The 241,127-nt window shown below is 38.1% G+C and overlaps 3 protein-coding genes across 4 annotated transcripts; 2 read left to right on the forward strand and 1 right to left on the reverse strand.

Moving 5' to 3' along the window:
* The first annotated feature begins 31,188 nt into the window (after window positions 1–31,188).
* On the forward strand, window positions 31,189–175,005 carry inpp5a (inositol polyphosphate-5-phosphatase A). 2 transcript variants are annotated; one of them, XM_077582250.1, is made up of 16 exons: window positions 31,189–31,683; window positions 53,711–53,752; window positions 66,663–66,763; window positions 67,014–67,101; window positions 99,240–99,303; window positions 100,746–100,849; window positions 110,047–110,099; window positions 111,732–111,851; window positions 120,885–120,969; window positions 139,981–140,076; window positions 141,436–141,510; window positions 150,185–150,258; window positions 165,183–165,294; window positions 168,415–168,483; window positions 171,250–171,337; window positions 173,527–175,005. In XM_077582250.1, exons 1-15 carry the CDS (start codon window positions 31,606–31,608, stop codon window positions 171,328–171,330), a joined length of 1,242 nt encoding a protein of 413 aa, XP_077438376.1. In that variant the 5' UTR covers window positions 31,189–31,605; the 3' UTR covers window positions 171,331–171,337; window positions 173,527–175,005. The 2 variants fall into 2 exon arrangements, with proteins under 2 accessions (XP_077438376.1, XP_077438375.1); XM_077582249.1 differs by having other exon boundaries at window positions 171,250–171,286.
* A 781-nt stretch (window positions 175,006–175,786) lies between these two features.
* Window positions 175,787–178,998, reverse strand: nkx6.2 (NK6 homeobox 2). Its single transcript, XM_077582171.1, has 3 exons — window positions 178,322–178,998; window positions 177,014–177,186; window positions 175,787–176,889 (listed from the first exon to the last, which is right to left on the reverse strand). Exons 1-3 carry the CDS (start codon window positions 178,785–178,787, stop codon window positions 176,629–176,631), a joined length of 900 nt encoding a protein of 299 aa, XP_077438297.1. The 5' UTR covers window positions 178,788–178,998; the 3' UTR covers window positions 175,787–176,628.
* A 31,284-nt stretch (window positions 178,999–210,282) lies between these two features.
* On the forward strand, window positions 210,283–228,006 carry valopa (vertebrate ancient long opsin a). Its single transcript, XM_077581756.1, has 5 exons — window positions 210,283–210,880; window positions 215,733–215,943; window positions 219,925–220,042; window positions 221,389–221,622; window positions 224,474–228,006. The coding sequence occupies exons 1-5, from the start codon at window positions 210,517–210,519 to the stop codon at window positions 224,708–224,710; spliced, it is 1,164 nt and encodes a 387-aa protein (XP_077437882.1). The 5' UTR covers window positions 210,283–210,516; the 3' UTR covers window positions 224,711–228,006.
* Window positions 228,007–241,127: the final 13,121 nt, after the last annotated feature.

The raw sequence follows: 241,127 nt of genomic DNA on the forward strand, positions 1-241,127 counted from the left end.
ATGTGACCTCACCAGTCTAAACAAGACATTCTGATTAATATTACATTTGTGGAATTTAAATTATGAAGCAAAATCTATTTTATCGTTTTTATCCTCAGGGGGCGGCCATTTTGCCACTTGCTGTCGACTGAATATGACCAATGTTGCTGAGGCAACAACCAATCAGAGCTCATCTGTTTTCTGAAGCTGAGCTGTGATTGGTTGTTACCTTATACCTGAGCAACATTGATGTTATCTTCAGTTGACAGTAAGTGGCAAAATGGCCGCCCCCAGAGATGGATAAAAGCGGCTGGATGTTGCTGCTTTACTCTTATTCCACTAACGCAATATTAACCAGAATAGCATAGGAGCTGCATAGAACATATTGTAAAAAAATAAAATAAAATAAAAAATATTTTTATGGGTTGAGTTCCCCTGAACAAAATGACACCTAACATTCATTTAATTTTAAATCAGTGTTTGTAATCTGGACATCTGTGTCCTCTTTTGGGTCCTCCAAAAACTACCACAGTGGTGTTAATTCTTGCTCTTGTCACCAAGCAGCTCGGTGGACATACTATTACTATTCAAGGTGAGCTGACCTATGTGCCCCTGTACTGTATCACTGTATCTAAGGATTTTGTAATCGCGTCTCAGCTGTACACAAACCCCACCCCGCACACCGGCTCTCATTTCCTAGCTGTGACTCTTACCTCCTGTTATGCGCTTTTGAAACGTTCCACTGTGTTTCTCTGGGAGCAAAGTCGTCCCTTAGCAAGCTTGAGTCACCCACCAGTGGCGGGTTTCAGATTTTTACTACATCTGCTAAGTATTCGCTTGTACGCAGGTTTAAAACTGTAACACTACTAATTTGGTACACAGGCCAAGGAACTTGTAGCACTTTCATTTTTGAGTAGACTAATGTGGCAGATTGATGATTTAAAATTTCCCTTTAGCCATTTGACCACTACACAGGAACAGGCAGAGACATACTGTATGGGGTTAGAGGTTACAATTTTATTTTATTTTTTTTAAACCTCCAACAAGGTTAAGAACCACTGTCTGGTCAACTTCCAAATTGTTTTACTTAAAAACTAATGGATGGATTAAAAATGTACAAATATATTGTAAAGTACTACATCACATGACAAGACAGAAAACAAGGTCAAACATTCAAGCTTCATTTAATGCAACTAAAAATATAGCTCAAAACCATTTATTTATTTTATTTTCATTTATTTTTTTCTTCTTCCTGGAGAGCTCAGTATTGTTCATTCTGTAATTTTACCGACTTGACATGTCATCATCATTGCTCTCTCTCTCTTTTTTATATATATATATATATATATATATTTTTTTAATTAATTTTTATTTTGTATGTGGGTGAGTATGTATTCATTAGTTCACCTAAAATCTATTAAAAAATCCCATACCGTTCACCTAAACCGAACACTTCAGAACCCAGCCAGAGCCGTGAGGCCGTCAGGAGACCCGAGGACGGACCAAAGAAAAGAAAGGAAAGTGAAATCCAGCACCGACCAGACAAAACCATTTGTTTCAACCCTCAACTTGGCAAAGCTAAACCATATAGTTTCTAAACGAGTACCTACAAATGATTGTTCAAGTAACCCCCAAAATATGTGAGGATTTTTTATTATTTTTTTAAGCTTTACCTCCGCCTCATCGTAACTTTGACAGAATTTCCTATTGAGTGGCAAGATTCTTTGCCCTGTTGCAAAAGACATTCTCCAATAAATCCCTAAATATGTGACAGAACCTGTAGAGCAGGGGTCGTCTATCTTTTTGTTAAAGCTACTTCGTGGTTACTGATTAATTAGAAAGGGCTACTAGTTTCGTACACACTTCTGAAATAACAAATTTGCTCTGAATACCTTGAATAATGAAGTTAAAACATTCACTTTCAATAATAATTTAAATGATGTAAAGTGTTCAAACCACCTGATTGTAGTTCCCATTTGGTTGCGCCTGTGTGTGTATTACTGTTTGTTTGTTTAGCTTCAGCATTAGCGCCAAGCCTGCTTCAGGCAATGCCTCGCTATCTTGAGTGGGCTGTTTGGCTCAGAACGCGCTGCGCAGGTGAAATGGGGGTGGTACAGAACAGAGACAAGCTGCATTTCCAGTAGTTGTTGGCACATACAATGAACATTGCACGGTTTCCTGGGAAACATATTGTACATGCAGAACAGCAGTGATGCAACATTTACTGTCATTTGAAAGCCTAAGAACAAAATGGCTGCCGCTGTTTGCTCTCTGCGGTTCTTGCGGCACACATTCCAGCTTTATCTGACAAACTGAGATTGCTAGATTAGATTTTATTCAAAGGTGTGGAAACACCCTCAAAGGAATAGCTGCACTAGACAAAGTGTTTCTATTCTCTTGCGCATTATGTTGCATTAAGGAGTGAATTTTCACAACAAAGAGCAGCTTGTTGTTTGCATTCATATCAGTGACCGTGCAAGTTGCCTGATTTCTTTTTAAATAAATTCTACAAACCCACTAGCTAATAACGTTTTCAAAACTTTCAACATGATTTCTTAATTGATTTTTATTTGATTATTTTTAAGAATACAAAGTGTAGGGAGTTAAAGTTAACTGTAAGTCTAAACACACAAAACGAAGAAAATTACACACACATAGTACACACTTAAATGCAAACACTTTGTTTAGCTTGTTTCCCGAACGTAGCTAGCTCAAGGCTAACACTCAACAGAAAGCACCATTGACTCACTAACGCTAACTAGCGCGCTACTTGTGGCACTTTTATCACACACAAAAAAAAGGCTATTCATACAAAAGCACTTAAAGAATGTATACAGAAACGCATCTTAACATTACTCACCGGCATATGCTCTTCCTACGCTGCACAAAAAAAAAAAAACTTTGATTGGAAACTTAATCGTGACTTTCTTCTACTCTCCAATGTGGCTACAACTTAACCATGTATCAGAACACACTGGACCACACTGCCCCTAAGTGGCCAAACATGAACAGCGCGTCCAATAAAGGCACACAAAACAAAGGCAAGACGGTATAAAATAATTTAAATAAAATCGATTTGGGGACATTTTAAATTGATTCTAAATCGTAGTAAATTAGAATCCCACATCAAAATTAACAATTACGTGTTAAAGCAAATAGTTGGAAGTTTCACATCCTTATGATTATGCTATCAGGTTGTGAAAAACGTTTGTCTTTCATCCACTTTCTTGTGTCACTTCCAGCCATCCAACCGTTTCCAATCATTTCCTATAACCCAGACTTCAATTTGACTTTACTTGTTTAGGATGTGGTGTTTTAATAAATTGTAACATAAAACATGAAAGACAAAAATTTAAATAATAAATCATAAACAACACCATTTTTTTTTCTAACTCGGATACACAATAACTCCCTTTACGTTGGCTTACAGGAGGTGCAGAATTTTAGTCCCTCTTGCGTGAAACTGCAAGTATGAGCGAGAGCGATCGAAGTCCCCGATGACAATATGACGTCTGCCGGAGCTCAGATGTTGATATTCGTCGACACAATATGTATCATGGCGTGTATGACATCATTTACATTTGCTGCAAACTGAGTTTGAAAGTGAACAAGTGTAGTTTTCTATCAAAACGCAGCCAGTGTATTAATCTTTTTTTTATTTATTTTTTTATTTTTAAAAAAAATTATATATTTTTTTCTGGAGAGCTCAGTATTGTTCATTCGGTAATTTTACCGATTTGACATGTCATCATCATTGCTCTCCTTTAAAAAAAAAAAACGATTAAAAAATCCCATACCGCTCACCTAAACCGAACACTTCCAGCCAGAGTCGTGAGGCCGTCAGGAGACCCGAGGAAGGACCAAAGAAAAGAAAGGAAAGTGAAATCCAGCATCGTTTTTTTTTTTTTTATCTCGTCACTACTTGAAATAATTCCTGTGAGATCTACAATTTCTTATAATGTAATAGTTTATTGTTGTGGTTGCTTTGTAGAAATTTTGACGCACTATTTATCGTGGCCAAATGGACTTGAGGGTCATTCGGCGTTAAGACCTCGGTTCTTGAACACAGCTTCATTTCCATACAGGTGTTGTGTGTTAATGTACTGCCGCGGTGTTTACTGTTTGGAATCTCAAAAACTTCAGATCATGATTCAGCAAGTATGAACCGGTTCTTCCACCAATTAGAGAACAGCTGCCCCCACTGTTTGTATAAAAACATGCATGTACGCTTTTACACATACTTCCACAACAAACACACAGTAATCCCCTGCGTTTTGTTAGATATTATTAACATTTAAATTCTTTATTTTCATATATTAACCATTGTTATACATTATTAACATCTTAATTCTTTATATTAACCATGTTGAAAGGTTTTATAGACGTGTAAAGCAAGTAGTGTTAAACTCAGTATAATTTGACCTTAAGCTGGGACATATTATTTGGTCTAGAAGTTCCTTCTCTGTGGGAAAACACATTTGGTCCTTGAGAACAGAATCTGTTTCGAACACGCACCCCTGACTCTGATTTCGCCATCGCTCATGGAAAAGTACCCAGAGAGTATGTTTTGTCTACAAATGAAAGAGAGGCGGTCGGTTTTAACTATAAGAAGCCATTTTACACGTGGAAGAGACACATTCGGCGCTCTGAATTCCACCTGTTAAGTGATGTTTGGAGACTGTCACGATGTCCAGAGATCTCTGTTAGATTAAAATCATTTTTGCAAAGGTGTTTTTTCTTACATTAAATCTGTCTTCAAGTTTTGGAACACGCAAAGAGGACAAAATATTTTTTATTCCTCTTCAGTTTCCTGCGGCATTCCAAAATACAGCACACTCCCAGACATCGAACCCGATTCTTCTTCTTTTGCTCACTCGCGCCATATTCTCCCCTTGAGAATTGTGCTCACTCCTCCATGGATGAACGCAGCTTAAATCTGGAACAACAAAAAAAAAAGAGCGGCAAATGTGCAATTACTGCTAATGATATGCCTTCATGCAAGCTGTGGCCATAATTAACTCGAGTGGAAGCCCGGCCCTGCTTGGGAAGATCGTCGTAGGAAAGGTCTGGGAGGCAAAAGCGAGGGAGGCAAACCTTAGATGACATTGAAAAGACATGGCTGCCTCCCTGAATTAGGCACGATGGGTGGCCCGGTGTGAGCGGGAACATGGGATGGATGTAAATGGAGGTTAGGTTTAATGTGAGCTGTACTAATATTTTGTTATTTAGCAACATGATGAATTCAAAAATACTTTGTATTAGTTTCGTTTTTTAGTTTTAGTATTAGGTTTTGTTTTTTAATACGGAGTGTTTGTTGTGTATGAGCTTAAAAGAAAAATGTGCACAAACCTGTAATTCTCAAATGACTGTTTAACATTAGTTCTTCTGTACAAACATACACCAAAACCTAAATAAATACTCTTAAAATGAACGCTGAAAGCTCATTTATGACATAGATTAAAATACAGGACATTTTCATTAGTTTTATAAACGTTAGAAGTAGTCTCAGATTCATTTTTTAAAGAGCATTTTCGTTTTTATTTTATTTGATTAATTTAAAAAAAAATTAGCTTTATTTTTTGGGGTCAATTTCGGTAACATTAATAAACTTTCATGAGCAAAAAATAAATATAATCGAAACAAAATACAGATCATAACACAGTATATTAAATACGAGGCCATAAATATAAAATAATCCAATGAAAAAACAGTGAGGATGCCATCAATGGAGTGTGTTTTCCTCCGCAGTTTGTAACCTCAAACATCTATAAAAAAAAAATAATAATAATAATTTTTAAACCTTAATGATCTGAATTCAGATTCTTCAAGAACATGCCTCAAAAATGCTGAAAAGAAAAGAGTATGGTGAGAAAAAAATAAAATAAAAAGCATGGCACTCTAATAACGATGATGTCCACAATGCAGCATGACAAAATGATTAACTTTGGGTTTGAAAACGATGACTGTTTATGATCTACAATTTGTTACACACTATAACAACATTCCTCTGCGGTCTGTGAAACTTACTTGTGGTCGCCTAATTAGCTTCTTACAATAGTGGTCAGCAATAAATTTGTAACCTCAAAGTTGACATTTGGCCAGCAATAATAACAGAGCACTTGCAAATGTTAGGGGACATTTTCGTACAGTGCAAATAACGGAAAAAATGCTCATGTTGTCGCAAATGGTTTGCTTGATATTTTTACACAGAAAATAATAACAATGGAAGTCAAAATATTTTGTCGTTTATTTATATGGCATCAAGGTCTGATGCAACTGGGTTAGAAACTGAGTGTATTTGATTGACAGTATTACTTTTGTACATTAATATCTGTACTTTATTACTTTTACTTCAGTAAAGGAGTTGAATTGTTACTTTTATCTTATTTAGGGACAGATTACAGTGGTCGCCAAACAATCACAGGCAACTTATTTTTGTACTTTTTAGTAAGTATTTGTCTTTTTACTATTTGTACTTTTGCCACCTCTGCTTCCATGATCACGCGTAAATCCTTTCACTTAGCAAGCTGCCAATGACAACCATATTGACCTATTTTGCAAATATAGGTGAGAGGTCGGCATACTAAGAAGCTAAAGAGAGCAGCCAATAATTTGATTCCCCTCATTCATGTCATGCAGACTTATTGAATGTCTTAGTCACAATTTACCAGCAACTGGTAAAATGTGACTAAGACTGCATTTGTTATTAGGGCCTGAGCAAGTTGCTTAATTGCTTTTTTTTTGAAGGTTTTAGCTATAAAATAATATAATAAAATATATAATATAATATTAATAATAATAATATCAAATATGGATCTCAGATTTTTCTATATGCTCCCATTTTTGTTGTTGATTTTTTTTTTTGTTATTTGACTTTTTTATTTATTTAACAAGTTTAGCCTAATATAATAATGATAATAGTAATAATAAGAATACCTGATTGTAATTTTATCAAAACAAAGCTGAAATTGTTTTCACATGCCAGTAGCAAAATTAGTAGTGCGCAATGTTCCGTTGAAGCTGTATGTCTGGGTCGGTACACTATAGTAGCATACTAAAACGGCAACAACAAAAAAAGGGGAAAAAAAAGTGCATTAGCGTGTAACAGAAAAACTGGAGTTTATGGGGCAAAATGAGCGATTCTCATAAGAATCGTGATTCTCATTCAGTACGATTCAGAATCGATTTTAAATGTCTCAAAATCGATTTTATTTAAATTATTTATACTGTCTTGCCCTTGTTTGTGTGGGCCTTTATTGGGAGTGCTGTTCATGTAGTACACAATTTGGCCACTTAGGGGCAGTGTGATTCCACGCGTTCCGATACACTGTTAAGTTGTAGCTACATTAGAGAGTAGAAGAAAAAAGTCCCGATCAAGTTATGGCAATAAAAGTTGGGTTGTTTTTTTTTGCAGCGTACGAAGAGCATATGCCGTGATTAATGTTAAGATGCTTCTTAAACATTCCTGAAGCGTTTTGTATGAATAGCCGTGCTTATGGGTGATAAAAGTGCCGCGAGTAGCGCGTTAATTAGCATTAGCGAGTCAGACTGGAGTATATCATGACGATTCTTTGCACAACTATAAATTAAAGCAGAAACCATTGTCAATCAAATCGTTCTGAATTGCATCGCAGACCCAAAAATTGGGAATATAATCGGATTGTAAGATTCCCACTCCTAGTATTAAGTGTGAGAAACTGATTTAGAAATAATGTATGTCATTCTTGTTTATTTTTTGATGAGGAGTAACATTTCACTTTGGTTTCTGACTGGATGTGACTTGTACGTGGGGATCCACAGCAAAACCAAACCAGCAGACATTTTTTCTCTTAAAAAAAACAAAAAAAACAGATCTTATCAAGATCGATGGGGGTAACAAAAGAGAGCTAACACTGCAGAATGGCTTCCACACACACTCACAACATACTGAAACTCAGCTCAGCCAGCTGTGCCAATAAATCAATGACATGCTGGCTGCATATGCATGTGACAGTCAAGGATGAATAGTTCCCCCATTAAAAGCAGAATCATCTTTTTTTTTTTTTTATGTTGTGCCTTTGTCAAAGAAAATTCCCATGATTTCTGTGACCATGGCTATTTTTTTTTCCATCGAGTCAGAGTTACGCAATCATGATTTTGAAACTGATGCACATCAGGCTTTGGCTGTTCAAAAAAAAGACTCACTTCACTTTAGAGTCTCCTTTTCAACCAACAACCTGAAGCAAATTGGGAGAAGACTCGATACATTTTTCAAGGATTTGGGGGGCAGTGGACTATTTTTACATGACAAACCATAGATTAAGCCATACGATGCTCCGAAAAGCTCGAAACAGTGTCATGTTGTTCTTTCTCCTCCCTTTAGCGACTCCTCAAATATTTCCATAAGTGGACAGATTGAGTCAACATTGCTGATGCCTTCGATTCAACTGCTTGGCTGCGTGGCCGTGAGCATGCATGAGTCCTCCCCCAGGATGTGGTTGCGCCTCTGCCCAGCAAACAGCAGCCTCAGGCCTCCTTGAGCAGCTGTCGGTCGGTGGGCTCGGCTCGGCTCGGCTCTGGAGACCCGGTGAAAGAGAGTCGCCCTGCCCCCAACCCCCAACTTTACCGGCCTGTCTGAAGGGGGATGGGCATCCTTGTTGCCGGGTATAACGTAACACCGACGATGTCTTGGCATCTCCTTGTGAAATTTGTTTGAATCACAAGTAAGCGGATTCATTGAATTGAAGGCATAAAGTGGCTTTTGTTTCAGTAGGGTGTGTTTCTCTTCTTTCCTCCACTTCCTTTTGCTTATCTCATAGCTCCTGCAAGGTCATCATTCTGAAGCCAAGGTCAGGCAAAACAACAACCTCAATAATTTTGACGCTGTGTATGTGCGGCACCACAACCCCCCCCCCCCTCCCAAAAAAAGCATACTATGAAGGATAGTGTTCCTCTGACTCACTAATGACACAAAATGCAGCATAAAAAACACGGGGTGGGTAAAAGGTCACGCTGGCTCCACATTTGAAATGTTACGGTGAATATTTAGCCAAAGGTCACCTGTTTCTTTGCGAGAGCCAACAGCAGCAGCAATATCACTTCACTCACAGCCATTTACACTGAAGCAACCCCCTTCGCTCCCATCTTTTTTTTACTGGATTTTGCAAGGTCCACAGAATATTCTGTTCTATTGCTATAAAAATATGGAATCTACCAAAAGGAAAGATTAGAGTCTCTTCTTTCATCAGGAAAAAAAAAGTATATTTGTATCTGTTTTCCGTTTTGCAGCAACTGGCATTACAATATAGCTAAGTTTCATCATTATTCACAAACCTGTTGAAAACACTGGCAAAAAGAGCTTGTTGCAACGTGGCCCTGGCTGATCTCTTATACTCTGATTCCACCTGCTGGTCGTTTTTTTTGTAATAACTACCATTGCTTTAAGCGACCACTTCATGTCAAAACCTGTATCAAAGCCTTCTTTATGTTCTAGCATAAAAAACATAAACGTATAAATACATTTTGGGGAGTAAAGGACAATGTATTAAAAAGCGGATATATATGTTTTGGGGTTTGAATGAGATATATATTAAGTTGTATCCTTTTTTTAATACATGTGTAAGATTCAATTAATTGCATTAATTACATAATGAATCAAATTAAAGAGCTGTATCTAATATTATGCCTTTAAAAGGCAATTGATTCAGTTTTGATCAACACTGTCTTTAATCAACACTTATTAATTTAACAACAGCAACAACTACTCTATGTAATATCCATCCATGCATCGCCTCATTTAGTTATAAGAGATATAAATATATTACGAGTATGATGTAACTTGGCCAACACTGCTGCTGTGTTAACAGTGATTCGACCAATCACAGCCCAGCTTCAGAAAACAGGTGAGCCATGATTGGCCGTTTCCCTAAGCAACTGTGATGTCATTTTCAGTTGACAAGTGGATTTTGAACTCATATTTCACAAACGCAATATTATTCAAAATATTGTTTTTAGACTCGTAGGGGTTGACTCCCATTTAAAACGCAATCAACAATATTTTTGTGTTGTGATTTGAGTTGACATGCATATATAGTCGTCAACATTGCACATTGCTATTCTCCACTAGCGTTACAACATTACTCGATGCTAATATGACGATGATGATTTCAGAATTTTTTCTTTTGTTTTTGGACATTTTATGGTTACTTTTTAAACGTTCTTTTCCGCTTTTTTTTTTTTTTAATTCCCTGACATTTTGGGCAATTTTGTGGGCACTTTATGGTAATTTTTAGGATTTCTTCTTTTGTTTTTGGACATTTTATGATTACTTTTTGAATGTTTTTTTCCTGCCTTTAAAAAAAAATTCAATTCTCTGACATTTTGACAATTTTGTGTAACTTTATGGTAGTTTTGGGGATTTCTTCTTTTGTTTTTGGACATTTTATGGTTACTTTTTGAATGTTTTTTTCCTGCCTTTAAAAAAAAAATTCAATTCTCTGACTTTTTGATAATTTTGTGTAACTTTATGGTAGTTTTGGGGATTTCTTCTTTTGTTTTTGGACATTTCATGGTTGCTTTTTGAACATTTATTTTCTTTCTTTTTTTTAATTATTCAATTTGCTGTAATTTTGGGCAATTTCATGGACATTTTATGGTAACTTTCTGCTTTTCCTCTTCCTTTTTGGACATTGTATGGTCACTTTTTGGAAAAAAAATTTTTATTAACTTTTTTATCTTCCTTTCCTCTCATTTTTTTCTGACAAATTACAAATTTAGACTGACATTTTTTTTACGGGAATATTTAACTATTCATTTTTATTTAATCATTAAATCCCCATTCATCCATTCATTTCCTGAACCACTTATTCCTCACATTTAAGAATAATTTATTAAAAAAAAAAACACACACAGGAGAGGGACTAAAGAGCCACATGTGGCTCAAGAGCCGCAGGTTGCAAACCCGTGCCCTAGTGTTTAGCATGTTCGCCTCACAGTGGACAGAGGAGAGTTCCGTGTTTAAATCTCGGCTCAGGCCCTTCTGTGTGGAGTTTGCATAGGTTTTCCCCATCTGTGAACCTTGCCTCCTCACAGCATGAGCCCAGAAGCGCCGCCATTGTCTGACTAATCCAGGACTATTAACTTTGCCGCACCACTACGAACACATTGGAGATCGGAAGGCTTCCAAAACTCTCACTGCCGAACAGACTGCAATCTAATTAACTCAGAAGAAATGGGGAAAAGGCGTAAGGGGTGCATATGTGTAAGGTTAACAGGATCTTGTTCTTGAAAATGGGGGTGGGCCCTGGGCTGACACTGGGGACAAAATAAAAATTGCTTAATTCAAGTCGTATTTAAATTTCTATATACAGTACATTTGATAGAATCCCTTACATGCTTAACAATTTAATGCGAATCTTCAGATTAAAGTGAAGATTTCATTAGCTGATGTAATAAAGTCACATTCCAGTCTGGTGTAACAGGAAAATAACCACCATCTGCCATCAGTATTTTTCATCCTGACAACAGGAAATGGAAATCTGGATCCAGTACTAATTTGACTCAGAACACTAAAATGAATCACAAGCGTGACGGCAGTGGAAGTCACAGCCTGCTTTAGCTGGTCGAAAAAGTGAAGACTCTAAAACAGTCTATCTCTATTAGGCATCATCTGCATACAGTCTATCATTTGAAATCACAGATTGTATTAAATGATTCCACTTAGTGTAGAAACAACAGCATCAAATTTGGGATCTTTTAATAAATAGTATGGTGTCAATGAAATTTAGGTTTTTCAAAACAGCTAAAATAATCATCTTTTTCATTTTTCATTATGGTTGTCGTCTATTACACACATTTTAGCACCTTTAACTATGAGAAATCCATTTTATTGTTTTAATGGAGGTGATTCTGGTTCTTCCCAAATGTGCATTTTGCTGTTGCTGCTTTAATTGCTACACGAGTTATACAAATGAAACCCCGAGCAAACGATTCCTGCTCATCTTTCTGGGAGGAAAGAAAACAAATTTGTGCTTAGGTTATTGTTTCACCGAGGAGCTTACTTGCTTGTGGTAAGTCAGGAGCAGCTGAGCTAGCACAGCTTCCACCTCCCGAGGCTTGGGAACTGTTGGTTTGTCAATATTTCACTACGTGTGTCCTTTGTGTGTTGGCACACGTGGCTTTCTGTTTTCATCCTTGAATTCTCACAGCTATGCGCAGTCACAGTGAATGTGTTCATCCAGTGAAGCAAAAGAAGGAGAAGCTCACTTCATGCATTCCCTGCCCTCCCTCATATTTGACATTCTTTAGCCTTGTATGGTAGATCGCCATCAGATGTTGCTCCACAGGAGAATAATAATAAGTGGAGCCTTGCTAAGGCCTCTACAGGGAAGTGTTTGTGTGTATGTGGGTTGGGAGGTAGGGCGTGGGGAGGAGGGGCTAAATAAAAAACTTAACACAACAATATAGGAATAATAATAATTTTAGCTTTTTTTTTTTGTATTATTGTTAAGCATCATCTTCTATACAGAGAAAGACCAGAAACATTGTATTCAGCCTACAAAATAACCTTACATGTGTAGCAAAGCTAGCCGGACAGTAGCCTATATAACAGTGGTTGGATAAAATATTAATATTGTGAGATATCACATCTCTTGGAACAGTATTTATAAGTGAAACTTGCAGTTACACAAACCAAGGATAAAAGCCCTTTTGTTGACTGTAACATTCATTGACACACGTAGTTCATTTGTTTCAAATTGAACTGTAAACTTTATGACACACATTAGCGGCGAAGTATGCTAGTTGAAATACCATTAAAGAATGCTACGTTCGCTAAACATTCTCCACTAGTTAAAAAGCACTGCCATGTCATGTTGTGACCAAGGCAGAGCGCTTGAGAAACAAGGTGAATAACTTGAATAAATGCTTTTCTTCCTGTCGGGTGGTCAGATAAGTCTCATATTCACAATAGAAGCGCTTCTAGCTAGCTCTAGTTAGCCTTCTTTTGAATGTGTGAAGTGTCAGTCAAAAAAGTGCTACGTGAGGTAAACTGCTTGGAAGGAAGACTTTCATCCTAATTTACATTTCAAAAGTGGAGTCAATAGCTGACTTGATGTTTGAAGGACTGGTTAATCAATTCAGGAGATAGAAATACATGACATTTGCTAATGGTAGCTATTGCCTAAAAGCTAGCTGTGAGTGGTTCTTTTGTTGATTGATGTGGATTGACTTAGAATCTGTTTGGTTATGGTAGATGTTCTATTTCATTTATTCTTGACTTATTTGTTGATGGCACAGATGTGTTCTTTTGACAGTGAAATAGATTTTTTTTTTTTTTTAGATATTTTCAGCCACCATTCACTTAAACTAATATCTGGTGTGCATATCTGGAAACCCAAACCCAAACACATTTTACTCATCTTTTTTGACAAACAGCAATGTTTTTATTTTTTTATTAACTCCACAGAAGCCGGCTGGATCGCTTCAGGTCAGCGGTTATGATTATATCAATTCTAGCCCCAACAAAATCTGCTAGCTTGGATGGATAAAACAGCTTATTATAATAAACGAGCATTACATTTCATATCTTTAATACAGTATTACCGTTTCAGATGTTATAATTACTACCATATTCATCATTTCCCAGAGTAAATTTTTTGGGCTTCTCAAATTCAATGCAGAAACCAAAGCTAACATCAAAATAGGAAATAAGAAGAGATGGACGAAAATAAGTCACATTTGTTTTTGCTTCTTCCATCTGAGTCACAATGAACCATTGTCTACCCCAAAATCAACAATTCCAAGGCCATGTCATGACATTTTTCAGGCAAATCAACATGTGTTTTAACCATTGTTGTACTTCGAGTCAGGCTGGTTGTTGTATAAGGGTTAGCATTTCCGCCTACTCTCGGGTTATTATCAGAGTATGTGCTGCTGATTGTTTGCAATTTGGTCGGACAAAGAAACGTGCAACTGTTTATTTTTGTGAAACAGTTCAACCTGGGTGGAAGTCTGTGCTCTTAATTGAGTGCTATTATAGTTTGATCCCTATAGTTTATTAAGATGGTGTCGTTGATCGTACAGTATACCTTTGACAACCATGTTTTTTTGGGGTTTAAAGAATGTCAGAATCTTGCATTTTTTCATACAATTATCCGAGTCGCCTCTGCCTCAACTCTCCCTTACGCCATAACAGTTACAGGGTTTAAGCCAGAATGAAATGCTAAAAAATGTAGAACAAATGTCAGAATGAATCAATGCTAAACGCCTGGATTGTGGATTGTCATCCCAGAGGGAGGAAATGCCAATGTGTGTGTTCATATTCATAGTCTGGGTGAGATTATTCACTTGGATGAAACATCAACGTGAGTTCTTGCACTGGAGATGAGAAGCACAATTTTGCGTTAACTAAGTTATGTTGCATTCCCTGTGATGTGTTTAAAAACTGTTTGCTTGATAACACACAAGTATGTTCTGATGACATGATCACAACCCAAGTGAGTCATTTTCTTCAGTTAACTGCACTATCCTTAAAGTGGAAGTCATGTCAAAAGATTTTCTTTGCTATAATGTTCTATGTGCCCCCACTAGTCTAAACACAGTATTCTGATTCATATTATGTTTGCGCAATATGTAAGCAGAAAAAGCCACCCATTAAAAAAAAAAAAGCATTCTCAGGGGGGTATCATTTTGTCCTGTACTGCCATCTGCTGTTGACTGAAATTGGCGACACAGTGCCACAAGCTCCGTTTGTAAACATCACATACACAAACCCAGAAAACAGGATAAATACAGGTGGATTTTACTGCTTAATTCATATACCACAAACACAATATTAGTTAGAATACTACTGTGCCACAAATAATTTTTGGGACTTCCCCTTTAAGCTAAATGCTAACATACTGATGCTAACTGTGTTGCAAAAGTAATAAGAGGGCCATCAACCAACAGCAACAATGAGGTGCACTAGGACTAGTTGTAAATGTTTGACAGGTATAGAGTAATAGAATAAAATGAACATATCTATCCATAGAGATCCTGACGTCACGGCAGGAAAGTATTGGCGCAGCGTTAATGGGCTACAATGGCGTGGAAGGGTTAAAACTAGCGTTTATCTGTCAACTTTCTGCCCAAGAGCATTGACCGTCACTTTGATGAAAAGGACATGATATACATGCGCGAGGTGGACATGTTGGATTGCCGATGAAGTGTCAAGAGTTTTTTTTTTCAAACTTGGCGACGCTGCTAACGTGGAATTACCTCCTCTGTTGCCGGTGACTGCTTTTCAAGTTTGTACAATCCGGATGCATGTCCCCTTTATGTATGGTCAAAATGCCATCGAAGTTGGCAGTTTCACGCAAGCCTTGGCAGTGTAATTTATGTACGTTAGCAACGTAGCAGCTGCTAAATCGGCCGCAGCTGCTGTCATTTATACCGTAAAAAGTCTTCTTTATAGTGTTGGCCAGTTATTAATTTCAACTGTTTAATATATATTAAACCGTAGCAACACAAATGAACAAAACAGATTATTTCCCCCACATTTTGCGTGTGGTAACAGTTAGCATCTGCTGATTTAGCCATCATGTACAAAGTGCAACATTAGCTATACATTGGTTCCTCTTTTGGTAGCCTGGAGCATGTTCGATCCTTTTTTTTCCTCATTGTGACAGCTGGCCCACAACAGCTGTCAATCATTGTTAAAGTGTGGCGTTTGCGGTTTACTCAAAGTGGCTGACGCGTTTTCTATACTGCCAAAATGGTTGTGATAATGGCCATTTTGGGACGCGTAACGTCAACGTCAGGACCTCTATTGTCTTAAAGAGCAGGTGTATTGATTTTTAAGCCTTCCATTTCGATTGTGATGGACAGCTTGGTATGAATTTAAGCATTTGTGACCCTGTTGTTATTAAATGTTGCATATTCATACAATGAGACTCTTTCACACCCACTGGTTGATTTAAATTTTAATTCTTGGCTTGTTAACGTTGCCCTACATTTGACAGCAGAAAAAAAGCTCCTTCACATTCTGTTTAATGTTTCAAGAGGGAGAAGTCATTTACATAGAGATAATGCAATTCTCGGGAAGAACAAGAGCACAGTCTGGCCCTTGCCTCAGTGAAACACAGTAATCAGATCACTTAGCCGCATAATTCAGTTGATATACCACCATAGTGCTTACATGCTTGAAAGGACAAAGTAATTGTTGGCTGTAAAATGACTCCACAACTGTAGGTGGCGCTATGTCTACTTCATTCTGGCACGGCGTGTTTGAAGGCAGATGGCACATTGCTTGCCATGTTCTTTTTCACCAGATTTATACAGTGCATTCTTGGTACTGCAGTACCAAGACTGACCTGTGAGTCACCATAGCATCACAGGACATTCAGATTGACGTAAAATACAAAGCAGTAGAAGAAAACCAGTACAATGCAGATGTTTAGTCATTGGCAAATAAAGACAGAAACAAAGCTGCTTCAACTTTTGCTCATTCTCAGACGGTGCCACAGATCATCACCTCACAGTAATATGGTGATATACAGTAGAGAGACAACATATTTCATTTCCATAATTCTCAGTGGCAATGGCTTTAACTGCTACCTCATTTATTTTTATTTTATATATATATTTTTTACAGCTCATGCATGTAAACATAACATCTGGGTAGAAATAAATATACAAAAGCATGGCTCTGGATCATTTAATTATTTTTACTGTACTTAAGCTTTAATGGTTATGTGGGATTCAACCTAATATAAGACAGCAATTAATTACTCCCTCATTAAATGTGGAACACTGAGTAGATGAATTGGGATCCGGTTTAAAATGCTGCCAAAATCGATTATCCTAATGAAAAGCCTGGATCACAATGGTGTAACCCGATGAACAAAATCAGATTAATTTAGCTCGATGTCATCTTAGTGAGTCATGTAGACTGGAATTTATGACACTGAGGCATGAAGAACAAAAGTGAAAATATGAAGAAGAAAAAACACACGGTGAAGCCAGGAAAACTCTTAGTTTATGTTGATCTAAGAGGACTATATTTGTCAGTCATTATCAGTTCATGTTAATTTCATAATTATTTAACAAGATTGTTGATGGAAAGTGAGAATTTAACAGCAACACAGCTGAAATGCCCACACGGTGTTTCTTGTTTTATCCTCTGTGGTTTGGCTAAGGATGTCTCCATGTAAAGGCGAAGAAAATAAGTTTGCTTATTTAAAATTTTGAAAATATGGATGGGTCTGGGAGAGAATGATATTTTGCAGTTTTCTAGTTTTACATAAAAAAAAAGGGAAATGTAATCCTCATAGAATTGCATTGTGGTTTTTGCTGAATTTTCTTTTCATATAGTTAAATTAAAGCTGGTATTAATGTGTTTTTTTATTTTTATTTTTTTTAAATATATTTTATTATTATGTACTCATAATAATGTGACTTAATTCAATTCCAATATTGTCTACAGAATATTGCAACATAATTTTTTCATATTATTATGATGATAATTATTATTATTATTATTATTTATTAATTTATGTATTTATTTTTAGAGTTTGCCACTAAACTTGTTTGGAGTTTTCTTGAAGTTGATTGTGAACACGCTGTGTACAAATGTAAGGGAGCCTCAAGATTCAGTCTTCTGTCGGGTTGGGGGTGGAATCATGATATCATTTGGTATATCTTCGCTTTATTGAATAGACAGAATAGTTTCGAAGGGTTTTGAAGTTTATTCTGTCCATGTGCAGGGCAGGCGTATTCTATGTTTGCAATTAAACAGAGATGTTGTCCATTTATGGGAAAGACTCCCACGGAGCAGTCACAGCCTCTGGTGGAAGCATTTATCCTATCGTAAAACAGCCTCATTGCTGACTCTCATAAACTAGAAACAAAAAAGGTAGTTGATAGTAAAATAAACATACGCTGTAAATATGCAAGTCGACATTAATGAATGAATGCTAACAAAAGTAATGAATACCATTTTACATGTGTAAGAATACAATAGCAAAGACCGATTTGCATTATAAATATGCAAAATTAACAATCGGCCGCAGATTTGTAAAATGACGTTTATCCAGAAATGCAATGTTGGGCAAACCAGTACAATTGGCATGCATAGAAGAATGAGTCAGTGGGACTTGTGTATTACTCATTTTGTGTTTAAGAGCCGCACCTGTTTAAATGCAAGACAATCTGTCTAAGTCCACAACCTTGCATCACACTTCTTCTATTTATTTATTTATATTTAACTTATTAATATTTCCTACTGCTTCACCTTTTATGCCAAACATTAGAACCTGTTTGCATAGTCACATTGCAGACTTCCTAATCATCTGATGTATTTTCACACCCATTGATTAACAAATGGACCAAGAATATCATGAATATTAGCTGGAGTTTAAATGATATGTAACTGTTAAATGTCAAGTTAGGGATCCATTGGTGAGGTAAAATGAACCATAAACGCAAAGTTTTATCTCCTCAGCACAATTGCAGCTAGGTCCAATAAAGGGTTTGAACTAAACTACACCAGATACAAAAGTGCAGAATCTACCTTATAAGAAAAGCAAAATGTGTGGAGTAGTTGTGAGCACACCTGCCTCACAATGTTTGGTTAACAGAAGACTCAAAATGATCCTTAAGTGTGAATGTGATGTATGGTGAATCGGTGATCATAGTCAGGGTCATTTTCTTAAATCTTAAATTAAAGCTACATTTGAGTCTGAATAGATCAAATCACATTTTTCTTACACAACATATTGGCAGCTCTCCACATACTTGCTGACATCATCTTGGGTTTCTCACCAAAAAGTTTGGATTGAGATTCACATTTCCAATGAATTCCTCCAATGAAGACGTGTAGCATTTTCATGACTGTTTGGTTTTTACAGAGACAGCGCGTTCCGCTTTGACAAAATGATGTGCAAAGCTGCGAAGGAGGAAGGGGTGAGGGCAAGAGGGGCCCGGGCAGCTGTCACACTAACATACGCCTCCCTCTGTGAATAGACATTCATGGACCAGGGCTGGGATGGGGTCGGTGTGTGGATGGGGTGGTGGTGGTGGTGTGATGTTTGGAAAGGAGCATACAGCTGCCACGGAGCTGTCACTCATGCGTTATCATGCCTTTCATCTGGACTGCCTAATGGGACACTGGACACTGCGGCCATTAGCCACAACCAAGCCTTTGTGGGACTCTAAGCAGTTAGCTAAACTAAGATAAGCTAAGCTAATAATTTGGTGTCACTCGCGTGTGACTACTACTGTTACACTTATAAATTGGATTTAAAAAATGGTGATGTTTGTGTCACCTCATTTCATTTCTTTAATGTTTTGTTTTTTTAATCGCTATGTTTTTTTCGGTTCCCAGGCAGCTACTTACAGGCTGCTTTTCTTTAGGGCCACCGGCAGGCGGGAGCTGAAGCCAATTACAACTGACCGTTGGTAATAGTCGAGAGTCAGACTGCGTCCTGAACTTCTCATCAAACGGTCACAGGGCATATACAGACACGTTGTTATGTGAAATCAGACCAAACCTTGAGAGAAAAAAAAGTAATAGGTTGTCTTTACTGACAAGTGATTGATTGACAATGTAAATTAAATGTCACAATTCAGAGAGTATTACGCAGCATCCAAGTGTATTTACATCTGTGGTCAAGTCAATCCAACACTGACACCTTGTGGACAAACTGAGTTAATCAGGGAAGTAACTACATCAATTGATTTATTTTCTATACCGTATCCTTGTTTGTGCAAAAGGTAGACAACACTATGGACTGTTTGGTAGTCAATTACAGTGCACATATGAGAGACAGAAAAGCATTCATGATCACACCTTCGCCTTTTCTGAGTGGGAACTGAAGTGTATATACTATAGCTATAAACATGCATTTGTACATAGATTCAAACCAATCATGACTTCGGACACACTTTCTAGTGCTATTGAATGAGAAACTGTTTTCAAACATGCAAAAATACTGTACATACATACAGCAAAAACATCCTCTGGCACTTGCTTTGTCAGCTATAAAAAGAAGTGAGAGTTGTTGTAGGCCGGACAACTCGTGGCTGTTTTGCCATGCTAACTCGTCTACTCATAATGGCCTGAGCATCCGACAGTTCCTGGCTGAGAAGACCACCACTGTGCTGAAGCAAACGCATTACTCACCCAAGCAGGCTAAATATTTTTTTCCTCTCTTTCCAAAGTTCAAAAGGGATCATCAAGGTGCGCCCATTAGTCTAAACATTGAATTGTGATAAATTAATTTTGTGTTTGTGGAATATGATTTGAGGGGGGAAAAAAATCAACCCGTTTTTTAATTAGAGGTGTCAAATCCAGTACCAGAAAGCCAAAACCCTGTTTGGCTTTAGCCACAGGTAAACATATGGCTCCATCAGCTGAGTAAACAGTGTGACATCAAACAATACAATCGTCAGTCAGCTCGTAATTCCCCAATGAAAACAAATTAAATAGAAAACAGGTTTTGAACCTTCATTCCTGGTGTTCACCATTCAATTCAGTCACCTCCATTAAAGGCACTGTTTCGCACGAATCTCCTCAAGTGTACAGTTGTACAAGAAAGAAAAGAAAGTTTTAAATTCATATTTTGGGACACTTTCCAATGGAAATGAAAAAAATAATAATAATTGAAATCAACAAGCTAAGCAAAAAGGAGACTTCGTTCCTTGCATTTCTGATTACTCAAAAATGTTCTCATGCATGTTATTTTTTTCCATGTGTCAAAAATGAAATACATTTTATCGTTAGAGTCTTAAAACCGCATCTAATTTGGAATCTTAATGTGGTCAGAGCAGGAAAACCACTACAAATATGTCGGTGTCACCTTTCATTGTATTATTAGTGCTAAAGACGAATATAATTTAAATGTATCTTTAGTTTGCAGCAATGGTGAGCAGCGCTATTTTTGTTTATTTATGTTTTATTTATTTGGCCCTGAGATGTACATACTGAAATATAGAAGGCAATACGGTACAAAAAGCTATTAGAAGGAATCAAATTCAAATGTACAACAAAACAAACTGGTCCAACAGATGATCTCTACTGCCCTCCATTGGAATTAAAGCAAGACTGCAGGTGAACTGGACTCTTCCTGGGACCTACATTTTTTCCAATTGTGATTAAATCGACCCACTTTAAGAGAAATAAACCCAAAGACGGATTTTTTTTGATTGCATATACACAACTAGTTGGGTCTTTTGAACAGGAACTGAAAAAAGAGAGAGAGAGAGAGAGAGAGAGAGAGAGAGAGAGAGAGAGAGAGTGTGTTGTAACATTCTTCAAGACTTCCCTAATCAGTCCTCTCTGCCACACGCGCGCGCACGCGCACCCCCCCCCCATAACATACATTTACAATTTGCATACTGTACAAAACTAAGCATTTTAATAAAAATACATATAATTTTAAATAAAGTGTATTAAAAATAAGCATTTTTAACAAACGGTGTCATAAATGGCTCACTATTTTCACTTGGGATTAAACAGCGTGAATTAGCACCGACATTAATGATGATGAATGAAAACACATTAATATTTTCCTTTGACCCTCCATACAATTTGCTGTTTATTGTTGTTTTTGTTTTGTCCGTGATGTGCAATGTTGTCTCGCCCCTGAAGAAGAAATTCCCTATGGGGACCAATACAATTAATCTAATCTAATCTAATCTGATCTAATCTAATCTAATCTAATCTAATCTAATCTAATCTAATCTAATCTAATCTAATCTAATATTAGTCTGATTATGTCCCAATGATTGGGAATTATTGATCTGAGTAGTCTCAAGTGTTTTGGTGGGTTTAAAGGATTTTCATATTTTAAATTGGGCACTATAGGCAAAAACTATTGATCAGTTTTCAGTCCATGAATGTCTTGTTTTACACGCTTTCATCGAGGGACAATTTGAAATTAGAACATATTTACATTTGAGAAGCTGAAACCACATGATTTGCACTTTTGAAAATAATATTCTAAAAATCAGTCAGCTGGGATAGGCTCCAGCCCCCCACAACCCTTGTGAGGACAAGCGGTTAAGAAAATGGATGGATATTCTAAAATTGGTTCAAAGCCTTTTCACTTTCTTTGCATTTTGTGTGTATGTATGTGTGTATTTGACCAGTGTAATTTGGTGGCCTGGTGATAGATTGCTGCCTCCATGAGAGAAAATAAAATTTGCCATAGTGTGCTTGGCAACACGGCGTAGGGCTGAGCAGTGCAACCACTTTCATCTGAAAAACCTTCTCTCTCTTTCTCTCCCTCAAAAAATAAAAAAATAAAATATTTTTTGTCAGAGTAATTAAGTGATGTATTTTAAAATGGCTCTGCGAAACACTTTTGGGTCCAGTCACTGGTGTAGTATACTGCCTGGTATACTGTAATAGCATTTTATTGCAAAATACTGTACCTAGTATTGTTTGCAGTGGTCTCAACCCATAATGTAATGCAACCACTTTATAATTCCCTGTTTATAGGTATAATTACAAGGCCCTTGTTTGTTTTGACTTAGATGAAGCTCAATTTTGTACTTTGAGTGTTTGCTGTACTAAATTGTGCGTTACTAGGAGACCGTTTCCACACTGACGTTAACCCCCCAAAATATAAACACATTGGAAGAGAAGATTCCGTTATGATTCTTAAAGTAAACATCTGCTGAGCCCAAGGTGGAACAATTTTGTCATTTTCAGTCGGGCTGCGGCACCAGTTAATGCCAATTAAAGCTCTTTTCTGTTGGGACATTTACATAAGGCTGTGGAGAGAAGCACAGAGCCGTGGTTGTTTTCCATTCTGGCACCAGACGTTTCCTAGATACACTCAGGCCTGTTTTCAGCACCTTCAGGAGATTTCTCTTTGACATGGAGCAAAAAAAGGGCCAAATCCTCTTGGGTTTATATTTAGTATAGACCTCTCATACAGTCTGACTCACAGGGTCGTTCACTTGACTTATTGCCAGTTTTAATTTAACCCTGGAGAACCCAAGAACCCCTTTCTTCTTTGGAAATTTATGAATTATACATTAAATGATTGCTATAAGGTCACTGAACACCAAAATATATGTTTTTTTCAATTTTAACCCTTTATTCCCTAATTTAGAATTAGGGCGAAATTTGACCCTTTGGAATTTAGGGGTATCATTTCGAAAAATCTGAATAACAAAAACTGTCAGTAAACTATTTAGAATTTAAGAAAATAATCAATCAAATACACAGCTACATTGAACAATATATATTTTTTGCTTTATTTGTTGCATTTTAGCCATCTTGTCACCACCACGCTGGCTCATGTAAATGCAATATTCATCCACTAGATGGCCCCATGCAGGGGTCAGAAGTGGCACTCTGGACTTTTGAATTTAAATTTGTAAAAAAAAAAAAAAAAAGGTCTTTGTTATTTGAGTAGCAGAATTTATAGGGGCCAAATTTGACCCCGTGGGTTCTCCAGGGTTAAATGACAAGAGGGTTAGGTGGGACACGTGAGCAGGATAACCTAAACTCAGAACTAAACTGTGCTGCTAATAAGAAACTTTTTTTTAAAGGTTTATTGTTTAATGACGATTTCTACACTCTGTATTTCTCATTTGTGAGAAAATAATATAACACAAGTCATACATTTGAAATTCAACACACATTTTCAGTTGCATAAAAACTTGGCAGTTGAACCGTCACAACGTGTGACCTCAGCATATCTTTCAAGAACCAGTTTCAGCCGACATCAAATACTGTAATTAGTTTCTCGATGTTTGTGTTTTGTATTTATCTGTCTTTTCTGAAATACAGTTCAGTTGTTTGAGCAGGCTTTTCCTGACAGTTTTTCCTTCCTAGCAGAAGTGTGAACATGTTGTGCTAACACTGACTGCTCATTTGGAACTGTTCAAAATTCCCTCCACCTTGACTTGACCTAGCCCCGAGTTCCAGATGAAGAAAAACAGACTCTGTAGGCACTGTGTAGTGTTTTCTTGGCATTGAGCTGTTTTATGTTGCCGCCAAACTTAGTTTCATGGGATCATAACACATTTTTCCACGTATGTGGGAGATTTCACGTGTTTTTGCAAAATGTAGCTGGGCGTGGCTGTTTTTATTTGTAACATAAAGCTTCCATTTTGCCACCCTACACCTTAGCCAGGAGTCAGACATATAAAGAAGATGGGAGATTGTTGTCACGTATTATACAGCCAATACTTGGCAGTAAATCCTCTCTCAGTTTTCATTGCGTCTTTTTATCAATTTTGGAAGGACATCCTGTTCTGGGTAATTTTACTAATGTGCCATGTTTTCTCCACTTGACGATGACTGCATTCACTGTGTTACATGGAAATTATATTTTACCCTTCTCCTGATTGAAACTTTTAAACAAAGTGATGCTGTAGAAGCTCTCTTCCGACTATGGAAAAATGTCAAGAGAAGAATACTAGAAACCCATCCATCTCTTTTCTATCACGCTTATCCTCATTAGGTTGGTGGGTGTGCTATAGCCTATCCCAGCTGACTTCGGTGACGTTATGGGTTCACCCAGCCAATCGCAGAGCAAATACAAACCTAGACAAATAAACAGCCACACTCACTTTCACAACATAGGACGATTTAGAGTCTTTGCTTGACCTAACATGCATGTTTTTGGGATGTGGGAGGAAATTGGAGTAGGCTACTGGGAGAAAGCTCATGTGAACACATGGAGAACAATCACAAACCCATGACCTCTGAACTGTGAGGTGGCTGTAAGTATACGTTGGCCACTGATAGATATTATAACATTTTTAATTCTTCATTTCATATATTAACCATTGTTACACATTATTAACATTTTAATTCTTTATATTAACCTTGTCGAGATGTTTTGTGTCCTGTGCAGAGCAGGTGGTGTTGATTTTGGTATAATCTGACCTTAAGATGGGACATACTATTTAGTCTAAAAAGTTCCTTCTCAGCGTTTTGTGCGAAAACACATTTAGTCCTTGAACAGAATTTGTCCCGAACATACGCACTCCTGACTCTGTTTTCGCCATCGCTCATGGAAAAGTACCCAGAGAGTATGTTTTGTCTACAAATGAAAGAGAGGCGGTCGGTTTTAACTATAAGAAGCCATTGTACACGCGGAAGAGACACATTTCGACGCTCTGAATCCCACCTGTTTAAGTGATGAATTAGAGGCTGTTTGAGTGTCCAGAGATCTCTGTTAGATAAAATCATTTTTGCAAAGGTGTTTTTTCTTGCATTAAATCTGTCTTCAAGTTTTGGAACACGCAAAGAGGAAATTTATTTTCATTCCTCAACACCACCTACACATACAATTATTTACAACTACCATACGTTTCTCCAATTTTTCTATTTATAGGTACCGTATATGCTTGAGTAAACTGAACATTTTTGTTATATTCTATGAAATACTGACAATAGAACTCCCAAATTGCAAATTTATAACATTTATTAATTTCTTTGTAGACAGTGATTATAAATGATCATAATACCCCAAAAATATCTCGTTTTTTGGTCCCTGGATATTATTATTTTTTTATATAGAATAGCATAGCATAGCATAGCATAGCATAGCATAGCATAGCATAGCATAGCATAGCATAGCATAGCATAGCATAGTATAGTATTGTAATTCATGGACGTATTTTGTAAGGATGGGCGAGTATCGATACCAGGTATATTGGACCGATACCCGGTCTTATTTCAAGGAATCTGTACTCGCAACCACCCACTTGTGACCATTTTCCGATCAGAAACTAGAAATTAGAAGAATAGAAAATCACCATTCATTTCATGCAATTACACAGAAAATGCTATATAAGGATATATTGTTGTTTTCTTAAAAATCATCTGTCATTGTTTTTTGGGAGAAAATGAATGTATCAAAAGTACTAGTGAGTCGTATGGGTCGTTGGTATCAGTAACGTTGACTACTCAAGAGTTGATTACTAGTACTAGTATCAGTCTGAAAAAAATGCTATCGAACATCGCTATTATTTCCATCACCCCAAAATTATGATCCAAGAGTTGAAGCAAGCAAATCCTAACGTCAGTCTCCCTTGAAGTAAAATAGGTCATCACCAACCTCTTTCAGAAAATAACCGACCTTTGTACCAGAGGAACAATCTGCTCCAATTTAATTGGTAAGGGAGAAGAAATGAGCTCGGATGACATTATAAAGCACCCGGTGGGAGCTCCAAAATAGGCCTCATCGCAGTGGGATTCACTCTGGCTGCAAGAGTGGTGCAGAAAATATGTCAGCAATTTGAGGGTCCAATCAAAACAGAAAAGACTATCTTAGTGAACTGACCCAACAGAAATAGCAGGATGGGCAGAATTAAAGCCCAACAGCTTGGGACCTTTCATGACTTTGTATACCCTTGTGTGTTTAAGTTTCTGCAGTAATATTTCCCCATACTTTAAATTTCAAGACTTAAGATAGTTTCAAATACAATTAGTACTTCAGACGTTTATTACACCTCAAATATGTTTATGTCAAGCTGACGGTTACACACTTTGAAGCAATCAGTGCAATTGAGATTTCTGTGATTTTCAATGTGACTTTTAAACCTGTCAACAGGTATTTTGGCCCACTACTTATGAAAGGTACCTTTTTTTTTAGACTCCATGTTTCGGCTCCTTCCGCAGATCTACATAAGGATTTAGATCAGGGCTCTTCACACTGAGCTAATGTTTAGTTATTCGCCATTCTTGGGTATCTTTAGCTGAGTGTTTTGTGTCATGGTACTGTTGAATTTCCTGTGGCCGAGACCAAGCTTTCACACACTGTGCAGGCGGCAGCAGATTTCACTGCAGGATGCCTTGATAGTTTTGATGTGTGATGTAACAAAGCAGCCACAGACATATTACAAGTACCTCCTCCATGATCCACGGTAGGTAGTTCTTTGTGTGCTACAATCTTTATTTTGGCGAGGAAATAGTTAGTTTCTCTCACATGGTCAAAGGACATTCTACTAGAAGCTTTTTTAAGATTTGTTTTAGGGTTTTCTCAGTGAAGTATTTTTCGTTTTTAAACTGAGAAAATCAAACATCTTGTCCACATATGCACAGTATCTCACAAAAGTGAGTTACACCTCATATTTCCATAGATAGGCCCATTTAATTAGACATTGAAAAAAATGACACTTGACATAATGAAAAATAGTCAATGTAAAGCTTATATTTATTGTTCCCTCAAAGTAACACCATGTTAGCTCCATGATGTCGTCATGGAGGAGTGGAAGAGGATTCCGGTGGCAATTTATGAAGCGCCGTGAACTCCATGCTCAAAAGAGTTAAAGCAGTGCTGGAAAAAATATTGACACTTCGGGCATTTTCATTTAGGGGTGTACTCACTTTTGTTGCCAAATAATTTTATTGAGAGTTATATTGAGGGAATAATACATTTAAACTATTATATAAGCTGTACACTGACTTCATTGTGGCAAAGTGTAATTTCTTCAGTGTTGTCCCATGAAAAGATTAAATATCTGAAGAAATGTGAGGGGTGTACTCACTTTCGTGAGATACTGCATGCTTCAAACATGGTTTAGGACCATTTCCTTGATTGTTTTGATGACCAGTATATGGTATGCTCTGCCTCTAGCCCAAAGTTAGCTGGGATATAAGCCAGCTCACTCTCAACCCTAATGAGGACAAGCGGTAAAGAAAATGGATGGATGGATGGATGGGTTTATGTCCACCTTCAAGTGTGAAATTACACAACCGAGCATTTGTTGTGAGATGGCTATTTAAAAAAAAAGTGTCCATAAGCAGCCCATTCAAAATTCTGCAGGATTGTGACATCACAATCTAGCCCCCCTTGCCTTGTGTATGTGTATGGCATTAGACCCCCCCCCCCCCCAAAAAAAATCACATTGCCTATTTCACATCTGAAACCAGGTTGTTCTATTTTTACACAAGTCATTTTAAGTACTGGTGACACCGGGGTCAAAGTGCACAGTTGCTTGCTGTCTGGAATTTTTTCCCCCCCATTTCCCAGAGTGCAGAGGGTGTAGTTTCTACTGTGTGTGTGTGTGTGTGCGAGAGAGAGAGAGAGAGAGAGAGAGAGAGAGAGAGAGCTTGTGGAACTTCTTTATCAGCACACAAGACACACTCCCACACACACGCATACACAGTCCTTGCATTTCCCTCTGGGATATCCTGCCTGCAACTAATGGTGTAGTATTTACTGACCGTTAAGCAACACATTGCCTCTACTGTTATCTGTGTGCACAGACTTCCATACATATTTGTCCTGTTATTTTTAGGACTATTTCCACTTGGTCTGCCTTCAAGCTGTTTAATTAGTAGAAAGGAAAATGGTGGAGTCATGTGCCTGTTGTCAACGACAAACTAGTTGACTGAGCTCTTTGGTAGAGCCAAGCTGGATTATGTGATGCTTAAATGTATACTTTGAGTTTACAGGTTTGAGCTTTCCTAATTGTGATCACTCAAACGGGCTACCATTGAGACAATTTAAATGAAAGCCAGAGGAAACACAGGTTCCCTCAGTAATTTATGGTAGTGAAAATAAACAAACAGGAAGTCATGCAGCAACTAAACTGTGGTTTACCTTTAAAAAAAAAACTTGTTTAAATGATCTCTGCTCATTGTAATTTTGTGAGCTATAAAAGATAAAGAAAAACACACTCTCTCTCTCTCTTTTTTTTTTTTAAACAATTTTTATATCACTTAAAAAACAATTGTGACCTGCTCTGGCTAAAGTGTCTGCATGCCGCAAAAATACAAAAAAAATGGACAGGGTGGTCAAAAACTTCAGTTGAGAGATTTTTCCAAAAATACCGTCCTTAAGGTCTCTATTATCATTTCGTAGCATCTCAAAAGTTAAAATTGTAGTCAAAGTGTTTGAAAATAAGTGATTAGTAGACAATGTGTATCATTAGCGAACGTGTTTTTAGCTATCTTGTCGCGAGCGTGTCATGAAGAACCTGCCTTGAAATAGCCTGTTCCCCACCTCCAACATCATTTCACAAACCATTTATCAAAACGCACATAGCAACCAATACAAGTCAAAAATACATCCCAGTGTGACCTTCCAGCTCAAAATCAATCATAAGATGCGCGTACGACCAATGTTGCCTTGCGAGGTTCCTTTACCTTATCAGCAGAAGCGAATATGTCATACTGGCGAATGTTTGTAATCTAAATAAACAAATCAGGTTCAGCCTTGGGATCTCTTTCTTTAACGAGTCTTCTTCTCCTTTTAATTGAATGTGTTCATGCACTAAGCAGGGGTGTCCCAATCCGGTCCTTGAGGGCCACAATCCTGCATGTTCTAGATGTTTCGATCCTTCAACACACCTGATTCAAATGATGAGGACCATTATCAGTTTTCTGCAGATCTTACTGATGAGCTGATCATTTGAATCAGGTGTGTTGGGGGAGGGAAACACACCTCCATGTTTATATAATATTAAATGTCCAATTAGAGTACTGTATATGAATATCTCAATTTTCCTCTTTTTTTTTAACCTATGAGGACCCTTTAGCCGGTCACAATTTGTTCAAACCAGATTTGCATTCAATGAACAGGGTAAATGTCTTAGTTACAGTACGTATGTGCTAGGCTAGTTCGATCCATTTTCAGTAAAATGCTGTAAGGGCAGTACTGACCCAAATCCATTAACAACATATTTTTAAATATTCCTGCTATCACATTCCACACCATTTTCAGTGCACAAAACCAATGCCAGACACAGCTGTGAGCACACATTCTGGCAGTAATCGCTCAGCTATTCCACTTCCTAGGTCCACACACTAAGAAATTCATGAGCCATCCTTTAGCACAGCTGGATCTGAACCAACATGCAATTCAGACACATCATCAAAGTCAAAATGTACCTAAAATGTTTGTCCATCACATTCCACTGCATGAGTGGGAAGCAAAATACATAATGTTGACTTCCGTGACACAATCAATACAGAAAGTTCAATGTTTCTGTTTGCCTCATCAGGAGCTCATTGTGCGCTTATCCGGTGTGTCATATCCCTGCCCCAAGCTGCCGACCTCCAGCTACCTTTAGCTGAAGGCGGCTATTTTTGGTCTCAGGCTTCCTTAGAATCGCCAGGGGAGCTCTTGATAATTCAGCATGAAAGGTCTGATGATCTTTAAATGATGCCACATGTTGGGTTTCACACGCAAAAACTTGACGGGCACAGCTGGTATTTCATCTTCCAGAATCTCAATGATTCAACTGTTGGTTTGCTTCAATGGGATTAGATGAAAGCAAGGCATGTTTATTTGTAGAGCACATTTCATGCGCAAAACAATTAAAAGTGCTTTGCATACATTTGAACATGAACGTGAATAACAAATATAATTAATAGGTAAAGTTTTACACTTAATGTTGTAAACACCATCAACTAATTTTATTGCCTAGACATTGGAAAGTGGCACTTCAAGGGCGCACTCAGTGCATTTTGGTTTGCTGGTTGACCTCCAGCTTCTTCAGAATATATATATATATATATATATATATATATATATATATATATATATATATATATATATATATATATATATATATATATATATAAATACCTTGAGAGACCTCAACAAATTTATTTGTTCATTTGCCTTTTTTTTTTAAACAAGACAGATTATAAAAGATTTTATTTATTTTATTTACATTCCCTCCTAAATTTCCTAATTAGAATTAGGAAACAGGTAAATATCAATACGCAGAATTATATTAAACATTCCTTGAAAATCACAATGCCCCATCACTGGTGAAATGCAGCACCTCGTCGGTGACCTCCGGTGTTTGATCGTGACCCCCGGTTTAGAGTTTGATCAAATTATCATCTATCTATCTATCTATCTATCTATCTATCTATCTATCTATCTATCTATCTATCTATCTATCTATCCATTGTATATATTTATATATCTGAACTATTATGTCTAATTTATTGGTGTAGCTGGTGTTTGAGAGACATAAAATGTACAAGCAATTGTAAGGACGCCATATGGAAAAATGCCTACACTCTTGTATCTGTTTTATCAGGCTTAATATTGCATAATGCCCCACTATAGGATGGGTGCAGGAAGTGTCTGCATTCCTAAACTTGTGATCCTTAGAATCGCCGCTGGTATCAACCATGTTTATCATGCCAGCAATCTCAACACGTCAGTGGAGCAAAGAGCAACAGCTGTGTTTATAGCGCGCTGGCCCTTTAAGAGAGCCCCGTGTTTCCGATTGGCACAGTGACGTCACAGCAGTGCGGGACTCCAGCCTATCGTGTCTGAAGACTGAACGCAATGGTCCTGGTTAGAGTCCTGCTTCACGAGGGACACTTTTACACTGTTCCACGCAAGGAAAAGGCTCGCCCCTGAAATGAACCAGACCCCACAGGCGCTCGCCGTGGATTAAAACGGAAACTTTTACGATGGAGATGGGAAAGTAGCGCGAGAAGCAGCAAGCTAACGACCGTCGCCAGCGGACCTTGTACTGCAAAGCAACTCCTCGTAGATGCACGGTCACTGCTGAAAAATATGCTCCAGCCGAGCCACCTCAGCCCCGGCTTCAGTCGCGAATTCCCCGCGTTTTAAGCAGCTTTCTGAGACGTTCGCCTCCACTCGCTGGTTTATCTTCCTACCTGTGAAGTTCGCCATCCAGTCCTCGACCCACCTGCGAGAGAGAATCATGGCTGGAAAGCTGACAACGGCGCAAGGCACAGGGATACTGCTGGTGACAGCCAACGTTGGATCCCTGTTCGAGGATGTGAGTTCCTCCGTTCGCGTCTTCCCCTTTGCAACCCCCAGCGTTGTGCACGTCTAGTTTTTTTTTCTTCCTGCTTTACGTTTTTAAACACGTTTTTTTTTTTTTTACGCATCACTCTTCCAACATTTCAGCTTGTCACGACTCGCGCGTTTCAAGTCGCCCGCGGTAGCCAAACAGCAACAGTCTCGCGCATAAACACGCGAGGCTGTCATAGTTCTCATAAACACGCTCACTGGCTCTTTATGTTCAATGTTTCCTGTTGTGTGTATGCCATGGCCCACTTTCTCTCTCATGTGATGTGGTGTGTGTGTGTGTGTATAAAAACGATTAAGATGTCAGTGAGGCAGGAGATTTCACAACACAAACCTACGCTGATGTCTTTTTGCCAGCCCAAACAAAACCTTTATCAAAGGGTGACAATTATTTCTTTCAACAAACACAATCTTATACGTGAGTCAGATATTTTTTTTGTGCTAATGTTGCGGTAACAGGATTTAAGTGTTTTATTTGCCACTTGAGGTTTCACTATAATAAAATTATCATGACTTGATTAAGAGCAGTTTGTAGTTTATTACCGGTAACACAAGCAGCCTAATGTAAAATGTAAGTATTAAAAAATATGTATTATTATATTATTATACAATGAACAAAAATAGTGAAAAACTTCCTTATTTGACCTCAATATTGTGTTAGGATGAATCTTAAACCATTTGTCCCCATTCTTGTGTTTTAACTTACTTTAACATCAATTACCAGTAGGTTCATGTGTAACTGGTGGCGCCCACCCCAGGGATTGAACCCAAACTGCGAGCAAGTCTCCGATGTATGAGCACAAAGTGTATGTCGAGCTAAAACTCCTGGCCACCATCAAAGCTGAAGTCACTACTTGACTTGACTGAATGTGCCTAAAGTTAGCCAATCTAATCAGCCGGCAGGGCTACTAGCCAATTAGAGGCAGAGGAGAGTGGGCCACGGCTTCACCATCTTTGAGTAAAAATATATGTAATCTGTCTCACAGATATTAATGAATGGTGCACATCAGCCTGGAGGGGTTAAAAGTGTTTGATTGAACAGTGGAGTTTCTCAATACTCCAAACCCTTAGTGTCACTTTCAGTGGTATTAGCAGTGTGTTTCCCTTTTGTTACACGATGGAAGTTTGGAGTTTTCCTTCACAGGCCTATAAATATCCCGCCTCTCAACTGAGTGCTGAATGTCTCGTGGATTTTTTTTTCTCCCCCAGACCTTGAAAAGACTCAGACAAAATGTCCATGAGAGTTTGTGTTCTTTGAGTGAGTGAGTGCGCACTTCTGATTCTATTTATAGCTCCCAGTGTGTTGGTACCCCCCTTAAGTAACAGTTGAATGGAGACTTTGTGGACTTGGATTCCAAATTTAGGTCTTCTCATAAGAAGTGTCATGTGAGACCCTAGGACACAATATGGAAGCTAAGCGGCCATTTGAATTAGTTTTGTCTTAATATTATTACATTCAATATATAATACTTGTCGATATACCCTCATGGACAAATGTTCAATGTAGACTGATTAGGGAGTATGTGTGTTCTTTTCATGCCGGATTTACACACAGTATTCTGTATTTTAAGACTAATTACAGATTTATTGTAAACTTTATGAAAATGTCTCGTGTTAGAGCGAAAGAGAGGAACTGGAACTTTTATTCCGATTTAGACCCCCTCCCTCTGTCAACTGAACCTCCTTCCATGAATTCATAGTCAGTTTTTTTTTTTGCAGTTTTCCTGAACTGAATTATAAGGTTGAACATTTTAAATCACCTGAAAGGCAAGGCGAGTTTAAGTTAGTGTTTTCTTTTCAGAAATTTTCTTAATGTACTCCCTGCTTTTTGCGTCTCTGTATAAAAGGCACAGGAATATTATGGGGGTGACCAAGTCAACTTGGGAGTTTTTTGCCTTCAGAGGTAGGATCAGCGCTTTATGTGGGATGCCACCTGTCTGTGTAAGAGTACTGTAATGCCTGGGTGGGGTGTAAAGTTTAACACTCCTAGTTGCTGTATTGAAGTTAGTTCACCAGTCTCCCTAGATACTGGAAAATATGTTGTCATACATTTACAATAATTGTGTGGTTGCACAATGATGTATTGTTGTGGGGAAGAAGCACACAGTGACATTTTACTGCTTTGCCGAGTTCTGTGTAAAAAGCTCGGGTGGATAATTGCTGACGCTATGGTTGCTGATGTGATGTCTGAGCAATTTTTAAGGATGTCTGTGTTAAAAGAGCTGACGGAATGTTATTTTCTTTTAATTTGTCCCTTAAGATTAGTTTGCGCTTTTCATCTTGGATGCTGACGGTTGTGATGGGACGAGTAAAACCCACAGATGTGGGGAAGATTGTTTTGTGGTTATCATTTGTAAACAGCAGGATTTGGATAAGAATAAACAAGAGGCCACTTTAATGTTTTGATACTACTACTAATATTAAAAATAATTATCAACGTGAGGAGCGGTTCAGATAATAGATGGATGGATAATATACATATATTTTTTATGAAAACACCTTTTTAAAATGTCTTATTTCCATTTCTTCTTGTACTTTATTTTGGTGGTTGGCAAATACTTTAGGTGCATTGCCACCACCTTCTGGCCACTGGTGATAAAACACCAACATTATTTGTCAACCTCCAAAATAAAGTCAGCACCATTCGGGAATGGACATTTTGGAGGCCAGTCCGTGCTCTGATTTTAATAACATATATAAGTCTAGAAGTCGCAGGACCAGCCGAACTATAAAGAAAAGTAACTTGGAGTCTGAATAATGTGGTAAGAAAACTACCTATTGTACCCTTGGATAGCTACTTGTCTCATTCTATGGTATTTTTTGCCTCTTTTTGTAGTAATCAAAAGTAAAAATAAAAAATACAGATTCAAATAAGGCATGCTTGCGCCCGATAAATGAATGCTTTGATGTGGCAATGACCTTGAAAGATGACATCAATTTCTTGTTGGGAGCTATAGAAAGAAAAAAAACACGGCTGGAGTGCACTCACTTGCTAATACACATACTGTAATTGTTACATAATGTAGCACCTTTGCAAATGATCTTTGGCCGAGTACTGCCATTTACTTTAAAAGGACTAACACACATTTGCCTCACATGAAATTGCCCACGTTATTGTAAATGATAAGTGGAAGCTGATAAAACTGTCATTTTAACAGTAAGCATCATAAAATCTGATTGATATGCTTTGAAATTCAAAGGTGGCACCAGATTGAAGTGAGTTCACTAGATTTGACTGTGTAACCAGGAAATCTGTATACCTGGGAATACAACAGTGATTGAATAGTGAGGCAACGTTGAGAATAAGTGCAACAACTAAGACTGTGACTAAATATGACTGCTAGAATTTTGTTTTTAATTCTGTGGCTGTTCCAGTGTCTTACCCTATGGAAAAGTTTATGAAGCAAAGTTTAGATGATGATGATGCTGTTTTAGTGTTTTCCATGGTGTACCAGCATTCAGCCAGGGATAATAGACACTTACGAGAGTTATATTATTGAAGGAAATTTGATGTATATAGGTCATAGATTTCACATACTGTATTACCTGCTCCATTCGTAAGCCTTATGGCCGCTAATATAACATTTCATAAATATATGCATGCACTTAGTAGTAGTAGTAGAGAGTGGCACGTTTGTTTTTATTCACTACAAGTTGTTGTTGTTATTGTTTTGTCCTAGAGACCAAGGTGACATAAGATCTGAATGCAGTCCCACTGCGCCTCATTGTGCTCTGCGATTGGTTTAATGTAGATAACAGATTTTACAGTACATTGCAATTGTGACAAAGTACCTTTACCTTTTGGTCTGCCGTGCTGTGCAATGATTTGTAAGATGATGACATATCTATCCAGATTATCTTGCTCTACTAGGTCCCATGAAACACATTTGAAATGCTGCAGTGTAATACAGGCCAAAACACATTCTCTCGTTTGAGATGGACTTGACCAAAAGCACAAGTTCAAATTCATTTTTTTTTTTTAGTTTGACACCATAATAACGTTGTGTGCATTTGTCAGAGTGGACAGGTTTGGTTGTTTAATATTTGTAGTAAGAAAAAAAAAAAAAGGAGTAGATAAATTCTTTCAGGCGAGAGCACTCACACCAGGCTAATATGCTATTGCGTGTTTCATGCTAATGTGAATTGTTTGTATTTTGTTTGGTTATTCAACTACTGAATACAGTGACCGTGCAATGATGCATTTGCTTATTTATAATTTGATTACTGGATAGTCCTAAAATAGGGGCGACAAAAGTGATTATGGAAGAGTGGTTAAAATAACACGGCAGATTATTTGAATGCGAGTCGGCGGTGATACTGCAACTGCAGTTGTTTTTTGGTACAGAAACCGACTAACCAACTGACTCAAATCGATTTTTAAGATGCAAGCCGTCATTTGGCCGCTTTTTTTTTTTTTTTGCTTATGGGCTACAGTTTCGCAAATAGTGAGCAATTCGTCAAAAAGGAGGTGTCAAGCCTTTATGATTCTCCCAGTTGAAGTTTGCTGTCAAGCTAACCATAAAACAATTTACAGAATTGTATCTTTTGTATTTGAATCAACCGCAGAGGAAAGTCCACTTGGCTTAAGGAGAACCCCCACACCCCCACCAATGTAAAGCATCATTTTCATCTTGTCTTTTCATCAGTTTTGGAGTGATGTCCAGGTCTTGGTAATATCTATTGATATTTGTTTCATTTTGTTGTCACAGTCACAATATGGAGCTCATCTGAACTCTGTGTTGACCAAAGGATTGTCAGGCGTAAGGATTCGAGATCTAAAATTATTTTCACAATTGAGCTGATTTGGGGAACAAAATAACTCCTATCATAAAGTAAGCCACACCTCAGGATAGCCTCTCAAGATAATCATTTTTTTTTCTATTTTTTTTTCTTCTTTTCCTCAAAGCTCAGTATTGTTCATTTGATTTGACATCATCATTGCTCTCCTTTTTTTAAAAAAAAACCAAATAAATTAAAAAAATTTAATAAATGTTTTTTTTTAAATATATATACATATACACATATATATATATATATATATATATATATTTTTTTGTATGTGTATGTGCGTGTGTGTGTGCTTGCGTGCGTGCGAGCGTGTGTGTATTCATCAGTTCACCTAAAGCCCATTAAAAAATAATCCCATACTAATAATATAATATAATAATAAATTGCCAAATGCAGAAACATCAATGTAAGTTATCACGATGTAGTGGCTCTCGCTAACAGACAGAATTAAGTAACCAGAATTAGGTTAAAATTAGGTCAAGATAATCTTTCAGGGACATCCGATAATTGGGTCTTTGGAATTCAACCATATCGTCAATATGTGCATATCCTGTTTTTAGAAGGCCGTCATGGAACACTCAAATTTTTATCATTACTTTACTCTTTTTGATGTCCACTGTTAAACTAGACAATTTGCACTGATTGATTGTGCTTGATGAACTAATGTTCTATATTATATGCAGACATAAATGGCGTGGCCATACACTATGTCTCATTATATTCTCTTGTTATTATTGGTTACTTGACATTTGTACAAATCCAGAATAGTCTCTTGGCAGACCAATAATAATATATTTTCTGTGCAAATGTGAGATCTTAATATTTTGTGATATTTGGGACATGTATTTTGTTTTTCCTTGTCTGATAACCGTTGATGTTATTGATAATTGGTAAAAAAAAAATTTGGCTCGTTGATTAATTGTTCAGGATTTTGTAGATTGTGTGGAATTGATCGCTCACATCTTCAATCAGCTGAGTCATAATGAAATTCAGTACTTGGTTGCAACCAGCAGAGGCACGCTATCTAATTTTCTGTAATCCACTCTCTGTAGATTGACGGTGTTTTATGATTCATGTAAACATTAGGCATTTTGTCTTTAAATTTTCACAAAAGGAAGATTTAATGTGCAGTAGAATGAATGTGAAAACGTTTTATTTTTTTTTATGACTACATCCAACACTACAAGAGCTATGAACATTCAAGTCATGCGTGAAGCACATGAATACAACTTTAAATGAATCTAGGTTATCCCAACTTTTCAACAGACTTCTCCAGTTCTTCAGCACGTGTCGTGTGTGTGTGCAACGCATGCCTGTCTGTTTGTGTGTGGTTCCTTTCACTGCCTTATCAACGCTGCCCTTTGTGGCGGGTTATCACTTGGTCTTCCCCCAGCAACAATAAAGTTTCCACTGTGAATAGCTCAAAACAATGCAAACCCTCCGTTGTCTCGCCACCTCTCAATCTCTTCAAAAGGCTATTTCTAGTTTTCATCTTTGAGTAGACAATAGCTCTGCCTAAGACATCCTACAAAAAAAGCTATTCATAGTTTTGTCAGGAAAAATGATTTTATAGACGTGGCAGTCTCTGTAACTAACAGTATGAATAGAAGCCTGACGTGTTTCTACGCAGAGACATTCTTTAGGAACACACTGACAATGTTAAATACATGTTTTGCATGTGTCAATGTGTTGAGAGGCTTTTGAAGCGCTACACATTTAAGCGCACGCTGGCCATTTGCCAGTTTTGCCATTTGCCTGTCAACGCTCCTTCACACAAGTGTCAGTTCATCTCAGGCACTTCTTGGGACTCGCCAGTTCACGCCTCAGTGAATAACATTGACTATGCCTATCCTGCTACCCTGCAGCACATTTTCATCACCCGGTGATATGAAAGAAAATATGTTTGTTTGACAAAGAAATGACAAAAACTGTCCACTCAAAAAGCAATTGTTTTAATGATTAGGGCCCAACCGAGAAATAGGCCTGTCGATTAAATCGGTTCATTTAGCCCTTCTAATATCAGTCTGATGTTTGCCCATTGTTTTTTTTTTTTTTTAATCGCCGTGGACTGCACGCCAAAAACCAAAATATCAAGAATGCATGTTCTATGACTGTTGATAGAACATGCTTCGGCATTGAGAAAATACTCAACCTTACGGAAATCCGTTGACAAATGACCAAGTTGTGACTTATTTTCAGTGTACAACAATCATGCATTGCATTTCATGAGAAAATAGGCACGGCAGTTATCTGGGCTGCTACTGCTTGCTGGCGTTATCGTGGCAGTTGAAGCAGTTGTGCTTCTGTGTTCGCATTGTGAACGGCACAGGAGAATAACAAAATACTAGCTTGCTAATCGCTGGCAAGATAGAAAGTGCACCATAGTTAGCAGTTATCGAGTTGCGGCATCGACTATAGAGTTTCACAGTGGGCTGTCTGAGCAATCTGTTCCGGCCATTTGGGTTTGGTTGGTGTAGTATTCTCAAGAGTCAATCTTGTGTTTCTTTTTTTTTTTTTTTATACAATTTATTTATAGCTCAGTAAACAGAGCTGCAATATCCGTCACATGAAGCCGTATTTCTTCTTTGTGTCTTTTTTATTCTTCGTCATTTCTCCAAAGTCATCTTTTTATGTGGTGCCCTCTAGTGTTCGGACTGAGACACAGACACCACAGTTAGATGAAACGCTGCCTTTAGGACAAGATGACAAACTTGTTTTCCTAAAACCCTGGTTGAATGGTAGGTTTTCCTAAATGATACTTTAATCATCGTTGCAGTAGTTTTATTCTTTACATTTCGCTGTATTCCTTGAAAAGTAGTTGTACAACCACATATTTTGATTAGGACTTTAATAATTTTTTAGAGGACCAAAAATAAGCTATTATATGCATTATATATATTTTAAATTAATCAGCTAATTATTCAGAAATCTGTAATCTGTTTTGTTTGCCAAATATTGGAATCATTATCGAGCAAAAAAAAAAAAAATCCATATCGTTCGTGCCCGATTGACGATGCTCACTAGTTAGCTTGTATTATGTGTTGTTTCTGCAGTACGGACGGAAACCTTGTAAAACTGCTATGTAAATGTCCTGCCCAAGCCCTTTTTAATAAGGTTGTATGATAGAAACAACCATCTTTCCTGTACCACGGATGCAGTGTGGCAGCCGAAGATGTAATGTACTTAGGCTATTTTAAGCTGTCCAATTCACATAAAACTGCCAGACATAAAACAGGACAAGGTTTTTACAAGGTCTGGCATCTGTTCGTTGCTTCTGGCTTGTAAAGTATGTGGAAAATTATTAATTTGTTGGGTCTTAATTTGACACATCTTCATTACATATCACCATTCTCAGAGCCTAGTTTTCATTGCATGTACAGTATACAGTTAAGTTCATTTCAAGTTTAGACACTATATATAGATAATTCCTTTGTTGGGTTTTGTTGACCTGACCTGAGTCATTTGCTATACAGAATGTGTCCTGCGATTGGCTAGCGACCAGTTCAGGATGTACGCCAGCTCTTGCCCGAAGTGAGCTGAGGTGGGCTCCAGCACATCCGCAAACTATAGGTGGTGTAGAAAATGAATTGATGGATGTATTGTTACATATTTGTTGAATATAGAATCTGGATGTAGTAGAGACACAGTTCTGCTTATATGATATTGATAGCACACAATGCCATCTTTCCTAAGAAAACATAAAAACAGCTTGGGCATGCATCCTCCAATTCCCAAATGTGACCCCATGCCCCAAATAATCCGATTTTTCTGGGACCAAATCCAATCTGAGAAAGCATTTAAATAAACATAAAATTTTGCTCAAGGCTAACGAGTGCATCATATTTAACAGTCTTCGATTTATGGATTGGCCAACAACACTTACATTCGACACAGGTAGCAGTGGCTAGCATGCTTATGTTTGCGACTCGTCGTCCGCTACTAACCAAGAAATGGCTTTAAAATGTTGTGCGGCACGACACAAGGAACAAAGATGAACAGTCCGTCCGTCTTCTTCCGCTTATCCGGGGTCGGGTCGCGGGGGCAGCAGCTTTAGCAGGGAAGCCCAGACTTCCCTCTCCCCAGCCACTTCAGCCAGCTCATCCGACGGGACCCCAAGGCGTTCCCAGGACAGCCGAGAGACATAGTCTCTCCAGCGTGTCCTGGGTCGTCCCCGGGGCCTCCTGCCGGTAGGACATGCCCGGAACACCTCCCCAGGAAGGCGTCCAGGAGGCATCCGAACCAGTTGCCCGAGCCACCTCAACTGGTTCCTCTCAACGTGGAGGAGCAGCGACTCGACGCTGAGTCCCTCTCGGATGACCGAGCTTCTCACCCTATCTTTAAGGGAGAGCCCGGCTACCCTGCGGAGGAAACTCATTTCGGCCTCTTGTATCCGGGATCTTGTTCTTTCGGTCACGACCCACAGCTCGTGACCATAGGTGAGGGCAGGAACGTAGATCGACCGGTAAATCGAGAGCTTTGCCTTTCGGCTCAGCTCCTTCTTCACCACAACGGACCGATACAGCGTCCGCATCACTCCAGACGCTGCACCGATCCGCCTGTCAATCGCCCGCTGAAAGATGAACAGCAATTTCCAATTGAGATTACCGTAGAATAAATTTGGCTTAATTTTGATTATCAGGTGTTATGGTTTTCTTGCGTAGGACTTCTAGAACCAAACTTGTTGAAATTGATTCAGCAGCACTTTTGGTGCTTGTTGCATCCAAGTAATGCAGTCCATTACTATCACTATTCCCAATAAAGACATCAGTATATCCAGTTGTTCGCTATTTGTCAAACTCCCGAAATTACTTTTTATACTTTATTGCTACATAGAGTAACACTTGAAATGTCATTTCAAATATATGCTAGCCAAATGCTGTTCACATAGCTTCTAGAGACTATGTTTTTGTTTGACTTTTGTTAAGTACCATTTAATGGTACGCCAATGGACGAGAAACTCTTCGTTCTTCTTTCTTTATATTATCCCTCTCCATATTTGTAAATAAGTGTTTGACGCATGCAAAAAACAAACAAAAAAGTGATGTCTGTGAAATAGCGTCGTCACACAGAGGCTATGTTCTTGTTCCGGAGCAAACAGGATGTGATGTGAGATAAGAATAGGCTACAGTTAAAAAAAAAAAAAAAAAAAAAAAGATAAAAAAGTGGCATTCAATTGTGAAAGAGAAGATTGAAAGCTAGAATAACGATGAAACACTAAGCCTCTACCACCGTACTTGACTTAAAATGTCCTCTGTTCCATCCTAACTAAAAACACAAATGATGACATAGTTACGCACGCACTACTTGTCCGTCTTTTTGTATCTCGTTTCAGGGCCCTGAGAAGTCTGAGAAGCTAAACTTGTGTTAGGGGATGATCGGTGTCACTTTAAATTGCTGGCCTGCAGAATGTTTTTCTCATTTGATGAATTATTTTTGATATCCTGTCACGAGTATACAAAGCACAAGTCAAGCTAAAAAAAAAAAACTGACCAATTTTGAGCATCAAACATTTGATGATAATTTAAATTCAGCCTCACATCCCCCAGTCTTAAAGTGTAACTCAACACCAAATCATTTTGTTTGTTTGTTTGTAAACTGTGTAAATGGGTAACTACTAATGCTGTCTACTTGCCCTGGTCATTATTTTGACATTTTAGTGCATGTTTGTTGAAAGCTTAAATTTTGGGCAAATTTAAGTCACTTCAACGAAATCGACGTTGTCGCTTTGCTCTGCCACCCACCGGCTCAGTCTCGTACACGCCTCCTTAGCGAGTTGGAATAGTAGCGTTTGTGAACATTTTTATATTGATTTTCAGGTCTGTGATTTATTAGCATAGCATTTGGTTTGTAGCATAGAAATTGTTTAGATTGTGCTTTTTACTGCTGCTGTCAATCACAGCCAGAACTCACCTAAACCTCTCCCGCCTTGCAAGCCCAAAGGCCTCCAGGCAACGCCCCCTTTGAGCGCCATTTTCAATTAGTCCATCAATTAGTGGGGTCTGGGGGTGAGTTACACTTGAACTCATTATAGCCGGGAGTGCATTACCGCGTTCCTACCATTAGAGCCGGGAGCGCTCTAGCGCTCTTCTACCTTTAAACCCGGGAAAGCCGGCACGCCTTTTTGTTTTGTTTTGACGAATTCTCGGACATACATCAGAATATACACGTGAGGGTGACGTGGGCCTCGTTGCATGTCCTGGAATTTTGTGTGTATTGCTGCTGGTAACGTTGTGAATTTCTCCACTGTGGAATAAATAAAGGTGTATCTTATCTTTATTCAAACATTTATGGCTGACTCGTGTTTGTGGGAGTTATGAATTATATGACGGCGATTGACTTCGAACCAGTCGATAGTGGCATATTGTTAAGAAATGCTATGTTTCTTTTTTTTTTTGGAGAGCTCAGTATTGTTCATTCGGTCATCATCATTGCTCTATTTTTTAAATTTTTTATTTATTTATTTATTTTGGTGTGTGTGCTATGTTTCTATCTGCTTCAGGAGCCGAGATATCAATTATTTATTAGGCATTGACAATATTATTGAATTTCCAGTAAAACTTCCAGGTCACTGGAAAAGGGCGATTCTAAAATCATTTTTTTCCTCCCACCAATAAAATAACCTAGGCTTGTTTGAACTTATTTTTCCCATTGCATATGAAACAAGTGGGTTAATATGCCTGTAAAAGCCACACCTTGCATACACATACCAGTGCTGGGTGGATTTAGCTTTGCATTATGTATGTATGATTGTGGTAGTATGTGAGGCTCGATTTATTTTATACAATTACTTAAGATTAGATGTTGTTCCTCCTGTACTAGTTTTCACTTTTATTCTTTTTTTTTGGGGCTTTTTTGTGTGTGAAGTAAATCCCTTGTTTAAAATTGGTGATGTTGCTCAAAGCTGGTTGCTGTTTGTGTGGATATGTTTAGTGGGATAAAAACTTGAAGTCCACATGATCATCTGTGCCAGAACTGGAATCAATGTATAAACACGGAACAGCATGATAGCTCAACTCAAAATGTTTTACATCCTCACCACATGTTTCTGGCTCTTGAGATGGGAATCACGAAGCAGAGCAGGCTTTTATGTTAAAAGGGTATGCTAAATAATGGGTGTGTTAAATAATGCAAACAAACTTCAAAGTATGCCTGGATTTTTTGGGGGGATGTAAATTTGGCAATATGAGCCAATCAAAAAGTCTGTCTGGAACAGCGTTAAAGTGCAGCATATCCGACTTTAAACAGCAAAATAGCAGGCATTTTAAAAAGATACTGTATTCGGCATGAATATCCATCCATGCATTGTAGATGTGAATTTTTTTCCCCATATCGCTAAACTCAAGTTAATTGCTAGTGTCTTTCAAGAGGGGCTTAGGCAAAGTGAGCGCTGATCCTCAAACACATTTTTAAGGTGGACATTCAATTATGATTTTTCTAGTCATAATTATTACCAGGCAGCTTGTCGAAGGAAACTTGAGCTTATCACATAAAATAATAAGAATAATTTATAATCCTTAACTCGTTTGCAGTCCATAACTCATTAAACATGAACCCAAATTAAAGTCAAAAACATGTCAGCAGTCAGATGGTATATATGACAAACTGTCAGTGGTACTGTAGTAACACAAACATTTTTATGCGAAATCAACTGTTTGACCGGTTTGAAACTTGCTGCAAGGTTGTGTCATTGTTGTCATAAAGTATTACTATTTGCTAATAGAATATCCCCGAAGCAAGGTTCGCTTCTTAAATGTGTTGTCAATGCTTTTTGTATGGAAGACACCCAAGACCAAACAATCCTGTATCTGCTCTTGCTTATTTATGAATGCACATTTAAGATGAGGATCTTTCTGTCTCAAGTTTATACATTTTTATCTATGTTTAGTTCTCAAAATGCTACGTAAAACATTTCATGGGCTATTTTTGTAAGTACAATGCTTTAAGATTTTACTTTTTTTATGTTGCAGTGTTTTGGAGAGATTTTTGTACAAAGCAATTGTGACTTCACCAAAAAAGTCACATAATCCAACAAAACACATTTTGCTACTGAAGAAAATGTTAGATTAAGATAAAGTAAGCGTGTAAACAAGCACATATTAACACATTAAAGAGGCATGATAACTGGGCTGTAACAATAAAACATTTAAGGATATCTATTCCCAGAAACTATCATGATTAATGATAGTATTATTGATGTCTTTATTTATTTATTTTTTTGTTGATTCTCAAGAATATTGAACATCGGCATTGAAATGTAGAACAAATAGAATATTTTGATAAAAAATATAAATAAACATGACATGGGCTCTGTTGAGGAAAAAAAATACTAACACAACACACACCACATATTTATAGTGGCAAAGTATCTCCCTCATAATGTCCTCCTTCACCCGATTGTACAAGGCTGGAAATTGCCAATTTTATGATGCACAAGGCTTTGTCTGAACATTGTTGTAATCTCGCCAATGCAAGATCTTTCTGCACCAGAGACCTTGGGTTCCAGAGATACAGACTACGTTTACATGCAGTCAAAATTCGGGTTAATGTCAGAATTCCGGTGTCTGAAACAATCAAGCTAACACGTTAACATGCGTGCCGGAAAGAGTTACTCTTTCTTTTTTCACCTCTTTTCATTTTCTCAAGCTTTTCTTTGGTTGATATCTTCCCTCGCCAGTTAAATAGGTGGACTCTTCCGGTAAAACAGCGGTTTTAAGAATATTTCATCTAGCCTAATGCTGATAAAATAATGGAAAATTCTTCCTCAGCCACGCCTTTTGTATTTTTGTGTTCAAAGGGTTTGCGTTCTTGATTGACTTCTTCCTGCAGAGGCATCGCTGGAGATCCCATCGGAATAGCTCGGTGCATCAAAAAAGAAGTATGATGTGTCGGTTGAGTAACACATAGCAGAGGTGTGAGTGGGAGAGCTCAAACTAGTCAGATACTACAGATCAGTTGCAAAGCTACTTTGAATCTTGCTGTCTGTTGCACAACATGAACATGTTCATCACTGATTTTTACATTGAGATATGATCGCATCGTAAACATTTTGGACACACAAATTCACTGTTTGCCAATTCACTGAATAGCTTGTGTGTCATTGTCTTATTTTGAATTGTAGCGAGTTTGCCACAGTCTTGCAAGTACAAGGCTTACAACCCACACAGTTTTGTTGTGGCTGTTGTAATTTCCTGTATTCTGATGACACATAATTTGCACCAATCCCAACTGATTGCATTGCTGACTCACACGAAAAGGGGTGAAGGTGTGTTTGTGTTAGCTCATTTACTGACGCATTGACTTTACTCCACTACCGCTGCACTTTGTTTGCTGAGCATTTTGCACAATGCTTTTTGTATGTTACGGTGTGAACGGGCATTGTTGTCATTTTGTAAAACTCATTACTAAAGAACGGTATAAGGTAGAAAGATACTTATTTTTCCCTTCAAGGGTCGCCACAGCGAATCAGTTGCCTCCATCTAACCCTGTCCTCTGCAACCTCTGCTCTCACACCAACTACTTTCATGTCCTCTTTAACTACATCCATAAACCTCCTCTTTGGTCTTCCTGTAGACCTTGTTGGAATGACACTCTTTTGTCTTCCGCGTGTTCGTTGTTGTTCGGGTTGAGAGAATGTGGATTTTCTGAATACAGACTGGAGATCGGTGAACAGGTCCTTTGAAGGATTTATTTTACAGAATATTCTGGACACGAGCGGGTTTACAAAAGCACAGCTGCTCCTCGCAAGTGTGTCTTTTTCAACGGACTCCCAGCATTCTTATACTATCTTGAAAATACCTCAGAAAACAGCTACCTTCATGTCCTCTTTAACTACATCCATAAACCTCCTCTTTGGTCTTCCTGTAGACCTTGTTGGAATGACACTCTTTTGTCTTCCGCGTGTTCGTTGTTGTTCGGGTTGAGAGAATGTGGATTTTCTGAATACAGACTGGAGATCGGTGAACAGGTCCTTCGAAGGATTTATTTTACAGAATATTCTGGACACGAGCGGGTTTACAAAAGCACAGGTGCTCCTCGCAAGTGTGTCTTTTTCAGCGGACTCCCAGCATTCTTATACTATCTTGAAAATACCTCAGAAAACAGCTACCTTCATGTCCTCTTTAACTACATCCATAAACCTCCTCTTTGGTCTTCCTGTAGACCTTGTTGGAATGACACTCTTTTGTCTTCCGCGTGTTCGTTGTTGTTCGGGTTGAGAGAATGTTGATTTTCTGAATACAGACTGGAGATCGGTGAACAGGTCCTTCGAAGGATTTATTTTACAGAATATTCTGGACACGAGCGGGTTTACAAAAGCACAGGTGCTCCTCGCAAGTGTGTCTTTTTCAGCGGACTCCCAGCATTCTTATACTATCTTGAAAATACCTCAGAAAACAGCTACCTTCATGTCCTCTTTAACTACATCCATAAACCTCCTCTTTGGTCTTCCTGTAGACCTTGTTGGAATGACACTTTTTTATCTTCCACGTGTTCGTTGTTGTTCGGGTTGAGAGAATGTGGATTTTCTGAATACAGACTGGAGATCGGTGAACAGGTCCTTCGAAGGATTTATTTTACAGAATATTCTGGACACGAGCGGGTTTACAAAAGCACAGGTGCTCCTCGCAAGTGTGTCTTTTTCAGCGGACTCCCAGCATTCTTATACTATCTTGAAAATACCTCAGAAAACAGCTACCTTCATGTCCTCTTTAACTACATCCATAAACCTCCTCTTTGGTCTTCCTGTAGACCTTGTTGGAATGACACTCTTTTGTCTTCCGCGTGTTCGTTGTTGTTCGGGTTGAGAGAATGTTGATTTTCTGAATACAGACTGGAGATCGGTGAACAGGTCCTTCGAAGGATTTATTTTACAGAATATTCTGGACACGAGCGGGTTTACAAAAGCACAGGTGCTCCTCGCAAGTGTGTCTTTTTCAGCGGACTCCCAGCATTCTTATACTATCTTGAAAATACCTCAGAAAACAGCTACCTTCATGTCCTCTTTAACTACATCCATAAACCTCCTCTTTGGTCTTCCTGTAGACCTTGTTGGAATGACACTTTTTTATCTTCCACGTGTTCGTTGTTGTTCGGGTTGAGAGAATGTGGATTTTCTGAATACAGACTGGAGATCGGTGAACAGGTCCTTCGAAGGATTTATTTTACAGAATATTCTGGACACGAGCGGGTTTACAAAAGCACAGGTGCTCCTCGCAAGTGTGTCTTTTTCAGCGGACTCCCAGCATTCTTATACTATCTTGAAAATACCTCAGAAAACAGCCCCCAGCCCTGAGTTCAATACACACGACGACAGCCGGAAGAAGATAAGATTTTTTACACTTTTACAGCATAACATCCAATACACATTGAGTTCAACCCCAGATACTGGCCCATTGATGTGGAAACAGACGAGGTCCTTTAGACATGATGACATGAGCAGAAATTGTGACAACACTTACAAAGACACATCCACAGATAAAAGTTCTACCGAGGAAATAAGTAAATTAAAACAGTTATGACTAAATCTAGGCAGAAGATTCTCAACAACCTCTGCCTGGCATTTGGAAACTCAGCATTCCTCTGCCAATATACTCACTATCTCTCCACTGGACATGTCCAAACCATCTCAGTCTGGCCTCTCTGACTTTTTTTTCTCCAAAGCTTCTAACATGTGCTGTCCCTCTGATGTACTCATTCCTGATCTATCCATCCTGGTCACTCCCAAAGAGAAACTCAGCATCTTCATCTCTGCTACCTCCAGCTCTGCCTCCTGTCTTCCTCCACTTCTTTTCCGCACTCTCCATTGCTCTGGACTGCTGACCCTAAATACTTAAACTCCTCCACCTTCTTGGTCTCTTCTCCCTGTAACCTCACTCTTCCATTTGGGTCCCTCCCATTCGCACACAGACACTCCGTCTTGCTACAACTAACCTCCATTCTCCTCCTTTCTAGGGCAAACCTCCACGCCTCTAGCTTCTCCTCCACCTGCTCCCTGCTCTCACTACAGATCACAATGTCATCTGCAAACATCACAGTCCATGGAGATTCCTGTCTAACCTCGTCCGTCATCCTGTCCGTTACCATAGTGAACATATTCTGTTTGCCGTAAGAGACGAGTGAAAATGCTCGAAATTGGCTGACACTGTGGGGGTTGTCTTTTTGGATGAAGTTTGGCAGGAAAAAATAGTTAAATAAAGTGACAAAGTGACTTGCTCGAGACTTGAAGGTTAAGAATTTAGATTTACCTAAGGCAGGCACGTATGTAACGTGATCCCATCTCTGGTTAAGAGGTGCTAAAATGGTATCTTTCGGGCGTATGAGATGTTTCATGAGAAATTGTCAAAGACAAGCATGCTTTTGGACATGTGCACAAAGCAACAGTCAGGAATTACTAATATGTTTAACATTTTAAACCAAGCTAATTGTGTAGTACACTGTCATGTAGAAAGACGTGGGAGAATAGGTGTTACAGGAGCTTTCAAGGTCCTCCTCCATAATTTCGTGCATTATCCTCCACACGGATGACAATCCCCAGGAGTTTATCTCTTTATCGTCTATGGTGATCCCTTTAGATTTGTTCAAATGAATTTTAACAAGCCTCTTAGGGCCGCTACACACTGCGCGACGCTTCAGAATCCAACTACTAGGATCCGACCATCGCAGAAAGTGACAGTTGGGCACTCACCCCCGCACATTGGTGGATTTAGCATAAAGACTGACATGTGAACTGTGTGAGCCTTTTTAATCCATAAGAAGATGGCTTGTGGTGGGAAGCTATAATTTTCACAGATGCTGTACCATTATTTTTTCAATCCTGGGTCATTTCACCCCATTCACTTACTATTAATTTGTTTTGTAGGTATCAGTAATTTACTCTAAATTTCAATTTTAAACTCAAATTGTTCCAGCACCATTTTTTCTTTATATCTTCCTGCGTTCCAATTTCTACATTTGTCTCTTAAGAAACATCTAAAAACTTGTCACACCAACCAATCAGTTTATTCCTGTAATATTTCTTCACTGGCCTCCTTCCTCTAATTCCCTCCATCAGTCAGTGTCCTCCAATCTTGGCCGGGTATTTTTAGGTAGCTGCCTACTCCTCTGAAAGCCAATGACCTGGTTTCAAAAATTCAAAAACATTCTCGACATGCACAAGAGTTGCACCTCTTGGAGGTGTTTGTCTCATTCCTAATTCCTAGTGGTTGTAAATCAAATCCAGCGTATACATACAAATGGATTAATTCATCAATTGATCACTAATAATTAGGCAATTTTGTTGAATAGATTTGTCATCAATTGTGTGTTGAAGCATTTGAGGCAATAAAAGTGGAATACTTTGCTTATACCAGTGGAGGCACTTTAAGTCTCAACTAGTTTGTATTTTAAAGCAGTGGTTCCCAACCTTTTTTGCCTTGTTGTACCCCAAAACCTTTTTTTTTTTTGTCATACCGTGAGTAGTACGCCCTCACTCGTGTGTTGATGATTCTCCAAAAGTAGAGAACGTAATACAATTGATGATTATTAAATTAAAAACATTTTATTTTGTTTCCTTCATTTGAACATTTAATTTTCTGTGGCGACCCCTGAAGGGAAAAGCCGAATGGAAAATAAGCATTTATTTAGATCACGGTAAAAAGGCCTTTTTCCCTTCCTCCAAATCTCTTCCCTTTCTTTCTTTTTTTTTTCTTTCTTTCTTTCTTTCTTTCAATACTTGCCAATAATCATCGGCTACCGATATTATCATGCATCCCTAAATTTAACGCATAAGGTTGCTGCAAAGAAACTATTTGAAGTTAATAATTTGAAAATATATTTCCTTGGGCTTTCCTATTGCACCTCATTTGGTTATTGGGCGAATTCACAAAAAATTCATACACCATCTGGGCCCAGACTCTTAAGTAGGCCATTAAGTTAGGAATATGAGTCAAGAGAGATGGAGGAGGTAGGAAAAAAAAGTAGGTGACTGAGGGTGCCAGAGGAGGAAGTGGAGGTGTATAGTCTTGGGATGGTATGGGTTTATTTTTTACCTCTCAGCCTGTATAACCTCACTCTCTAATTAACTGCAAATTACATCCTGATAAGCTGCGGATGGTGTAAAGTGCCATGGGTACACACATAACTCTCCAAGGACAAGCGTCACTCAACGCCTTTTCTATTACACTGACTTGCTTTCCAGGGCACGACGGGCCTCAAGCTGCCTACTGGGCTTCCTCTGAGCCTCCCTGGCAAGGTCAACATCTGTTCCACAGAATGACGGCCCGCCAAAGCTGGGTCAACCTAAATTTGAGCATGCTGGAAAGTACTGGAAAATTGTTGGCCATGCTGCAGTAGTTTTTTTTTCTTTTCTTTTGACTCTTGACCTTGTGTTGACTTGATCTAGAATATGCTGTATATTCCACAGCTGCTCTCGGACACTTAGAAGACTGTCAGCAGTCTATAGTCCATCCCAAGTTGCTTTTTTATTCTTGCAAGTTGTGTTATGAATTTACAATAATAACTTGTCTGCATGTACCATACATTTACTGAGCACTGACTTACATCCGTGTGATATTCAAAGGCACTTTACAAGTGAAAGAAACTATTAGCTGGCAATTCAGGTGATAATTTTCTCGTTAACGTTTTTATTGCTCCCTGTCTCTGTTTTGCCCTCTATTTCTCGTCCTCTGTTCGTGTGACTAATGACAAGGTCCAGCGCTCATGTCCTTATATAGACCTACAGTATGGTTCTGGCAGAAGCTTGGATGATGGTGCATGCACACACAAACAGACTTTCTAAGTCTGTAGGTAATTTGGTCATCTGTACCCTTGAAAACGTTAGCATATTCGGGATACAATGCTCAGCTGCATTTGTTTATGTTGGTGTAGCTGTGCTATTTGTTACCTTTACCCTAGAAGTGGGTTGGGTTTGGGGTAAGGGGGTGGTGGGATTAGTCAAGGGGCCACTCAGGTTGTGGTAAGGGGCCGCAGCATCCCCGCAATACAATAAGTTGTCCGTTTCGATTTTTTTCTCTCTTTCAAACCGAGATGCTTGATACTTGGCTGTAGTTTCAATTTATATCAAATTGGCTAATTACTACACCCCAATGCAAGCCAGTCACTTACCATACAACATTAAGAACACACTTCTACTGCAGTTAAATTTGGGGACTAACAGTTAAAAACTGAAGAAGCCCTCTTGGATCAAGTGTGAAACTTCTTGTCACATTTACATGTCTGTTTAGACAAGCATAAGCAGAGGCGTAGCAAGGGTCCTCGAAGGGATTGGGTGCCCTGGCTGCGGTGGGGGATGGGTGTTTAACGACACACAACCATTCGTACTATACATACTGTTAGATTTTAAAATGAAACATCAGCACCTTCAATAAACAATCACCATGAATTGAGCTTCATTCACATTTCTTTAACTTTAGCAAGAAACCCCTCTAAGTGAGCCAGAAAACCGGAAAATATAATTACCAATATATATTAATTATAGATCATCAACAGACACATTATTTTCTTATAACAATAAAACTGACTCCATTATTGTTCTCTATAAACAAGTGCAACTGAGGCAAGTCTGTAGTATCTTGATGTATACTTCACTGGATGTCTTGCTGATTGATTGATTGCTTTTGATATTCCTCTCCGCTCACGACAGCTTAATAGCACTTAATGAGGAAAACGCTTATGCACTTACACTGTTTACCAACAGTCCCGCTTTTCCATCTCTTCGGTCCAAGCTCGCTTTCTGATAATTTAATCTTTCTCTCAACTGTTATTATTCTGCAATGTTATTCTTCCAGCATTATCATGTGTGGTAAATCAGGTGCAAAAACACTCATTTGTCTAAACTTTGTGTGCGTGTTTGCGCCGGTATATGATTCGAGCAAACTGTGCGTGCAAAAGAAGAGCAATTTATGGTGCAACAGCGGATGCAGTGCATTTTTAGTGGATTTGGCCTTGAGTTTCCCAACGGCTGAAGTGAACCAGTGCACACTCCTAGCGTTGAGCAGCAACAGGTGGGAGAGGGTGAGTCTGGCTCAAGGCCCCTTCAGGGAATTTGAGATGGTCAATTGTCATTGCACTGCTTCATTGTTAATGTGAAGGATATCCAGTTCATGTCAAATCTGTTGGCCCTCTGGGGCCCCCAAGCAATTGCCTGCCTTGCCGGATGGCAAGCTACGCCTCTTAGCATAAGCCTTATTTAGTTTTTGCTTTGGATCCGTGAGAATATGTGTTTCGTTAAAATGGCAAGCACTTTTTTTTTTTCTGGCGAGCTCAGTATTGTTCATTCGGTAATTTTACCGATTTGACATGTCATCATCATTGCTCTCTTTTTTTTTTGTATGTGGGTGAGTATGTGTATGTGCGAGTGTGTGTGTATTCATTAGTTCACCTAAAACCTATTAAAAAATCCCATACTGTTTACCTAAACCGAACACTTCCAGCCAGAGTCGTGAGGCCGTCAGGAGACCCGAGGAAGAACCAAAGAAAGGAAAGGAAAGTGAAATCCAGCACTGACCAGACAAAAAAAAGAGAGAAAAAAAAAGGCAAGCACTTTTGAATGATCTGGCCATATTAGAGTGACATGGCAGTTGCATTTAGGCTGAAATCTGATTGGACTAAAAATGCACAATCCATATACAAGTACTGGACGCAATGCAGCCAAGAGAAAATAATTACAAAAATTTCGTCGAAAATCACCAGAGGCCAAGTATGTGACACAGGCCACTACGTTGTTAATTATTTTAGTTAGCAAGAGCATGGACATGCGTACACTGACACACATGAACACACACATACATGCATACACAACTGGCGCTCGTCAGGCCGAGTTATCGACAGAGGGAGATCTCTCCTTAAATGGTACAGTAGACAGCAGGGCCCTGTCTCTTTTCCCGTAGCACAGTGGAAATGAAGTCTGGTTCTCAGAATAGCCTTTTAAAGTGGAGGAGAGAGGAGACGGAATGATGATACAGGCATAGCAAAATAAGGTAAAATAGATGGCAGGTGGAAGCTTGATGGCTTAACTTGAGTAGTGACCATGACCGATGTCAAGAGCTGCACATCTTACGTTGCTTTTTTTTCCACTTTGCACCACGTTGTCTGTCAAAAGGAATCGTACACAATTTATTTTTTTTTCTAATCCTGCTTGATTTTTCCTATTAGTAAATCAATGTGTTGATAGTGATATTATTTGTTTAACAGTTTGTTTCTTTTCCTTGCAGCCTGAAAATCTACAGAAAACATGGCTGAGGGAGTTTTACCAGGTATGTATGTCTGGCGTTGACCATGTTAATATTTCTGTCTAACAAGCAATAAATGTTTAGGTTTGGCATGGAACAGTTTACTGCCTCTGAAATCTTTAGCCTCAGCTGTACATATGTTAAAGCTACATCTACAGCACAGTTTAAACGGGGTGGAACGTTTCTGGTATTTTTTCATGTGAAGTTAAGTTGGGTAATTTTGGAAATAATAATAAGCATTGTAAACATCTCAGCTTGTCACAAGACATGCGTCATGTGACTGACCATAAATTATAGGCCCCATGCCAGCCCCACAACTTTTAACTTTTGCTTTCTCACTGACACTACTTAGAAATAGGCAACTCAATACTTAGTCGTGTAATTCACACTGAATTGAATGCCATTATTTGTATACAACCCCCCCCCCCCCCCCTCAACTTTAGTTCGAACATTTAAAATGAGACCTCTAAGTTATTCCACAAAATGAGGATGAAGTATAACTGTTTTCGTTCTCCATAAATAATAGTAATGACTTCCAACGAAACTCATTTACAAAAGAAAAGACTTACTGTTCAAAATGGAATAGGATAATCTAGTCCTATCCCGATTTTACCTCACTTATTACTTTAACTCATTATTCATAAATGCCTTAACAAAAATTGTACTTTCAACCACTTTTTTTTTTAAAATTATTCGCCCCTAGTATATTTAGCAAAAATGATTTTTTTTAAATACAATTTCTCAAATTGACAAATACTTGTGCTTCTTTTAATGTTTTCCTCAAGACCATTCCACAAAACCACTCCACAGATCGAAATGCACAAAAGTCAATTTTCCATAATATATCCACTTTCATTCCTCATTTAGTGAATTGTTATTCAACAAGAGCAATTTATGCACACTTGCACAGTCATGTTCATACCTTTCCTCATTATCTGCATACAAGCCTTTGACTAACTACAACTCTTTCCGCTGGATTTTGCGATATGAGACAAATCAAACTCTGATGCTTCATAATGTACAGTGGACATAAATGTCTTCCATGACTGTTCAAATGACCATTTTTTAGGTGATATAAAAGTGAGACCAATATAAGTAATTTCAAAACCTTTTCTACTATTTAATGTGACCTATAATCTGTACAATTTCATTTTTTTGAGAGTGGAATTAAAAATAAACAACTGATATAATGTGGTTGTAAAAGTGTGCACACCCTTTGACCCTCTTCAAATTAAAGTTACCACTCACATTCAAACTAATGTAAAAGGGGAGTCATTGTTCACCTATCACAATTTAAAGTGCCTCTAGTCTGATTAACTCCAAATAAGATTTCAGATGTATATTTTTCATGACTTTGAGGTTGCATTGAGGTTTCGTGCCAACACTAACTGTTATTTTGAACTCTTCCTAATGTTTTCCACTTTGTCTAAGGCGCTAACTCCAGATGAACAACAAAAACAGCCAAAAAAGCATGACACTTGACTGTAGGTATGTTGTTCTTTTGGCGATGAGCAGGGTGGCTCCAATCATGCCTTTTTGAATTAAGATCAAAAAGTTTAACCCTGGTTACATCGGACCATACAGTAAAAACACATTTGTGTGTTTGGGAGATTTTGCTATGGTCCGATGAAAACATAATCAGTGACGCACACAAGTGGCAGCATCATGCTTTGGGGCTTGTTTTTCTTCATCTGGAAACTCGCGTATGAAATAGCATTCAGTGTCAGCACAACACCTTCAGGCTTCTGCTAGAAAGCATGAAAATAATGTCAGTAAAAACCCACTGATCAATTTTTAAGATATGAATGTTTCAAACGGGATATACAGTTTTTTTTTTGTTTTGTTTTTTGACAAAGCTGTGTCTGTGTAAACAACATTGTGGAAAGGGTGGGGGTTGCTCTGCTGGAGGATTATTTGTCTGTGCCCAATAAAACCAAGCCACACTGATGTGTTTCCATTAGCAGTTTAAACATTTAACTTGTGCACCCAGAAGCTTCTGAGATCATGTTTTTGGTTTGCCTTTGGTTTGTTTTGAACAAAATTGCAACCATTTGGCATGGACATGGTTGATAGAATGATTCTACAAGGCTTGTAAAAGATTAAGCCTAATTTCTCAACAAAAAAAAAAAAATCCTTAAAGGGGAAGTCAACCCCAAAATTTTCTTTGTAATATGTTCTATAAAACCCCACTAATCTAAACATGGTATTCTGATTAATATTGTGTTTGTGATACATGAGTTAGGCAGCAAAATTCAGCCTTTTTTTTTTAAAATCCATATCAGGGGGCGGCCATTTTGCCACTTGCTCTCGACAGAAAATGACATCACAGCTGCTCAGGGCTCAGGTAACGACCAATCTCAGCTCAGCTTCAGAAAAAACAGGTGAGTCGCGATTGAGCCCTGAGCAGCTGGGGATGTCATTTTAAGGGCTTCACACACACATACAATTTAAAATCCTCTGATTCCTCTGAAACTTCTACTATGAGACCTGTTTTCAAATGCTGCATTTTCGTGCTCCAGAACTCTGTTCAACAAGTTCAACTGGTCTAAAATTTCTAAATGCTAATGTGTTTACATTTTCTATGTAAGAAATGTAGTCTAACCTTTTCCTTAGTTGCTATTCATATCCGCTATCCCCAATTATTTACACAAGTGTGGACCTCAAACAAAATGCATACGGGGGGCCAGGTCCCTATTGGTTCTGATCTGACTCACCTTGAACACACAATGCTTGATTGACGTCACTCTATTTTGCCTTAAGTGTATACAAGAATAGCATCTCTCACATATCCAAATATTGCCACAGGGAACGAATACCTATTGCCTATTACTAGTATTGCACAGTACATCTAAGATTAGTTTTGTTTTAATCCTCGCCTTTCACATATTGCTGCAGGGTGGAGGGATTTCCTTTTACAGTACATGAAACATTTTCTTTGCATTACTATCTTACGTTGCTGACTGTATGTTGGATAATAACATGTATGGAGGTACATGCCTACCACAGTATACAATGTCTTCATTTAAACGCTAGTATGGAATGCTACTACATAGCTGTGTTATACAAATGCTATGAAAACAGTGCCTCATCGATTGGAGCCGACTGGGAACAAGAACGCTTATCGCAAAAATAATTCACTAATGTTTGATGGGAAGTTTAATGTTTGAAGGGAAGTGTTTGAAATCAAAACCAAAAACTGCATGCTCAGCACCCTTTTCACACAAAGCTTCTTCGCTGCATTTTCCTCCTCCAAATACTGAGTTATGGTACTGAGTAATTTTTCCGTCCCAGCCGCTTCGTCAAGCTCCTCCGGGGGGGGGGGGGGAATCCCAAGGCATTCCCAAGGCATTCCCAGGCCAGCCGGGAGACATAATCTCTCCAGTGTGTCCGACATGCCCGAAACACCTCACCAACGAGGCGTCCATTAGGCATACTAATCAAATGCCCAAGCCACCTCATCTGGTCCCTCTCAATGTGAAGGAGCAGTGCCTTGTGAGTTGGGCCACGGCCAAAGGTGGGGGACCTTGGCAGTCAGACCCCCTGCTATAGAAGTTGACTATAAACATGAACAAAAAAATGTATACAGGCGCTCCCCTACTTACGAACGAGTTACGTTCCGAGCGATCGTTCGTAAGGTGAATTTGTTCGTAAGTTGCTTCAGTGCTATATTTTGTATTATAATTTATGTTTAAAGAGAATACGTACAGTACTGTACTACGTATGTTAGAGAGAGAGAGCGAGAGACACACACAGTATGTACATGTATGTAATAAGATAAATAAAATGAAGTTTAACTTACTTTTGGAAGATGTACTCGATGCTTAAGGAGATGATGGAGGAGGAAGAGCTGGATTTTATATCATGAGAGGTTCTTCGTCATCGCTGGAATGGGCTTCAAATGTTACTTCCTCCTCCGTAACTTCAATGTAGGAAGAAGTTGAGGGTCGAGGAGAAGAAGATGAGGGTTGATGAGTATCTTCCTTGGAGGATTTACTAGAAACTGGCCGAAAGAAGCGATCTAACGACGATTGCACAGTTTTCTTCTTTTTTCATCATAAATGATGCGGTAGCACTGTATGGCATCATTCAATTGATTTGCAAGCTTTGTGCAACGTTCAATATTTGGGTCTTGCTGCTCGAAGAGTGCGATGGGTTCTTCATGGGGACAGGCGTTTCTTCCTCCTCCTCCTCGACACGTTGCTGAGCCTGGGTGAGCTCTCACAGCGCCAAGCGTCGGTATTAGCGGCGGAAAGAAGCACTACAGTACTCGGAAAAAGGCGCGCAATACAAAATCTAACTTACAGCATCTCTTTCTGAACATTTTTTAACATGCGCGCATGCGCGCAGACATGTTCGTATGTACCGTTGTTCGTAACTCGAATGTTCGTAAGTAGGGGAGCGTCTGTATAGTACATTTTCAAAGTGTAGCATATCTGAAAAAGAAAGTTTGATTGATTTAATTTCCAATACCAAATGCCTGCATGGCACTAAAATGCCTGAAAGTGCACCATTTTATCCATTGCTGCCACTTTTGTAATTATGTTTTAAAATGTGGTGCAGTCAGATTTTGATCAAGGTGGACACGACCAATGACTACAACATCCAATGGTGGCTGTCAGTACCACATTGTGGGCCTAATCCCATGTCTCTTCAGTCTAGGCTCCAGCTCCCCCTGCTGAAACACATCTTCAGTGACAATTACCAACCTCTCCAAAAACACTTAGTGACATGCTTCGGCAGGTTAATTTACATTGTCAATATCCAGAAGGATGTCAGACCCAGAAGCGTCAAATGAGGGGGGGTCGGGCTTTTGCGAATGGTCCATTACTAGTGATGGTGAGATGAAGTCCTGTAAAGCATCAAGGCTTTCAGTCAACTGTGCCGGCACATATACTGACACTTCATTAGGATTCATTTACTATATCGCGTTATCAAGTGGTCTAAAGACCAAGCAGTAAAATATGCAGAATGGAAACGGATATCCATAATGCAACATTGCCATTTTAGCAGTAATTGTGTAGTGCAAATACAGCATTAGTAAGAAATATAAATAGGAATGAGTTGTAAATACAAATTATTTTAAAACTGTCAAACTCTAAGACGGGGATTGAACCAAGACACAGTGAATAAAAAAAGCCAGCTGAACGTGATGCATACAAACTTGCACCAAGCAATGATGACAATGACTTGGAAATAAACCCAAAGCTAATCCACGAATACTTTTACACACAAAGTATTCTTTTCTCACGCACACAGTCAGTCTCTAACTCACCAACTAATTTGAAGCTGACAACACGTGCAAAGCGGCACAAGGTCTCCAAGGTCAAGTACAGTATACGTTGATGTAATAGAACATAAATTAATGTGTAGTGGGTTTTTAAAATGAAAGAACATTGAATTTTTTTTAAATTATACACACTCTCTCGTCGCAAGAAATACGAAACATTTCCAACGCGGAATGATTGTTTGTATTTTTTTGTATGTCTGACATTGTGAATTTTTCAGCGATGTTCATGTGGTTTGTTTTGTTCCAGAGTTATGATTTATTTATTTTTGTTCATGCCTTTTCATGTGGTTTGTTTTGTTCCAGAGTTATGATTATTATTATTATTTTTTAGTTTCTTCATGCCTAAATCTCAATAGAAATAAGTGAAGTTCCCGTGAGTCAGGTGAAAGCTCTCTTACGGTTCAAGTTTCCTTCCGGTTCACGCAACCTGCGGCAAATGAAAATATCCATGAAATGTCCAAATCACCCGTTATCAATTTTACCACTTTTTCCATAAGATTTTTCAAACCAATATTAAGAAGACAAATCATTTTGTTTAGTTTTTTTAAATTGAAAAACAAATGTTGACTTATAGACAAATTGCAGCAAAACATGTTGATTCCATTCTGCTTGCAAAGAATGTGAATTGAAGCTTACACTGGTCACATGCGTTGCATTGTGGAGCAAGCTTACACATCTGAGGCAAAGGTCTAAGATCCCCTTATGTTTACGTAGCGGGGGAGAGGGAGGGGATTCACGAGACGAGCATGAAGAGAGAGAGTGAGGTGCGGCCTGGGTGATTCAGGCTGGCCTGCATGCCAGCTCTGTGCTGCTGCCGGCTGACGTCATGGAAAAACGCATGACTCTGAAACCATCAGTGACAACTCAACTAAAATCAGCCACGTGAAATAAATCATCATGGCTTATTGCGTGCGCAATACATTTATCGTGTACAACCATCAAACTTCTATTACGACATTGTGTCTTACAACTGTATCTTTACTGTTCTGTAGTAAGAGAGAATTTTTCCCAATGCGTTTAACTTTCTCATGCCAGTAACCTTAAGTTCAACTTTTGTCTCATCCATCCACAGAATATTACTCCAAAAGTCTTAGAGATCAATCAAGGCGTTTCTTGGCAAGAAACCAGCCCTTTTGATTGTGGGTGTTTTTTTCCCTTCCCCCCAGCTATTTTTTTTCTCCTTGGAACTCTCCCATGGTTGCCATTTTTGCATAGTGTGTTTCTTATGGTTGAGTCATGGAAAGTGACCTTGACTGAGGCCTACAGTTCTCTGGATGTCATTCTTTTGTGAACGCCTGGATGAGTTGTTGCACTTTTGGATTAATTAGGAAGGTACTCTACTCTTCTTATTTTCTCAATTTACTCTGGCATTGGTTTGCTGGAGTCCCAAAGTCGTCGAAATTACTTTCAACCTTTTCTTCAATGAGCAATTTCATTTCTCATTTGTTCTTGAATTTCTTAGATAATGGCATAATATGAATATCTTTTTGAGATTGTTTTGTCTACTTGACTTTGTCTGATGGGTACTATTTAAGTGATTTCTTGATTCAACAAATCTACTGTCTCTTATGCCATTTTCTGCAGTAAAAATTTAATATTTTTTTCTGAATTAATTTGATAACTTCATACTTGTACAATTAATACCTTTAAAAAAGAAAAGAAAACGTTTTTCCCACTTGCTGTTGACTGAAGATGGCATCATCTGTGCTGAGGAAGTAGTTAACGGCCAATCACGGCTCACCTGTTTTTTGGGGTTTGGTCAAAAAACTGTGCCGTGATTGGTCGTTACCTACTTTCTCAGCAGAGATCATCTTCAGTCAACTGCAAGTGAATAAAAAAAAAAAGGTATTAATTGAATATGAAACATAATGAAGTTGTCAAATTAATTCTGGACAAAATATGAACTTTTTACTGCTGGAAATGGCTCAATGAGTATCCCTTTTCAAACTCAGCTTTCCAAAACTGTTTGATGACAGTTAACTCATGATTTAACAAGTTTGGGCAATTAACTTTCTGCATAGTGTCAGATATGATTAGATTTTATTCCCACTTCAATCAATAAAATTATAACTTGGAAACTGCCATTTGCATTTACATGGGTCACATTTGTGAGCTACTAAAATTGGCTTGATGGTCCAAAACCTTCAATTGTGATTATATTGCTGGCATTGGGCCGAAACCTCCAATGTCAACATTTTGAAAACTTCACAAATCTATACTATTCAGTCCACACCTATGTGCGTGTGTTATTTTTTTTATTTAAATTTTTTTTTACAAATTGCCCAATCTTAAGTGTCGAAAACATGACTTTTTTTTCTGCTGTCCTGAAAAGTTGTGATTTTGGCGGTACTAGAATTCTGCCCGACACATTTCCCATGTGGTAAAATTTTACAACCCTGCAAATTACAAACACAATAACAAACATATTGCTAAATTAACTTCTCCCTGACAGTTGTCAATCACAAGTGAGCAGTCATACCTTTGTAAAGGCGCAATATCGAATTGGATCCTTACTTCCGAAGTTGTCGTAATATTGTGTCTGGTTGGTGTGTAATATTGTATGTGTGACAAGAATGCTTTCAGACGTTGTCAAACTGGGGTTTAACACCAAATAGAGGTCATGCCATTACAGTTAGTTCTCCCTGTGAAACATAACTGCTTAAAGGCAGCTGATGCAGTTCACATTCAATCAACGGTGACTGATCTGGAGGCCAATAAGCAAAGGCTTGCTCATTTTGTATGTGCCCTCTAAGGTTCCTATGCAACGTCCTGGAAAATAAACAAGAACAAGCTGTTAAACTCTGTTTTATCGACTTGCAACTGTAGCAAAGGTCACGGTGCCACCCTGTTTAAACCTCTGCTCCTCCTTCCCATATTGATATACTTGGAGTCTGGCTGTGTATGCCAACACGGATGATCTGTGAGGGAATTCCTCTGAAGAATGGAACTCATTCATTTTACGACACACCTTGATCGCAGATCGGTGGCGGGCTTGCAATGGCCGCTTTACTACAATCAACAGTGCGCACTTCTTCCTCTATTATTCAGAATTTAACAGTAAAATTGGGGTACAAATAGAATCAATTTGCAAACTCTTGACTTGACTTGACTATGAAAATGAATTACATGCTGGGTAGGAGTCAATGGAATCATAGCAAATGGGACGTTCAATAGTACATCGTTACCGGCTGAACACTTCTATTGTAAATGTTGGCAAAAAACAAATTGGGTTGGTCCTTGTGTGCAATGGCCTTGGGTAAATGGAGATCCGGCACTCCTGTGGTAGGGTAAATATTGATTTGCATTGTACCACTCTCTTGAATAGTCACACAGCCAAATTTGCATTTGGAACTTGTCTTCACCATCACAGGTCAGTGATTGTGTCGGGTGACGGGTCCCAACATCCGTTCTTGTAATGTCCAAATTGATGAAATGTGTGTTGAAGGTCACCTTAAAGTTGTTTGATGTTGTGTTGCTTTCAATATTGTTTGAACACATTTACATATGACAACTCAATTGTTTCTAATGCGGATGGACACAATTGTTTTTATTTCCACTTGCTATAGGAGAAACATAAGGTATGCATTAAATTGTTGTCGTTGATAAGATAAAGTTTACCATAGTTTGGCAGGAGAGCACTGATGGCCTCTTTGCGCATCACTTTCTTTCCCCCTCCCTCAAATAGGAACCATGAAACAAGAATCAATTTCTACTGATTAATCTTCATTCAACTGTCACTCTGTGTAGGGAAAGAAAACATTTTCTTGAAATAATACAAAATGAAGTTCTCATGCACCCTGATCATTTTTAGTTAATCCTAGTATGTTTTGTAATAAATGTTCACTGATTGTGTCCATGGTATAGGATTGCCATGGATTACTGTTAATTGAAAGGTTTTAGATTATGATAATGACAGATGGAATTGAAGTTAATTTTGCTGAACCAGAAAGCAGCATCTGTCTGTAATAATGGCTCATCGGCTATCGAGAACAAGTAGGCCTACTATACTTACTGTATGGGACACAAGTCACGTGTTCATGTTCTGCTCATTTTACAGTATTGCAGGATAATAAAAACATCATCTATCCAAAGAGCCCATATTTCATTTTAGTGTTGGATAATAGTGTTATTGGCAAATAATCATCATTCATAGCTAATTGGTTTAAATGTACCCACCCAATTTTGCATGCATGAGGGTCTGTCCGTAGATGACATCTTTTATTAATAGTTAACTGTGTTCTTGTGTGTTCTTTACTTACATGCCACAAGATGGCGCCATGCCCTGTCCAATAGAAAGTTGTGCATTAGTGGTAAACTGCAACTCCCCCCCCCAAACAGACTCTTGCTCCACCCCTTGCGAGTCGGGAGAGGGTTGGGCGGGATCATGCTGTGATTGACAGCATCAGTGAAAATGATAAACTCAATAATTTCTATGCTACCATAAGCTATGCTAAATAAACTAACCAAATGCTATGCTAATAAATCACTAACCGGAAAATTAGATACTTGTGTTAAAATGTAGCAAGTAAAATTAAAAAGTAGTCTGCTAACTAAATAGTAAAGTACAAAGTACTGGGGAAAACTATTTAATCACAGTAACCAATGTATTTGTACATCATTACTACCCATCTCTGTTTGTAAATCAAATTATCTTTATGCCATTTATTTCGAAGGGCAATTTAAGATTAGTTTTAAATGATATACTGCCTGAATATATTGATGGGTGTCAACTGCTCTCGTTTTTTTCCACTGTTTGCGGAAATAGGCTCTCGCTTTGCTGTGTTGTCTCTTCAGCATAGAAAATCAATAGAAACTGCGTCAATTGCCAGGGAAGTACATGTTTAATGGACACTTAAAACTCAAAATCATCACTAAGTGGCCTTATAACATTGTCGTAGGGCAAAGAAATGGCATTAATTAACGGCGCAGGCTTTGGAATAGGCAAATAAATTAGTGTTTGGATAAGCCCTGTTTGCCAAACGAGGGCTAAATTTACATCCTGGACAGACAAACGGACTGCAGCTGAATGACCCAAGTAGTACATGAAAATATACCCGCACAAGTCACATTCTCTTCTTGAGAATGTGCCCTTTCCCACTCACAGCTGATAGGTCCACTAATCTTTCCAAGTTTGAGCTGCTTTAGGCCTTCTCCTTCTTGGGTCATTGAGATAAGTGACAAGCCATAGGTTGATGGAAAATCCATACTGTTATTGCCATACATTACTTTTATTTGATTGGGCCTGTAGTGAGCATAATGCATTGCTGAGGTGGGCTGCTTGTGAAGTATCAGGGCTGGGTTAGGGTCCACTGACCATTTATAGATTCCTGACTCCCTCACCCACAACACTCAGTGGCACTGATATATAACCTTTCCTGCCGACCTTGTGAGTGCCCGAGTGCTGTAAATCCCTCTGTGGTATTGATTTTCCATTAGAGGTTGGCCTCTCCGCACACCTCAGACGGCAACGGCACAAACACGCAAAAGTACCATCATTGCTAGCAGATCTTACTTTGCGGGGTGAGCTAATTTTTCTGAATGCATTTTGAAACGCATTCATGAAATTCTTAGATTTCAATTTCTGGCCTGCCATATTGTTGCAACAGTAGCAAAGCTGGTGTTGGTTTAGAGAGTGATATGTCCAAACAAATATTGACATGAGAGCATCAGTCACACCCTGATTGATGTACATGCATTCAGCACCAGAGGCACATCCCTAAGTAACGACTAAGTGAAGGTTCCACATGTTGTGCAACGAACTCATTAAGTACCTCCTGTTGTTATTAGCAAAGCACTTTGTCTCGCTTACATATTGTGTATATATATGTATAAATGTTAGTACCTGGACTCGGGGCCATAATCACCACTCGTTCACATTCAAGTTAAGAACAAACCACGTGAACTCAAATTGGTTACTTATTGTACTTGTGCCCCCAAAAATGCTTCATAGTCCAACAAATGAAAAGTCAAATTTGATCAAAATATTAAATAGTAAATGGAGTGGACTTAATACGTTTACAAAGCCATGTTCACTTATTTCACTCAAACATAGTGAGTGTGAACTGGCGGTTGACGCAGCGTACCAACTCATGGAAAGGTCTTCAAACGGCTTAAATTAATCTCCAGTATCCCGCGCCATATTCTGGCCAACGGGAGAACCAAGAATGTTGTTTTCTATCTGGTCTCTTTCTATCCATTTCTAAAAACCCGTCATAAAGCACATCTCTATTCTTTGTCTTTTGACAGCATGAGACTCAGCATTTTTTAGGTGATTTGTGGTGCCTGCTGTATTTGTGTTATTAAGTTGTTGATTCTTATTTTATTTAGTTATCTATTCACTTACCTACTTCTGGATAGCCCATACACACCCGTACAAGCCGTTGAAGCCACAGGGCGGCCATTTTACCACTCCCACCTCCCAAGCAGAACAATACGTATATGTACAGATTATACGTATACAGCTCGTAAAATCTTAGTTGTGGTTGGCGGGGTGGTCACTATTTTTTAACAAGTGGATGGTATGTGCTGCTTTGAAGACCCCCTTTTTCTTTTATCGCTCAGTTCCTTAGACCCCAATATTGGATTTGGCAGAAGCATCTTTTTGTTGAATTACAGTTACAATTCTTTAATAAAAAAAATATACAAGTTGCCTCCTGTAAACATCATTAATAATTTATACGTGTGTTTAAGGCAAGTTGTAAAATGTCTGAAGTCCTCTTGTTTATGTTTAACAAATTCATAAATCAAGCAGTTTCTACTAAATGTCCAATTTCAATACTATAAATGTGTAGGATCGCATGCCAAGAAACATTTCTTGGAGTGGTTATATGGCGGCCTCACGGATTCAAAAGTCTTGGCCTATCGGCTATCCAGTAATATATACAGATCAGTGGTCAAGTCCCTCGGTGACGTCACGTTACAGACTCAAAACGGGAATGTTTCGTGACTTTGGGAATACAATTGTGGTTAATGTTTTTTTTCCTAGGCAAAATATGGACACATTTTATGAAGAAATAGCCTACATACAATATTGCATCCGATCACATCTGGTATTGACAGCAAACAGAAAATGTCGGGGAATAAGCGGAAGTGACGTAACCATGCGCACACCCTCTTCCATCTCCTTTTGTCAATCAGAAAAATGATCGTGTACATTTAAAGCAATCATAAAAATGTAGCTATTTTATTTGGAGACAACGGGAAGCGCGCATGACCCCCGATGCAATCTGGCAGGCCAATCACATTGCTTCTGTGCATGTGAATCCCCTTCATAGAAGGGAGATGGGACGTCTCATTCAAACGTTCCTCTTTAACGGCAATATGACTTAAATGGGAAAATGATGAATCAGGGTTTGTTTTCATTGGCCAGTTCAAGTCACCACCAATTTTGTTTAATGTACAGCATATACTGTATGTGCTGTGTGTGTGCGTCTACAGTGTATAAATATATACATTGAATGCACAGCCACGGAATATTCTGTTAAAAATGCAGGCATATGCCGGGGTGAGTATCTGAACATGTTCAATACGATCTACATTTGATTGTTCTGCCTTGGCAGAGGCTTTGGGCTTCACTGAGTAACATCTCGTTTCAAGTGCAATGTTTGTCCAGTTTTGACTTTAATCCTCGTCTCTCCTCCCTTACAGACAGTTCAGTCACATAAGCCTCATTTCTTAGCTGTGCATTGTCAAGAAGTGGGTGGGAAGAATTACGAGGCTTCCATGTCACACGTGGATAGTTTTGTCAAGTAAGTAATACTGTAAGTCTTGCTCTCATGTAATCTTATGATTTCCAGCCTTTTTCTTACACACATACAACTTTTAATGTTCTTGCACCCACTACAAAAGTATTTATCGAATGGAAAAATCTGTAATTTGTACTACATGAGAGCATGACATTAATATTTGAAAATCATCACCAAATCCAACAATGTTGTTTTCCTGACTTTACTGCTCCCGCTTGTAGAATGACAGTTCTGTGTTTTGTATTTTCACCAGAGAGCTATTGTCCAGTGATGCCATGAAGGAGTACAGCAGAGCTCGTGTCTACCTCGATGAAAACTACAAGTCCCAGGAGCATTTCACAGTAAGTCTACGTTTCATGCAGCAAGGCACAACCACTAAAGATCCTGAATTGCTTTCGTATATCGTTTTAATACATACATAAATACAATCACCCATTTCCGTAAATTCTTCGGTGAATAATATCATTTCAGATTGTGGTTGTGTGTGAGATGCTTATTTTGGTTTACATTTAGTGGAATCAGTATCCGTTACATATTAAGTCAGTGATTCTCAAAATTTGGTACGTGTCCACTGTTGGTATCTGAAAGAATCACTGAGTTCACATGCTTAATGAATGTTACTGTGTTTTGAACTTTAATTTAATTTTAACTTAAAATTTAACTTGCAATATTTGTGTAACTGCTCTAGCCACACACCTAGTACATAAACAAACACTGCTTATCGCTTGCTATATGTAAAAAATAAAATAAAATAAAATAAAAAATAAAATAAAAAATAAAATAAAATAAAATAAAATAAAATAAAATAAAATAAGAAATAAAATAAAAAATAAAATAAAATAAAAAATAAAAATAAAAAAGGCCTCTACCAGTCTCTTCAGATGGAGTCAAAAGCAATGACAAATACAATGTTTGGTGTTTTCTTTTTTTAACAGCATAATTCACACTGTCAGACAAAATATTGATCTTGCACTTTTTTAAGAAGGAAAGCTTGAAGCTGTTTGATTTTAAATGCCATTGAATTGTTCCCTGTAAGCAATTTAGCATTTTGCTCCCTTACAGTACCAAATGTGAAGTGAACCATGAACTTTAAACAAGGTACATACTGAAACGTGTTTTTTAGTGTACTGTTACACCCTTGGAAATTAACTGCCAGCCCCGAGGCCAGCCCAAACTAGATTTGCCCTGCAACATATTTGGGTCTTTTAAAGAATGCACAATTTGTAATAATATTCTATAACCACAAGGGGGCGGTAGAGGTTTGAGAATATATGTTTAGCCTGGCCTCATATTCTACCAAGATCTTTAACTCATGACACAATTAAATGAGTAGTTAAGGATTTTCTCATCTTTTAACATAGTAAACCAGTCTACTTTGTTGACTTTTCTTCAGGAACATGTTGCGTTCCATTTTAGCCAATTCCACAATAATGGTTTATTTAAATGGTGTGTGAGTGAAGACCTCTGACATAAACATTTTAGCCTAAAGCTGTTTAACAGCATTTTTTTTTTCTGTCTGTGCTGCTTAGATATGTAATAAGTTAACCTAGCTGATAGGATCTTTACGGTTAGAATTATTATATAACTAAGTATGTTCCAATACTGTTACTGTATATATATATATAAAAAAAAAACACACACATTGGCAAAGCAGACATTTTCATTACCGCTAACATCAGGTCTTCCACTACAGCATCCAACACACTTATCATCTACTTTCCCAAAATGTATTGTCGTCGTGTGATGAAACATCATCACCTGGATGAGGTGGTGGCAAATAATGAATTTAACTTGTGGGGTGTTACCAGTGCTTGGATTTGTACGTCAACCTGTTGGATCACTTGTCTCAGAATTATATTTTCTTTCCAGCACGTCACACACAGTATTTCATACAAAATCATGCATAATACTTTTAGACCATGACCAACTGGCTAATACAAAAACACACATACACACACATGATTGTTTGTTTTAGGCCAATAGCACACAAACAATCTACAAAACTAACATAAATAAATACATGAATAAATATTCTCATTTTGGGCTATTTGTTATATAGTATAGTCAAGTTTTTTTAATTTATGTTTGTTATTGGTCCTGTAACAAATGCGCCGTTTGTCCTCTTGGTGGAGCCAAAGACTCAAATAGCTGGACTGAGTCAGTGAGGATTTTGCACTACAGTATGTGCTTTTTTTTTTTCTACCACCCTGCAGCCACTATACTTAAGACATCAAGGGTTCGAGTATGTTTTACATTATATTGAAGGCACACTTTGCAGCACATACTGACTAGATTATGTGTAAAAAAAAAAAAAGAAAAAAAAAAGTCAGATTTAGCAAGTCAGTTTGTTTGAAGAAGTGGCGAGGTCACAATCGGTGTGTGTGTGTGCTGTTTGAGCCGCGCCTGTGGTCGTTCTCCAACACGTTTTCAGCATTTCCACCACGCTTCACTGCATCTCCACAAACGCTCATAAATCACAGCACCCGCTGAGTCACATATGCTCTTTAAAAGAATATTACAAACGCTGGCCTTTTGGAAATGTAATTATGTGCCATTTCATTTCCCGGCATTATGAGCTGTTTATTTAATAGTGTTTGTGTATAGATTAACCTTTTTGTAGTATTTTGATTCTCATCAAATAGAGATCACAATTTGCTCTCATCTTTGAGACTCGCTCTATGGAAAGAGAAACAACGGGTGTCCTTTCTGTGATGTCGCTATTGAAATTCAGGCAACAGTAAATATGAAGAGACTCTTCCTCACACAGGGCTTGCCATTTAGCATTGATGACATCACTCATATTTGTTTTCTCAATCTTCGATTTCTCTCCTCCGCGCTACGGGGATGATTGTTTGTTGTCTGTACCAGCTGTCAATTTTCAGATAATGTAAGTGGGAAGTTTCTTGATCGCAAAGGCTTCCGCCTCTCGTGTGTTGTTGTATTCCATATGCAGTCGCTCGATGTCTTAGGAACTGCGAGTGAATTGTTTGATTGAGTGTGGCTATGGTAATGTAGCGAGTGAATGTTAAGATAAAGGTCAGCTTGTTTATTTGCTCCGTGTGTGTGTGTTGTGTGTGCATGCGTGCGTGTGAAGGCGTTTTGGACTTGAATTGACACGTTTGCAAAATTACGTGAGCTCCTTTATTGCTGAAAACAGTTGATTTATTTTTAATTGGCAAAATGTATGGACGTTTGATACTACTTTTTGTCAGTAAAAGTACTCAATTCTTGAGTAGTCACAGATAAATAAGTAAGTATCAATACCACTAGTAGTACTTTTCAAAAAAAAAAAAAAAAGACAAGATAATTTTAAAGAAAGAGCTATATATCCCAATAAAGCATTTTCTTTAAAATTGCATGAAATTTAGGGATGTTTGATATTTGTTTTGATGTTTTCAACACTTGAGTAGTCACCCAAACCAATGCCACTAGTACTTTAATGATAGATAATTTTAAACAAAGCGCTGTAAATCCCAATATAGCATTTTTCTTGAAATTGCTTGTAATTAGTAATAGACCGATATTTTTTTTTCAAGGCTGATACAGATACAGATTATTAGTAGTCAAGGAGGCCGATAACCAATATTTCAAGCCGGTATTCATTTTCATTAAAAGAGAAAATACGATCGTCAAAATTTTAAAAATGTATTATTTTTTTTTACTCTTAAACATACAAACAAATGACAGCTTTGTTTAAAAATTCTAATAAAAATTGCAGGGATCTTTCAAAGTCATCAACATGTGTTACGCTAAGTTAAAAAGCAAAAAGCAAGTAAATAGTTCCCTAAAGTTTTCTACTGGAGAGAATTTTCCAAAAAATCAACATAATTTCTTAATTTTATTGTTATTATTATTTTAATATTAAGTGTAGGGATTTCCCAGTGTGTCAGCATATTAAAAAAATGTTTTTAATAAATCCATAAATGAAAAGTTTCCTGTATCGCACTAAGCGACAAATGCATGCAAATGTAGCTAATTTGTTTTTTTCCCAGGGTTCATAAAAGGTTTCAAAAAATCTTCGCAGACAGTAAAAAATGTCTGAAAATGTTTGAAATAGTTTTGTGAAAAGCAAAAACTTCATCTTCAACTGTCATCTTACAATTCCTGAAAAAAATCCCAAATTTTGCTACGTTCTAATACAGTCAACCGCTCAGTGAGATAACAGTTTATCGGCCTTCAGATTCGTAAAAAGGCCGATGCCGATATTTGCCAAAATGCCAAATATCGGCACCGATAATTGGCCTGGCTGATAATCAGTCTATCCCCAATTAATGGCAACTTTCTTTTCTTCAAATTTTCTGTTCCTGATCATAAAACTACCGTAAAAGAGCAGCTGATGCTGGTATCAGTCACCATTGCGAGTACCGATACCTTGAAATAAGGCCACGTACCAGTTATCGGTACTCTCCTATCCGTATTTGCAAATGTCTCCTTTAATAATTTTTTTCTTCTACTTTGACCAATAAATGAGGGTTATTATAATAACTGCTACTTCAATCATAAGGAACAGGTTGTGTGTGAGCTAAAGCCCATCTCAGCCAGTTAAGTTGCACGACACAAATAACCATTCACACTCTCAGTCACGCATATATCCACACAACTGTGACTCATTGCTGTACAGAAGCAATTAAAACTATTTTCCAATTTTTGTGATAATCTCATCATGAATATATTTTTCTCCCCAAACCTGGACAACTCGATAGAGATGTAAAATAAATGCAGTTTAATATTGAATGTCAAGTCTTGTCTCAGAAAGAACTGAGGCTTGAGTGACATGACACCCCTACGGCTGGGAGTGGGTGTTTTACAGCCCCGTTAAGGTATACAGCAGGTAAAATGTCAATTAGGAAAGCCCACCCTGATAACTCAACTCCCAATCCACTTGTTCTTGGCCATTAATATTTATCATGGGCCTGGCCCTGGAGCTGCAGCTCATGTCATCTGGAACGACGCGTTCTAATGTCTGCTCCTGTTCCCACTTTTTGACGCACGCTTATAGTGTGGCATCTGAAGAGTTGCACGGGAATGCTAGGAAACTTGCCCAGAATGTGCGCAAAACAACACGCAGAACTAATCAAGCCCGGCAGACTGCATACGTAGACAGTGATGCACAGCGGTACTCATTGGTCTCTTCAACCTCAGTTGTTCCAAAGCAAGTTAATGGGAAATTAAAGGCAACCCTCAACTGTTGGTCTACAGGACAGCAATGAGAGCAACGGCGGAAAATAAATCAGGCTATGTGGCTTGACGGGATACAGACGATATATCCTTCCACTGTGTGTGTGTGTGTGTGTGTTTGTTTGTGCTTGTGTGTGTGTGGGTGTGTGTGCCATTATCAGAGTAATAAACACAGACTAAATTGACTAATGGACACCTCTTAATCAACTATTTAATCAATCAGTGGTTGGGTAAGACTTCACAGTGCCCTGAAGATTAATGCATAACAAGAACCCAACTTTTCAAAGCAAGGTCCACAATTTATTTTTTTAGATAAGTTCACATCAAACACCTTTGCGATGAACTTGATCGGTATCGGTATCATCCCTTAAAGCATCTGTCAAACGGCCGGTATCAGTGGATTCGTTTTATACAGTATTTATGTACTTAAACCATTTTACAGCAGTTGTACATAAATGACACTGGTGTCATCATCTATTTTATGTAAATCTATACATACCATATCATAACCTTGTATTCCTAAATAGTGCATATATAATGACATTTTTTGATTAGGTCATTCTATGGACCTGTCATTCAAAACAAAGCAAATTTAAAAAAAATTACATGCAGTTTTTAGGTTAGCAATGAAAGATGTGCAAGAAATTGATCTGGATGTCACTATTTTACAGAAAACATCATGCCACAGTTTGTTTAAAAAAAATAAAATAAAAAAAACAGTGCGACATAAAATTAAAAAAAATTATGTGTTAAACATGTCACACATTCAACTACTTGTAACACACACCCACATATGAGAAGAATTAATGTCCTTATAACTTAATTAATTGCATTGTGCCACACAATGCATCCTGGGAACTGATTAACTTTTTAGTATATTTATTCAGCTATTCCAGGGGTAGACAACCCTGGTCCAAGAGAGCCACAGACAGTCCTGCATGTTTCAGATGTCTCCTTCCTCCAACACAGGTGACTATCGTTAACAGGTTTCGACAGAGCTGATCATTTCAATCACCTGTGTTGGAGGAGGGATATATCTAAAACACGCAGGACTATTGCTCTCTAGGGCCAGGGTTGCCTACTCCTAGTCAATTTGCTATTTGCCAAAAATCGTTATCGGCTTACATAAAAATCCTTATCGTATAGTACGGTATAGTATAAATGTATTATTATAGAAATCATATTATTTGTAATATTTGCGACTATTAAAAAGTGTGTTCCTTTTGTTCAATGACAGCTTTTGACATTAATTTAAAGTTTATTTTTAGAATTATGTTTTTTTTTTTTCCTGCAACCTGAAATTATTTTTTTTAAAAAATGACAATATTTACAACTATGCATTTGAACAAATGTTCTTTTCTGCAGGGGGCTCCTTGCTGCCAAAATAAAAAAATAGCAAACTTTAGGTGCATATAATGACAAATGTCGTCTTATTGTGTACTCAAGCATTTAAACATACAATTAAAAGTAGTTGTTATTTGATTTGATTGCTGCATCGTTCCTCAGTACATAATAATCCATGCCTCAACAAGCAGATATGTCAGCAGTTGCCCGTAGCTCAGCTTCACTCCGCTCTCGAGGTGAGTCCTTAATTCTCTTCCAGGCAGCATGTTGTAATGCAATCATCAGTACCGCCTTACTCGGCTAGGAATTTATGAACACTTAGTGTCCCTCTGTGCCGACAAGGCCTTAGCGTGTGTTTACAGTATGGCTCAGAAATACGTGTCACTTGCATTTATCACCTTTTTTAAACAGCATCCTATATCACCCCCCTGTTCTATTTTTATGGTAAAACAAAACTGGGCTTGCATGTAGAGATTATATACAGCAGGAGACAGCCCAGCATGGGAGAAAGTGGGGTCAAAGAGGAGGGGGGGGTCCCTATGTTAGTTTTACACACGGAGGTTAACTAGCAAGGAGCTGCTCTTCGCCTCCGAGGCTGATAAGCAGGTTAAAATATTGCAAACTAAATCTAAGTGAGCTCTTATTTCAATATGGTGAGAAGTACGGCACCGGCCGAGGCCACTTGAATGGAGTAGATGTCAGCTCTGCAATATCACTAGGCAATAACTCTCCTCGACCATCACTCATACGCTTAGGCCACGCATAAGTGCATATGCGCAGTGTCAAAGTGGAATAAACACTAATGCAAGCAGGCACGACTATCACACAACCACTCATGACACATTTTGAGCAACAATCAATGAATCTGCCATCAGCTGTGAGTTATGCGCTTAAGGGAGAGGGCATTTATTCTAAAAATATTTTCTGAAATATGTATAGGAATGGTTTGGGAATAGAAATAGACCAATATGGTTTTAGTTATATTGTTAGTAGTCAAGGAAGCCAATAACCAATATTTGGAGCCGATATTCAGTTTTGGTAAAAGCGAAAAAATATTGGTGTCAACATTTTTTAAAATTCTAATTCCAATTTAAACCGTATGTTTGCTTTTCAGATTTGCGAATTATTATTATTTTTTTTAATCTTAGCCAAGACATCTTTGTTTTAAAGCTCCCAAGGCAGTGATTTTTAACCTGGGATCGAACCCCTGGAGTTCAGCGAGTCAGTCTCACTGCTTCAGCAGAGATCAAGACACACACACACACACACGACTCGTGATTCGTGATGATACACCCCGGTTGTCCAACGTTGGCTGTTTTCATAATATATGCTGTCCCTGGGTTCCCTGTTAGAGGGACAGCGTGTAATATTTAGCGCCATCTAATGGTGAACTATTAAGTAGTTAATTTAAAGAACCCACTACAGTATTATGCAAAAAAAAAAAGTTCTATGACATGTTTCGCCACCATCTTTGTGCTACGGATACCCAAAGAACAATTTCGTGAATGTAGTTAGCCCTGTAGCTTGTGTCAGACCCAATGGGTTGACCGCCATTTACCTTCCATAGCTGGGGCCGGCAGGTGGTCGTCACTGAGTTCTGTGATTCCGCCACTTGTCGCCTTCAGCTTTGCTCTTGTAAGCTTTTAGTAGCTTTTTTTTTTGTACTTGCTTCTCTCGCTAGCTCCTCTTGTTAGCCACCTGGCCTATGGCTCAGATTAACTAACACTAGCCGCTCTTGTTAGCTGCTCCGGCTAACTCCGGCTCGCTTGGTCCTTTGGCGTAGCTCGCCGGGGTTCTCGCCGGCTACCAAGTCGCCGACACTTGTCGAGATGCTTGCTCGCTCACAGCAAATAATAATTAGTGGTAGGCTTGCGAAGTGTGGTCTCTCTGAGTCAATATATTTGAATTATTCACACTTTCAATTAATCACAATTTCAAATTTTGCACTCCACAATTACAAAATCAGCATCATTGTAAAAAAAGATTTTTCATACAAATTAAAAAAAAAAAAAATACAATTTATATATTAAAATAACTAAATTAATAAAAAAAATCATCCCAAAGAAACTTACATAATTTAGTGAAAAAATATTTTTATTTGTCTTAATAATTGTTTATGTTTTTTTGTACCAAAAAATAAATGATCATCCTAATTGTGATTTCAATTATTACCAAAATAATCATGATTAATAAGTTCTTCATAATCGAGCAGACCTAATTAGCCGCAAGATTTTATTTTATTTTTTAAAGGCCACTACGATATTTGTCAAAATGCTGAATATCGGCGTCGATAATCGGCCCGACCAAGACAATCTGTCCCTATTTTGGAATAGGAGTGGGGCAGCATTGTGGAGTAGTGCTTATCACATTTGCCTCAGTCGAGGTGTTCTGGGTTTGCATGTCGTGCGTGGTGTTCTGGTTCTGCCCCTTGCTGGATCACCATTTCCCTGTCATGGGTCGGTCCCTTACAAACCTCAGCCATCTTAAGGGAACAGCTGCGAACGTGCGCAGCAAAGTCCACTGATAATGATGTTATTCCAAAATGAGGCGGACCAGCTTGCTCCTAGCCACCGTCCATTATGATGTGTGGCCCCCGCCACAGAGGGCGCCGAGTGAAGGTGAGCCTGTCATATCGATCTTTTTAGTGCTAAAATATGAGCCACTTTACGCCGCACCCGGATGCAGTGATGTGAAAAATAATAACTTGGACCCAAATTAAAAATATTGATTTGGTTTGGTGCTGTTGAGAGCAAATAAACACCATGTGAAGGATTTTTATTCCTCCCTCCTTTTACACCGTCCACTGCTTTTTCCCACCGGCCCAGTAAAAGGACCAGCTCGGCGATGTCGAGCCGAGCATTAAATTACGTCCAACCGTCTTGTTGTTGGCTGGCTTATAATCATAACCTATGAAGCGCTTTATTCTCTTTACTGATCCCAGGCACAAATCAACAGGCAACCATCTTCTCTGCCCCTTGATCGGACTCAATAATGTAACATTAGTTTCATTCAGTTACAGCTCTCCTTCAGAAGTAGTCATAATTCTTTGTACAACCAAGTGTGAGTTTTTTTTTCTTTTTCTTTTTCATTTCCATCCGCTTTAACAGATGAGCTGACACGGAGCCATCAAACGGTTGGGAAAACAATTGCCACAAGGTTAATTTTATTGCTTGCTCCATGCATTTGTGAGCAGGCGGGAAGTGTCCCCTGCCCCGGTCCTGATGAATGACTGTGCCGGGCAGGCAGGAATGAAAATGAAAGGGGGGAGAGGCCAAGTACAGCATTCTGGTCCCCGCCACCCCGCACCTGGAATTGAAATTTTTCTGACATGCTCAAAATTGCTATTCTGATATATAAGAGAGGTGATGTTCCAATTATTTTGATGATAAAAGCTTTCATGTCTCCCAGACACAGATATCGCTTTACCTCATACATCTCGAGAAGGTTAATACCTGCACACCCTAAATGGAAGATGTCACATTGTCCACAGTCTATAGGAAAATAAACTATTTAGTGGATCTAAATTCTGTCGTAATACTTGGCAGTCCAGGTCGCTCTACTATTGATTGTCCACAAGGACGTTTGTTGTGTCGGCATGAATAGATGCTCAGTGGAGTGTGGAGAATGGGCCGAGACCAGTATCTTCATCTCAGTGCTGCATCAGTACCGATGAGAGGTGGGCGAGCGAGCGTGCGCGCGCCTGTTGACATCGGCGAGACAGAGCTGGCGAGATCTTCTGTTTCTCAATTGAGCTCCCTCTGAAAGCTCACTTCTGTCTTTTGGCATCAGGCCTTAACTACCGGTATACAGTGTCCTGTATGTGTGTGTGGGTTGGGGCTGGCGGTGCTGTCCATTTATGTCTGTCTCGCACATCTGATATAAGGCTATCATTAGCCACCACTTTGCCCATACATATCGATCCTCCCTTCGCCAGTGGCTATCGCTGCTTCATTTGCATGGCCCGGCTGACCCAGGCAGTAGCTGGCCATTATATTCCCATTAGCTAATCTCTTTGATTTCCATAATCCTCCGTCTATTGAGAGCCCTCACAGCTTTCACAGACCTCTCTCCCTCCAAGGAGAAAAAAAAAAAAGCCCTCCCAACTCCCCCACCCCAGCCACTTCGCTCTAAAATAATCAGTATGCATCATATCCTCAAGCAAGCATGCTTGTATAGGCAAACAGCACGGATTTATTATTGACATTTATTGGCTGACATGCAGGGATACAGGCAACTGATTTATAAAAAAAAAAGAAAAAAAATCAGTTGATCACTTATGCCACAAAATATATTTACAGACTTTTAATATTATTATTATCATTTATTTATTTATTTATTTTGGTATATTTTATCAGCTCGGTCATATCGTAGGTAAAAGCAACTCACAAAAATACAACATATGGCATGTATTAATAGGGCAGTACGAAATTCTGAATTTAATAGAGAATTACCCCTTAATTCCAATATTATCCTTGAATTTGAATTGAGGTGGCAAATTGCAGGAAGTAGAAATTAAATTCAAAGAAATTAAATGATGCAAAATTAAAATGCATTTGTTGGTGTTATTGACGGATAAAGATGTTAAACCCAGCACATTTATTATAAAAACACATAAAATGTTTATTCTTTATTTTTATTTACTGTTGTCTACAATTTAGGACAACTATAATTTTGGATGTCTATCATGGAAAATTATGACAAATGATGGTTGGTCGCACCACATAATATTTTCAATTTAAATCAAAGTTATGAGGGTAACAATTAGTCATCTAAACAAAACAAAATGATTTTTTTTTTCAGTTCATATGACATGATGTCCAAATATGACCACTAGATAGCAGTTGCTAACAGGGTAACTTTTTATATAGTTGTGAGACAGTACAAACCTGATTGCTGCTCCCATTGGTTCTTGACTGTCTTGTGGATGATACAAACTCCTTTTTTCTTTTCTTTCTAAATATATTTTAAAATAAAATTCCCAAATTGGTTACTTCTTTTTGGTTGCACCACATAAAATGGGCATCATCGGACAAACTTATCCGTCAATGACCCTTTTAACAATTAGGCTTTATATTGTATATGCCTACTGTATTAACAACATGAATTTCTACAAATATTATAGAAATGATTATATGTACACAATGCTTAATTATATTAAATAATAAAATGGAGTAATTGTTGTTGTTTTTTTAACATTGAATGCCTACTCAGAATTGTAAAAACTTTTAAGTTGTTTATGATGGTTGAAAAACACTTAATTTCCTAGAATACCTTGCTTTATCAAAATCTTGAAAAAAGCTGCCCAAACATTTTTAATACATTTTGTTTGGAGCACATTAGTGAAATAATATCATTCTCACTCATATGTGAAGACAATGCATTTCTCTGAATTGTTTTGAACTGAATTTGACTTGTAATTTTAATTCAATTCAACATCCTGTGGGGTGGAGTCTACTCAAATTCATTGAATTAAATTGAATTCGTAAATTGAGAATTTTGCACAGCCCTTTTGAGTAATCATCACAAAACATTGTTCATTATCCAAAGTTCTCTTCATTAACATTAGTGTCTTTGACTGTGTTGTGACTAAAAAATAAAAAATGAGCCTTCGATGGCAATAATAGAAATGACAGATTTTCGCCTTGTCCACACGTGGCCAGGCATTTTAAAAACAAATATTTTCCCCCTCCACGTGTAGAAAAAAAATTCCTTCCACAATGCCTCATTTGTTGAAATAAAAAAACATCCACAAAAACAGAGCCTCTAGGCTGTAGTAGTTTGCCAAATACTGCTCATCTGTTGTCGTCACTTCTACAATACGTCACACAAGCACGGACTTTTCTTTCTTTCTTTTTTTAAAATAAAAAAACATGTACACAGACAAAGAGTGAGTACACCATAAAGGAGCGTAGAGAATAAATACAAATACAATACAATACGAAATAATAAAAAAGCTTCACTTTTCTTTTTAGCAACTTTATTCATACAATTTACAATAACAAAACACATTGCGGAAGCTTTTAGGACCTGGGTGGTAGCTCGTGGGGATCCACTGTCATGACACTTTCTCTTTCCACTGCTGTAAATCACTCGCGGCCATTGCACAAACGTTTGACGTCCCTTGTGTCTGGAGCCAACGCCCCCCCCCACATACTATTTACTGTATGTATTCATTTGTTCTAAAGAACACCTGAAATAATCATGAATCTCAGAATAGAGAAAGAGCACCACTTCCTAGTTACCGTTTTTAAAGGCTGCCCCCAGGTCCTAAAACCTTACACTGTAATGCAAAACATGTCAATGAAATAAGAAGCGTCCCTGTGCTATCCCTCATGTTTGCCCTATGAGATTGTTAGCTCACTTAGCACCCACAACCTTTGAGCAACCTGACTTCTCCTGGAACAAACAAGCAATCTGACCTTAATCACCCTCAGCAGAGTTGTCTTGGAGCAATTGCTTCAATTGATCAGTTGGTCCTGTCACCCATTTCTAACACTCCACTCTTGTCACCCGCCTCCTCCAAATGAGCTGATAATTAATAAGGGTTGGCTCCTCAAACTGCAGCCAACAGACAGCCTGATGGATCGGACAGCTTGGACGTAAACCAATACAATGCCACGTTTCTTCAGCCCTCTGGAAAAACCCCCTGGGTATCTTTTACCCTGCTTGATCGGACATGCATAAGATCACCCTCCCTGCTCTTTTATTACAGACGTGTTTTTTTCAGCATCGATAATTCATGTGTGTTTGGTATTGCGACATAACTAGTCGCAGGGCTGCGTCACTCAGGACCTTGTCAATAATTGTGTTGTTTAACCCTGGAGAACCCGCGGGGTCAAATTTGGCCCCTATAGATTCTGCTACTCAAATAACAAAGCCCTTTTTTTTAATTATTATTTTTTTTACAAATTTAACTTCAAAAGTCCAGAGTGCCACTTCTGACCCCTGCATGGGGCCATCTAGTGGATGAATATTGCACTTACATGAGCCAGAGTGGTGGTGACAAGATGGCTGGCAACATGCTGTTTTGTTGAGCTGGAAATCCATCCAAACAAAACCATCTTCTCAGCAAACCATCAGATGGTAAAATTGTGTTTTTTTTTGTTAATCTATTTCATATCATGTTGCAGAATGCCTAGGAGTATGTTTTATATATATATTTTTTGATAAATTAGCAACTCTGAGCTTGTTCAAAAAAAAAGGGTTAAAATTGAAAAAAACATATATTTTGGTGTTCAGTGAACTTAGCAGTCATTTAATGTATAATTCATAATTTTCCAAAGAAGAAAAGGGTTCTTGGGTTCTCCAGGGTTAAAGGTAATCTGAACATGTTGGAACATTTATAATGAAACTGACAAAGAACTGCTAAAAAAAAAAATAATCCAATAGTGACGACAGCCATGTCTGTTCTGTGCTGTGTATTTTGCTTAAGGAGCTGAGCATCGACATACTGTACACATCCATGATTGATCTTTGCATCTGTCCTATTGGCTTTTCTTCATCCCTCCTGCCACTACTGCTTTGTTGTGAGAGATGGATGTAAAGCACATGTATGTGAAGCATACATATTTAAAAAAAATGTCATATTTGTTATCAGTGGTGTTTTTCCAAGAAAGACAGTAGTGCCAGTGGGAATTATTACCAGGCTCAACGTGGCCCCCAATGGTGTGACTGGACGTAATTGGTGAATCTGGTCTACTATGAGGAGTAGCGGGTCGCTGGCTATTGGCTGTGAGCCTGTCATAATAACAAGCAACAATGTGATCATTTAATTTCCTTTTCACTTACACATCACCTCAGCTCACATGAGGGAGGACACACAGAGACACACACAGACACAAGGTTAACGCTGGGCCCCATTTATTTCACTCTAACCGTCACAATGACTCCAAATAGCATTTCAAAAGCAAAGTGAGGGGGTAGACACAAATAATCTAATCACGCAATTACTGCTGAGCTTCATTCTATACTTAAGTGCATTTTTATTGTGTAACATTTCTTTTCTCCCCCACCCCTGTTATTTTTTTCCTGATTCCCTCTGCAAGCATTCTCTCCCTGCCACTTCTCATCTAATATGGCCATAATTGGGTTTGCCTGTACAAATCAGATTTCAGCAATTGGGTTACCCTCCTCTGAAATTGGATAGGTCTCCGGGCCGGCATGGGCGGAGAGTTAATCTGCTTTTGTTAAACCCTTCTTTTTGTGACTACAGCGGCAAAAATGTGCTGTTCTAGTTAAAGCGTTTTACCTGTCATTGTGGACATGGCCCACCTCTACCACAAACTCCCCCCCCCCCCCGACACACACCCATACGCACGCGCACGCGGACAAACACTCTCGCACCAAGATTTCTCCTCTGCTTCTCCTTGTGCAAATAATGACATTTGAATCGAGCATTAACAGGCTTAATTACTTTAAAATTGTCATTTTAATTTACACTGATATAGTATTGATCACACAAGCAGAGATTAAGGCCCTCAGTGGAGCGGTTGATGTGGAATTAAACAGAGCTGGGTCCTCCAGGGGCCCGCCTGGCCTGTCCTGCAGCAGCCAGAAGAGGAATGACATCCTCCCCCTAATGAACTGGCAGCATGCGCAGACATGAATTTCAGGCCCTGTTGGAGAAGGAGGGAAATAATGGGGTTTGGGGAGCTATGGCGGGTTATTCATTCACTGCCATGCACCAATTCTCCTGTGATTCATCCGCCGGCTACCAGACCCCCCACTGCCTATTTGCCAGCCACATTCAGCCCGCCTGACCTTTTTCCTGCTTTAGCTGTGTATTCCTATAGATAGATGGATGGATGGATGGACGGCCGCTCTGTCGGTCCAAGGGGAGCACCTTTTCCCGGTGCTCGGTATCATGTACGGAACAAGGAGGTTAGGCGAGGGGTGGCTGTGAATGTGCTTGTCCGTGATTCTTCCTCTCATCCTGGCTCATTGGCCTGTCTGAAGAAGACAAACCCTTCCTGGGGAATTGATCTCCTCACTCGAGCCGAGTGTCACGCACAACCTGTTATAATCAGTGGAGGGCTGGTGGGAAAATCATTACATTAAATCCAAGCAATTTCTTTCCTAGTTTGGTGAAGGGCTGTGGCTTGTCTGGAGGTAAGCGTTGTGTTGTGGGGTAATTATTAGAGTTGAACAACCTCTTGACACCTGTCTCAGATGAACACACTCCAACAATTACACATTAAACAAGTGTTTTTTTTTTTTAATGCCATCTGCCCAAGTAATTGGCTCAGGAATAGAGCTGAGGCTTTGCCGTGCACACGCGTGAGATAAATGTTTTCATCTGTGCCAAAGCCATGCAAAATTGTTGCTGCCCTTCTGTTAAAGAAAGAAAAATCCACGTTGGTCACTGACGCACTGTAACCCCAAACTGTCAAAAATAACAATAAGCAAAATGTACTAAAAAAATTATAATAATTAAAAAAAAGAGAGCAATAATGATGACATGTCAAATCGGTAAAATTACCAAATGAACAATACTGAGCTCTCCAGAAAAAATAAGAAAAAAAATAAAGAAAGAAAAATCCATATTGGTCACTGACACACTGTAACTCGAAACTGTCAAAAATAACAATAAGCAAAATGTACTAAAAAAAATTATAATAATAAAAAAAAAGAGAGCAATGATGATGACATGTCAAATCGGTAAAATTACCAAATGAACAATACTGAGCTCTCCAGAAAAAATAAGAAAAAAAATAAATAAAGAAAAATCCATATTGGTCACTGACGCACTGTAACTCGAAACTGTCAAAAATAACAATAAGCAAAATGTACTAAAAAAAATTATAATAATAAAAAAAAAGAGAGCAATGATGATGACATGTCAAATCGGTAAAATTACCAAATGAACAATACTGAGCTCTCCAGAAAAAATAAGAAAAAAAATAAATAAAGAAAAATCCATATTGGTCACTGACGCACTGTAACTCGAAACTGTCAAAAAATAACAATAAGCAAAATGTACTAAAAAATAATTAACTACTGAAAATATGGCATTTTTTGTGGTGAAAGATAATTAATGTAACTGCTGGGCAAAAATCATGGTTATTTAATATTTTATGGAACATTTTTACTAAATCACTGCAAAGAAACACGTTTTGTAAATCCAATGTCATTATGTATTTTGGATCACCGCTCATGAGTAAATTGCTCCAGGAGTCCAAAATAAGCGGTGCCGTTTTGGTTTCTTTCAGACTGCATGTTTCGGCTACTTCCACAGGATGACTGGCATTGGCTGCATCCAGCACAGGTGAATCTGTGCTTGGTATAATGATTATCACAAATTTTTACCTGCAGTCAATAACCCTTTTAAGAGTTTTGAAAGGCCATGTAAAGGTGAAAAAATTCGAATACGCTCTTATTCGGGTTACCCCAAATATTTGGTCATATAAACGCAATTGGCACAATACAACAACTCGCTAGCCCACTCAGCTAGCTAGCGTCAGCTGTAGCCAGCCAACAAGAACCACCTTAAGACCAGCCAGACCATGCACCAAACTTCTGAAAGAAAAAGTTAATACCTTACCAACTTAAGAATTATCCACGGTACACGAATAGTGAATGGCAATGTTTATATCTCCCGTCAAGCCACAACCCCTCACATCTTGCTAGCACAATTTCCATCTCCTACTGCCCGATGCACTCCAACTCCTTATGGTTTTGGAAACCACACTTAACTCTTTGACTGCCAGACGTTTTCAGAAACGGGACGTCGCCAGTGCCAGCCGATTTAAGCATTTTGACTGATCTTTCAAGGTCCACAGAAAATGTTGTGTTTGGACTATGGAAACACACATACTACCAAATGAAAGATTGAACTCTCATCTTTCATCAGAAAAAAAAGTTTGTTTCTACCTTATTCCGTTTTTCAGCAATCAACAATAGAAAATGGTTAGTTAAACCGAAATGCTCTGTTTTGAAACAAAAAACGGAGAAAACAAGCTTTTTGTGAAACAATGTTATTTCATGCACTCTAATGAATTGTACACTTCTTTTTGTCCATGAATGATGCCACAAACACAAGGCTTTCCTCCACCCGTTTCCAAAAAAAATAAAAATAAATTGGAGAACGTCTTTTAACGTCCTTGGCGGCCCTCCGTAGGTTTTTACTAAACGTCATTTAACGTTTTTGGCAGTAAAAGAGTTAATAACTAAAGCGTTTGTCGACATTTTGTCCAATGTTTCGGAGGCAATGCGTCACCTGCCTTCATCCACGCTATGAGTGCAGGGGACGTGGTACTGTTGGCGACACCGGGAAGGCAGCACGCGAGCACTGAGCCCGCCCAGTCCGAGACTGAGACGAGACAGAGTAAAAATGACTTACAATTCCGAAACAAGACAACAAAACGACACTATGTACTTTATATATTGGCCATTATTAGTATTGTTATTACTGTTTATTCAACAGTTTCTAACAAGCCAATAAAAATCTAAATCTATCTAATTATGTTGTCCTTTTATATGATACTTAGCTGCGCCCCCCCCCCCCCCCCGAAAAAACAAAAAAAAACATCTATACCCTTTTGACCTAGACGAGAGGAAAGTATCACGCATTATCCAAACTCAGCCAAACTCTGTCAAGTCTATATGCATGTCCTTGAGCTAGTTGACTAAAAGTGTTTTCTAAACAAACCAAATGTCCCAGCGCAGATTGAAAAGTGGGACAGATCGCTCATGAGGTCTTCATTTGATTGCATTATCTGTAGCATGATGTCGCAAGGTGGAAGCTATCCCCGCAACGAAGGCTGAACAAAATAACAGCCTCTTTTCTCTTCAGGCTGGCAGCTCACCATGACGGATGTCAAGTTGTCTCCAATACACATAATGGACTTGGCAAGGTCTAGGCACGCTAGGCATAGGCCGTCTACTCTACTCTGCCATCCAATCACCTTATTCTAATGCTATTGCATTGTTTAGTCAACCAGCCTTCCATTTACATCAACCCAAAACCACGCTTGTATACCACAGATGCACTTAATAGAATTAGTAGGTATTGTGCAGCACATTTCAAACACATAGGCCATTTTAAACAGTCACTCGGCCATCTCTCACCTGATGATACCCCGCTTGCTGTCAAAGTAATGACATCACATCATGCAGCCACATTCTATCAAATACAATTAACTGTTTTAACTCGGCCTCCCATTGACGCTTTGTGTATTCAATCCCTACCAAAAGTATTGTAACAATGCGGCCAATTCCTTCATACAGTATTTGCTGTAGACTGAAACTAGGGTTTTAAAGAAAGATGCAACCCAACTAAGTGGGCCTTCCTCCATCATCCAGTAAGATGATGTCCTACAAAACATATTGCAGAAAATAAGTTCACGAGGGGAAATAAATGTCAGATTTTAGGCTGCTGGAGCCCTTCTCCAGACTTAAACACAATAGAGCATGCTTTTTAGTTACTCAATGGAGAAAACCCCTGAAAGAAAAAAAAATGATTTGCAACTATGGAAAATCTCATCTTCTTTTAACTATATTCTAAATCTATTGCATTCAATTCCAATACTTTTGCTCACCTAACATTTTTGTTCCAAATAATGCTACGTTGTGTATCAAAGATCTGGCGTCTCTTAATAATCTTCTGATGTCAACTACAAATTTTTCAGTGTACAACGAAAATAAGGGAATTTGCCTTACTGTTTTTTTTTTTTGGGGGGGGGGGGGCATTATTTTGGGAAGGGAATGTATATTCTAATGTTTCCAATATTATGTTTGTTATGCGCATATTTATAGCTTATAAAGCACATTTCAGCACAATTGCATCCAGTTTTACTTTGCTCCCATTGCCAAATTGGAAACATTCGCTCTTAACTCATTTGCTCCCAAAAACGTATAAATCCGTTCTATTTTAAGTGTCCCAAAGACTTATTTATATGTTATTATTATTATTTTTAAATTATTTTTATGTTAGAGCATACATAAGGATTTGATGCAGCCTCTCAACTGCAAAGAACGGTTGAAGAAACGGTAGTTATTATACAAACGGCCAGCAGGTGGCATCAGAGCATAGGAAATGAACTAGAACTATGTTGAAAAAACTCTCGATTACTCCGAATTCTAAATAGATTTGTGAATAATGATGAAACTTATCTATATTCTAATGCTATTTGCTGCAAAACAGAAACAGATAGAAATATATATTTTATTCTGATGAAAGAAGAGACTTTAATCTTTCTTTTGGTAGGTTTGACACAGTATTCTGTGGGCCTTGCTAAATCAGTCGAAATCCAGTAAAACAGCTGGGAGTGAAGGGGATTGTTTTAGTGAAAATGGCTGGGAGTGAATGAGTTAATAGAAAAAGGCTGTCATTTTTTAAAAATCATAATTTCCTAATTTAATTTAAGATAATGTTGCAAACCAGCAGATATACAGACAGACAACAATGAAATGTGCACATGGCCTCAAATTGGTCCAATCTTCCCCTAGACTTGCTGCATTCTTCAATTATCAACAATGTAATGCAATCACATTAAACAAATAAGTATCATATGCTTGAAATAACAAATTCAATTTCAATAGCCTCAAAATTGTCTTTTGGTCAGCTTTCGTAATAATGCTAGTTTGGGTTTATTTGGAATGACTCATCTCTGGGGTCAAAGGAAATGAGCAATTCCTCTGTCCCGGAGCTGCCACCCGCTGTTAAACTATTGCCGATAAAAAACAACAACCATAAACTCTCATCCTGAGAGTGTGCGCCCTGCTTGGTGTATTAACAAGAGGCTTCTTCTTTGTCCTATTCCTCGGCCAATTGATTTTTGTTTGTAAAATTAATGTAGTCGCTGTGAGGTTCCGGAGGTCAAGTTAGACGGGTTTGAGCAGATGAGGGGCGGTGCTGGGCAAACAAGCAAGTGGGGGACCTCCAGAGTCTGCCTGATGAAACTTACTGTGGATGTGTTTTAGGGCGGAGCATGCAATAGCTCATGATGAATTGTCACAATGTTGTTTCATACACAAAATACATCTCCATATGATTGACCACGGGAGTGCATTGGCCCATTTATTAAATGTGCTCAATCACACCAATGTTGGTTAGGATTGTTGTCCTTGTTTTATGCTGTGTATATATATCTAGTTTTGTTGGCACCTAGTTGAGCCACACAAATAATTTGTCGTTAAAGCAACAATAAGGAATATTTATTTCATTAGCTCCTCATATTGAAGTACTACTTATACAACATAATCACTTCCAGTTTCACATATTTCTGCTTTAGAGAGTCCTCAAATTATAAAACAGCAGACCGAAAAAGTGTTTTTGATGGCAAAATAATTGATTTACCGATATACCTGTACAACTAAGAAACACGCCATGATCGACACATATTCACTCATATTCACACACACATTCTACTTTATACAAACATACTGTGTTTATACCATACACAGACATTTTCTTTTCGAGTAAAAAGTGCCTAAACTTGTCAGACATCCAACCTGTTTTCTTTTTTTGTCTCACATAAACGTGATAAGCAGAGATTGACCACAGGTGTGCTGATCTCAAATCCAAAGTGATGAATTGCCCCCATATACAGAGATCTGGTCGCCATTTCAGTGGTTTTTAACTCCTTTGCTCCCAAAAACGTATAAAAATGTTCTATTTTAAATATTGCCATTGTCCCAAAAATCGATTTGATTTGAATTATCTGTGAATGCTGTTGTGCATGATGAGTTTCACAAGTTTGACCGACATCATGGACCGATCACAGAAAAATCTTCCTTGTACTGGAGGTCAAGTGTTCATTTATTTTTTTATTTTTTCCCGGAGCTCAGTATTGTTCATTCTGTAATTTTACCGCTTTGACATGTCATCATCATTGCTCTCTTTTTTTTTTTGTATGTGTACAGTATGTCAGGGATGTGATTTTTCCGCTAATTCGCAGAATTCCGCTTTTTTTATCTCCCCCCCCCCAAAAAAAAAATCTGATTTTTATTTTTTTATTTTTTTTTATTTTTTTTTTAGTAGTAGTAGTTCATTGTGTATGCACATGACTCCGACAGATAACATCTTCTGCTATAACAAAGACATTTGTGGTATGCTCTAATATGAGTTACTTTTCATTTGGTCATGATACAATTATTTGTTCATGAAATTTGAACTCTTCAACATTATTTATGTGTTAACTTAGTAATCACATTAGTTAGATATGATGATATTCTCAGTGATAGTTTTTAAAAGCAAAGGCAGTCCAATGTTTTTGAATGTGACTGATTTTGAGTTGACTAAAACCGCCATTTTATATGGGATAGTTCAATATACATTGAAAATTTATGCTGTTGTTTTGTCTATTTCTTTGTCATGTGAGTGCATTGAAAGTGCCAGCGGCCCCCAGACCCCCGGCTAAATTTTCAGATAATTTCACTTTGGTCAAATCACATCCCTGTATGTGGTCATGGTTATAAAGGTTGTGTCAAAATTTTATAATTTCTTTGAATGCGTACCCTCAAAGTCTTAATAGGGGAAGTAACAATTTCTGTGCTCTGTGCAGCTTCCATGTGACTTTATGATTTTCATTAAAATATAGCACCACCTGCTCAGCTGAGACTTGCATGTTTTTCCCTTCAAATCCTCTTTTCTTCCCGCAATACTTTGGTTATATTTACAGGATAGACACGGGTTTGCTGCCACTCTCGCCCCTGGCACAGGTCTCCGGCTCACGCACATCTCAAAGCTCTTAAGTCTTAAGAGGGATCACGTAAAAAGGCCGGATACCGTGGTTGTACGGATGAAAAGAAACATCTGCGTAAGGAAAAGGCTTCTGTTGTTCGCTTTTCCAAATTTATTATTATAATGATACAATAAGCGGGAAAAGACCTATGACATAATTTCGTGATATCTAAGAAGCCGAGGATGCATTTACATTTGCTTTTCATGCAGCGTCCATGCGCTCTTAGTGGCAATGCACTCGAGTATAACTAAGCTAGCATGGAGGATATCCAAGCATTTAGATCAAGCCTCTGGGAATTTTACATAACACATCATTGGCGCACATTGGTTTTTACATAAAGACAAAGAAGGGCCACAAAGAACTACTGGACGGGCGTCTTAGCCTCAGACGAGCTGCTGGCTGTGTTTTGCAGAGTCCTCTAAAGCTTCACGCTCCTGTGCTCACTGTTGTGCTCAGAGAACGCCTCTGCTCATGCCCAGACAGAACGCAGACAGAAAGCTGCTTAATTTTTTTTTACTTTTTTTTTTTATACAGGAATAATAATATTTTGCCGGCACTTTTTTTTTGTAACTTAAATCTTCAGTGCAATCCAATGTCTCAGTCCGAGAAGATAAACTTTCATTGATTGTCCGTGCTGAAGAAGCTGTCATATTTTATGCAAGGTTCACGCTCAAACAAAATTGCAGAGAAAATCGAGAAGGGAGGTCGAAAGTCTCTTCATTTTAAGAAGACCTGATTGATGTCATAAATGACAATATAGTCAACTAAAATACAACAGTCTTTATATTTTAATGTAGGTGTGCGTAATATAGCCACATATGCACCGGATGGACAGGCCAGCATCAGAGCCATCTTTGAGGTAGAAACGGACTGATTACTTTTTCGTCCCAGTTGACTTTGCTCAATACAAATTATTTGACATTTAATGTTATATTGTCACCTTCAGTCTAGCTGGTGCATGTGTGTGCCTGAGTACACACACACACACACACACAAGGGCAAACCCGTTTTGCACACAGTAGTACAAAAACACGGCCATGCCAAACTTTTAGGATTCCTTATTTGAACCACAGCAAGCTCTTAAGATTAGTTTGCTTCCATTTCTTTCAGTCTGTATGATCCTAATTCAATCAATTATTTCCCAAATGAGGCCACGTGAACAGGCGCAATATCAAATCAGTTAAAAATATAGATTGATGAACAGTCCGTGACAGCATTAGCAGCCTCCCCAGATTGCAGACAGAAAAAAGAAATCGATGAATTTGAGGACCTGTCATTTGCACAGGCCTATTTCCTTAATGGGAATGTATTTCAGATGGGAATTACAAGTTGAAATATTCTTTTTGATTATTGGACATCCATAGCCAAATATGATTTACATGAATGAGGATAAGTGTATTAAAGGCATTTTTATCTTCCAGCAAATGAAACAATTGAATAATGGCCACGGCAACCAAGCAGTAGTCTGAGAGGATGTAATGTCACTTTAATTATCTCAATTGTTATGACTTTTCAGTTAGATCATATTAGGCAGATATTCATCATTCTCATGTCCTCTTTTCACATGATGATGTTTTTAATGCCAGATGCCTTATAGTTATTGCCTCTGGCAAGTTAAGCTACAATGCCACCAATATAAGTTGTTGTGTAAACTGTGTATATAAAACATGTGCACATCTTTGTAAAATGGCAGATTGTTGTTGTTGATGATGTTTTTTTGTTTTTTTTTTTACATTAAAAATGCAGACTTTTTTACGTGAAGTGTCCTAAAGTGGTTAAGCCTGAGATACTCTTAGTATCACAAGTCAGAAATTGCAAAGGCAGAATTAGCACCACAGTTTGACTCCATGCACCTCATTGGCTGTTCATTGTTATGTTGGAACTACTTTATATGTTCCTGCTAAAAATATATATTATCAACCATGACATGGGCTGGGCAGGCAATATGGCCCAAAAATAATAATAAATAATAAATTCAATTTTAATCTAATAAATCCAGTAAACATTCATTTAAAGGTTTCAAAAATGTCCAGACAACAATAATGTGTATTCTAAATATTCCTAGTTTGCGCTTAAATGACACAATTAAGTAAGTTGGTAGCTATCGTAAACATATCTTGTATACTACCCATCCAGCATTCTGCTACTCGTGCAAAATTACAACTCACAATAACATTGGAATGTAACAGAACATAAAAACAACAGTTTTTTAATAATCCAGAAGACAAAACTTGATTTCAGGATTTCGCACCAATTAATTTTAAAGTGATTATTAATCAAATTAATTCGATATATTGCCCTACTATTTAGTCCTACCATGACAATTTTTTCCCCCATAAACATGACTGCACTTATGCTGCTTTTTCATGCTAAGGGCCAAATTGTCAATCCTTGCTGAATGGTCAACAGGGTCTTAAACCCAACAGGTATAATCTCATTTACTCTCATGCTGCATTTTTTGTACTTGCAATTATTATTATTAAAAAAACAATAATAATAATAATATTTTTTTAAACATAATTTTTTATTTTTTTATGTACTTTTATGTAGTTGAAATACACACTGTGAGCAACTTCCTGTGAAAATATTACTGTTTACTTCCAATTGGAGCACTCAGCTGAAAGTTTGTTCTTCAAGTACACTTGAAGTAGTTAGTGCATATTTTATCTAAAAATTCAACAGTTTCAGTATCGAATCGATATAACATGAAGCATATACTTTATGAATATAGAAGCAAGGTGCTATAGTGCATTTCAAACATTTTAACAAAGTTATCAAACTCTTCTTTCTTGATTAGGCTAGACCATAATGTGGTCTTGGGGGAGAAAAGTCAATTTTAAAGTCCAATGCATTCACGTTTTTTGTGTGCGTTTGATTTAGTTGGATGTCAGTGCTGTGACGGTTTTATTGCTTTAGACCTGTGCCGGGCAGGTTACAGGAGGGAGCGCACGACTGATGAGCATGGCAGGAAATTGGCAGATGGAAGCATCCATTTCACCGCTAATTAGGGTGTCCAGAAGCCCGCCGACTGACAGGGTTCAACTGGGCAATGTAGTGCCTGCCAGCTCCCATCCCGTGCGCTTTATAAAATGCTCTTTAATTCCCCGGCACAATATCATTAACTTTGTAAGTGGATGAACACAATGGACAAGCAATTTAATTAACTTCTACCATTGAATGTTGGAGGGGAGACTAAATGAAATTAATGCACAATATTTCCCAGCGAGGCAGCCAACCTTGGGAGTGGGTCTGGATTGTTGGCAGGTCAGGCGCTGCCATGGCTTTGGCCTATTATGCCTTGTTTAGCCCCATCCATAATATTTTCCTCAAACGAAAATAAAATCAGTGGTTTCCAGATCAATCATGACCGTGTGTCGCTCTGCATTCTGGGAGATTTTAGAATGATGAAGTGAAAGCCTGGAAACACTCTGCCAAAAGCTTTCACAGTCTACAAACGTAAACTACAGATATTATATCAGACCTTTACGGCAATGGGCCATTGCTTGAAATTTAATCAATAAATGGATAGATTGAATTTGGTCATTTTAGCAATTGCAGCAATTGCAGCAATCCTCTTTTCTGTGTAGGTATATTACGCTATTGTAAACATCACAATTTACTTTATAATAATAGTAATATATAATAGTAAAATTGTGTGAAACTGTTGTGCAAATGTGGTTGTTTAAAATTATATACAGCATATACTGTTTTGTATGATTTCAAGTGATTCCGTGTACTGAGCAATAATCTGTATGTCTGTCAACATTGGTGACGCTTGACTGTACACTTGCGATAATATTGTAGTAATATTTATTATGATAATCCTAATTTATAACTATAAAAAACATTATCAGAAAGTTTCAGTCGATTCAAATTCTGTTGATTCTGTAAGAAACTGGAACAATGTTCACCTTTGATTTGATAGTCAGTCCTGTTTTGGAAACTAAATATATTTATAAAATGTGTCTCAGGGTGCAAATTATTGCATTGTTCCCATTTAAACGCTGAAAACCCTTACCTTGCTGCGACCAACAACTTCTATATTTATTTTTTTCTAAATCCAAATGCATCAAGTAGAACAGAGTGGACCCCTGCTATTCGGCCCTGGATCTTGACCAGGCCCGACCATGACTAGTGAAAATCCATTTATAATTGACACGCATTATGACCAATGCACCTACCCCCCCCACCCCCCCCCCCCCCCCCCTTGCGTCTGAGCAAACAAAAAAAATTCCCTGGACAACACCGCATCTCCAGTTGACGTGTTGTCAAACACATCGCAACTATACCAAATATTTTTGTTTGTTTTCAAATTTATTGGAGCAATTTCAAGTGCATTTTTTTTTTAAACATCTGGTTAATAAGTGTTATTAAGGATGTAAAGACATTTGCATATTACTGCACTTGTCACCGTGGTAATAAACAGTAGAGATAGACCAATATGTTTTTTTCAGGGCCGATACCGATGCCTATTATTAGTAGTCAAGGAGGCCGATAACCGATATTTGAAGCTGATATTCATTTTTCAGTAAAAAGGGGGAAAAAATACTGGCGTCAAAATTTTTCGAAATACAAATGCCAATCCTTACTTTGTTGTAATGTCTTAAAGCATGTTCATTGACCAATTTTTCAGACTTTTCAAAAAGTTATTTTTCAAATATATCTTAGACAATACCAAAATTTTAAAATACCTCAAATCTTAAACTTTCACATTTCTTAGTTTTAATGTCAGCCAAAAACAAAAGTTTCACAGGGTCAGCAGCATCTCTTATAAAGTCAACTGAAAATTTTAATAAATAGTTCCCTGACTTTAAAATGGTTTTATCTTTTAGCGTCAGATAAAAAAAAAAAAAAAAGGCAGATACCGACATTCGTCAAAATGCCCAATATCAGCGCTGATAATCTGCCAGGCGATAATCGGTCTATCCCTAATAAACAGCTACAAATCAAGCCCTCTGCAGTGATAATGTTATATTAGTAAGGTTAAATAAATAAAAAATCAAGTCAAGAAGCCACATGGGACCCGAGACTTGGTGAAATTAACCTAGTGGCCGTCTTTGGTAGTGATGTCCATGTGACAATGATCACCCGACATGATGCTTATTTCAGTCCGACTTTTTATGTTCTTTTTAAAGGCTACACGTGCCAATAAAATTACTGTATTAGGAAAATATGAAAATACAAATGAACAAGGATTTTTTGGACACAATTTTTAAATGTATATCAAATATTAAAATAATACACCTAAATCTAGCTTTTAAGTGAAGACCGCCCAATGTAGCTACCGGTAGTCAATATTAGGTTTTGTTGATCAAAATGGAAACTTTAGTGTGGGTGTCAAATTAATGTAACTCCCACTTTGATTTTAAATGTTAAATTTATTATCGGTTTAAAACATTTCACCTTGTGTCTTATGTGTGCTCTGGAATAAGCAAGCCACAGTTGAGAAAAGGGCTTATTCAGGACATGACAGATGGTTCCAATACTTGCGCCTCCTTCGAATCACAGGAAGTGATAGAAGTAGTTTTAATGAGTTTTTTTTGTGTATCCAGTCAGGCTTTCCAGGCAGCCAATGAATAATAGACATTGTGGCTCAATACTGTGAATACTCAATCAATGGCTCAGTGAGAGGGCCTTGGCAAACACATATGGCAGATTGGGGGTGGGCAGTGTTACTCCAGCAATAGAAAATACTAAAGCCTCTCCATCTCTATGACTGGGTTAAAAAAAAAAATGCGGCTTACTTTTGTGGCATTGATGACAAGCATGTTTGTGCAGTATTGGACATTTTGCTCTGTGTAGGTGCTTATTTAGACCACAATCTTGTTAATTGAATTGGCCCTTTGCTGGGGAAAAGGGCTAAAATCAAAAAGAAGAAATAGACGATTGAATTCAGTTGTTAGTAAAACAGTGAGTCAGTGAGTCAGTCTCAGGGGTTCGGCGGAGGTCAAGACATACACACATACACACACACACACACACACGACTGTTGTGATGGTGCGTCGTGTCATGTCTTTATTATTTAATCCCTTCATACTGACGATGTCAAGTGGAGAAAAAAAGTGCAATATGAAATCACATGTATAACGTAACGTATGGCGTTCCACAGGGTTCAATTCTGGGGCCTCTGCTGTTTTCTTTGTATCTGCTCTTCAACTGACTTTTTACTGATTTGCCCTTGTCCACACACTTTTTCAAAACCCAGAATCCATTGGTTTCCCAAATTTTGGGTTTGACTTTAGATATTTGACTTTTTAAAAATAGGATTTTCCTGACTCATAATAGTGTCTTGAGTCATGAGTTTTTGGATTGGACTGGGGTTCTTGTACATGACACCCCCAAATGCAACTAAAAATACTTACCAATCAAGCGCGACTGTGATGTTACTGCATCTTTTTGCATAAACTTGTCTACTCCTCTAAAATCATATTCAATGAATCAACAATGTATGCCCAGAAGCAAATAGACATTTAAATGGCAGCAAACAAGCCTATGTTCATTTATGTGTTGGACAGAACCTTGAGCCAGTCTGCACTTTTTCCTATTAAATCCATTATGCCACACGTTGTTAGTGGCTGTGGGACAGCAGAATATTACTCTGAGAAGCTGTACAGTGACACACTGATGACACTGGAGTGTGTACGTGGCAGCTCTCTCGGGACTGGTGGCTTTCCCTTAGCACATATTGGAGGTGAGACCTTGAAGAAAAATTATTACTTTTATGTTTGCTTTATGGCCCATTTTTCACGTTTAATGCAGAAAATCTATCCAGAGGTCAGAGAAATCCTGCTTCTCTCCATTGGCCAAAACTAATTCCTGCAGCCCTCGCTATCGATAAAGCATTCATGGGAGCAAAGTATGCAGGCTATGTACTGCAGCACTCAAGTCTCTATTTTCTACTAGCCAGTCTATTGGGACTTGTTCAGCTCTTATCTGCTGGGGTATTAGAAATGTCAACTGCACACTTGCATGAACACACACACACATACACAAAGGAGAGCAGAGCCAATGCTCTCTTATCTCTGAGTGGCACTGGCAATACAAGTCTCGATAAGAGATAGCATTGGCAGAACAAGCCATAAAATCCAAGCTTTTATGGCGCAGTTATTGTCTTTCTGTCTACAATTACGGTGATTACTCATTTCCCCTTAGCTCCCCTGCATCATGCACCTAATTGACTGCATTTTACTAATGGGAAATTAAGTAGCCACTGTGGCAGTGGGGTTTATAAATATGTAAAATATACTTTTAATTATTTCATGGAATTCTGGCAGCTAATCAATAAAGTGAGACGTGACAAACATATTTGACACAGGCCATTGTAAAGCTCCTGGTAAATGATAAGCATGGCCTGTCAGCGCAACCCAGCCCTAATGAATATTTGGTGCCTGTCATGTTAGGAGACAAATGGATTAATTGTAGCCTGCTAATATAATAGCTTCTTCATGAAGAGCCATAGTGAGGCAGATGAGAGGGAGCATAGCAGCCACTTGGTTTTAGAATCTTGATGTAAATTGGATATTTACCAGGGTTGAGGGTTAAGTAGTGTGCAGAATATACCAAAGGATAGTTGTGGATTAATTTGTTTCCATCCATGTCTTATGAATGGGCCCGTAGAAGCAGAAGCAGTGACACAGATGTCTGAATATTTTGATCATTTCTAATGGAGGATTAACATTCCTTTAGTGGACAATTAATGCTCGCCCCTTATTTGGGAAGCTCTGTGCTTGGGGAAATCAGGGTGGGAAAGACGAACACGGTTAAAAGGCTGCTGGTTAGCGGTTAGCACCAAGCTAGATGGCTACAACTATCAAAGGTCTCTCAATGGGCGTTACCAGATGCCTTTGAGAGCCAAGAGCTGAGCGTCATTTAGAGTGACTCCTAGTCACTTGCTGTTTAGATGCATATTTTATTCAGCAACTCCAGAAGATAGCTTGTGTTCCATCATCATGAAAAGTCAAATTTACTGGTCCGTCCCTTCCTTTCACCAACATCCTAAATGAAACACTAATGCCAACTAGTGGCAGAAAAATGACATCAATGTTTTACACTAATTTGAACTTGTATCAAACTTGTATGTATAACTTTATGAATTACTACAAAACTACTGTATCAATAAACTAGGAATCATGCGTCAGATTAAAATTAAGAATTGTAATCAACTACCAGCCACAATTTTTTTTATTTCATTTGATTTCTACTTTGATTAGAATCTTGATACCAAATACCAATAACCAAATACCAAAACTAACTGTCATTTATATACTTTTAGTAACTTTTTCCAATTTGTCTACATTAAACAAAGACTTTTAATCACAAATATGCCGTAGACATGCTGTACACACTGTTTTTAAACTCAGAACATACTACAGGTATTTTCATAAAAATACTGCAATGAAATAAATATTGACCCCAAAGTACTTCAGTTTTGTTCAAAATTCTTATGAGAACCAGCTTTTCAGTTAACTCATTTGCTCCCAAAAACGTATAAACACGTTCTATTTTAAATATTGCCATTGTCCCCAAAACATATTTATACGTTTTTCTTTTTCTTTTCTTTTTTATGCTAGAGCATTCAGAAGGCTTTGATGCAACCTCTTACCTGAAGAGGTCACTTAAAGCAATGTTAGTTATTTAAAAAAAAACTGCCAGCAGGTGGCAACGGAGTATAAGAGATCAACCAGGGCCATGTTGCAAAAAAACTTTTTTCCCCAGTGTTTTCAACAGGTTTGTAAATAATGATTAAACTTAGCTATACTGTATTCTAATGCTAATATCTGCAAAACAGAAACAGATAAAAATATACTTTTTTTCCCAAAGAAAGAAGAGACTCTAATCTTTCTTTTGGTAGGTTAGCAATGGAACACAATATTCTGTGGGCTTTGCAAAATCAGTCAAAATCCAGTAAAGCAGCCGGGAGCGAAGGGGGTTGCTTCAGCGAAAATGTCTGCGAGTGAATGAGTTAATTAATAAGTATTTGCACAAACTGCAACAGGTCGCACTGCGCCTTCCCATCTATCACTGTATATGAGGTTTACTGTTGGTAGAAAGAATCCGAAGACAAGTGCGCACAGTGGAGGCGGAATTTCTTGGAAGCCGGGCAAAACTGGGAAGCTGTGACCTTGAGTGTTGCCTTTGCCCAATGCTATACCCTCGTATTCTCTAGCCCCCTCCTCTATCCGTCCCCCGTTCTTCTGTGTCCTCCATCAGAGCGAGGAAGTAGGGGAGCGCGCAGGAGGTACAGGTCACCAGCCGCTCCCCTCATCAATTAAATGTGCGACAGTGTTTTTTTCCCATGGCTGAACTTATATGTCAAGGAGATGAGCAGGACCTCATGTTTGTGCTTTTGACAAATCAGCAAATGTTTAATCTCAAGATGTGCCAGCACTCATAAATAATGCAGGCTGGGCCCGGACTGTCTCCCATCTTGTCGGAGAAAGGCGTTTTCTCCAGGCCTCGACAGGAACATACAGGAAGACGAAACCCATGCCTCGTCTCCTTTATCAGATCGGGTCCTCAAATCTTCACTTCATCACTTACCCGTCTTTTCCTGTTTTCCTCTCCATCTACTACCTTGACTTCTCTTCTTGTCTGTCTTTTGCTTTCTGGTTTTAGCCATTAACTTCTTGCAATGCTCACTAGTATTTTAATTTGTACTCTTCTTTGTGGTAAAAGTTACTCACCAGCCTTTTCCTAAGAAGAGAAAAGAGACTCTGAATTATCCAAGCCAGAGGTCTGCCATCTCAAAGACATAGCGGATTGAGCCTGAGCTTTGCCTTTAGTTGCCCTAAATGTAAATAGGGCCAACAGAAAGCAGTGTAGTGGACTGTGAACCGCATCAAATCCCCATCTGTGCGACTCACTTTTTTCCTGGGAAAGTTTTCCGATTGTTCACAGAGAAAATTTCAATTTTAAGCCTATTGAAGTGGATCTATACCCATTCAAATGTTCAGATGAATGCGTCCTTAAGTTAGCTGAAATTAATGAGTCGCCACATTAGAAGAACTGCACTGTTTACTGTACTGTGGGTATGTTATCAGTTCTACTTCTAACTTTAGTGTAACACCCATTTGTATTGCAGATTTCCACGAAATGTGTTTCCTTTAAACTGGAGGCTTAACGTGTTCAAATACATTTTTAACAAATTCACTTATGCGTTTTAGTGTCCCAAATCTTGAATAATTATAAGACAAATTGAATTACAGCAAGATATTTATAGTTGTTGATCATTAAAAAACTTCCTCTGCTACATCTGCTGTCTGTTGTTCTTGCAGGCCCTGGGAAGTTTCTACTTCATTCATGAATCTTTGAAAAACATCCAGCAGTTTGATTTCAAAGGTGAGTCACACATATACATCATGGCAACAGGCTCGAAATAAAATCCTCCTATGGCGGCCCCTCATCCCTCCACTCCACATCGCACACAACCCATTTGCAGGCTATTCCCGCTTCAATCAAAACCAACGAGCTAAGATTGTCTTTGAGGATAATGTAAAAGGAGCGGTACTGACTGGTAATGCTTATTAATATTAGGATTTAATTCATAAGATTTCGGGCTTACAGTAATGGTGTTCGGCGGGTTATTGGACAGTTACGGCAGTCTCATCAGCCTGCGGTGTCAGAGGGCCACAGAGCCCTGTGGCCGCGCTAATTAAAGAAGGGATATAGATGTGGAGGGGCCTTGCTTCCTATTAGACCCAAGTCAGCATTAGCGCCAGTTACCCCAGTGAAGGACAGGGCGATGGCAGGGCCGAGGTCCTTAAGGAAACAGTACCACTACTCTTGTTCTGTGCACACTTTTGAATTTTGATTTATCAATACTTGTTATAACTTAAATAGTTATGTATTTTTTACTTCACAAATGTCTCTCTAATAGCATGTGTAAAAGTTATACCACTTATTCCGATGTATTCATTATGTTGAATATTGGGATATCGATTTTATTGCGATATTTAACATGTACAGTACATAAGGAAATAAAAAAATTTATTATCTAATGAAAGAATTAAAAAAACTCATCATGTGGCAAAATAAGCAAGCTCAATATATTTTTAGTTAATTTATTGTAATTACCCTACACAGCAATTTTAACTCCCATAGTGTAATTGTATTCTTTTTCAGAGTTAAATAGTGTTTATCACCTACTCCACAGAGTGTTAGATTGGCTCCGCCTTTCATCTGCTCGTCCCTTTTCCCTTGATTATCACTTGGAAATTGTCTGCACGGTCAAAAAGGGGTTTGGGGCCATGAATTCATTTTAAGTCCGACTGTGGTTAACATTAACAGCCTACTTCAAAGGCTCTTTTCAAAAGAGGTGTTGGGTTAAAGTTGAAAACTGTTGCTACATCGGCCATCATTGACACATAAGTGTGTGTGTGTGTATATATATATATATATATTTTTTTATTTTTATTTTTTATTTTTTTAATGGAAAAAGACGTTTTACAAAATAAAGACAACATACTATTTATCTTTTTTTCAGAGGGGGGATAATAGACTTAAAATGAATCCTTTGCTTCTTAACTTCTTAACTTAAAGTTTTAAACTAACAACATAAATTCTAATGAACTCTTTACTTACTGTGCACTGAGACTCCTAGTTTCAAGTTATGCGTGCTCTGCTTTTAGGCCAGCAGATGGTGCAGTTGTCTGTACAAGGTTGTTGCTCATAGCCCCTAATGCTCTTCTTTTTTTTTTTTTTTTTAGAGAGAATATTCACTTATAGGTTTGTTTGCTTTTAAACAAATTAACCTATATATATTTTTTCCTTTCCTCAATCAGCGAAGAAATTCAGGAAGGTGATTGGGAAGGAAACCTGCTCGGAGACACTAGAAAGCGCACCCTCGCTGGAGAAGGAGAAGTTTCCACAGGATTACTTTCCTGAGGTGAGTGGTGGAACCAGAGTGATGCGCCATCTTCCTGTGTACCGGGATTAGATTTTCTGTGAACGAAATTTTTCTCACAACAAGGAATTATATCTAGTAGTTTATAGCCTCCAAATTCAAACTAGGAAACAGAAACTGCTTGTTGTTTCCCGAGGAAGGATTCTGTGCTTACTCTAATGTGTTAGTTCTCCTGTATGGTGCTGTGCGCCGTAATAGGGGAGCTGAGCATCGAGCAGAGCCGTGCTGATGTAGTCATGAAGAGCACCACCGCCCGCGTGTCATCCTCACACTCCCCACTCATCTGTCAACCATGCTCCGACGGCCGCCCCTGCACATATATGCAAAACAGATGGAATCAGCCCTCTCTGCACTCCCCCCCCCCCCCATTTCTATGTCTTTCGCAAACTGTAGCTTCCATATAAACCCATCCAAGTTCTGCAGAACCGTCATGCATCCGCACCCACAATTCAGATATCGTCAATCCCAAATTCAGATGTGATCTTAAATTACCGGTGATTGCCTTGAGTAGGACGCACACACATTTAAAATGAGTATAATTCTGTCTTTATCAAGCCGAGTATCAAAAAAAACAAAAAACACAAAACGTGACGGCAAAGTGCATCGTGAGCGGGAGACGGGGAGTGATGTAGGAAGAACGGAGGTTGGCTAAGAAAAGTTTTCCCCTGTGATTTATGCTCCTTTCCTGACTGGGATATGAATCTGGGATGATGCTCCGGAGAGCGGCACTCCAGATAATGTTAGCCCATTTAAAAAGAGCAGATTTGTGTAGTCTATCAGGGTCGCTGATATTTTTTTTTCCCGTCTCTCCCTCCTCCTTCCGGGCCCTCCATAGTGAGAAATTGGTTGTTATCATAGATCACAGATACTGCTCAAACCTCTTATGAAAGATGAATTAATTTCACTAATGCTTTAATGCAAAGCTCTCATGAGGGAGGCAGACTGGTGATAACCCCTGCCTCGTCCCTGCTTCCTCCGCATGTGATTTATGCCCTCTTTTAGTAGATGAAACTGCCTACATTTGCCATCCATCTGAGGCTTTGAGGAATCCTATTACATGGGGATCTCGGACTGAGCAGCGTGCCACACGCGGTCCCGAATCAGTTGCTCGGGTCTCAGCTTGTTCGGGTCACACAGGCACCGCCTTTGCATGATGCTGGACTGACAGATTTGGAAAGAGACATTTAGCAAAGAGGGCAGCCACTGTATCACGTTAACATGCTCATAACTGATGTTCAATTCAAATGAAATATTTTATTAGGGTAGATTAGATATTTTATCATTTATAAACTACTTTTTTATTTGTCAGAAGAACTCCGCTGTAGGAGGTTATAGAGTGATGGCAGACAGATGACTTGGCTGCTGGAAGACGGATGTTTGTTACTCTGCATTTGGCTTACCTTTTATTGGTCCCCATCAATAAAGTGTCATTGGGCTGGATGTTGATGACATCATCCTGTGACGGTATTCTGTGTGAGTGTCTGTATGCGTACATGTGTGTGCGCATAAAAAAAAAAAAAGCAAATAAACAACTGCAATCTATGGTCAACTTCTGAAATGAAGAATGTACAAACCCCAATTCCAGTGAATTTTGGACATTATGTACAGTGTAAATACAAATGGAACACAAATCGTGTTCCATATCATTTTCAACCTATACTCAATTATATACACTACAAAGTCAAGATATTTAATGTTCAAACTGATGATTATTATTGTTTTTTTGTTTCTGCAAATTTCTACAACACGTTACAAAAATATTGGATCAGGTGCAACAAAAGACTGAAAAAAGTTGCGGGATGCTAAAAATACCGTTTTTGCAGCCTTCCACAGGTGAAGACATTACCGCAATTCGAAAGTGAGTGAAAGTCATTTAATTTAACAAAAACAAAAAGACAAACAAAGTACTTGTACGCTAAAGAGTAGCGAATATTGAGCCCAAAGTAATTCAGTTTTGTACAAAATTCTTGTGAGAACCAGCTTTTCAGTTAACTCATTTGCTCCCAAAAACGTATAAACACGTTGCTAGAGCATTCAGAAAGCTTTGATGCAACCTCTGACCCGAAAAGGTCGCTTAAAGCAGTTAAAGTAGTTATTCCAAAAAAAATGGCCAGCAGGTGGCAGCAGAGTATAAGAGATCAACCAGGGCCATGTTGCAACAAGTTGTTTTCCCCAGTGCTTAACAGATTTGTGAATAATGATGAAACTTAGCTATATTCTAATGACGATTGCTGCAAATGGAAACAGATACAAACATACTTTTTTTCCTGATGAAACAAGAAACTCTGATCTTTCTTTTGGTGGGTTGTATGTTTTTATAGCAATAGAACACAATATTCTGTGGGCCTTGCGAAATCAGTCAAAATCCAGTAAAACAGCCGGGAGCGAAGGGGGTTGCTTCAGTGGAAATGTGTTTTTTTTTGTCTTCTGTATTTATAATGTTCTTTAAGCAAGCCAATATATGTATATGTTTTATTTTTATCCGAATAACCGATTATTCAAATAGCTGTGTATTTCTAGACATTCCTTACTGTATATTGTGTTTGTCCATTCAACCATTTATCCTGTTGAAAGCCGCATGTAGCTGGGGCCTACCCCTGCAGACTTCCAGCGAAATGCAGACACCAGTGGTCTGGTCATCATTCAATCATAAGGCCGTATAAAGACATACAACCATTCACGTTCATATTTAAACCTTACTGAGTGTCAACCAAACTCATGCTGCCAGATTTTATGTGAATCTCCCAATTATTTGAATGAGTTCTAGAGTATTCTCGTTGTTAACAAGTTCATGGGGGGGGGGGGGATATCCTAACTAAATTTGGTCTGTTGTTTTCTGTGTCTACATTTAATTGTAATTTAATCATCTATAAAGGAATTACATTTGCAATTCATACTCATAACTATTTATTATAATTTGTTTCTGTGTAATGTGAGATTAATTAACATATTCATCAAGAAAGAACTTTGCAAATATCTTTTGAAAGGTTGCCATAATAGATTTGGTGTCTTGTCTTGCGTTGTTGTGACAATATTTTCACCCCCCACTGAGCATGAATCTATTCACATGGTTGCTGCAGTAATACGCGCCTTCACAAACCATTGCATCATACGGATTTGTCATTGACCAATATAAATAACGTATACGACCAAAACCTTAATGTGCCCTTGCTATTGATTGTTTTACACAGGATACGGGAAAAAAAAGAAAAGGAAGAAAATAGCCGAGAGGCAGTAGATCAACTCCCATAAGAGTTTGTATTTGTTGTTCACGCCATAAGCATGTCCATAAAAGCATTGAATTGATTCAATACACTCTGCCTCTCCCCTCTATAATCCGCTGTGACACAGAGACACGATTACTCTAAATTTGGTCAATGTGGTTCCCTGCTAACTTACAGTGCATGATACATCAATGTCTGATGGGATATGTTAAGATGATGAAGCTTCTTGTTTTTTTTTTTATGTTTTTTTTTGGGGGGTGGGGGGGGGTATGTATCAAAAGTACCAGTAGTATCAGTACTTGGTATCAGTATTTGTGATACGGTATCGCTCTAGAAAAATAGTGGTATTGGCCATCCTTTTATTGCCATGGTCCCAAAAACGTATTTATATGTCTTTTATGTGTTTAAAAAAATATATATATATATATATATATATATATATATATATATATTATGCTAGAGCATACGGAAGGCATTGATGCAGCCTCTGAACTGAAGAGGTCGCTTAAAGCAATGGTAGTTATTACAAAAGACAGTCAGCAGGTGGCAATAGAGTATCAGAGATCAACCAGGGCCATGTTGCAACAAGCTCTTTGTGAATAGAGGAAACTTAGCTATATTATAATGCTAATTGCTGCAAAACGAAAACAGATACAAATATACTTTTTTTTTTCCTGATGAAAGAAGAGACTCTTGAAAAAGAGACTTTTGGTAAGACTTTTGGTTCCGTGTTTTTATAGCAATAGAACACAATATTCTGTGGGCTTTGCAAAATCTGTCAAAATCCAGTAAAACAGCCAGGAGCGAAGGGGGTTGCTTCAGCGAAAATGGCTAGGAGTGAATGTTAATATATGTTACAGTTTACACTTACACAATGTTTGGTGTTGTACCAGATTGTTCTAATTATAGTTGTGACTTAAATTTGAACAAATTCCAGTGTCAGAGAACAGTTAAGTTTCCACATTTTTTATGTTCCACTCTATTTCTTCCATAACAGTGATTAGTTCTATAACCGTGGCTAGTACATTGGGACACTGAGAAAGGTAGCTCATGTTGCTCTGTCTTCATTCTATCATGAATGCACATGTTCATCACCACTTATGAATCCTTATGAGACCCTTTATTGATGTGCTGGCTGATGGAATAAAGATTCATCTTACTGTCTAGTGGAGGCTCCAATCAATCAGTATTTGGGCATATTACTTTTTACCCACAGTGCATTTATGTCATAGGGCTTTTATGTACCCGCAGCCCCGATCTCACTTCCAACCTCACCTGTTTTATATAATTGTTAGATTTTGAGCAAAAATATAATATCAAACTGAATGGTTTTGTAGAAGGCGAAAATATATTTTGGTCAAGGATAATTTGTATCCTGTTTGTGTCTTTTTTAGTTTACAAATTGTGGGGTTGTTAAGATGGGGATTTTCTGCAACCAAAAACTCCCAAGAAAATATTTGTTTTTCTGGTGTGTTTTTTTTTTTTGTCATTCGGAATTTTCCTTGCACTTGTGGTGTGTATGTGTATGTGTGTGTGTGTGTGTGTGTGTGTGTTGCAGTCAGCTCGTATATGTATTGCTTGACACCCCTGGATGTGACCCGCCGTGTAGCCGCCGTTCATCACTGTCATGGGCAGAGACGCCATCACTGACCTGTGGTGGGTCAGCCAATGTCACCTCGAGCCTTGCGACCTTTTACCATTGCCCTTTGACTCCCACCCTCATCTCCGCCCAGTGACTCTTCACTGCCACTAAATCTGATTTATGATATGATTACATGTCACTTATCCTTTTAATCCAAATATGTCTCCTGTTTTGAAGAAGTGACACTATATTGTCAACATGAATCTTTTTTTTTAAGACGCATGTGTGTGCGTGTGTGTTTAGTTTAGGTGAGGCTGGACATTATCCGTGCCATCATCTCTGCTTCAATGTCAGCAACCAAATTATGATGTCATCGTGTCAAGCAATATGGAGAGACTCTTTTCTTCCTCTGACTTTGATTGATTTCATGAGATTATCATATTAACTGAATTTCTGCTAAAACAGAAATGGCCTTTAATGTAAAAATATATATAATGTGGTTGTGGGTTTTGCTGTATGTGAGTGGTGAACGTGTGTGTGTTTGTGTGTGTGTGTTTATAAGCAAGCGATGAAGCAGAGGGCCGATCAGTCATACGTAGAGCAAATGGGGCAATCTGGGGCCAGGTGTCAGGGAAGTGATTGATTTTAATGTTGTGATTGCAGTTAATGGCTCTTTAAATTAAATCGAGATTAAACGTCTCTGGCTGCAGTCAGTGCTTGTACGGGCTCTGAGCACGACCACCCCCAGCATCACTTTTCATCTTGTCCCTCGTCATCCCAGCCACTCACTTTCTTTCCTCAACTTTACCTGAACAGGTCGCAGGGGGAAGCATGCATCGTGCTGTAGATTTCACAAGGCGTTTTGATGTAAATGGATATTGGTGTTTATAGTCAATTGTTTTGTTTTTTTAATATCTGCATGTCAGTGTTATTAAATGATCCCGAAAGTATATTGTTTTTTTTCAAGTGCAAGGTCAATCACTCTGATGCCTCCAATTTCATTTACTGCTTTTAACGTCACAATATTTGGACAGCAACTCATAATTGGGCCCATACATCCTCTTAAGGCAGTATGGATTAATTCAAGTATGCTAATGTAATTCAATTTGATACAGTTAATCTTGTTCTAATGCAGATTGAAGGATGTGAGGCGCAATCAAATACCTCTTAGCCCTTTAATGTGAAGCCAAGATTTTTTTTGTGTGTGTCTCTTTTTTTTAAATGAAATTAGTCAATTCGTAATTATGTGACCTGGCCCATAATTAGTTTATTCATCACTACAATTAACTCTCCATTAGGAGTATCAGAGAGAGTTGCACAGTAAACGAGAGGCTGTGGAAAAGAGACTTATTTATCCATTTGAGAACGAGAACACTCACAGCATCAATTTGTCCCTCATTTAATAACCAGCTTCATGGTGAATCATGTGGTGTTTGCGAAAGATCTTTAGACTTGTGATTGGATAATTAACTCAAGACTGGAGGGACCTGATCAAACAGCTGTTGTATACCAGATGTCCACATGCTGCATATAACTTTTTTTTTTTTCCACAATTCATCAATGTGCTCATTATTTTCAGAATTTAGGAGTACATTGTGTCAGTGAACTGAAAATGTGCTTTTCTCGAAAAGAAAAGAATATTTTCAGTTTTGGCATCCGAGTAATTTTTTTTTTATTGTATTTAGCTGATATAAAATGAAAGAAGGAAAGACATAAAGATGAAAAATAACTGCCAGAAGTAGCAGGGAAGTGTCTTTCATATTATTATAATATAATATTCATTATGTTGTGAAACATTTTTGAATATATAATAATTGATAATACAGCTATTATTTGCAAGTGCTTTAGTCTGTGCAGTGATATGTTGTTTGCAATTCATGTAGTCTAATCTAGAATATGTGCAATTCATTTCCAGAAAGTCAGTAGCATTCATACAACTTCTCTAAAATCCTTAAATGTCTTAGAACATTATATTAATTTTAACGTTTTAATACATGTGCATTTATTCTTTCAATAACCTTTTGTTTTAAAACATGTTTCAGTTGTTTTATGTGCAATGCATTTTAATTGAATTTTTAGCTTCCCTTATTTAAACACAGTGGTAAAGTTCAAACTGTGCATAATGTTACAGTGGCTTACAGTAGAATTAAGTAATTGAATGTACTTTTTAGGCACCTAGATTAAAACTTTGCCAACCAATTATGAGCGTTCATCCAATGAAATTCCATACCGGATCGGTTGAGGGCCCGTTTAAACAATGACCGCATTCAGTGCTGTACAGGGCGCCGATGGAAATTCGGCTGCTGTGGGTCAAATAGGAAAGAGAGGCGGAAAACAGGTTTATAGGCAGACAGAGAAGAAGAAAGCTCAAAGCCTAGTCCTGAACTTGGGGACTTTTAATGTTTGAGGCGGCTGTCACTTAACTCCTGCATTACCTCTCACCAAATGTAACTAGTTGGCTACTAAATCATATTTTAAACACCACTGAGCCGGGAGCGCAAGCAATGCTTTTATGTTTTTTATGCAGTGTGGTACAGCCGCATGCTCCATTCACACAAACGCTCCCTGTCCTGCCTCTTATTTATTTTTTTTGCTCCGCCTCCCTGACAACCAGTGCCGACCCGGAGCTCATGGCATTACAGCACGCGATGATCAGGTGGTATCTTGTCGGTTTCAGACTTGTAGTTTGACTAGACGTCCGGTCAATGACGCAGAGCAAATTTATTGGGTAATCTGACAGCTGGACAAAAAAGCAAACAGAATATTGTGTGCTATGACTACATAGCAAATCAAAGATTGGATTCCATTCTTTCATTAGAAAAAAAAAGTATGTTTCTACCTTATTCCGTTCTTTAGTAATCACCAATTGAATATAGATAATGTGAGTGACATCAAGCGAAAATGGAAAAAAATAGGAGAAAACAAGCTTTTTGTGAAAAAATACAGTGACTTTGTTTAGTGACACCCTGTGAATTAGATTTGTGACAAACGCTTTGATCATTTACGTCATCCTTGAAAACGTTCTATTTCCTAAGATCCGCCATGTTTTCATGTAATTTGATACTCTGTCAGCCCATTTAAAAAAGATACAATGCTGCCATCTGCTGGCCATAGTTTAGTGGGTATTTTTCCAGCTCATTCACAAAGCAGCGCTGCACAAGACGTTGCACTGTAATACCCCTCCATACCATTGGCAGCGGTGGTCACTATTCCTCATTGTTGGAAATAGGCAACCGGAAAGCTCTTTACGGGGGCAGGATATATATATATAAAAAAATATATATATATAAAGCATGCCGCTATCTTTTTGCACTCCCCCAAAAATGCACACGAGAGTGTTACGCAATGTCCAGATCAATATCGTACGTCCAAAAGCAAGGGTATTATGTTCATAATGAGCAAAATTGCGAAAGATTTCCATCGCTTAACCGTTTATCCGCATTCATCACTTCCTGTTCTTGTCCCGTGCGATGAGTCGCTAGCTAACAGCTAATCAGAGTGATCAAATGTCACGACTGCCCGATGCCGATTCAGGCTGAAAACGCCCCCCCCCAGATTCTCCGACAATGGCTCTGACGTTATGACGGTGCGTTCTACACCAATCGGATGGCGCATAATCATCTTTGCCCAGCTATTTCCCAACGTAAGACTGGTGTGTCGGGGCCTGAGCAGGAAAAGCCGATTGGTAAAGAAGAAAAACAAGGCATAAAACCTCCATCTTCTCCTTCAAACTTTCCATCTTTTTGATGAACACGTTCGTCATTAAGTAGTGCCTAGAGGGCTAAGTGATATTTTTTATTTTTTAACCCTGGAGAACCCACAGGGTCAAATTTGGCCCCTATAAATTCTGCTACTCAAATAACAAAGACCTTTTTTTTTTCAATTTTTTTTTTTACAAATTTAACTTCAAAAGTCCAGAGTGCCACTTCTGACCCCTGCATGGGGCCATCTAGTGGATGAATATTGCACTTACATGAGCCAGAGTGGTGGTGACAAGATGGCTGGCAACATGCTGTTTTGTTGAGCTGGAAATCAATCCAAACAAAACCATCTTCTCAGCAAACCATCGATGGTAAAATTGTGTTTTTTTTGTTAATCTATTTCATATCATGTTGCAGAATGCCTAGGAGTATGTTTTAAATATATATTTTGATAAATTAGCAACTCTGAGCTAGTTAAAAACAAGGGTTAAAATTGAAAAAACATATATTTTGGTGTTCAGTGAACTTATAGCAGTCATTTAATGTATAATTCATAATTTTCCAAAGAAGAAAAGGGTTCTTGGGTTCTCCAGGGTTAAGGTGATACTTTGTGCAAAAATGTGAGTACTCTGCACTACAGGATTTCTTTCTAAGCTACTTTGTTCTTTACAGTGCAAGTGGTCCAGAAAGGGATTCATCAGAACTCGATGGGCCCTACCTGACTGGTGAGTCTTTTTTTTTTTTTGTATCAAATGTATCACATCACCCTAACTGATTACAAGTCCATTATTGTGACTTAGGATGACGATTCAAATTTGTCTGTCATTTTTTTCCTCTTCACAAAGAAATGCTGTGTTCGACAGCACAGGCAAGAGAGTTAGTTACATAGCTGCATCCTCTCCGGGCAAGCAAGCTGGGATTTGATTAGGCATAATCATGTTAGTCAAGGAGTTGCATATGACAGATGACACAAAACATTACATGCAATTGAACCTGTGTGGGAGGAATGCAAATGCCAGCTTCAAGTTTGCAAGAGCGGAGGATGGTGGGTGGAAGGGCGGGTCGGGGTGAGTGGTAATCTAATAGAGGTATGACATGAGAACTAAAGAGTTGAAACGGTATGCATTTAATACGGGCATGATGTCTGACAAGCGCAGCAGGGAGAAAGAGAGAGTGGTTAAGTGATAGCGATAAAGGAGGACGCACATGAATCATTTTGCTTCGGATACCTCCGCAGAGGAAACCCCGTGAGATAAGGGCACGTCTTTAATGCAAACAAACACAGTAGATTGATACGATCAGCGGGGACATACTCATCACTATGCATTGAGCTATCGCCTTCATCTTGACATGACAAACTGAATGAAAGCAGATTAGCCCCTTTATTTGTGCCTCTACTGCTGAGGATTCTTACAATGCAGAGGGTGTTAAACTAATCCAGTGTTAACTCGTGGAACCTCGAAGGTTGATCACAAACCAATCAAGAGCACTGATAGGCCCATTTTGGGTTTCAAAAAAAATTCTTCCAGAAATTAAACATAACGCCAATGTAATAGTTCCCAACCAGTAATGTTTAATCATTAACTTTGATGTGCAAACTGGACAAAAGTACTGGGACACCACTGAAGTCATAATATTGTCATCATATTTTTAAGAGTCTTGAGTGATTGATTGAATTATTTATTTTAAACATGTTAGAATGAAAAAACATAAAAAATAACATAAAACCTAGCCAGATTTAAATAAACTGGTAATGAAAGTATCGACCAATTTTTGTGATCAACTTAGCTTAGTTTTTTCCTCATCTCTAATAATAACATATAATTATAATAACATGATTAAACGTAATTTGAGGGCAAAAAAAAAAAATCATAAATGTGTATCAAACTTGTACCCCAGAAGTAGCTCAACAATATATTACTGTAATTATGTAATAGTCACAATTTAAAAAAAACAAAACGATATATTGTATCACAATTCAAATATACGCTAATACAGTACAATAAAAGGCAACTTTATTTAAAAGAAAAAGAAAAGATCATCTACCGCAAACAAAACAAGAACAATCATTAAAATCCAACGCATATAAGATCAAACAAATATTGTCACATATAATAATAAAAATAGTAATCATCATAATCATTATACTGGCATGCTATGATGAAGGCGTGCTACAACAATGCCACAAAAAGCCAAATAAAAAGCAAACACACATCCAACGTAAATCCGTTGACGGTCTCAACTGTGGCTTTGTGAAATACAATATGCTGATGCGTTACAGGACTTCAAATTTTGTGTTTGTCATAATCATATGAAGTTCTCTCCAGCCATGTTTTATTTTATTTTTTTCATCCCAGTTGTTTTGACCTGGTAAACATCCACCTTTTCCACGATGCTTCCAATCTGGTGGCCTGCGAGAAGAGCCCTTCAGTCTACTCTGGAACCAGACAGAAGGCGCTGGGCTACGTTTTGGACAGGTACATTGACACGTGTGACTATATTTTGTTTTTGCTTATGTATTTAATCCATATTTGTTTTCTTGTGACATCCCTAAGCACTCATAATTATGTCCACAGCATTGATAATCGAGTCCTCTATATATCTGCTGTCCTCTACCTGGTAGGTTACTTCCCATCTAAATGGCATCAAAATGCACGACATGTCCTCCTGTCACCTCCACTTTGAATAACTATATGTATATGGGTGACATAGTTGAATTATGGGACACATTTTATTTACACCATTCTCTCTTTGATGAAAGAATGGCCCACCTTTTAATGGACAAGGATGTTTTCCTGCATTTTTATTATGCCCTTACTTAGCTGGATTTACTGGCATGATGAAGATTCTATTTTGATTGAATCCTCCACTTTTATTATGGTTTTACAGCTGTTCCCCCCCCCCCCCCCCCCTCCACTGTCAGCTTGTAAATAGATGTAAATAGTTGAAGTGTCAGACGTGTAGTTTAGGTGGCAGAAGGGATTAAATGAAATTTCACTTGGCTGAGTGGCATTTTCTACGCTCCCTGCTTTTAAAATCCTCACGTTTAACCTTGCTGTTACTTCTGGGTCATATCGTTTAGTTTAAAACTTCTTTTTATCTGGTCGGGCATCAGGGGTAAGTGGTGTGAAGGAAAGATGGGAGGTTTTACGTGTTCCGGGACAGCCTGTTATATAGGCATCCCAGAGTAGGTTGTTGAGGGTACTGCGCCTCAGTCGTTCACTTTGGGGGGGAACCTGTCGTGCGCAGATCCGGAGCACCCGAGTGAGAAAAAGGCTGGCAGTGCAGAAGGAAGGGAGGAGGAGCACAAAAAGGGTCCTTGGGCTCTGTAAAGGGCAATAAATAATGGGTCGGTCCTTTCACAGAGGCTGCTAACCTTTTGGCAGCCACCAGCAAACTCCATTATCCTCTGCTGATCTGGGAGGACAATGTGCCCGAGCTGGGCTTTGAATGAAGTCCTACCACCAACAGTGTTCCCATTCAGTGGCCGGTTGGGAACCATCTTTTTGACTATTGTCCGAAATGTGACTCCCTACCCCCAGAAAGCAGAGCAGGAAAAGGGACAGGGGGAATATCTAAAGCCAATCCCCCTTCCTCTCCTCTCTCTTCCCTCTCTGAGCTCAAACCTCTCATTGCAGGGTGAGGAGAGAAGCAAAAAGGGGGCTGCTCAACACACCACCAGCTGAGCTCCACAAGGAGTCATTACAGGGGTCTAACATAGAGAGGATAGATCTGTGCTACCGGGCATCAAACCTTGGCTAACACCTTATCTGGGGCCCAGGCTGTATAATGCAGCTTACAGCCCATTGAGAACTGATCTGATAAGCCTTTTCCTCCGTGCCTCTTTTAACTGCTAAACGGTGTTTATCTCCAAAGTGCTTCAAGGCCTCAGGGGAACAATGCTGAGAAGGAACAGCGTTTTGCCAGCCAGACCCCAATGCTGAGACACATTAAAAACACACAGCTCTGTAGCTTGTGCTGTTGAGCAAAGCTTCTCACTACAAGTGGAAACAATTAGAGGCAACTCATTTTAAAATATTTTTATGCACGTTAATACGTATATGCAAAAAAAATAAAAAATAAAAAAATATATATATATAGAGGCAACTAATTTTCAATATTTTTATTCACGTTAATATGTATATGCAAATAAAAAAAATACATATATATATATATATATATATATATATAGGCAACTCATTTTCTAAATACTTTTATGCACGTTAATACGTATATGCAAAAAAAATAAAATAAATATATATGAGGCAACTAATTTTCAACATATTTTTATGCACGTTAACAAGTATATGCAAAAAAAAATAAAAAAAATATATATATATATATATAGAGGCAACTAATTTTCAAAATATTTTTATTCACGTTAATATGTATATGCAAATAAAAAAATACATATATATATACACACATATATATATATATATATAAATCTATATAGAGGCAACTCATTTTCTAAATACTTTTATGCACGTTAATACGTATATGCAAAAAAAAAAAATATATATATATATATATATATATATATGAGGCAACTCATTTTCAACATATTTTTATTAATGTTAATATGTATATGCAAATAAAAAAATACATATATATATATATATATATATATATATATATATATATATATATATATATATATATATATATATATATATATATATTAGAGGCAACTCATTTTCAAAATACTTTTATGCACGTTAATATGTATATGCAAATTAAAAAAGAAATACACACATATACATATATATATTTATATATGTATTTATTTTTTTAACTTTCCCAAAATGCCTATTGTGCATTGGAGTTTGTTTCTTTTTTCGCATCTATTCTGAGTGCTCAGCCTTATTCATTGGAGAACAGTTTTACATTACAACTGTGAAATCCAGGCATAAAAGCTCCTTTCGGGCACGCCATTATTTTCACACAAATATAGTCCATTGTCACAGTGCTGAAGTTAATTTGATCAACATTGAGGACATTTACCGTTTTTGTTCGCTGAAAAGGCTTGTTTCATGCTCATTTTCGGACCATTGAAAGGCAGTGATTGGCAGAAAAATAATGTTGCCTTTAACAATTCAAAGCAATTAGTTTCCCATGGGGAGGCAGTGGGCCACACTGGCTACCACACAGCGATGCTTTGTCATTTTATGGACGGTCATCAGTCAACTGTCAGAGTGTCTCAAAGAGCCCTACAACCTAAATGTTTCCCTTTCGGCTTTTCCCAGAACAACAGGCTGAAAGAGCACAGAGAGGCCGGCTAGTCTTTCGCCAATAGACATGTTGAGGAGCAAGAGGGGGGGACTGGATAATCGCAAGGAGATCCTTTATAAAGCCAGGATGAATTTATTAAAAATGACTAGTGTATGGGTGTCTTCATGTATGTATTATACTAAATGTTTTGACATGACTTACACTACAATTGTATACCTATTTATGTGTAATATTTACACATCAATTAATTTCCGTAATGCGTTGGGAAATCATTCTCCGGATCAAAAGCAGAACCAATTTGCTTTATCGGGCTCTAATTAACCATCTAGTATCTATTTATTTATTAAGTTATATAACTGTGTCTCAATGTAATTGCGTGTGACGAGTCACACTGGGGGTCTACTTCCTCACTCTGGGGGGGTCAGAGCTGAGGTTAATCTTTCTCCCACACAGCCATAGACAATCCATAGACAAATCACAATGCACTTTCAACACCTTATGAGAAATGTGTATTTCCATCATTATTTGTTTGCGATTTTAGGCAAGCTTTACTAAATTACCAAGTGTGGAAATTTAAAATTTATAACTTCAGTGATGCTTTTGAAAAGAATATGCATATGATATCCTATTTATTCATTGATTTATTTTTATTTATTTAAGAGATTGTTAGTTCATTGTATAAACTGAATAATTGTGCATGATTAAATGGTAATTACGTTTTCAACGCCATAAATTGCATATTGATTTTGGTCAGCCTTTAAGATTGGTTGACATTTGGTGCAGGCACGATTGGGTGAGCATATGATCAGATGGGTATATTTCAAACCATCCGCCCATCTTGTTCCGCTCTTCAAAACCTAAACCGTTCCTGGGCCAACCGAGAAACTTTAAGGCTCTATTTATGTTCCCAGGAAGTGGTCTTTTTTTTTTTTTTTTTTTTTTAACTGTGCATGGGTGGCATTTACTTTCTTTTAGTATTTTTGATAGACTTTGCACTGGGAGAATTGGGCGAAACAGGGTGCTTGCGCCGTTGTGGGATGGAAAGTAGGCCAATCGTAGCGGCTCCCCCTTAGCGTGATGTTGCGGAACAGGTATAGACTCCCTGTTCCGTACATGACATATTGGCACATGCTTAGTCAGGCAAACTGTAAAATTTCCCCTTACAGGTGACGTAGTCGGCTGTGTATGTGACGTTCGTATTCGGAGACCGCCTTGCACCCACGACTCTGCACCCTTAACTACAACAGACTGATGCGGAGTCTGCATTACACTGAAAAAAAATTACTCGTAGAATTTACCCAATAAATCTAGGGTAACAATTTGCAGCCACTTTAATTGGGTAAATATAAATTATACACTTTGGTTAAACGTCACATAAATTAGGAAATACTTTGCACGTTGGGTAGAGTTTAACTAACATTTCTGATAACATTCTACAACCAATTACTAATCATTATTGGGTAAAATATACTCAAATTTTTTTTTGTATACCACTACTCAAAATGAAGTACTATGTTGGACGTAACGTGTTATAAATGACAAAAAATGATTACATTAATATAGGAGAATGCAATTATTTCATCATAAAGAAATCAGTTTAAACAAATAGTCTTTATGAGAAACCATACGTACCGAAGCACGTATGTACCCTACGTATGTGAAAATACGTATGTGAAAATACGTACTAAAGTATTTTACGTACATATTTTAAAATGTATGCATCTACTCTGACGTTATGTTATAGGAAGAACCTCTCTTCCTATCACTACTTCCACTACTAGCATCATACATGGCTGAGAAGTTATTGTTTGAGAGACCATTTAAGGTTTCATGAAAAAAATGCCAAACATATTAAAAATACAAGCAGGAGCTAATCTAAATGGAGTACAGCGGATCACTGGCTTGGAAACAAAAGTTCAAAACATACACAGAGAAATTCTCCCATTCCATTGAAACATTTATTTAATTGTATAAAATAATTGTCAAATTTCCATCCCTAGTCCCTGACTGTTCTCAAGGCTCTCCCCCAGCGTCTTCAGTTTGTTGATACTGCTTTAATTGACTTATTTCCTAACCTCTGCTTGACCGTTGAAACATCCCACACAGCACACTCTCTCCTGTGTAGTGTTATTGGCGGAGTGGGCGTAGCCGAAGAGTTGTGTGGTGCGAACATGGGACGTGGGGAAGGCCTTCCCCGCAGTGTCAAAGGCCCTGTCAGGGCCACCCCTGACCCATTCAGAAAGATGTCACCAAGCACATTCTTCACAATGTTAACATTCTACCAAATTCTCCACATTTACTTACAATGGGTGACCGCGCACAGCCCAGCCATTGTGTGCAAAGTTGAATTTGCCTGGCCAATTTATGGTAAGTCATCTTGTCAATATCATCCTGACATGGCCCCCAGTTTCACCCTCTTAATCCCATATAGGCTGTCTATTACGTCCCAGTTTGGCTGTCAATCATGGCATATAATCCTAGGAAAAGTCAGTGAGGAATACTGACTGACTGGAGAGAATGAGAGAGAGGATTGTGGAGCTTCCTTTAATTCTTATATCTTTTGATAACCTGTCTGCATTTTGCAACATTGGATGTTTTTCGTGTCTTGATCGCATGCTTTTTTTTTTTTTTTTTTAGCTTCTTTTAAGTATTTGTTTTGAGAGCAATTTAGATGCTATGAGTATTAGAATGGTGGTATTTTAAGGAGCCTGGGAGCAGAGTTGGGGGGCCATATTATAAATTAGCGTCTGACCCCTGTCTTTGTGCGGCCCCCAAGGAAGGCCCTATGAAGACCCAAGCCCGAACCTCAGTGAGAACGGGCCTTGTGAAGAGGCTCTTTCAGGAGTGTCACTGCACGATGAATTGGCCAGGAGAAAGCATGTTTATAGACTGTGTAAAGGAGTGTGTCTTTGTGCTTGAATGTCAGTGACACTGTTACAGTTTGCCTGAATGAACTGTGATGACGAGGCTAATGGGGGCCCCAGCTCAGGGTGAGGGTCAGCCAGCGGGGGGTTGGAGGGCTTCTCTGGACCCCCCACTCTCAGAGCCTTTTCACACCCAGTAGCTGTAGCTAATGTTGCAATTCTTCGTGCCACACACAAAGGCGGAGGGGGAAAAAAAGTCAACTTTCACACCAGCGGGTCAGCATGAGTGCTTTAGGAAATGATCGTGTAAACAGAATGTTACCTTCTGACCTGTGGCTGATACCTTAGACCAGTAGACAAAACAGCCAAGCTTTGGGTATTAGACATGGCTGTTAGCTGGATAAAGCTAGAGAAAGTAGCCTTGAAAGACTCCTCAAGACATTAGAATACGTCACACAGCCCCATCTTTGATTTTGTGTTTAAGTTTGGGTTTCCATGGTTTTCATTTATTTTTTTTGCAGCAGCAGAAATCCCGGAGTTCTCACATTTGAAGCACTGCAATTGAAGGTGCAAATCTTAAACTTTTTTTGTTTTTGTTTTACGGCTAGCCCTCCATGTGGGTAAAAAGATCAACTGAGAAGCACTGTGCTTTTAAGTAGAGCTGAGTCTCTTTGCACCTGAATGTAAGGTCATTAAGAAAGAACATCAGTCCACTTTTAGTGTTGAGTGGCTGGTTACATATAAGGTGCGTTTTCATTACCTCCAGTTTTATGCAAAAGCAAGCTTTTGAAAAAACTCTCAAATATCGTAAAAAAAGGTTTTACGCTCTCATGAGGTGGTTTTTGAGACGTGTCGAAATAGAAGTATTTAGCAAAAGCGTAATGGAAACACTTTTTGCGCATTCCCTCTGTATATACTATATGTATGCACTTTTTTATTATTATTCCTACCCCTATATAACTTTATGAAATATTCTCAAACAATAATACTCCTTTTAAACATAATTCAAAACACAGTCTTATACAATCACCAATCAGTCAGCTTTATTTGTATAGCACTTTTTACAGACACAGTCACAAAGCACTTTTTTTTATTCCTACCCCTATATAACTTAATGAAATATTCTCAAACAATAATACTCCTTTTAAACATAATTCAAAACACAGTCCTATACAATCAACAATCACTCAGCTTTATTTGTGTAGCACTTTTCACAGACACAAAGTCACAAAGCGCTTTACAGGGTTAAAAACCGCACACATACACGTTCACACGCCAGTGGTAGGCTGCTGCCATGCAGGGAACAAATCGAGTGAATTGTCTTGCTCAAGGACACCAGTAGTGAGGATCGAACCCACAACCTCACGGATGGGAGACGGCCACTCTCCCGCTGAGCCATAACGTACAATTCAGTGGTGTAAAGTGCTTCACAATTTTTTTTAAAGCCGCCCCCCAATGTGTGGTACATGCTTAAAGGTATAGTCCGAAGCCTTGTCAAGGTAGAGTGAAATGTGATGTAGCTGTTCACACTGTGATCACATCACAAAACCTTTCGCATGTAAAAAGTCAGATCTGTATCACATATTAGCACATTTGGAATTAGCGACTATATTCAATCTACACTCATTAGCTCAATTAGCCTGGGTGCTCTTTTCCCTCCAACCCCTTGGGCTCATGTCAATTTAATATAATATAATGTTAAAGTTATAGCTGCATTCCTTGTCTTATTCCTTGACCTTTCTGCCCTTCACTCTCACTGCACTAACAGAGAGGAAGTGACCATGCATTAAGACAGGCAGCCACAACACAGCACCACCGAGAAGTGGCCTCTCACTTTACGGCCCCATAAATATATTGTTATCGCGGCCTAGGAAGTTCATGGTGAGATTTATCCACATGATTAGTAGTGATAGAGAGCCAAGCATTCTGAATCATTTTATTACACCAGAGGCTTTGACATTAGCTCTGTGGAAAACCTAATAAAAAGGTAGCAAGTTATTTGTAATTGGTAATTCATTTCATGTTATTTCCCAAAAGCACATTTTGCAACTTTTTTTTTTTTTTTTTTTACCTTGGGGTTTTGCACAATTAGGGCTACAATTAATTACAGTCATTCATTATACATCCCACTCATCCCTACTAGGGTCGAGTAATGGAATTGAATTGCGATGGCGATTAAACAAAACTCATCGTCGTTGATAATTTCAAACGTGGGCTGTGCTGCAAATCTAAATAAACACATTCTCAACCAGTGGTCAGCCAACCACTAGGTGGCGAACACATGGTCAAGGCTTCATAAAGTCGCCAAAATAACAAACCAGCGCACACTGCAGCTGGAGCCAAAATTCACTCTGGACTGATGAGAGCGAGTCTTGTCCTGACACTTTTGCTTGTTGAGAACAACACTGATGTTTTCCTGAACATAATGAGTTGTGGTTGATGATGATAACAATAATGATCAAAAATAATTGTGATTATCTTTCGACTATAAACCATTTGGGATGTTTGTTTTTCTCAGACCAATACCTGTACGAGATATATCCCAACATTCTTCTTTAAAATGGCATGACATTTTCTATTCTTCTCATTTCTTGTTCCTGATTGTAAAACGACTTATGGTATGGTAAAAAAATGTTCCATGACATTTTTTTAATAGTAAAGGTAAAGGTCTGAAAACACTGATCTAGTGCACAACTATAAAGGCAGTCAGTCTTTCGAAGCTGACATTGCACGGTGGTAAATTCAGAGCTATCTCTGAGACACATCTTCGTATGGTTCAGGTCAGTGTTCTCCACTTTAGATCAAAGCGAATTTATTTCAAAACTGATCAGCTTTGGGATCAAAGCAGGTTATCAAAGGAAGTGATCAATATCTCCACAGTCAAATGTGCCTTAACCTGTTCCATGAGGACATGGAAATGCCCCCCCCCCTCCCCTCACACACACACACGTTCTCCTGCTGCATGTCGTAGTAACGTCATTATAGTCTCCCTCCTTTGAAAATACAAACAATGCTCTCTAATATTTAGGTTACTTCATTTAGCTTCTTGAGATTAATGAAAATGTAGTGTCTGAAACACTGAATATACTTAAAGTCTTCCGTTCTCTGAGGTTGAAGTGTTAAGAGCTATTGCACATTATTTGCAGTCGATTTAAGTGCTATAAATCTGCTTTGAAGGAAATTATTATATTATGTATCTTGTCTTCCATCTTTTTAATGTTCAGCATATTTTTTATGCTGGTATACACAAATAACACCCTTGCATTGAGCCAGACTAGAAAAAGATTGGGAAATATATCTCATGCAAACGTCTTATCAGAGTAATCACACCACAAGGTGGTGCTGTGACCTTCATCATCTAACTACTTCCTGCTCATTATATCCTGCCAATCAACTGGTGGTCATGTTTTGCAGGATCACGGACCAGCGGTTCGAAAGGATGCCATATTTTGTCTTTGGGGATTTTAACTTCAGGTTGGACTCGAAACAGGTTATTGAGGTGAGTGCTCTTCTATTGAGTCAGCAATCAACATGCTAAACGGGCTAATTGTGTGAATACGTCTGTGTGAAATATGGACCTAGCTGTCTCATAATACACTCAATTCCCGCAATGTGATGTCCTATCAAACTAATTGTGATATGTGTGTGTAAGAGAGAGAGCGGGACTGCAATATAAAGTAGTAAAAGTGGTTTAATAGCACTGTCTCTTTAGACTTATGACTCATTAAAGGTTTCACTGTGGATGGCCCAGCTGTGTTTGCTAACTGTGCCTCCAAGTGCATTGTTATGTTATGCCGCCATTCACTGCTCTTTCTCTGCCCCCTTCCTCTCCTGCACCCTCCCTTCCTTCACATGGTGCAAATGAGGCCAGCCAAGAGGCAAGGTAGTGCAGTCATTCAGCATTCTAAGAGGGGGGTTAGCTGCATCACAAGTCATAAAGGCACACTGGAGACTAGGGGTGTTCGTCGATAACAGAGTGGGAGAGCTCCTTGTTGCGCGATCCTCTCCCTCCTCTTGACTACAATGGCTTTCGAATCAGTGGCCCTGTTCAAGGTGTGGGCATTGTTCGTTTCAACCAGAAGGCCATTCATGAGAGAAAGGAGGAGGGGAAGCTTTCTGAATGGAGGGTTTTTTGCTCAAATGGCTTAGGAAGGACTTCACTCTGTGTGGTACGCATTGGTGAGGACCATCTGCAGGGTCGTCATCACGCCACTAGGAGGCCTGCAGATCACCTCGGAAAGTGGACAATGCCTTGCTCTTGTTTCAGTCGCCAATTTCTCACCAGATTGTCATGGTTCCCCAACATATGACTTGGTCATGTTGACCGGGGCGATGCCTCAGCCAATATGACTGCCGTTAGTATCGCTCATATTCGGTGTTGGTGTGACTGTGTACCATGAAGTACCTTGCCTAAGGACCCACCTGGATGTTGCCATTTGCCCTCACTGGGATTTAATCAAATCTGGATGGATGGATGGAAGGAAGGAATCGGTTTTATGGTCACGGTTTTATGTTCGTTCCATTTTGTGTCTTCTCTAGTTAGCTTAAAAGTGAAACAATATGTTAACAGCATTATTGCTATTTGCTGTTTTTGTTATTGTAATGTTATTTAAATTATTATTGTTTTTCTGTCTATGCTAGTGTCATATTGCGGAGCCCCTAAGGTGACATGGTAGGGGGGAAAAAAATAATTTATTAACTATGCATTTAAAAAAAAAATATATATATATATATATATATATATATATATATATTATTACTATCTACCTGATTATAATCATACGTGAATGAACTCGGCTCCAGCTGCACCAACATGGCAATTTCCGGCAAGTTATAATTCCATGTCGTCTGTTTTACAGTATGTACCTTGCATTGGAAAGGTACTCGGTCACGATATCTTCAGTGTAACAACTAGCGTCATAACTGGAGAAAAGCCTCCGAGGCAGGGCACGACTCGCTGCAATATGATTGGCTGCTGTGTCACCGGAAGGCTGTGATGAATCATGACTCGCTGTACACTGTAACAGTCACATAACAAAAGGCAAAAATCTATATATACAGTATATATATATATATATATATATATATATATATATATTTAAAGTTCAATATGCTAAGATCTAGTTTAACGGTGAATGATATATAGTGGAGGAATATTGTAAATCACGTGTATTTGCTTCACAGTCCATCAGCGGTATTGATACATAGCCTCAAAGTTTATGCAGTACATTTGATTTTGGTTTTGTAATTAGGTTGCATTAACTTGCAGATCACGTGAATGTGTCTCTTTGGAGATAATAAATCCAACTCAAGGATTCTCAACAGAAGTTTGCACAAACAGTGGGGCCATTGAGAAGTCAATGATTGCGATTAACTGTCATCTGGTGCATATTTAGCTTGTCACACTAATTATTTTCAGATAGATAGATAGATAGATAGGAAAAGTACGAAACATATATAAAATTTTTTTGCTCTTATTTTAATACAGAAATAAAATAAAAGTCAATTGTAGTGCACTCTTCTGGCAATATTAACGTTTGCCTCTCAGAGTGGAATTAAAAATCCACATGGCGTATTGGGGGAAGATTTTCCCCAGTCTTGTCAGTAGAAAAGGGCAGTGACAGCGGATCATTCCTGAATTTGCTCCTCTGCCTGGAGATGGTGCTGTGCAGTGGGTGCTGTCGATTGCATCTGTCTCTTTGTTGACCGGTGGTAGATTTGTGTTGAGGTCATTTTTTGGAGCATTAGTGTTTCATGGTGGAAGTTGAATATCATCTGAGCCTCTCAGTGCTACACCTGCGCACCAATCTAGATAACTCTCCACATGTTTCCTTTCTTGTCCATTCTGCTCTGTGGTAGGTAAGCACAAACCCACTCCTTGTCTCTACCACACTGACATGCTGTTTGAGTGTGGTCGGGGTCATGACCCCTTTTCCAGGGATGTGTAAGGCTTGCATCAGTATGTGTCCATCTCTACACCCTCCCCTCTACGCTGTTCCTTTCATATGCACCTTGGCCCCCATTCACAAACACATTCACATCCAGGGTGAATACACACACACACTCATCCAAACTAATTTGTTAAGGCCAAAAGACTCTTAAGAAATACACCCACTTTAAGGGGGTGTGGCACTAGTAGGAAGTAAAGTTGTGGACAAATACACTCTCAAACAGAGAGATCATTTCTCTTCATCTTAATGAGTGTTCCTCAAACATATTGACCATTTAGTGGCAACAAAAGAAACAGCTGATGATGTCATCTAGGTGCCATTACAGAAGATACGGCTCTTCAAATAAACCCGTCCAACGCAGTGGTCAACTTGTCTGATTTAACAGTGACCTACGTATTAGCGACAGAGAGAGAGCTGTGATGTCACCGATAAACAGATGGGTTGCAACCACGGCACAGGATGTAACTCACAGCCACTAGGCTGTTTTAAAGGCCTCTAATGACGATTAATGTCAACTGGACAATTAGTGCACATCCACCAAAGTGTTTAACCGGATCGATCGCCCGTCGTATCTGAAGACGCACGCAGGCTGGCTCTCATTTTCACTGTCTCGTTTTCTGGCTCTATATGACCTCTCCTGTGCAGATCATAGAAAACTGTTAGTTTGATTGTTTTTAGATACAGCAAACTAAATTTCACCACATGATTTTTGATTGATTGTTGGACAATATTACACACATTTGGTGGGAAAATGCTCGTGTGCGTTTGTCTCCAGCTGCAACTCCGCCGCTTCTCTTCCCCATTGTTGGCCCACTCTGGTTGACTTGACTGCGGACAACCACTAGACACTCCCCTGACACCTGTCCTTACTTGTGGTGGGTGAAAGGAACAGGAGATATTTGTATTATTGTGTACAAAGAAGGAGGTGGGTTTGGAAAGAGACAGGCTTATTATTGTCACAGGATAAATTCCAGGTGGCAAATTCCTTGCATGCTTTTGCGACAGGATCAGTAACCAAAGGCCTAGGGTGGCCCCCATTCTCTTCAGCCTGGGCAACCCTATTAATTGTGTCAGACACAGGGAATTGGTTTCAATTGACCCCCATTCAGCGGCCCTTTGACTGGCGGACAAAGGACACAGCCACGTGGAGACTAATGTTAGGGCTGAGCAGCCTGGAACCCGTCCAGTCCCCACCAACCCGCCTCTCCTCATGCTTCGGCTTGATCGTGCTTTGCATCAGTGCTGATGAAACAGCAAAGAGGCCGTTTTGAACTTTTTGAAGATGATTCTGGCTTGATGTGTTTTCTGTTGTTCCTTTTAAACCTTCATCACGCAATATTCAGTCTGGTGGAGATTATTCAGATGTCAAATGTAGCTGTACAGACGCTCCCCTACTTACGAACATTCGAGTTACGAACAACGGTACATACGAACATGTCTGCGCGCATGCGCGCATGTCAAAAAATGTTCGGAAAGAGATGCTGTAAGTTAGATTTTTTATTGCGCACCTTTTTCCGAGTACTGTAGTGCTTCTTTCCGCCGCTAATACCGACGCTTGGCGCTGTGAGAGCTCACCCAGCATTGGAGGCTCAGCAACGTGTCGAGGAGGGGGAAGAAGAAGAAACGCCTGTCGCTCATAGATAAAGCCATCGCACTCTTCGAGCAGCAAGACCCAAATATTGAACGTTGCACAAAGGTTACAAATCAATTGAATGATGCCATACAGTGCTACCGCATCATTTATGATGAAAAAAGAAGAAAACTGTGCAATCGTAGTTAGATCGCTTCTTTCGGCCAGTTTCTAGTAAATCCTCCAAGGAAGATACTCATCAACCCTCATCTTCTTCTCCTCGACCCTCAACTTCTTCCTACATTGAAGTTACGGAGGAGGAAGTAACTTTTGAAGCCCATTCCAGCGACGACGAAGAACCTCTCATGATATAAAATCCTCCTCTTCCTCCTCCTCCTCCTCCATCAAATCCTTAAGCATCGAGTACATCTTCCAAAAGTAAGTTAAACTTCATTTTATTTATCTTATTACGTACATGTACATACTGTGTGTGCCTCTCGCTCTCTCTCTCTAACATACGTAGTACAGTACTGTTCATATTCTCTTTAAACATAAATTATAATACAAAATATAGCACTGAAGCAACTTACGAACAAATTCACCTTACGAACGATCGCTCGGAACGTAACTCGTTTGTAAGTTGGGGAGCGTCTGTATTATGTATTCATCCAGACTGGAAATTGTTGACAAAATCCAGATTGATTGATTCATTGATTGATTGATTTTGAAAAGCCCCCACTTGTCTATAAAAGGCCCTAGTTGTCAGAGCGAAAACCAAGAATCATGTCAAAGGAACTTGTCTGTAGACCTCCAAGACTGGATTTTCTTAAGGCACAGATCCGGGGAAAGGATACAGAAAATTTTTTGCTACTTTTAAGCTTCCACTATCTACAGTGGTTTCCATCATCCGTAAAAAGGAAAAAGTTCCAAACTAGCAGGACTCTTCCTAGAGATGGTCTCCTGTCCTAAACTGAGCAGTCCAGGGGGAAAAAGGGCCTTAGTCAGGTAGGGGACTATTGTCACTCTGTCAGATCTCCAGTGTTCCTCTGTGGCGAGAAGGAGAACCTGGATGAAAACTGGATGAAACAACCCTAAGCACACAGCCAAGGTAATGAAGGAGTGGCTTTAGGACAACCAGCCAGAGCCCATATTAGAATCTGGTCGAACATTTGAAAAGGGTTGTGCGCTGACGCACCCCATCCAACCTGATGAAAGGTGCTGCCGCACCAAGAGACACAACTGCCCAAATGCTCAAAGCCAGCAAACTACAAAGCAGATTCCCACCAGCACAAGCTACCCCAGGTGGCTTAGCAATCCGTACCATAGATGTACAGTAATTTACAGTACCATACAGTTAGGGATGTATTTATGGCTTAAAGTACTGTTAATATACCCCATATAATCACTTTTAGTCCATCAATTCTAAGTGTGAAGTCACTATGCATGGCCTATCCATCACAAATTGTGGGTCCACTCGACTGTAAAACATAAAAAACTATAAAACACACCGCCTTCTGATAACAAGCGAGCATGGCCCCGAGCCATTCAGCTGCAGCTAAATAGTCTGCGTGTTCGCTTGCTGCGCTACTGTCAGGTAATCAGAAATTAGAGCATACTTTTATTATGTATGCAGATTTGATTTGAGTGATTTAGTGTGTTTTCTCAAGACACTACTACCATTATGAAACTCCTTGCAAGGGGATTTGACATTTTTACGTAATGCATGGTGAACAATATTAGGTCAGAAGTTCTGCAAGATACTAGTAACACGTTAAAGAAATGTACTCACAAAAGCATTGCTAAGCAGCAGATCTCAGTAGCAAGTTCATAAATGACCTTGAAACCAATATTCCAGCTGAGAGCAATATATCCTTTCTATTTACACATAAATGCTCCAGACCCTTTTTTAAATGCAATTAGAAAGAAGTATAAGATGTATTCGAGGGATGAGCGAGTGTGTGCATGTTTGTGAAAGCTGTTCTTTGATGTGGCCTGTTGTCATGAATCAACGGCATTGATGACACGCTCAGGGCTCAATGCCGAGACTCCCGAGTATATTTAAAATCCCTCCTAATTAAACTTAATAGAATGTAAATTTAATATCTGTAGAGATTGTGTGCGAGCCTTCTCCAATTTATGGATTGATAAGAGGCCGGCAGGAAGGTTAATTGCTGACTTGATCTACTGTCCACATGACATGGCATGGGGGGTGTTTAAATCGGCCCGATCTGTCGCTACATGGATGGATTTCATTAGGCTTAGCTTGCCTCGCGCAAGAGACCGTTTTGAATTAGCACCTCCTGTCTGTTTTTGCTGGAATTGCATAGGGACAGACCGGGCATCAATCTCGTGTCCTTTGTCCTGCGTCTTTTCTCTTGCTTGAGCAGCATGAAATTAAAGGTGGGGCCCTTGACTAGCCCCTTTCTTAATGAATTGCCTGTAAAATGCCCTTTAATGATGGGTTAACATGATAGATCATTCATTTTGTACAGAGGGAAATTACTCATCACACACACACACACACAAACAAACTGCAGAGATAAAATTAAAAAAACAAATAAAAACAATGAGCACATGTATAAAGGCCATTCTGTCATTTTGTGTTTACTGCTAAATAACAAATAAAATAATAATAAAAAATATCATAATCACTTTTTCAGAGGATTGAGCAAGTCTGTATGAGCGTAAAATTCTGTACATCACCTACTGCAGACTTAAACAAATATCTGTGATATTGCAAACATGTTCATTAACTAGTTTATGGCCATTGTAGTAGCTGTTGAACCTAGACTGAGTAAATAATTGGTATCAGTAACGGGTAAGCAATTTTCCCTTTTAGCCCGTCTTTGACAAGCATGCGTGTTACTTGCTAGCTATAAATCAAAAGCCAGCGAGTGTAATTAAGTGTACACTACATTAGTCAGGCTAATTAATTTTGGGGGGCCATCCATCCATTAACCAGCGGGCCAGCACTGATTGGGCCTCTGTTCTGTGCAAACCCACCCCACCCTCCGCCACCTCAACACCAGGGAATTGACTTCCCTCAATTCTCAAAATACATTTATGTATTTTAAAACCCAAGGTTATAGAGACTATATATACCAGGGGTCACTAACCTGGTGCCCACTTGCACCAGGTTCTGGCCTGTTCTAAAAAATAGCTATCTAGTGATGGGGCATTGTGATTTCCTAGAAATGTTGTGGAAGTGATCATTTAAAAATATGGACATTGGGAGAGATTTGAAGAAATAAAGTGTTGATATTTTGTTTTGTAATTACTGTGAGAAATCATAAACATGTCTTCACATAAATATCATTTATTATTAATATAACAGTAAGATTATTAATGGTAATTGTAGCAAATGTATTTTAGAAGTGTATGTCAAACAGAGAATAGCTCTCAGCTTAAAAAAAAAAAGAAAGTTGGTCACCCCTGGTATATACTGTACATCAGTGGTGTCTAAACTCGGTCCTCGAGGGCCGGAGTCCTGCAGGTTTTGGATGTTTCTCTTCTCCAACACACCTGAAGCTCCTGCCTAAGCCTGATAACGATCCTGTTGATTGGAAAAGGTGCATTGGAGCAGGCAAATATCCAAAACCTGCAGGACTCCGGCCCTCAAGGACCGAGTTTGGACACCACTGCTGTACATGTATGTAAAACACACACTTGTCATCTACTTTTATAAGGACTGGGATAGTAATCGATTGAGTGATCATTAAGAATACGGTCAATTTAGTGGAATTGGTTGTTGACTAATTGTGTCTTGATACAATTTGGTCATTATAATGTGTAGTACCTTGTTGCAGCCAGGAGGGGCGCTTTTCATTGAGGTTCAACATGTTTTCGTTTAGTTCTGGGAATTTGAGCGATGGCAATCGCTACAGTGGCAACTGACATTGAAAAAGGAGTTAAGATGATTAAAAAAAAAGATTATCTTATTTTGATTCATATTGATTAATCTGTTCATAGATGATATTCATGAATAATACATAAAGTCGATAAAGGAAATATAGTCAAATGTATATCCTTAATATTTATAGTATTTTATTTCCTAATTCCGGTATCTATTGTAAAAGTGGACTTCTTGAGACAAGACATTAGGGCTTTTGTATGTATTGCAAGGTCATATTGGGTGGTATCGTATTTGTAGATTCTTTAGATGGTTTGCTTTAGCCTACCAGATTAGCTGTTTCTTATGTAAGACAACAATCCTGACACTATCTCAATCGTCTAAATGCAGGTAACTCCTCCCATTTACTGCACGGTGCAAGTTAAACAGGGTTATTAGCACCAGTCGTTTGACCCATGCCTGTTTATTGCCACATAGTTGATGCCAGGGATTTCTTAACAATACAATGAAGGCATATTATCTGGCTGGAACAGTCCAATCTATCACAATGAGGAACCATTATATCACAGATAACCCATCTGGATATAGAAGGAGACTATTCCCTCTAGACAACAGTGTCTGTTCTCTCTCTCTTTTTCTCTTCTCTGTTTGCGTTTGATGCTAATGAATACGGCGCTAAAGACACAGAGAAAAGAGTTCAGCTATGAGGGCTTAACTTGTGCGATGCAGCTTTGCTGGAAGTGATGTCCATATCATTAAAACGCTGGCAAAGAAAGAACAAGCAATGGCTTCTGTTGGTCCCGCTCATTAACAACAGGCCGTTTGAGCCCGGCACCAGCTATGCGATTGCCATTGTGTCCTTAGAGGCGGGGGCCTCTGTGACTGGCAGCTGGGAACACCATGCCAACTGCAAAGATGGTGTGACCGGCCAAGCCAAGGATGAGCGCAGAGCCTGGCACGAACAGGGCATGGGAGGGAGCACGGCCTTATAAGCTCTTGACTTGGGCCCAGTCAGGTGTATAATATCACCCTCCTGTTCTTCAGTACTGTACTGCTGTTTTCCTATGAATAGTTATAGCCATTCAGAGGACAAGGAAAGGAACTACCTTTGATAACCTAAACTTGAATATTTCCTTTTTAAACATAGAAAATTCAGTGTGAAGCGTGGATTCTGTCAAATGTTTTGTTATTATTATCAAAGAATTCTATGACACATTTATGTTAATTAGGAAAAAGACTTTATTAGGAAAACAACACGGTCGAAAGAGAGCCCCAAATTCCCTATTGGCACGAGGCAAGAAGGCCGCCTGGCCACCGAGGCCGACCACTCCAGCGGCTGTGTGCATCTCAGAAGGAACCAGGGAGCTCGCAATGATATAATGTTCACACTTCAGGGTGTGATACGATACGATATGATACGATACGATACGATACGATACGATACGATATACTTTTATTTTCCCCGTGGGGAACTTTTTCCTGGACTCCGTCCAGCTGCAGTTAACACTAAGGAAAAAACAACATAATAGAAAGAGATAAAATCAAAATTAAATAAGAAGTGCAGCAGTAGTTTTACAGTAAGAAAAACAACAGAATAGAGAGATAATTAAAATAAATAAATAATAATGTATATGTATATATATATGTATATATATTTAAAAAAAAAACATTTATTAAATTTTTTTAATTTATTTGTTTGTTTGTTTTTTTAAAAAAGGAGAGCAATGATGATGTCAAATCGAATGAACAATACTGAGCTCTGAGAAAAAATAAATAAATAAAAATAAATAAATAAATAAATAAATAAATAATAAATAAATAAAATAAATATATAAAAAATAAATAATACACACACACTCCTATATATATATATTGCACCACTTAGTTAATGTCGGTTATTAAGTAATTTGATGGATGTCGGCAGGAATGAGATATAGATATGAGATATATGATGCGTATTCAGATATTTTTTTGCTAACTCCCGTTTTTTTAATGTAGTCGTTCACATAACAAAAACGAAGGTGCTTTTTGATGCATTTGTGGCAAAATTACTTTGTGCTTGACCTGACTGGCGCCCCCATATATCGATCAGTTCTAAAGCGTATGTTTTTGGCCACTGTTTTCTGCTCCCTCGTCCGCCATTGTTTTTGGCATCTGTCCGTTTTGTTGAACAATTGTGACGTTGTTTTTTGATGATATATTGTAGGTTGGATGGGCACGAGTTGAGCGCCGAGACTGCAGTCGAATCAGATACAAGTCAAATTTTTATGCACACGAGAGAGGCCGGATTCAGTTAAGAAGAGAAAAAAAAAACCCGAATTGTTCTGTTCACATTGACATGAAAAAAATCTGATACATGAATTGGGCAAAACTAATCAAACTGCAGCATTAACATACACTTAGACAAATTTGGCAAACTATCCAGCCCAGGATTTTTTAAAAAGTATTCTTTCTTTCCTTCTTTCTTTCTTTCCTTCTTTCTTGCTTTCTTGCTTTAAGCCTTTGAGTCCTCATGTTCAGTTTTCTGTTTCAGCCAAGAGGGTTTATTTGGTGCATCCCTAATATTAATTTAACGATCATTGGCCATTATATCTTTCTTTGTATCCAAACTTTTTTCTTCCAAAGAGCCACATAGAGAAAAATCAAAGGATGCAAGGGCCATTTTGATGATTTGTTTCTTTATCAAGCACACCAAAATCAGTCAATCAAGCAGTTGCATGGTTGTTTGAACAGCTTTCTATAAGACCAATGATTTAGGATTTTACAAAAATTTGGGGGTGGTCAAGACCTTGTAACCCACCAGAAAATATTAGCCCCTGCACTGAACAGCAGCCAAATCCTACAAAACAGGAGCAGTCTGTTATAAACTGACCATTTTTCAAGCTGTTACTTGGGAATCATTCATTTGATATATTCACAATTTGGACCTTTGACACAACAGATTTTTGCTCGTAAAAAATGAATTATCTTTATTCACCACAGTGTTATGAAAAGAAATGTTGTTGCTTAATTGTAAATCGTTCATTTGCATATTTAGAAGAGCTGTACAATATATGAAACAGTTAGTGCCAGATGCCATTTTTAGTATAAACCGCGGGCCTCTTAGAAAATGGATGGCGGGCCACAAATGGCCCCAGGGGCCATAGTTTGGACACCACTGCTGTACAGTAGTTGATCAAATTGGCTCCAACTCATTATTAAGCTAAGGTTTACTACTTTGCTTTTTCCAAAAACGAAATTTTGGAGATGCTTCCAAAATAATGCACCGACTGTCGGGGGGTTGTGCACGCGCATGTGCACACAGCATCCCCTTCGCTGTCTCCAGCATTGTGATCATTTGAGTTTGCTCTATGCATATGCAAAGAGGCAGTCTGTAAAAAAGAGAGGCTACACATGGCTGCTCACTCAACAAGTCAGCCACAATTCCTATTCACTTGAGCAAAACATTTACCTCATGGTGTTTTAATGGCTTGAATTCAAGCCTTTGCAAAGTGCGAGAGGACAATGACGAGTAATGAATAAATTGTCTTTGATTGTCAAACTCAAATTGATCGGCCTATCAACTTTGTTTCCCTGTGTGTACTTAATGTCATCTTCATCAGTGCTGCTTCCCTGGAAGGGTCCAATTGTTTTACAGCTGTAAACTCAGTGTTGGCACCATGAGCTTTTAAATAGCTCAGCCCACTGACATTAAGTTACTAAGCTCCACTCACACCTGCTCACAACTATCCCATCATATTTAAGAGTGCCCATTAAGGGCCACATTAGAATTCATGGGCTTTTAGTCCTCCGCATGTGATTTATCAGTGATGGACATATTGACCGGCCCTTTTAGGGATCCGCTCCCATTTTTGTCTTAGTGGGTGCCCAAAACAATACATTTCAGGCCCATTTCTCCTAAAGGGCCTCCTTTTTTTTTCGGGGGTCTGAGAGAGTCGGGGCTGGCCTAACATCTGTTTGTGGCCAGAGCCAGGCGGGACCAGAGCACAGTGGGCCTCAGCGGCCCCCTTCTCCTCTCCCTGGGGGTCTTTGTTCCCGATTTCATGCTATCAGAGCGGCAGCATGTTTTCCTGCGCAGAGCTGTCAGCAGCATAAAAGGCCCTGAGTGGGGTCACATCAAGAGGGATGGGCATGAAAAATTGGTAAAATGTATCACAAAGCCCACCCACTAGATGGTTGCCTAGCGCTCTGCGGCGGGGTGTCAACACCCCCGCCCTTCTTCCAGTACCTTCCTCTTTCCCTTTTCCTTGACTGAATTATACCTCTCTCTCACCCGGGTAGACAAGCCCATCATTAAGATGAAATGATGCAAACAAATTAAAGGGTGGTGCTCAAATGAATCAATGTTCTTTGTGTGTGTGTGTGTGTGAACAGGGGCTTTATGCCTCACTGGGGTCTTCACCTCCTAATGCTCACTAAAAAAAAAAAAAAAGCTGCTCACCTGCCTATATGAAGTCAGCTGAAAATTGTGGGAAGCAAAGGACAAATTCTTCCTGTGTTTTATCTTGACTAAGTATTAAACTGTTCCTTTTCTTTTAGTTTTCATTCCATCCTATTCGTTGTCGAATGCCCGAGTAATGAACCCACCAGACTCTGCGTTCTTATTGGATAATCACTAATCACCGAGTGCCTCTTCGATATCCAGTAATTGACTTTGCAGCAACAGATTACCTCACTATCTGTTTCCTTTAATTGATTCCTAACTAGAGCTATGGTGGGATAGGTAAATTAAATGAGTGCAATGTTTTTTAAGTGCTTAGTAAGTGTTTATACTCCATCAATAGTGATTCTGTTGGCTATATTTAAATGTGATTCAATGGCCAGGGCACAGTTGGGCATGAATTTGTTTTCTCATTAACGGGACAAATGTTTTTTTTAAAGATAGCATTGCTAAAAAAACAAAAACAAAACATGAAAGACAGATTTACTGGTGATAACAAAGCTTCCTTTCAGAAACACCGCAAACACAGCTAACTGCCTTCAAATGGCCGCTGCATTAAAGTGGCCATTGTGTAATGTGCGCATGTATGGCATTATTGAGAGTGGGTACGTTAAACAGTCTTGGAGACATCTGCTGTGGTTGGTTTCAAAATGCTGACTATAAGTGGCAGGGGAGGTATCTCAAATTAAATCTCTCATTAGCTTTTCTTTGTACAGGTGGCCGTAATGTGTCAAGAGCCCGGGTTTGAGACAATGACCTCCTCTTACTGGGGCGAATGCGCCACAGAAGAAGAACCCACCCTCCTTTTACTGCTACTATTTTACACAGAGACGGAGTCACAATGAAGCATCTGGTGGCCTTTTCCTGTGTAGAAAGCTTTTCCATGGCTATTGTGTTTGTCGCTATGAATGTGTGAAGGAGAGGCTTTCGGCGTTTGGGATTTCACTTATCTTATAGGACAGGGTTAACTTAAGAGTGCAACAGCGCTCAACGTCTGCGGAGTACATTTTAGAATAGTGGTTTGTAACGTTGAGCGTAAGTATGGTTGGCTTGTGCGTCTTTGTGTGAGTGTGTGTGTGTGTGCGTGTGAACACCCCCCAGTTGCGGGAGGTCATTGGGGTCAAAGTGATGAATTTTTATGGGCCTGTTCCCTGTGTTTCAGCGCTGTCTCTTTCTCTGCGCGCTGCACTGCCTCTCAAAGACATCCATGCTGGGCAATTTGTCCTTCGGGGCCCTGCAGAATGGGCCAGCAGAGAAGTTAAATACCAGGGGGGAACACACACACACACAGACATACATTGGGTTTCTCTCTCACACACTCACAAACCCCTTCGTCCTGTTGTCTTGAATGATTTGTGGCCTGTCTATTATCTATTCCAAGAGGACAAATGCTTTTGGCCGGTTTCTGAAGGTAAAACCCGAATGGCAGCCCTCAATGCTTGCCATTGTTTTTAGAGAAGTTTCCCAGATGTTATAATGCACAAGATAAATAGGGCACATTATCACTATCTCGCATGCCTTGTTACCTCTCCAAGCTGGTTTTTGGCGAGGGCGTGGCGGGTTCGAAGACCTCCAACGGCGCCAACACAACTCACCATTACACAGTCCAGCGGGTTCACAGGAAAGAGTCGCGAGTTTCTGCGCCGCTCGCTGTTAGGGACGACGCCGGGGCAGCCCCGCGAGGGTCAACGGTTGATCGGTGGGTCACGCGCAGGCTAACGTTGCCGTCGCTAATGTGTCCACTCTCACCTCGCCTCCATTTTGAATCACAATCCTGTTGTGTTTGTCAGTGATTAATCTTTGTTTGGAGGCATTAAATTAGCCAGCCACGGGAGGCAAGAGTGGATGACTCTGGCTTGTGTCCAGTCACGTTGGGTGGAGAGAGTCGCGACTGATTTACGGGCTTTTCTGTGTAATAGCTAGCTGTAAAGCAGACGGCTAAATTTGTTGTTACCCGCTTTGAATGCCCCCCCTCCCCCCCCTCTCCTACCCCACACTCGGGCAGACTTAGCAATCATGCATGCAGAATTGGTATGATGAACGACGACAAATGGAGGAAAAGTGATCAGGGTGCTAAGCAATTCACGTCGAACCTGCCAACACGGCTGGCACACGTTTACACGTTAGCTGGCAACCTCCATGTGTGGCAGCTAGGAAATAAAAGTGTATTCTGACAATGCCGCTGCCCTTGCTGACAAAAAAGGGCAACCCTTCAGTAATGAAGAATGAATAGTTAGCTCTTTGTCCACTCATTGTGTCTCTCTTGCTGCACAGTCCAGTACACAGTTTTCCCACCAGGGAATTCTTAGATCTCTTGATCATGAGCTTGATTTCATACTACTCGTATTAAACGTTTCAAAAAAATGCTGATATCATCAATCGCTTCACGCTTGACCTCTGATATGTTTCAATTTCAAAGTTTTTTTTTGAAAAGTATGACATGTTTGCTACTTTGTTGCTAAGTTTCATTTCCAGTTTGGTGGTCGTCAAAAAGTTCTTTGCTGTCACCTAGAGATGAAATGATGGAAGGTTTGATGACCTTTTAGAGTGGTTGATTATCGTTACAACCTTATTTAGAAGGTGACTTTTGCCGTTTGGTGGGCGCCGCAACAGCAAACAAAAGAGAACATGAGCTGAAAAAGACAACGAAGAGGGTGAAAATCAGACAAAGAAGACTTTTTCAGTGCTGCAGATGGATTATTAGCCTGTATACAGAGAATGCTACGAAGGGGGGAACACTTGTTGTAAAACTGTAAATAACTGTAAATATCACTGCTGTCTTTAATTTTATGTACATTCAGTAGGGTTTTGCATATATCAAAGATTTTCATTTCAGTGCATGCATCTGTGATTTTTATTTTCTATTATCGCAATACAGTGAGAATACTGATGAGTAATCATAAGCAATTTGAAATGCTCACACTTTTTCATCTCCACGTAATTGATGCCCTTGTTGTTGTTTTTCTTTTTGTTAAAAAAGAGAAAGAATTTTAGCTGCCAAACGATACTTTTTTAAAAAATAAGATTAATCACATTTTAGAATCTTAAGCATGATTGATTAGTCACTCAATTAAAAAGGCTTTTTATCAACATTTTTTTCCCGCCAAATTTGACGAGCACCTGTTGTGTGTTAATTCTTTTGACATTTAATGTTATGAGGACGTCTTCAATATTTTTTGATCCACTGCACACGCTTCCCCCCCAATATTTTGGCATGAATGAATATTTTAAATGGCATACATAGACATTTATTAAATGCTTTACTTTTATGCATGTAGTTATGTTTATTGCTCAAACACAACCTGCGCTACCTTTAACGTAACCATCCACTGTCAAGCTAAAGGAAAGTAATGGTGTGGTTATTCTGCGCTATTACACGATTAATGCGATATTTATTTTGTGATTAATCAATGACTTTAACGCGTTGACTTTAACAGCACTAGAAAATGCAACTTGTGTGCAACTATTACTTTGAAATGCTCACTGAGCTGAATTTGTAACAAAACGTGGACGTTTTGCCCGGAGTCGGGCGGGATAACGATTCGAGATTTTGGGCAACTTTAGAATTAAATACTGTATTCTTCTGCCAGACGGCAGCGAAATAATCGATGTATGTATGTATGTATATGCATTTCTTATACAGTATATATATTTATCCGTACTGTGTAATGTACTGTATGCATAGTCTATGTACAGTGTGTGTGCGTAATTTACCGCAGTATAGTAACAGTATTCAATTAAATTCAATTAAAAGGATATGTCCCATGGGGGCAGTTTAATGTAACAGCTGTTAAGAATCAGCGAACCCCGTACAACATGCATCAATAGAGATGAATAAATAAGGAACACAAATTAGAACACTAATTAAACATGCAACAGGCTAAGGCAGTACGACTCTTTTATACAAAAAAAAAAAAAAAAAAAACTGAATAATTGCACTTCGGTGCACTAAATGAAAAGCAAGCTTTTTTTTATGCCTCCATGATTATGAATGAGTAAATAGGTCTCATTGACATGGGTTTCTCAGTATTGAAGTTTGGCAAAGTGGTTCACCTCCATCTGCTGGAAAGACTGGTAGACAGAAGGCTTGGGTGTGTGTGTGTGGGTCTTTGGTCTTTGAAGTGGGGCAGATTGCTTTAACCTCTCCACTAAAAGGAGCAGCTGGAATAGAGAGCTCCTTTAAACAGCCGCTTCCTCCTGCGACAGTCATGAGATTATCCTCCATTGATGCATAAAGCCAGCGCCTTTCTCGGCGACCTCCCATCCCAGCCCCCAGCTTCTGGCCCTCTACAAACACTCATTGTTGACCTGTGACACATAATGCAGCAATGCAATGCCAAGTCACTTTGCAGGATCTGATCAAATGCCCAAATGAGGGAAGATATCCTCCCTTCCTTTGGTAATATCACTTTTGGTGATCAATGAAAGTGGCTCTACATCGCATGTGCTTTTGAATGCAATGATCAGTTTTAAAAGTTTACCCGGCCCGTCGTAAGGGGGCGTCGCTGCACTGATACTGTGTGGCATCGAATAACAGAGCGAGTTCCTTGAAGAAGAAGTGCAACTGAGTCTTTCCATTGTATTACAGGAGGGGGGGGGGGGGGCGCTGAGACGGGTCAATGCCTATTTGTTGCCACAATCCACTTAAATGCTATCATGCCACGAAATCTGGTAATGCATTTTTTTACTCCATTTTTCAAATGTAACATTCATTGTTGTTTTTATTCCATAAAATTAATTGTCCCCCAAAAAATTTTTTTAGCCGATACAAGGTATCGGTTCGATACCTGGCCTTATTTCAAGATATCTATATAACTCGCACAGTGACCGATACCAGTATCGGCTGCCGTTTTAAACAGAACCCCGATTATAATGACAAGTTTGCTCTATATTATTTATTTGGTTGTTACTAACATAACTTTTGAGAAATCATTTCCGTTTTAATACCTTTTGTAGAAAATTTACTTGGACGTGCACCGCCATTGTTATTTACGTGGCAACACATTCAGTACGTAGTGACGTAAAATGGCGGCTCGCTCTCTGTCAAGCAATGTGAAACGCCTATAAAAAAATCAAGGTAAGCTTCGTAGCGTTCCTAAAGAAACAACTTGCTGATTTGGAGTCACCCTCCCACACGCCCATTCTTTAGACGCATTCAAGAGTTTTGATCGTACCTTTAGGAACGCTACGCATGCTTACCTTGCTTTCTTTATACGCGTTTCACATTGCTTGGTATAAAGCAAGCCGCCATTCCACATCACTACACACTGAATGCGTTGCCACGTAAATAACAATGGCGGCGTACATCCAAATAAAGTTCCTAAAGTGGAAATGATTTTTGAAAAATGAATCTCATAGTTATGTTAGGAACAGCCAAATTAATACTGTAGAGCAAACTTGTCATTACAATCGGTGTTCCTTTTAAGATCAGGAACTAAAAATAAGAAGAATTGAAAATGGCCATCAATTTCATAACATTTTAAGGAAACATGCTATATTAAAATAAATAGGTCTTTCTTTAAAAATATCTGGCATTGGTTTAGAGGGAAATTTGATGTATCAAAAGTACTAGTGGTATCGGTGACTACTCAAGAGTTGAGTACTTATAGTAGTCTGGTATCAGTCTGAAAAAAAATGGTATATAACATCCCTAATTAAAAATGCCTAAATGTAATACAAATAAATTAAAGCTGCAATGATAATTAGAAATTAACAATTGTTTTTTAAATGTTCAAAAAGTACAATTGAATGAATTTCAGATTCCCAGTTAGAGTTTGAGTGTTGAATGGGAAATGCAATTGAATTAGAAAATTGAATGTTCAAGCATGACTATTAATCTAATTGTTTTTTTTAAGCTTTTAAAAGTTTTCAAGATTATCATCGTTTAATATGTATTTATTGACCCTGTCCACTAATTGCGCATTAGATGCTTACCAAAAGTGGAAAAAGATGATTGCTCGCGTGTGTTTGAACAATGACTTTTTGACAAGGAAAGTATCTCACCAGTGCCTTCTTTGGCCTATTCATTGCGCAAAGCTGCTTAAACTCATTTAAGTGCATTAGCATTTGGCTGCCAGGTGACCATATTGACCCTGCATTTGGATTGCCTAAATGAGTGAAAGATGGCGTATTTGTTAGGGATTTAGAAATGTGCATCTGTGGTTAAGACTGAGGCAGCGAAATTGAGTTGACGCAGTGGGCAAGTTGTCCCTCTTCTCAGTATTTGGTGTAATCTGTTAGGCCAATCGGGGCATTTCTTCATGGTCCAAACTGCACTGGTTTGCGTTCAAAAGGCCTTTTCTGTTCGTTATATTGGCTTGACCCGATTATCTAATCTGTGCTTTGAATTCCAATCAGCTCATCCAGTGTCTGCCGTGTGTTATGGGAACCACTAGCTCAGGGATTACCTCATTCAACTGTCTTCAAACACAGATGGTCGAATGTTTAACTCATTGTTAAAAGAGTCCACAGAGGGAAATTTAACCATATACACAGTCCTTGGGGTCAGTAACATTCGTCCTGTCAAAAAGAAAGGACAGTGAGGTGATCATGGGAAGCTTCTTAAAAATCAGTCAAAGGCAGTAGTTGTTTGTCACCGGACCACAAAGGTCACTGAGGATACTACAGTTTGGATGTGTGGATTGGCATTTAGTTGTTTATAAAACCACTAAGCATATTTTTGCCTTTTTCTCCTTCAGACTTTCTGTTCCACCGCCACCATGCAGACAGTAAGAACCACGGACACCAATGAAGTCGACAAGCTAATATATAGAGAAAGTGATAATGACAGAAAGGTAAGCCATGTGGTATAATTTGTCATGATGTAGACCTCAATCAACATTGATTTTCAAATCCATTAAAAAATAATTAAGGCTTATTGAAATTCAACAGAAATTTCCACATTTGTAAATCCAACTGCAGTATAAAAAAAAATAAATCTGCAGAAATTGCATGGAAATGCTGGAAGCTGAATACTAAGATGAATGCTTATGAAGGACATTGAAAAATAAATTATGTGGAAATTATGAATTTTTAATTGTCGTTAAATGACAAATGAATAAAAAGAGAAATTGAACTGCAATCTGTCTCAGGTAGGATTTAATAATTTCAGTGAAATCATAATCAATATCCTGATCTGATAGTCAGTTGGTATCAAACCATTGCATGTTCTAAAAATGTGATCCAAGCGGGGTTTGAACCAAGGTTCTCCGGGGAAAGAGGCAATTGCACTTACCACTGAGCTAAATTAACTCGTCCAAATTAATGGCCAATGGCGTATTTATTCTTGAAAAGTGTCATCTGATGCTGAAAGCTAACCTGCATTTAATCATTTAAGTGAAATTATAAAGCATTTCATGATATGATAGTCAGTTGGGATACATTTATATCCCTTAGCATATTTTTTTTCTTTTTTTTTTTCTTTAGAGCGCAGTATTGTTCATTCGATTTGACATCATCATTGCTCTCCTTTTAAAAAAAAAAAATAATAATAAAAAAAATGTTTTTTTCTTTTATTTTTTTATTATTTTTTTTTTTTAAATATATATACATATATACATATACACACATATATATATATATATATATATATATATATTATTTTTTTTGTATGTGGGTGAGCATGTGCATGTGCGTGCGTGCGTGCGTGCGTGTGTGTATTCATCAGTTCACCTAAAGCCCATTAAAAAAAAAATCCCATACTAATAATATAATATAATAATAAATTGCCAAATGCAGAAACAACTAACTAACAACTAACTTAGCATAATGGCCATGGATATATTTGCAATGTACAGTCGGAGGTGGGATTCGAACCCGCAACCTCCTCAAATGCGACACTGAACCGTATCGAAGAGCTGGTAATGATGGTTTGTATGTATGGAAGTGCATCTAGCATTCCCACAAAACTATTTTTAATCAAACTTAATTAGCAATACAAACATTTATTTTATTGCCCTGTAAATGGCAGTATGTTAAATGACCACAATTATTTGGGTTTAACATGCAGCGTGATTTGATATTATAGACACGTGTCGAATTAACTGCTTAACACTGCAGCACAGCGCTGTTCATTAGTGCTCTAATTACTAAGTGCCCTTCCCATTAGTAATGGTATTAATCAGAGGTCCATCTCTCTCTTGCCGCCCATTCAGGTCGTCCTTCAGCTTGAAAAGAAGCTTTTTAGTTATGTCAACCAAGACGTTTTCCGGGAAAACAATGGGACCTCGGTAAGTCACCGGAATGCCTCCTAACCTTTTGTATATTCATCCACTTTCAATCATTTATTCATTCCAAGTCACTTATTGCAGCTTTAATTTCTTTTATTGACCATATAGACTTTCTCTTCCCAACGTATAATAGCTACGGCTGCCATTGACCACACTTCACATTGATTTTCAGTACATTCTAAGAGGGTCCGTTTTTATTGTCGCGTATGACGCTTTTAAATGAGGACTTGTTGTTGTTGTTTTTTGTTAAAGGAAGTTGTTTTATATTCACACAATATAGTAATACGTACAATAGGATAAAAAGTGCGTATATACTAAAAGTTAACCTATTACATGGTTGGGATTGATTATTTTGGCATTTTTAAAAAACTTTTTAAACCAGTGGTTCTTACCCTGGGTTGGATTGAACCCCAGGGGTTCGGTGGAGTTCAAAACAAACATTCGACTCAAATGTTTCATGATGATACGCCCAGCTTGGCCATCATTGGCTGCAGGTGATCACGCCACATTTCTTGGCCTATCTGTGCTGCAGGGAATTTGCTGCGCTCGGTATTTGACTTGTTGCTGCTGTGATGGTACGTCGTGTGATTTCTTGTTGTAATCAGAGTTCTAAAATGAACACCCGCCAAATGTGGGTTAAAATTCATTTTGGCAGGTGGTGATAAAAACTTAAACGCCTCTTTGGCTGGTGATGCAAGAGGCAATCGTGCCGGTTAGATATACAGTCATTTTGTGGACTAGTTTGCCGTGCAGAAGAAGCACCAATGAAAAAGGAAATGTGTGTGCGAGGAGCTCAGCCCCACCCAGCCGCCACCAAAGCCGCTGTGCAGTGGCGGTGGCTGCTCATTGCGACCCGGGCGCCTCAGCTATTTGAAAAGTATGGCTGAAGTTCGCTTCATGACCACAAAAAAAAGTTTTTTGCTTAGTGTGACAACACATAAATATCAAAGAGAACAGAATCGGCTAAATGCGTCTATAATGCTGAAATTGAGCCAACAAGTTAAACTAACTGGAACTTAACATTGGGTCAACACACAAATGCAAATGACCTTGCTAGTATTTATCTCATAACATACACAGCATATAAATACATTCATACAGTATTATGCTGCTCAGATTAGATATACATTTTCCCCTCAAATGCATCTTTATGTTTGTCAACACTAGGTTAGTTAGTTGTTCAATAACTCGGTTTAAGTATCTGCTGCATTGTATTTTCTTGAGGCTCTCAACCGAAAAAAAAGTTATCTTATGAAAAAATCAAGTCCAATCCTTTTGGCTGATAACTTTAGAGCATTACCAATTTGACATTGACCGGTGATCAAAAAAAGTTCATTTAGAGCCCTGATTGTAATCCCTTCATACTAACCATGTCGCGCAAAATAAATAAATAAAAGTAGCCGTCTGATTATGTGCAATATGAGTTCACATGTATAACAGAACGTATGGCGTCCCACAGGGTTCAAGTCTGAGGCCTCTGCTGTTTCATTTAAATCTGTTGTCCCTGGGTTCCATCATAAGAAAATAGCAGAGGTTCTTTTAAAGTGCTCTATAAATATAGAATTGAGTTGAGTGATGGGAGTCAGCTAAAGCAACAGTTATTTAATCTGCATGGAGATGGAGAATGCAAGAACACAACACTTTCTGAATTCAAGATGGAGAGAGCCATGATTCGATGAGAAGGCTGCTCTCCCTGTTCATTTTGTTCACCAGTAAACCCTATATATGAATTTGAAGAAAAAAAAAACATTTTTTTTTCTTCAATAAAGAAGGGTTCGACGAATGCACATAGGAAACTGGTGGGGTTCAGTACCTCTAACAAGGTTAAGAACCACTGTTTTACAAGGTAAAGAGCTTAAGCCAACTACTCAGTGGAAATTGGGTAAGAATGATCAATTATGTTTAAAGGGGCAAAATATGTATTTGGATTCCATTAGGTTGTCCAAGTGTATACATTAAAAGTGTACTGTGGATTACATACTGTATGTATTAAATCAAATTTGTTTAAAAAAAAATATTTTTAAGGCAAAAAAATGAAGGTATATATGCACACTGAGCAGAATAAAGAGATTTTTTTTTTGCATATTATATAGCCAGGAGAAACAATTCAATTTGTGCAAGAAACGTAGCTGGGTAACTGGAGCCTGCTCTTCCCTCCTCCTTCTTGGCCAAGTCAGGCAAGATAGACGACATAATAAGCGCTTCCGAGATAATCTGATGGTCTAGTTAAACACCCCATGCTATGCTTCTTATAAAACAAACTACCTTTCTAAACGGATAAATATCCCTCCTCCAGTTGGAAAGGGGAAGGGAAAAAAATCATTGCACCCTTCATCAACCGTAAGACATGTACCGGCTTGACAGAAATTTAATTCGAGGCAGCTCTTGAAAATAATTATTGTATTTTGAGAGGAGTAATCATTGGCCGGGACATGATTGAATGTGTCCATGCCTATTGACTTTTGCGATGATTAATAGGTTTGTTTAGTCGATATTCCCATCGAAATTGTATAATTAATTATCCCCGCCGCTGTCACGGCGGGACGATGGAGAGCCCTGATGAGTATTTGGGAAGATTACATTTTCCGGGCTCTTGTGGCGTCAAGGGGCACGGCGGGGCTCTGCTCCAGTGGAGAGATGGAAGTGTGTGTGTGTGTGTGTGTGTGTGTTTTCGTGTTTGCGTTGCTCATCCGCACATGTGCGGTCTCCTCATAGTTTCTACACACAACCACAGGGACGCTCATTGATTCTGATTCAGTATCTCTTTATTGTAACTTTATCAGTGTAGCGTCGGCAGATGGTTGGCCAAGAGAGGTGTGTGTGTCCGTGTGTGTGTTAGTGCTAGTAAGTGATGAACCTCGCTGTCTGACCTGCCTCTCTTTTTCATGCTGGCAGCATTGCCTGCAATATCACTCTAAAGCCCACAGGTTCCTTTCACATGATATGTTAAAAGAAAAAATGATTGAAGGGAGAAAAAAAACAAAACATGCTCCACATATTTTGCCTGACAGAATTCCAAATTGGCAAAACGAGAAGGTATGCTAAATGAAAGCTGACCATCGGAGGCAAATCATTTTGTTGCTGCGTATGTGCAACATGGCTGATTTGAACAGTTACCCAAAGGCATTTCTTTCCGTGCATTAACCCAAATTGTGGAATCGGTGTCCTTTTCCTGACATGCGACTAACTTCTTTACCGCGTAATTCACTTAGCATGGAAATGAAAGTTCAGCAGTGCATTTGAGCTTTGTTTGGGTCAGATCTCCTCCTGGTACCAATCGGCCACCTCTCTCTCTCTCTCTCAGTCGCTTTATTGCTTTTCCACACCAAATAATGAAGGTCCCATAAAAAGAAAGAAAAATATTGCCCTGGCAATGAAAGCCAAGTATGAGGTGTAAAAATCAAATTAAATGACCTTTCACCCCAGCATTTATTGATGGCTTTTAACGGCAGCAGGTGTTGTCACTGAGGATATTTGACAAGATTTAAATCAAAGCACAATTACAGGTGCTGGACAAGTCACCAGTGAGCTGAGAGGGACAGTTGGGGGCCGAACACCTCATATTCCCCGTTTTTTTTTTTTTTTTTTTATCCCTCAACTTCCGGCCTCCACTATTACCGCCTCTCTGATTTAGGATCCGATTTCTCATCCAAGCAAAGTCAGAAATTCCAACTCTTGACAAGGTAGTTTTTACCCAGACACTTCTTCATCTTCCCCCCCTGTGTGATATTGTACTGCATCATCTCGCATCACCTCCTCCACAACTCCCAAGGTCATTTCTGGTTGACAAACTACTGTTGGCTTTATAATGTCAAGAGGCCTTGAACCAATAGAAGCGGATTTTTAAACCACTCACCCGCCACAGCAGCAGAGCATTATGCTTAATTGACCTGGGATTAAATGTAGTGTGAAATTCTGGCATGCGGTCTTGTCCATTCACCTGAATGAATTACTCAACATTCACTTAGAACAGATCGCAAGCACACACGGCCATATGCTACTCATCTGCTTTATCAACTCTTCCACCCACTTAAAGTATTTGTATCATACCCCATTTCCCTCAATCAGCGTCCAACCCTCAATCTCATATTGGATTGATAGATGCAGAATGTAACGACAGTATGTATGTGGAAGCAGGTAAGATTTCCAAGTAGATTAGAATACATAGACACATTACTTACTTGATCCTGAAAAATATTCTCTTTTTTTTTTTTTGGGTGTCATTTACAAGGTTGTACACAGTGTGTATGCAGATCAAATTTAAATTGTGGGGGAAAAAAATAGTAACAGTGAAGGAATTGTTCATCTTGCAGAGGTAAGGCCTCCACAAAAAATTATTTAACAGTAATCGTGATTAGTCGATTAATTGGGCCATATGTAAATTGCGGCATATTAGGGCAGCATGCAGCTGTTCTTAATTCTTTAAGGTGTGTACAAATTAATAATAAAGACAATTAAGATGATATAGATTTAACTTTTAATCAACTTTGCAGCTTTGTACCAGCATTCCTGACATTTTAATAAATGATGGCGCAATTTCAATTGAAGGCGACACTGTGGCCTTATTTTTGTTTTATTTTAGATGTAAATTTTTAGTGTATTTTAAAATGAAAACAAAAAAACACACTTTTACAGAATATGGAAAACGTACGGTGCTAAAGAAAAATAAAATAATGTTTTTTATTTTTGTTTTTATTTGATCTTTTTCCAAAACCTTTTGTTTTGCTTCAATACTATGCATAATTTAGTAGTATTATATTGATTTACACAACCAAAATAAAATTTGCACATGACACGAGCATAATAAAAATAAAAGCTTCAAAGTGTGTAAAATTTAGCGCCATTTAACGGTGACCTAAAAATTCATTCATCTTAAAAATCCGATAATTCTAATTATATTACATAGGTCGTGCCGTTCCTTACAGGACTCCATTCATGTCTTCGACCGAATGTGATATTGTGTTAGTACTGTATTTCGATGTCAACCATGGGCATACCCAGAAAAAAAAAGAAAAAAAAAAAAACGCCTTTTGGTTGTTTGTAAACGTGACTTCACTGATTAATGCCTCAGTAATCACAATAAGAAAATGTTAGCGTATCAAACTCACTCTAAAAAGAGAATTGTTGCACCAATTTAAGATTACAAATTGAATTGTTGAACAACTTAAAAATAATGTTTTCAATTGGTAGCACACGGTTGAAGTTAATCCAAAGTGAATATATTAAGTTTAATTTATGATGAGTTGTTACCAATTGAAGCATTTTTTTTTTAAAAATTGTTTCAATTTAATTTGTAATCTTAAATTGATTAAATTGAAATTCTCTTTTTAGAGTGCAGGACGTTGCGTTCCATCAAACACACACGTTACCCTGTGTATGCTAATGCTAACTTCCAGACACGTCTGTTCCTATGTCAGAGAGCAAATCAGCTATCAGCCACACATCTCCATTGTACAGCAAAGAAAGGAAGGTTTGCATCGTATCAAGTATTTTTGGGTTTTTAAAAAAAAAAGAGAGAGAGAAAAAAAAAAAGTATTTTTGGGTGAAATTGTGCCTTAACATTTGGACTCTGCTGCTAACACTGGTTAGCCATGACACTGCATTACCCACAATGCTTCTATTTACATCACAGACAGGCACACAGAGAAACGAGAGAAAAACAAAGCACCGGATTAACAATTTTGATACTGACCAACACCACCATTTTCAGAAAAAAAAATCTTCCATTCTGGCAGTTACATCATTACTAAATGTAATGAGCTCATATAAGGATAATAGTGTGTGCCGCCACATTTTGATTGTGTTTTGACACCCGCACGTGCTTTGGATGGATGGCGGGACAGGGGTGGACAGTGGAGCGTGGGGTTGCATCCCATGCGCCGCCATCCCTCATCCACACTGTGTGAGTCTCTCCTATGACCCCCCGGCAGTGTGAGTTTGATGAATGCGGCACATCTGCCCTCTTGAACCACCGAGACTCCGACTGGGAGGCCCCGCTGGCTGCAAGTAATGGCCACTGTTCTACATGGCTGACACATAATCACAAATACTAACACTGAAAAGCCACCGCGAAGACGTCAGGCTTGCGCTTACATGTCAACTTGACGATGATTTGAACTTTACGCACACGTCATAGTCAGACAGCGGGAATTGGTCAGGCTAGGCAATAGTCACACTCTCATATTACAAGCCTTGGTTCCGTCATCCCTCGTGATATTTCATCATGTACATGTCAACGTAGCGCCAGATGTAATACACCAATGTAATGTCATTAATGTCCACTTGCCTGTTCAGTTTCTGTCAAATGCTTCTCATCTTAGGATCTTCAGACAGTAATTGTTCCCCGCTCTGAAAAATGTACCACAGCCCATTTTTACAATCAAAACGAACCGTCTCCGGTTCATCCTGACGTTTCCCAATCTGAAAGGAAAGAAGGCAAGGGATCCCAGCGAGGACCTCCAAGGGTTGCTAAGAGAAACATCGCTGTCAGTCTATCAGGGAGGCAGTCATGCAGGTGCCATAGCTACCTGTTCATCTCCCAGATAATTAATGTATACAAGAAGCCACTAATTGCACTTTTCACTAATGATTTATGGCTTTTGTGAAAGGGAGTAAATTGGGGGACGTATGTGTGTACACTCTAGCGAGTGAGTACAGCTGGGTGAAGAGACATGATTAATGAAGAGTGTATAGAAGGACTGGCACTGTGGCGAGAGAACCCCCTTGTCGGACAGGGCAACACACACACACACACACACACGTTTGGCCAAAGTTGTCATTTGCTGACAGTTTTTGTCATTGAGAAAGCGTCGTTCATGGTTACTTGTGTTTTTGTTATTGTTGTTTATGGTTATTATTATTTGCGTCGGCTATATTGACTAGCACTGCTAGGCAAAGACAAGTTTTGTATTTGTGTCGTACCATTCATACATCAAGCAATTCAAAGTGCTTTACAGCAGCAGTGGACAAATTATGGCCCGGAGGCCATTTGTGGCCCGCTGTCTATTTTCTAGTAGCCCTCAGAAAATATGTAAAAAAATAAAAATTAAAAAATTTAAAAAAAATGACATGGCTTGCACCTGTTTTTATTCATTTATTTATTTATTTATTTATTTATAGTCTGCAACTTTTTGAAAAGTAGCGGGACACCCACCGGTTGTGACACCCACATGCTCCGTGGGTGCGATGCACCTGACAACTCAAAACTAATTATACATTTGCTTTATAGAGTTTTACTAGATATACAAATGTACTACTTACAATTACAATAGTAACATGTATATATATGTATATATATATATATATGTGTATATATATATGTGTGTGTGTGTATATATATATATATATATATGTATATATATATATATATGTATATATATATATATATATGTGTGTATATATATATATGTGTGTGTATATATATATATATATATATGTATATATATGTGTATATATATATATATATATGTGTATATATATATATATATATATGTGTGTATATATATATATATATGTGTGTATATATGTATATATATGTATATATGTATATATATATATATATATATATATATATATATATATATATATATATATATATATATATAATGCCTCGTGAGTAATGATTAAGACAAAAACAATTTGGCGTTTTCCTCCACTTTCTGCTGTCTTTGTCAAGGTCTGGTTTATGACCATATCACCTTAATGATTGATTAAAATCCACAAGTAAACGCTGCTTTCAAAATTGGCAACTTATTACACAGCTTGCTGTTGATTTGGTTCTGAATGTGGAGATCTGCTCTGGGCAGGGGTGGATCTATTGTTGTGCAATACAGGGCGAGGGCCACCCCAAAATAATAATGAAAAATAATTTTTTTATCACCTTTAACAGAAAGTTAAAACTAAGAAAGAAAACAAACAAATGCATAAAAATGCTAAAATAACTATAATACATAATTGCTTGATTGAATGGTTTTAGTATGTTTAATAAAGTTGGAGAATATCAAAGAGGCCTTTCCCATCCTTTGATTTATTTTTTGTAAACAGCCCTCAGAGGAAAAAGCTTGGACGTTCCTGCTTAAAGGGGAAATGAACTAAAAAAAATAATAATCTTTACAATATGTTCCATGCAGCCCTGCTAGTCTAAACACAGTAATCTGGTTAATATTGTTTTTGTGGAATATGAGTTAAGCAGCAAAATCCACCCATTTTTTATCCATCACAGGGGGCGGCCATTTTGCCACTGATTGAGAATCTGTCGCTATCTGTCAGCCCCGCACGCGATAGCCTCCATGTCCCAGTGACCCTACTCGGGATAAGCGATAGAGATAATGGATGGATAGTAATCAATCAAAGTAGTCACCACTGGATTTTTTTTGTTGTTATTGAGTAGTTTGTGTCATTGCAGCTCTTCTATCAGAAAAGCTGTCAAAGACAAAATGCAAGTTGTCACTGCCTGACTGTTTGTGAACACCCACCAGGTTTCCTAAAGGCAAACTGGAAGTCTCAATATTGTCACATACAATAGATTATCGTTGTATTATTCACTTTCAAAATTTTAGAGTAGCTGATTGCACAGTTGCTCTTTGCTGCAATGAAGATCAAATGTAATTGAAGTTTTGTTGATGCTAGTCTCTCACTGCATGTTTTCATTTGTTGCTTTTTTTTCCCTCCACAGCTTTTAGAGTACGACAAAGAACTGTCAGTGTTCAAGGATCGACTGCATGAATTGGAAATATCTTTCCCACCCAGGTATGGGTCCACACACACGCACACACACACACTGGATATTTCTTCAGTACAGTACTGTACTGCTGCTTATGCTTTAAAAAAATAAAATAAAAATCAGTTTATGATTTTTGTCCTGTACACAATACTGCCAGCATAGTTTTCATTTATCTTCAAGATATTTTTTTTGATGCCACTATTTTTATTCAGTTCAAATTCACACTAAATCAAAAATTCTCATGATGATTCTAGTATGTAAGAGAAGACATAGGGCATGAGATTTTTTGTTGTTGTTTGGTTTGCTTTTTGTTTTTGTTTTTTACATATGGCAGATTAATCACCCCCCCCCCCCCCCCGCCCAATTTATTTATTTATTTATTTATTTTTACCAGTTTTTGGTTAAAACTTGGAGAATCAGCCAAGAAAGAAGATTACTTTAAAGCGTGGATCCAGATAAATATGCGGAGGCAGTGATTTTACTTTAGTTTTTAATCACTTTTGTTATTGATTTGTTGATTTGTGAAAAATGCAAATCCTCACTGCATGTATCTCGCAATGACAAACATTTCTGTTACAAATCATTTGTGAAACCTAAAGACTGACATTCTACTTACCAAGTTGTGTCATTCATATTGAGCAAAAATAAATACACAATACAAATACTTAAAAATGTATTCAAACACTTTGTATCCAACGAGTTATTGCTGATACTTATGTTCCCATCTCAGCAAAGCAGCCGCAGTGAGTTACCATTCATCCAGTCTACTTAAAAAGTTGATCACCGTGTCATACTGCCTCATATTGAACATCAAAATATGTAATTCAGTCTTTTTCCCCCCCGAAATGGTTTCATGCAAGGTCTGTCTCAATTGACCCAAAACTGTTTCAGTGTATGTGCCCGTCGTCTGAATTGGTGTGAAATCTTTTTTTTATGGGATGGACTATTCTGCCTCAGCGGGACCTGGAGCGAGCACGCGGCCGGTCTCCTCTCGTCTTTTCCTCAAACAAATGCATTTGCAATTAGCCCTTTCAGAGGAGAGGGAGGGCAAACACGCTGTCGGCGTGGAAATATGTTTCGGGAGCAGCGCGTTAATGGCGCTTGACCTTTGCCGTTGGTTGTGACTCAATCAGTGCAGATAATGAAACGCTGTAATCAAACAATAATTACTTGATAAACTGCTCGGGGTGGCAGGCGCAGGGCTACGGGGATTTTAGAGAGAGAGAGAGAGAGAGATTTTGAAATAGTTCTCATGTGCCGCATGAAGTGCTGTGTTGAATTCCAGTGTGTGTGTGAGAGCCCGAGACGCAGTAGGTGTGTGTGTGTGTGTCAAGGTTCTGCCGGTCCCTGTTTTTTAAATGACTCTGTGTCTTAATCAGGGGCCCCATTTACATCACTTTGCATAAGTGACATATGGATTTATTGTCCTTTTATACCGGATGACATTTGCACCTATCCATATAATACTTAATCATCTTTCCACAGGGAGGGATGTGACTGTGCTGCCGTGTTGGAATACAAATGATGATTTCCTCATACTTGAGGTGATGATGAATCAAATAGATGAAACCCAGGAGCAGCACATGAAATTTGATTTGATCTACTCTGTGTGTGTAACAAACCACATCATTGTCAACCCCGTAATGGGTCGCAGTGGCCTAGTTAAACTTAAACAGTCCCCTCCTCCCATTTCTATTACACGCACACACTCATCATCGCACATTGTGGAAGCCCTCCTCCTGTCAGGTCCGCCTTGTGCTTCTTGAGCAATCAAGCCTCAATGATTGTTCTCCATCACATAGTCTGCTCCGGACCAGCCCCTCGCCATCTGTGAAGTAATTACTCTTTTTAGTGGCGGCCATCAGAAGACAACCTCGCACTCGCCGCGCACGGCTCACTTTTTGTTCAAATCTATAAATCAATTCTATTCACAAACATTTCATCTGCAAGTGAATTTTGTCTGTGGTGTTGTGCTAGGAATCGCAAAGTTAGTAATATACTAATATGGTGGTTAATCCTGGAGAACCCAAGAACCCTTTTCTTCTTTGGAAAATTATGAATTATACATTAAATGACTGCTATAAGTTCACTGACCACCAAAATAGATGTTTTTTCAATTTTAACCCTTGTTTTTTGAACTAGCTCAGAGTTGCTAATTTATCAAATATATATATATATGACATACTCCTAGGCATTCTGCAACATGATATGAAATAGATTAACAAAAAAAAAACAATTTTACCATCTGATGGTTTGCTGAGAAGATGGTTTTGTGTGGATTGATTTCCAGCTCAACAAAACAGCATGTTGCCAGCCATCTTGTCACCACCACTCTGGCTCATGTAAGTGCAATATTCATCCACTAGATGGCCCCATGCGGGGGTCAGAAGTGGCACTCTGGACTTTTGAAGTTAAATTTGTAAAAAAAAAAGGTCTTTGTTATTTGAATAGCAGCATTTATAGGGGCCAAATTTGACCCCGCGGGTTCTCCGGGGTTAAAAATGAATCTCTAGCTTTTCACTGAATAGCGTATATTTTTTAAGGGACGCTCCTATTCTGTTTTGCTATTTTCTGTTAACCTTGGGAAAATGACATTTATGAATTATACCACACCAATCATTTTTCAAAAAGGTATGACCTGAACCTTTAAACAACTCTTTTATTTATAATGTAAGTTTGGTTCCACCATCTGAATTCGCAGTTTTTCCTGTTTTTCGCTGCAGTATTTGTAAAACGATGCACATCTTTTTACTCTCAAAAATTGTCTGTCAATGTTGCTGCTGACAAGTATAAGTACTTAAGCACCGAGGTGAGGAATTTACCCGCGACTTGTCATAGCTGGACTTGGAGCCAGTCGGCTGCCATGCACTGGTCAGCCACAGGGCCGCGCACACCGACACTTGCAGTGTTGCGAGAGAGTACGCCGTATCGGCCGTATTCTCCAGAATGCGTAAGAGGGAAATGTTGCGCAGCCGCGGACTTTTCTGGCTTCGCTGATTCTCCTGTTGTCTTAAGTCCGTCATTTACTCAACTTCAGGCCACATATATATTCTGGATGCACTCTGGTTGGAGCAACCTTAAAATGTGAGTATTTCATGTCAAATCTGACTTTAAGCATATTGTGTAAGTCAGGTGGCTTGGGAAGGTGATAGATCATTTTGCACTTGAAGTTTGGATGCATTTACAACAGGGGTGTCCAAACTTTTTCATTTGAAGGCCACATAAAGAAATATGGACGGATGCAAGGGCCGCTTTGAAATCATTTCACTTGAATGTGTTCAACACACTGGAATCAATCTATCAAACAATGATATATTATTTTGGTTTCTTGTTGTTTTGGGAAAACTGCTACATACCAGCTTCCTATTAATTGCGCTAAACAGCAAACCAATCCAATCAACACATTCAGAATCAAAACAAAATCAAACGCTATTAAGATAACCATTAAAAAAATATTGAGAATAAACTTTTTTTTCTTCTAAAATTCAATTATTTTTATTCACCACAGTGTCCTAAAGAGAAATTGTATTATTTTAGTTGTAAATAGTTTTTTTGTATATTTTATATATCTAGAAAAGCTTTATAGTATATAAGCCAATTTAGTCATAGTAGTGGTACCTAATTTTTCAACACCCACCCTTCTCACTCTAGACACTTCCATCCCTTTTTTTTTTTAACTAGCCTCGCAGCCATGTCAAATGTTTTTTGTATAAATTTTTTGTACATGTCATGGGCCACTGATAAATGGATGTCGGGCCGCAAATGGCACCCGGGCTGTAGTTTGGACACCCCTGATTTACAATACTGTATACACCACGCATACATACACAAATATCCAATATTATTGTAATAAAAAAAATAAACAAAAAAATAAGGAAGGCTTCCAGAAAGCTTTCAAATGTATTCAAGCTGCCATTTCGTTTTTTTTTTTTTTTTTTTTTTTGGGCCGGGGGATATTTTTACAAATTTTTTGAGCGATCCAAAGTGCAAAGTAACCCTTGACGCCGTTCTTGCAAGTTTATTCGGGACTCGTTCGTTTACGTGTACAAGAATAGCGAGTGTTGTTTACGGTCATGAGTCCAGGGAAGGCACTATGTGCATATGTATTAAATAAAATAACCTTTATTAGTTCCGCAGTAGGTAAATGTGATATACCACAGTATTATTTATATATCAACTTATTCATGCATTTTGATTGATTTAGAGGAAAGCTTTTAGTATTCTTGTAATTTAATTTGTTTGCCCCCTTTTTTATGTTGCACAAAATCAATGCAAAAATTAAATCGGGAGCCCAGCGTCAGGAGGGAAAGCAGCGGACAATGAGAACACAGTAGAAGAATGTATTCTGCCCCTAACGTGGTTAGTGGAAATGGGCTTTGAGAAAGATTTTGAATGACATCGACCAACAGGACCAACTCTACCATTTGGGAAAATGATGAGTGATTTCAGGGAATGAAAATAAAAGTTAAGCCAAGTAAATTGGAAGGAAACAGAAAAAGACAGATGATGGCAATGCGACTCTATTCTAAGAATGAAAAAAGCTACTGAAAATGTATTTTAAATACACGGCAAGTGGAAGACCGAATAAATGTAGTCAAAATGACCCTGAAATATCATAAAACTGAATTAGCTCTTATATTAGCACAGACCTAGAAAAGTGAAGAGAAAAATTTTGGGGGGTGAAAATTATTTGCAGGTGCACATCATTGAAAAATGAACGGTGTGCAAAGTCACGTCACAGTGCATCGGATGGCTTGTCATCCATCCTTAAATCAATCATCACTATATGTGCCTGAATGTTACTTCAATGCACATCTCCCATTTCCTTCATTATAAATGCTTCATCTGCTAGATGGAAGAACTCAACAGTTTGCTGCCAGGGAAATAACCGTTTGAAAAATTAATGGTATAAAAAATTGTTTCAGGTTCCTTCAGAACATAAATGTTTGATTGGGGGGCTTACCTTCAAAAATATTCTGTGTCCTGTCGATTTTGCAAAAGCAAGTCATAAAAACGGGTGGGACTTCTAAGCAACACAATGCATTCTGGGATGTGGCTTGACCTCCGGTTTGTTTGGATATTTCATGGAACAAATAATGGAAATATATCACTTCCATGGTCAAACTGTACCAACAAAAACTGTGCAAGCAATGTTTTAAGTAAGTAACATTGTAAGTATATATACATTGAAAAAAAAAAATATATATATATAAAATATTTAACTGTTTATGATATTATATGTGCTTCTAGCTACAACGTAAGCTATAGTAAGTTTCCGTTGCCCAAATGCACTGGTGTAGTGAATGTGAATGGGTCAATTGATCATTGCAAACGGTCTCTCAAAATATCAACCTTTATTTATGCTCTTCATTTTAAAGCACGATAATGAGGGAATAACCGAACAGAAAAAGTATCCATTTGACTACATGCTATTTCCTCTCATGACATACATAGAATGATGGGAATGCAGGAGAGGCTGATCTTCTGTGTGTGTGTGTGTGTGTGTGTGTGTGTTTGTCAAGTCTAGACATGGATGGAGAAAAGAGTCGGCCATTGCTCTGGGGTCACAAGGTGAAAAACAACCTGGCCTCGTTGGCTTACTTTTTAGGTGGGAGACATTATTCCACCTTGACCTTTTTTTTTTTTTTAGGAAGATATGCACCTCCAGAACCCATGGACTCAAATTTGGGGTTCCTCAAGGTTCAATTGTAAGCCCAATACTTTTTAATCTCTATATGCTTCTTCTTCGGGACTTCATCAGGAGACATGGCATCCGCTTCCATAGTTATGGTGGTCTAATAAATCAGACTGAGATTTACTGTGTACTTAAATGAGGTAACCAGTATGATGCAGTTTAATTGTATACCACTGAAAAAATGCAGTTTTAAACATTAAGGGGGTAACAAATAGGGATGTAATGATAACTGCAATATTGTGATATTGAAATTGCCACAATATCGTCGTCGTCGTGTCACGATATTAAAGGTAACGCATCTGTTAAAAAGGTGCGGTTGTATTCCATTTGTGTAATTCTAGCACCCTCTGGCGGTTAGTTTATTAGCACAGTTTAATTTTAATTAGGAATGTTTTGGCCACTGCGGTGATTATTTCTCATATAAATCAGTCATACCAGCAAATATATTATTTTCATTTTTGGGGCGATATCGTGATTTTACACAGTAACATGAGTTTTCTTTTATATCAAAAACCTAATATCGTGATAATTATTGTATCGTGAGGTTCCCATCATGATATTTATCGTATCATGTTGTTTGGATATCGTTACATCTTAAGTAACGAAAACCGGTTTGAACCAGAAAATCGTTTTTTTTGTTTTTTGATTTGAATGTATCGAACCGAATCGAATCAAATCGTTCCACTTTGAAAAATATTGAAATACTTTTCGAACCGTCTTTAATCGAATGTATGTAAAATGACAGCAAAAAAGTCATTGCATCATACCCTGTTGCAACTGAGCAGTACCATATCAAATTGAATCATAATCCCATTCAGACCAAATCATATTGTTCTACTTTCAAATTGAACCTTTTGTGGAGAGAAGTGCACCCCTTTTATATATGGCCTTCTGCCAATTCCTCAGCTGCTAATAAAGAGTCAATTTCCAGAGCAATTGTGGACAATTTGCACAAGCCTGTTTTTAACTGAAATATATGAAAGCTGGTTTATGGTGGAAGTTTTTTTTAAAGTGATGGAATTGCTTGTAAATGTTCCGTATAAGTGCTGAAGACGGTTGTCTGTGAAAACAAAGGACATGCTTCGACAGCAAAGTGCACCACAATTGAATCAAGTAGTCACATTATGTACCAACGTCTTCATTGACATCATTGCCAATGAAGAGTGTTCAAAGCACATTTTTAATACACAATAATGAAGTGTTTCTTTACAAAATGTCATTGCTAGCTACAGGCCAGCCATGCATATAACAGCATTTTTGCAGATCTTTGTGATTGGGGAGTTGTTCTGACATCATCATTGCTTGCATGTGAAACCTTTCAACAACAACAACAAAAAAAAGTTTGTCGTCGTGTGAACATGGCACAAGAGTGTTTTCGAGGCCAAAGCAATTGCTTGCAAGATCGCCCCTTGGCTTCTGATCACTGCATCGGTGATGTCATCCACCCTGAGAGTGTATTTGCTTGTGGGTATGTTTGTCCGATTGCGCCAGCATAAAAGAGGCTGCTTGTTCTCTTCCAGCAATTCATCCTGTACTGATTCAGAGGCAATCTCTCCATTTATGGAGGCACGCTGAAGTCGTTATAAAACAATGTTTAGATAAGACAGTGCTGCGTGGCCGGTGAAGGAAAACAGCTGATGTACAGAGCACAAACATTGTTTACAATCATCTGCACATCCATCATTCTAACTACCAGAGAGCCTGTGAAATCGGTGAGGGACCATTGTCTCGATATTAGCTGAATAATGTCCACTGTCATGTGTCATTGCCCGGGGATGATGCCACTGAAGGGAGGCCTTTGTTGAAAACAATCTTTGTCAGAGAGGATTGAATCGAGGCCATCTGTGACTTCTTTCCTCGCTGTGGAGAAACTAAATGCTACACATGTCAGAGCTGAACCCGAGCAAGCTGTGAGCAATGAGCTACTGATGGCATTTTACTCTGTTTGTACTGCGCTGTGCCAATGTTGTGCCTGCGCGCCTCCCGGCTCGACAAACTGAAGCAAACACGCTGCTTTATTGATAGCATTTGGCCGATCTTTTGTGCGGCTGCAAGTTATGTGTACGTGGTGTTGTGTTTTTCCAGGCCTCCCCTGACAACGCAAACAAACATTGCAACCGAGGCCGCGGGTCGTTTCTGACGTTTTTGCCGATGGAAGCCCTCCGAATATTGACAACATCCCATGATGCCTTTTCTCTGCCTTTGTGCTGTCAATAATTGTTATGATTCGTAGTTGGGATGTTCAATACCACTTTTCTTTTGACCGATACCAAGTACCGATACTATTAGTACTTAATTATGATACATGAAATTTCCCAGAAAAAACAATGAGAGATTTTTTTTATGACTTATATATACTATAACGAATTTCCATAAAATTTAATGTAAATAATGGCAATCATATTTTGTCAATTTGCTCATAAAAGTCATTTTGCATAGAGCTCACAATGAAATGAATTTTTAAAAAAAAAAAAGGAAAAAAATGGTGGTTGTACAACTTCTTTTTAAGGAATACAGTGAAGTGCAAATAATTAAATTCAATACAGTAATTTAGTAATATCTACCATGTTAAGAATTCCTCAAGCTGTGTGACGTTGAGTTATATATTGTTTTGAAATCTATGCTTTTAATTTTGGAAGGCTGCTCTGTATAGGAATTGAATTAATAAAACCCTAAGGGAAACGAAAAAGCCACATTACAAATATAATGTAGTGTGTATAAGAGCTATAATTAGCGTCTGCGTTAGCTCCGCAGCTCGATGGACGTTAGCAAGGCAATTAAGCGCACAATGAGAGATTTTTTATGACATATATATATATCCTAACTATAACAAATTTCCATAAAATTGAATGAAAATAATGGCAATTATATTTTGTCAATTTGCTCATAAAAGTCATTTTGCATAGAGCTCACAATGAAATGAATTTTTAAAAAAAAAAGAAGAAAAAAAGTCCCAATCAAAATATGTGGTCGTACAACTTCTTTTTAAGGAATACAGTGAAATGCAAAAAATTTAATTCAATACAGTAATTTAGTAATATCTACCATGTTAAGAATTAAATATTGTTTTGAAATCTATGCTTTTAATTTTGGAAGGCTGCTCTGTATAGGAATTAAATTAATAAAACCCTAAGGGAAATGAAAAAGCCACATTACAAATATAATGTAGTGTGTATAAGAGCTATAATTAGCGTCTGCGTTAGCTCCGCAGCTCGATGGATGTTAACAAGGCAATTAAGCGCACGGCAAACGTAAACGAGGAAATTAAACCCGGCAAACATTAATGACCCACAGAACTGACTTTTTCTCAGTAACGCACACTGAAATGGCGTTGCTGGAAGTAATGAAATGAACAAGTGTTACCTCATAAGGACACACAGGAAAGGAACGAGACGGAACAAAACTTTCGTTCCCCCCCAGCCGATACCAGTATCGATATCCGTCGCGAGTACCGATACAATACCTGGTATCGTTACTCGCGCATCCCTAATTCTCAGACAGTCATACCCAACTTGCCAGTTTTATGAAGACCTTATTATCTATTGGGAAACTGAATTGTTCCCAGTCATTTCCTTTCTATTTTGTACTAGGTAACATCATTTTCTTATGAGATAAGCGTCCGAGACAAGGAAGTGTAAGCCCTCTCCTTCAATAGCAGCGTGACACACACTCTATGTCTAGGTAGGGCCTCACCTGGCCTGGTTTTACTGTGTGAAAACAAACAGGCTGAAGTAAATGTGAGTAATGTGTCTGCAGTCAAATCAAACATTAAGCTCCAAACCAAGCGTGAATGAGTGAGCTCTTGATGGGCTCTACACACTCTGGATTTGAGACCATACGCTCATGCATCATCTGAGATGATAGGTCAGCGGCACAAAAAAATGGGCAAACAAACCAATCAGAAAATCGAAATGTCTACTTAATAAGATGTGTTTTACAAATGAATTTATTATTCTCAGTCAGACCTCGCGGGTATTACAAATGACTACAAAATAATTACCTCACCTCATGTCAGCTGGGGTAAGCTTTAATTAACCCGCCCTCGCGTAGAATATACCGTAAGTGCGATCAGAAGATCGTATTCATCTTTTCATGGAATTAAATGATAACAATTAACAGTGGCGTTTATATTTACAAATGGAAAGGTTGAGTGCTGCTACATTTGCTGGCAAGGTAAAACTAGAACATGCAATATATAGAGCTTCATGTAAATTGAAGCGTTTACCTTAACTGACTGTAAAGACAGCAGAATAAAGCAATAGTCTTTCAATCTGTGCTGTATTTAATGTGAGGATTTCTTTGCAGAAATATTTGGTTTCGCTTTTATGTGTCATACTTGATTAATTTATGGCATTGGAAAGCAGCCAACTGAGCCAGCAGGTGAATTCAATTCACCACATTTTATTAACCTATCTCACAGACCGATGTTTCTTTGTAGGTATGGATATATGAAAGTATGGATACATGCACCTCCAGAACCCATGGACTCAAATTTGGGGTTCCTCAAGGTTCAATTGTAAGCCCAATACTTTTTAATCTCTATATGCTTCTTCTTCGGGACGTCATCAGGAGACTTGGCATCCGCTTCCATAGTTATGGTGGTCTAATAAATCAGACTGAGATTTACTGTGTACTTAAATGAGGTAACCAGACAGCTCAGTATGATGCAGTTTAATTGTATACCACTGAAAAAATGCAGTTTTAAACATTAAGGGGGTAACAAATAGGGATGTAATGATAACTGCAATATTGTGATATTGAAATTGCCACAATATCGTCGTCGTCATGTCACGATATTAAAAGTAACACATCTGTTAAAAAGGTGAGGTTGTATTCCATTTGTGTAGTTCTAGCACCCTCTGGCGGTTAGTTTATTAGCACAGTTTAATTTTAATTAGGAATGTTTTGACCACTGCGGTGATTATTTCTCATATAAATCAGTCATACCAGCAAATATATTATTTTCATTTTTGGGGCGATATCGTGATTTTACACAGTAGCATGAGTTTTCTTTTATATTAAAAACCTAATATCGTGATGATTATTGTATCGGGAGGTTCCCATCATGATATTTATCGTATCATGTTGTTTGGATATCGTTACAGCTTAAGTAACGAAAACCGGTTTGAACCAGAAAATCGTTTTTTGAGTGTATCGAACCGAACCGAATCAAATCGTTCCACTTTGAAATATATTGAAATACTTTTCGAACCGTCTTTAATCGAATGCATGTAAAATGACAGCAAAAAAGTCATTGCATCATACCCTGTTAAACTGAGCAATACCATATCAAATTGAATCATAATCCCATTCAGACCAAATCATATTATTCTACTTTCAAATTGAACCTTTTGTGGAGAGAGGCGCACCCCTTTTATATATATTATTGAAAAAAACACTAACAACCTTATTCTGATTGTCTGTTGCTCTTCGTACCTTGTGTGCGTCTAACTTGCGTCACCTCTTCTATGCAGGTGCACAACTGTGAGAGTTATCAGCTTGGACAATTAATTAGTGTAATTAGTCTTTGTATGGGCAATAAGGGTCTGATAGGACCGATGGCCTCCAGCCCACACCCCCTCTCAGACCGTTTACCCACCGTGATAAATTTGTGAAGTCACTAATCGGACACGTTCATCACTTTAGCCAAAGCACACCATTCAACTGTTTGCTGTTGCATTAAGGCTTGTTATCTCCTGTTGAGGCAATGGAGGGTGCGGTACAAGAAAAGGGGAACGGTCGTGACGTGCACACACAGGTGCACAGAATTGCACTTTAATTACCATTGTCGCGAGATTCATAATCTGCTTTTACAACTGCCGGTTGTCGTAACAAATGACGAAGTTTTCTCGCTAATAGGTTTGGCTATCCGGCGGAAGTTTATTGTTTAAAGACTCATTCTTTTTCAGCACCTGTTGGTGTGTTGGTCAATAAAGCCATAATACAGTCGGGCCCTGATAGGAAGATTGTTCACTGTTAAGACTGAGATCCTCCCTCAGGAAGCAGGAGGCATTCAGGCCACCCTGAATTCAAGCATCTCAGAACTCCTTTGAAGATTTTGCTCTTTTCTACCTTCCCGTAGCCTCTTTCCATCTGATCCGTCTTTATCCCCTCTCTTTTGCCTTCTTGTATCTGTTTTACTCACCCTATTCTTCGTGCTCTCTTTTATCCCTTGGATCACTTCTTTAGCCTTTTGATTAGCATACCAAAAAAAATCATGCATTTCCGCCCACGGTTTCAGAGCTATTAATGCTAATTGGAGGCAGGGCACCTCTTTAAGTTTGGCTCCGCATGTCTGTTTGTTCACCTGGTGGGGAGGCCGTGCTCATGTGTGTGTTGGCCCTGTTTGTGCCCCTGCTTTAACCCCATACACTAAGGACACACCGTGACCTTTCATTTGCTCGCCATTTACTAAATTACTACTGTACAAAACATTTAGTGTGTTTTCGTTATAAAGGGTGAGGGTTATACTATATTACAGCTTTGCTAAGCTAACCTAAGTCAATGTTTCATTGGTATGGTACATGCATTATTGTGAAAAAAAAAAAATCTTGGGGGTGATTTACGACTCTATAAGCCATTATGGACAGGGTTCCCACCCTTCTAAAAAAAAAAAAAAAACTTGTTGCACTTAATAAATTAAATCTTTACAAATTAAAAATTTGTGCTGTAAATCCTTGTTGTTCAAACCAAAAGGTAGTTACTACCGTTCTCCCAGTTACGTACTTCCGGAGGAAGTTTTTGTTCTTCATCTTCCATTTAGAGGAAGAAAAAGAACGGTAGTCATGGCAACTAGCTTATGATTTCCAGTATTTACAGCCCTAGGCAAGCCATTTTAAATTAACTATTTTACCGCCAATAATGTCAATTGAAGTCAACTACGTTGTTTTTTTTTCTCAATGGGCAGCGCTGATTTGTGAATGGGGTTGTGAAAATCCAAAAACATCCATTAACTATGGCCAGCAGAGGGCAGCATTGAATATCTTTGCAATGGTATGCCGGGTGTCAAATTACATGAAAACATGGCGGATCTTAGGAAATAGAACGTATTCAAGAATGACGTGAATGTCATAATTAATTCCAAAAAAATTTCTGTTTTGTCCTTCCTCCCCCCAAACATACCTTACTTTATCTTCCGCCATTGCTTTGTGACTACAAACGTACGTGTGACGTAATGTCTGGTCAAAACGTGTAACGTTGTCTTGTCAACGTTTATTCGCAAAACCTGTTTCCATAGCCAAAATTCGCATTTTCCTTTTTTCAATACGCCTCAAAATCAACCCCCTCCAAACGTAAGAACTTTTTTGAGACTTTTGGGCCCTTTTTTCGAATTTCTAACTCTTCCATTCAGTTTCATTTTCGCATTTCTTGAAAATTCGAATAAAAATGGGTGGACGGAAACCCGACTACTGTTGTGCAGAAAATGTATCTTTTCACAGTCACTTGGTGTTGTGCTCCAGTTTTTGCACGTGTGCTATTGAAGGAGAAAATTGGATCGGTATTACAGTATGTAAGCCTTCCCTTCCACCCTGATGAGCGCCGGCAAACAAATTGGATTGGTGGTGTGTAAATCTGAAGCCGTTTGATGAGCCGAATGGCCAAATTGAATTCTCAACAATGTAAATCTTTATCAGCTCGCCCGGCGCCGCGCCTGCCGCTGCTTAAATCAAGTGATCATTCCCTGCTGTTCCTAGACACGTGCAATCTCTATTGGCCATTTGCCGCCGCACCTAATCTGTTTTTGATGACTGTGTAGGGATGTAGTCATACATATCGCCAACCGAGTCTTCCCCGGCCTGCTCCGCCTAAATTGCTCTCATTCTCGCTGTTATTCCGCCCCTCCCTCTCTAATCCTTTTTCTCTCTCTCCACCAAACACACACTCGCAACCTGTGCAGTTGGCAGAGAAATATTACTTTGATTAAGCCGTTCGTATGTGTTGATTCAAGAGATTACTCAGATGACTAGTCATGCTAATGGACCTCCTGTTGGCTTCTTTGAAAATACTTTTGATCAGTTTGTGCTATAAAGCAGAGGATGTAATTGTTTTCAAATCCTGTAAGTTTCATATCTCCCGTATATCTCGTCATTAGGGGCGGCACTTCAGATTTATTCGCACTAATGCTAATATGGATTGTTCTTATCTGTCGGGTTCTTTATTGACATCTCCAGCTGTATTTTTTTTTCATGATCTCTGAGTGTGAACAGGGTGAAAAGTCAGCAGAAGTGCAAGCAACTGTTGCCAAGGATGGATCTAATCATTGCGTAGTTGCTAACATTTGTTTATATTGCAAACTTGCGAACGCAGCATTGCCCCAGGGAAAAGGTGTCATGTAATTATTAAAAGTGAAATATATGATGGCTTTTTTGCTTCTTTTTTTTTTCCCCCCCCTGGAGAGCTCAGTATTGTTCATTCGGTAATTTTACCGATTTGACATGTCATCATCATTGCTCTCTTTTTTATTATTATTATTTATTTTTTTTTGTATGTGGGTGAGTATGAGTGTGTATTCATTAGTTCACCTAAAACCTATTTAAAAAATCCCATACCGTTCACCTAAACCGAACACTTCCAGCCAGAGTCGTGAGGCCGTCAGGAGACCCGAGGAAGGACCAAAGTGCATTTGCATTTAAGTGCGTGTTGCATTAGTAAATGTAGCAGCGTGATTATTTTACATGTTTTTGTTTGTTTGTTTAGTTTAAAAAATAGATTACATTTGATAGATTGAACTTAAGTGCGTTAATTACCAGAAGAATGGCTCAAAAGTGAGTGTGTTTTTGTTTAACTCTTTGACTGCCAAAAATGTTAAATAACGTTTAGTAAAATCCTATGGAGGAGTGCCAAAGACGTTAAAAGATGTTTTTTTCAAAACACAGGTGAAACTAACCATTTTCTATTGTTTATTCCTGAAAAACGGAACAAGGTAGAAACAAACTTTTTTTTCTGATGAAAGATAGAGTCCAATCTTTCATTTGGTAGTATGTGTGTTTCCATAGTCCAAATACATAATTTTCTGTGGACCTTGAAAGATCAGTCAAAAATGCTTAAATCGTCTGGCACTGGCGACATCCCGTTTCTGAAAACGTCTGGCAGTCAAAGAGTTAAACTCAACTAGAAAACATTTCAAAAATAAAAAATAACTAACACACTAATAATTAATTAAAACTAAAAGAATTTGAAAAGCAAAATTAAAACTAACTATACATTATTATAAGCCTGGTAGTCACTGATTGTGCGTGACCTGTTTCCTCTCAGTTACCCATACAGTGAAGACAGCAGTCAGGGGAAGCAGTACATGAACACCAGATGCCCTGCCTGGTGTGACCGAATCCTCATGTCGTCATCTGCCAGAGACCTCGTCTTAAAGGTGAGCTTCATCCTGATTACCACATGTGTGCGTGCGTGCGCTCATTAATTCACCTGAAACCTGTTAAAAATCCCATACCCTTCACCCTAACCGGATACTTCAGTCACGCCAGAGTCGTGAAGTTGTCAGGAGACCAGAGGAAGGATCAAAGAAAAGAAAGACGAAACCAACTGAAATCCAGCACCGACCAAACACCACCTACTACCCACAGAGTTACAAAACCAGAATCTTTAACCAACTCCAGAAACATCTAAATTCCAACAAATTAGGAAGACCTCAAGTGACCAGAGGAAAGATTAAAGGAAGGAAGGATAGATGAAGCAGAGTGAGATCCAAAAAAACACCAGCCTCCACTGATTCAGCGACCAGTGGGAGAAGCAAATTCTGTTTGCATTTCAGTAGATGCTGGTCTGGTGGATCTGGCATGCATGCACTCTAAAAAAGGTTGGGTTAAAAATCACCCAATTATTAATAATTATCACAAATGGATTGATCCACTTTATGGATCAATTTAACCCAACTTTCTGGGTTGTTTTATACAAAATGACCCCATTTTTTGACCTAAGTCAAGCATCTGACCAATTTCAATTAGAGGATGGGTCCATTTCTGACCCATAGTAACTGTTTTTAGAGTGTGAGAACTTCCACCAAAGAGGGGAGCTGTCGACCCGACAAGGCGAGCACAGCCCACCAGGCTGCGGCAGCGCTAGGGCACAACCTCCCGAGTTCTACTCTTAAACATTTTTGGAATGCCAACAAAAATGTGTTCGACATATCAGCAATGCTATTTTGGCGCTTCTGAAGGTAATCACAAGAAGGAGTCATGCCATGGCATCCATTTACACCTGTTAAGTGAGCATGCAGTTAAGCGCCCGCTAATTGGCGGTATCTTAAGTAAATGAGGCCCTTAGAGTTCCTGGGGGCCTCATCACACCATTCTACTGTCTGTTCTCTTCTCTAATTGGTTTACTGGAACATTTGGAAAAGCCAGCATGCGGCCCTCACGTGATCATTTCACCGAAAAGGGGGAAAATGTAAAAAACTTGCAACAAAAAAAAAAACAAAGCATTTTGGATCCTTGTGTTGGGATTCTGAGCACACATTTGGGTGTCTCCGCATTGAGCTGTGAAAAGAGATGCAGCGGTGTATTGTACACCCAACAGCCCTCAACAGGGGGGCCGCTCAGGAAGTTTGTCTTTCTTTTGTTCACAACAAATGAGAAATTCCTTCCTGACCTTTCTTCTTTGCTAACCGGAGCACAACGCCATAACAATAACTGTAACGGTAAAATGGAGAAAAAAAAAGCAGCGGTGGTAAGAAAAAGAAAAAAAAACTTTCGCAGACGTGCATCTGGACGGCTGTTTGCCGTGTTTCCGTGGAGCAAAAAAGCTAATTGCTTGTAATGCGGCCGACAGTTAGTGTGTCCACAGATTGGCTGATGATTCACTGAGCACACGCTTGCCCGGCTCTCAGCATTACAGATTGTTGAGACACGGGCCTGTAAACAGGCCAGCGCGTGGCGTCATCTATCATGGCACGGTCGGTTAACTCGCCATCATGTTATTTTCTGCTTGCCGAGCCCTAACACGCCAAAGGTTGCCTGCCGGCTGCGCGGCGCAGCGCCGGCTCCAGGAGCACCGGTAATGAATGTTTAGCCGAGCGAGCGTTCCTCCTCCGCCGGACGGCTCCGGGTAATTTGTTTATCTGTCTAAAGATTACGCAGCCTGAAAATCCACAATTTGAAGCCGCCTTTGTAAATGATCAAGTGCGCGTTTGATGAATGTGCGCGCGGTGCTTCGGGCGGCCAGCCGGCAGACATATAGAGAGGTGCCAGTGCGTGGCCCGCTAGGAAAAAAGGTAGCGTGAGGTGGCGGCGATGTGCGTGCTGACCCCGCTCCACCGCCGGATTGGCCTCAAGTTAATTTGGATTTCGCTTTATGCTTCATTCTCGAGCTCTCTGTCTCTTTCTTCTCAACCGCCGGTGCACCTCACCATGTCACAATGAGTGTGCGCACATGCACGTGTGTGTGTGTGTGTGTGTGTGTGTGTGTGTGTGTGTGTGTGTGTGTGTGTGTGTGTGTGCGTGCGTTGGCTATTTAAAAAGTCTTTAGTTCAACCAGACAAGTGTGATTTATTCTCCAGTCTGCAGAAACACATCTTCATGGGTAACAGCTTCTTTGTGTGCACAAAGTGAAATTGAAACACGATTCCCTCAGATAGTCTGGAGATTACAGCGGCAGTGCATCGGGTTTTAGAAGCAAAGCACACACTTTATAAATGACTGCTGTGTTTCATTTCTCTTCACTGCACCGGGCACGAGTTTGAAGGAGGATCTCGACAGGTGTTTTCGGCTCAGTGGATGCGACTATCAGCGAGCTTGTTTTGGAAGTTAGAGCAGAAAAGTTGATTTGCTTGCACTAACTTTTGTTTTGTTTTTTGCGAATCAGTCACTTTATATTAACTCATTTGCTCCCAAAAAATGTACAAATACGTTCTATTTTAAATGTTCCCATGCTCCCAAAGACGTATTTATACGTTTTTAATGTAATTTTTTAATGCTAGAGCAAACAGAAGGCTTTGATGCAGCCTCTGAACTGAAGAAAATGCTTGAAGCAATGGTTGTTATTACAAAAACGGTCAGCAGGTGGCAGTACAGTATAAGAGATCAACCAGGGCCATGTTGCAAAAAGGCTCTCTTCCCCACAGATTTGTGAATAATGATGAAACATAGCTATATTCTAATGTTAATTGCTGCAAAACGAAAACAGATAGAAATGTACTTTTTTCCTGATGAAAGAAGAGGCTCTAATCTTTCTTTTGGTACGTTTCATGTTTTTTTTTAGAAATAGAACACAATATTCTGTGGGCCTTGCAAAAATCAGTCAAAATCCAGTAAAACAGCCGGGAGCGAAGGGGGTTGCTTCAGCGAAAATAGCTGGGAGTGAATGAGTTAATGTTTGACATTCAAGAAAATAATTTGCTTAGTCAAGGTATTCCTTTTAATCGTGTTTAATGATGCTCACACAATGGCTGTCCGGCCATAAATGTGCTACACGAAGAAACCACCAAGTGAAATGAATTCATGTAAGCTTGTCTTCTTCTGCTTTTGTTTGTTTGCAGCCAGAAAATGAGGAGAAGTCTCTAGTCTATGATAACATCGGGGCCAACGTCTGCATGGGGGACCACAAGGTAACACGTCTGTGGGCCTTCACATGTATGACTTTGATCATGTGTGATCGATACTAGCCAGGGTGAAGGTAAAATTCAACAATGCAAAACTGATAAAGGCTAATTCAGGTATTTGCCATCCGTTGTCCTTTATGGCCATATATATTTGTGTCTCGACTTATTAAAGTAATATATTCATTTGATTAAAATATTTGTGAGTACATTGCATGTGCTATACTCACCGGGCCATAACATTAGGTACACCTGCACAATTGAATACACCAATAGAAGGGCTGCATCAATATTATGCATTTACACAGATTACAATGTTAATTTTTTACGACATTTTCAGCTTGGTATTCATTTCAACTGTTTTCAACTGTTTACTGTAGATTCCTTCAAATATTTAGTTCTCATGTAATGCAACCAAAATGATGCAAAGTATTATACAGTAAATCCTCCATTTGTTCCGGAACATTCCGCAATAAGAGGAATCTGCGATATAGAAATACTTCTTTAGGTGTTGTTATAACATTTTTAGCACTTGGAAAAAACTTTGCTCGTTCTTTAAATGTCCTTTTAAAATGATACAAACACATTAAAATAAAGAATGTCTTATTGGTAAAAAATAAAATAAAATAAAAAATATTTTTATTTTAGATACTTGCTTTGCATTTTTAAGAAACGTGTCTAAAACGTCACATGTCAATGTGTGCTGTAATACACTGGGTTCACAAAAAAGGGTGCAAAAACTTTGAGTGTTCAAATTTAATTTAAATGTATATTTACCGTAATTACATGTAATTAACTTGGAATTAATTAAAACGAGTAATTCCTTAAAATTACCGTGTAATTTAACCCAGCTACAATATTTAGTCAATGTTTTTCTGTTCCCAAACAAGGGTGCAAAAAACTTGAATTGAGGATTTTTTAAATTTAATTTGAATGTATATTTATTGTTATTACATGTTATTAACTTTTAATTAATTAAAATGACCACATAATTTAACCCTGCTACAATATTTAGACAATGTTTTCTGTTCACCAACAAGGGTGAAAATTTTTTTTTTAATTGAGGAGTATTCAAATTTTATTTGAATGTATATTTATTGTAATTACATGTTATTAACTTGTAATTAATTAAAACATGTAATTATTTAAAATGACCATGTAATTTAACCCTACTATTATATTTACACAATGCTTTGCTGTTCCCAGACAAGGGTGCAAAAAAGTTGAATTGAGGAATTTTCAAATTTAATTAGACTGTATATGTACTGTAATTACAGGTAATTAACTTGTAATTAATTCAAATTACCATGTCATTTAACCCTACTATTATATTTACACAATGTTTTGCTGTTCCTAAACAAGGGTGCAAAAAAGTTGAATTGAGGAATTGTTTAATGTAATTAGAATGTATATGTACTGCAGTTACAGGTAATTAACTTGTAATTAATTAAAATGACCATTTAATTTAACCCTACTATTATATTTACACAATGTTTTGCTGTTCCTAAACAAGGGTGCAAAAAAGTTGAATTGAGGAATTTTCAAATTTAATTAGACTGTATATGTACTGTAATTACAGGTAATTAACTTGTAATTAATTCAAATTACCATGTCATTTAACCCTACTATTATATTTACACAATGTTTTGCTGTTCCCAAACAAGGGTGCAAAAAAGTTGAATTGAGGAATTTTCAAATTTAATTAGACTGTATATGTACTGTAATTACAGATAATTAACTTGTAATTAATTCAAATTACCATGTCATTTAACCCTACTATTATATTTACACAATGTTTTGCTGTTCCTAAAAAAGGGTGCAAAAAAGTTGAATTGAGGAATTTTCAAATTTAATTAGACTGTATATGTACTGTAATTACAGGTAATTAACTTGTAATTAATTCAAATTACCATGTAATTTAACCCTACTATTATATTTACACAATGTTTTGCTGTTCCCAAACAAGGGTGCAAAAAAGTTGAATTGAGGAATTTTCTCATGTAATTAGAATGTATATGTACTGTAATTACAGGTAATTAACTTGTAATTAATTAAAATTACCATGTAATTTAACCCTGATACAATATCTAGACAATGCTTTTATTGTTTTTGTTGTTAGGTAGCTAGGCAGGGGAGTTCTCGCTGAAGGAATATTCACAAAAATACAGTACACATAGTACATAGTAATAATATACTGTATGTAAAACCAAGTACAAACAAATGCAAATGTATTCCCAACGGAAATCCGTCCACCAGTCAGTCACCAGAGTGATGACTGACTTGTATCTTGCCAGGTGATTTTCAGATATATGACATGCTAGCGAATGCATTGCAGAGGACGTCCGCAGAAAACGAGAAGGGCCTCCGGCGTTAAACAGTGCGGCTTCAGTGTGCGCCGCGTCAGGCATGAGCGGCGCCTTAAGTCAGGTCTTTCATGCTCCCCGGGTGCGACACAGGCGCTGACGTGTGTGTGCGAGGTGACCCGAGCCGGCGGGCGCATACTACGGCGGGCCCTCACTTTCCAGCCGCACACTGGTGCTAAAATCACAGCTGGCTATGTTTCCAAAATGTCCCACATTGTTAGCGCCAGGGCTCCAAAATGCACGGGGCCGGTATGTGAGTTTAACCCCGGACTCACACGGAGGCTACGACAGCTTCCACTTGTCAAGCGGGGGCATTACTAATAAAGTCTTGAGGAAGTTCCGCTGCCGTCCGAATGTTGCTTTTGGACAACTTTTGCACTTCTAACTGCCGTTTGTCTTTCCCTTCTACCAGCCTGTCTTCCTGTCCTTCCGAATAACAGCGGGGGCAGGTAAACGTAATGCAAATAAGCACAAGTGTTGTGTGGTGCAGTGATGTCGTGGTAAATATGATTTTTTTTTTCTTTCTTACAATTACACGCCATTGTTTGATTTGATTTCTGAAACCCTTTACACACAAAATGGAAGAGTTTCGTTTTAATGCCTGCTGTGGACAAATTTGTTAGTGCTCAAAGGAATTGTGAGTGATGAAGACTCGAGTTTGGATTTTCATCAATTCAATTTGTATTGAGTTGCTAATTGTCAGAGTGTTTTATCGATCATCAAGCTGGCATACGATTTGATGACAAAGAGCATTTTCATTCATTTTGGACTCAAATATTTGTTATTAGCAAGCCAAAAACTGGAAATTAAGCCCATTTTTAATATTTTGGATTTTTGGTCATTTATTTATTTATTGTAAGTAAGCATTTATGACTATGACTGTGCACTTACCTAACTAAAGTCAATGCATTGCAAGCGCATAAAGTACAAAATAAATTATAAATAATCGTTAATTCTCAAATGACTTGTTGGCCTTCCTTCCTCTGTATTGAAGTACAGCAATACCCAAACACAGACATTTAAAAAATAATAATAATAATAATAATCTTTTCTTTTTTTTATTCCGGTAGTTGTAGCTAGTTTTTAGAACAGATTAGTTACTTTTTTTTTTTTATTATTTTAATAGTATTTCATTTTAGTTTCATTTTTATTATTTTTAAGGTTTTTTTGTATATATGTGGTAAGTAATATATAATATCAAGAAAGTAAACTACTATTCTCAAACAACTGTTTGACCTTCCTCTTTCTGTACAGCCCGACAACAATACTAAAATAAAAACATTCTAAACAAATCCTAAAAACTAATGTTGATATTAATTGGCAAAATTAAAATTAAGGGTATTTTTGCTATAATTTTAAATAGTTACTTAGTTAGGTTTATAAACAGAAGATTTCATTTCATTTCAAAATATTTTTGTTTGTATTTAATTAATGTTAATTAAAGTGTTTTGTTTTTTATTTCAATTATTTAATTAGTTTTCATTAAGAATAATAACCTTGATCCTTAGGTCATGTACAAAATATGGAATGTTATGACAATACATCCATCCATTGTATTATACGACTTTTCCTTTTTAGGGTATCAGCGTAATTAATCGCATGACTTCAAGAGTTGACTGTCGATTAATCGCAAATTTTATATCTGTTCTAAATGTACAATAAAATATTTTTTCCTAAGTTTTCATTCTCTTGTTAACATAAAAGTGAGAAGGAAAAAAAACTAATAGAAATATGTCTGCATCTTAAATTATTATTTCAGAATAATTCATAAAATTGAGGTAAAATTAAAAGATGTACTGTACTGTTAAAACGAGTGTGATGTTGATTTGTGTAGGGGTTAATTTTTCTGCCACTAGATGGCATAATTACATTTGTAAGAAGTTGGTGACAGCTCAGTGCATTTTTCTTTTCATATTAAGAGCTATCTAATCTTTAAAAAAAAAATAAATCTGCGCCTTTTTAAAATTGTAAATTACAGCTTGACCCCAGCCTCCACAAATATATGCATTGTTATTATTATTATGAGATGTATTACTGCTAAATGTTGGCGTGCGTTGCGACTGGAATTCCCCCAGTACAGGCTTTCCAAGTAAGGGGTGGTCATTAATCACGAGTTAAAAAAAAATTGTGGCATTAAAAGAACTTTAAGTTAACTCAAAATTAACGCACTAATTTTGACTCCCCTAATATGAACCATTTTTTTAGTAATAGTGGAACCTTTTCTTTTTTTTTAATAATAATAATAATTAGCTCCATACTCACATCTCCAAACTTTTTTTCTTTTTTTTTTTAACTAGCCTCACCGGCTTTGTCAAATGTCATTTTTAGCATATAACGCGGGCCCCTGAAAAATGAACAGTGAGCCGCAAATGGCCCCGGGGCCGTAGTTTGGTCCCACCTCGTTTGGAGTCTTCAGCTAATATGCTAACGGCTACCACAATATGATGTTTTTCCACTTCATTGTTCACAATGTCCTTGATCATGTCAAGCCTTATTGATGACCTGATCAAGAGTTGTGTTCTAACACTTTTGTCCAAAGAGTTCACACATCACGTTTGCTAATCGCTTAAAATGCTGACGTCATTTTAAGACATTTCCTCACAAACTTGAGCGTCGGCGTGCATTCAAAAATGTCGCCATTACTTCCACCTTGCGCTTAAAAACATATCCTGTCTTTCACCCCCCGCAGGAAATTGTTGCCAAAGGGGGGAGAATATATTCTGTGAAGCGCCTCTGTGAGAACACAAGGAGACACACACACACGTGCAAACACTTCCACGCACGCACGCACGCACGCACGCACGCACACACACTTTGCACACTGAAAGAAGAAGCTATCCAAACTTTTCCAGCAGTGCTGGTCAGCCGTCCTCGCAGCTCATTGGTCGTTTCTGCTCTCCATCAAACACTTGTTGAAAATGTGGACCAGCACCAGACAAGACACACATCGCTGACCTCACCGTTGCCATGCAACCCCCCCCCCCCTCCCCCCTCCCTCCCTTGTGGGAGAAAGCAAAAGAAGAGGATGGACGAATGGGACGAGCCGAATTGTTGCCAAAACTCTAATAGAAAAATCATTCCTGCTACACATAATTGCCATTTTTTTTTTGCGGGGGGGGGGGGGGGTGGTCTGCCTTTTATGTCTACACAGTGTGTAAGATGTTTTTAAGAAGAAAAAAAAAGTGCAATGCAAAAAGGCAATAGGTTCATTTGTATGATGGACGGTATAAGATTAGGCTTGTTGCTGGTTTTAGTGCTCTTCTTACTTTTCAGTTTTGTTGTAGAAAAAAATATAACGTGTGTGTTTTCTCCTCCCCGCCGACCACGTCATTTGTTTTATATACTGTACTTTTTAACGATGGGTAATTTATAATTCTTGTGTTTGGGAGATGACCTTTGAGGAATGACGAGAAAGTGTCCAGCCACAGATTTCTTCCTCTCCAAGAATGTTTTTAAAACAGTGCCATATAGACCATGCAAAGTGTATAAGAATTCATATATAGCACACTCACCTTATTGCATTATTATCATTCTTACTCTAATTTATTTCTACTTAATAATAATATGGTTCTGAATGTAATATTTTTTTTTTAGGTAGGCGCGTGTCCTTTTGTCAATTTCGTTACTGCTGTTATGGTGCCAAGTACACAGGAATGATGTGTGAAAATGATAAGGATTTTAAAAACAAAAAAAAAAATACAAAAGTGTAACTCTAAATGCAAGAGACCAAGTACAAGAAATGGCTTTTATTTGCGTTCCATGTAGCCTGCTGCAAGAGCATTATAACGTGAGTGGGAACGTATTTTTTGTTTGTATGGTTTGAATTGATCACACTACACGTGTTAAGTCGTTACCTGCCTGTGATTTTTTTTTTTTTTTTTTTTGTTATTGAAATCACTGCAAGTAGAAAATAATGTTGTGCCTGCTGCAGAATTTGTGTTTTCTTTCTGTGTGATTTGAATTGTTAAGCAAACAAAGTAGGGGACAAAAACAAAAGTCGTGCTTGTTTTTGCTCCGAGTTGACTGTAGGATTATAAGGCGCAGTTTTCCTTCACTCCATTTGACAGTATCAAAGCAAATAGAGATTTGATCCTAGCCCCTGTGGAGCGCCACGTGGCCTGCAGGTGATGCACTTGTCAAGCAATAAACAACATTAGAGCTCAACAAATGCCTCCTTGTCCTTTTTCACCATGCACTCAGTATTGCCATATGCTTTGTTGCGGAAGTCATTTTTGCGATCTTTTCAAGCATGCCGCATAAAGTCACGTTGACAAATAACAATGCGGAATAAATGTAATGCTATTATACCAATATTTTTGTTAAGTTACAAAATGTTAGCTTTTTTTTATTAACATATGTAGCTATATTATAACACTCTTCATTGATGTCTGTTTTCTTTTTGGTCAAAAAGTTTTCATTTTCTTTTTAAGAATGAAAAACTGCAGAAGAAGCACATTGGGCCTCTGAATGGAAGATATGGCATATTTATCAATATAACCTTTTTTTTGACGAATATTAATTACAAAAAATTGAATCCGTTATTTATATATTTTTCGTTCCAGGGTCATATTTAAATTGTATAAAGTGTAAAAGATCACATGACTAAAATCCTGTATATATTTTTTTCCAGCTCCTAACTTGTTGCCTTTCATGTTGTAAAATGGAGGCTGGTCCTTAATATGTCTTACGTGAGTTTATAAATTTCATTTGCAAAGTCGTTGAAATGGAAATGTTATAAATAACTTAAAAAATATATAATACAGAAATGATAAAAGTCCATGAAAAATAAGTTATTTTTACACCTCAATCCAAATAATTCCGTTTATTTTTTCAAACGTCCTATTAACAATAATATAATGCAGTAATTTCACTAATTTAATTTATATTAAGGCCATACATTAAGACAAACAAAGCAAATGCGTGTTAAATAATTTATTCATAATACAAAGTGTTTTTCTTTCTCTATAACCTCCCGGAAGCTGCAATAATAATACTCTTTAAAAGCAACAACAACAACAACAAAAAGATGCTCCAGTTTTCTATCGGGTGTTCTGATGAGGTCAAAACAAAAATATTGTGTCAATTAATTACTTGTTTTTCCACACGGTCTATTTACAGCAATTTAAAGTGTGCGACTTAAAAAGAAGTCAAAAGGAAGCAGTGGCTCGTTTGCGAGGAAATAAGCGCGTCAGGGCTGCGTGGAGGACACAAGTCTTTGTTTTTTGTTTTTTTTCCCCCCTCCCCTCTGCTTCAAACAACATAAATTATTCTGTAAAAAATCTGTACAATACAATCTCATGTATACTTTTGTCGTCTTGAACAATCCGTTTTCGTTCTCTTTGAGCCATTTCGGACAGTGGATACCCTGCTTAAACTGAGCTTTGAAAGCGTCACAGCCCGTTCACACCTGACAAGTGAAACTTTTGTGTTGAAATCCGGATTAAAAACAAAAAAACATAACCTCGATAATGAGTTGTATATCCATCCATCCGTTTTTTTTTTTAATATATATATATAACGCTTAATTGTCCTTGAGGTCAGATGTGAGCTGGATTCACAAACTCATTCACACTATTTCGACAAAAAAAAAGGAAAAAAAGAATCACGTGTGGATTAGAGTTGCAATCCAGATTGTATCTATTTTTATACGTGTAACTCCAGTAGTCCCATATCGTGTCCTTTAGTGCCTTCCCTCCAAAGACGCCATGTTGATCATGTCAGGTGCAAATGGGCTCCGAAAGAGTCTCTCCCAGTGGGGGGTGGGGAGGGAAAGGGGAAGGGGGGGGGGTCATCACAAGGTGTCCGAGCTGTTACTACAGGGGCTGATGAGGGCCAAATTGCCACCGCCTCCGCCGCTTTTGTGCTTTTTCAACAGTCTCGTGATCTTCTCGTCGTCCGAGTTGGGGTCGAGCGGCTTGTTGTACTCGTCGTCGTCGTCGTTGTCCGAACTCTCCTTCATCTTCTCCGTCTCCGAGTCGTGCTTCTTCTTGGCCGTGGCCATCTCGGCGGCGTGCCTCTTCCGCCATTTGGTCCTCCTGTTCTGGAACCACACCTGGTATAGTGGACACAACAATGCTCAACAGGTCTTCCAAAAAAAACAAAAAAAAAACGCACAATCACAATGAATTAAAAAAAAAAAAGATTTATGACGCAATTGAAACGAGTCCACTCCTTACTTTGACTTGGCTTTCGGTCATCCCTAACGAGTAGGCCAGGCGAGCTCTCTCCGGACCTGCCAGGTACTTGGTCTGCTCGAAGGTTTTTTCCAGGGCGAAAATCTGCTGGCCAGAAAAAGTGGGCCTGGAGTGCTTCTTCTTGCCGTCTTTGTCCATCATCAAGCTCGACTGAGCTGGAAAGAGAGTGACAAAATTTCATTTTTTTTTTTTTTTTTTACAAATTACAATATTCCTCACTTATATTTGAATTAATTTATTGCTTTGCGACCTGAAAATTAATTGATGGGCTAATAAATCTAAAGTGGCCTGTTGGCATAAAAATAAAGTTATTGTGACTTTTATAGAAAAAAAGAAAACATTTAAACCTCGATTTATAGGCATGTATTCAGATGATTATTTTTATTTAATCAAAACATAAAATGTGTTTCTATATTTATTATTCTCTATTTTGAAAATCAAACACACTCAATAAGAAGTGTTTTTGCTCGAAAATGACGTAAACATTTCAGTTTTTTTTTTTTGCAGACTTATTGACTTAGCATAAATTAATCATTTTACAGCAGTCTGTATTCATGACTGTTGAACTATATACAAAGTTTTCTGCACGAGTCTTCCGAGGAAAGTGCAATAGTAAACCAAATTTACTTACGTCTACTTATGAGACCAACATGTCCATGTGCGTATGTACAAAAAAGTGACGCATGTGTCAAAGTCACTGCCAGGGGGGGCAGAGCCGGCCTGACAACTCATTTTATGTTGGCTCACTAAAGCAAATGACGTGTTTACTTCATATTTATGGCGAAATTGAATTGCTCTTTTCACATGGGGGAGGGAAAAAAACAAGTGCATAAAATTTAAATTGTGAGCTTCAACAACTTTTGCAAGCATTTATTTTCACTAAAACTTTTCTTTAATTAAAATAAGGACTGTAAACAACAAACAATAAATGCTTGCCTCTATTTGCCATGGCGTCTTCTTTCAAATTGCCTAAAGTATATCACCAGTCAAATTCAGAGGCAATTGTGTAATAATATGATGGTTTGTTCGCTTGGCACTAAGAGATAATTAAGCAGTTTTTAAATAAAGGATAGTTTTTTGGCATGATTAACAAAAACAAAACAAATAAACAAATCACGGTGACTCGAGATGTCTTGTGACATTTACGCAAACAATGGCTGTGTTGAAATGACTTTAAAAGACATTTGTTAATTTAATTTTATATTATGTTGAGCCAGCATGTGATTTTATTAATGTATTCATTTATTAATTTAGTTATTTTAGAAGCAGTGTTTGCAGGCATTTACTTACACGGACAGGGCACGCGCGGGTCCCTCCACGGGGACCCCTGCATGACGCCGGGCCAGAAGATGGGCGCCCTCCCGGGGAGCTCAGCCAGAGGTTTGGGGTAACGGGACACGGCGGGGCCGAAGTACATCCCGGCGGCGGCGGCCGCGGCGGCGGTGCTGGCCAACCCGTTGATCCTGGGGAAGCCGGCGGAGAGCAGTTGGCCAGCGGTGGTGATGGGCCTCCCCAGGATGTCGCTTATTCCGTGCGGGGTGGCCCCGCAGGACAGATGCGAGTGGAGGCTGGACAGCGACGGCGCCTTGAAACCTGCCGCCGCCGCCGCAGCAGCAGCCGCCGCCGGGTTCTGCTGCAGCGCGTACGGGAAAAGCGACGTCTTCATCTCGGTCATGTTGTGCAACGCCGCCAGCGGGGTGCTGCCCAGGACGAAAGCACTCTGCCGGTTAGCCTCCATCTGCCCCACGGCTAACATTTGTCAACATGAAATCGAAAGGAAGTCGCGAGTGAAAGTTAACGGACTCTTCCGGCCGGGCGCGCTCCCCCGACTGTCCCGACGGTGCGGGATGACTCCAACTTCTTCCCGGATGTCCTCGTTTATCGGCGACGGGGCTGCTACGCGGGCTCCGGGCCAAGTGACAGGAAGTCGGACGTTCTTGTGATGTTCTGGCCGCTTTTGACGGACTCTTGGCGGTGTGTTGCCAGCGAAGAGGGAGCCTCCCTCTGATAACAGCGCAGCCACCTGCACGCGCGAGGATCCCATTGGACGAGGCTGCAGTCTGCCCCGCGCTGATTGGACGAGACCCGAGGGCTTCTGTGCTCCGATTGGATGGAAGGCTGAAGTCCGCCGCTGTGGCGGGCTGCTGCTTCTCCGACGCGTTGTCGAAAAAAGGAATTTCAGTTGACACGGACGAGGGGACCTCGCTTAAGAGGACTCAGTGGATTTATTAGAGATGGGCAGTCACATTAAAAAGTAGGCTAGTATATGTAATTATATTTTCAAACTACAAGTCGTCTTTATTATTGTTTTTATAGCTACTACTTCACTCAAGCAAAATCGCAGGGTATATTTTAAGAATGATGGCTTTCAACGTCACAGTTTAAAACTTTTTTCCTCTGAAATTGCGAAATGTGCGGAATATGAAATGTCTGTAAAAAGAAGTGCGTTATGAAACGTGTAAAAGTTGTGAATTCATAGACTCTGCAGCAATTTGAATGCAGCAGATGCTGCAGTTCATAATATTGTTAACTTCTCTCTTAATGGCGCGTCTCAAATCGTAAATTACAATTTGATGCATGCGTATTACAAAAAGATAAAATATTAAAAGATGAAGGCAACGTGAAATAAAATACATATTACGATTTCTGGTATAGGCCTATAATTGCATTTCATATTTATTATTAATAAGGGGAAATGAGCTGCTAAACGTGTTATTTTTTGCGTTAGATTTATGTGAAATAGCCTACGTTAAATATATTATTTTACTATTACGTTTACAAATAAAACTGAAAAAGCTTTTCATTAAATATTCGATTTTAATTAGGCCTATACTACATACGAATATCTTCCACAACTGACGCTTTTGTTTTAAATGAATGATCTCCACTTTGACGCTGTTTAAAAAACACACACACACTATGTGAACATTAGAGTGTAAAGGACAAAGTTTTACATGAGTTAAATAATGCTTGTTTTGGAGACAAACAGTGTTATTACACAAGGAGGTGGGGGGTGGGAGGGGGGCGTCGGGCTCCAGTCATCACTGTGAGTGCTGTAATATTTTATGGAGATGTAGGGTTGTAAGAGTGAAATATGACCATGTTGTCATTTGAAAGGCACCAAATGCACCTTGCTTCTCATTTTCTCACCGAGGAAAAGATTGTGATTTTTTAAAAGGTTTTCAACGCGAGGTGATTCACAATTGTGACAGTATGCCTTCAAAGTTGAAAAGGTACACATATATACATTACCAGGCTTTTCAATTCAAATATCACCTCTGGTTATCATTTAATCACGTACATAAAAAAATATATATATACTTTAAAATAATCGATATATATATATATATATATATATATATATATATATATATATATATATATATATATATATATATATATATATATATATATATATACACATATATAGGATCAGCTTGAAAAAAAAAAAGAAAAAAAAAACAATAAATCCCATGGATCCATCTGAATGGTACATCAAACAGTCAGTGAGAGATCAATGACAAAAATATTGGGCACTTTTTCATTTTCCAGTTCATCTGCAGCCAAACGCTGCTGTGCCAACCCAGGCCGCCACAATAAAATAAATGGCACTTTCCACTTGATCATAATTGACTTGCATCACTTCATTTAAACATCCCCCCAAAAATTAAATAAAAAATAGCCGTGGTGCTCACAAAACGAATAAACAAATGAGAGTTTAATAGCCTGTTTAGCAAACCAAAACATTATGAATATATGAGGCATATAAACTATAATTGTACGAATTAAAAACATTCTGTCACTAAAATAAATAAATACATAAATAAATAAATAAACAGCAGGCTACATTAGCACACACATTTTTGAAAAAAAAAACGAACGTACTAATATCAACATGAAATTCATCATTAAAAATGTATTAGCATAATGAAATAACTATTCGAACCTGTTGCTCGGAGTCACCATGTGCTAAATATGAGTGGGCTGATTTATGTCGTTAAAACTCTATTGTTATTTGTAATAATGGCTAGGCCACAGGCCTTTTGTCTATCCATCGAATGGGAATGGGTTAATAAAGATGCAAAAGATAAGATTATCGGTCTGTAATCTGGGCACAGATGGCAACGAAAGAGCTCTCACGGGGGAAGATAAGCAGATGTTTGAATACACAAAAAAAAGAGACACAAGCTCGGCTATCTCAGCATCTGATTTCTTCTTTATCTTTTCAATGCCTCGCACCTCATTAGAAATGATACACTAAACGAAATGAAAACGCACAAAATAAACATTTTAACTGATTCATGTTTTTCAGGTGGGAACATGTTTTGTCAAAGCATTATTGATGGCAGAAAGCTATGAAATGATGTGTAGGCAATGTAAATTAAAACAAGCATTGCGCACAAATAAAATAAATGCGCTTGAAAAACAGGTAAGTGGCGCCCCCCTGTGGTCGCACGTAAAATCTGCTTGCCCAACACGCCGGTCAAACAAACTCAGTAATACTACAACTGTTATTTCATATAAATTCATTACACATTGAGTGAAATATTTTGAAGCTTTTATTTCTTGTAATTTTGATGATTATGACTTTTAAATTATATTAACTTTCAGTGTATCAGAAAATGCACAAATGTCAGACTTTTGTAAAAAGAACGTTCATGTATATGCCTTCAATACTTGTGGGCCTCCTTTTGGATGTTTGACTGCATCAGTGTGTGTGGCATGGAGGTGATCAACCTGTAGCACTGCCGGGTATCTCATTTCAGCTCATAGATTTTCTCTTGGGAGCTTGCTGGCCAATCAAGTAAGCACAGCTGTCCGCAACAACCCAAAATGCAAACACGCCCCTCTTTTTTTTATTTATTTTTATTTTTTAAACACAAACCACTTGAGAATCACTGCTTTAGGTGAACAATGCACACCGCAAACATAACGATACCACTCCTATGCACAATGATGAATCTTCTCCTCCTAACTCAATTTCTGGCTTAGTACCAAGACTGACCGGTAGGAGGCAGCATGTTGCCACATGGCATTCAGACTGGTGGAGAATAGAAGAAAAAAAGAGGAGTGGTGGAGAAAGACAACTGTTACCTTGTTTGGCAACTTCACTGTGGTGGCCAATTTTGTTGTTGTGAATGACTTTTTTAATTTAATTAAATTTTTTAAGAGTACAGTCACACCTAACCTGAAATTTTAGTAGAAGATTAGTAGTAGAAGATTTAGTGACACACACTATACAGTAAATTCATTTCCAAAGTAAACATTCACTCATTCCACTAATTTTTACTCTATTACTGATAAACAGGCTAAAGTGTGGAACAGAAGTTTGACAGCAATGAAAAATATTCAACAGCCATTATAAAAAATAAAAATGTAAAAACGCCACAATTGTAATGGTTGCCCTGACGCGAGTGGATGAAAATGCTCAAATTTTAGTGGCAAAAATGCCACCATTTAGGAGCAGTCTGGAGCCCTGCCCAAGGGTATTTTAAACTTTCAAGATCATGTGTAGATTTGTGGGGATTTTTTTTTTAATTGACCAAATTGTGACATACTGGTTTTGGTGCAACACAAGCAATTTAATAACATTAAACTAACTAACTATAATGATTGCAAAAATGTCCTTCATTTTCATCTTTGTCAGTAAGTTTCATACATGAGCTTTCGGTGTTCATTTGAAATGTATTTATTTCAGTATTGTTGTTTGACTGTACAGAACAGGATCGAACAAACTAAACTAAATAATAATAATAAAAACTAAAACAAAACATAAAAATAAAAATAAAAACTAACAAACCTTTTAAAACTAATGAAAACTAACTATAATAAAAACAATCCCAAACTATTATAACCATGGACAAAAACAGAATACTATGATTTGCAAATCCTTTTCAACCAATGTATTCAATTGAATACACTACAGACAAAATAATTCATGTTCAAGCTGATAAACTAAAATATTAAATGATAGTGATCTTACTTACTAAAACTACTGCTCATTCGCCAAGAAATTAGTACACGTCCAGTTTCATTTTCAACCACTAGATGGCAACGTTCATTAATTTAAGAGCTGATTTGCAGCCTCGCAGCGTTGCCCAACCTGTAATCAGCCACAGCTACGACACACATTTTACATAAGTAAAAAAAATCATAGAAATAGTAAAAAATAAAAATAACAAATAACAAAAAATAAATAAAAATAATAATAAATAAATAAATACAAATAATGTCACAATTCACTAGCATCCATTATTATTATTATTATTATTATTATTGTTCATAAATAACCTTTGCTCAGCAGGTTTCACAAATCCCACCCATTAGATGAGAAATATTACTTTTGTCTCACAATGCCACAAACACCAAATGTGTTTGTCCTCTCGGTTTGGTGCGCCGCCTGTCAGACAATGAAAGCTACATCACAGCACAGATCAATGAGTAATATAACGGGGATTTGGGACAGTGCTGGGTGGTACAACTAGAAAAACGTTTGTTTTGGCTGAGCTCTTGTAAAACAGAAGTTTGAAATTTGATACAAACTACTACAGTCGGGCACAGTCTGATAGATTGGAGGTGTTTTTATAGTAGAAATATATAAATAAACTTTTTTTTTTTTAAACCATGTTTTTTTATTCCCTACTTCTGAAATGCATTTAAAGTGGAAGGTTGCATGTCACATTTGGTCATTTCAGTGTTCCAACATCTGATAAAAAAAAAAAACAAGATCAGATTCATTTTATCTTAAAAAAGATATGTTCAGATTAATTTTATCTTAACAACACAGACGTGGCTGCTGGCTCCAATTAATATGCACTGGATGAACCTAAAAATGCCCTCGAACCTTTAAAAGTAAACCAAACTTGGCCTTCTCTAAACTTTTGTCCAGCTGTTCAATTTTTCAGCACTTTGTGTTCTCCAATAAGGAGATGAATGTTAAAATTCACAATACACTTCCTGATTCAATTACAACTCGTCGAGTCCTCTTCCTCATGCTGATCTCATTTTGACATCATGAGACCAAAAACGACGAGAAGTGTCAAGAGGACGTCAGAAAGGCTACAAACATGATGTTCTCAAAGAGGCAAAGCGGCCTTGAAGCTTAGAATGTCGTTTGTAGGCTGCAACAGAGCAACAAAGAGACTAAAAGAGTCACAACACCGACAGGCAAAGAAATAGCTGTATGTGGACATTTTCACAACTCAAACACCTTTTGCTATTCATCCTCTTGCAAGTTGCTCAAAAGATACTCATTGAACTTATTGAACAGTTTGACATGCTCATTGAAAGTTAGCATAAGTTGAAAAATATATTTTGGAAGTAAACTGTTAGCACCACGAGCTTTTTAATTGTACAGACAACTGTTCAAGACACCTTTAATGTCATACAAGTGAAAAAATTGACAATTAAACACCCACTCTTAAAAAAACGGTGAACAACAAGATGGAGGATTTGGGATCCTCCTCATTGCTTGTGTAGCGATCACTTCATATCAGGTGAGTCAATTACTGAATCAGTTAGTCGCGTAGATGTAGCTCGATTGTATAGCTCGGGCGCTTTGTACATGGCGGCTGATTCAGCAGATGCTAACTTGCCTGAAGTTAGCCTCCTGAGGCCACACAAAATGTGGGGGGAAATCTGTTTCGTTCTTTTTTTTGCTGCTACGGTTTAATAGATAACACACAGTTGAATGTAATAACTGACCGACAACATAAAGACTTTTTACGGCATGAATGACGGCAGTGGCGGCTGAATTAGCAGATGCTAAGTTGCTAACGTACCTAAATAACACTGCCAAGACTTGACACTGTTAACTTCGATAGCATTTTGACCACACATAAAGGGGAAATAAATCAGGTTTGTACAAACTTTGTATGATCAGATTTGAAAGCACTCACCAGTGTAAGAGAGGGGGGTAATTCCACGTAGCAGCGTCGCCGAGTTGGGAGAAAAAAACACCCCTGACACTTCATCGGCAACAGTAATATCATCCAACCTGTCCACTGAAGAGGGTCTTCTGCCCAGATTTAGTCATAACTGTTTTAATTTCCTTATTTCCTCAGTAGAGTTTTGTTCTGCGGATGTATCTTTGTGAGTGTTATCGCAATTTCTGCCAGGTGCAGTCATGACTGAAAAACCTCCTCTATTCCTCAAATGGGCTTTTGTTTAATGAATAGTGTCCTTGAATGTATCTCTGTACGTCCGGTCAACTCCGGTTGAACTGTTTACTGGAAACTGTGTGGTATCGCCCTTCAAGATAGTATAAGAATATTGTAAATCCTCTGTAATCTTCGCACTTGCGAGAGGCTACAGCCATTGTCTGTAACTGACTTGTGCCCGGAATATTCTGTAGAAATAAAAACTTCGAAGGAACTGTTCATCGTCTCCAGCCTGTATTCGGATAACCAACATTCTCACTACCCGAAAGAAAACGAACACGCGGAGGAAAAGATCTACTCCACAACACCACCTAACCTGTCCATACCATATTATGTCCTTTTCAGTTGACGGATAAACGCTAGTTTTATCCCTCCTTGTCATTGTAGTCCAACAACGCGGCGCTGCGACTTTCCTACCATAAGGGGGCGTGTTCAGAGAAATAGTCATGTGACTGGATTGCTATTCCAATGAGTTCGAGCTGAATGTTGTATTTTGGCGAGGTTATTCTGCTGATGACTGGTGTGAGGATCTAAAGCCCCTTTCACACTGCATCTAGGACACAGCTGCCATCCTCCAACAGATTGGCGATTCATCGACTTCATTGTGGAGTGGTAAAGTTAACAAGTCGACTAGTTGATTAGTTAGTTCAACCCCTTAATGTTGACCAGTCTCGAGTGTACCCTGCCTTTTCCCCCGAGTCAGCTGGGCTCGGCTCCAGCTCACCCATGACCCGAATGAGTACAAGCAGGATAGAAAATGGATGGATGGATGCACTGAAATATGTGTCAATCATGAAGCATTAACCTTTTCTAAATATGCTAATGCTTTGGGAAAAAAATCATGGTTGAGAGTATTCTGAAAGTTCATTTGTCAATGATTTCTAACAAATGATGTCTGTGTCCTTTTGGTGAGTCACCGTGTTTCAACAAAGCCTGGGTGGAGCTGTAAACGTTTGTTTACCAGGATTATTTAATGGACCCCAAACAATTTTGATTTGAATTCAATGAAATGGCACGCGTACCTTAAAGATGGTGCTTTAGTTGTAATGATATGAAAGTTAAGCATGTTAAAAGTTTGAACTTGCACGAAGTGTATGTGACACTTGTGTAATGAGTGTCAGCATGGAGATGAATGGAATGTCTCCTGTTGGGCAGACATCAAGGGTACAGACCGCTTGTTTGGGAGAGTCGGAGCATCCACAGGGTCAGGCTGATTGATTGCTTTGACACGCAAAGGTCACCACTGCCAGGGCACTGCAGCCTCTGACGCGTCGCCAAGGTCTCAGAGGCTACCACCATTTGAATTGCCTCCATTTTCCTGTAAATATTTAGCTTTTTTTTTGTTTTGGGTTCATTTGCCAGGGCCGCTGTTGATGTCTGCTGTCGAGGGAGGCGAGTGGAGAAGTGAGAGTATTAAAGTCAGATGAAGGACAAAGGAGGTTTGACAAATGGGAGGGTGTTTTGTTTTCTGGACTAACATTTACTATTGGGATAATGAATGAGCAATGAATCACTCCTATTATAATATACCTAATAATATTGGAATCTACTTCAATTAGGCTCTTTTGATCAAACTATAAAGGCTAAAAGTAATTAATGCTGTTCTTATTGATCGCTTCATTTGTAAGAACATCGTAAACTGGCTTCCTCATTCACTGCCATTGACGGCTATAGACGTCAAAAATTCATTTTAACTATTTCTATTCATTTAATATTTTTCCACTTTTTTTTAACAAGAGTACGAAAACCTAGAATTTTTTTTGTACATTTAGAACAGATATAAAATTTGTGAATTAATCGTGAGTTAACTAGTAAAGTAATTTATTTTAATTACGATTACACATTTGAATACAATCAACCTCATCAAATTTGTTGCCTGACACACCAAATTTTTTAATAATCGTTTATTTTCTTATAAAAAAATATTTTTTTAAAGAAGAAAAGATTATTAAAAATAGGGGCGTTAGGCGATTATTTTATTTCATTTTAATTAATCGCATGACTTCACTAGTTATTTTTTTAATAAAAGAAAAGATTAAAAAAAATAAAAGATTATTAATAATTAGTGGCGTCAGGCGATGACAATTTTTAATCGTAATTAATCGCATGACTTCACTAGTTAACTCACGATTAATCAAAATTTTTATATCTGTTCTAAATGTACAATTAAAAAATTCTGTTTTCGTACTCTTGATAACAAAAGTGGAAAAAAATGTTAAACTAATAGAAATTGTTTAAATGAATTTTTGACGTCTATAGCCGTCAATGGCAGTGAATGAGTTAAGCTTGTTTTGAATTTGTGAAAATATTATTTTAGCATTGTTGCTACAATCATGAATGTACACTGATCGCAATCATCTGTAATTGATACATTTACCATCCATTTTTCTTTGACGTTTTTCTTCATTGGAGTCGCTGGTGAGCTGTAGCCTATCACACTGATTTTAGGCCGGAGGCAGGTTGCACCATGGATTGGTCGCCAGCCACTCGCAGGGGACACGGAGAGAAACATCCATTTCTATGTAGACAGGTGAGGTTAAATCTCATTAATTTATTTGCAACCTCCTCGCTACATGTTGCATGAAATTATGTTGATGTGACAACGGAGGAATGTTTCAAGTGAAATGTTCACTCCACAATGTTGTCTTTTTTATTTTTTAGCAATGTCAATTATGAATACATTTTGATTATGAGTTTTGCATACAGTTTGGGCTGGGCTGTGTGGTGGAATCATATCAGTCTATTTTGATTATTATTGATTTTTTTTTAAATTTAGGTAATTTTATTTTACATCAATCCATTGACAATTATTATTATTATTATTATTATTATTATTATACTCATTTACAATTAATTTGATGAAATCAAGAAGAGGATGGAAAGAAACAAATGTCAAAACCATCAGCTCTTGTTGGAGACGTTTGCAACAATCTGTGAAGCAGAATCTCAAAATCTGAGAGCACGGTCCTCAGTTGGAAAAGGGTTATTGAAACAATAGCACAGGGTCCCCCAAGTTTATTAGTGTCCTTGCGTTAGAGGAGGAGCAAAATTGTTTTTGCATTGAACCCATTCATTCTTTTTTAATATCATATCTAGTTTCCATTTTCCTTTCAATGAAAATGATTAACTACTACCACTAACAATAAGCAAACTTTGAACACTAAAACGAGGCAAATGCATTGCCCTTGTTTTTGCTTCCAAACAATACAGCCACTTTTTTTCAGATTATTCTTTAATAATAACAGAATCCACAATAAGCCTGACTGAGAGTCAAGCTGCACAGGTAAAGCACGATCGCATACCGTACAGCAACACACATTATGAGTCAGCTGGATGTTATGAAAACGTTGACTCACGCGCGAGCCAACTTTCTGAAAATCCGGGTACCAGGAAGAGATTTGTAACAAAAACAGTGGGATTACTGGCAAATTTTCAATTCCATTGTGCACTGTGTATTTACAAGTCCTTTGACCTTATGTCATAGTATCGCTCAGGATAAAGTGGAACGTTGGGTTATTACGGACGACCTGGTTTATAAACAAACTAAATTTTGTAGAAAAAAAATACCTTGATTTACTTACTTAACTACTCTAGTGCCCTCTACTGTACAGTGTCGACAGTCACTCATCAGTCACAAATATAACAATGGCTATGTTCGATTTGTGATTTCATGGCAACCATATGTATGACGTTGCATGTATTGAAGCGTGTCTTTAACTGAGATGACCGGTTAACGTCGACCTAATCTGTCCTGATCTGTGTTTTGTCGATTTGAGTTTGATTTCGGTTGTCATGTTTTTCCTTGTGTCCCTGTTGTCATTGTCTGTCTCGTCAAGCTTTATCATATCCACCTGTGTCATCCCAGGTGTCTTGTCCAGTCATTAGTGTGTGTATTTAGTTCTCAGCTTTCGTTCGTTCCTTGTCATGTGACGTCCATGTCGCATTGTGTTGCTGTTTGCTACCTTGAGTGTTTGTTTGTTACTTTGACTCTTGTCCTTTGTTGATTTTGTGTTTTTTTAGGTTCTCAAGTACCTTGTTTGCATTTATTGTTTTTGTTAAATGACTTAATTTTTTAGAACCTAGTTTCCCTTGCACTTGGGTCCACATCCATAACACACACCTTGACATAAACATATCAAAATAGTAGTCCACATAAAATTAAAATACAATGACAATTTCTTTTTTTATTTTTTTAAGATTCGAATCTTGATCAGGCGATTCCTTAAAAGGAACCCCGACTGTCATGACAAGGTTTGCTCTATATAATTTATTTGTTTGTTACTAACATTAACATAACTATGAGATTTATTTTGAAAAATCATTTCCAGTTGAATATATTTTGTAGCAACTTTATTCGGATGTGCGCCGCCATTGTTATTTATGTCGCATTCCGTGCCTCTGTAGCGTTCCTAAAGGTACAAATGAACGACCACTGACATGAGCCCAAAGTGGTCGTCAAGAATGCCACGTGTGTCCTTGATGTGGCACTTCAAAAAAAAAAAAAAGGTGATCCAATGTCTGCAGGGAGAAACTGTTTGATAAAGAAGATACTCATGTTTTCCTATATGGTTCTGACTTGTGAATGAATTATTCAATTCATGTCCCTTCATATGGGATCATCACTCCTCCTCTATTCCTGAGGATGAGCAAAGTTAGTTTGAAAAGTTTGTACAATTGCCTTCCTAAACCATCACAGTTCTGTTGAATTCAATTTCTATCTTATAAAATCTCATATTTCACACAGCTTGACTGGCATTGTGCTCCAGATATCTTGTCAAAAACTACATACCTCAATTTCAATGAAGTCGGTACGTTATGTAAAAGGTAAATACAAACAGCTTAGTCCTATATTGTACTGTACTTAGTTTTAATTAGATATTCGACTGTAACCATTTTCAGCAATAAAAAGTTAATATTTTGTCTATAATTAATTTGTTAACTCCATTATTATTCATGTACAATTAATACCTTTTGCCACTTGCTGTCGACTGAAAATGGCATCACGTGCTCTTAGAGCTATAATGACCAATCACGGCTCACCTGTTTGTGTGTTTGGTCATGTGACGTTCACAAACCGAGCCATGATTGGTCGTTACCTAATGACACACAAACATATATATATATATATATATATATATATATATATATATATATATATATATATATATATATATATATATATATATATATATATATATATTTTTTTTTATTGATTTCTGTTACGGCCACTTTACAATGAAACAATGTCAGGATTTTTATTTTTATCATCCAGGTGACCCACTCTAGTGAGTGTGTTGCAGCATTTTGGCTGCAGGCGCTCTCCTGGGGGGGGCTGCTGCTTACGGCCCATTTAGTGATTCACTCCAAGAGGGAAGAGACCCAAACACTCCCTTGGGCTCATGAATTCACATGAGGATGGGGTGGATGTCCCCGCTTGGGGAATACTGTCTATATTCATCAAATATACTCCAGTGAGAAGTTTGCTTCCACAAGATTCAAACAATGCAAGCATAGCTTAAAACTTGCACAAGACGAACATTCTGAATATGATCAGGTACGCATTAGAAGATTGTTATTCATATTTACTTGAGTATAAACTGATATCCGGTCATGCATTTTCATGCGTAAATGCCTTTTTGTTAATACAAGTGCATCACATCTTAAGTGACTTAGTGTGATTTTAAAACAAATTGGTTCACTTCCTGTCTCCGCTCTCGAGTAAGTTGGAGCTTCTGCTGAGTGCACAGAGAAAAGGCAAAAGGAACTGCGGATTGTTTGCATCCCCACGGTTCATGTATTTACTCGTCAGCTGTCAACAATCAAATTGCGTATTTAGTGATGCATAGGCTTCCCAGCCGCCTCCTATTAATAATGGCAAGCAAGGCCTTCTCTACTGGCTTTAACAATCAGATTTACAGCCAGATATATTCCAATATTTGTTCCATTAATGTTATTAAGTGTTAATTCCCCCCCAAAAGTATATTCTTTTTACTTCATAGAGTTGTTCTTGGCTGTTGAGAAATGTTTAAGACAAAAAACAATCAGCTGAAAATGACTTGATCAGCCCAGGACAACACTAATAATAACATACTATGATAAAAGGGGATTTGAGCCATTTTTTTTATTTCAGAAAACTTACTAGCCCTTTGCATGAATGATGAACCAAGAAGCAGCTTCCAGTTTCAAAAAGGTTGGTGACCCCTGTTATAGAGGATATCCACTTGATTGCCTCATCAGCCTTCAAGCTGCTCTCCTCAACTCACTAACCTGCTCACTCTGTCATCCATCCGTGGTTTTATACATGACACATTTAGATTGAAGAGGAAAAAGTTTTCCTGAGATTTGTGATTGTATTGTATGTATACAATATCAAAATGACAAAAGAATAAATGAGAGCGGTACTCTTGATTGATTGAGGGAGATCCTGGAAAAAGCTAATTGGACAGCAGGGACATGGAGGAACATAAAACCACGATGACCGAACAGATTCAAGCCCCCTCCAGACAGAAAGAAAGCCGGCTTCGTTCCTCAAACAAATCTCGTACACACAGAAGCATTTCAAGACTTGCCAAAAGACCAAAAGACCAAAAGACGACGCTGAGGACATTTAACGGCTGTAATGTATATGCCAATTCTGGAGTGGCGCTGTAGCGCAGCCAAAGACACTTAACGGAAGGTGTAGAAGAAGAATCAGCGAAGAGACGAAACACTTTTTTCCCTAACTTTATTGCAATTGAAGAGGGTCTTTTGAAGTCAATGTGTATTGAATGATGTCTTTAAAAGTCTTATCTCATGTCTAGTGAACTCCGGGTGGGCTGGGGGCTTTGGGTTTTTGTGGTACCGCCCTTCAAGATAGTATAAGAATGTTGTAAGTCCTCTGAAATCTTCGCACTTGTGAGAGGCTGCAGCCATTGTCTGGAACTCACTTGTGCCCGGAATATTCTGTAGAAATAAAAGCTTTGAAGTGACTGTTCATCGATCTCCAGCCTGCATTCGGATAACCAACATTCTCACTACCCGAAAGAAAAAGAACACGCGGAGGAAAAGATCCTTTTCTCCAACACAATCTACAGAACAAACATGGCTTTGCATGTATCAAAACAACATGAAAAAGACAAATACAGGACAAAAGTGACAATGGCGGGTAATTCAAGTACACCGTTTCTTAAACGTGGGAATAAAGAAGCAAAGCATTTTGCGCAAAACGACTACGACATGGCTATCCGCCATTGTTGTTGACAGAATGTTCAGTTCACGCGCAGTCACGCGAGAATTGGCGCTGCGATCATTACGTCATCGCTGGAGGAGTATCCTGCATATGGTGTCCAGACTGACGCGTACGGGGCGCGTTTTTGAAATCCTTCCACTCTGGAGCCCGAAAATCGCGCCATCGTGTGGACAAAAGGGAAGTTCGGATCAAGTTGTTTTGATCGCATAAAAGGCTGAGCCAATGCTAGCTAGCTCTTGGATTAGGCTATCGTTTGGATTTTCGTTGTTTAATTTTTAGAGATTTATTCTATTTGTAGTATTCCCTCACTTATCACGGGGGATACGTTACACACCCACCCACCACAGATGAATTTCCGTGAAGTCGATGTCGTTAAAATATATATATATTTTTTAAATCCCTTTTAATGACTGGTTCAATAACCTTAATGAGCTCTTGTTGCTTAAACGAGTGGATGGCCTCATTGAAGTTAATTGCCTTCAATTAACGTGTTTTTAAACTTTTCCTGCAGTGCAGAGGGGAGTGGGGAGGATGTGGGTGTGGAATGAGACACCATTGGCCTTACTGTGCCAGTGTGTATGTCCCCAAAAATAAATAAAAAGCTCCCCAGTGATGGGACACTGACTTACTAAGAAGAAAAAATATTCACCAAATATTCTATATTTTGTGTACAAATGTAATAGATTGTGTTGAATGAAAGAATTATTTACTTGAATATTACAAAAAAGGAAAAAAAAATAGCAGCATAAATGGACCCAAATAAAAATCCGCGATGAGTGAATCCGCAATAAGTGAGCCAGTCGCGAAGTAGTGAGGGAGTATTGTAAAATGATTCATGTCATGTTTACTTTCAGTCTTGTTTACTCCCTGTCATGTTTTCCCCTTGTCTTGTCATTTCCTGTTTTAGTGTGAAAAGTCTGACTCCTCTCGTTTCTGGTCACTTGCCCTTCCTCGTGTGGTGTCTGTGTCAACCCTGATTGTGTCCACCTTTCCCCATTACCCTCATGTGTCATCCAATCAGTGCCCTCAGCCAGGTGTGTCTTGTCATGTCATTAGTGTTGGTGTATTTAGTCGGTTGTCTCCCCCCTGTCTGTGTCGGTTCATTTTTTTTTTTGCTGTTGCCACGTTCGTAAGTCTTTCGCCACGTCACGCTGACCTCTTTGCCTTATCCGGATCCATGTCATGTTGTTAGTCTCGCCTTAGTTGTTTTTTCATGTTTTGCTTCAGGTTTTGTTAGTTCCATTTGTTTTGTACTTTGAAGTTAGCTTTTTTTTTATTTGAAATTAAAACCTCTTTTGGACTGCACCTCGGCCTCCTTGCTCTGCCTTCCCGCATCTGGGTCCTAAAGCCCCACCTTATTGACAATTCAAAGCAAAATAAAAATAAAAAAATGAAAAAATAGAGCAATGATGATGACATGTCAAATCGGTAAAATTACCGAATGAACAATAAAAAATAAAAAAATAAATTATAAATAAAATAATAATAAATAAAAAATAAATAAAAAAATTTTCTCCAAAAACATAAAAAATAAAAATAAAAAAAAGATTCAAAGCAAATTAAGTTATGTTAAAATATTGAAATATGTTCAGAAAAGTCCGATATTTTCAACTAAACGCAATACATTCTCACATATTTGGTCTTCAGTATTATGGTGCATAAACATCCTTTTCAACAATAACCAATAAACCAACCAACTCGTTTTATAAGATTCGGATGACCATATCCAGATGATCTGATCAAAGTGGGTCATGTTGTGTAATTGACATATAGTCAGAGACATCATGTGTGTCCAGTCCCCATGTGGGCGCAGTCGGGGGGGAGTTGGGTGCTTGTATGTCGGAGGTGACACAGTACGCCGGCAGAATATCTCCCCCCGCCTTGTCACGTCTTCGGGCAAACAGCTGCGCCTGGCCGGGCTGTCTGAGCCCCCACTTTTCTTACCCCACTTTCCAAGCAGCCGTCTCAACATGATTTATGTTTGATCGCAAATATATAACTCGCCTCATTAGGGGATTAATGGAGACACTTGTGACCTTGCAATTACAATTCGCAATCTCGTGTTAAGAATTGAGTGAGCTGCTAATTCTTGAGGAATTCAGGGAAGGTAAAAAAATGAAAAAATCTTACAATTTTCTTATGAAACCTGGTCCAATTTCAAAATAAGAGAGATTCTACATATTCAAAGACATGTTTGATGATTGATTTACGTCAGAAAACTGCCCATATCTCCACTTGCATCATTCACATACAAATGTTAATAACTGTGCAGTGTGCACCGTTTCTCACCTTAATTCGTTTGGTGCTCCCGACAGACCTCGACTCAATTTCCAGAGACTGCATATTTCTTTCAACACTTTTCATGTGTTAAGCACTCGTGAAATACGAGAAATACAATTGTTGGCGCTATTAATTACACTAGGCGAGTGTGTCGCTATGACTTACCGGTATCTATTCTTTATCGCTGTCACATGGTGCTTGTGGAGTCGAGATGTTAATGGTTCTTGGTGGAACAGAATTCTCAACAAATCGCTCCCTCCTGGCGTCCGTTTTTCAGCAAATCTTTTCTGTTATTTCGATCAATGTTGCTCTTCTCAAAGTCGACAAACCCGAATGAGTTTGAGGTGAGGGACGTAGGACTGACGCTAAAATGCTAATACGTTTATTGTGAAGATCCACAAGGAAACCACGTCGTGACACGCTTCCCGCGGCTCCTCCACAATAAAAGTAACTACACATTTTTATCAGTCAAGACACCTTTATTGTGACGAGGTCTGAAAACAACAGTGCCTCTAACTGTGCGCAAATGACATTTTCAGAAAAGGGTTTCTGCATTACCAGCCAAATTGTCTAGTAAATATTTATGACCACCTGCCAAAATGAATTTTAACCCGGGTTGGCAGGTGTTAATTAAATTATATATATATATATATATATATATATATATATTAGGGTTGTGAATTGCCTAGTACCTGCCGATTCGATTCGTATCACGATTCATAGGTCACAATTCGATTCGATGCCGAGTAATCCCGATACGAATCTATAAATTGATTATTGCGATTTTTTTAAAACTCAAATTTAGAAAATACTAGTCAGTAAACTTGTACATGTGCACTGTAAGATTTGTAGGAAAATGTATTTATCTGAAAATTCAGGCTTATAACTGAGTCACTGCATTTAACAAACAGGTTGCAGTTTCATGTTTAAACAGCAGTGAAATAAAATAAAACAGAAATGGCAAGACGCGCCATATGCTTATACATTAAATTAACATCCATGTACTGTTACTTGAAGCATGAACAGGCACATCCAGAAGCCCCCCCCCCCTCCCTCCCACCCCCACAACCACACACACATACACAAACAAACACAGATGCGCATGTAGCAGGAGGGTGTCGGCGGGGGCAGTGGGTTGAGGGGAGTATTAAATCTAGGTGACTTTCTGGATGTGTCTGCGGCCTGAGCCATGCATCAAGGGCATCCAGACTAGGTTTTGCTGAAGGTCTCAACAGGCGGCCAGCTGCTCGAAACAGTTTTCACCTCGGGCGACGCTTATTTAGCAGCACATCTCCATTAGAGGCAACTATCTCTGTAATTACACTCAGTTACCAATACCCTCTCACTGCAACTTAAACTCATGTTTGGTATCCGGAAAGAATCCATCACTGACATGGTTGCGACTGCAACGACTCAGTCAGTCCTCTTATGGTTATAAGAAGACAAACTCATGGTACAGGCCTGGAAGAGATTGAAAATAATTAGACCTCATGGACATGTTTGACCAGGGTGTGTCCTCTAAGGCTGCGTTCACACTGCAGCTCAATTCCAATTTTTTAGTACCGTATTTTCACACACATAAGGCGCACCACACTATTGGGCGCAGGCGCGGTCAATTTTGACGAATGCATGTCACAGACATGTCTTTTACACATTTTTTAGTATGTTGAAAAGTTGAATGATTTGAGACCTTTAAAGCGCAATGGTAGTTATTACAAAAAAACGGCAAGTAGGTGGCAGCAGACTGTAAGAGATCAACCAGGGCCATGTTGCAACAAGCTCTTTTCCCCAGTGTTTTCAACAGATTTGTGAATAATGATGAAACTTCGCTATATTCTAATGCTAATTGCTGCACAATGGAAACAGATATATATATAGAAATATAATTATTTTAATTTTTTTCTGGAGAGCTCAGTATTGTTCATTCGGTAATTTTACCGATTTGACATGTCATCATCATTGCTCTCTTTTTTTTTTTTTTATTAAAATTTTATTTTTTTATTTTGTATGTGGGTGAGTATGTGTGTGTGCGTGTGAGTGTGTGTGTATTCATTAGTTCACCTAAAACCTATTAAATAATCCCATCCCACTTTTTTTTTCCTGATAAAAGAAGATATTCAAATTTTTCTTTTGGTAGGGTCCATGTTTTTATAGCAATAGAACACAATATTCTCAGGGCCTTGCAAAATCAGTCAAAATCCAGTCAAACAGTGAAGAGTGAAGGGGATTGCGTCAGTGAAAATGGCTGAGCGTGAATAAGTTATTTTTATTTTTATTTTTATTTTTATTTTTATTTTTATTTTTATTTTTATTTTTATTTTTATTTTTATTTTTATTTTTATTTTTATTTTTATTTTTATTTTTATTTTTATTTTTATTTATTTATTTATTTATTTATTTATTTATTTATTTATTTTTTTTGCCCTTTCTTTAGACTTGCTTGTTTTTCTTGTGGGTCTCACGAGCGTGTTTGTGGTTGGTGTACATACCAAACTATTGGAATAAGCCTCACACCTCATAACAGGCTATAATAACCATGTATGAATTACTTGAGAAGTAGAACTTTATGTAATGTCATGAGCAGGCATTCACTGACCGGAATTTGAAAAAGGCAAATTAAACAGGCGGAGTGTCACACAAGTTGAGTTTAACATGACAGTGGATTGTGGGACACAAAAACGTTTATTTATTTATACCAATGGACCATTATTGAATAATAATACATTGTGCATGTGGTGAACCTTCTGACGGATACAAAAGCTTAATTAGAATTTACATAGGTTATTAAGATAAGTACAGTATATACAGGGTTAAGACCAGAGCCACAATCCATTACAAAGCATTCAACAAAACGCATGCTGGCAAATCTGACATTATTAGATCGGAATTAAAAAAATAGCTGCAGAATAGACGGAACAGTTTCTCAGTTTTTTCATTCAATCGTGAGAATAAATGAAGAGGTTAAGGTTGCACATATTCATATATTGAGGCCTGTTGCCTGTGCAAAATCAGATTGTTTTCAGACTCGCTTGCAGTCTTTCAGCTTGACCAATCAACTGATGGCCGATAAATGCCAGTCCATTTCCTGTGCTTGCGTCTTCCTGGAAAGAAAAAGAAAAGAAGCGCTGACACCTGATGGGAGGGGGTTGTCTGGTCCTCTCATGTGCTAGATAAGAGGGATAGCAAATGAACCGGCAGAGAGCAAAGTGTAATGTCACTGGGACGACTGGCATATGAAGAAAGGTCCCAGAGTGAGTGTCATCTAAACAAGCCGCAGCATAAATTAGCTCAGCTCGACGCACAGTCGGACCTACGGCTTGTTTGATCGCTCAAAGACCCGGGTGGAAACAAATTAGCTGAGGTTGAAGGTAAAGAAACGATACTGACACTTTCTCATAGGTCATCTTAACTTGACATACCAGAGGCCTACAAACATGGCAGGTGTTAGATCAAAGGCAGAGGTACGAGCGATCAAGCAAAAATTTTGGCTGACTAACAAATGACTCATGATAAACTGGATACAGTTCGAAACTTTCAGGACAGCGGATGAAAAACACATTTCAAAAAAAGTTCAGATAAATTTACCATTGGTCGTAGTTCTACATGTATTTTATGTCGGACATTGTTTTGGTTCCTTGAAGGCGACATGGGAAATTAGATTTTTATTTGGTTGGATGAACAGTATAGCGTTCGATAACAGTATTCTGACAAACCTCAAATGCTCAGTGAAGTTTTGGACTCAAGTAATTATTCAATCAACTAATCAACTAATCGGATTCATTAAAAAAATTGCATTAAAGTGTATTACAAAAGTACGGAGCCTTTAAGGTGACATGGTAGGGGAAAAAAATTATGTGCGTTCCCTCGCAAAAACGTTAGAGTTCCCTTGCAATAAACGTGAGATAACGCTTACGTTTTTTTGCGAGGGAACGCAAAGTTTTTTTTGTGAGTGGCCGCCTTTTGATTTATTTTTATGCGTTTATGTACTTCCGGGTCAGTTTGGATACTGTAGCCTCGAACGCGCGGGTGAGAGGCAGCGGAAGAACCTTTCGAAATAAAATTCAATTTAGCTTTCCCACTGCTGTAGACGCCACTTGGAAGTAGACCCGGAAGTACATCAACTCGTTTAAAAAAATTGCTAAAAAGATGCAAAAAAAAAGCACAATTTTTGCAAAGGAATGTTTTTTTTTTTTTTTTGCGAGGGTATGCAAAGAACGCGATCGAACGCAAAGTGTTTTGCGAGCGAACCAAATTATTTTTTTCCCCCTACCATGTCACCTTAGAGGGCTCCGTACAAAAGCATTTTTCTGCCTGATTACTCTTTATTACACATAAGATGATCAGTCTTCTTTCATGAAGGACTACAGAAATCCGTGAACAATTACTGTTGATATGCTGAAATTGGAGGATTAATTCGATAATCGATTACTTGTCGATTAATTTTACTGCTCTCGTCTGCTGCATGTACAACATACACAGAAGTGGCTTGATGATGAAGTGCTGTTTTTACAGATTTTTTTTTTTTAATCGTTTTGTAGTTTGTAGTAGTTTTTATTGATTTGGATCCCATATTGGTTTGATTGTGAATTCATCTGAAATGTAAACTGTAAACAAACCAACAACACAAATCATTGTCATGCTGCCGAAAACAAAAGAAAATGGAAGATGATGGGATTAAAATTCTATCTCCATGTGTGCAGCAAAGAGACTTCTGGCATAAAAAAAAATATGTGCTTGTTCATTTTAGCAGGTCTTCAGTCTCATTAATGTACAATACTATCTCCTCGACTTTTTTTTTTTTTTTTTTAATAATGACCAGAAAGAAAGAAATGGAGGCAAATTTCATGTTTTCTTATATTTGAAATGGTCATTTCTTTACCACTCACATTATAATTGTTTTTGGAAAAACTGCGGCAGCATATGTTCATGTTAACTTGTTGCAATGGTGACATTGATAACATGGTTCAAAAAGAAAGTAGCACTTGTTATATCATCCACCCTTCCTGTTCCTAAAGAAGTGATACTTGGATTTGCAAGTCATATAATTTTCTGATTTGCACAAAATAATGTTAAAAACTTTTAAGCTAATAAAAATCGAATGTATAAAAACAATGCGGACCAGTAAGTCAACACACGGAGCTGAAGATGTGAAATGTTTGAAATATACCATATGCTCTTTGTGAAATATTGATTAGGCGCCCCCCTCAAAAACTCGTACGAAACACCCATCGAGGACACAATCTCAGCACCGTCATTGTTTTCAACAGCGGTGATGCGAAGGCAGAACACAAACAACACACAGAAATCCATTCAAACATTCTTTACTGGTGACAGTGAGGATAAATTCAGGTACCTTTCGCTGAGTCTTTCTGCTTTTGTGATCGATGAGGTCAGAATGAAGCAAACATTATTCATGTCACGATTGCTACTTTGAACACTTTTCTCAACTTTTGTACCCTTTAAATGTGCAACATTCATCGTGTTGTATGCGTGTTTATATGTATTGCGGTGGTAGACTGTCAGACGTAGTTATTTTGGTGAAATGTTTAAAAACGGAAGGACAGGAGAGGGATTCATACATTTCAACAGAACAGATGTTTTGAATTATTAGATACACATTTCAAATGAGTGAGCGCTGATCTGTAGTTCAATAGCTGTAGGTAACCTGCTCAGATCGTTTCTCCTTTCATCTCAGGGTTCGAGTTTCGTTGTGCCATTAAACACTTTCCAGGGTTAGCATGGATGATCTAGTCCAAACATGATGATATAGTGTTGATGGTGTCACTTTTCCAGATCGTGCCACTTTAAACACTTAACTGCCATTGTCGGCTATAAACGTCAAAAATTCATTTGAACTATTTCTATTAGTTTAACATTTTTTTCCCACTTTTGTTAACAATAGTATGAAACCTATAATTTTTTTAATTGTACATTTAGAACAGATATTAAATTTGTGATTAATCGCGAGTTAACCAGTGAAGTCATGTGATTAATTACGATTAAAAACTTTAATTGCCTGACGCCCCAAATTTTTATTCATCTTTTTTTTTATCCATTCACTGTCATTGACGGCTATAAATGTCAAAAATTCATTTTAACAATTCATATTAGTTTAAAATTGTTTCCAATTTTGCTAACAAACCTATAATTTTTTTATTGTACATTTAGAACAGATGTAAAATTTGTGATTAATCGTGACTTAACTAGTGAAATCATGCGATTAATTACAAATAAAAATTTTAATCACCTCTTGCCTTTCATTTTTTAATAATCGTTTTTTTTTAATGAATTTATTTATGGCAGTAAAGGAGTTGAATTGAAATGGACGAGACACGGAACGACTTCGGGACTGTTTTTATACTAATTATAAGTTATTATTGCCCATCTAGTCATAACATCTACTTTCGACTGAAGCAAGCCTGGACTGGCCATCTGGCATGCAGGGCAGATGCCCAGTGGGCCGGTCTCTTTTGGGGCCGATCAGTGCTTTTAATTACGATTTTTCTACATTTTACCCCCAAGAGACTGGCCCACAATTTAGAGGGGACCTGCTGCTTAAATGGGCCGTGCTGCTGGAGGCCATTAGTTAGTTGTACATAGAAACATCACAGCTAGCACTTTGATGTCCTGAGCAATCTAATTACCACCTAAAAAAAAATAAGCACCAGCAGTTCCTTCTCCAGTACAGGCATGAAAATAAAATGCAAAATAAGAACAGAACGAATAGAATTGTTGAAAGCTGTCAAATTGCCCCCCCCCCCCTTAAATGTCATAACAACCTTGCATTGCCATTTCCACAACACACTTGTGCACTTCTTGCATCTCTTCTTGCATACGTCTGCTCTCCAAACATTAGTCCTTTTCACGCCATGCTTTCATGTGATAATATGCTTTTCATGAACTCACAAACGCTCACTCAGACATCGAACGTCATCTCTCCGTCTCACCAAAGACGTTACTGAATATTCAAAACAACACGTCGATGCCGTACTACTTTTGTCACAAAGCTCAACATTTGTAAGCAAAAATCAAGTATGCGTCAACACACTTAGAAGGTCAGTTTTGTGCAAAAAAAAAAAAGTATTGCCAGCGAATAGTTGCACTATGAGCTCATTTGCATACACACAGTAAGTAGGCACTCATATTGTACCTCATTGGTGAAAAAGTACTAGCGGTAATACGTAGCATTTCCAGAAGACTGTGGCATTCATACAGTAGAGAGTTCTTGAATATTAAGCACACATTTAAAAATAAGAAATAAAGTAACTCCAAATCCCGCAAATCCTAATGAAGACAAGCAGAGTGATGGAGAAATAGTGGAATTTAGCTGCATGAAAATATCACCTTCAATTCAATTAGAAAGACATTATACCAATATTTTAAATCCTAATTCATTATCAAGCTAGTCTACAGTATTGTAGTGTCTCATGCTGGACCATTCGATTGATAACATGTGAGTTAGATACTCATAAGATAAGATCCATTGATTGTCACACCCACCTAAGTGCAGCGAAATTCGTTCTCCGCATTTGACCCATCCCCTGAGGGAGCGGTGAGCAGCAGCAGCAGCCACGCTTGGGAATCATATGGTGATCTAATCTCCCAATTCCAACCCTTATTGCTGAGTGTCAAGCAGAGCGGCAATGGGTCCCATTTTTATAGTCTATGGTATGACCCGGCCGGGAATTGAACCCACGACCTCCCAGTCTCAGGGCGGACACTGTACCACTAGGCCTCTGAGCTGGTTATAAGGTAGTTTTTTTTTTAGTGCTCAAGTCTACTGACCAAATACAGCAGGTGTGAGGGTTAAAATGGTGTCTATAATAATAATAATAATAATAATAATAATAATAATAATAATAATAATAATAATAATAATAATAATAATAATAATAATAATAATATCACTCACACATCACAAGTTCCTATTTTACAATGGAAAGCTTCATCTTGTTTTGACCCTCCTACAAGCTAATAATTAATGAAAAATGACCATCAACGTTTAGGTTTGTGGGATTTATTTTTTCTTTTTCCATTTGTTGTCATTTCAAACCAATGAAAAGACAACCAGTCCGTTGATGAGTTTTCTTGTAACAGTTTAAGTGACATAATAAAAACTATAATACATAAGTATGCCCATTAGGTTTTCGCTAGAAAATGACTAAACCCTTTAAAGTTTTTTATTTATTTTTTTAACAATTGCCTATATGAATGGTTTAAACCCTAAATATACAAAACAAAACGATGACTAAAATAAAACTTTTTCATATAATTTCAAACTCGATCTTGCAACATTCCCAATAAATGTGATTTAAAAAAAATGCAAATAAAAGGACGACGGCATGTACGAATGTTGCTGCTTAACAAACCATAAAATACCAATTATAATATTACAATCCCATTCGTCATTTTATTGCATTTTTTGAGTTAGTGATACATATATGCTCTCATTTTTTATATACTGCATAAAAAAATGACTCTCACCAGCTCTCACTGTACTTGACATTGACACAATTATAACAGTGATCTGGAACTTTCTCTGCATCATCTTTAGATGTTTACCACCCTCTATTCTCTATCACAGGGGTGGGCAAACTCGGTCCTCGAAGGCCGGAGTCCTGCAGGTTTTGGAGGTTTTTCCTCTTCCAACACAAGCTGATTCCAATCATCAGGATCATTGTCAGGCTTATGCAGAGCTTGCTGAAGAGCTGATCATATATCAGCTGTGTTGGAGAAGGGAAACGTGCAAATCTTGCAGGACTCCGGCCCTCGGGGACCAAGTTTGCCCACCCCTAGCATCTACACTACCAAGTCAGCTGGCGATCAGCCGGTGGCCAACACTCACTACTGGTACCGGTACTCCTTTTTTTTTTTTTTTTTTTTCAATGAATAGCTTAGAGTTGTGTTTCACAGGGGAAAAAAAGGCGAGTTCATGAAAAAGTTCACTGTAATTCAAACTAAATATGAGGTCAGTAACCCCTGAAAGTTTTACTGTTATAACGGCAAGACATTTCCACAAACACGCCTAATCCTGTCTTGTTGTTACAATAACAGGATGAAGTGTAGCTTTTAGAAAGCATGACCAGTAAAATCCAAATGTCTGTTTTATATAAGCAGCAGAGCAACGAGAACTAAACTCACCTAATTAAGTCACAGGATGTTAGTGCACGCACGCACATACACACACACACCTACACGCACACGCAAAACCAACCGTAGCGCTTGAGAGCTGCAGGGTCTCGTTGCACTTTTCATGTTCCAGAGCATGCATGGGACAAAACATCAACAAGGCCCATTGGGTCACTGTTGGGTTTTGGCCGCCAGGAAAGGAGAAGGGTCATGTAAACCAACCTTCACTCAGGCGGCATGAGGTAACAACATGAGGAAAAGTCTCATGTGGCTTTGGTTTCCCCCAACCTAACCTTGCCAGCAAGATGAATTCTCGCTGTATTTGTGAGTTCAAAAACTCCGGAGAAAACATCTTGTACCTGACATGTTTGCAGTCGATCGGACCAATCAGGTGTTGTTCAGGCAGGACGAAACCAAGAAGCGACGATGGAGTTTCGTGCATTTTTATTTAGTAAAGATGTTTGTGCTCCTCCCCAAAGACGAGATTTCCATCCGTTGCCTTGATTGGTCAAAACAAAATGTTCAAAGATGCCGCATCGTCCAATCAGCTCGAAGTATTGTACAGCAAGACCCGCCTCTCCCGAACAGGGTCTGCCGAGTCAAGTACCAGATTGATAATGTGAAGAACTCCCTTGAGTGAACCACAATTATCAATCTAGCTGGCGAGGTTAAGTCCAACCTAAATTGTGGTAGAAACCATTTTTTTGGCTATATAGATCGCGCTTACAATTAGGGATGTAACGATAACGACAACATCGTGATATAGCGATATTAAAACTGCCACCATATTGTTGTCGTCATGTCACGATATTAAAAGCAGCACATCTGTTAAAAAAAAGTCAGGTTGATTTCCAATTGTACAATTCTAGCACCCTCTGGTGGCAAATTTTTTTTTAGTGCAGTTTAATTTTCACAAGGCATGTTTTGGAACTTCTATGTTTAAAATCCATGCTAATGGAACGTAATATGCAATACGTGTGAGAGCTGTCTCTTTTTTTATTTTTTTTTTTAAACAATTTTGTGACCTTTTTTTCATATTGCCAACCTCCCCACAATATCGTGAAATAATTATCGCATCGTGATGTTTGGATACCGTTGCATCCCTGGTTACAATCGGAACCTTGTTTCGAGGCAGAACAGCCATGTGACTTCTCCAAACCAATGTGCAATTAAAAGTCATAGCTGGATTTCACTTTCCTTTCTTTTCTTTGGTCCTTCCTCGGGTCTCCTGACGGCCTCACGGCTCTGGCTGGTTTCAGAAGTGTTCGGTTTAGGTGAACGGTATGGGATTTTTTTAATAGGTTTTAGGTGAACTAATGAATACACACGAACGCGCACATGCACATACACGCATTCACCCATATACAAAATAAAATAAATAAATAAATAAATAAACAAGAGAGAGCAATGATGATGACATGTCAAATCGGTAAAATTACCGAATGAACAATACTGAGCTCCAAAAAAAAAAAAAAAGTGATAAGCTTTATTTAAGGTATTATGAGGAAACAAAGCAATGTAAAAAAAAAAAAAAGAACAAATTAAAACAAAGTCTTTAATAATATTTAATAATTATTCTAACTAACTGAAAAGATGAAACAACAGTACTGTAATTATGTTTGAGGTTGACATTTGTAGGTTTAATGACCTCATTGTTAGTTTAGATATTAATTGAAGTAAAATCGCAGGCTTCTGACTGAGGACCAAAAGGTGTAATTTCCCCCACTGCCTTAAGCACTCACTGCTGAGAAACCCATGAGCAAGGCATGTGAATTTTTCATGAAATGTTGCCATTGGCTACTGTCCAACCCCGAACAGAACAAGATGTTAAAAAATGGTTGAAAGGCTTGAACGGCGTATCTAAAAATGCTAATTTGATGTGATAAATAAAACAAATGTGGAAAAGAGGAAACATGTTTCTTAATTTAATCCAGAGGCGCTGATGTTATGGATGTCTCTCTGAATTGCTCTGCATTTAATTGAATTTCACGTATGTCATAAATCTTTTCTCACCTCCACATTCATTTGGAAAGTAGCATTTTCTCTTACTTCTTCACCGTAATATCTCACTGCTTCTCGCACCAGTGCGATGAAGGAGGAAAAAATATTTACTTCTGCATATAAATGCTGCACATATATGTCAATGAGAGAAATTTATTTATTTTTCTAATTATTTGCCACATCTCCTATGCATCATTGCACCACTTACAACTTTAAACAAGATGCAAGTCAATATGAAATATAACTACATGCACACTGGACTTGCACATCAGCGGTGTTAAAAAAATAAAAAGACCCAAGCTCTTCTCTGTATTATTTCACAGTTGATGATCCCTAAAATATAGCTACTTTAAAAAAAAATATTAAAATCATTTAAATGTTTAAAACTGGGTGTTCATGCAGCATATTCCAATTTCACCGTTTGAAAAAGTTCCTATTAAAAGAAAAGTCTGGAGTGTAACTAATTGGATGTGCTCTTTTGACTGTTCTTGACCAATTCACAAGGTTGAACTTGGCAGTGTTGCTTTCTAAACCTGCCAAACAAAGTCAGTCATACAGCGGTCTGGAGAGACCCAATAGACAATAAATCCTCATTTAGGACATGGTCACTGGTGTGTGACAAGTTGGCTTCCACTAAATGGAACAAGGACCAAGCAGCAATGGAGACATGCGTACTTAGATTCACCTCTGAAAAAGAACAAAATTGTTGAGTTTGGTGACCTTCTGAAACAGACGCTGGCTGTAAGATTAGCAAACATTTGCAAAGTGTTGTCATTATGTATCATCGGTTTAAAAGCCAGCAGGTTACCCATTTTGCAGTCCAGTCATTTTAACTCATCGCATTTATTGATGGAAAAAAAATGGGGAACTACGGAAGCGTATTGCATTCACTTGGAAAAAAAAAAAAAACTCCTGTTTTTCTGACTAATTTTTTTGGGTTGCTTTGTTTTTTTGAGTATTTTTTTTCTTTCTGTTTTTCAGAATATTTTTTTCAGTTTTACAGATTTTTTTTTCTGTCCAAAAAAATATTCAGAAAAACAGGCTGAAAAAAAATTATTCATAAAAACAGGAGAAAAAATTATTCATAAAAACAGGGAAAAAAATTATTTAAAAAAACAGAAAAAAAATGATTCATAAAAACAGGAGAAAAAATTATTCATAAAAACAGGGAAAAAATTATTTAAAAAAACAGAAAAAAAATTATTTAAAAAAACAGAAAAAAAATTATTTAAAAAAAAACAGGGATTTTTTTTTTTAAAAAAACGACAACGCTCCCCCTAAAAAATTTGTCAGAAGAACAGGACTTTTTTTTTCCCAAGTGAATGCAATACGCTTCCGTAGTGAACAACTTTTTTCATTTCATGAATAATATTACTAATCTCTTTTTAGAGTGTGCCCTCTGTCCTCACAGATAAAACAGTGATAGATCAACGCAAGGTGGCACATTATCGTGAAGAGGAAGATAAATCAATTCAAGTTCAGTAGAGTGTATTTTTAAGGTAAGTGTGGCATGCAACAGTTTACAGCCCCATTGAATCAATCAGGCCATATTGGGACATTTTTCTCCCTACAGTCAAAGTCAGCAAACGCCAAATTCTCTGACGCTGTTAAAAGATTAAACTGAGTGATTATCACCTGGGGTGGGATGTGTGAAGAGTGATTATTCCACCCTGAGCTGCTCAGAAAAAAAAGTCTGGCTGACAATCAGAAATGTTAAACCTGTTCACTATTTAAGCTTGCAAATCCTTATGTGTGGGTCCACAGGTAAATGACTCACGACCCGACTCTTACACTGTTGACAGACTCAGAGGAAAAACTTGTTAGGTCCTATTTTAATGCCTAGCAGTTTTCTTCAAAATGGTATTTTCATAGACAGTTTTCATTTGTGCTGTTGTGGAAGTGAACAAAGCCAAAATGATTCCCGGCCAATCAAAACAACTACCCTTTAAATTCAGCGCATGAGAATTGAATCTTTGAGAATTAAAGTCAGAATTTGGAGATTAAAATCCTGACTTTAAAAGTAAAAATTCTGAGAATAAAGTGAGACATAAATCATCAAACAAAATGGCTACTATAAAGATATTTTTTGGGGAAAAAGTTCCATATTGCAGCTTTAAAGTGAGAATTAAATCTTTGAGAATTAAAGTGAGATTCTGAAAATAAAGTCAGCATTCTCATTTTATAGGCAGAATTCTGAGATTAAAGTCAGAATCCTGACTTTAAAGTGAGAATCCTGCTAAGCAATTTTTTTCTTCCTTCACTGGCCCGAGTCCTCTTCCTTAGACTTAAATGGACAAACAAAAGAAAATTAGTCCACTTAATGGGTCAATTTAATCCAACTTTCTGGGTTGTATTATACAAAATAACCCAATGTTTTGACCCAAGTAAAGGATCTGACCAATATTTATGAGTTGTTTTACGCTGAAAGACCCATTTCTTGACTCAAAGTTTGGTCAAATAGACCCAAGTAGAGGATCGGTCCATTTTTGACCCATAGTTGGGTTATTTTTGACCCAATTTTTTTTTTGTTAGAGTGTATGTGTAGTGATTCCTAACCACTATGAGATCACACGTGCTTCTGGAAATAATCCTATTTCATTTACTTAATCAAAAAGTTATTATTTACTCCAAATAATGTGGTCCAATACACAAATATAAAATGAAAACACTCTCAAGATATGTTGACACTATTTGCCATTATGTGTTAGAAGCTTGAAATGAAAATAGTCAATGAACAAGAAAAATCTATTGAGATTTATACAGACATAGAAAAACAGACAAGAAAATAAAGTAAATAAATAGATTAAAAAATCAATTAAAATACAATAAAAATTATTACCAAGAGAAGGCCCAACACGTTAAAGTTATAAAACCAGTTTAATTCCTTACATTCTCCTTTATTACGTTGTATATGAACAATTTACAACACAATGCTGCTAATGAAAAACATTAAAACATTTTAGCTTTCATTTTCGTGCGGAAAAATTGATTAGAATTCATTTAAGAACGGATTAAATAATTTTTCAAAATTAATAATTTAATTGGTCACAGAATGAATTAAACTACCTCTTGTATAAAAAAGTGCATTATTTGACACATTAAGGATTTTTTTTTCAAACTAAATGTATGTGTTTATACACAGTAGTCTGTGTGCAGTATAAAATATGTATTTGAAGAAAAAATATGCTAAAGTGCTTTTTATAAAAATAATTATGTATTGAGATGGACAAGTACCGATACCAGGCCTTATTTCAAGGTCTCGGACGGGTACCCACGATGGTTGCCTATACCGGTGTCCGCTGCCCTATTGTGGCTGTTTTACAATCAGGAACTAGAAATGAGAAGAATTGTTATGTTCTGTCTTAGTTATGTATGTTTTTTTTTTCCTGCAAGCTTTTCATATGATCTGTTAGTGGCCCTTAGGTGGGGCAGCCGAGCACGGAGGTGCACACCTGTGGGCAATTAGTTCCTTGTTTTAAGTCTCCCCCAGCATACCTGCAGGTTGCTGGATCATTCCTCTGTTTGCAGTGTGCATTCTGTTTTTTGTTTTCTTGGATTGCAGTCCGGTCCTCCCATTTGTGGCAGTTTGTCTAGCATTAGTCATGATTTGGTTGTACTTTGTAATTTATGCTCCTACGCAATTGGTAGCACCTTTTGTTCTTTTGTACTTTGCAGTTTTGTTTGCCCCTTTAGTTTTTTTGTTTGTAATAAAGACTATTTGAGTTTTCCGACGCTCTGTTGCTGCTTGGGGGTCCAAGTCATTAAGAATCGTAACAAGTTTGGTCGGTGCTGGATTTCACTTTCCTTTCTTTTCTTTGGCCCTTCCTCGGGTCTCCTGACGGCATCACGACTCTGGCTGGAAGTGTTCGGTTTAGGTGAACGGTATGGGATTTTTTAATAGGTTTTAGGTGAACTAATGAATACACACACACACTCGCACGCACGCACACACGCACGTGCACATCCTCACCCACATACAAAAAAGAAAAAAGAAAAAGAAAAGAGAGTAATGATGACATGTCAAATCTGTAAAATTACCGAATGAACAATACTGAGCTCTCCAGATAAAAAAAAAAGAAAAAAGAAAAAAGAATCGTAACAAGAATTGCCATTAATTGAATGCAATTTTATGGGAAAATGCAATATTGGGATACATAGGTCTTTTTTTTTTTTTTTAATTATGTTGTTTTGTTTTTTGGGTGGGGCTAGGGGAGTATGTATCAAAACGACTACTAGTTTTAGGTATCAGTGACTACACAAGAATTGAGTATTGGTATCGATGACAAAACGTGGTATCGGCACATCGGTGGTGGTCATGAAGACTGAGGATCGGTGGCAGGAGGATGAGTCCTGTGTGTGCTCACCGGGCGGGAGGGCAGAACAGCATCACCGTCCTCTTCCTCCTCCTCATCAGCAGCCTATAAAAAGACACTCCGGCACGCCACCGGCAGCTCAACCGCTGCAGTCTTGGGGGCGTCGGGTCCAGCGCCTTCACCTTCTCAGCTCTGCCATGCATTTTGGACGGCGTGGATGCCAACGCGTAAACTTTCGAAGAGAGTTTTTCGGCGCGCAGATGGCGCCCTCGTCGCACCTGACGCCAAGTTAACAATATGACCCAAATTCGGATTTTGTCCGCGTTACAGACATCCAGCAAGTAGTCAGCACTTTCATCACTGTGGTCATGGACTATGGAGGCTTTAAGTCTGTCTGTGAACGCGGTGTCCTACACTGTGGCGGCTGATCTGGGTCCGATCGATGACCCATTCACCGGACCCATCCACAACATCGCGCAATGGAACTTCACCATTTTGGCGCTGCTCATGTTTGTGGTCACTTCTCTTTCTCTGAGCGAAAACTTCCTCGTCATGTTTGCCACATACAAGTTCAAACAACTCCGGCAGCCGCTCAACTACATCATAGTCAACTTGGCCATAGCAGACTTCCTCGTCTCCCTCACAGGAGGGCTCATAAGTTTCCTGACAAACGCAAGAGGTTATTTCTTCCTGGGCCGGTGGGCTTGTGTGGTGGAGGGCTTTGCTGTCACTTTTTTCGGTAGGTGCATGCGTGTTATGACGTCATCAGTTGCATTGTTGTGCCACGCAAGTGAGTATCAAGCTGTACAGTTATTTTTATTATTAGTAATCAAGTTTGTAGGGAAAAGCAAGTTTTTACTGACACTTAAATATTAAACTAAACTAATTATGATTAGTTAGATAAAGTGGTCAATAATATCATCAATTGGCGTTATTGGACTATAGACTTGAGATATGGAGTCTTGATCTGTCCAAGACAAAATAACTTATAGGACTTGCTTCAACATTGAAGATTTCAAACTTGAGACTTATTTGAAACTTACATCACCATCTCTGAACGTGAACTTCAAGCTGCAGGTGTCAGTGTTGGAACATTTTTCGTCTTCTAGCACCTTGATGGATGATTAACAAATAGTTCAGCATGTTACTAAAGTTGCATGTCTTCATCAGTTGGTTACTGAGTCCAGCATCTGTTTCTACCCTCTGTGACAAAATATAATAACAGAGCCAAGTTAACTGTGGTGATTTTTTTATGAATGTTCATGTATTCAAAATAGTCATCAAGAAACACAATCAATGTAAGATTTTACTTAGGCTAGTCATTGTGGAATGAATAATATCTAGTTCACAAGCACTTGTACTGTTTTGTTTAAAAAAATATGTTTTTTTTTGATGAAGAGCTAATATTCTAAATTCTCTCATAAAGTATTAACACCTCTAGGATAAATAGAGATATTTCATTACTCTTGTGAGGAAAGTTAAAGTAAGATATACAAAACTATGGCAATAATAATCTACATGCTGTTGAGTTAATACCTCTCTGGTAGTGTTCTCAAAACGATATATTTTTAGCTGTGTTGGTGTAACACTACTAACAAATAGGGTCTTGTTGAATCAAATCGTGTAAGTAATGTAAATCCTCTCAGTGTAAGAATGTTTATGTGTTAGGCTACTGTAATGTTACTGCAATTTTGTTTTTAACCCTTTCATGGGCAGTGGCCACTACAGTGGACAGCTATTCAAAAGGTGCTTTCTCCTATATGAATGAATCTTGATGTAGGTTATCATAATTGATACATGAAAGGGTTACACAAGTCCATGCAGTTTTAAATGAATTACAGCTCCTCGCTTGTGATATGGCCAGAACTGACCACTGGACCAGGAACAAAGTCTGTGCGCTCAAAAAGCAGAATTTCCTGTACTCAGCAGATGTTAATCATTTATTACAGTGCACGACTTACAAGTGAGTTAGCAATACTGAGACCGCAGATAATGTTCAAGTACATCAGTAAATTGGCCCAAAATCTGCGCTTCACATCTGCTGAGGTCAGAACGCAGTAAGGGCCCTATTTTCACGCTCAGCGGTTGTGAAGCACAAAGTGCAATCTTAACTGTGCACATGGGTGGAGTTTTCTTTCTTTTGGTATTTTCAGGTGCAGCTAGAAACTCATACTCGGGGAGCGCTTTTAAAATGTATTAAGATGATATTAATAGCAATTCGTTCAATGATTCAGAGGGATTGACGCACACTGTTGTCATATTTATGAGTGAAATACGATGAATTCCACCACACACGACCGCAGAGCTCAGAATCTGAAATCCAACATAATTGCGCCACAACTTAGACCTGCTTTTATCTGGTTTAATGTCTTGTCTACTTTCTGTCATCAAGTTGTCAAGTGGGCGTGTAATATAAAATGCAGCACATTCTCTGGAATTTCCAAACACGGTAAACTAGATTTGCCCTGGCTTGAAAATGATGATGCACCAATTTTAATGCCGAGCATGTGTGCATGCACCTGTCTACCAAAATAGAGCCCAAAGAGTTGATGCAGGCATGGATTTGGTATTAAATTTAAAATCTTGCATGGGCTGGCCGGCAGGGTTAAGGTCAAAGGGCGACAGTTACATCATTTGGAAATGTTACCGTCAATATAAAATGCTATACTCTAAGTGTAATTATACTATGCTGTGTTCACTTGTATTTATAGAAATGTTCAAGGTATAGAGTATATAGATGTTTTGAAATATAAATTATAAAAAACTGGAAACAAAAAAAACCCTCATACTACATTTTTCAATTACAATACAGAACATGAATACATTGTTTCTTGAAGATTTATGACCACTTAGCCAGTGTATGAAGATGTAAGATATTGCCCGGTTGTCAAGCTGAAAGCTCATAAGTCAAAATTTGGCAAATTTGATATTTATTCAAAAATATATGCTAATGGTCAGCTTACATATGGGGGTGTTATTTTTTTACGAATAATTGACCAATCTAAAGTTTTGGAAATGGCTTGCGCTCTTTGATGGTGCAATGTTAACGGTTGAACAAACAAGCAGGTTTTTTTTAAGGTCTCCTGAAAAGTGACGATTTCGGAGGTGCGAGGTTTGGCCTGACGCAAGCAATATGTAAATAGCTGAACGAAGGGCAACTTGGTGGCATAAAACACAATTGGTCGGACCTATTAAAGGTTTAGGCATGCAAAAAACGGGCACAAACCTGATGGCTCAGCCAGGATTGTTCAAACCCGAAACGGGCTACAAGGACTGATTTTGCATCGTTAAATGTCGCGTCTTCTCATTTGTGCTGTATAAAGTTTTAAAACACAACGTTGATGTTGATAAACACTCGGGACAGGTAAAAAAAAAAAACAACGCATTTTATGTGGTCCTGGTTTCACCTTGATCGAAGTTAAAGATTTGTTTTCTGTAAATAACTCATATATTTGTCTTCCAGTAAAATGTCCATTTCCATCACTTTAAACTTTCTTTTGAGCTTGTGGTGCCCCAGGCAAGTGTTCCATGGTGAAAATCCAAGCCTCCAAATAAGTTTGATTTTTCTTTGCAAAGCAGATTTGCGAATCAATGCCTTCATTTAAGGAGCAATTTCCTAACATTGAGGATCCATTATTTATTTATTTATTTTAAATCGCAGAGAAGTGAAGCAAGGGTTTTATTAATTTAAATAAATAAATGAATAAAAATGTAACAACAAATGAACAATGTTTTTTCTTTTATTTTTATTTTTTAGAATGAATAGGTTTTGTTTCTTAAATTCAACATTGTGTATAGCAGCAAATTGTATTTTCTTGTCTAGAAGTGAAGCTAAAATTGCTTTTAAAAAAAAAGCTGTGCTTTAATATAATTTCATAAATTAAATGTATTCAAAATTATTCATTTATATGATGTATGTGCAGCTACAAAATATTTTAAAGTACAAAAGTATATATTTTATAGCTGATAATTTTTTTTGGGGGGGCTAAAATATAATGTGTGATTCTTAGAAATGAATGACAGAACGCTTGGTCTACCTCCACCACTTTTACTTTTAGCGCCTGCTATGAGATCAATCAGGCCGATTTAGGATGACCAAAAGAAACCATCTTGCATAATACATAAGTTCAGAACTGAAGTGACGTGTCGATACCACTGGAGTGGAGTGAGAATTGTCTAGTCTTGTGGTCACCTGCGTTGGCGTGTGTCGAATTGATTAAGATGAGCTGGATGCACGTCTTCACGTCCGTTATTTTATTCAGAAAGAGTTGTAGTAACAAGTTATGTAGATGTTGATGTTCGTGCGTGTGCGTCTTTATACATCAATGCGCCATTTTGGCTATTATGTGCTACTAGAAAACAAGACACAAAAACTGTCGGTTTCATTACTGAATCTTTGTAAGGGTCCATGTTTTAATGTGTGAAACATAATTGAACATCCTGGTTTCTACCACTCTCTTTTGTCCTCCACACTAAAGCTCAGACACTGAGGGTCTGTGGTTGAGCAGAGAAAGGTAATTACCCGCTTGGTGAGAGTGAGTTATTACCATAATTAAAGAGAGCTTTTTTTTATTCCATCATGAGGCAGCCTAATTCAACCACCCTGGATCATTTAACTATTTCTAGCATCAGTAACTTTACGTACACGCTTTTGGTTTTCCAGAATTGAGTCAAACAATAATAAATAGCCGCACTGTAGGGGAGGTTACAACCAGGCCAAACCAGCTCCATATGCTCCTATGCATAATATAATTAAACCTAATAAAATTTTCAGTTCAGAGAGGGAAGTCATTTCAAAGATATTAGTAAATGCAGAAATCACACACACTTAAGATTATAAGATTCCGTAAAATTTGTATGTGATTCGATTACTGTTTTAGATAACAAATGAGAAGCACGGAGCGGTGATTATCACAGATATTAAAGCGGAACTTTTTAATGGGCCCCGTGTCATCTTCCGCAAAGCCTTATGAGGGAAAGTCTGGACGACCTTTGAAGCAACTGCATTGCTCTGTCGATAAAATACACGTCACAAACTAATGAATACACACACACTCGCACGCACGCACACACACACACACACACACATAATCACCCACATACAAGAAAAAAAGAAAAAAAAGGAAAAAAGGAGAGCAATGATGATGACATGTCAAATCGGTAAAATTACCGAATGAACAATACTGAGCTCTCCATAAAAATAAAAATAAAAAATAAAATAAAAAAATACACGTCAAATAAAAAAAAAAATACACGTCAAATAAAAAAAAAAATACACGTCAAATAAAATAAAAAAATACATGTCAAATAAAATAAAAAAATACACACCTGATTATTGGATGCCAGGTTTGACCATATATATAAACTGTATATATTTTGTGTATATATATATAAATATATATGTATAGATATGTATATATATATATATATATATATATATATATATATATATATATATATATATATATATATATATATATATATATATATATATATATAAAATCATACTTTTCTAGATACTACAGTATTCCTATATATATATTTAGTATTCTGCAGCCATGCCGCTGAGTCTGATCTGCTGTTTGCCTCAGGAATCGTAGCCCTGTGGTCTCTGGCCGTTCTGTCCTTCGAACGATTCTTCGTGATCTGCCGACCTCTGGGCAACATTCGACTGCAAGCCAGACACGCCGTCATGGGTCTGCTCTTTGTTTGGATCTTTTCCTTTGTTTGGACCTTCCCTCCAGTGCTGGGCTGGAACAGATACACCGTCAGCAAGATTGGAACAACATGTGAGCCTGACTGGTAAGAAAATCATTCACAGTATAGGTAGATGAGACACTAAATATCAGCTGGGTTGGGCTCCAGTAATATTATTTACTTAGCTGAATTCTGGAGGAAGCCCCCAATCCTAGTAGAGGGCACCGCTTAATACACAAATGTGTTTGTATCCCACTTGTGAAATTGGATTTTGAGTCTCGTCTACTCCAACTGCGCGTATTTGTTTTATGTATATGCAAGACAGATCCATTTAATTTGGGGCATTTGGACGCTTAACCCTATAAAGCCTGAACCATGAAATATATGAGAGACAATTCTGATTCGTTGTTAATAGAGTATTTATTGGTCGTTTTGAACCCCCAAATTATTTTTTTCAAAATCAAACAAATATGACTTTTGTTTTGTGTCATATTTGATACATTCGGTCACGATGCTTTAAATTCGTACATTTAAAACTGTCAAAAATATCATAATAAACAGACACATCAAACATTTTACTATTTCCAAAAAGCAGAAAGAATTTCCCACTATTAATAAGTATAGGTGTCTCTCCTTCCTTAATTGCAAAAGCCATCAGATGGGTGATACTGCCCTCTAATGGATTATCCGTGCAACGCATGTGTCAGATCATATACGTCAGGGTTTTAATGAGAAAAAAATATACTCATGAAATAGAGGGCTCAAAATGTCTTCTATTTAATATGATACGTGTGGCATTATAGGGATATCGAAAAAAAGAAAGAAAACCTATGACAGTCACTAATCTACGTGAAACTGACAACTTTTTTTATTTGTGAAAATGCAAATTGACATCTCATAAAGTTTCTGACAGAATACCCATTGGACAGATGAGACAAAAGCGGGTTTTCTTCACCCAAGTATTCAAGACATGCGGGCACAAGTCCGATGACACGGCCGCAAAGTTGGTTATCAAACTGCGGGGCCCGAGGTTGTCCTGGTGCCGAGTGCACATGTGGACGTCCTTATGTCTGAAAATGCTGTTTGTTGTGGACAGTCCGTGAGCGCACACATCCTGAACACCATTGGGGTTCTGGTCAACGGGACCGTAACTCCCGATCACGCCCCAAAACTACTGTTTTGTGGAAGACTTATTGATACACAGACACTGATTCATCTCTGGCTGTGAGTTTTGTGAGAAAATATATTGTAGGTAGGTAGGTAGGTGATTGACAGAATGTTCCCACATTCACAGGATGCATTTTAAAAGCCTAACCCGTGTGTGTCCTTATGTCACTAAGTGTATTTGAATATAGAGTGTCAGTGCTTTGAAGTGCTAAAACCCGTACACTCAGAGATGGGAATTGCTTTGCAGATTGATGTGAGTAAGAAGAAGAAACGAGATGACTGCCGGCATTCAGTCACATGCTTTCAAAATGCCACCAATCCAAGACAGACAATACAGATCAAGTCATTGAAAATGATGTGTTTTTACAGTCTAGCCTGGAGAGAGCTGGAATGACATCTGAAAAAATTATGCCAATGCAAAAGCTTCTTAAAACCCCTGGGCAGTATTTTATTTTGAAATGGCTTGGTCAGAACCAACAAAAAGCCAAAAAATGGTCACAATAACGCCTAGGGGTTAAAAATAGTTTTTGGGCCAGTAGGGGACCACTAGAAATCCAGTGCAAGTCTGGCATGTAACGAAATGTGGGTATTTTCGCCGACAGTTTCCCACAGTTGTGCCGCAGGTGGTGTAACACGATTTTGGTGAATTTAATCAAAGTGCAGGCAGACAGGTTCTGCACTCCGCTGGTATGTTTGGTGGATGTCATCGTATTTCCGGAGGTGGGCATTACGTCAGTATACTGATGGACTTGGTGGCCTGGTGGGTGGTGTCTGGTCGGTGCTGGATTTCACTTTCCTTTCTTTTCTTTGGTCCTTCCTCGGGTCTCCTGACGGCCTCACGACTGGTTGGAAGTGTTTGGTTTAGGTGAACGGTATGGGATTTTTTAATAGGTTTTAGGTGAACTAATGAATACACACACACACATACTCACCCACATACAAAAAAAAATAAAATAAAAAGAGAGCAATGATGATGACATGTCAAATCGGTAAAATTACCGAATGAACAATACTGAGCTCTCCAGAAAAAAAAAAAAAAAAAAAGTATACTGACGGACTGTCCGTCAGTCCATCACTGACGGACGCCCATTTTGCTAATGAGTGACGAGAAACTTTAAAAAAAAAAAAAAGTCAGACTAAGCACTGATGGAAGTAGGTTTTGTCTGTCAGTGTAATCGTCATTAACAGGGTCAAGTACCAGCTGGCCTCTCAGTTGTCACTGATGATTGACAGACTGATGGAATGCCCACCTCTGTCTGCTGGTCCTAAAATAGTGGTGACAAAGTGGTGACAAAGTGATGACGGAAACGCGGTTCATGTAAAATGATGGACTGATGATGACGGAATATTTGATAAATCGCCAACTTAGTCTGCGTATTTCATTCATAAATATGACAACAAATGTACTTCATCCACAAGTGGGGGTCTGCTTGTCTCCTTATTAGTCATCAGGCACATCAATTTCCTGTCAAGGTGAGAATCATTTGGGCTTGTAAACTGTGTTTTGAAGCCTACCGATATTTCAAGACCTGCATACGTGCAGAATTGCTTTTTAACCATATTAAAGTATGAAATGGCAATCGTCAGTGGGATCTCAGCACAGTGTGTAATAAACCCGTCTGCATCTAATTGAGACAAGACTGGCGGTTCCTCTCATGTACAAATCAATTTGGAGTCTAGTTAGGTATTATCATGATATTATGTCCCACTTCTTTGCTTCTAATGCCGATTCTGACCCACTAATAGACGAGTCCACCGCCACACAACTGTTAGTGGTGTTATATTTATGCCATAATTCCAATTAATGGAAAGTTTTGAGCACGAAAATATATTTTGTAAAAATCTCAAATGTGTATTTTATATATATTCTATTTTTATTCTTTACCAATGGGTTGACGTTGTGGCACAACATGCCGTGTTGTGCTGAGCGAACGTAAAGGCAGAGTTATGTGATCAAGACACGCAAGGATGAAAAATATAATTGAATTAGACTTAAAAGAATAATTCTGTATGGTTTTAGATAAAACAGATCAACATTTAAGTACTTACTTGAGGACTTAGATATGTAGAATAGAATTGGACACAATAGATAAAAAAACATAGACTACAGTATAACGATTTTGGATTGGGATTTTTAATTGACGACTTGAAATAAACAAAAATAATAATAAATATGTCATCAGAGGAATGGTACTTATTTTGTCTATTTTGTAACAAAAACATCTGTTCAAATCACATAAGTTTAATGATTGACATTTGTTATTTTCTAGATGACAAATATTGTTAATCGGTCATAATTTCACAACATAAATATTGCATAAGTATTCAAATGGAGATAAATAAGGTGGAACTTTATATTAAAGGGGAAGTCAACCCCCCAAAAATGTATTGGCAATAATATGTTCTATGCTGCCCCAATAGTCTAAATACGGTATTTTGGTTAATATTGAGTTAGTGGAATATGAGTTAAGCAGCAAAATCCAGCAGTTTTCATCAATATCAGAAGGCGGCCATTTTGCCACTTGCTGTCGCGTGAAATGACAAGATAGTTGCTGAGGTCTCAGGTAACAACCAATGACAGCCCAACTTTAGAAAACAGTTGAGCTGTGATTGGTCGTTGCCCGAGCCCTGAGCAAATGTGATGTCATCTTCAGGCGACAGCAAGTGGCAAAATGGCTGCCCCCTGAGATAGATAAAAACGACTGGATTTAGCTGCAAAACTCATATTCCACAAACGTAATATTAATCAGAATGTCATGTTTAGACTAGTGAGGTCACATATATTATTGTCAAAAAATGTTTAAGCTTGACTTGCAAGTCTTCAAAATATATATAGTATGTAATTAGTGTGTTTTGCTTTAATCCTTTGTTTCTGTATGCTGGAACTGAACACGGTTATAACGGTTGTGTGTCTACCAGGTATTCATCCAGCATCACTGCCCACAGCTACATCATCACTTTCTTCTCCACTTGTTTCATTCTGCCTCTTGGACTTATCTTCTTCTGCTATGGGAAGCTCCTGCGCAAGCTCCGGAAGGTCGGTATGGCGACCTGAGGAGCACATGGCCTTGTTTTCACTTATTTGAGAAAACATTTGTGAAGTCATACATACAGTAGGCATACCTTAGTCCTCCCCTCAGTCTAAGTACTCTGAATGAAATTTGCCATTACCTTCATGAGATACCACAATCTTTATGGAATTCTTTTTATTATTATTATTATTATTTTTTTTTACTATTACCACAACCGCACCAGATCCACCTGTGCAATTTAAGGAGATCCAATACAAGAGCTAGCTCTATCCAAATGTTTTTTATTTACAAAGTCAATAATACAAAGGCCTGATAGCGCCATAAATTGCTCTAATATATGCACTCGCGGTTTACTCCCTCTTAACGTCCTATTCGCCAAGATTGCTCTAATTATATACAAGTGCAAACACAGCCACAAGTAGTAAAGGCGTAAATTCCAGTAAATTTTCTTCTCTTTTTTTTTTTAAAAGTCTGCTTTGAAAATGAATTTTCCATCATGTAGAGTCTTGCAACTCTTTAGCTGTACTGTCGATTAAGGGCTAACCCCCGCCCCCAAAATCTGATTAGTTCCAGAGCTGGGCACTTCCGTTAATTGTCAATTCCCGTCGAGGACGATGCCAACATTTGCTTCCGCATATTCGGCGAATGCTTCATGTATTTAGCTTCATGTCATTGAGGCATCATCAAAGAATTGCCGTTTAACGGAATTGCCCAGTTCTGATTACTTTAAATACTTAAAAAAATTAATAATCTATCGTGTTGTTTTAATTGTACATGGCCTGCAAACCTTAGTCTGAAGGCCTTGGGAAGTTTACGCTAGTATAGCAACGCACAGAAGCTGAAATCTGATTGGACAACAAATAACAATAATAGTAATAACCCACAAACAACTGTAAGATGTACAGCCAAGACACAAGCTATTAAAAAAATTAATTCATACAATATTCTACAATTTATACAATGTTTTAAATTCAAGTCAGTGATTTTGATGATGTTTAGGCCTTCAGAGATGGCGGTGAAATTAATTATATTTAACAATAAAAACAATAAAAGCAAAAATGTTCCACAAATTTACTATTGTGTTTAGTTGAAGATGTCATTGCTTTTTATTGCATTATTTAGACCATCATAGATGTTCAAGGGAATTGACATCCAAAACTCTGTGGAGCTCTTGCTTCTTTACCTGTTGAGGAAAAGACCAAACATATTGTCTGACCATAACATACGTGGACTATACATGCAATAGTGTATTTAAAAGTTACTTTTAATCCGCTTTAATTTGATTTGTCAATTCATATCCTGAATATCAAATATCCAAATAAACTCAAGAATCATTTTTTTGCCCCTCTAGGTGTCCCATGGTCGTCTGGCCACTGCGAGGAAGCCCGAGCGCCAAGTGACCCGGATGGTCATAGTCATGATTATAGCATTCATGGTGGCATGGACACCATACGCAGTCTTTGCCATACTGGTTACGATTCATCCAAACATTGAATTGGATGCCAGGTTGGCTTCCATCCCGGCATTCTTCTCCAAAACAGCGACGGTGTATAACCCGATCATCTACGTGTTCATGAACAGACAGGTAATATTTCTTTTTATAACTGAAGCTGAGACATATCACCGGTCGCGTGTACAGCAGATGAAAATTGTAGTGAATCCTAAGATGACTATATTGTTATAGGAGTTTGCGTGTTTCTAAATAATGCATGTCACATGAATAAATAAAATGTGCAATTTAGTAGGTACAATTGTCCATATGAGGTCCTGTTGAAAAATGCATAACCCACCTATGTAATACTTGTAAGGTCGGCTATCGCTACCGCCACTGCTAATATTCAAGTCACATTTCTCTTGTTTCAATTTGCACTGCGTTGCCGAGAGCTGCGAGCGAGATTGCGAATGCGTAACTGATTCATCAAATATAACCTGCACACTTAATTATCACAATTAGTTACTCACCTTTAGGCAGTATACATACAGTGTCTGTTAATAGTTTGGACACACCATGTCATTTAATAATTTAATAATACGCCTTTTCTTTTTTTTTTAACTATTCTTTTTTTTTTTTTTTTTTCTGGAGAGCAATGATGATGACATGTCAAATCGGTAAAATTACCGAATGGACAATACTGAGCTCTCCAGAAAAAAAAAAGAAAATAATTTTTTTAACTATTCTATTCTGACAGTGTTTTTAGACCGATGTGTTGATTCACTGAAATGATGTGACGGATGATTTACAGGTTTAGTGATTACAGTATTTGAAATATAATGTTAAGAAACACGCATTGGTGACTGTTTGTTTCAAAGGCAGCAAGCATATGTAATCATCTGAATTGACCAAAAACCGTCAAGGTCATAGGAGGCTTTCCTAATATTATGTACCTAAACGTGGAAAATATTCAACACAGCGCCAACTAAGTGTGTAATTGCATGAAAAAAAAGCCATTAGATCAGACCCCCCTGCAGGGAACTGCATGCCGTCTGCATGTCCATGGGAGTGTCCTACTTCTTGACTTCTTTAAATGGGTCAGCCTCTGTCAACATGAAAAGTAGATGTAAATAAGAACATTGAATCAGAACTCCCACTGTTTAAACTAAGCAGCCGGTACTTGAAGTCAAGTGACTTTTATTATGTCATGTTCAGAATAAGATTTACAATAATGCGATTACAGTACATTGAGTAAGCACATACTGAGGAAAAAAGCGTCTCTTATAAAGCAACAGTCTTTGGCGTAGGCCCTGGTTCCAAATCTGGAAAGGATTCATATGAGAACAGTCTCCTAATGGTTAGCAGAATGTATTTACAGACTAACGAATGACACAAACGACAGAGAATCCTAGTAAAGTGCTGCCATACTTCACTCGCAGGAAAATAGCAAGCCATGGTTGGATAACAAATGTTAGTCCTCATTCTGTGCTGCTACAATTGGCTTGTTACACTTAATTGGATGACTCACATGGATATATTCCTCCAAACCACTCATGAGCACCAAATTCCCTCTAGCACAGATCAGGCCAAGCAATGTAGCGTGATCACCTGTAGCCAATGATGGCCAAGCGTATCATCACAAATATGTTAGTCACAAATATGTATGTCCTGGCTTGGCGTCTTCCTATCTATCTGCACTCTGGCACACTTATCTAGTTGAAAGCAGTTAAGACCATTAGGTCACACATTGTCATAGATTAGACCTTCTTCCGCTATATTAAGAGAGAAAGGCTCCACAGCTGTGTACTTGATCTTTATGGCATCCAGTAAATAGTTGAACTGAGAACATGCAGCTGTTATTAACTCTATTGGTGACATCTTGAGTCTTGACCTCTGCTGAATCCCTGAAACCGACTCACCAAATCCCCGGGGTTCGATTGAACAGAGGTTTAGAATCACTGATTTAGGTGTCTTTTTTTTTTTGTTTTACCTAAATACAGGAGGTGATAATTGCACTAAATTGCTGTATACACCAACATTAAAATATAAGCCTGAAACCCTGTCCTACTTCCAAACAGAGCAGCCATTAAGATTATTTATCTGCATTTAAGACAAGTCAGACAAGTGGAGAATCGTATGATAATTCTGTTTTCAATTAAGTGGAAAGTGATATACAGTAACCAAGTGTGATTGCACAGAGCTTGCGATCCAGCTGCGTTTATAACTCAGTGAACGTTTTAACCTGATCGTATCCTTCATGGAATCAAAATCCATTCATCCTGCCTCTCTTAAATGTACTCAAATCAGTGTTGAAATTGTTCTGTCAGTGAAATGCATGCAAGCCGTTCAAATTTCCAAACCCTTGGGACCTCACAACTGCCCTATTTTCACGAGTGTGATATTTCTAGAATTCATGTCAGAATTTTTTTTTTTAATTACATTTGGCACAATGAGGAGCTTCTACTCGAGGATGAACTCATTAAAAGGTCAAGGCCAAAGTGTCAGCACAAAACATAATGTGTAGATTATTTCAGTATCTGTGTTGATTAATGTGATTTCTGTGAGATAAACAAGGTGTGTGCAAATGACTTTTTTTTTTTTTTTTTTAAAGCTTGCTAGCAACCAAAAGAAATACATGGTTTGTGTTGTTAAATTCTTAGTTTTCCTGTAAATAAAACATTTCTGGTGTTTTCACCATGATGTGTTCTATCAATGGATCGGGAGTCTGGAGTGCTAATGATGCTAATGATGCTAACGTCAAAAGACTGGTCTTGAGTAGGATCATTTAATAATTTGTTCATGAAATACATGGAGTAAAATAGGGCTTTTAGGAATGTAGTGACAGAAGGACATAGAATTTCAAACAGACATTGTCAAAATAAAGAGTCATGATGTGACTCTTATGTTAAACTAAGTATACATTTTGTGTCCAATATCATTTAAAATATGATTTATTTCAATTCAAGCACACAGATGACTTTTCATGCTTTTGATTTGTATTCAGTTCAGGAAGTGCATCATCCAGCTCTTCACCGGCATCGTGGCCATGCCAGAAAGCAACATGAACCAGACGTCAGAGCGACCAGGAACCACCGCGGACAGTCAAACAGGAGAAATGGCTGCCATTGCGACCCGCATCCCCATCGGAGGGATGGCATCGCCAAGGTCTGAAGATTCTCCCACTGACTGCGGCTCCTTTGCTCAACTCCCCATCCCAGAGAACAAAGTGTGTCCAATGTAACGATGGAGCTACCGGCAGCAGGTCTACTCTAACATGTATTTCCTTGAAAAAATTATCTCTTGCTCTGTTGTCGTTTTGGATTTACCAGTGCTTGTTTTCATTCTGGTGGGGGGGAGGTTAAGCTCAAGATGTGAAGGCAAAACTTTTTTTTTTTTTGTAGTTGTCATTTTTATATTTCAATTATCAAATTTTCATCTTTCTAAAATAATGGCCTAATTATTATTTTTTCATTCCCCCAGAACATTTAAAACTGAATCAAATACGGATTATATTTATTTTTTATTTCATTTCGGGGGTAGAACACTATGATATGTTTAACTATGGATATAGCCAATTTTAGCACAGGTGGTTAACATGAGTTGTCTAAATGAGACATTATTGATGAAATTAAGCTTTTTGTTGAAGCGCGTTTGTTTAAAATTTGATTTGAAATTAGCCCAAAATGTTGCTAGAAAAATAAACTGTGCAGATAGAAATGCTCAAAGCTTTATGGATACCTTGTAAATATGAGCTTGCCTTATATTGGTTTCTGCTTTTTTGTTCTCTTGACCACACCTGCACAACTTATAGTGTGCCACAAAATGCAACCTGCACTTTAATCGACTTTTATATGCCATCGCCATGCGAACATAAGCTTCTGGAAAATCACAGAATACGTTAGTTGAGGGCTAGTCAATACCAAGATTCAGCCTTTCATCTCCTCTATTTCCTTTGTGAGATGAAGCTTGCAGAGGAAGCATTGTTTTATTACTATTTTGGCTGCACATCTTCAGTCAAAATCCACCCGTCAAAAAGTTAGAGCCCCCCCGTCTGAATTTGTATATTTTTTGTTTTTGTTCAGACTGTGTTGACTAGTGAAGGGCAATACTTTCATCCGTACCGCAGATGGTCAATGGGAGAAGTCCCTATTGCCTCGACTGCTGAGATACAAGGGCAATATATTCATGCGGTGAAAATGAGATCAGCAAGCACACAAAGATGCACACAATAAACACCTTGCTAAACTATATGGGCAAGAGTATCGATAGACACACATTTTAAGGAATTAACTTGCATTTTAATGTATTGTATTCAACCATAAGCCATTTTGGGCGTTTCTATGTTTGTGAGTATGATTGAATTTTGCAAAAAAAAAAAAAAGGTTTCTCAGTGTTCTGGCTCACCTGCTGAATAAAACAAATGACTCTGGGATGACAAATAAGGCTACACTGTACTGTACTGTACACTGGACCTTGTCTTATTTAGCCAGCTAGCATTTGCTGCTATCAGCTCGGAGCTGCTTATTTAATTTAACACCCAGTTTAGTTGACATAACTGTACAGGACTCGCACAGAATTAATCAGGCAACACACATCATCCTGACTCCTATTTCAATGGAATGGACAACGTAAACTGCCAGAAAACTGATCACCAAAGACCTAATTCTGGCTATAACCTACTAGTTTGGCAAGCCACACCCACTTTCTTGAAAAAGAAAGTAGGTCTGTACAGGCGTCCATAGACAGCGATTCGGCACCGGCCGAAAACAGGCCAGGTCAATCAAATTTGTTTATTTGCGTGACGTCGTCTTCGTGAGCAACGTCACTCTTCACGCTTCAAGTTTTTCCCGCAAAAACGACATTCAACAACGACGTCATTCACTACTGTCTCTCTTCGGCTAGTATAGCCATGTTGGATTTTTACTCCGTCTCCGCAAAAAAAAAAAGAAGAAAAAAAAAGACTTCAACAAGTCACTTTTCGGACGTCACATCCGCTCTTCACTCATTGGTTCATTCCACTGTCTGTTAGGTCAGGTTTGAGCGTCTCAGAAATGCGACAGATAGGGCACTTGACCAGACTCACTCTCCGGCAAAGCCGCGAGTGAGTCTTGCTTTCCCGGCTAATAGCCTACTAGATTAGGGTGACCAGAAAAAAAACAAGAAAAAAAACTGGGTCACTACAGTTTTGCGGAATATTTAAATGCCAGTCAATCTGGTTTAGCTAATGCTCAGTGCTAGCTTGGTTGACAGTTCGACAGCGTCAAAGCGCTCACCATTATCCAACCTTTTTTTGCTTGTTACTGGCAGCTATTGGAAGCTGGCTGTGCTGTTTAACCCTGTGCTGTGCTGGCTGTCCCATTTTTTAACATTGGAAAATATGCTGACACAAAAGTTTAGCTCGTGTTGTACATTAGGCCTGTAGGACTTCATTTCCCAGAATTCTTAGACACAGTAACAGGAAGTTGTTTTGGTATAACACCCCTGCTCGTGATTAGATGTGAATTGGAATGCAAACTTGAACGTGAAAATAAATAGGAAGGAATTTTTCAGTGATATTCCTTTTTTTTGGGGGGGGGGGGGTGTTATCTTATGAATTGGGATGACTGATTGACAAACAAACAGGACACTGGGACACGACTTATGTAAAAATGTGAGAAAACAATGGGGCTGGTGACCGTCTTGGTTAAACTGGGACATCTGGTCACCCTATACTAGCTACTAATGGCATCAGTACATCATGACTGAGAGAACTTCCACATACCGGCCAGACATTAAACCTCATAAACCATTTCTAATGATTGTTTAAACTTGTTACATACTGTTTGCGCCTGTCTGTTGAGGCCCTGTTGTGTTGTCGTGTGACTGTCCCTGGTACAAAGCAAAGTCTAGAGACTTGTTTGGGTGACTTTGGTGTGGTAGAACTTTACTGGTGAATGCAGTCCCATTGTGTGGTGTGGGAACACAACAGACATTGTGAACCAGGCCTTTTTTTCCGCATCATAAATGTTCTACTGGATGAATGGATCAAACATTTTCCTAGAAGAGTAATAGCTGTTATAGCTGTTGTGTTTCTTATACAGTCCATGACAGTGTGCCAATACTATTTTGCATTTATATTTTTATGTATATATAATATGTATTCATACATCCAGTGGTGATAAACTCTCCGAGGTAGCATGTTTCAATCAATATTGTTTACATTAATATGACACAAAAGAAGCCTATGTGGCAGTCATGGTTAAAAGCAATGAAATAACACCATAAGCACAGCTCAATTATCACCACACATATGTAAATGTAACAGCGTTGCATTTTTACTTATCTTTATGGTGCATGTTTGTTTTATATTTGTCGATGTGTGTCCCACACTGTTGTACTTTCAATTCCGCAGGAAGGTGTACTATGTTCTGAAAGTAATCAAATAATGCTTGTTGTGTACTGACTTTGTGTTTAACATTGTGACCAGTCCGTGTCAGTGCATCTGTGACAAATTCATTGTGTTGCTTTGTCATGGTTATTAAAAGTTATTAAAACACAGCATTGCTAATCTCCACTTTGATTTCCCAATTACAGAGATGTTATGATTTGCACCCATATAATATGACAAATGAGATCGTATGTGTCTGTTGAGTTATTACCCTCAGCTCGGTATCATCATCATTTGCAGATCAGATGTTGTACAGAAATAAAGAACAAAAATCAATTGGAATAGTCTAACGAGCATATCTAACTGTGATTGTCAAGTTACTTCTACAGCAGGATAGAGATATTTCCTCTAATGATCCGCCCTTTCATCCAATTATCTTGTCCCTGTCAAAACTCATGATGCATGACGCTACTGTGGGTGTGTCTGTTTCTTAAATGAATTATTTCTCACCCTACTAAGTGTTGTGCAAGTACAATAAAAACAAGATGGAAACCTACATAATGTATATTAGTATAAAGCTAAATGTGTGGCATAATCTTTTCCCCCCAAATATATATATATGTATATATATATATATAATTTTTTATATTATAATAATAATAATAAAATATAATTTTGGCATTTGAACCATATTCAAAAATAATTTTGAATATGAAATTATAAATCATGGTAAAATAGGACCGCTTCAAGAAATACTTTCCCCCTTCAATGCTAATTATATCTCAGCAATAGCTTATCTGTGAGGACTGGGCCTTTGGAACCAGAGCATTACAGTACCGCTGACAAACTCTGGGCAAATACATTTGAAAAGTGACACAAAATGTCCTACTTACAAGACTATAGCAGTTACCTCATTATGATATTTTGTTCTCAGCAGTGTGCTTCGAGATAAAGTCCACATTATATTAGGGATGTAACGATAATGGCAATATCGTGATACCCCAATATTAAAAATGCCACAATATCGTCGTCATCATGTCACAATATTACAGCACATCTGTTAAAAGGCGAGGTTGTATTCAATTTTTTAAGTTCTAGCACCCTCTGGTGGTTGGTTCACTAATGCGATTTAATTTTAATTGGGAATGTTTTGGCCACTGCAGTGGTTATCACGCCTATGAATCAGTCAGACCAGCAAATATTTTTGAAAATCTCCATCAAAAAAGATCTTACTCTTGGCCCGCTTTGTTTCTCTGTCATTGCTGTTATTTTGTAAAAAAAAAAAAATACAAATAAAATAAAAAGCAATATTGTGTTTTACCCCCTGCCCCATATGAGCTTTTAAAAAAAAATATATATATATATATATACATATTTATATATTTTTTTCAATAGAGTGAGTTTTCACACATTATTATGAGCTTTTTTTATATCGTCAACCTCCCCACAACATTGTGATAATTATCTATCGATATTTATCATATCGTGATGTTTGGATATCGTTATACCCCTACATTATACAGCTGGTCTATTCATAATCAGTGCACCAATAGAAACTCAGGGCCTCTTTTAAAGGGCCATCCCGCAATGAACACTCATTATAAATTGTAGTCAACCATCCATCGACGTTGTATAACGTTTAGCCTGCTCGATGTGAAAGCAGGAGCTGCAGGGAGAGACGGAAAAACAAACTGAACTGGTTGCCAGTCAGTCGCAGAATAATTGCTAATAGGACATTCACTGGTAATTGGTCTCACATCAGCTGCACAAAAGTCTGCTCTGTGAACCACTGTATTATTGTACAATGTTTTTTTTTTACTGATTACCAGTAATGTTTAAATCCTAGATACACACACAGAGGCTGAAAAATGAAAAAAAAAAAATGGAAAGAGCCCACTAGTGATTTATGTAACTCAAATCACACCAATACATATTGTCATCAAAATTACACGGAAACAGCTTTGCGGGTTTAATTAACCATCTTTATCGAAATCTGGGTCAGCATATATGAAAGCACGTCGAGTCTTGTTCGACAAAATGTATTATTTTCTGTTTCGGCAATTCTTTGCAACAGCACATAACACACGTATATCTCCAAATTTCTGATACATACACTTCTTACAAAATGTTATTTATATTCAGCTTTCAGGTTGAATCTAAAATGCACTTTAACCTTTACAGGTACTTAACTGGACCTTTTGGAAACTTATGAATGCACATCTAACCCTGCAATGTTTTCTTACTTTTGGACAATTTGCTGTTCTCTAGTAAGGAGCTGAATGTGAATAACAGATGTTTGATCCATAAATTGCATGAATTTTACACCATTTGTTGTGACTTTTGTTTTTATGTCTGGATGTTTTTTTCGTTTTGTAAAAAGTTCCCTGGGTTAACTCATGAGTTGTCCGCTTTTTGATTTTTGATCCACTCACACAACGGTGCATCAATCTGCACCTTTATCTGCATCTGACACTCACCTTCCACATAGAGGTTATGATACTCCATTTTTGACAAAAAAAATATTTACATGGCCAAACACATAAACTTAATGTTAAATGAAAACCTCCCTAGTAGTGATCAATCAAAACTGAGCCGTTATGTGATTGGCTGCTCTCCTCATGTCTCATTTTATCCCGGTGACCCTGAAAAAGAGGAATTGGATAGAAATTGGATACCGTAGATGGAAGTCTGCTCTATTTTTCCAATTTCAAAATTATATGTAATTACTTTTTTGTTGTTGCAATCTTATTCTCCTGTGACTCAGGTGCTGACACAAGAAAGTAAATCAGCTTATAACTTAGATCGCCTGTCTTGGTTGTTGGTGTGTTCAAGGTCTTTCTGAAGTGCCATGTTGAACCGATCAATATTTGCAACTTATCTTGTTTTGATGATGGATGTCGGTCCAGATGTACTCTGTAAAGGTAGCGCCACACATCACAAACTGCATTAACTCAGACTGTATCACATCAAGTGAGCGGTGGCTGTAAATACTGAATGTCCAGATACATATTGCATGGCTTTAATGATGACCTTCTAGCAAAAACTTACTATATTACACTTTCGAGCACTCTTTACATTAATTGTATAAAAAAATTATAGAGGAAGAAAAATCAGGTCTGGGCCGTTGGACAAATCCATCTTGTATCCATCCACCCATTTTCTTCCACTCTTCCAGGATCAGCAGCTTAAGCAGGAAAGCCAAGATCTTCATCTTTTTTATTGTACACATTAGGTCAGATATAAAATTTGTGATTAATCGTGAGTTTTTTGTTTTGTTTTTGTTGTTGATCAGGGCAGACAAAAGTTTTACTTCTTTCTGTCCCCTTTCATTCTTTTTGCTTTACTTGGAATTAGAATTTTACTTTTTATTGTCTTTTTTCTTTTCAAAATGTATTAAATAAATTGATTGATTGAGTTAACTAGTGAAGTCATGCAATTATTTATGATTACAAATTTTAATCGCCTTTTCTTTAAAAAAAAAAAAATATATATTATTATTTTTCTTTAAATTAAAATCAAAAAAGAAAGAAGATAAGATTATTAAGAATTAGGAGCGTCAGGGGATAAAATTTTTGCCGTAGTTAATCGCATGACTTCACTAGTTAACTTGTTAACAAAAGTGGGAAAAAATGTTAAACTAATAGAAATTAGTTCAAATAAATTTTTGACGGCTATAGCCGCCAATGGCAGTGAATGAGTTAATAAGATGTACACTTGCTAAGAATGTTAAAGTTTGGCTTAAAACATTGTACAGCCAATAAATACTGGAACTACTAATTCAATTTCTGTTATTTCCTATGGGATGTAATTTTCCCAAACTAATCGAAGGTTGGCCATGTACAATCAAACTGTGTTTTTACCTATAAATTTGCATTCCCACAGAATTGAGGCCTAATTTGGACTTCTGGGTACATGATTTCATCGTTTTAGTTGCTTACGCTGAAATGACGTCCAATCATCAATCACAGTCAGCATTCGTCTTTTTTTTTTTCTCAAAGGCAGCATACTGTAAGCACTTGTTGTGATTTACTGGTTGTAAATATTTTATGTTCCCCACATGAGGAAATGCTACAATAAAGAACCTGATTATGTTGCTGTATTATTTAGAAACATAAAACACACAAAATGTATCAGCGTTCAGGACAGATATTGAGGTACCCATATACAGAATCTAATCTAATCAGACTTGCAACACATTTGTTTTATAATTGTAAATAAATGGAAATATTCAATGGCGCGTCAGTTGAATTCATGTCAACATAGTTGGTACACGTAACATCCATAAAATTAGCTGGCAAAGGCCCATGTCTAAAAATGAGCTCAATTTCATGCGATGTAAAAATTTGTCATGGAAAAGAAATGAATTTATCAATAAATCCACATGAATAAATTAGTGAAATGACTTTTATTCATCTACACTAGAACGAATGACATGTCAACCTTTCACGGGATGTACCCTGCCTCTTGCCTTTCGTCAGGCTGCAGTTCACACTCGAACCTGAGTGAGGACAAGCGCGATAGAACATAGATACATGGAGAACCTAAAAGAAATCTTACATAGGACCCGTTTTCTGAGTGCCATTTAAGTACTCCGGTACCTTCAACCACTCCCACAGCATCACATTTTTAATTTTTTAATTTTTAATTTTTAATTTTTAATTTTTAATTTTTAATTTTTAATTTTTAATTTTTAATTTCCAATTTTTAATTTTTAATTTTTAATTTTTAATTTCCAATTTTTAATTTTTTATTTTTAATTTTTAATTTCCAATTTTTAATTTTTTATTTTTAATTTTTAATTTTTTTAATTTTAAATTTTTTTAATTTTGTAATTTTTTTTCAATTTTTGTAATTTTTACATTTTTAAATTTTTAATTTTTTAAATTTTTAAATTTTTAAATTTTTAAATTTTTAAATTTTTAAATTTTTAAATTTTTAAATTTTTAAATTTTTAAATTTTTAAATTTTTAAATTTAAAATTGACAGCAGGCAATCAGGGAGACACGGGGGAAGCCCAGTCTACAGAATCCAATCTTTAAGCAAACTGTCACAATGTGGGAACTGACGCTCACATGCCACCAGGCCGTGGCTCATAGTCCTGTCATGTCCTGTCTTACACTTTTTAGGTGTCGGGTCAATAATAAAAATTTCACAGCTTAAGATGAAAAAGAACATTAATGCTTTCGATATCCCTACATGTTAAATCCCATCATTCATTTATAGGTTGTCATCATTTCATCAGCCTTTTGGTATTAATATTTCATTCCAGGAAAAAGGAAAAGGCCAAAGATGAAACAGAGCCGGTCAAAAAGCCCCCATGTTGTTGGTACATTTGGATAATTCAGTTAACCCTAAATATAACCTCACATGTCAGTGATGGACAGAAATAGGTGATGAATTTCAATATATTCTAAATGAGGCACCAAAAATAATTGGTCCTGAAATAAAATACAGGAGGAATATTCACTCTCCCTGATGGGAGAAGAGCAATGGTTTGGCACAGAATTAGAAAGGGCTGATTTTTCCAAGTCAAATGACAAAATGAATTTTATAATTTTGCTTTTACTGAGTTGTCCTTTAAAAGATTAGCTGATCATGACAGTCAACATGACAAGCACACACCATTAGTGAGATCCTGATGCAGGAGATCTTTGGTCTCACATTGTAACACAACACACTTTAGAACTGCAAATTCCATCTCTAACAAAAATAGGATGACATTGTATGCTCCAGTTTGGGTGAAAATGGAACTGCAATTAGTACTGCGTACCTTTTAATTAATTTTTAATAAAGTTTGTATCAAATTGAGCCTTTACAAAGCAGGGTCTGATGCATTTATGGGAGGTGGCCATGTTGGGTCACCGTCAGCCAAGTTATGGTTGCCCTGTCAGGAGCAGTATTGGACCCTATATATATATATGTATATTCATGACATAATATGCTAAGTTGTAGTGATTATTTCACATTTAGCATCTATACTGTACAATAGGCACGGGCCAATATAACATACACACTCACACGCACGCACACACGCACATACACATACTCACCCACATACAAAATAATAATAAAAAAATAAAAATTATTTTTTTTATTAAAAAATAAATAAATAAAAATAATTTTAAAAAAAAGGAGAGATTAATGGTGATGACATGTCAAATCGGTAAAATTACCGAATGAACAATACTGAGCCCTCCAGGAAAAAAAAAAAGGCACGGGCCAATATTAAATCCTGATGGTATGATAGCCACAAAGAATAATAGTGTGGTATTAGAGTATTAAAATTACAGCCCCGGTCTTCTAGAAGACAGCTCAAACCCGTTGTGTCTCATGTGTAGTGAGACCGTTAAAAACATTAAACAATACATTAACTTAACATCAACATTAGTTAAGTTTGTAAAATGTCAAATTTAGCTTTGTTTTATTTTTAAATAACATTTCTGTTTTTATTTTATTTCGTTTATGAAAATGTTTAATTTGAGCTATTTGATTCATTTTTCATAAACGCACCCACACAGTTTTCTGTAACCTCATTGCAAATGCTACCAATTTGCATGAATAAACACAAATATCAGATGACTGCTTCTGTTCCTTCTGGGATCACAATGTTCTGCACAAAAGTACAAAAACTCCAAATGTAAAAATAGTGGAAAGGAGTTCTGAAAAAGTCAACTAATCCCTGGTGGAGATAATTAGCAAAAGTGTGATCTCATGACTCCTTAATCAAGTGAAGCAACAAGTGTTAAGTGGCGTCATTTAGGGAGCTAAAATGAAACCACCACAGATGGCAAGAGTGGGGCTTGTGATGTGCCACTTTCATTTAATGAGTGGGATGGACGGTGTGACATCGTCTCCCAAGGCAAATTGGTGCAGCCCAGCATTTATCAAGAATTTGCTGGGGGAAAACCTGTTTCTTTATGGGTAAGCTCATTTTAGGTTTATGTTACTGCCATTTAAATAGAGTTCATATTGTTATAATAAGCTGCTTTAAATAGCAGAAGTGTAATTATTTCATATGGCAGATTTCTCTGCATTATAGTTTAGAGGTCTTGAGACCGGTCTTAAGATAACATTTTGAAGGTCTTGTCTTGGCCTTGTTCTTGTCTAAGTCTTGGACTGGCCGGATTTGGGCAGAGATGAGAAATCCAGTCAGGTGCACCGTTGCAGAGAAAAAACGGGTTGCAGGATTGCAAAAGCCGAACTGACGGCAGGGTTTTTACTCTTTGGACCTGGATTTCCCATCTCTGGTAGGATTTTCCATTGAGACCGGTCGAGACCGGCATTGACCTGCTATTCTTTCAACTTCATTAACTCATTCACTGCCATTGACGGCTTAAGACGTCCAAAATTCATTTGAACTATTTCTATTAGTTTCACATTTTTTTCTTCTTTTGTAAACAAGCGTATGAAAACCTAGAATTTTTTTTTTTATTGTACATTTAGAACAGATGTAAAATTCGTGATTAATCGTGTTTTTTTTTTTTTTTAGTTGATCAGGGGCAGACAAACGTTTTACTTCTTTCTGTCCCCTTTCATTTTTTTTTGCTTTTTGCTTTTGCTAATTAGTGAAGTCATGTGATTAATTACAATTAAAAATTGTAATCGCCTGATGCCCCTAATGAAAAAAAAGAAGAAGAAAAGATTATTAAAAATTAGGGGCATCAGACGATTACATTTTTTAATTGTAATTAATCGATCAATCACAAATTGTATATCTGTTCTAAATATACAATAAAAAAATACCAAATAAAAATTCATAAAAACAAAAATCTATATATTAAAAAAAAAAAAAGAGAGAGCAATGATGATGAAATGTCAAATCGGTAAAATTACCGAATGAACAATACTGAGCTCTCCAGAAAAAAAAAGAAAAAAGAAGAAGAAATAGTTCAAATTATTTTTTGACGTCTATAGGCGTCAATGGCAGTGAATGAGTTAATGTGATATTAAAGGTGCATGTCGCAATATTGACACAAAATGGCGTGGCTCAGTGGTCGTCTCCCAATCCAAAGGTGGTGGGTTCGATCCCACCCCATCGTGACCGTGTCGTAAGTATCCTTGAGCAAGATGCTGAGCCCCAAGTTGCTTTTGGAGGTTTCCCTCTTCCAACACAAGCTAATTCCAATCAGCAAGATCGTTATCAGGCTTATAGGCATCATATATCAGCTGTGTTGGAGAAGGGAAACATTGAAAACCTGCAGTCCTGCAAGTGACACCCATGTTTTAGAGCGATATAATGGGAAGCACAGTGTGTGATTTGGGAGCATCACCTTAGCTTGTTGTTTCATCCAAACTGGAAGATTTGCACATGTGGGAGTCGGGGTGAGGTGTCGGGCGAGGGAGACGCCACCGCGCAGACATTGAGGGCACACATGCAGTCACATTTATGCAGCTCACATTGTCGAGGAAGGGGTTCAGTTGGAGGAGAAGAGTATATGTAATGTAAATCTTGCTTATGTATGTGTTAGCCCCGTGTTCTTGGGTCCCACTCGGCACGTAAACACGCTGCCATGGAGACAACTTTGACAGTTGCCTGCATAACATCTGGGAAATTAGCCTTTGAAGACCAGTGCCAATGAAAACAACAATTGTTTTCAGTCAGGCCGACTCATATTTTCTGTCTGCCCTTGAGTCTCTCTATGGTTCTCATGGTATAGGCCCTACAGAGGTCCCCAACCCTGGTCCTCAGGGACCGGTATCCAGCCTGTTTTCCATGCCTCCCACAGCCAACACAGGTGATTCATATCATCAGCTAATCAGCAATCTCTGGAGAAGACTGATAACGATCTCCACCTGTGTTGGCTGTGGGAGACATGGAAAACAGGCTGGATACCGGTCCCTGAGGACCAGGGTTGGGGACCTCTGGCATAAGCTACATTTGTGATAAATAAGGAAAGTGCTAACTCCAAAAAGAAAAATTCCTTTCAATTATGGAGACATGTAGTAGGATTGGAGTCCTTTCATCTAACACTGTGTAAGGCTGTCTGGCCATGACCAACGTTTTGACATTTGAGAAGAACTCATTATCATATCGTGTTGAATAATTGCTTGCTGGGTGACCTACTTTTTTTCCTGCACGGAATTCGTAAATAAACATCAATGTAAATGGGTATTATTGGTATTAGTGTTAAGAATTGGGGGGGCACATGATGCTAAAAGAGCTCTGTAGTTAGTTAATACTTAGCGGGTTAAAATTCCAGGGATTACATTTCTCATGTAACTCTATTGTGAATTCAACAAATGAACCTTTGTCCTTGAAATGACTGTATGGCATTTGGGGGGGGGGGGGGGGGAGGGGGTTGTCGCCGTTCTTGCACACATTCAAAATAATGACAACAGGCTAATCACATTACAGTACACGTGACCTCAACGGCAAAACACATTGTGGTCACATCCACACACAAATATTTGTTTTTATCATGTTCAAGCCATTCCTTCGGGGAAAGATTTAACCATTGAAACCCTGACGTATACGATCTGACACATGCATTGCATGGATAATCCATTAGAGGGCAGTATTACCCAGCTGTTGGCTTTTCCAGCGACCTTGCAAGCGCACCAATTGAGAAAGGAGAGGCACAGATATTTATTAATTATGGGAAATGTTCTTTCTGATTATGTTTGATATTTCTGTTAATTATTATATTTTTGACAGTAATAAATGTACAGCATTGTGACCGGATGTATCAAATATGACAAAAATCAAGTGTCATATGTGGAATTTTTTGGGGGTCAAAAGGACCAATAAATACTTTGTTTACGAATAATTCAAATTTTCTCTCATATATTTCATGGTTCGGGCTTTATAGAGTTTAACCACAGAGTACAACTGCTTTGTTTTGTTTGCCTTGGAGCTCCAATCCCTTTTGGTATTAATGCTAACAAAAACATTATAGTTAAAAGAAATGTATAACTTAATTGCGCATTTCAATATAGATAATAAACAAGGTTTGTGCTCCTTTCAGTATGCTGTTTACATATTAGCCCTTGTTTAAATTTATTAAACCCCACACATTATACAACTATTACAGGCTCATCCATATAGTGTGCTAGGGTGCAGCCCTCCCCCCACGTGAGTCACCTTGGAAGGGACAAAAACAAAAACACGAGTGTAAATGAAATACTAGCCTATAAGCTACTTCAATATAGAGCAAATCTTTTTTATTTTTTTTTTTATTAGGTAACGCGATAGAAAATGGTTCATTAACATTTTAGCCGATCAAAAAAAAAAAAAGATAACTGATCACTGATTTGATCAGAAGATTAATCTACATTATATTAAAAACAAAACAAAAAAAAACATTTACTCTACAGTCAACCACCGCCATCTGCAGGGGATAAAGACTGGCATGTCAATTGAAATGCTTGGTGGTGGGGGCGCGGTGTGTGTGTGCTGAACAAAATTAAAGGGATACTTGACTCATTGAGCCATTTTTAATTCAATAATACTTTATTTGTCCCCGAGGAGCAATTCATTGGCATAGCAGTATTAAAAGACAGGCATTACACCAGCAAACATAAAACATACATAGAATGCTACAATAAAAAAAAAAAAAAAGCTCTGTGCTTTCAACACTAAAAAGATTAGATTTTGTCTATAATTAATGTGAAATCTTAATTATTTTTCATGAATAATTAATACCTTTAAAAACTTTTTTTTTTTTTTTTGGTGCACTCCTAGGCGGGGAAGCAAACTCACGCCAACCTGCACCGAAGGAAAGTGACGATAACCACTCCGCCACCCCTTTAAAAACTAATATTTTCACATGCTGTTGACTGAAGATGACATCACCTGTACTGAAGAAACAGGTAAAGACCAATCATGGCTTAGTTTGCTGACCGAGCCCAGAAAACAGGTGAGCAGTAATTGGTCGTTACATTTACATTTGATTTAAAGGTATTATTTGTTCAGGAAAAATAATTAACTTATCATAATAAATATAGACTAAATATTATCTTCTTACTGTTGAAAATGACTCAATGAGTCAAGTATCCCTTTAAATTTTACTTCACAACTAACAATTTGCTGTTAAAAAAAAAAAAAAAAAGGCAAAACATCATCCACCTGGCAGAACACGGACTTGCATCCTTTATTTAAAATTGCTACACAATAACTGTATGACATGGTATCCATAAAATAATAGTAATACAGCACAGTACCAAATGTATTATTCAATAACAACGTATTAATTTTTAAAATGTTCTAGTTGGTAATGGACAGGATGTGGCATATAGAGAACATCCGGAAAGTATTCACAGTGCTTCACCCTTTCCACATTTAGCTGTCATAATCTCAATCAAAAACGGAATAATTTTTTTTCTCCTAAAAATTGTGCACATAACACCCATAATGCAACGTGAAATATGTCATCACTGTCTACACAGTATAAGGTCCCAAAGGTGACAGAGCATGTGGTACGCGTGGATAACGTTGACTTCCCCCAACCTCACCTTCTGCGCCCTGCGCATTCAGGAAGCAGTAGATCCACTGGCGGATGGCAGGAGAGACGCTGAGGAGCTTGGGGGAGAAAAATTCAGGGATGACGGTGTTGAATACAGAGCAAGTCCACAAACAGGATCTTTGCATCACCTGCCATCCTGCTTGCTCCATAGGCAAATTGAACAGGGTCAAGCAGGGGCGTCCTTCGATGCAAGTCATTGAGATTTTCTTCCTACTTGACAAAATGGCTATTTTACTCCACTAATTTGAGATGACGAGGGATTTTATCTTGTTTACAGTTTGTTGAAGAAATGAATCTTTTTCTTCCGCGTGTTCATTTTCTTTCGGGGAGAGAGAATGTTGATTATCTGAATACAGGCTGGAGATCGGTGAACAGTTCCTTCGAAGGTTTTATTTCACAGAATATTCCGGACACAAGCGAGTTTACAGAACATAGCTGCAGCAAGTGTGAAGTTACAGCGGACTCACAACATTCTTATACTATCTTGAAGGGGCGGTACCACAACGCCCCCTCCAAACAGCCCACCTGGAGTTCACCGCACATGAGATAAGACTTTAACTCTTTGACTGCCAAAAACGTTTAATAACGTTTAGTAAAATCCAAATGAGTGCCGCCAAAAACGTTAAAAGACGTTAACTATGTTTTTTTACGGAAACGGTTGGCGGAAAGCCTTGGCCAGATGTGCTCAAAGTATCAAGCAGATCGAGTTAGTATAGTGACTATTTATGGGCACTAGATGGTAGCGATGACTATAATATCGTTTCACAAAAAGCTTGATTTCTACGTATTTTGGTCCAAAACAGAGCATTTGGGTGAAACTAACCTATTTTCTATTGTTGATTACTAAAAAACTAAATGGGGTAGAAAAAAACTTTTTTTTTCTGATGAAAGATGAGAGTTCAATCTTTCATTTGGTAGCATCTGTGTTTTTTAGTTCAAACACAGAATTTTCTGTGGACCTAGAAAGATCAGTCAAAATGCTCTAAATCAGCTTGCACCCACATGTTCTCTTTTCTGAAAATGGTTGGCAGTCAAAGAGTTAAACACATCATTGATTACAGACACTTCAACCACAGACAATGGCCCATTGTTGTGGAAATAGATGAGGTCTCAGTCATGCCGATAAGACTTTAAAAACATCATTGATTACAGACACTTGGCAGAAATTGCGACATCACTCACAAAGGCACATCCACAGATAAAAGTTCTACTGAGGAAATAAATAAATTTAAACAGTTATGACTAAATCTGGGCAGAAGACCCTCTTCAAGTTCTAAATCAACATTATAATCGGTGTACTTAGAAGACAACGGAGGGGAAAATACATCATTGACAAAGGGAGGCAATCAAGAAGGTCTAATATAGTCTCTTGTGTGACTAGATGAGACAATACCCTTGTGGCACTTCACATTCATCATCATCATGAAGTGGTTCAGTAAACAAGTAAGCAAGCAACAAGACGAGTTCTGCTCACGGTTAATTAGCAAAGCTATTCTAAGACTGCCGGTAAGGAGTGAGTGATCTCAGATGTGAGCATTAGATACTTCAAACAGACAGTGGCAGTGACGTGAGGTGAGGTTGATCTAGTGACAAGCTGACTCCTCTGGAGTCAGATATAAAAATGTGAATCCAATGTAGATTAGCCTATAATTTAATTTAATTCAAAATTGAGAGAGAGAGAGAGAATGTACTATTCTGTATTTCAAACCTTGTTTCCAAAATTAATTAATGACCTTAATCCTTAATGAAGATGTTGCAATGTTAACGCTTTTTTAAAATTTTATTTTATTTTTTACATCATGCATGCTCCACCAATGTCCAGATGAGTA

This window comes from Vanacampus margaritifer, chromosome 12 (genome assembly GCF_051991255.1).
Source record: "Vanacampus margaritifer isolate UIUO_Vmar chromosome 12, RoL_Vmar_1.0, whole genome shotgun sequence".
NCBI lineage: Eukaryota > Metazoa > Chordata > Actinopteri > Syngnathiformes > Syngnathidae > Vanacampus > Vanacampus margaritifer.

Excerpts from the sequence above, each read along its gene's own strand:
- inpp5a (XM_077582249.1), top strand. The coding sequence starts at position 31,606 with ATGGCTGGAAAGCTGACAACGGCGCAAGGCACAGGGATACTGCTGGTG. Across the intron at positions 110,100-111,731 it reads CGATGGGCCCTACCTGACTG|TTGTTTTGACCTGGTAAACA; the intron begins GTGAGTCTTTTT and ends TTTTCATCCCAG. Across the intron at positions 171,287-173,526 it reads CCGAATAACAGCGGGGGCAG|GAAATTGTTGCCAAAGGGGG; the intron begins GTAAACGTAATG and ends CACCCCCCGCAG.
- nkx6.2 (XM_077582171.1), bottom strand. The coding sequence starts at position 178,787 with ATGTTAGCCGTGGGGCAGATGGAGGCTAACCGGCAGAGTGCTTTCGTC. Across the intron at positions 177,187-178,321 it reads CCCGCGCGTGCCCTGTCCGT|CTCAGTCGAGCTTGATGATG; the intron begins GTAAGTAAATGC and ends CTCTCTTTCCAG. Across the intron at positions 176,890-177,013 it reads TGACCGAAAGCCAAGTCAAA|GTGTGGTTCCAGAACAGGAG; the intron begins GTAAGGAGTGGA and ends CCACTATACCAG.
- valopa (XM_077581756.1), top strand. The coding sequence starts at position 210,517 with ATGGAGGCTTTAAGTCTGTCTGTGAACGCGGTGTCCTACACTGTGGCG. Across the intron at positions 215,944-219,924 it reads ACAACATGTGAGCCTGACTG|GTATTCATCCAGCATCACTG; the intron begins GTAAGAAAATCA and ends TGTGTCTACCAG. Across the intron at positions 220,043-221,388 it reads TCCTGCGCAAGCTCCGGAAG|GTGTCCCATGGTCGTCTGGC; the intron begins GTCGGTATGGCG and ends TTGCCCCTCTAG.